Raw genomic sequence first — 288,358 nt, 5'->3', positions numbered from 1 at the left:
AATGAAATGAAACTGATGCATGAAGTTAAAACTGTGGTGCCATTAGGTTTGAATGTTGAATTTGAGGTAAAATGGTTTCTTTAATAAAGTTAAAGTATGCTTTAATAAGCACACAGATTTTATCTATTCATAGATATCATAGTTGTTTTATAATTTAATAATTGATATCTTTATGCCAGGGTTCTTTTATTAATTTTGAGTTCATGCCCTTTATGAACACACATTAAGATCTATATTTAATTTCATCCTTGCCATTAGTTAAAATGGAGATGATCAAGTCTCATGAGTCCTACCAAATAGGAGATTGACAGCCGGAGTTTAGAGTATGGCTATGTTTCCGATTTGCTGTGGAACGCAAGCCGGAGGTATAAATCAATCAACTTCCGGCTTGACGTTCTCACGCAGTGTTGGGATGAGTGGAACGCAAGCCGGATATGCAATTTAGCTGTTTTCCAGCTTGACGTTTCCCGTTTTGCTGTAATAGCCTGGACATGCGCATAGGACACTACGCGGCGGTCACTAGAGGCTGAAATACACCTAGCCCTAGTGCTGACTTGAATTTCATTGGTTAATGGAAAGGTTACCAAGGTAACCGCGGGTATACACTCGACCCGGAAATGTGCATGACCGCTATTTTATATATTCATTAGCCTGTATTTTGATAATATAAATGCTTTTTTGTGATTTTATTTATGTGGAATTTTATATATGAATTATCAGCAGTAGGAAAGTTTTTATAGTATTGTATGACGGAATAACCTCAATTACGGGGTGGAGTCTTAAATTGGTTTATATACTCATGTCAAAGGAGAACACACACACCTTGAGAAAGACTTTTATAAGGTCGAAATGCATTGGTGGGACAGTGTGTGTTCCTTAAGGATCATCCAGCCGGTCACTTACAGATTGTGAAACAAGGTGAGAACAGGGGCTGCCATTTTTTACCCACACCTGTGTTGTTTCTGAACTACTGTTTTGCTATATGGATAAGTGCCGGCTGGTATGTAATCAGTTCAATTTGTTGTAATTTTTTTTTTTTTTTCCATCTGAAGATTTGTTTTTGTTTTTTATATGTGTGTTTTAAATAAATACCTACTAAAATATATCATTTTTGAGTGTTTATCCACACATATCAATATTTAAAAACCTAGAAGAACAAAGATACCTTTATGTGTTTATACTGCACTGAATACAAGTAAGCACATGTATGAGTGTCACCCAATTTGAAGTTTGACAACACGAGGTGATCCCATACTTCTATACAGACACACGGGGTTAAAGATATTGCTACATACATGGAATATTTTGATTGATGTAAGCATTATCCCGTGGATTGACCTGAGACGCACTTGTGGGTGACCCTCCAATAACCAGAGTATGATTTGTTTCGATAAAATAAGAAGGAATTGGACCCTTTTCCCCTATTTTTGAGATCCAATATGTGCTTTTGAACTTACTACACCATGATTATATTATTTGTTTCATTTTGCATGTCCTTGGAGAAATTTTTTTGACTGAACGGTAGAATCAACATAGAGACGTCTATCAGAGCAAAGGAGGGTAATCTTTGGTGCATCACATTTCTATATATCCTCCATGTAATTTATAGCCCTGCAATAGAGCGCTGATTATTTTCTGAAATTTTTTTTTGGTACATTTATCATGACCAGTTCATGACAGCACTGGTATAGAAATTTCTAGCTGCTCAATTCCAGCGCTGAATCTGACTCAGTTTACATTTGAGTGTATGCTGTACTGTTGCAGGAGTGTTAGCCAATTAACGGTTTATAATGCTCCTGCAATGGTCGGGATCAGGAGGTCGAATCTTATGTGCTGTTTAATATTTGTCAACCTGACCTGCCGATCCCGTAGATTTCTGCACACACTGTGCTATGTCGAAGATTGTATAGGTGTGTGTACCCAGCTATCTTGAGCACTGGTAGACTCCCGACTGGAAATTTCAGCTCTCTCTCTGACAGTGGTTTAGTTCCTTCTTTAATTCTCTCAGCCTTAATAATCTGGCAGCTTTCCCTTTAGATTGGCAGCTCTTTGTGTTAAGCTGATGATTTTTCTAAGGGATTTGCACCCTCCGCATCACATCCTACCTTTGACTAATGGCATTGCCTTCTCTGACAAAGTTTCTCTCTGCAGCTCCCTTCTCCACAGTACTTGCTCTCACAACTGTATATGTACTATGCTGAATAGCAGTATAGTGTACACTATTTCTCTTTGTCCCATCACTCTCAGCAGTCTGGCTGATGTCCTGGCAATGGCAGCACCTCCATCATCTCTGGCAACACTCCTGCACTCATACCCTCTCTCGTGTGAGTCTCTCTCTTCCAATGGGAGGCTCTGGGTTCTCTTCTCCTCGGGCGTACTAGGATAGGGAATGGCTCCTCTTCTCTATATTACGGGGATGCGGCCTGCATGAACAGGTGAGTGCTTTGTTCAGTGGTTACTAGTGGAAAATTTTATTCTATGAATTTCAACTTTTAGAATAAACAGTGTATGACTATCAATAGGGGTGACCGTCTAGGATGGATACAAATCTAGATTTGTTTCCTATTGTTTGGTCTATTGCTTAAACAAACTCCAGAAAGAGAAATGTGAATGTTGTTTCCTTTAGGACTATAAGTACTGAATGACTGAAAGAAGTGACAGATGCTTGTACAGTGTGGTGTGGCATAACATGTTTTGTAACATACTTGCATATACAAAATGTACAACATAAAACTGCAGTGAGTTCAATACTACCAATTGTTATGAGAGTGTTTCTATAAATATAGTAGTGCTGGGGTCTGATTTAGCATTAGCCAGGTAGGCCTGTGAGTAGAGGTGGCAGAAGGTGACAAGTGTCTCATTCATTGCATTGTGTGTATATCAAACTTGATTATTTGTGAACAATAATGGTAACTGAAATGGAAATTAGAATTTGATGTGCCTTTCCCCAGTATGTGTGTATGTATGTGTATGTATGTGTGTGAGATCCACCTGACACTTACATTTGATAGGTGTAGCCTTTTTATCTGCATTCATTATGTCATTCCTGACTATTTTAGATTTTTACATGTGACATACCAGTGATGTTTTATTTTGCCTGACGATCTAAAGAAATTTAGCATTTATCAAACTGAGTGATGTGTGATTGTAGCTGGTAAGTTCAGATGACCAATGGGAGACTGAGGTGTTTTTTATTCCAGACTTGAAAAGGCAGATCCAGTGTAGTGGCTTCTTACATAAGGCAAACACAGTTCAGGAACAATAATTTAGCTTACATGAGACAGCAGTTCAAATGAGCAGAGTATTCACAGCACAGTCATAGTTCAGTTTGTCCAGCATAGAGAGAGCTGCTGAAGGTGCAACCCAGTGGCGTAACTAGGACAGGGCCGCCGGGGCGCGGGGAGGGGATTGGGCGCTGGCCACGGTACAGGCCCGTCCTAGTTAGCCAGTGTAGTGCAGACCGCAGTGAAAGCGGTCGCACTACACTTTACACACACATCGCCGCCGGCACTGGCACGCGATGTGTGTGTTTCAGCAGCCAATGAGAGTCAGACAGACTCTCATTGGCTGCTGCTGCGCCCACTGCCAGAGCTGCATTAACTTTGCGTGAGCTCCACCCGGCTCCTGCAGTGGGTGATGGGAGAGACATTGTGATGTCTCTCCCATAATGTAGAGTGGTACCGAGCGGGAGGACGGAGACGTAGGAGCAGAGGCAGGAGCGGGGATTCAGTTAAGCCTGTTTTTTTTTTTGTGTGTGTGTATGTCTGTGTGTTTTAACTACTGGGGATCTGCATAAGGGGGACCACTACTGGGGGCACTGGACACTAATGGGGGCCTGCATAAGGGGGACCACTACTGGGGGGCACTGTGTAAGGTACACTAATGGGGGCCTGACTGCATAAGGGAGATCACTACTGGGGGCACTGGGCACTAATGCGGGCCTGCATAAGGGAGACCACTACTGGGGGGGAACTGTGTAAGGATCACTAATGGGGGTCTGTCTGCATAAGGGGGATCACTACTGGGGGCACTGGACACTAATCAGGGGCTGCATAAGGGGGGCCACTACTGGGGGGGCACTGTATAAGGGGTATTAATGGGGGCCTGAATAAGGGGGACCGCTACTGGGGGCATTGCATAAGGGGGTACTGTATAAAGGGCTCTACTGGGGGCACTGGACACTAATCGGGGCTTGCATAAGGGGGACCACTACTGGGGGGGCACTGTGTAAGGGGCACTAATGGGGTCTGGCTGCATAAGGGGAACCACTACTGGGAGCACTGTGTAAGGGGCACTAATGGGGGCTTCGCTGCATAAGGGGGATCACTACTGGGGTCACTGGACACTAATGGGGGCCTGCATAAGAGGGACCACTACTGGGGGGGCACTGTGTAAGGGGCACTAATGGGGACCTGGCTGCATAAGGGGGACCACAACTGGGAGCACTGTATAAGGGGCACTTCTTGGGCCTGCATAAGGGGTACCACTACTGGGGTACTGTATAAAGGGCACTAATGGGGGTCTGCATAAGGATGACAACTACTGGGGGCACTGTATAAGGGGCACTTCTGGGGCCGGCATAAGGGGTACCACTACTGGGGTACTGTTTAAGGGGCACTAATGGGGGTCCGCATAAGGATGACAACTGCTGGGGGCACTGTATTAGAGGCACTTCTGGGGCCTGCATAAGGGGGACCATTACTGAGGGCATTGCATAGGGGAGACTGTATAAGGGGCACTTAATTAAGGTGCATATAGAATGGAAAGACATGTTCCCAGAGTGACGAGAAAGGGGTGTGTGTCATGTTGACATGCCCCATCTTTCAATGACCATGCCCATTTTTTGGCATGCGCACATAGGGGGGGGGCTCCTTTTTTAAATTTGCCCTGGGCTCCAAATACCCTAGTTATGCCACTGGTGCAACCTCTCCTTCACATTTCCACTGACTAACTCAATTTACCAGGTTTTTATACCTAATCTGGTCTTAATTGAGGTAAGGGTGTAGTTCCTCCCTGACTATAGAAGGTTAACCCTTTCCTCAGAATGTGGGAGAGACCCTCTCTGTCACAGTGATATATATATTTCACAGCTGTGTCCACACTCACAGTATTCCATCAATATACTGGGGTGTCACTCATCAGAAAACAGAGGTTCACTCAACAGATTTCAAAAGTAGAAACAAAAATCCTTTATTTAGGTATGTCAGTAGAAGAAAACATCAATGTTTCGGTCTCAACTGGACCTTTGTCAAGGCACAGAGTACCGTTATCCACATAATAACCTCCTTCATTTAAGCATTTATCATCACTGTCCATAAGCTTTAGAATTCCCTTGTTGTACTTGGCTGCCTCCAGCTCATCATCACTTCCACAACATTTTCTGCCCAGGCAGGGGCTTAAGATCATACCAGGAGCAGGAGGCGAGATAGTTGTTGGTGACCCCTCTGCTCGCATTCATTACCAACACCCTAGTACCAGCAGCACTCACACACACTAAACCACATTCACTGCCAACACCCCAGCAACACCCAGAAACACAAGCTCCTCATATCCACATTCACTTTCAACACACCAGGAGCACCCAGACACACACTTTCCTCACCCTGCATTCACTGCCAACACCCTAGCAGCACTCAGACACACAATTTCCCCCATACATTCACTGCTAACACCCCAGCAGCTCCCAGATACACACTCTCTTTCCTGCTTTCATTGCCAACACCCCAGCAGCACCCAGTCACACACTCTCTTTACTGCTTTCACTGCCTTCACCCCAGCAGAACCCACACACTCTCTTTGCATTTATTGCCATGCCAAAACCCCAGCAGCATTACCCAGACACACACTCCTCCTCAATTAATTACCAACACCCCAGCATACAAATACTACCTGTTGCTGATCATGGTCTTATGTACTTGCTATTTGCTGCTCCCAAAGCAACAACAGTGGCAGCAGGTCCTGCATGCCTTAGGAAGAAGATCTAAAAAAGGAGGGAAGGGCAATGCACTCCAGGCTCTGCCCTGCCCCTTCTAAGAACATTGGTGTGGTTTTCTTGCTGGAGATATGTCCCTAGAAAGTAGAAACCCAACTCCAGGGTGGGGTCCCTGGGAGAGGGAGGACCACAGCATATACTCTCTGCTTATTCCTGCTCTGTGGCACATGAAGCAAAACCTGGAACAATGCAGGAGGTCAGTGTGCCCGTTTCAGGGCTGGTGCCAAAAGGAGAATACTGTATTTACACAAAGAACTGTTATTTTTCAACAACAAGGAGTACGTGAAGATATAAAAATATAAAAAAAAAATTAATATATAAAATATATCCATAAACACATCCATATAAAATGGTTTAACAGCTTGCACAGTATGTATTAATGTACATTTGAAAACATAGTATTTGTGTTTTCAACGATAATCAGATAGAAAAAACATGTGCTGATTAGGAATAAACTCCGTCTAATTAACCCCAATGTAGGGAGCAGCCAGTTAGTGTCCTTATAGACAAAAACAACGTTCAATTGCCTTTGGGAAAATAATTTGATCTCTCTCTCCAGAGACAAAAATCAGTAATAGCACTAGTTGAATTAAAACTCCACTTCTCTAATGAATCGTGTCCTTAAATTAATCCAAGGTAGCAGCCCATATAAAGCAAGGGAATTATAGTCATAAGTCTCTTGGGAGAGTGATCACAATCTCCCAATTGAGTTTCTTACCACTGCCGTTGTTGGGAGCAGTGAGAGTTCTCCTGGATCGATTTAGACTATTCCATGGAATACGGACTGCCACTGTTAGAAACGATGATGGCTCTGCTTAGGCGGCTTGCGTTGTTCCAAAAAGCAGGCTGATGATGTAAAATGAAGGCACACTTCACAGGAGGCAATGGGCGAATGAGCACGATTGGTCTGCTTCTGCTCAAAAAGCCCTAATATTTTGGCAAAGAGTCGTCTGTATGCGGCTGCTCTCAGACAGAGTATCCCCGTTCCTTAGCGCATTTCTCCGCTGTTATGGGTAGTGGTTTCCTCAGAAGGTTGGTACCTACCTTCTGAGGAAAGTGTGCCTTCATTTTACATTATCAGCCTGCTTTTTGGAACAGCGCAAGCCGCCTAAACAGAGCCATGTTACCGAATCTCATTACTTCGCAACATTGTATCCGTGCAGTGATCTGAATAAGAGCTGATTTGTACAAACCATACCATGTATTGGAAATAGCCTTATGTATCTTGAGCAGGACTATGTGAAATACTTTAATATAGGAAAACAGAATCATATAGCGTTTTAGAATCCAACTATTGCAGCTACATTATTAATACTGGGGGAAGTCCTTAGTAATTTAAAGCTGATCCGGGTGGTGCTCCTAACACATTGCATTTAACTCTATAATTAATAAGGCTACTCTCATATAACCCCTCAGTTATTTAGATTGAGGAAGCTGCAATGAGTGATTATACAGGAGGAACAATATACAGTAAATGTACATAAAGTGAGAAGGATACATGTACGATAAAGATAAAGATCATAACTATATACAAGCAAAGACCCTACCTGATCATAATGATTTAATTATTTTAATATAAACAAAAATGTGATAAAGCATGGGCCATAACATGAGAATATATATTGATAATGAACATAAAATAAACTCATTATTAATAACGTGGTTACCTCAGTCGCATTTAATTAATGAGGCGATTAAGTCTCTTTTATATATGAATTACTATATACTTACCATAAATATTAATTATGGCTTATCATTATTGACTGATTAGGGGATCTCATGTAATGAGAAACTATTAAGTATAATCACTTGTTGTTACTCCAGATACAGCAAAAGAGTGACAACTTAACTAGGAGTTTCGAAAGATTAAACTAAGTAATAATAAGGATCACACAGCGAGGATATTCTATTATTTTATTCCACAATTTCAAATTTTTGTCACATTTATTCCCCTCCAGGATGGGACATTTTAGTGTATACCTAATAAAGATTGATTTTTAATTTTAATAATTATTATTGTGCACCGTACAAAAGACATGGGAGCTCATTCAGACCCGCTCGCAAGTTGCGGCCGCTCGCTGGCAAAAAGGGGCCAGATATTTAAATTAAGTGCTTGCTCTGCGTCGCGTAAGAATGCCCACTATGTTTTAGCGAGCTACGGCAAAGTGCGCTCACAAGTGTCTAAAGACGCCCCCTTGCCACTCACAACACACGTCATCTCCGGGAAATGTAGGATTAATCAGGACCATTGTGAGCCATCGGAGCTGCTCGCAGCCCTTGAGGTTGCCTTAACCCGCCACAAGAACAGCGATCAGTGCTGGCTGAAATACATGCAGGTGACGTGTACAATGACGCTACTTTGCTAATTATGCACGCCCTTTAAACAGCGTTTTGGCAGCCTGACACGCCTGCTTTCGCACATCCAGTCCCCCGTTCACAAGCACCTTCCCCTGTTTCCACCCACAAATGGCACTATCTGTCACTCATAGCAGCGACCTGATAGTGGCTTACGAACAACCAAAATCAGATCGGAACAACTGGCTTGCACACGTGCACTGCGAATTATGCGCAGATGGGCGAAAATCACTCAGAGCGAGCGCACCTTAGCGACTGGGTCTGAATCAGGTCCATACTCCTTTTCCTCTCTTCTTGGTACTCTTGCAAACAATTATTTTTTTTGTGTTATTCGGTAGCACCCCCTAACCAATAAATAATTTGGGGTTCTTTATCTAATATAGATGTGTGCAGATGTTCCTGTCCCTTTGTGTTCTTATGACCAACGGATGTTAGCAATATGCCCAAACACTATAGCGGTTGTGTCAGAGTATGCAACAACCGTGGGTGACCAACACAATGGAAATAGTGGAAAGTGGAAAAAACACAAATGTTAAGACGCTGCCTGACACCAATCCCTGTGTAGGATATATAGATTTTATAAAAAACAATTGTAATACAAATCAATAAACATATATACTAAAAATATATAAAATTGAAGGTGCTGCCATATGTGCTGGGTAGTCCCCCCAGGAGAATAATATCAACAACAAAAAGCTAAAAATTACTTTTAGATGATACAGCGCAAAAATAGAATATTACACTACTATATTGAATGAAATAGATGAATAAATACTGTGTGAGGAACCTTTAAGGCATAAAAAACAAATTTAATAAGCACAAAATGCAGACTAAAATATATCTAGCAGGCACATGTAATTCAATCACACAAATGACATTAGGCCTGCAGTAGAAGGCGTATATGTGGGGTAAATTTTAAAACACCAGAGGATAGGACCAGTCCATGTTGCAACAAACACTGTATATTTAATTTGTTTTTTTATGCCTTAAAGGTTGCTAACACAGTATTTATAATGTAAAATGACAAAAATATGTATTAATTTGCAGGTGTCCTGGGCGGTGATGCACCTCAAAAGAAAAGGTTTGAAGAGCCAGGTACCACCTTGCTAGTTTCACATTGACTGCAGACATTTTAATGGTTTCACACGACAGCTTCCACAACCCATTTTACCACAAGGCAATTTTTTTTTCCACCACTGAGTACCTAGGGGGAGATATATTATAGCAGCACTTTTCGCGCTGCTATAATGTTCCCTGCTTTGCCTCTTTAACGAAGCAAGGCAGGAAGCAATACCGATGAGATGTATTAACATCTCATCGGCCGGAGCAAGGGAGTGATAACTCCCCCCTCCGGCGATCCCCGCTAGAAACCACAACACATCTGCCTAGTGCTTATGCTCTGTGTCTTAGTCCCTGCCGCCTCCACTGAGCATGCGCGAGATCTCGCAAGCATCGTGAGATCCCACGTGCAGCCCTGGAGTCAGCAGCCCCCACAGCAGGGACAGCGCGGGGGGAATAGGGCATCACCAGGCAGCAGTTGTCGATAGCGATAGCTGCAGCTGACAGAGTGGTCAGGCAAACTGATCGTTCATACATAGCCCTGCCCATTGTAGATAGCAGTGCCGATAATGACAGGGGAGTATAGAGCCCATATTATTTACCGCCCAACCCCCCAATCATACATGGGGGGAGAAGCGGTATCAGCTTCAACGGTTAATACATCTCCCCCTAGTCTCTTGTGGGATCAACTTCCAGCTCAGATGCAAAATAGGGTGTTTAACCCAGTCAAATTCCTGGCACAATACCACTCCCGACCCCAGATCCAAATCTGTGACTTTAAGACTGTCCCTTCACACAAAAGTTGTTTAATTGTGGAGAATGCAGACTGACATTCCCTGGACCGCTCAAGTTTATTTAGGGCAGATTTTTTCAGACTTTCTGTCATCTGGGCTCAAAAAATGGAGTGAGTAAATTCTTGCGCAATGAACCAGACCATATGCAGCACCAACACACACCTGGGGAGAAACACAAATGCTCCCTATAACAGTAAATGAAAACAAAGTAGGTGAGTATGAAGGGAGTGCTAAGTCTGGATTATGGTTTCATAGAACAAAAAATAAATGTACTAGTGGCTGAAATGAGCAACAAATAATGTACATTTATTAGACAAGAATACATACAACATATAAAAACATTAGAAAATTCCTGGAAAGAAAAGTTCCATGGACTTCCCTTGCTGGCAATGGTAAATAAATGTCCTCACCCTTTCTGGTGGTTGTGGTGGGCTAGCTTCATTAGCTGTGGGTCCCGGGCTTAATAGCTCGACACCACCGCAACACGTATGTAGGGAGAGCCCAAACAGCAATCACTATGGATCCAAGTCAGTCCAGAAAATCGTAGTTGTCCGCACCATCTGGGCTGCTACAGTAGAAAATTGGGGTAAGAATCTCCTGTAATATCCCTCAAAACCCAAGAAGGATCTCAATTCTTTCTTGATGGCCAGAACCGGGGCATCGACTAAGGCCTACACCTTACTTACAGACACCCTCTGCCACCACACACCCATGGTACTTGGTTTCAATCTTCCCTAGAGCACATTTTTTAAATTTAGCAGGTAAACCTGCTTCTCGTAAGGACCAAAGAACCACCCTATGTATGTTGATGTGGCGTTCCAATGCTGACTATATAACAATGTCGTCAATGTATGCAACAGTGTAATTCTGGTAAGGATGAACCACCCGGTCTGTTAATGTCTAATAAGAGGCTGGAGCACCATGCAGGCCAAAATGAGAGGAAAATGCAGTTTTCCTTCTAGCTTCCTCTGTCAGCTGTATCTGTCTGTACCCCTTCATTAGATCAAGGGTAGAGATATACCTGGCTGAGCCTATACTGTCAAGCAGATTGTGAAGCCTTGGCATTGGGTAGATGGCAAATTTTGAGATGGCATTGCCTTTGTAGATAACCATGCAATATCACGTGGACCCCTGATTTCTGAACCATAATAGGGCTACACCAGTCAATGATTACCTCTCTCATTTCCCTCTTGGAAGCCTATAGGGTGTCAAATCACCACCCATGGTGGGGTTATGATGTCATGCAGGAGTAGATTGTCCCTCTCTGGCTTAACAAAAAGACATCTGGGAACTCCAACAACCTCACCCCAGGGAGCCTTCAAATTGCCTAACTCCAAAGGTCTAGAGGGGGGGGGTCACAATTCACCTGTGGAACAAAATCACTATGGCCACTACAAGGTTGCACACAGAAAACCTCCTGTTCTTCAATAGATTGACATGGTAGATATGTCTACCTCTACAGGAGTCAAGTTTGGTGATCTCATTGTTGATGTCTCCTTCCTTCCTAATTACTTCAAATAGCCATTGTCACTTTGCTAGTAAATTTTTTTCCTCGGTAGGCAATAGCGAAATAACTTTTTTTCCCTTTGCAAAAACTCAGGCATTGCGATCATAAAGATGTGTTTGGACTTCCTTGGCATTTACCAAATTGCAATTACGCATCTGGACTGCAAATTTAATTAAGACTCTCCCCCAATATTGGTTGATCTTCCCATGCTTCTCGAAGAAAGTTGAGAACACCTTGCGGCTTCCACCCATAGAGAAGCTCAAAGGGGCGAAGCTGGTAGAAGCCTGGGGTACCTCCCAGACTGCAACTTACAAGTAGTAGAGAAGCTCATCCCACCTTTACTATGTCTCAATGGACTTCTTCAATATGGATTTCAATATGCGTTTGACTCTTTTTTACTAAGCCATTCGTTTGTGGATGATACACTGAGATTCTGACATATTTAACAATCTTAACACTCCCTGCATTAATTTAGACATGAAGTATTTTCCTTTGTAGGTAAGGATTTCCTTAGGTAAACCTACTCTAGAAAATAGTTCCAGTATCTTTGTTGCAACCTTTTTGACTGTAGCAACCCTGCAGGGAATGCCTTCTTATTGCAGGTGGCATAATCAACCACAACTGAAATTAATTTATAGCCCTTAGATGGTGGTTCAGTGGGTCCCGCTAAATAAACACCTATTTTCTCAAAGATGACCCTTACCATTGGAAGTGGAGCAGGAGATGGCTGGTTTACCACTGTGTTTTGACACTCTGGGCAGGCAATACAAAATCGAGAAACTTATTAACACTTGTCCAAAAGAATTGGGTGGTTATCCTTTACACTGTTTTATCACAAACTAAATGGCCACCTCAAGAAATTACATGGGCTAAAAACAAAACCTGCTTTTTGAAGGGGCCTGTTGCCACTAACTGCGTAGCACCTCCTCCTTTTGTTTGTGTTGTCTAGGTAATAAAATTATATTGGAGCAACACAAAACAGGTATATCTTAATTATGTTATATGGGACAAGGAGACTCCATCCACTGAAAGCACATTTACTAAAGCCCTTTTTAGAGCAAGGTCTTCTCGTTGGGCCTTTCTTAAATCAGCCTGAGGTGCAAGGACAAGACTTAACACCTCTTCATTGATATCACTTTACTGCACCTCATCATCACTATTACCACGATCACTGGTAGTGCCTGTGGACACCCACATGGCTTCTAGACACATAAGATTTCCTAAGCATCTCAGCATTATTTGGCCCATTTTCATGGTTAGGCAGATCATCAGGCACATTAGCATTGCTAGGTAGATCAGCATTAATAGGTTCAGTATCATGGTTAGCTAAATCATCATTCCAAGGCACCTTATCATGGTTAGATAAATCAGCATTCATAGACACATTAGCTTGGGCAGGAACGTCAGCATTAGTATGCACATTACAAGCAGTAGTGTTACATGAACCCAACTTTTGGCCTACCAGAACTTCAAAGCCAGTCTGTGTATTCCTTTCTTTTTTGTATACGTGACTTAGAGGACTTTACCTGACACAACAGACACAAATCCAGAAGAAAGGAAATGCCTCTCTAAGGGTCACAGGTGGACTAACAAAGTCTGGACAGCTGACTTACAGAAAGTGGGTGTTCATCCTGTAGAGAGATTTCTGAGGCTAAAAGGCTCATGATACATAGGGAGATGCAAAACTGTGCATTTGGACTTTCCCAGGGACATCTTCTAATGAAGGAGTGCAAAGGGAGGTTTTGAGGCAGGTTGGGATATTCCAGCCTGGTTAAGCAAGAGGTCATCAATGCTTTCATTCACCAGCAAAGCATTCTCCACTGGCTAGACAGCAGGCTCCAATTTCTTGGCTTGATATCCTCAGACCCACCATGCAATATTGGCAGGAAGAAGTTCAGTGAAATCCTCCAGTATAACCAGCTCCACAAAATGGACAGTGGTATCCTGTTATAGTCTCACCCACATAACTGGTTGGCCAATTTCTGGGCCAGAACCCAAGGTGTAACAGCAGAATCAAATAGTACAGACCTGAACCTCCTACAATAAGCCTCCAGATAGAGGTCAAAGAGGAGACTCATCCGCCTGTGTCTCTGTGAGAAAAAAGAGAAAAGAGTCATGGAATGCAAATGCAACATCTAGTAAATAGAAGGGTGTCAAATGTGCACACCTTCCTATCTCTGCCCCCCCATGTGAAAGAGGGTGATATAATAATAATAAAGTGTTAAATAATAATGCTCTTTACAATATAATAAAAAAAGATAAGCAATGTATTTAAAGTTAATATGAAAAAGAGAGTTATAAAGTTAGAACATGGGCCCTCATTCAGAGCCGCTCGTTAACAGCAGTACGCTCGTTGCGTTCCAATGTTGAGAAACCGCGCATGCATCGGTGTAACACTGCGCATGTGCGTACGGCAGATTGCGAGCTTTTTTTCACTCGTTCAGCAAATTGCAAACAGGAAGTGACATGTCAAATGTGATTGACAGAACAGGCCGTTTTTGGGCATTGACGGGGGTGGAGATGGAAAAACGCAGGCGTGGCGAGGCGTTTTTGGGGCGTACATAAATTAGCTCATGCGAATGTCCAATGTGTTCGTACCAACTCATACGTCACTGGCTGATCCTCTTTCCGTTCAAACTGCTCACACAGCTTGGGGTCTGGATTACTCGACCACAATGGCGATGGCCTTGTCCTTTGGCCCGGGCCTCCTCTATGTTTCATCGATTTATCACGGCTTGTCAGATAAACAATCAACTTTGGATTGAAAACCAGCTTGTAATGTTTTTTTTTTTTTCCCTTTGGAATAGCACAAAACCGTACGCAGCTGAAAATCTCGGCTGCTAATTTCAAGATTACACAATCAATTAGCGTTTTTTTGTAGGAATGTATTTTACAATTTTGTTAGTATTTTTGGATTTTGTAACAATATTGTAATCATGTTTGTGTGTATTGTAACTTTTTGCATTGGGCTGGAGTTTTTTTTTTTGCCAAAGTGTTCCTTAAAGTAACATTTTGTTTTAACCCTTGATTTTTTTGAACTCCAAAACTCAGATTTAGTTTTTTTCTTGTGGGACAGGATTAACTAGAAACCAATTTTCAATTAATGTCACAATACAGTTGAGAACAATTTGTAGGTTTTATTTTCAAAACACATTTTAAAACAAATCATGTGCATTGTCACGTACATTTTTGGGGTCATTGTTACCCACTAATCTTTGGTACATTTTTTTTTTTCAAATTATATTTTTGGTTCAAAAAAGACCAAAAAAAAAAAAAAAAAACAATTCACAAGAAAGGAGAGGGAAGTTTTGGCCAGAAAGGAATATGGGGCAAGCACAGAAGGAGTGTGGTCAAAGTAGCCAGTGCTGTCATCGTTTCTTTCCCCATTTGGCTGGGGTAGGGTGAGCGCCAGACTGGATCCGGGATGTCCTCTGGCTGGCCTGTCCAGAGGCAGAAGTTGTGGCCTCTGGACTAGGCACAGGGCTAGGCACATTTGGAGGAATGGCTGTTGTTGTGCCAGAGGTGGAGGATCCTGATGTTCCGGCAGGAAGGGAGGTCGGCTCCACCATGTGCTGGCGAACGAGCTGCTCCAGGGCATTGGCGATTCTGATGTTGGCCCTGGTATTTTCAGCCAGGGCCTGACCAATGGTCACGTTGGCCGCAGCATTTTGCTCCAGGGCCTCAACCACCCGTAGCAGACTGGCGTCCATCCTCTGCAGAATCTCCGTATGGGAATCCGATTTAAAATTGAGTTCTGTGAGGAGTGCCACTGCCTGCGAGGGGGATTGCCCAGGACTGGCTTCTGCAGGGTCCTCAGCCGGATGTACTGGTTCCTCCCCTGCAGAGCCAGCAGAAATTCGGCGGCCAAGGCTCCCCTCTGGAGCAGACTCATCCGCCTGTGTCTCTGTGAGAAAAAAGAGAAAAGAGGAACATTACAATCTACATATTGTCACATTAACATTTCAGAGTTGGTTACATCACAACATTTACCTGGGACAACATGAGGAGCCGCAAAGTCTGGCATGTCCGTATCCATGTTGGACACACCAGACACCTCCACATCCTGCACACACCCCTGTGCCAGCTCTTCCAAATCATTAAACTCCAATGACACAGGGGTGGGACCCCCACCTGTCCCCCTTGCATGCCTAGCCCTGTCAGCCATTTTTTGCTTCAAGCGATATTTGAAGTCTTGCCATCTGTGGGTGAAAAAGTAGCCATTATTCCTGCATTATTTCACCCTGTTTTTTTTGGGTGGTCAAGTTTTTACTTACCACCGTTTGACATCCCGGGTTAGACGGACATAATCACCCACCCTATTGACAGCACTGGCTATCTCCTCCCACATTCTCCACTTCTGGCTTGTACCCATATTCCTGTCTGCCTGTGGCAGGATGTCCACACACTTCTGAACCAAAACCTCCATCTCCTTTCTTGTGAATTGTGGCTGCCTTTTCTTTTTCCCTGCTTTGCCCGGAATACTGGGCCCAGCAGCCTCTTCCATGTCATCCTCAACACCTATTTTCAATAAAATTGTGAAATTTTAGCTGGCCAACTTTCACTATATTCTGCCTCAAAATAATCCTTAATTGGAAATGCCAGAAAAACTTACCGGCCGCCTCTTGGCCATTGTTTGGCTGGTCTGTAGCCATTTCTCATAACAAAACAAGAAATACACCAGACCGTTTATTTTTGGTCGTGACGTATTTATACATGCGTCCTTATTATTCGTCCGCATCATTGATTGTGCGTTCCTATGATCCCTCCTTAATTTGAGCGGGAAAAGAAACACTATTTATGGCTTTGGCCGACTCGAGTCTAGGTGGCGGGTGTTGTTTGTTGGAGGTTACGTTGGTCGGAGTGGATTGTTGGCGGGAATTGTATTTGGCGGTGTTTGGCGATTTTTTCAGTGCGTTTTTTTTGTGTTTATCTTTCCGTTTTTTGGTGTGGTTCTTTTAGTTGTGGTGTATTTTTTTGGTAAGTTTTTTACCGTCTTCCTTTTGTTAAATTTGGCTATCCTTTTTTTTTTTTGGTTCCCAAAATTTCTAATTTTTCTCCTTTTGTAGGTTTCTTTTGGCTCTGCCCCAACGACCTTTTTGTTCGGTGACTTCTATATCCTGTATTGGTAAGTTTGGATTTTCCCTTGTTTGTTAAATGTTCAAGTCTTTTTTTACGCATCTTTTGAGGACATTACAGTTTTTTTCTTTGTTTTTGTGTTTCCTAAATGTCTGAACTAATTAGCGAATTTTTGTCTGCTTATTTTCTCTAGTTAAATTGCGAACTAATTAGCGCATTTTTGTCTGTTTATTTTCTCTAGTTAAATTGCGAACTAATTAGCGCATTTTTGTCTGCTTATTTTCTCTAGTTAAATTGCGAACTAATTAGCGCATTTTTGTCTGCTTATTTTCTCTAGTTAAATTGCGAACTAATTTGTGCATTTTTGTCTGCTTATTTTCTCTAGTTAAATTGGGTGATATTTACCGTCTTGGTTGTTGTTTGGGGCCCAAATTGTGGAAGTCTGTGCACTGTTGGTTTGCTCTTTGGAGAAATGTGTGTTTCTCCCCTTTTATGTTTTGTCTTTTACCAAATTAAGAATCCTAAATGGACACCAAACATTTTGTCCTTGTTCTGGTCTTTTGATTTTTAGGTTTGGTAAATCATGACAATACCCCGGTATGTAAGCATCATTGGATTTTATCATAAAGATAAGTATTTTTCATTCTTTTTTGGGGGAAACAAACATTAAATTCAATTCTTGCCATTTCAGGTTGATCTTGGTCGGATTGTTGTGGCCATGCTCCCGGAAGCCGACCAACCTCAATCTCGTCCTAGGCGTAGGCATCGTAGGCGTGATATATAGAACACGTGTCACCCTTTTTGGAATGCCCGATACTGAGGTGTTAAGACGCTACCGTGTTCTGCCCCAAATCATCATAGACACTCTCTCATTAATAGAGAGTGATCTTGAGCGGCAAATTGACAGTCCTACAGCAATACCACCACTTACGCAATTTATGGCGGTGTTACATTTCTGTGCCTCAGGATCTTTTCAAACCACGGTGGGAATAGTTGCTGGAATATCCCAATCCTCCTTTTCAAGGATCCTGAGGGCAGTGATGGAGGACCTTTTCAAGCACCTCCATCGTTTTATTAAAATGCCTTTGGATATGGGTGCCCTTAGTGTGGCCAAGGCCAATTTTTACCAAATAGCTGGCTTCCCACACATCATAGGGGTTGTGGATGGTACTCACATACCACTTTAGCCTCCAGCATGGCTGGAGGCCATTTTTAGGAACCACAAACACTATCACTCACTGAATGTAATGGTGGTATGTGATGCCTCCCTCCAGATCCTGTCCCTGAATGCAAAATTACCCGGGAGTGCACATGACTCATTCGTCATCCGGCAATCAGGGATATGGCAAAAATTAGACAACCTACAAGCTGGTGATGCGTGGCTTCTGGGTAAGTGGAGACCTTTAGTACATACCAATGCTAAGCTTGATACACAGTGTTCCTGATGTTGTCACTTCTTTTTCACAGGAGACAGTGGCTACCCTTGCACGCCCTGGCTGCTCACTCCTTATTTGGCTCCCACACCAGGGCCACAAAGTAATTTTAATACCGCACTTACAGCCACCAGGCAAGTGGTGGAGCGCTGTATCGGCCTTTTAAAGGCCGATTCAGATGCCTCCACCGCTCTGGTGGCGAACTCATGTATTTGCCGGATATGGTTTCGAAAATTGTGGTCCTGTGTGGGATATTTCACAACATCGCCATAAGGAGTGGTGTCCCAAAGCATCCAGAGGATGCCTTGCCTGAGGATGGCCCCCCCAAGGTTGGTCGGAGGTCAGTATGTGGGGGGGCCATACGCGATGATGTGGTGGCCAGATTCTTTAGGTAATTATTGGCACAAAAGAAGTTATTTGACACAATGTCGAAAGGAATTTTTTTGACCATCAAATTAATCGGTTTTTTATTTCCCATCTTGTGTTTTATTTCATAATCTTTTGGATTGAAACGATGACTACTTCCTGCTCCCAAAAAATGACTTCATGGGGACACATTGGATATATATTCTGGACCCAATTTGGAAACGCAACATTTGTGGAATCATGTTGGCATGCTCATTCGTCAACCAGTTCTTGATTTTTATTGTAATTTTTATTATGGTGTTTGGTGGTTTTTACATTTTGTTATCACTGTGTGTATTGTTTGTGAACCAACACTTTGTGTTTTTTGTATGTGGTGAATAAATTTTTTGATTTTGGAATCCCAAAAATGTATTTGTACATTACAAGCAAGTGTAAGCAGGTTCACCCACGTAAAATTTGCTTAATGGTTAATCCTGTAATGTGGCAATTTGCACATTATTTAACTATGCTTTGTGGGCAAAAACCAACACCAAAAGGTATTATGTAGAATCAGTATGCTTTGGACTCTCGGCCTAAGCAGGTTTCCCTAAAAATTTTTACATGTAAATTATAAAAAAAAAAAAAAAAACATCTGGAAACTGGCCAAACCTATTGTTAGTGTTAGCTGTTTCATGTGCCTGCTTTAAAAAAACAACATAACACAATCTTAGTGACATTAGTTGCAAATACTTGCTGCAAGAGTCTACTTATGTAAGTTTAAACAATCTAAGATTTTGAGACAAGGAATGAGACTGTATTCAAAATTTTACTTTTTATTTTCCAAAAATAATTTGAGGGTTAAAACAAAAAAATTAGGGACGCAGGATCCCTGCCATACGATCCAGGACCACCAGCAGGCCGATCACGTGCCCCCGCATAAGTTGGACGCACCCAGCTAGGTCCGCCAAACGCCTCTGGTCCTCTGTGGGTTAGAAAATTGTGGTGCTTACTACAATGAATCCATAATTTATGAATCTCAAAAAATTCTCAAGCAAAAGAGACTTAGCAAAAAGTGACAATAGTGTTGCAAAAACCCCATTAAAAAAAAACCCAGAACCCAAAAAAAAATGTACAAACAAAAAACCATAAAAAAATAGCAACCGTAAGCAACACATACAAGTTTGACTGTTTTGACATGTGGGATATGTGTATGGGGAAATCAGCTGTGAAATGTAAATACAAACAGATATATAACGAAACTTTTTGAAACAAAAAAAAGGAAAAGGCACAGACAAAGGATTAGATCAACACATTTTCATCAACAAAAAAGGATAAAAGGGAAACATACCATTATGAATGACGGCTGGCCCCGAAACCACTCCCTCGTCCTCCTCGGAGGTGGTCACATTTAGCAAGGAGGTGGGAGGGGTTATCACAGATTCTGGAGATGGGGTGGTCAAGAGAGGGGTGGGTTGAGGGGAGGGGGAATTGGGATGGAGGGGAAATTGCAAAGAGGGATGGGCGACAGGGTCTGGGCAGGCTGGGGAGGAGGGGGAATTTTGGGAATTGTGGGGAGACGAGGTTTGGCTGGGGGTTGGGGAGAGGGGACGAGAGCGCCGTCTTTGCCGGCGATGACGCCGTAGTCCTCGCTCAGCCCCTAAATGATGGAAAACAAATTGAGGTTAGTTTAGAACATCACCTTGTTAAACGCTAATTGTTTAACCTAAAAAAGGAAAACATGCACACGCAGATATGAGTGCAAAGAATAAACAGGCCAAACAAGAAAACATGCACACGCAGATATGAGTGCAAAGAATAAACAGGCCAAACAAGAAAACATGCACACGCAGATAGGGCCACAAAGATAAACATGAAAACCAAAGAAAAAAAAACTTACTTTCCGCTATACGCATGCGAAAGCATGCCAGCAAGCGGGGCATCCGCCGTTGAAGGTCGGACCACCTGCGCTCCAGCTGGCCGATCTGTCGGCGCGAGCCGAAGGAACGCAGGCGGCCGCGAACCTCCGCATAGGAGGCACGCTTTTCCCGATTGCTAATGGGGGGAGGCTGGCTGGTGATACGCCTGTCCATCACCTCTGTTAAAACCAGAAGCTCTCGCTTGGTGAATGCAGAGGCTCTCATGATGGCAATGGTGTATTTTTAATAAAATAGTTTTAATAAAGACCAGAAAATAATTTTGATTGGCTAATGTAGTTGGGAAATTAACAGGAACCATTCTATTGGTTAGTGTATGAGTCATGTGTTCGACAGGGCCAAAAATCTATTGTGAGTTATGATAGGCTTGATGCAGTGACATGCGTAAGCTAATTTAAATAAAGAAATGAACCCAGTAAAATATGCGTGGGTAAAAACACGGAAAACAAATGGATAATTGGCTCAAACATGTATTTTGGCAAAAGAAAGCTATTGTTTAAACCGTACGTATTCTGCGGGTAAACACAAACACGGACAAGAGTAAAGTTTATTGCAAATCCAAAAAAAAAAAAAAACGAACACATGTGAAGACCAATTAAGCTAATTGATATATTGATTGGCATGATACGATTGAAGGAGGTAGGCAGAATGAACGAGCAGGTAATCGGAATCTGACAGGCCCACTTCCGGTTTGTACTTGTGCGTGCGTTCCCTGCAAGCCACATTGGGGATGTACGCTCGCTATTTGGCTCGCTCGTTAGCTAGAGGAGGGGTCGGTAGACTTTGGGGTGGAATTTTAGGTGCGTTCGAAATTACGTGCGAGCGCTTAAATTTACATATTTCGGTACGTACGCCGAACGTACGATCGGCCACTTGCGTCCGGGTCTGAATCAGGCCCATGGTGTACTAAATTTTGTTCATCAATACATTCATGATTAATACTTTCTGGACATAAGGATTTCATCAAACTGAAGATCCAATATGCTTCTCTTTTACATTGCTTCTGATATCTTTCACCTCCACTTGGTCAAATATGTACATTGTGAGCCCAGTAAGATATAAGTCAAATATATCCATTATGGCATTAACAAATATGGCATTAAACAATGTGTGTTCTCACCTTTTAATCATGTTAATTATATGTTCTAAAAACTTCACACATAGTGGGTGTGTTGTTCATCCCACATTTTGGAGTTTACAGGAGAAAAGTAGAGAACACAATTTGTTGAAAAAATATCATACATTTAATATCATATTTGATATTAGCTATAGATAAATTCATGTAATATGGGAGATGAAATTGTAACATTTATGTATAAGGTTGGGTACACACTAGACGATGTATACCCAGCCCGACCTCGGTAGCGATGAGACCCGGCTGGGGAATCCAGTATCAGCAATTGCATACACACTTGTCGATGCGGGCAGTGATGGAGCGACAGCGGTGCACTCAGCAGCATGGCCCTTGCTAACGATATCCACTATCGGCCCTGCATGTAGGGCGGAAGGAAGATGTCACTGAGGAACTGTGGAAGCGAGCATCGTCAGAGACAAAGTGGGTACACACTAGATGATATCGTCTAGTGTGTTCCCAGCATAAGACTTTGTACTGCCTAATTTACTGGAGGTCAACCAACTTAATCTAAATTAAATGACCCATTTGATAAAAATTAATAGTTCTTAACAATAAAAATAACAAATATCTTTAACTACTTTGGGGTCTATTTACTAAGCAGTGTTAGGAGACAAAGTGAAAGGAGATAAGGTACCAGCCAATCAGCTCCCAACTGTCATTTTTCAAACACAGCCTGTGACATGGTAGTTAGGAGCTGATTGGCTGGTACCTTTTCTCATTTTACTTTGTCTCCTATCACTGCTTAGTAAATAGACCCCTTTTTGTTTTAAGGTTTCTGCCTTTTGGAAAATCGGAATACTGCAGCCAGTCACTGTTAAAAAAATTTAAAATGTAATTTTATTTAAAGATTTTCATTTATGCTTAAATTGTATACCGGGAATTGATTTTATTTAGTGATGAAATACATTCAATTATTAATTCAACAACTTTTTAATTTACATTTCAATATTAAAAAGAACTTCTTTCTATATTTCGGAATTCTAGAGCTGACAATTATTTTTTTTCTGAAGAGCCTTGCTCTCTTAATGAATTCATGAGAGTTGTACAGTAACTTGTCTTTGAAAAGCTTCATTGGTACTAAAATTCCTATGGAACCATAGATACTGGCCTTGGTGAATGTTATTTTTCTAGGACTGAAAGTGAAAACTCTGGACACTTAGAAAATGATTAGTATTAGTATTAGTACCTGATTTTTGTAGTATTCAGTGTTGACAGAATTATCTCTGACCAAGAAAGCAACATCCAGGAAATCATTTTGTGATGTTGCATCTGACTTGATATATATCAATTCCTATGTACTTTTGTGCGTAGAATCCAAATATACCATCAGAAATTTGATCTTGCGAAAGATTTTTGAGATATTTGAAAAAATGTAAATTCGAAAATTAGAGTATTTAATCACAGTAAGTGCTCAGCAAGACTTCCTTCTGCATACGCTAAGAGGTACACAGCCTGACCAGACTCCTCATCCTCAATGTCATTAGAATCCCCCACCCTCATCTTCCTCATTCTCCTCTATGTGCTTGTCCTGGGGCAGACGCGCCCTCTTAGCGCTGGATGCCATGTTACTTGCTGGCTCCTGTCTCAGCTTCCGGCCGGCGTGCAGAGGGGGAAGTAAGCAGGAAGCTCCCCGGACTGTACCATGACCATCAGTAACTGAGGAGTGTTCTCACAGTGGGCTGCTTTGTCTAACTAGTATTGCCGCATTCTAGTAGAACTAAGCACACTATCAAATATCCGAAAATGTCTTCAGCACTAAAACCTGTGCCCTATGGAGAAGGACTGCCTGTTCCTGTACTTAGTGTGTGCACCAGTTAATCGTGGACATCAGAGGAAAGTGAGTAACTAGATACAGAAATTACAGTGTCATATCACCCTAAAACTCAAAACAAGTCACCTCACATCGTAGAACAGGAAGAATTAAACAATTTGGTTCGTGACTTGAAGCTGTCAAAACAACAAGCTGAACTTTTGGGTTGTAGACTGCAACAGTGGAACCTTCTGGCTGAAGGTGCAACATTTTCAAGTTTTAAAACAAGAGACTTTTCTTTGGCTACATTTTTTGAACAGAAAAATTCAATGTGTGTGTGTGTACTAATATTTATGGTTTAATGTTTGAGTTTGGTTGTCAGCACAATACTACTGAGTGGTGATTGTTTATTGCTTCCTATAAGAGTAGTCTGCAATCAGTGTTAATATAAACAAACTCCCTTCAGCTCCTCTGGCCTATGGGACATGAAAGAAACTTATGAAAGTACGGCTGTGTTGTTGGAGGAAATGAAGTATAAGGATCTTGGATGGAATCTTTATTATGACGTAAAGGTATTTGCACTGCTGTTAGGTTTGCCAGGTGGATTCACAAAGTACTGCTGTTTTCTGTGTTTATGGGACAGAAGAGGGACTAAAAATCACTATATCAAAAAGACTACAGAGGAGAAACCTGTGTGTCCTGTGTTGCTGGAGAGAAAAACATCAAGTACACTCCATTGGCTGAGCCGCATATAATCATATTGCCTACGCTTCACATTAAGTTGGGCCTAATAAAAGAATGGATAAAGAAGGCCAGGTTTTCAGTTATCTGAAGGAAAAGTTTCCAAAGTTAAGTGAGGCAAAGCTAAAAGAAGGAATATTTGTTGGGCCCAAATAAGGAAACTGCTTACGAATTAAATATTTAATGCTAAATTGACAGAAATTGAGTCTGCTGCTTGGTCCTCCTTCATAGTGGGTAGCCTGTAAGTCTGTGCCATAGCTGCACTGAAATGACTGAAATGATGGCGCTTCTGTACTGTGCATGCGTGGTTCTGTCAGACGGAGCCTGTAGGAGAAGCGGATGCAGACTGCAGTGACTGAAGACAGAAGAAAGGACTCAAGAGCGAGTGCCATCATGCAGGAGCCATGCTCAGTACTATAGAAAGGTAAGTAAAGTACGCTAGAGGTTCAGGTGAGAGGGGGATATCACTATGCTACAGAAACTATGGGGGGGAATTATTATTATTATTATTATTATTATTATTATTATTATTATTATTATTATAGTAAAGGTGGCAATATAGAAAAATATAATATCAAATAAAGGTGGCACAGATTATATAGAAAAATATACTAAAGAAGACCTTACATGTATTGTTATACTATTATTTTTGTACACTGCCATATGTGGCTGCGAACAGAAATGTGCAAGCCCAGATGTGCCATACAGCAGGCTTGAGTAACTTGCACTTTATTAGATTGAGCCCTTTATATTTAAAAACTGCACATATTATTGCTATTTTATTACTATGTTAATAAAGAGGGCGCAAATTAATATTTTAATACTGTTTTAATAAAAAATTACCCATATTATTATTATTATTATTATTATTATTATTTTAATAAAAGGCAGTACCTATTATTGATATAATAAAATAATAATAATGTGAGATGACCACGCCCCTCCAATTGATGACCACACCTACCTAATGACTGGTCACAGCCTTTAAGCGGGCCCCTGTCATTGCATTCCCCTGTGGGCCCTCTGTGCCCCAGTCTGACACTGACCATCCATGTTCACACTTGTTAAGAAGAAGGTTTTGTCTATTATATTTTCCTCCATTGTGTACACTTATTACAGCTGATATACTGCACTTTATTTCCTAACCTGAATAAATGCATGTATAAATAACAAACCTGTCTTTATTAGTGTTACATATACATATATAGATAACTTTCTCCAAGATATATTCAGAACTCTCTAAATCATTTGTTTAAATTAAACATATATCAGAGTCACAAGTTTAATTGATATGTATCTGCCTTAAATAGATTGAAACAATGCTGTCCTTTGTGATATTGATATAGAAGAAGATCTGTGTTCGTATAGCTGCAGGTACATCAATCTTTTACAATTAAGCAGCCCTAACACACATCATTAGTTAAAGTGTATAACAGTGAGTGTTTACTGTGAGCATTCAGCCCCCTAATGAGCAGCAAAGCAGTAGCTTGAAACACTGTTAAAACATGGGCATAATATTAGCCTTTAATGTGGAAAAAATTATGAAATCCTCCTTCCCAGTGCTAGTAATACATTACACAAGTAGGCTACTTGCGGAGATTCTTCTCCATATATAGAGGTATCTTGATCATTAATCCCCGGGTTAATACCCAAAAATAAGAGGGGTGATATATAGTGAAGCACAGTTTTAATAAGAACAATATAAACAGACTAAAAAACACATGAAAATGATGGCATTAATTCACAGGGAGAGCTGACAGGACCGGAGGACAGTGTGAAGTGCCGCACGGGGTATTTGAGCTGAGATCAGTGTTAGACCCGGGATCTGCACGGAGTCATTTCATCTTGAGGGGTCTATTTACTAAGCAGTGTTAGGAGATAGAGGAGCAGATGTACTAAGCTCCGGGAAGTGATAAATTGGAGAGTGATAAACGACCAACCAATCAGCTCCCAACTGTCATTTTTCAAACACAGCCTGTAACATGACAGTTAAGAGCTGATTGGCTGGTGGTTTATCACTCTGTACGTTAGCACTTTCCAGAGCTTAGCACATCTACCCCAGAGTGAAAATTGATAAGAAAGTGATAAGGTGCCAGCCAATCAGCTCCCAACTGCCATTATCAAACACAGCCTGTGAGATGACAGTTGGGAGCTTATTGGCTGGCACCTTATCACTTTCTTATCACTTTTCACTCTGTCTCCTAACACCGCTTAGTAACTAGATCCCTAAGCGTTCAAAGGGCTGCCCATTGACAGTTCCTTTACATCCACCTGGTAATTGTTGCCCTTCCAGCTGTTTAAGGATAAACCTGTCTGATGAGGATAATTTGTCCTAGATGTAATTTTTTAACATGCACTTTTGCACTTTCATTCATAATCTTTCTGCTGTATGAAGATTTTTTTTGTGTATTCATGCCATCATTTTCATGTATTTATTAGTTTTATATTGTTCTTATTAAAACTGTGCTTCACTATATATCACTCCCCTTATTTTTTGGGTACTAATCCAGGGATTAATGATCAAGATACCTCTATTGAGGGGATATATGGAGAAAAATCTCCACAAGAAGCCTACTTGTGTAATGTATTACTAGTGCTAAGAAGGAGGTTTTCATAATTTTTTCCACATTAAGGGCCTCATTTACTAACAAGTTTTATCACGTTTTAACGTTATCAAATTTTAACAAGTGATACATTTCACTGTGTATGGTAAATAGTGCCCAGCTCCCAACTGTTAACTATTAGAAAAATGACAGTTGGGAGCTGATTGGCTGGAGCACCATTTATCATACACGGTGAAAGTTATCACTCGTTTTGGTGATAAAACTCATTAGTAAATGGGGGCCTAAGTTTTAATTTGGTGAAGGTGTGAGGATACTTCCATTTGTTACCACCTACCTGCTGCTGGTTTATTTGCGCACTTATCCACTCATCACTTTTTGGTTGTATAATATTAGCCCTGGTCAAGTTGCCTATGAATGAATAGGCTGTAAATTTTACTTGCTGAGGGCATGTGTTTAGCCCAGATTATGCAGTTATTTAATACATCTATTACAGTATATATAATTTGCTCCAACACATATGTTGTGCCTAAATTTACACAGAAAAAGTGGTAGGTTAAACGCTGTATCTAGACTGGGCGTATTCGTAGCCCTAGTCAGAGCCGTAAATAGATGAGTGACTTATAGATAACCCTGGCTGCAGGTGTGTCTTCAGCCAAGAATATGCAGCTATTTGGCTACGGGGCTAAAACAAATATAAGCAGCTCTAGCATAAGTATTGGATCTGAATGTACACAAGTTATTTTTTTCTATGAGCATTTCATATGTTCAGCCCTATGTATACAGCCATACTATTCAGTCCTATCTATAAACGTTAGTGCTGTCTAATTACTGCCTAGATGTTATGAAGCCTGAAGCCTGATTAGTGCTGTCTAATTACTGCCTAGATGTTATGAAGCCTGATTAGTGCTGTCTAATTACGTCTTCTCTGTTATGAAGCCTGATGTATATTGCTCAATGTCTGTGTTTAGAGGCTGTTCACTGTGCAGAGTGATATATGACCAAAAGAGACAGGTTTAAAGGTTAATTGCTACAGGTATACAATGCAGCAATTACAATTACATTCAGCCCTCTTATGCAGCATCGTGTTGAACTTGAGGAATTTATACTTGGATAGCCAGTCGCTGCAGGCATACATTCAGCCCTGTTAGGCAGCATATAGTTGGATGGTTATAAATTATAATAAAGGTATGTGCTGTGAGATCATCTGACAAATAGAGCAGGCAGTTCAGGGGCAGTGTGATCGCTTGTTATATAGATCCCTGTCACGTCCCAACGTACCTTGGCTTAATAATGGAGTGAACCAGATCATTGGGTCCATGGTGGTTTTGAAAGTTATGCTCCTCCCATAACTACATAAAGAGCAATTGGAACAAAGGGCCTGACTCAGATTGGATTGCAAGGCTGCGGACGCCCGCAACCGGTCGATGTTTGCGTTCTGCACATGCATATGCATTACAGTGCGAGTGCGAAGCCAGCCACTGCGATCGGATATGTGAATGCAGCAGACACGCAACAGCACAAAGAAATATATGACAAGAAACACTGTTTGGGGGTGAAGGGGGGATGGTCGTAGGAACGCACGCGTGCCTGTGCATTTGAATGCCATTAAAGGGGCGTGCATGATTAAGCCCCTGCAATGGCATATGCAGGCAGAGGTCTAGATGGCGACAGGAAGTTTTGCAGTTTGTGTGTCAGGGTCATCTCAACCACAACTGTTTGTATGAGTCCGATGTTACTCAATGTTACCGATGTTGCCACTGACTTGCGGATGTATGTAATGAGAAGTGGGTGGCTTTATACAGTGGTGGACATCTTGGCAGGGCCGGCTCTAGGGCTGTTCGACCAGTGCAGTCGCACAGGGGAGCCACCCGTAGAGGGCGCACCCCTCCCCAGCATCCCGATTTCAGCGGGCCAGTAATGTCCCGCTGTTCCACCCGCGGGCTGAAGTGGCCCGCGGGTGGTCAAATCGGGAGGTTGGGGACCCCCACCGCCGCAGCTGTGCGGCGGTGCTGGACCCCTGGAGTGTGAATGGATGCTGCGCGCATGTGCACGGCATCCATTCACTGACGGCAGAGGGCTGGGGGAAGCCCAGCCAGTGACTGAGTGCTGGGCTTTACCCCCAGCCTGAAGTTATTTGGAGGTGTGCCATGCGGGCACGCCTTCAAATAATGTCACATAGGGGGTGTGGCCTATAGTAATTAGGCCACTCCCCAAATTGCATCGATGTATGGGGCGCATTATCATGAGCCAGCACAGGGTGCCCCAACCCCTGGAGCCGGCCCTGCATCTTGGTATAGTGCTTCAGTTGCACGGCAATCGCATTCATTTGCATGTTTTCGCAGCGAGCAGGTGCGTGCGATTGCAGACTTGCGATCTGTGCTGAACCAGGCCCAAAGTTCAATTAAAGTCCTGGTTCTAAGTAATTGGATAGCTGATGAGATAAATTAATGGAGGGATAAAAATATTGATGGCTAAGCAGTATGAATGAATACCTGTGGTTTCAATATAATGTTAAACTACTTATTAAACAATTCACCAATTAAAGTGTGAGTAAAATAGATAAAATAACTGAGACGGGGAGTAGATTAAATAATTGGTAAAATTGTGACAAATAAAGAAAAAAATTGTGAATAAACACCAAGTGTAGGATAGTGAATCATAAATATATGAAATCTATAAAAAACATACAATGTGCAATTGATCTTGTGGCTATAGAATAATAGTGACTGTGGACCTGATTCAGCTTGAATCGCAGTTGCTAATATGCATGCAATTGGCTGATTGTTGCGTCCCGCATCGCAGTGCGCATGCGTGAGCCGATCACTGTGATTTCAGGGGCTACGCAGACCCATCGCAGAGTGATTGACTGGTAATGCCATATGTGGGTGGTGAAAGGGGGGTGGTCGGGGAAACATAGGAGTGCCAGTGTGTTCGCATGCCGTTTCAGGGATGTGCATAAATTATCCACTGCAACAGTCTAAGCAGCCTCAGGTCTCATAGCGTGCGTGGCTGTTAACAATTTCTGAGGAAGGTCAGGGCTTGTGCAACTGCGCGTGAGGCTGCGATGGTACTCTATTGTACCGATGGTTTTGCTATTCTGCTAAGTATTATGTATGTGTGTAAGGTAAAGTGAGTGTCCCTGAGCAGTGCTGCAAAGTCATTGCGATAACAATGTAGTAGCAAGAATTTGCATATCATGGCAGTGGAACCTCGTATGTATTAGCAGCTGCGATCACAATAGCGATCCGTGTGTATTATTGATGTGAAATTACTTTCTAGTGGTTTTATTAATGTAATAATGGAGACTATATATGCAGATGTGAAATCAATTTATAGTGCCAATGTGATATGTTAATCAGTCTACTTGTATAGTAGTCTATAAGAAGTACGTGGTAAATGGGGGAAATAAATGTGTCACATAGACATGTGAAATAGTGTTGATAATCATATTTATAGGTGTAAAACAGTATTGTTAATTAAAGTTGGTCCAAGTATGATAATGAAAATTTAGTCTACTCATGTAATATTTAAAAAAATGCAGAATAATTAGTTCTCTCATTCAAACCACATGAATGGGTACTGCCCATCAAAAAATAATTTATTCCTCTCTTCTCAAAAGCTGATTATTATAATCACCCCATATATCATTTTGAACTTTTTCCATAATAAATGCTTTTAGATGATGTGAATTGCTTTGGTGATGATGTAAAAAATGTTTGGCCACTGTTGAAAGAGTTTTGAATTTATTTTGGTATTATTCGACATTGTTCCAAGAGGCGTGGTTTAGAAGGCCTACTAGCCATCCCAATGTATTTCAAATTGCAATTACAAATGGGCATTTTAGACAATAAATGTCTCCTTTGGACTTACAATCTTGGATTGGCAATTTATGGTTGCATTTATCAGTGAATTCCTTAGTTTTGATGGTATACTGGCAAGTTTTACATTGACCACAACTGTGAAGCCTGTAATAGATGGTTTATTTTTGGATTTTGATTTGTAATGACTGCATACCAGGAGATCCCTTAAATTATTTGATTTCCTCCAGCACATTTGAACTCTGTCACCAATTATGGTGGTCAGGTCTGGATCTTACTGTAAGATGTGCCAGTGATTTTGAAGAATTTGTTTGATCCTATGGATTTTTTTTATTTTGTGAACTTTCTGCAACATGTAATATGATGTAAGACAAAATCTGTGTCACGGATAAGTGCGCTGTAGCAGCCCAATAGTATTGGATGGTGTAGTGGTGTCACCTATCTAACCCACAAATAATAACAATATGAAAAATATCACCAAATGATTCCACAGGGAGCTCTAATGGAAAACTTCTCTCCCAAATATCTCACTCTGGTTTTTTTCTTTTCAATAACACTCAAAGAAATATTCCATAGTGTGATACAGTAAACATAAAATAACACAGTCTTATGTACGTAGAGATGGATCCCCTACCAAATACGATGGTCTACAAACAAGGTAGACAAACAGTCATGAATCAGGATAATCTTTTCTGTATGGATGTAATCCCCTCTTAACACTCTTCCTTTCAATGTATTCGTTCCATATGCAGTCAATAAAATTTAAAGAGAAAAATCTCCATAGTGTGACACTGTTTTTAATAACAATTTAAAACATAAATCACAAATTACATAAAAAATAGAGAAAAGTTGGCCTCTCACCAAATGTCCATGTCTACCAATGTTGTAACAGTAGACAAAAAAGGCAAGTATAAGAAAGTCCACCGGGCGTCCCAGGTATGCTCTCAAATCCTGGTGCAGGTGCCACAGTCCTCTTAAGATAGGTCTCTCTCAGCCAACGCGTTTCGATACTTTAAATATGTATCTTTTTCAAGGCATACTGAGAGACTGTGCTGGAAGGGTTTAAATAAGCCTCCCAAAAACATGCATGCAAACCTAATGCCAGACATGGATCCGCTAACTTCTAAATCCTAACTTTAACCCCTGATTTCCTCCAGTCCATTTATGGTCAGAACACCGTTTCCGCTCACTCCAATTTCCCGCTGCCCAGATAATAATTGCGGGACTTCATATCCATCTGTTGCCGTCTGTCGACGAATACGTACTTCCGGCGGGACCGGATGTATGTCACGCTGCGCTTAGGGATGACTACTTCCTCCTGAGTATTTAACACATGGCTCCGCTTACAACTTCCGGATAAAACACAGATCGTTCCGTCAGATGGTTTAACATCCAGCTCTGCTGGATTTGCGGCAGCCATTTTATTGTAGAAACGTAAGGAAATTTTATGGTTTAAAAAAGATTATGCCGGGGTCTAGAATTAAAGATACTTCATGTAAATTGGCACAGGAAGAGATGCATTTTATTTATGATTTTAAAACGCTTATCCCTATGGGTCTTAATAAAGACTTTGAAGTAAAATGGTTTTTATAAATGTTTTTATAATGTTATGGTTTTACTGATGTGATGGTTTTATTGACGGGATCAGTATTATATTTACGGTGTTTCTCAGACATTTTTTGTTTATTTTTTCCACATATGTATATATGGAATATCAGGGATATCGTCAACAAAATGGCTACTGGAAGTACAAGTTCCGTGGGAGCTTATAAAATAATGGTCATCAAAGTGCTACATTAAGATGGCCACCGCAAGTGAAAACCGAGTTGAATCTACAATAAAATGGCCACCGCAAATCCAGCAGAGCTGGATGTTAAACCATCTGACGGAACGATCCGTGTTTTATCCGGAAGTTGTAAGCGGAGCCATGTGTTAAATACTCAGGAGGAAGTAGTCATCCCTAAGCGCCGCGTGACATACATCCGGTCCCCCCGGAAGTACGTATTCGTCGACAGACGGCAACAGATGGATATGAAGTCCCGCAATTATTATCTGGGCAGCGGGAAATTGGAGTGAGCGGAAACGGTGTTCTGACCCTAAATGGACTGGAGGAAATCAGGGGTTAAAGTTAGGATTTAGAAGTTAGCGGATCCATGTCTGGCATTAGGTTTTGCATGCATGTTTTTGGGAGGCTTATTTAAACCCTTCCAGCACAGTCTCTCAGTATGCCTTGAAAAAGATACATATTTAAAGTATTGAAACGCATTGGCTGAGAGAGACCTATCTTAAGAGGACTGTGGCACCTGCACCAGGATTTGAGAGCATACCTGGGACGCCCGGTGGACTTTCTTATACTTGCCTTTTTTGTCTACTGTTACAACATTGGTAGACATGGACATTTGGTGAGAGGCCAACTTTTCTCTATTTTTTATGTAATTTGTGATTTATGTTTTAAATTGTTATTAAAAACAGTGTTACACTATGGAGATTTTTCTCTTTAAATTTTATTGACTGCATATGGAACGAATACATTGAAAGGAAGAGTGTTAAGAGGGGATTACATCCATACAGAAAAGATTATCCTGATTCATGACTGTTTGTCTACCTTGTTTGTAGACCATCGTATTTGGTAGGGGATCCATCTCTACGTACATAAGACTGTGTTATTTTATGTTTACTGTATCACACTATGGAATATTTCTCTCTTTTCTTTGAGTGTTATTGAAAAGAAAAAAACCAGAGTGAGATATTTGGGAGAGAAGTTTTCCATTAGAGCGCCCTGCGGAATCATTTGGTGATATTTTTCATAATGTAATATGATGTCACTCGGATTTTCCACTTCTAGGTATGAAAAATGTTTTTTTCACTGATAGTACATTTTTCCAAGGCCTATCTAACCAGTGTGTTATATTTTTTTAATAATTCATTGACTGGGTTTGATGGTAATTTTTTATAGCAAGTTGAATCATAAAGTGGTTTATTTGCTTCCTGAATGTACAAATCCCTTGGCCATAAAACAATATTTTCCCCTTTATCGAAGGGTTTGACCAGATTATCCTGCCATTGTTGTATTTGAGTCAGAGCAAGTCTTTCTTCCTGGTCAATATTAGATTTCACAGTTTTTCTCATGAATGAGAAGGTCAAAGTTTCTGGGTACTAATTCAGTGAAAAGTTTGATGTGGGGATTGATATTCAGATCTGGAAAATAATTTTGCTTTCTTTACGAGAATTGGTCTAGTTTGTGATGATTGTAAGAATAGTGAAGTAATGGTATCCTATAATTCTTACAAAATTTTCAAAGATTCAATTTCTTCGATTGTCTCCAATAATGTTATTGAAAAATATTATACAATTCCAGTGTTAGGTTCTACTGTAGTGCCTGTTTGAATACTGGAATCATTAGAGATTTTGTTGAGGAAAAACCTTTTTAAGGTTAGTTTCCTTGCAAACAGTTGAATGTCTTTCTCTAATTCAAATCTGTTAAAAGATTGGATTGGTGTGTTGGAAAGGCCTTGACTGAGATCTCTTTGCTGAGGTTCTGTCAGTATATGGTATATACTGACAGGTTAATGATCTGTATATTAGTTTGATCTGTGTTTAATATTTCCTCCTGTACGTATTTGGTTTCTCCCACCGCCCTCCTGTATCCCTTTTTCTTAAACTTCTTCCCCCCTCTCCTGATCCTCTTATATGGCTGACAGTGTCGTCTCTGCCACTCCATAAAAAATCCCTCTGGAATTGGGTTGTTTTCTTGTAGTTTGAGGATATATTGGGATCATTTGAGTCAGATGCCTCCATTTTCAGAGGTAGTAAAATCACCATTTTATTTCCTTGTTTCTAGTTTTTTCCACCTAAAATCTCTATTTTCTGCATAGTCATTTTTATCACACTGGAATCTGTGTTTTGTCCTATCGATTATCTGTCCTTCTATGATCTCCACTTTAGTGTACATTTTTTGAAAGTTCTCCAAATTCTCAAATGTTTTTAACTTTTCACTATTGTATGTGATTTTTTTGTGCATTGTTCCATGATTACCTCATCATGTTTGATGAGTATATTGATCAATACAAAAGAGCATCTAACTAAAATCTCTTCCCATTCTCTTTTCAAGTTGCTCTATTTGTCAGATGAAATCACAGCACGTACCTATGTTACACCCATCTAACCATACGGTGCCTAAAAGGGCTGTATGTATGCTTGCAGCAACTGGCTTTTCAAGTATAAGTTCATCATGATAAACACCCCACTGCATTAGAGGGCTGAATGTATGCCTGCAGCAATTACCCTTTAAACTAATCTCCTTTGATTATATATCATGCTGCACAGTGAAAAGCAGTGATCAGCCTCTAAACAAAGGCATTGGGCGCTACACTGCATAACAGAGCAGATGTTATGCCCATAACATCTAGCCAAACAATGAGATATGTATCAATAACATCTACCTTAAACAACTGCTCCAACACTACTGAATTAGAGCTGAACATACGACTACAGTAATTTAGACAGCACTAACGTTTATAGATGGGACTGAATATTGTTGCTGAATATGTCTGCAGAAATTAGAAAAGAACATTTCTTAACTCATCTAAATTCTAGGTATTAATTGTGAGTGTAGTATATGCCAGTAATGATTACTATCTGAATACTTTATACTAGGGGTGAGCGGGTTCGGATTTCTGAAATCCGAACCCCCCCGAGCCCCCCCGATCCGAGGTCGATCCGAGTCAGGCTCGACTTTTCCCACCTGACTCGAATCTGAAATCGAGGCAAAACGTCATCATCCCGCCTTCCGGGTCTCGTGGGTTTTGGATCCTATATAAGGTACCCGCGTCGGCGCCATTTTCTCACTTGGCTGTGGACAGTGAAGAGGGAGGGTGGGAGTTAGGGCTGGCTGGGCTGTGTAGTGTAGTGTAGTGCAGAGTAGTGTTGTGCTGTGCTGTGCTGCTGTTGTCCATAGGGGCTGTGTCCACTCCAAAGTCCTGTGCAGTGTCCCAGTCCTAAAGAGGTGCTGTAGTGTTGTCCAGGGGATGCTCTGTCCGTCAGGGGTGCTCCCCCCAAGTGCTAAAAAAAAAAATATTTTTTCTGTGAATTGTGTGCACTGTGGCTGCACGTGCATCAACAAAGGAGCAGCGCCAAGCGTGCGCCTGTGTGCCATTAGTAAAGGGCTGGCTGGCTTGTCCGTTAAAGGGTGCTGTAACCCCCAAAGTACACTCCAAACAAAAAAAATATATATTTTCTGTGTTTGTGAATTGTGTGCACAGTAGCCGCACGTGCATCAACAAAGTAGTGCCAAGCGTGCGCCTGTGTCATAAGTAAAGGGCCAGCTGGCTTGACCGTTAAAGGGTGCTGTAACCCCCAAAGTACACTCCAAACCAAATAAAAAAATATTTTCTGTGTTTGTGAATTGTGTGCGCAGTAGCCGCATGTGCATCAACAAAGTAGTGCCAAGCGTGCGTCTGTGTCCCATAAATAAAGGGCCGGCTGGATTGACTGCTAAAGGGTGCTGTAACCCCCAAAGGGCACTCCAAACAAAATAAAAAATATATTTTTTTGTGTTTGTGAATTGTGTGCGCAGTAGCCGCAGGTGCATCAACAAAGTAGTGCCAAGCGTGCGCCTGTGTCCCATAAATAAAGGGCCGGCTGGATTGACCGCTAAAGAGTGCTGTAACCCCCAAAGGGCACTCCAAACAAAATAAAAAATGTTTTTCTCTGTTTGTGAATTGTGTGCAGTGTGGTTGCACGTGCATCAACAAAGGAGCAGCGCCAAGCGTGCGCCTGTGTCCCATAAGTAAAGGGCCGGCTGGCTCATTTCTTAAAGGGTGGTGTAACCCACAAAGTGCACTAGTCTCCAACAAAAATAAAAAATTATTTTCTGTGTTTGTGTGCGCCTTAGTCACACGTATATATCAATATAACATAAATGGAGGACCAAACTTTCTCCGATAAAAATAAAATAGGGAAAGATCAAGAACCACTTCCTCCTAGTGCTGAAGCTGCTGCCATTAGTCATGACATAGACGATAACATGCCATCAACGTCATCTGCCAAGGCCGATGCCCAATGTCATAGTAGAGGGCACATATAATCCCAAATGACAAAGTTCAGGAAAATGACCTTGAAAAAAACATTTAAATCATCTGAAGGGAAATGTAAACTTGCCAATATGCCATTTATGACACGGAGTGGCAAGGAACGGCTAAGGTCTTTCCCTATGTTCATGACTAGTGGTTCAGCTTCACATGACGATGGAAGCCCTCCTCCCGCTAAAAAAATCAAACGAGTTAAGCTGGCAAAAGCACAGCGAAGAACTATGCGTTCTAAGAAGATATCACAAATCCCCAAGGAGAGTCCAAGTGTGGTGGCGGTTGCGATGCCTGACCTTCCCAGCACTGGACGGGAAGAGGTGGCTCTTTCAACCATTTGCACGCCCCCTGCAAGTGCTGAAAGGAGCACCCACAGTCCACTTGCTGATATGCAAATTGAAGATGTCACTGTTGAAGTATGAGGATACTGGTGTAGCTGGCACTGAGGAGGAAGTTGGCAAGGAGGATTCTGATGGTGATGTGGTTTGTTTAAATCAGGCTCCAGGGGAGACAGTTGTTGTCCGTGGAATGAAAAAGCCCATCACGGTCATGCCTGGGCAGAAGACCAAACATTCCACCTCTTTGGTCTGGCAATATTTCTATCCAAATCTGGACAACAACTGTCTTGCCATATGTACCATATGTAAAGGTGAAATAAGTAGGGGTAGGGACGTTAACCACCTAGGAACATCCTCCCTTATACGGCACCTGCAGCGCATTCATAAAAAGTTACTGTCAAGTTCAGAAACTTTGGCTAAGACCGTAAGCAGTCCAGGGACACCTAAATCCCTTTTTCCTGTTTTATCCAAGGAATCGGTGGATGAGGAGGATGAAGTTGACATCTTGCCTCCATAGAGCCAGTTTGTGCAGGGACACATTATTTGCCAGCTTGTTTTGTGGGGGCCCAAACGAACCAATCAATTCAGCCACAGTCATGTGGCAGACCCTGGCGCTGAAATGATTGGTTTGTTAAAGTGTGCATGTCCTATTTATACAACATAAGGGTGGGTGGGAGGGCCCAAGGACAATTTCATCTTGCACCTCTTTTTTTTCTTTGCAGTATATACTGTTTGGGGGCTAGTTTTTCAAACTGCCATCCTGTCTGCCACTGCAGTGTCACTCCTAGATGGGCCATGTGTTTGTGCCGCCCACTCGTGTCACTTAGCATAGTCATCCATCTACCTCGGTGCAATCTTTTGGCCATAAAAACAATATTGTGAGGTGTGAGGTGTTCAGAATAGACTGGAAATGAGTGGAAATGAAGGTTATTGAGGTTAATAATTGCATAGGAGCAGAAAAATCGACAAATTCTGTGATTTAAGCTGTTTTTATGCTTTTTTTTAAAAAAATACAGATCCAAAACACAAAACCCAGAACCCAAAACACGGAAGGGTGGTTTTGGCAAAACCAATCCAGATCCAAAACACGAAGAAAGATCCAGATCCAAAACCAAAACACAAAACACGAAAAGTGGCCGGTGCACACCCCTACTTTATACCCATATACTTCTTAGTCTAGGCTAGTAACTCGCCCGCAGTAGGTCTAAGTTCACCTCTACTCTGTGTAAATAAGGAATGAATTTATGCTCTTAGAAAATATTAACTTGTGTACATGCAGATCCAACACTTGTGCTAGAAGACACACCCGCAGCCAGGGTTACCTATAACTCCCTCATCTATATGTGGCTCTGACTAGTGCTATGAATATGCCCATGTCTGGGTACAGTGTGTAAGCTACCACTTTTTCTGTGTAAATTTAGACACAACATATGTGTTGGAGCAATCTATATACACTGTAATAGATTTATTAAATAGCTCTTTATTCTGTGAAAAATACAATAACACAGCAAGTAAAATTTACAGCCTATTCATTCATAGACAACTCTAACAGGGCTAATATTATGCCTGTGTTTAAATGGATTGGGTATGAGATCCCGGCGGTCGGGATGCTGCTGATCAGAATACCGACAACGGCATCCCGACAGCCAGAATCACGACACCCATAGGAAAATGGTAAGTCTGACCCTTACCCCTACCCCTCCCTCCCTGGGTGCATAACCCTATCCTCCCCCCTAGTGCCTAAATCTAACCTCCCCCTCCCTGCACCCTAAACATAACACCCCCTTCACAGTGCCTAAACCTAACCTCTCCCCCGTGTGTCTTAACCTAACCTACCCCACCCTCCCCCTAATGCCTAACCCTAACCCTCCCCTAGCGCCCGATACCTTCTGGATGCCGGTGGTCAGGATTCTGGTGCCAGGATCCCAACGCTGTCAGGATTTCGGTGCCCGGCCACACCCTGGGATGCTGACTACATCCTGTTTAAACAGTGTTTGAAGCTACTGCTCATTAGGGGGCTGAATGCTCCCAGTAAATACTCACTGTTATACACTTTAACTAATGATGTGTGTTAGGGCTGCTTAATTGTAAAGGTTGATGTACCTGCAGCTATACTAACACAGATCTTCTATATCACTATGGACAGCATTCTTTGGATCCTATTTAAGGGAGATACCTATCAATTAAACTTGTGACTCTAATATATGCTTAATTTAAACAAATGATTTATAGAGTTCTGTATATATCTCAAAGGAACCTATCTATATATGTGTCAAAATAACACTAATATATGTTTTTTATACATGCATTTATTCAGGTTAGGAAATAAAGTGCAGTATATGAGCTGTATTAAAACGGGGGCAAAATAATATTAAAAGCCTTCTTCTTAACAATTGTAAACAGGGATGGTATCACCCGGGTTTTGAGTTCGAGCCCTATACAAAGAGATAAAGTGTAATCAGCACCACATAGACTACAACTTGCAACTTTGTATAATCTTGGCAACAAACTCTGCAACTGATGCAATCACACGATGTGAGACACCAAATAAAAATCTACATATTATAGCAGAACTCACACATCATACTTTATTTATCTAAATCTTCTATATTTCTTGCACATTAAGGGCAATAGATAATCTTCTGTTGTACAAATTCCTGACACTTATTTTTATCTATATTTTCTCACTTTGTCTCCATTTTAATTTTTTTTGTCATTAGAGGGCAATTGGTGTTGTGTTTAAATAAATGTTTTAATAAAAGTAAAATTGTATAAATATGACCAGCGCACCGTATCACTATTTTTTGTTTTTCCTTGCTGAATAGAGCATCACTACCAGGCATGCTGGGACCCTGCAATGATAGGAGACTACTGCTAGTTCCTTTAAAGAGAGATTGAGACACTGTACAAACAGAAAGCATCAACATCCTATTTCCCTAATGCAAAGTGACTTTACATTTCATCCTTTATTAACAATTACATTATGGCTAATTTTGATTATTAAGAGTTTCTGAAGCTTAGTTTCTGTCAACTTTGAAGCATTTCTGTAGTTTATTCATATTTTTATAAATGAATACGATGAGAATATTTAAATTCTATAGAAATTAATTAAAATTTTCACTTATCTTACTTTTTTCAGATATCGCTGTTACCGTTTTGTTATTTCTGTCAATCTCAGGTGTCATGATAGAGAAAATCTGATTTTTCCACTGAATTCAGCATCCCTAAATTTGTCAAAAAGCACATTTTCACATGCCAGGTGCAGAGAATTTTTTTAAAAATTCTGTTGAGCATTGAAATGTAAAAACTGGTAATACCATGACTAGGAAAATGATCAACCACCCTAAAGTGAAAGGAATGTGTTGATGTATCTGCCATAGAGAATATGGATCACACAAAAGGGACCATCCCATAAATAATTATATACAGTATAAATTGTCTAAACTTGGAGTAAATCCGATACCCATGGCAGTACCCAGGATCTGTAAATAAAAAGTGGAATGAAACATAAATAAATGTGCTTTAGCATAAACTCAACTGATCTGAGAATAAACTCAAGCTGTGTATCTGAGTGTTAAAAATTTTGAAACTAATTGCAGCATAACTGTCCATTTAGTATGGAATATGGGTAGGAATGAATCCACCTCACAAATGGGAATTCAACAATTCTGGCTGTATCTTTATCTGGAAGTTGGCAATTATTTGGCTAATTTTTGGATTCCAGAAGAACGAGTAAGATGTGCTGATCCTTGCAGTACTTCAATAGCATTCAGATTCTTCAGTCAGTCCAGTGAAAGCTGTATATGTTTACCAGTCCTGACATTCAGGTAAGAAACCCTACCTCCTTTAAGGCAGCAATTCAACATCAGAATTTCCAGTTAGATGCTTAAATTTCCTGATGCAATATTAAGATTGAGGTTCAGCCGTTGAAACAGTATTTTCCTGATTGTCACTGTAATGGTTTCTAGCATTACCCATTTCTATTTTGTGGACTTCTACAGGTGGCAGCTCTAAGCCCGTGGTAGCTAATCCACACAATAGATCTTACACAGAAACCATAATCACTGATATTGAGATTTAGCCAGGCATTGTTCCAAAAGTTTAAAACCTAATTTTTTCCTATATCAATTATTTTGTATTCATAAATAGTTTTTTGGTTTTAATTTGTACAGTCTATATTTACCATATGGGTTCTCACAGTTAGAACTCATTATCTACTTTGCCATTGATATGTAGGAACAATTGAGTGGGGAAGCAAACATTAGTGTGGTACTTCCTTGGATATTGTCTATTGGCCATACAAAAGAAATTATGAATAAAGACCAAACTCCTTGAAAGCTCATGTAATTTCTGCATACCTCAAATTCTCAAATTCAAACCGTTGTCTTAATATATGTTTTAGTTACACATATTTAAGTTATACTGATTGTTTATTGCTCATTGCTGTTTTTGTTATGCCCATAAATGTAATATATATAGCTTCTTGGTTGTAATATAGTAGTGTTTTTTGCATTTGGATACATTAATAGTTAATGAATTTGATATGATATAGTTAACAGTTTTAGATTTGTATTAGTTTACGTTAATCTTTCATCAACATTTCAGTGAATGCTTACCCTAGTATGCTATCTATAATTATATGCATGTTTAATTGGGTTCCAGATTATAAATAGACAGTAAAAAGATCGACAATGTGTAGACAATGTATAGATAGACAACAGATGTTAGACAGGCAATAGGTCGACAGAGACAAAAGGTCGATACATAAAAGGTTGACATGGAAGAAGGTCAACAGGCTCAAAAAGTCAACATTTTTTTTTACAGTTAGGGTTAGGCACTAGGAAGAATGGTTAGGGTTAGGCACTTACCCCGACAGATCCAGGTTAGGTACCAGGAGTATGGCTAGGTTGAAGATTAGGGTTAGAAGAAAAAATGCATATACCATTTTTGTACCGACCATTTTAGTGTCATCCTTTGACCCTGTTGACCTTTCATACCTGTCGACCTTCTTCCATGTTGACCTTTAATGTGTTGACCTTTGGTCCCTGTCAACCTTTTATCCCTGTTGTCCTATTGCCTGTCTAACATCTGTTGTCTGTCTAGACATTGTCAAATTCCTGTCTATCTTTTATACCAAATTATTTTAGGGGAAGAGGGCCTGGACTGCACACCCTAGCTCTTTGTAATGTGATGTGCTACCTAGCTGAGATTTAGTACTACCACATAGAAAAAGAGAGAGACCAGCTGTACCATACAACCATTAATAATTGTATATTGTATACGAGGTTTTTGGCATACATTTGGCCAAAGTTATGAGCTTACCCACCAACATCAAGGTAACCTCATCAGGTAAATCCCTAACAATATGGGGGTTCATGTCTGGGGTGTGGGGCACCCCAAACCATCCCAGCCAAGCCCCCACAAAATAAAAAATAGCAGTGAAATATTGAAGTGTTAGGTAAGTGAAAGTGGCTTGTTAGCCAATCAGTGGCCGTGCTGACTGTAGAGCGGCCGCTGATTGGCTCCGGCTACTGACAGTTCCCACGTGGGAACTGTCAGCAGCCGGAGCCAATCAGCATCCGCTCTACAGTCAGCGTGGCCACTGATTGGCTGGCGGGACTTGCAAAGCCCGTGCAGTCCCGTCAGCTGGCATTCGGGAGGTATCAGTATGTGTGGCAACACACATACTGATACCCGGTGCGTGGTGCGGTAAGTTCATTTTTTTGTTTTACAAAGGCCATGGACTACTGCGGAGAGCAGCGCCAGGATATAGGTGAGTATGAAATCTTTTTTGTAGGTCCAGTCAACACGGATTCTACTGGACAAGGGGACAGAAACATCTGGTATAGGTAAGTATGTGTGAATGGGTAGGTGTGTGTAATAAAGTTATACTTTGCATGGTGTGTGTTTTGTGCGTATTTAACTATTTATTTTACAGTGGGGGTACAGGTGCCGCCCATCTACTGGCACTTGTAGTTCCACAAGTGCCAAAGAGCAGGCATGCTGGCACCTGTAATCCCACTGTAAAATACAATAGTTTACTTGAATATCCACACTTTATTACCCCCGTACCCAACGCTCCAGGGGTGTGGGAAAGAGCCCCAGGCTTCAGACCAAGCCTGGGGTTAAGGGAGAGGGGGATCCCCACCTCCCCTAAGATCCTCAGCTTGGCCTGACCGGCTTGGGCTGCTAATGCTTTGGACCCGGAGCCCTGGTGAAAGGGTCTCCGGGCTGTGGCATTACAGCCCGACCGTTTTGGGTCTGGTGCTGGTTTTAAATATAGGGGGGACCTTAATCAATTTCCCCCACTATATTTAAAATCAGGACTGTCCCTGCAGCCTGGTGTTAGTTTCTAAATTACGGGGGAATCCTACATATTTTGTTCCCCGTAATCTTAGAAACCAGGACAGGCTGGCAAGCCTGGGGCTGGTTAAGCTTTAGGGGGGGGGACCCTATGTAATTTTTTTGAGGATATTTAAATTGATTTTCTATATTTACAAGCAGAAACATACATGGATCACAGCGATCTGTGTATGTTTCTGCCAAACTCTCAGATCACAGGCAGGTGTATTTTTTTCACAAGTTTTTACAGGAGAGTCTGCCCATCTCATGAGAGTTTCGAAACTCTCTGCTTGGTAAATTCCAGAATCCTATCTTCACCAGTGAAAAGGTTCTCAAATTTTGCCGATGGTGAATTGAAGAGAGTTTGCTAACTCTCCAGTATTTTCCCGTAGCAAAGGAGATCTCTCTCCCGAGTTTGAGTTAGCAAATTTGAGAGTGGGAAAAAATGCCCAAACTCTCCCAAACTCTCAGCTTAGTAAATTTACCCCTTAGTGTTGAAAGTGTTAGAAAAATGAAAAATAAATGTGTGAAAATGTAACATGAATAAAAAACAAACATAGAGTTAAATGAAGTGTTAAAAACAAGTGTTAAGTGGTGATGCCCCACAAAAGTCCATCCAGAGCAGCTCAAGAGGCTCCACGCCCCAAAATTCATCCCACAACTGACTTGCAATATTGTTCTAAATACATATAGGTCTTACCTGTGACTTTGCTATACAGACTGTGCAGTCAGTAAATGCTGGGTCTTGGCCTTCATGTGTGTATACATACATATAATATATTAAAGGGAAAGGGTGCATGGACTGCACACCCTAGCTCTTTCTAATGGGATGTGCTACCTAGCTGAGACTTAGTACTACAACATAGAAAAAAAGATAAAGACCAGATGCACCATACAACCATTAATAATTATACATCATATACTGCACAAGGTTTTTGGCATACATTTGGCCAAAGTTATGAGCTTACCCACCAACGTCAAGGTAACCTCGACGGGTAAGTCCCTAACACTATGGGGGTTCATGTCTATCTTTTATACTATACCTGTTTTAATTTATTTAACCTGACAGTTCAAACTCATGATACAGACATGCTTTTTAATGTATTTATTTGGTTCTTTCTAATAGTATGAATGTAAATAGTGTATTTAACATACACTGTTTTTTTGTGTTTGTCTTTTAGATATGCTAAATAATTAAGCAGTGTTGTTATTGATGCAACAATAGAAGTATAAAACACATCCATACTTGGCAACAGAATAAAACAGTCCAAAAAAAATTCCAAGTGGAGGAAAGAAAAAAGCCCAGGTACTCTCACCACTAGGTATTGCAATGAGCCATACAGTACTGAATATAGTCCTATCTCACCACACCAACACGTTCCGATGTATACACAGTCTTTCTCAAGGTAGTGGTGTACCTGTGCTAGATAAATATTTATAGTACACTAGAGCCCACCTCTTCCTGGTGGGCGGAGATAGTGGTACATTCGTCTAAAAACATATTGTAAACTGAGTATTGGATATAAAATACTTTACATAGTGTGCATCTCACTTTAAAATATATATTGCATCGTAAAACAAATATACAATGTTAAATGCAGTAAGGAGAAATGCTAATTTGTTAAAACCTATATTTTGAGTGACAGAAATTGTAGCCAATAATCATTAAGATAGATTCTGGGCACTAGTGGCATCACAATTTGTCCTCTAGTGGAGGAGAAAGGAAAAAAAAAACTTTGAGGATGGGAAAAGGTCTAGCATACAGAAATGGTCCAGGACAGAGTATGCTTAGCTAATATGGTGGGACACAGTAAGTGATGTATTGGATATTAGAGGAACCATTTAATTTCAAAGTCCACATTGAGACCATGTGGGAATAAATTACACTCTCTAGTTTTATCTCCATATTCTTTTTCCTCCAATTACTTTCCAATAGAGCCCACCTCTTCCTAGTTGGCAGTGATAGTGGTACATTTGACTAAAAACATATTGTAACTAAATACTGGATATAAAAACTTTGTACAGTGTGTATCTCATTTAAAAATAAATATTGCATAATAAAATAAGGAAAAAGGTTAATTTGTTAAAACCTAGATTTTGAGTGACAGGAATTGTAGCCAATAATCATTAAGATAGATTCTGGGCACTAGTGGTATCACAATTCATCCTCTAGTGAAGGGGAAAAAAATGTAAGGAAGGGAGAAGATTTCCCATACAGAATTGGGCCAGGATAGAGTATGCTTAGCTGACATGGTGGGACACAGAAAGTGGTGTATTGGATGTTAGAGGAACCATTTAATTTCAAAGTCCAAGTTGAGACCATGTGGGACTAAAGTTTTTATATCATGGATAAATTTAATTTCACTCTGTGCTAGTTTTATCACCATTTTCTTTTTCCTCCAATTACTTTCCACTTTTTTATCCATATAAATTGTATTGAATCGACTGAGCGGGTATGGATTTCTTTGAAATGATTTGAGACATTGTTTGTCGAAACCTTTTTTTATATTTCGGACATGTTCAGCCCATCTCTCTCGTAGGGGTAAATTTACTAAAGTGAGAGTTTTTAGAAGTGAGTTTTAGAAGAGATGTTGCCCATAGCAACCAATCAGATTCTACTTAACATTTAACTAGCACCTTTGCAACATCTCTTCTAAAACTCACTTCTAAAACTCTCACTTTAGTAAATTTACCCCTTAGGGTCCGTGTGGTTTTTCCTATATACTGTAAGTTGCACTCACATTCTAATAAGTAGATGCAATTTTTACTGTTGCATGTAATAAATGAATTAACCTTGAATGTGAGGCCATTAGTGATAGATGTAAACATTTCAACTTTTTTTAGTTTTTTATGAGATTTGCAGATATTACATGCTCCACAACAATCGATGGAAGCCTTCAGTTTTGATGCGTCCTTTCCTCTTTTCAGGTATTGCACTTTTGACTAGGTGATTCTTCAAGTTGTTAGCCTGTCTATAGATGATTTGGGGTCTTTCAGGGACAATATCTTTCAGAGTTTCATCCCCCAGTATCCACTAGGCGATTTTAACAAGAGATTGCGCAATAACGACGTCGTTATCGCGCAATCGCTTGCAAATCGCGCATGCATCGTGCATGCATCGGGCATGTTTTGGTCTTAAGCAACTAGTGATGCGCGTGTACGCTGGTCACTTCCGACATCTATCATCGCCTGTACATGCTGGTCAACCTGACGATCCCGTCAGGTTCAGCATGTGCGGGGATGATGGATGTGCCTGGACTGAACGAGTGAACGTTCAGTCTAGGCACATCACTAGACATACAAACGACAGCAGGAGTGCAATGTCGTAATCGTGCTCTCGTTTGTATATCTAGTAGTGGATACCCGCCTTTAGAAGGTGCCAGTGTTTCTGAACAATTTTTTCAAACTCTTTATACTGGCTGTTGAATTTAGTAATGAAAGGTAATTTTAGGTTGTTTGCTTCTCTCTTTGTTTATCCTTATATAGTAGCAATTTCTTTCTCTCTTTTTTCTTTACTTCTTCCACATTTTTTCTATGATGCTAGACCTACAGTATATCCCTTATCTAGAAATGTTTGTTTCAAATCTTTAACTTGTCCATCGAAGATGTCTATTTCAGAACAATTTCTTCTAACTCTTTGGATTTTACTTTTTGGTACACTCCTTAGCCACAGCGGCTGATGATTGCTAGAAGTTTGAATGTAACTATTGTTGTCTGTTGGTTTAATGTAGTTTTTGGTATAGATTTGATTATCCATTGTGCGGGGCTGGTGCTACCATTAGGTAACTTTAGGCGACTATCTAGGGGCGCCAGCCACTGGAGGGTGCCGCTGAGGCCACACAAATAAAAGGATGTCTCTTTCAGTTTTGGGTTGGTCTACTTGGGACAAGGCAGATGCAGGTGTGTGTGTGTTAATTAGTGCTGACAGTCTTAATGTGTGAGGGTAGTGATGGTTTTATTGAGTGCTGACAGGGTCAGTGTATGTGTGCACGTGTAGGTTTCATGAGTGCTGACAGGGTGAGGTGTGTGTGTTTGGGGGGAGTTAATGGGTGATGACATATATTGAGGCACAGATGTGTGACATAAATATATATTGGGGCATGGACGTGTGACAATGTATTGGGGCACAGCTGTATGGCATATACAGAAGTTAGGGCACATGTGTGGCATATGTATTAAGGGTATTGTATAGCATAATTCATGACTATCTGGCATACAATACATTTGGTGCACAGCTGCGTGGCACATGTATTGGGTGCACAAATACATGGCATATTATATATTGAAGGCATTGATGTGTAGAATAATTATGAATTGGGGATACAGCTGTGTGGCAAATAATGAATATGTGGCACAGATGTATGGCATATTATTAATTTGGGCAGTGTTATGGAGCGCATTATGATTTTGGGGCTCTGCTGTGTAGTATATTAGTTGGGCATTTCTATAAATTATTTTATGAATTTGGAACACTGTTGTGTGGCAAATGATGTATTAGGGCACTAATGTGTAGCATAATTATGAATTGTATAGGAGGGAGCAGGGGCGTTGGATGAAATGTTGCCTATGGCGCCCAGTCACCTTGCACCGGCCCTGCCTTTATGTAGATACTGAGGTCTAAAAAGTGGACTTCTTTTGACTGATATCATAGGATAAAACTAGGTGTTATGGCCTGTTGTATCCTGCACAATTACCTAAATCACATACAGCACATGCCACAATTTCTACCATGAATGAATGTGAGACTGTTGAGGAGCCAATAGGGTTAATTCAGTTGGAGAACAATCTCAGCAAAAATGCCAGTATACAGGATAAAATGACCAGGGAAGAGTACTTGCGACACTTAGTGTAGGCGCAGTTGTATGGCAGGACAACATGATATAATCTAATTGCTTTATCACATGCTGCCTTTATATTTATATTGTAATATTTCAGTATGTTTTGTATAAAAATAAACTTTTCAAACATGTGTGCTCTTTGTTAATTACTGTGTACTTACAATGCCTCTTAAGGTAAACTCCTCCAGTTCGGGGGTGGTAGACTCCGCAGCTGAGGCACCATAGTCCATAGGTAGATTGGCAATGGACGACATAGGCAGATTCTGGTCGATGGTGAACACCAGGAGATTGAAGTATGACAACTTGGACACGTAGACTTCGTCTGTTCTTGCCCCCAATTTTTTAGATGATTTCCTCCTGTTTAGCTCATTCTTGAACACTGTCCTCATGTTGCCAATTTTTGCTCGCACCCAGGCAGCGTTTGCCATAGGGTAGAATGGCTGGCTGACCATCACCAGCTCCAGCCCTCTTTTGCCTATTAGAATAATCTCTGGATTTTGAATTCCAGAGGCACTCCTGGGACCTGTAGGCCTCAATAAACTCCTTCATAAATTCCACTTTTTTCTCTGCCTCTTTACTGCAGGAAAATCTGTGTAAAAAGAAAAGTAAAATGTATTCTTTAAAAATAAGCTGTAGGTACTCATGAAGGTACACAGGACTGGACAATTTATATAAATGAATTTATTTATTTCTTAGCAGTTTCTTATAGTGCAACAAATTCTGTTTTACAATTAAAAACAACAGTGACAAACTGGGTAATAACAGACAGTCGGGATGTAGTCGGCATCCCGGTGTGCGGGATGCTGATGATCTGTATACCGGCGTCGAAATCCCAACAGGTCAGGATCCCAACACCAGTGTCCCGACCAATGGCATCCTGAAGGTAAGTATCGGAGTGTTAGTGGGAGGTTAGGGTTAGGTAGCGGGGTTAGGGTTAGGCATTACGGGGAGGGTTAGGGTTAGGCACCGGGGAGGGAGTGTTAGGTTTAAGGTACGAGGAGAGGGAGGTTAGGCTTAGGCACTGGGGGGAGGGTTAGGGTTAGGCACCTGGGAGGGGAGGTTAAGGTTAGGACTGCAAACTGATCCAAATTTTAATAGCAAAACATAGATGAAAAAGTGCGCTAGATCTATATCTTTTAGAATACACAATACACAGTTATATATGCAACACACTGTTTACTGCATTTACTGCTTACAAATTAACATTCATATATTTTAACATATATAGATATTTAGATGGACACTATCTGCCATGGTAAAAAGAAAATTATGTTGTCAAGCACACTACTGTATATAAATCTGTCAGCACATTGGAGGAATCATTATAAAAGTTGAATCCAGTATGTCCCTACTCACCAAGAGAAAAAGAATGTGTATTACTGTATGAATCTATTCTTTGCTGGACAGAATGAAAGTCCTGGTAATGCCGAATGAAGATTCTTTATTGACGACGTCCTAAAAAGTGATTGGTCCATACCAATTAAAACCACGCCCCATGCGCGTCATAGATGCTGCACAACAACAAGGTGGACGCCGAAGAGCCATTCTGGACGGAGCGGCTCAAGAAAAGATGGACAGAGGGGAGGATACCAGCAGTAATAAATCGTAAGAGAAGGTTGCAGATAGCAGTATGGGGGATGGAGAAAAACAAGAAAAAAGAATTAAAAGAGCCACAGCCATGTCATCCACTGAGGTAGAGCTCATGGTCAAAATTCTGGATCATCAGGACAATGATTGTTCCTGCAGAAGTTATCCAACAACAAACTACAGAAAAGAACTGATCACGCATCTATCAGTTAAAGAAATTCAGATGGTCCATCTTGAAACATAAAGAACAGCACAAGTTAATGAAAATTTGTGGAATAATAAATAAAAGTGAGTAAAACAAGTTTTGATATTGCTGGAAATAAACTGTCAGCTGATGGATGAGATGTGTGCTTGACTCTAATGTTGTGTTTTTTGCAGAAATGAAAATTCGTAGAAGACATGTAGAAGAATCCAGTGTCAGTGCCTGTGGGAAGATAAAAGAAGAAGTCACCGAAGGTAAATACAAAAATGCACACATCTTTACCACACAATCATATTCTCCTGTATCTATTGGTGAATATATCTTGCCATCTCTAGATGAAATTCATCACAAGAAGGATACATCAGAGGAACATCAAATGATATCCATATAGTGCAGTGTCCATAGTGAGCACATATGGCTAGACAGGTGCAGGGGCGCCGAGGGGGTGGCAGGTACTGATTACCCAGGCCCGGGCTGCTGGAGGGGCCAGCGGGGGGCCCATGTCCAGCACCGTCACCCCTCCCTCTTAAATCACAGCAGCCCAGCACATACTGCTTTGTGCTGGGCTGCAGTAGGAGACAGCTCGCGACTGCTGCAGTCTCCTATGCCTGTGGGGGGAGCAGTCACACTGATCGCACCCACCCGCAGCTTTGCGCCGGGCTGAGGGGCTCACTTTGCTCCCTCCCCAGTGCTGCAAAACTATGAAAAAAAGTATCCTAAGGGGCATGGCCACACCTCCCGCAACATGGCCACGACCCATTCACCCGGGCCCGGCCTGCCTCTCTACGTCCCTGATCAGGTGCTGGTGGAAGGGTGAAAAATGTTTTATGTAGCTCAACATATTTTTGTATTCTTCCCACATAGACACAATAAAACTTTCTGATGGCAAGTGTGGAAAGGGAAAAGAACCTAAAGTCCCCAGAAAGTTCGAGAGTACAGTAGAGGAGAAACTCAGGCACGCACGCAGGGGGGTTTCTGAGTACCCAGTGGCGGGCTTGGCCGGGGGGCAGGGTGCCTTGTGCCCCCCGGGCTGCTCAATTGCTGAGCTGCCGCTTCCTCAGACAGGTAAGGGGCCCTGGGCTGCAGATTCCAATGCGGACGGCTATAATCTGCTGAAAATGTCCCTCCAAAAATGGCCGCCGCCTAGGAGGAGACAGACGCTAGAGGTGCTACTTGACCTATAGGGCGGTATTCAATTAGGCTGCGAAAAGTCATAATTTTCGCCTATTTCAATTATCCCCGTATTCAGTTTCAAAGACTTTTCGCAGGTTCGAAAAGTCTTTGAAAAAAAAACGGGGGTAACTTTTCACCATGTTTTAAAAAGAAAGTGCAGAATTGGGGTTTAGGGGTGCACCTAGGAATAGTCCCTAAAAACGAACTGTATCAAAAAAGTTAAAAAAAAAAATAGGGACACCCCAAAAAAATTATTTAAATTTTGGGGCAAAAAACAAATAAATTGGGGGAACAGTGTTTAAAAATAGCCCAATAGGTTCAGTGGTATTCTGTAAGTATGCGGCAGGTGTTTTCTAGAATAGGCTATTAGCGGCAGGTGCATTTTTGAAGAATTTTTAAGGGACTTAAAAATATACTAGTGCCCATTTTCATGTACCCCAAATTTGATGTGACCACTTAAAAAAAAAAAAAAAAACCCAAGTGCTCTTCTGCATCACTTGTTCTAATGTCGGGAAAAAACTACTGCCGCGGCTATTTAAAAATGCAGAACACATTCTGCAGGGCTAAACGGGGGTACCCATATTGAACCCCCCATGTCTGAACAGCTTTAGGGGGGTCCTAGGAACAAAACCCGAAAATTCCCAAATTCTTAGCGATACCTTTCCGAAGGCTCCCGTTTTCGCTGCTTCCTAATTGAATATGGGTATAAAGCGGGCACGCGCCCGATACTTTATCCCAGGAAAAGCTCCAATGAATACGGGCTTTAGTGTCTGTCATGGAACACAGGGGGTGATTCAGACCCGCTCGCGAGCGCAGGACGCTCGCACGCGGGTCGATGTTCCCCCACTGCGCATGCGCACGACGGAGGGAGCTCCATCGTGCGCATGCGCGAGACCCGGCGAGCGGCGGGCTCTCCATCGCTCCGGGTCTTGCACCAAAGGGGGCGTGCTGTTGATGTTGATTGACAGCACGCCCCCCTTGGTGGGCGTGCCGGGGGCGTGCCTGCCAGATGGAGGCGTTCCCATGGGAACGCCTACCGTCTGAAGCCGGCCCCACTGACATCACTAGTGATGTCAGTGGGAGTGATTTTGGCTCTGATAGAGCCAAAATCACTCCATGGCTCGCGGCAGCTAGACCCTACCGCAGGGTCTCCGTCGCAAGCCCGATGGTCGAGATGGTCAAGACCATCGCAACCATCATCATGGACGCTAGCATATGCTGTGGGTGGTCACCAACAGCTATGCGAGCGGCTAGGAGGCCGCTCCATTTTCATGGAGAAGGGCCCTGATTCAGAGCGAGCGCTCTGGTCAGAGCGTTCGGCTCTGAATCAGGCCCACAGAGTGCATAGCCGGGAAAAGATGTAGAAGGCTGCATCTTCTCCCATATAACTCCTGACAACGAGCATGAAACCCCTGGTAAGGAGCGTGAGACCCCTGGCAATGAGCAAGAAACCCTGGCAAAGAGCAAGAAACCCCTGGCAATGAGCAAGAAACCCCTGGCAATGAGCAAGAAACCCCTGACACGAGCATGTAAACCCATAGCATAAAACCCCTGGCAACGAGCATGAAACCTCTGGCAACAAGCATGTAAACCCATAGCATACCTCCCAACTTTTGAGAACGGGAAGGAGGGACAGGGCGCGCGCCTAAGGCGCGCGCGTCCGGAAAAGGGCGTGGCTTCCTAAAAGGGGGCGGGGCCAGCTGAAAATGGGGCGGAGCCTCGCGGCTTCCACCCGTTTTCGTCACTATAGGGGGCGTGCCCAGCACTCTCTGAGATGCTGGGCAGCCCCCCAGGCTCTCCCTACGCTAGTGAACAAATGCCGTGCGATGTGCACGGCATCTGTTCACCTTCTGCACACCTGCTGCTCTGTTAGGCAGAGCAGCGGGTGTGCTCTCCCCAACTTTCCCCCAACCGCGGGACACTGCGGCCCGCGGCAGGACAGTCCCAGAAAAACGGGACTGTCCCGCGCGGGACAGTTGGGAGGTATGCCATAGCATAAAACCCCTGACAAAGAGCATGAAACCCCTGGCAACGAGCATGAGACCTCTGGGGCAACGAGCATGTAAACCCATAGCATAAAACCCCTGGCAATGAGCATTAGTCCCCTAACATTGAGCATGTAAACCTATAGCGCAAAATCCCTGGCAACAATCATGAGACAGCTGGAAACGAGCATGAAACCCCTGACAACGAGCATGTAATTGTAAAGTAATTTGAAGCCTTACTATGCGGCATAAAATGGTGTTAGCGGCATAACTGTATGTGGCATAATGTGTAATGGGCATTACAGTGTGTAGCATAATGTGTACTAGGCATTACTATAAGGAAGAAAAATTATAATGTGAACTGTCTATGGGGGATGGAGGCGCATTTTTAACTGTTCGCACTGGAAGCCACATTTCCTAGAAACGGCCCTGCATTAGTATTAGCAAAATGTCATAGGGGGGAGGGCGACAAAAACTTTTTTTGGCAGGTGGCGAGCAAAATGTATAGTTATGCCACTGCGCGGCTGCGTTCCGATTTTGACTAGTTAGACACAGTTTTTCAAGCCTAATCGAGTTTCACTGATGACCCCACAACACTCCCATAACATGCCCATGAGACACTCTTTTTGCGTTCACTTCATGTCACCACCCAGGACCGGCCATCACTCTGCCGCTCCATTCTCAATACCATCTGATCTGATCGCAACAACATCATTGTGTGTACACTCAGGGTAACACATTTGCCGTACTGGCTTTCTGAAGTTCTCGCACATGCGCAGTTGCTAAAAATCACATTGTGCAAGTTTTATGCCCAGATGCCTTGTTATTTATGTTATTTATATTAAACACTTGAAGTACACAATACAGTGTACTGTATGTTGCAGGCTTATTCTGGATAGACTTTTTTGTCATCGGCTCTGTAACCAATTATTTGGAAACCCCCTTTCAAAATCCTGCGTTTGCCACTGAAACTCTCCTATTTAAAGCACTGCCTCAAAGATTTGGGTGAAAAATTCACTGCGACATCGAAAAAAATAACCAAAATTCAAAAAAGTTTTGCACATACCTACTATTTATTTGAGCACATATTAGAAGGGTGCCATGGCAAAGAAGCCTATTTTATTTTTTGGGCTGTATCCCACATTTTACTGTGCACTTTCTTTTTGCAGTAAACATATAGGGCTCTATTTATTAACATTATTTTTACTAAAATAAAGTGAAAAAGGGTGTTTTCACACCCTTTTCACATTAGTTTAGTATTACCTATAGTTATTACAGGGCAATTGGAGTAGAATTCGTAAAATTCTACTCCAACCCCCTAAGTATCACTTATTTTTAGTAAGCAGATCGCATTTCCCATAATTTTAATGGGAAATGTGATCTGGCCAAAGTTACTAAAAATAAATTGTAAAAAATACCAGGGAAAGCCCTGAAATAATAACGCCACCTGGAGGTGGCGTTATCCAGGATCTCCCCCGGTTACCGGACTCCTACTCTGCTCTAAAAGGCAGAGCAGAGCCCGGAGCCTGTCCCAGTGATCAGCTGTGTGGTCTAAACAGACCGCAAGCTGATACAAAAAAAATTCACTTACCTGACTCCAGGGACAGGTGGTCGGGGCTCTGGTGACGACTCCCCTCTGGTCAGCTGGTCTCCCATGCTGCACTGCGGCCCGGTCATCAGGTGATCGGGTCCCAGTGCATAATGGGATATTAGCTGACCGGAGGCATAGAAACATCAACGGAGCACCGATGACTGCTGGTAAGTGCTATTAAGGGAAGAAGGGTTGCGGGGATCGTCCGCGATCATGGGGGCGGGGCTTAGTGTCAGGGGCTGGGCTTAGCACCAGGGGAGTAGCAGCGGTGGCCGGTCGGCGCATGTGCGGGGCACTAGTCACGGTGTTTTTTTGCGAAAAAATCTTGACTAGAGTGCGGAGGGGATTCGCAGGGTCAGAGCTTTCTCGCAAGCTCCGTCCCTGCAAGGGATTTGTAGTAAGTCCCTGTGAAATTGCCTCAATTCGCAATGCGAATTCAGTCGATAATATCACACTACAATCTGCATTACAAATGTGGATTGTAGTAAATAGAACCCATAGTGGTATATGTCTCACATATAAGACCTGATTCAGACCCGCTTGCTAAGGCGCGATGGATAGCTCTGAGCGATTTTCGCCCATCTGCGTGTATAATTCGCAGTGCGCGTGCGCAAGCCATTCGTTGCGATCTGATTTTGGCAGGTCGTAAGCCACTATCAGGTCGCTACTTTGAGTGACAGAATGCAGGTGTGTCTGCCCGCCATAACGCCGGTTAAAGGGCGTGCATAATTTGCAAAGTAGCGTCATTGTACACGTCACATGCATGTATTTCAGCCCGCACTGATCGTAGTGCTTGCAGCGGGGAAAGGCAACCCCAAGTGCTGCGAGCAGCTCTGATGGCACACAATGGTCCCGATTAATACTACATTTCCTGGAGATGACGTGTATTGCGAGTGGCAAAGGGGCGTCTTCAGACACTTGCGAGTGCACTTTGCCGTAGCTCGCTAACACACAGTGGGCGTCCTTACGCGACGCAGTGCGAGCACTTAATTTACATATCCGCCCCTTTATGCCAGCGAGCGATCGCATCTTGCGAGCGGGTCTGAATCAGGTCCATAGTTCTATGCCAGCAGCACATTACATGGAAACAAGCCGGTATGTTTACATGTGATGTGTTGTTGGCATGGGAGTATTTATTGATGGGATGGGACGGCGCTCGGGATCCCAGCGGTCAGAATTCCCAACGCCGGCATCCTGACAGGGTAGGGATACCGACACCTGTTGGTCAGTATCCTTACCCTCCCCATCTCCCTACCCTAACTCTCTTTCCCCGGTGCCTGAATCTAACTTCCCCCCCCCTAGTGCCTAAACCTAACCCTCCCTCCTAACCCCTATACTTACCTTCGGGATTCCGGCGGTTGGGATGGTGACAGACAGTAAATGTAAAAGAAACTTCAGAACATCAGAAACTTCAATGATTGGCTACAGAAGTGGTGTTATTAGGAGGGATTTGGACTGACAGTCCATAGCCACGCCATCTGGCAAGATAGAAGCTTATACAAATATGATGGCCTGCACCCATCTTCAAAAGGAACTAGAATACTGAGTGAACCGTTTGAAGGCTTCACCAAGAACTATTTAAACTAGAAGAGGGGGACAGTGAACCAAACATGAAAAAAGAAATCTGCTCCCCCAATAAAGAGGTATTATTTCTGCTGGCAAATGGAACAGGAAGCAAATCCACAGCAACAGAAGATGATTCAGAACAAAACCAAATAAACATAGGCAGAGAGATGAACGTGAACATACCTAGGAACAGGAGAAAAAAGCAAACAAATAAAAGTCTAAGAGCAATGTGTGCAAATGCTAGGAGCTTAGGAAATAAAATCCCTGAACTAATTGCAATAATTAGAAGGGATGATCTGGATATTGTGGCTATTACGGAGTCATGGTGCAATGAAAATCATGACTGGGACATAGCTATACCAGGATATACTTTATTAAGGAAGGACAGAATGGGAAGAATAGACGGAGGAGTAGCAATGTATATCAAGGAAGCATAAATTCTACGTTAATACATAGTATTGAAGAAAAAAACGAGTCCCTTTGGGTGACTATAGAAACAGGGGAGAAAGTGATTCTTCGTAGTGGGGTGTTCTACAGACCACCAGGCCAGGAAGAGGAACTGGACAATAAACTACTGCAGGACATCACTAAAATGGCATTAAAAGGAGAGGTTATAATCATGGGAGATTTTAATCTACCCGATATAAACTGGGAGGTGTCTGTGGCAATTTCCACTAGAAGTAGGGACATCCTGAATTCATTGCAGGGAGCCTCCCACCAGCAATTGGTGAGGGAGCCCACTCGGAAAGACGCAATATTAGACTTAATACTTACAAATGGAGACAGAATATCTGATGTGAAAATGGGTGAAAACCTGGGATCCAGTGATCATCAAGCAGTATAAAGACAGATACTGACTCACCCCATACAAAAACAAAGGTGTTAGATTTAAGGAAAGCTGATTTTGCAGGGATGGGAAGATGTTTAAGCAAATCTTTGGCAGAGTGGAGGAACTTGAAAGGCGTGCAGGAGAGGTGGGAAAATGTAAAAAGTGCAATATTAAAGGCAACAGACCTTTGTATCAAAATGGTTAGGAAAACCACAAGGAAAAGGAAGCCAGTGTGGTTTGGGAAAGGGGTAGCAAGTATTGTGAATGCAAAAAAGATGGCCTTTAGGAAATACAAGCAGACACAAAATAATGAAGACGAAGAGGAGTATCGTGTAAAGCAGAAGGAGGCTAAGAAAGTAATCAGATGTGCAAAGGCAAAAGCTGAGGAGAAAATGGTAAAGGTGGAATAAAAAGACTAAAGACAGAAAGAGGGAGTCTTGTTGAGGGAGACAATGTAATAGCTGATAATCTTAATAATTATTTTTGTTCAGTATTCACTACTGAGAGAGAGGGAAAGGGGCCACAGTTATGTTGGAGGTGTAATCAGAAAAATGAGGTAGGAACAAACACATTTACAGAGGAGAAGATCCTATCAGAACTCTCAAAACTGAAAGTGGATAAATCAATGGGGCTGGATGGGATACATCCAAGGATACTAAAAGAGCTTAAAGGGGTGCTGGTAACACCATTAACAGAATTATTCAACCAGTCACTAGCTACTGGAGTAATTCCAGAGGACTGGAAAATAGCAAATGTTCAAAAGTGGAAGCAAGGAAGAGGCAAGCAACTACCGACCAGTGAGCCCTACATCAGTAGTAGGGAAATTAATGGAAACGCTTTTAAAAGAAAGAGTTGTAGATTATCTCAAATCCAACAATTTGCAGGATCCCAAACAGCATGGATTTACTGGGGGGAGATCATGTCAAACAAATCTTATTGACTTTTTTGACTGGGTGACTGAGGAAATAGATAAAGGGGGGGCATAGATATAGCTCGTCTAGACTTTAGTAAGGCTTTTGACACTGTTCCACATCGCAGACTGTTAAATAAACTGGAAAGCATGGGGTTGGATACAAGATAGTTGAATGGATAAGATCATGGCTGCAGGATAGGAAATAGAGAGTTGTAGTAAATGGAGTGCAGGCTCAAGAGGGAAATGTTACCAGTGGAGTACCTCAGGGATCTGTACTTGGACCAGTGCTTTTTAATATCTTTATTTGTGACATTGCAAATGGTATTGAAGGGAAACTATGCCTTTTTGCAGATGACACAAAGGTATGCAACAGGGTAGACACACCAGAAGGAGTAAAACAAATGATTGATGATCTAGGTAGACTAGAGGAATGGTCAAGAACATGGCAACTACAGTTTAATGCCAAAAAATGCAAAATCGTGCACTTGGGTCTCAAAAATCCAAAGGCTAAATATAGTATTAATGGCACTATACTGGAAAGTACTGAATAGGAAAGGGATCTAGGAGTCACTATTTCAGGTGACTTAAAGGCAAGCAAACGTTGTAACAAAGCAATGAGGAAGGCAAGTCAGATGCTTGGTTGCATAGGGAGAGGAATCCGTAGCAGAAAGAAAGAGGTGATAATACCACTGTATAGGTCATTGGTACGTCCTCATCTCGATTACTGTGTTCAATTCTGGAGGCCATATCTCCAGAAGGATATTAATACATTAGAGACTGTACAAAGAAGGGCAACTAAAATGGTGCAAGGTCTACACCACAAAACGTACCAGGAAAGACTAAAAGATCTTAGTATGTATAGTTTGGAGCAGAGAAGGGATAGAGGGGACATGACAGAAATGTTCAAATATATAAAGGGTTTTAACAAGATAAAGGAAGGAGACATTCTTCAAAGAAAGAGAAGTATTAGAACAAGAGGACATGTTCTAAAACTGGAGGGTGGTAGGTTTAGGGGAAATTTGAGGAAAAAATTACTTCACAGAAAGGGTAGTGGACAAGTGGAATAGCCTCCCATCTGAGGTGGTAGAGGCTAAGACAGTAGAGCGATTTAAACATGCATTGGATAGACCAGTGGTTCTCAAACTCGGTCCTCAGGACCCCACACAGGTCACATTTTCCAGGTCACTCAGCAGGCACACAGGTGTTTTCATTACTCACTGACACATTTTAAAAGATCCACAGGTGGAGCAAATTATTTAGTTTTTGATTCTGAGAGGAGACCTGGAAAACATGCACTGTTTGAGGTCCTGAGGACCAAGTTTGAGAACATTTGGGATAGACATAAGGATATCCTTCAGAAGAAGTAAGGATCAATAAGGGTTGAGGTAATAATATGTTTAAAAATGGGGCAGACTAGATGGGCCAAGTGGTTCTTATCTGCCGTCAAATTCTATGTTTCTATGTAAAAAATTTAATGCGCAAACTGTTTTAGTGAAATTAATAGAAATATAGTTTCACGGTATCTGACAGTATTAAAACGATTTGCAGAATGTGATAATTTCAATGGAGTTGTTAATTAAAAATAGGGTCCGTAAAAATTGCTGCTAAAAAACAATAAAGTTCAAATTCGTCCTGGTGCACGCACCTTTAAAATAAAGCTAGTAGTGAAACAACCCTTTTATTTGTGTGGATTGTATTCCAAGTATATGGGAAACAGGTGCGGTAGATGTACGGACCTGTTAAGGCCCCCATACTTCAGCAATTGATTGCAGCAATAGTGCAATTTGCAATCGACTGTGTATAAAAAGCTTTCCTTTTTTCAATCGATTGTGGCATCTCTGCAATCTGCAATCGATTGAAAACAAGTTTGCCTAAATGGTGGATCCTCCTTCTGTAAGTATCGGGTGCCCACTACGTGTAGCAGGGCCGGCTCCAGGGTTCGGAGCACCCTGTGCCGGCCTTTGAGAAGGTGCCCTTACATAGGGGGTGTGGCCTAATTACCATAGGCCGCACCCCCTACGTGACGTTATTTGGAGGCGTGCCCACATGACATGCATCCAAATAACATCAGGCTGGGGGTAAAGCCCAGCACTCCGTCACTGGCTGGGCTTCCCCCAGCCCTCTCGCATCAGTGAATGGTGCGCGCGGCATCCATTCACACTTCGGGGGTCGGGCATAGCCGCACAGCTGCGACGGTGGGGGTCCCCAGCCTCCCGATTTGATCACCAGCGGGCCACTTTGGCCCGCGGGTGGAACAGCGGGGACAGTATTGTCCCGCTGAAATCGGGATGCTGGTGAAGGGTGCGCCCTCTACGGGTGGCGCCCCTGTGCAACCGCACTGGTCGAACACCCCTAGAGCCGGCCCTGACGTGTAGTATGTTTGTCTTCTTACCTCTATCCTCTGTTGCTTCTGTAAGGCTGGGATGGTTTGGTGAAGGTGGCAGGGGCTGATGGAGATGGTCCGGCAGTGAGCGTACATGTTCTTTCTCACCTTCCGGCTTCTCCCAATACACTAACCATAGAGGACGTGTTTCACCCGTCCAACGGGTGACGGGCTTCGTCAGGGCTGTGTAGTGATGTGTTCTATCGCAGTCCTACTTTAAATATGTTGCCTTGTTGAATACAGCATTCAGAGTTTAGCATATTCATTATTTTTAGTGTACAATAGAACCTAACAGGTCCGTACATCTACCGCACCTGTCACCCATATATTCATATTAAAGTTTGTTTATGTTTTTAATATGCCAATATAATGAAATAACTGTATGCTGCGCCCACTAAGCACAATTTGGTTTAATAAATAGTAGTATATGCTTACATATAGTTCCGTGCCAGCAACACATTACATGGGAACATGGGATATTAACATGTGATGTGTTGTTGGCAAGGGAGCATATAGGGACATAGGGCCTGATTCAGCAGCGTTCGCAGATGCAACTGCATATGCAGATCGGCCGATTGTTCACTAGTGCGGATGTCTAAAACCCGCACTACGCATGCGCTGCGATCGCACTGCAATTACGGATGCACTGAGGAAGCCATCGCAGAGTGAGTGACAGTGTGATTGGGTACTGGTCATAAAAATGCAGGCGTGTCTATCCGTTTGAATGCCGTTTTATGGGCGTGCATAAATTAGCCACTGCGATTGTATGCGCCTCTTGAGAATTCACTGCGTGTGACAAGACTTGCAGTTTCTGCAGCTGGTCAGACCTGGTGTAAATTGCCCTTGAGGGGCCGATGTGCGTCGATGGTACCTATGTATACGCCGTAGTGTGACGTAGTGCGGATGTGTGTGTATGTAATATATATATTACATACACACACATAGATAGATACACACACACATACATATGTCACACATACCTTACACACGCCTATTGTATGTCACACGTAGATTACACACACACCTTGCAGCAACTGTGGGTTGTAGACCTGATGAGAATGGGACTTGGCAGTCTGGCACCATGTCAATAGGCCCCTCCCCCTAGCGATAAAATGACGTGATTAACTGATCAATCGAGAGGGGATGGAGCCAAATTATGCAATTCGAATGGAATCAAGTCATATTGGCTACGCCTCCTCCCAATTGGACCACGAATTGCTGCACTTTGCCCTGAGGGGACGGAGCTTAAGAAGATAGTGTCTACTCTCCAGGCTGTCAGGGGGAGGGGGGTTCTGGATCCTCAGAAACCCCCCCTGCATGCGCTTGTGCAATGTACAAAGCCTTGGAGAGAGATTAAGTGGATGTAGATAAAGTACCAAATAGTGAAGTGGGCAGGATGGAGAGATAATACCGGGATTCGCAGGTATGTAGAGAGGGGCTAAAATAACGCAAATCAAGTCAGTTTAACTCTGCCCCCTCCACACAGACCCACTGTTAAAGACATTTTGCGTGACGGAGGAGGTGCTTAATAGCGTGAGAGTACAGCCCAGCCCCCTAATGTGGTAAGCTGTATCTCCTCTTCAGGCTTCTCCTGGAGAGGAGACTTAAAAACTAGCCAAGTAAGCCCTTGGTATTCCACTGTAGTGGCCCAACAGTTGAAGCTGGTGCTAGACATGAAGCTGCACTGTCCAGGGTGAGTGTGAGTGCTGCTGAGATCTCACAGTTGCTATATTTTACATGGTTTTCCCCACTATATGAGGTCCTTATGATCTTCTACATGAGGACCAATGTGCTACACCCTGTGAACATTGGGACTGGTGCTTGCAGGGCTTCCGGCAGCACATTGTTAAACAATTCTGGCATGACCTCAAATAATAGCACCTCATCATCCTGATAGTTCCCCTTGCAAACCACCCTAACGTTTTGAATAACAGCATGTCACCTATCATAGTACTGTGTGGCCTGCATTATGAAGCTCTGGGCCTGATTCAGAGACGCTCATAAGCAGCCGCTCGTTAGCTCCGAGTGATGTTCGCACATCTGCGCATGCGTATGGGTCGTAATGCGCATGCGTCAACCAGTCATTGCGGTCGGAAATCGAGCGCTCGCAAAATAGTGAGTGCCTGCTAATTTGAGTGACAGGATGAGGCGTTTGTGGGTGGTAACAGGGGAAGGTGCTTGAAAACGGGGAGTGGAGATCCGAACGCAGGCGTGCCAAACGGTAAAAACGGGATTTTAAAGGGTGTGCATAATTAACTAAGCAGCGTCAATGACCACGTCACTTGGTTGTTTCTTAGCCTGAACTGTTCACATGATTGCGGTAGGAAAATCCTACCACAAGCACTGCGAGCAGTTCAGACGCCTTTCGATGTACTAGATTAATCAAATAAATAGCGGAGATGACTTAGGATGCGAGCGGCCAGGGGGCGTCTTTACAAAATAGCGAGCGCATCTTTCGCTCGCTCAGACATAGAGGCGTCAACAGACCGCAAAGAGCGAGCGCTCAATTTAAATAGCCGGCCCCTTTTTCTGAATGAGCGAGCGCAAATAGCGTCCGGCTCTGAATCAGGCCCTCTGTGTTATGTATTTTAAATCCATTCAACTCTGGTTTATTTATAGATTTTTGCTAGATTGATTAACAGCGAAACTGGTAATCATGTCTCCATTCTAATAAATTTATTATATTATCTACTACTATGAGTATTTTATAGTAATTCTTTTCAAAGTTCTTTACATAGAAATTAAATAACACTGTACTGTAGTAACAAGGCATTTCTGATTTAAATGTTATTTTCTTGTACAGTATGTACGGTATTTCTCAGTGTCTGTTATTTCTGAATATATGAACAACTGAACTGTTCCCGTTCTATTTTTGTATATGTTGCACGTAATACACAGTTGGGAGCAAAGGAAAAAAAACAAGTACGTTTTCTGGACAAGTCATGTTGCAACTTGCAATACAAGGGGTGCAAATACATTTATTATTATTGCATGTATAATAAATAGTGGCTGCTTCTGCATATTGCCCAGAAATGCAGGACAGCTTTATTTTTACACTGCAAATTAAGTTTGAGTTTGGACACGCCCACATTTTTTGGAACGCTCCCTGTTGCTGCCCCCTAAGCCACCAGCATGTCAATCATGCTGAGGCTTTGGAAGCACTGCGATCGACGTCACAGGACCAGATCTGCACATGCTCAGTGCGGCTCCTGCACATTTGCAGATTATTAAATATCAAAGATTTACATTAAATATCGCATTTGTGTAACTCTCTGAATCAGGCCCTATGGGGTCTATTCATGTACAACATGAAGTGGCTTCTAAAAGATATCACTATATATCGCATCACATCGATGCGATATATAGTGATGTTTAGTAGCCATTCATTTATTTTAGACTTACCTGTCCGGCGTCTTCGGGCGCTGTAGGTCCTCTCCGCGATCCCTGTACGCAGTGAGAAGACGGACATATCGGGAGCCCGATATGCCTGCTTCTCACTGCGCATGTGCTGGCATCCAAGAGCAGAAGGTCAGGTCAGACCTGCTGCAATGGACGCTGGGAAAAGAGGGCGGTGCCATCGCCAGGTTCCGGGCAGACAGCAGGAAAGTATGCAACTTCCCTGCTTTGTTCGGCTTGCAGTACAGATTATGCCATCTTCAGACGGCGAATCTGTACCGCAGAAGAGGAACGGAAAGCTGAATCATGAATCGCACTCACCATACTTTTTGCAGGTACGGAGCAGGGGTGTCGCTGGAGAAGTAATACACTTCTCCACAGTAAACTTGTTCCATGAATAGCATGAAGCAGAGAAGAGTTCTGATTTCAGCTAAATAGGGCTCTTCTCTGCTTTATGAATAGAGGGCCTGATTCAGAGCTGAACCCTCTGACCAGAGCGCTCGCTCTGAATCAGGGCCCTCCTAACTTTTTTTTGGAGCGTCCTCATGGACGCTCGCATAGCTGTGGGTTACCACCCACAGCTATAGCTAGCGTCCATGATGATGGTCGCGATGGTCTTGACCATCACGACCATCGGGCTTGTGACGGAGACCCTGCGGTAGGGTCTCGCTGCCGCAAGCCCTGGAGTGATTTTGGCTCTGTCAGAGCCAAAATCACTCCCACTGACATCACTAGTGATGTCAGTGGGGCCGGCTTGAGACGGTAGGCGTTCCCATGGGAACGCCTCTGTCTGGCAGGCACGCCCACCAAAGGGGGCGTGCTGTCAATCAACATCGACAGCACGCCCCCTTTGGTGCGAGACCCGGAGCGTTGGAGAGCCCGTCGCTCACCGGGTCTCGCGCATGCGCACGACAGAGCTCCCTCTGTCGTGCACATGCGCAGTGGGGGAACATCGACCCGCTTGCGAGCGTACTGACGCTCACGAGGGGGTCTGAATGACCCCCAGAGCCCCTATGTTCTTTGTACTGACATTTTCAATAGTTTAGTTGAAGGAGCAAATGTATTATTATTATTATTATTATTATTAATAATAAAAATAGTAATAATAATAATAATAATAAAAATAATAATAATAATAATAATGATAATAATAATAATAATAAAAGTTAGGCTGTATGCTACCCCAAAATTTATCTTAGCAACCCTGTCTGTAAATACTCCCTGTAGACCCCTCTAAATCTGAGATGCTTGCCCCTATTCTCCAAAATAACATTGTATTTACAAGCCTAAGTACACTTCCATTTTCCCAATCCATTTTAGTAGTAGTATTTTCTCCCATCTTTATGAAGTAGTTTATCGCTATACAGTGGCGTCCCTCCCCGTGCCGACATCCGGTACGGGGAGGGTTCCAACAAAAAGGGGGCATGGCCTCACGGCTGAACCCCTGTTCTTATCACTCGGGGGGTAGGGTGCCGGAGGTGCGGACTGCCCTGTGTGCAGTTCCGATTCCCTCACTGTGTCAGGAGCCGAGTGCTGCAATGTTTTTTTTTGCTGTGCATGCCTCTGAGTGGCACTGCACTTGTATTGCATATCTCAGCCAGTTACTGTATCTGTGTTCGCTGTTGCACTGGCCCCAGTGGTTTCGTTACAACAGGCATTCTGAGCAGCCATAGGGGTTGCACAGAGGATCAATGGTATGACCTATGTGTGACCAGTGTCTTATCGTTGTACACAAGCGGCACATTAGAGACGCAGCTAGTGGACGTTTCTGTACAGAGTTCATCGATTGCGTCATTAACATATATTCACAGTACTACTGCGTACAAAGTTGTAGCCGTGAATGAAATAGCGTCCACCTCTGATTTGGGCCCAGTGTTCCCTTTTTTTCTATTTTCAAATCATTATATAGTATTTACAATATGCTTCACTGTGCTTTGTTTTGTGAAGTTTTGAGAACTTTATAAATCAGGTATAATTAAAATGAAGCATCTGAATACTTAAACAAAGTTTAAGGATAAGGACCCGTTTTTTCTGGGAATTTTGTGTAATCTATTTAGGGTTAATGGTTCAGGTCCTGGAACAGTTGTCAATCATGTGGATTAGCCTATCAGAGTAGTCTAGGGAGGGGTTACTGTTGCCATTTAAATATCCTGATTTGGGAGCCATTTTCCCTCTTTCCAGTTTTTGCTTCTCGCCCACCCACCTTACTAAGGACCTGATTCAGCTTGGATCGCTGTTACGATTGTAGCTGCGATTACGCATGCAGTTTAGCTGCGATAGTATGCTAATTAATTGCGATTGCTATGCCGCCGCCGCAGCATTACATAAGGACGCCCACTTTAACTTACACACATAGAAACATATCATTTGACAGCAGATAAGAACCACTTGGCCCATCTAGTCTGCCCTTTTCTGTAATGTTTAGCAAGACTGTGGAAACATTGTACAATGGAGTACCATCGCAGTCTCACGCACACTTGCTCAAGCTCTGACCTTACTCAGAATTGCTAACTTCAGCGCACGCTATCAGGCCGCATAGGGCATCGCAGTGGCTAATTTATGCGCAATGGGGCCAGATGGGATACATCCAAGGATACTAAAAGAGGTTAAACGGGTGCTGGTAACACCATTAACATAATTATTCAACCAGTCACTAGCTACTGGAGTAATTCCAGAGGACTGGAAAAGAGTAAGGCCCTGATTCAGACCCACTCGCAAGCGGCTGTCCGCTCGCAAGTGGGTCGATGGTCTGCACTGAGCATGCGCACGACAGAGGGAGCTCCGTCGTGCGCATGCGCCAGACGCGACGAGCGATGGAAAGTCCTTCGCTCGTTGTGTCTGATCAAAGGGGGCGTGCTGTCGATGTTGATTGACAGCACGCCCCCTTTGGTGGGCGTGCCGGGGGCGTGCCTCCCTGACGGGGGCGTTCCCAAGGGAACGCCTCCCGTCAGAAGCCGGCCCACTGACATCACTAGTGATGTCAGTGGGAGTGATTTTGGCTCTGATAGAGCCAAAATCACTCCGGGCCTTGCGGTTGAAAACCTCAACCGCAGGCTCCGGCTCGCAGTTTCGATGGTCGCGATGGTCACGACCATCGCAGCCATCAAACTGCACGCTCGTATAGGCTGTGGGTGGTGACCCACAGCTATACGAGCGTCCAGGAGGACGCTCCATTTTTATGGAGGGCGGCCCTCATTCAGAGCGTGCGCTCTGCTCAGAGCGTACGGCTCTGAATGAGGGCCTAAATTTTCAAAAGTGGAAGCAAGGAAGAGGCAAGCAACTACCGACCAGTGAGCCCTACATCAGTAGTAGGGAAATTGATGGAAACACTCTTAAAAGAAAGAGTCGTAGATTATCTCAAATCCAAAAATTTGCAGGATCCCAAACAGCATGGATTTACTGGGGGGATATCATGTCAAATAAATCTTATTGACTTTTTTGACTGGGTGACTGAGGAAATAGATAAAGGGGAGCATAGATATAGCTCATCTAGACTTTAGTAAGGTTTTTGACACTGTTCCACATCGCAGACTGTTAAATAAACTGGAAAGCATGGGATTGGATACAAGATAGTTGAATGGATAAGATCATGGCTGCAGGATAGGAAATAGAGAGTTGTAGTAAACGGAGTGCAGGCTCAAGAGGGAAATGTTACCAGTGGAGTACCTCAGGGATCTGTACTTGGACCAGTGCTTTTTAATATCTTTATTTGTGACATTGCAAATGGTATTGAAGGGAAACTATGGGCCTGATTCAGAGCCGGACGCAATTAGCGCTCACTCGTCCAGAAAATAGGGGTGGCACGCAGGGGGGGTTTCCGAGTACCTAGAAACCTCCCCTGTCCGCCGATCCATCGCCGCGCACTGGCAGCTTAATAAGGGACCCGGCGGCAAATTTGTCCACTAACGCCAGTCGCGCAAGCCAATCATGGCTCGCGGACCGGCATCCAATCAGGAGCGGCCACGTGGCCGCTTCTAATTGGCTGTTGTTCCTCACGGCCGGCAACCAATCAATAGCGGGCACGTGGCCGCTCCTAATTGGCTGTCGGTCAGCGCGGCCGGCGCACTATTCTAATGTGCCTCCGGGGATCCTGAAGGAAAGGGTGCACACCACTGCGGCGAAGCGAGTCCTGAGAGAGCGGGGCTATGTGCAGAAATGCCGGTGAGGTGGCTGTGTGTATGCCGATTATGCCGATGATGAAGGGGCTGTGTGTACTGTGTAAGCAGATGGTGTAGGGGCTGTATTACACAGCCCCTTCACCATCTGCATACACAGTATACACAGCCACTCACTATCTGATCTGCATGCACACAGAGCAGATGTAAGGTGCTGTGTGTATGCAGATCATTTAGTGAGGGGCTGTGTGCACTGTGTAGGCAGATGTGAGGGTCTGTGTGTACAAATGGTGAGGGGCTGTGTACAAATGTTGAGGGGCTGTGTGTATAGGTAAGGGAAACAGAGTGCTGTGGCGATTGCTGAGGGGAGGGGTGGCGTGAGGTGAGTGGTGAGGGGAGAAGTGAGTGCTGCAGTGAGGTGAGTGGTCATGTGAGGTGGGGTGTGCTGCTGTGAGGAGAAGGTAGGTGTGAGGAGAGCTGAGTGCTGTGGGGAGGGGAGGTGTGAAGAGAAGTGAGTGCTGTGGGGAGGTGTGAGGAGAGCTGAGTGCTGTGGGGAGGGGAGGTGTGAGGAGAAGTGAGTGCTGTGTGGAGGGGAGGTGTGAGGAGAGGTGCGTGCTGTGGGGAGGGGAGGTGTGAGGAGAGGTGAGTGCTGTGGTGAGGGGAGGTGTGAGGAGAGGCGAGTGCTATGGGGAGGGGAGGTGTGAGGAGAAGTGAGTGTTGTGGGGAGGGTAGGTGTGAGCATGAGGAGAGGTGAGTGCTATGGGGAGGGGAGGTGTGAGGAGAGGTGAGTGCTGTGTGGAGGGGAGGTGTGAGGAGAGGTGAGTGCTGTGGGGAGGGGAGGTGTGAGGAGAAGTGAGTGCTGTGGGGAGGGGAGGTGTGAGGAGAGGTGAGTGCTATGGGGAGGGGAGGTGTAAGGAGAGGTGAGTGCTATGGGGAGGGGAGGTGTGAGGAGAGGTGAGTGCTATGGGGAGGGGAGGTGTGAGGAGAAGTGAGTGCTGTGTGGAGGGGAGGTGTGAGGAGAGGTGAGTGCTATGGGGAGGGGAGGTGTGAGGAGAAGTGAGTGCTGTGGGGAGGGGAGGTTTGAGCATGAGGAGAGGTGTGGGCTGCAGTGAGGAAAGGTGTGCAGTGCTGCAAAGGGAGAGGAGCAGAGAGGGAGGAAAGAAGACTTCCAGAAGAAAAGAAGAAGGAAGAGCTGGCCAAGAATAGGAGGCACCAGGATGGACCTACAGCAAGAAGCTGAGGATCAAGAAGCTGAGGACCGGAGAGTGCTGCAGTGGTGGAAAGGAAAAGACCTAAATGAATCTCCCCACTGCAGCCTCTCCCAGCGCCATGGTAAGCGGCTTTGCCCACTTTCACTTATTTAATCCTCCCTAGACCACCGGGGTTGTTGGACACTAGGCCCGTTGTGGGCATATCCTGAGTGCATATAATAAGCTCTAATCATAGCTCAGTCTCATACAATCAGATACAGGCAGTGCTCTCCTTCGGTACTCAGTAATCCAAGCTTATTAATCCATTTCTGTGCCACTTTTTAGATGCATTTATTACATATTTTGTCAAGGCATCTGAAAGGTTGCACAGTAATGAATTAACAAACTTGGATTATTGAGGAGGAGGAGGAGTGCTGCCTGTATGTGTTTAGATTTTTGCCATTGGTTTTGTAACCAAGTATTGGAAACCCCCCTTTCAAAATCCTGCGTTTGCCACTGGTGGCTATTCAAATGAACCGTTCGCTCTTTGCGGTCTGTTCACGCCTCTAGGTCTGAACGAGCGAACAAAACTTGCGGTCGTTTTTTGGGAAACTATGCCCCCTGGCCGCTCGCATCCTACGTCATGTCCGCTATTTATTAGATTAGTCGAGTACATCGACCAGCGTATGAACTGCTCGCTATTCTTGTGGTTGGTTTTTGCTACCACAATTTTGCGAGCAGTTCGGGCTATAAAATAACCCAGTGGCGTGGTCAATGACGCTGCTGTTTTAATTATGCACACCCATAAAACCTCCGTTTTGACCTTTAAGCACGCCTGTGTTCAGATCTCCACTCCCCGTTTTCAAGCACCTTCCCCTGTTACCACCCACATATGCCTCTTTCTGTCACTCAAATTATCAGGCATTCGCTATTTTGCGCGCACATGAATTTCGACTGCACTGACTGGTTCGCGCATGCGTATAACAATCCGTACGCATGCGCAGTTGGGCAAACATCGCTCTGAATCAGGCCCTATGCCTTTTTGCAGATGACACAAAGGTATACAACAGGGTAGACACTCCAGGAGGAGTAAAACAAATGATTGATGATCTAGGTAGACTAGAGGAATGGTCAAGAACATGGCAACTACAGTTTAATGCCAAAAAATGCAAGATCGTGCACTTGGGTCTCAAAAATCCAAAGGCTAAATATAGTATTAATGGCACTATACTGGAAAGTACTGAAGAGGAAAGGGATCTAGGAGTCACTATTTCAGGTGACTTAAAGGCAAGCAAACATTGTAACAAATCAATGAGGAAGGCAAGTCAGATGCTTGGTTGCATAGGGAGAGGAATCAGTAGCAGAAAGAAAGAGGTGATAATACCACTGTATAGGTCATTGGTACGTCCTCATCTCGAATACTGTGTTCAATTCTGGAGGCCATATCTCCAGAAGGATATTAAGACATTAGAGACTGTACAAAGAAGGGCAACTAAAATGGTGCAAGGTCTACACCACAAAACGTACCAGGAAATACTAAAAGATCTTAGTATGTATAGTTTGGAGCAGAGAAGGGATAGAGGGGACATGATAGAAACATTCAAATATATAAAGGGTTTTAACAAGATAAAGGAAGGAGACATTGGCCCTGATTCAGAGCCGGACGCTCTGACCAGAGCCCTCGCTCTGAATCAGGGCCCACCTCCATAATTATGGAGCGTCCTCCTGGACGCTCGTATAGCTGTGGGTCACCACCCACAGCCTATACGAGCGTGCAGGTTGATGGTCGTGATGGTCTTGACCATCGCGACCTTCGCCACTGCGAGCCGGAGCCTGCGGTTGAGTTTCTCAACCGCAAGGCCCGGAGTGATTTTGGCTCTATCAGAGCCAAAATCACTCGCACTGACATCCGTGATGTCAGTGGGGCCGGCTTCTGACGGTAGGCATTCCCTTGGGAACGCCTCCGTCAGGCAGGCACGCCCCCGGCACGCCCACCAAAGGGGGCGTGCTGTCAATCAACATCGACAGCACGCCCCCTTTGATCAGACACAACGAGCGAAGGAAAGTCCTTCGCTCGTCGCGTCTCGCGCATGCGCACCATAGACCCACTTGCGAGCGGACAGCCGCTCGCGAGTGGGTCTGAATCAGGCCCATTCTTCAAAGAAAGAGAAGTATTAGAACAAGAGGACATGTTCTAAAACTGGAGGGTGGTAGGTTTAGGGGAAATTTGAGGAAAAATTACTTCACAGAAAGGGTAGTGGACAAGTGGAATAGCCTCCCATCTGAGGTGGTAGAGGCTAAGACAGTAGAGCGATTTAAACATGCATTGGATAGACCAGTGGTTCTCAAACTCGGTCCTCAGGACCCCACACAGATCACATTTTCCAGGTCACCCAGCAGGCACACAGGTGTTTTCATTACTCACTGACACATTTTAAAAGATCCACAGGTGGAGCAAATTATTTAGTTTGTGATTCTGAGAGGAGACCTGGAAAACATGCACTGTTTGAGGTCCTGAGGACCGAGTTTGAGAACATTTGGGATAGACATAAGGATATCCTTCAGAAGAAGTAAGGATCAATAAGGGTTGAGGTAATAATATGTTTAAAAATGGGGCAGACTAGATGGGCCAAGTGGTTCTTATCTGCCATCAAATTCTATGTTTCTATGTTAAAAATTTAATGCGCAAACTGTTTTAGTGAAATTAATAGAAATATAGTTTCACGGTATCTGACAGTATTAAAACGATTTGCAGAATGTGATAACTTCAATGGAGTTGTTAATTAAAAATAGGGTCCGTAAAAATTGCTGATAAAAAAGAATAAAGTTCAAATTCGTCCTGGTGCGCGCACCTTTAAATAAAGCTAGTAGTGAAGCAATCCTTTTATTTGTGTGGATTGTATTCCAAGTATATGGGAAACAGGTGCGGTAGATGTACGGACCTGTTAAGGCCCCCATACTTCAGCAATTGATTGCAGCAATAGTGCAATTTGCAATCGATTGTGTATAAAAAGCTTTCCTTTTTTCAATCGATTGTGGCATCTCTGCAATCTGCAATTGATTGAAAACGAGTTTGCCTAAATGGTGGATCCTCCTTCTGTAAGTATCGGGTGCGTACGTGTAGCAGGGCCGGCTCCAGGGTTCGGAGCACCCTATGCCGGCCTTTGAGAAGGCGCCCTTACATTGGGGGTGTGGCCTAATTACCATAGGCCGCACCCCCTACATGACGTTATTTGGAGGCGTGCCCGCATGGCATGCATCCAAATAACATCAGGCTGGGGGTAAAGCCCAGCACTCTGTCACTGGCTGGGCTTCCCCCAGCCCTCTCGCATCAGTGAATGGTGCGCGCGGCATCCATTCACGCTTCGGGGGTCGGGCACCGCCACACAGCTGCGGCGGTGGGGGTCCCCAGCCTCCCGATTTGATCACCAGCGGGCCACTTTGGCCCGTGGGTGGAACAGCGGGACAGTATTGTCCCGCTGAAATCGGGATGCTGGCGAAGGGTGCGCCCTCTACGGGTGGCGCCCCTGTGCAACCGCACTGGTCGAACACCCCTAGAGCTGGCCCTGACGTGTAGTATTTGTCTTCTTACCTCTATCCTCTGTTGCTTCTGTAAAGCTGGGATGGTTTGGTGAAGGTGGCGGGGGCTGATGGAGATGGTCCGGCAGTGAGCGTACATGTTCTTTCTCACCTTCCGGCTTCTCCCAATAGACTAACCATAGAGGACGTGTTTCACCCGTCCAACGGGTGACGGGCTTCGTCAGGGCTGTGTAGTGATGTGTTCTATCGCAGTCCTACTTTAAATATGTTGCCTTGTTCAATACAGCATTCAGAGTTTAGCATATTCATTATTTTTTAGTCCGTACATCTACCGCACCTGTCACCCATATATTCATATTAAAGTTTGTTTATGTTTTTAATATGCCAATATAATTAAATAACTGTATGCTGCGCCCACTAAGCACAATTCGGTTTAATAAATAGTGGTATATGCTTACATATAGTTCCGTGCCAGCAACACATTACATGGGAACATGGGATATTAACATGTGATGTGTTGTTGGCAAGGGAGCATATAGGGACATAGGGCCTGATTCAGCAGCTTTCGCAGATGCAACTGCATACGCAGATTGGCCGATTGTTCACTAGTGCGGATGTCTAAAAGCCGCACTACGCATGCGCTGCGATCGCACTGCAATTACGGATGCACAGAGAAAGCCATCGCAGAGTGAGTGACAGTGTGATTGGGTACTGGTCATAAAAACGCAGGCGTGTCTATCCGTTTGAATGCCGTTTTATGGGCGTGCATAAATTAGCCTCTGCGATTGTTTGCGCCTCTTGAGTATTCTCTGCGTGTGACAATACTTGCAGTTTCTGCAGCTGGTCAGACCTGGTGTAAATTGTCCTTGAGGGGCCGATATGCATCGATGGTACCTATGTATACGCCGGAGTGTGACGTAGTGCGGATGTGTGTGTATGTAATATATATATTACATACACACACATAGATACACACACACATACATATGTCACACATACCTTACACACGCCTATTGTATGTCACATGTAGATTACACACACACCTTGCAGCAACTGTGGGTTGTAGACCTGATGAGAATGGGACTTGGCAGGCTGGCACCATGTCAATAGGCCCCTCCCCCTAGCGATAAAATGACGTGATTAACTGATCAATCGAGAGGGGATGGAGCCAAATTATGCAATTCGAATGGAATCAAGTCATATTGGCTACGTCTCCTCCCAATTGGACCACGAATTGCTGCACTTTGCCCTGAGGGGACGGAGCTTAAGAAGATAGTGTCTACTCTCCAGGCTGTCAGGGGGAGGGGGGTTCTGGATCCTCAGAAACCCCCCCTGCATGCGCTTGTGCAATGTACAAAGCCTTGGAGAGAGATTAAGTGGATGTAGATAAAGTACCAAATAGTGAAGTGGGCAGGATGGAGAGATAATACCGGGATTCGCAGGTATGTAGAGAGGGGCTAAAATAACGCAAATCAAGTCAGTTTAACTCTGCCCCCTCCACACAGACCCACTGTTAAAGACATTTTGCGTGACGGAGGAGGTGCTTAATAGAGTGAGAGTACAGCCCAGCCCCCTAATGTGGTAAGCTGTATCTCCTCTTCAGGCTTCTCCTGGAGAGGAGACTTAAAAACTAGCCAAGTAAGCCCTTGGTATTCCACTGTAGTGGCCCAACAGTTGAAGCTGGTGCTAGACATGAAGCTGCACTGTCCAGGGTGAGTGTGAGTGCTGCTGAGATCTCACAGTTGCTATATTTTACATGGTTTTCCCCACTATATGAGGTCCTTATGATCTTCTACATGAGGACCAATGTGCTACACCCTGTGAACATTGGGACTGGTGCTTGCAGGGCTTCCGGCAGCACATTGTTAAACAATTCTGGCATGACCTCAAATAATAGCACCTCATCATCCTGATAGTTCCCCTTGCAAACCACCCTAACGTTTTGAATAACAGCATGTCACCTATCATAGTACTGTGTGGCCTGCATTATGAAGCTCTGGGCCTGATTCAGAGACGCTCATAAGCAGCCGCTCGTTAGCTCCGAGTGATGTTCGCACATCTGCGCATGCGTATGGGTCGTAATGCGCATGCGTCAACCAGTCATTGCGGTCGGAAATCGAGCGCTCGCAAAATAGCGAGTGCCTGCTAATTTGAGTGACAGGATGAGGCGTTTGTGGGTGGTAACAGGGCAAGGTGTTTGAAAACGGGGAGTGGAGATCCGAACGCAGGCGTGCCAAACGGTCAAAACGGGCGTTTTAAGGGTGTGCATAATTAACTAAGCAGCGTCAATGACCACGTCACTTGGTTGTTTCTTAGCCTGAACTGTTCGCATGATTGCGGTAGGAAAATCCTACCACAAGCACTGCGAACAGTTCAGATGCCTTTCGATGTACTAGATTAATCAAATAAATAGCGGAGATGACTTAGGATGCGAGCGGCCAGGGGGCGTCTTTACAAAATAGCGAGCGCATCTTTCGTTCGCTCGCTCAGACATAGAGGTGTCAACAGACTGCAAAGAGCGAGCGCTCAATTTAAATAGCCAGCCCTTTTTTCTGAACGAGCGAGCAAATAGCGTCCGGCTCTGAATCAGGCCCTCTGTGTTATGTATTTTAAATCCATTCAACTCTGGTTTATTTATAGATTTTTGCTAGATTGATTAACAGCGAAACTGGTAATCATGTCTCCATTCTAATAAATTTATTATATTATCTACTACTATGAGTATTTTATAGTAATTCTTTTCAAAGTTCTTTACATAGAAATTAAATAACACTGTACTGTAGTAACAAGGCATTTCTGATTTAAATGTTATTTTCTTGTACAGTATGTACGGTATTTCTCAGTGTCTGTTATTTCTGAATATATGAACAACTGAACTGTTCCCGTTCTATTTTTGTATATGTTGCACGTAATACACAGTTGGGTGCAAAGAAAAAAAAACAAGTACGTTTTCTGGACAAGTCATGTTGCAATACAAGGGGTGCAAATACATTTATTATTTTTGCATGTATAATAAATAGTGGCTGCTTCTGTATATTGCCCAGAAATGCAGGACAGCTTTATTTTTACACCGCAAATTAAGTTTGAGTTTGGACACGCCCACATTTTTTGGAACGCTCCCTGTTGCTGCCCCCTAAGCCACCAGCATGTCAATCATGCTGAGGCTTTGGAAGCACTGCGATCGACGTCACAGGACCAGATCTGCACATGCTCAGTGCGGCTCCTGCACATTTGCAGATTATTAAATATCAAAGATTTACATTAAATATCGCAATAGACCCCTATGGGGTCTATTCATGTACAACATGAAGTGGCTTCTAAAAGATATCACTATATATCGCATCACATCGATGCGATATATAGTGATGTTTAGTAGCCATTCATTTAGACTTACCTGTCCGGCGTCTTCGGGCGCTGTAAGGCCTCTCCGCGATCCCTGTACGCAGTGAGAAGACGGACATATCGGGAGCCCGATATGCCTGCTCCTCACTGCGCATGTGCTGGCATCCAAGAGCAGAAGGTCAGGTCAGACCTGCTGCAATGGACGCTGGGAAAAGAGGGCGGTGCCATCGCCAGGTTCCGGGCAGACAGCAGGAAAGTATGCAACTTCCCTGCTTTGTTCGGCTTGCAGTACAGATTATGCCATCTTCAGACGGCGAATCTGTACCGCAGAAGAGGAACGGAAAGCTGAATTATGAATCGCACTCACCATACAAAAGTATGGTGATGCGATGCAGGTACGGAGCAGGGGTGTCGCTGGAGAAGTTATACACTTCTCCACAGTAAACTTGTTCCATGAATAGCATGAAGCAGAGAAGAGCTCTGATTTCAGCTAAACAGGGCTCTTCTCTGCTTTATGAATAGAGCCCCTATGTTCTTTGTACTGACATTTTCAATAGTTTAGTTGAAGGAGCAAATGTATTATTATTATTATTATTATTATTATTATTATTAATAATAATAATAATAAAAATAATAATAAAAATAATAAAAGAAAGGCTGTATGCTACCCCAAAATTTATCATAGCAACCCTGTCTGTAAATACTCCCTGTAGACCCCTCTAAATCTGAGATGCTTGCCCCTATTCTCCAAAATAACATTGTATTTACAAGCCTAAGTACACTTCCATTTTCCCAATCCATTTTAGTAGTAGTATTTTCTCCCATCTTTATGAAGTAGTTTATCGCTATACAGTGGCGTCCCTCCCCGTGCCGACATCCGGTACGGGGAGGATTCCAACAAAAAGGGGGCATGGCCTCACGGCTGAACCCCTGTTCTTATCACTCGGGGGGTAGGGTGCCGGAGGTGCGGACTGCCCTGTGTGCAGTGCCGATTCCCTCACTGTGTCAGGAGCCGAGTGCTGCAATGTTTTTTTTGCTGTGCATGCCTCTGAGTGGCACTACACATGCATTGGGAATGGTTACCAATGGTGGTCGTAGTATTTGGATGAGTGATTGACAGTCAGTGTGTGTTGTTTATGGGAGATAATATTGGGGTGGCCAGTCAAACAAAGACGTGTTCGTGAGCTTTTCATGAGCATATCTCAGCCAGTTACTGTATCTGTGTTCGCTGTTGCACTGGCCCCAGTGGTTTCATTACAACAGGTCTGAGCAGCCATAGGGGTTGCACAGAGGATCAGTGGTGTGACCTAAGTGTGACCAGTGGCTTATCGTTGTACACAAGCGGCACATTAGAGACGCAGCGAGTGGACGTTTCTGTACAGAGTTCATCGATTGCGTCATTAACATATATTCACAGTACTACTGCGTACAAAGTTGTATCCGTGAATGAAATAGCGTCCACCTCTGATTTGGGCCCAGTGTTCCCTTTTTTTTCCATTTTCAAATCATTATATAGTATTTACAATATGCTTCACTGTGCTTTGTGAAGTTTTGAGAACTTTATAAATCAGGTATAATTAAAATGAAGCATCTGAATACTTAAACAAAGTTTAAGGATAAGCACCCGTTTTTAATGGGAATTTTGTGTAATCTATTTAGGGTTAATGGTTCAGGTCCTGGAACAGTTGTCAATCATGTGGATTAGCCTATCAGAGTAGTCTAGGGAGGGGTTACTGTTGCCATATAAATATTCTGATTTGGGAGCCATTTTCCCTCTTTCCAGTTTTTGCTTCTCGCCCACCCACCTTACTAAGGACCTGATTCAGCTTAGATCGCTGTTGCGATTGCAGCTGTGATTACGCATGCAGTTTAGCTGCGATAGTATGCTAATTAATTGCGATTGCTATGCCGCCGCAGCATTACATAAGGACGCCCACTTTAACTTACACACATAGAAACATATAATTTGACAGCAGATAAGAACCACTTGGCCCATCTAGTCTGCCCTTTTCTGTAATGTTTAGCAAGACTGTGGAAACATTGTACAATGGAGTACCATCGCAGTCTCACACACACTTGCACAAGCTCTGACCTTACTCAGAATTGCTAACTTCAGCGCACGCTATCAGGCCCCTGCCTCGGCATTCAAACGCACTGGCACACCTGCATTTCCCCGACCACCACCGCCCCTCACCCTCAACTTTCTGTCAATCACTCTGCGATGGGTCTGCATAGTCACTGTAATCGCAGTCCCGATCGCAGTTTGCGCACACGCACTGCGATGTATACACACTACGCAACCAGGGCCGGTTCTTACGCATGGTACACAGCTGCGAAGGGTGCCACATAGTGTTGGGCGCCTCAGCTGCGTACCATGCGGGCCACGGGCAGTCTGTGTCTCTGTGACACAGCTGCACTGCGTGTGTAGCGCTGACCGGACGGAGTTCGGTCAGCACTACACAGTGCCAAACACACAGCCGCCGGCACTGGCAGCTGTGTGTTTACTTTAGCAGCTGATGAGAGTCAGACAGGCTCTCATCAGCTGCTGCTCCCACTGCCGGAGCCAGGCATCTTCCAGCTCCCGCAGTGGGTAATGGGAGAGACGTCATGACCAGGAACAGGAGCGGGGTTTCAGGTAAGTGTTTTTTTTTCTTTATTACATCTCTACTGCGGGGGGGGGAGGGGGGGATTACTACTGGGAGCACTACAAGGGGGGATTACTACTGGGGGCTACTACTGGGAGCATTACAAGGGGGGGCTACTATTGGGAGGACTGCAAGGAGGGGCTACTACTGGGGGCTCTACAATGGGGACTACTACTGGGGGCACTACAAGGGGGGGCTTCTACTGGGGGCACTACAGGGGGGTATTACTACTGGGAGCACTACAAGGGGGAACTACTACTGGGGGACTACTACTGGGGCACTACAAGGGGAACTACTACTGGGGGGACTACTACTGGGGCACTACAAGGGGGGACTAATACTGGGGGCACTACAAGGGGGGACTAATACTGGGGGCACTACAAGGGGGATTACTACTGGTGGCACTACAAGGGGAGGATTTCTACTGGGAGCACTACAAGGGCGGACTACTACTAGGGGCGCTACAAGGGGGGGGGACCACTACTGGGGCACTATATAAAGGGCAATACTTGGGGTACTGCGTAGGGGGGGGGACTACAACTGGGGCCACTGTTTAAAGGGCACTGTATAAAGGGTACCACTATTGAGGGCACTGCATGGGGGGACTACTACTGGGGGCACTATATAAGGGGCTTACTACTAGGGGCACAAGGGGCACTGCACAGGGGGGACCACTACCGGGGGCACTGTAAAAGGGGCACTGCATAGGGGGGGCACCAAAAAATATACTTGCTTACCAAAAAATTTGGGCTTGGGCCGGCCCTGTACGCAACAATTGTCCGATTGCATGCGTATTAGCAACTGTGATCCTTGCTGAATTGTGCTCTAAGTTATGGTTTAATTTGAATGTTATTTCATTCTGTGTGTTCTTCTCACAAAAGGAGGTGCAGCTGTGCGGAAAGCAGTGCTCCTCGGTGACCTGTTAGGGTGCAACAGTAATTGGGGGGTAATTCCACTCTGAAAGCGGCTAGTTGGTAATTGCCTCAGGGGTGGACCTGGTCTCTATCTTAGGGAAATACTAGGCCAATTGGGGGGAGGTGGCATCTACCAATCCGGTTTAAACTGGGGCGGGGATCTGCCCCCATGATTTATTATTGGGCTGTGGGCACGGTAGTACTGGCTCTTTCTTTAATCTTTAATCAAAGATTCTGACTCTGTGTCTTTATGTTAGTTATGGTTAAGTTAGCAAAATAAAATAATAATACCCATGTGACTGAATAGCGGTTGCTTACTCTGGTCAATAGGATAATGCCCTAATACTGGTATAATTTATCTGGGTTGGGTACAGGATGCCGGCGGTCAGAATCTTGACGTCAGCATCCCGACAGGGTTAGGATACCGATATCTGCCAGTAAGTACCCCAAGTCAAACCCTTCCCCTAGTGCCTAACCTTAATACTAACCTTCCCCCTAACTCTAATACCTATCATCAGGAGGCCAGGATGCTAGAGCCAGAATTCCAATTGGTATCGGGATACCAGCACATTCTAAGTACCGGCATCCAGACAGTCAGGATGTCAACTACAGTACATCCCATTTATCTGAGTCATAATATTGTTGTTTTATTTTTACCATTTAGAAATATTAATAAAATCAATCTTTATGGCAGCTACAGAACTAGTCAGCAAAAGCATAATTCTGACCTTTTGTTTAGTGAATGTGATATATATTTGTGTGAAATTTACAACGTTTTCATCAAAAACAGACAATTTGTACTGAAGCTATAACTTCCTTTAACAGGGCAATAAATAACTCTGAAGCTGTTCAACTGCTCCTGACCAGCAGTCATCCCGTAAACTAACCAATAAACTGAGACTTACAATGAAAGGTGCCACACTAACATAGCCCCTCCCTTATCTCAGGACATATGATTGGTAGTGAAGAGAAAATCATATCACTCCCCTAAATTATACTATATAGAATGCAGAAACTTGTTCAGATTTCACTTGCACTTTATTGGGATTAGTATTTGTTAAATGTGGATGTGCACACAGGTGTCACGAAAAGACATTGATTTTGCATTGTATTAATATAATCCACCAACCACTCAGAATGGTCAAGAATACCTTAATGCGGTGGAAACTGCCATTGATTTGTTTGGTCTATGAGATCTGTATGATAATCCTGTTTGGAGTCTTCGTTCGTTACAGTTCTGACTCTGGCCCCGAATGGGAAGAATATAAGAAGACCAAAAATTTCAGCAGTGACATTGAAAATGATTTCTACTTCAGGTACCCAAGTAAGTATACCTTGGAAATTATAACTTGACGTATTTCTCATATATAAGAAAAATGGACAGTAAATTATACTTTCAGTTGTTGAAAAAAACTGGAAGCAAAATTATTTCAGGGGTAATAATGTGTACTCAAAAACAGAGCAGGAGAATACAAAGTATAATCAGAGAACAACCACACAAAGTCATATATTGCAAAGGAAAATGTGGGCATATTGTGTAAGGATAAATAATAAACACGTTATTGCACCATTATCATATTTCCAAATGCTGGTACGTCAGATACTAGTTGTCAGGATACACTATTTTCTTCTAATATATACTTGTTTAAAATGTTCTACTTCATTATTTACGATCATTTCAGTACATCTTCAGTAGACTTATTACTGTCATATATTTTGAATATTATATTATTCATAACTAAGAGTAAACAAAGTATATTTATATATAAAGTATTTTATTATTTTTCTAATAGAAGCTTTTTTCCCCTCCACCCTGATATAATATGTTCAACTCCAAAAATTAGATTGTAAACCGTTATTAAATCACATAGGCCACTGAGGGCTGTTGCAGAGTACAGTATGAGCTATTACCCCCCAATATTCCCTCCCACCAACAATAACATGTATTATATTACACCTTCTTCATATATAGACATTCCACTTTCAATGTTTACCTTTTTGTAGACTCTGTGAAACATAGTATTTGTGCATTGTCCATCTAGGAGTCACCGATGGCCCCTAAGGGAGACTGCTGCTGCTCATATTGTTACACTGCTGAAAATCTCGAGGTACAGTTGTCTATCTCACAAAAATCCAATTGCAATATTTGGGGAGATAAAAGTTTGAAAGGTCTATTTACTAAGCAGTGTTAGGAGACAGAGTGAAAAGTGATAAGGGGCCAGCCACTCAGCTCCCAACTGTAATTTCACAGGCTGTGTTTGACAAATGGCAGTTAGGAGCTGATTGGCTGGCACCTTATCACTTTTCACTCTGTCTCCTAACACTGCTTAGTAACGAGACCCCTAAGACAGATGAATAGATTCAGTAGAATCCAGCACTACTGTAAAACACCTTGCAGAAAAAGTTACATCTTTGTGTAAAGTAATTCTACTGCAAAGTCCACAGACACTTTAGTGCTCATCACTTTTCTGGCAGAAGAAGAACGAAAATTGTATACTTGCTAGGTAGTCAAATGTCAAAAATAATGTTGTCATTTAAGGGATTTTCTTCCATGACAAACAGTGCACTTTCACACCCGAGGCTGATGTTGATGTATGACCCTTTGTACCTTGTGAAATAGCAGCAGTTTTCAGAGTTCTCCAAAGCCTGAAGCCGGAGCTACCTCATTCATTAGTGAGCGTGCATGCATAAGGAAGAACACAGATTGCCATCTGTAGACTGTACATTCCAAGCCACCAATAGCATTGCAAATGTTTGTGATTTAATGTTTGCTTTCTTTCAAGAAAGGGTAAAGCCATCATTCCTGAACTAGGGGAGGAGGGAGTCAGCTGAAGCTGTAGATTTGTGCAGCGGAGACTGAAAAAATGTCTGTACTTTGTGTAAACGTGCGGCACAAATGGGTATGCTTTTAACAAATATAACTGTATAACCAAGTTACTTAATAAATTATAACAACATGTACAAAACTTGTGTTTTTACTTTACCACGTTTGTGCATGTATGAAGTAAGAGGTGGTTATTTAAACCAGGTGCTGAACAGTCAGGTGACTCCTTGTCAGAGAACAGGTAGAGACGAGGCTGAAGTTAGCTTTTTATTCGGCCAGCTTCTTATTCTCTTCTTATTCGAGCTCCAGCTTCTTACTCATTTTCCATCTTCTTATTCAGAAGTTCAGAACATGTTATATTAAAAAAAAATTAGCTGGAGTTGTGCAAGGGTTAACTAGCCTTGGGCAACAAATTTGACACTTGGAATCCACAGAGGGGGGTCACATACATAAGACCCACTTGCAATTGGCCTTGCCCAACAAGGTTTTGGGCATGAGAAATAGGGCATTAAAGTGGGCATAGAGACCAGATTTTATACATTTGAATAAGTAGCTGTAGTTGTGCAAAGGCTAAAGAGCCTTGGGCAAAAAATTTGACAGTTGGAATCCACAAAGGGGGTCACTTACATATGACTCATTTGCAATTTGCCTTGCCCAAAAAGGTTTTGGGCATGAAATAGTACATTAAAGTGGGCACAAACACCAATTAATACATTTGAATAAGTATCTGTAGTTGTGCAAGGGTTAACTAGCCTTGGACAACAAATGTGACACTTGGAACTCACACAGGGGGGTCACTTACATATAACCCACTTACAATTGGCCTTGCCCAACAAGGTTTTGGGCTTGAAATAGAGTATTAAAGTGGGCACAAACATCAGATTTTATAAATTTGAATACGTAACTGTAGGTGTGCAAGGGTAAAAGAGCCTTGAGCAAAAAATTTGACACTTGGAATTCACACAGGGGGTCACTTACATATGACCCACTTGTTGAGCAAGGCCAATTGCAAGTGGGTCATATGTATGTGACCCCCCCTCTGTGGATTCCAAGTGTCAAATTTGTTGCCCAAGGCTAGTTTACCCTTGCACAACTCCAGCTACTAATTCAAATATAGAAAATCTGGTCCCTGTGCCCACTTTATCACACAATGTCATGCCCAAAAGCTTGTTGGGCAAGGCCAATTGCAAATATGTTATATGTAAGTTAACCCCCTCTGTGGACTCAAAGTGTAACATTTGTTGCCCAAGGATATTTAACCCTTGTACAACTACAGCTACTTATTCAAATATAGAAAATCTGGGCCCTGTGCCCACTTTACCACCCAATTTCATACCCAAAAGCTTTGTGGGCCAAGCAAAATACAATTGAAATTTGTATAATAGATACCATATTTTGTTTATTCAATGTAAGCTTACTGATTCTATTTGATAAAAATATTTTAATATAACATGTTCTGAATAAGAAGCTGGAAAATGAATAAGAAGCTGGAAAATGAATAAGAACCTAACTTCAGCCTCGTCATGTAGAGATGGTAATTAGAGTTATACAGTTAGCTCATTTCATAACTTATGCTGACATATGTCAAAGCAAGAATGACAATCCCCATTATACGACGTTACGTTAGTTGTTGATATTGGCTCACAGTTATGAAATTAGCATATTTGAGTTTGATTTAATATTGCATAGCCTTATTAATGCTAGTAGGTAGAATATTTGTGATACTACTTGCAGCTGTAGTATACTGTACATATCACATGGACGGGTCTATCTGCTCTCTGTAGCGCCAGCTGACGTGGTGCTCCAACCCCCATATAAATTATTTTTAAGCAGTGCCAAAAAGGTACTTTTTTTATAGTCATTTATGAGTTTTGTGTAATGAATATACCAATAAAGTCAATCTTAATGTGTTTTGGGAATCAAATTTTAATTATTATTTTTTTATTTTCATCAATGCTTTTATTATACAATTGATATTACATATTGCGAAAAAAATTATAAAAACAATAGTAATAATTACCTATCTCATATTTAAAGTAATCAATCAAAGCTATGCATATTTAATATATTAACGTGCAGCCAAAGAGAAAGCTCCATTCAAATATAAAAGACACTTGCTTACCAGGTTTTATGTACAGTAGGTAAGCCATACATACAGAAAATACATAAGATGAAAAGGGAAGGGCAAGACAGACTAGCTGAACCAGTCTCATGTTCTGAATGCATTGATGAAAACATATTCCAAACACATGACTTTCTCAGGCCCGCTCCCTCAAATACAAACATTTCAAATAAAAATCAATGACAGCTGCTGCAGAGATGGTGCATCTAAAAAGGTCACGAGTAGTACAGCCTAGGGGCCTGATGCAGAGCTATACGCTAATGTTCCCGCAGCTGCAATTTTCATAGCTGTGGTTGTGCGAATATATGCTAATGCAACAGCGTCTGAGACTTGTACTGAGACACCCACCGTATGTGTCCGCAACTGCGTATACATACGGAATCAGTATGAATGACCGCTGGCACTATGGCCATTCAAATCCCGACGCCAGAAGACCAATAGCAGTGAAGATCCCCACATGGGATTAAGGTAAGTAAAACTAACCCTAACCCTCCCTTAGAGGTGCCTAACTAAAGATCCCGCCATAGTGGCTAACCCTAACCCCCCCTAAGTGCCTAAACCTAACCCCCCCCGTCCCCGTAGCCTAAATCTAAGTCTCCAGGGGGGATGTCTAACCCTAACATCCCCCCGGGGTTGCCTAGCCCTGTCCCCCCCCGGAAGCCCTTAACCTAACCCTCCCCCCCCCACGGCTGTCAGCGCCAGCCACCCGGCTTACCTTCGTTCGGTATGCTGGGCGTCAGGCTGTGTTTTTAACTGAAACTCCCATTCCCTACCCCAGACGCTTCCTACCTGTCGATCACACTGCAAATAAAGACTTGCAGCGTGCAACTACGGTAATGTACCCTGATGCATGAGAAGTGCGACTGAGATGCATGTGCAGTGGCAAAACAAATCGCTCCATTTCAGAAAACTTTGGCATTGCGTACAACTGGGATTCAGGCCCTAGGTTCATCATTATGCTCATCATGCAATTTGTAATTGTACAGATATATGTTTTAGTTGATGTACATGTAGTTTTAAAAACAATTGTATATTTTCTGGGAACTCATTTTCATACCATTAGCAGGTATTTCTTATTTATTGAATTATTTATACCCTTTTTTTTTTTTTACCCATATAGGGCGGTTCATGCAGCATGGCCCCCTGCTATAGTCATAGTTGCCTACCTTTAATTTCCCCTCCCCGGGAGATGTCCGAGGAGGAGAAGCAAATTAGTTGTGATGGGGGTGGGGCCTGATGGGTCGTGTAATTAAGCCCCACCCCCTTTGCTGTAAATAGCTGCAATCGGCGCACATATACATAGGAGGCAGGGCTAAATGACGCGATTAATGAAGAATCACGTAATTAAGCCCCGCCTCCTACATGGGGACCCGCGATCGCCGAGGAAATTCTCCCCATTCTGCCCACTTCAGTAGGAAGTGGGCAGAATGCGGGACAAGTGCCTACCCTTCCAGGGGTGCGGGGGGTTACTCAAAAAATCGGGAGCCTCCCGCAAAAACCGGGAGGGTAGGCATGTATGGCTATAGTGTCACTAGCCCAGGCTGGTTCAGCCTAGTCCAGCAGCAGCACCCAGACGCACACTCCTCCCGCAATTAACTATCAACACCCCGTTGCTCAAACACTATTGGTGCATACACACGGTCAGATTTTTCTTCAGATCTGAACGATAACGATTTCAAAAATCGATCAACCGTTCATATCTGAAGGAAAATCTGACATATCTGACATGTTTGAACGATGAACGATGAACGATGCGCGTTCCCGATGGTCACATAATGATATCTGACATCTGATGTGTTTGCAGTCAGTTTTGGACGATTTCAGTCATTTTAATGCATTCAAAAATCGTTCGTAGTTCAAATCGTTCAAATCGTTGGTCAAATCGTTCAAATCGTTCATCTGACACATCTGACCGTGTGTATGCTCCATATCTGTTGCTGAACAGGCGGCCTGATTCAGACCCAGTCGCAAGCGCTGAGGACTATGGGTGCAGTATGACCCCCTGCCCCGCACACCCTGCACCCATTATAGATATGCTGACAGTTCAGGCGCTGTCCCCATTGTCCGTTGTACAGGGGCATACGCCAGCTCCCTCACTACCGGAGTCCTATTCACATACACTGTGCATTTTGATTTAATAATACATATGTGCATGTCCTTTTGCTCCATTAAGGAGCTGAGGGATTATCCCTAAAAGGTCTTTATAGTGATACCTTGCACAATCCAGGTATCACAGATATGTTCACTATGTCAACAGTCAAAATGTTGACAGTACATTTTAGTGCTACATTTAGGTTTATGGTTAAATTATATGTCGACATTCTGGCTGTTGTCAGGCACAATGTCAACATTATGATCATGTTGACATTTTCTGTATGTCGTCATGTAAAAATGATGCCATAATGTCCATGTTGACAATTTGAGTGTCAACATTCAGTACATGTTGACATTCTGGTGTCGACATTCCAATTGTCTACCGTAGGTAGAGTGCCAGGCCAGCCATGATTTCATCCTCCAGCAGTGTGCTGCGAGGGGCAGGCACATCTGCCCACCTGGTCGGCTCTGCCTCCGGCTCTCCTCATTGACTGTTACTGGGAGGAGGCATGGCCGCATAATGCACAGAAAAGAGGTGCAAGATGGAATTGTCCTTAGGCAATGCATCCCACCCTGATGTTGTATATTAAAAAGGACATGCACAGTTTAAGAAACCAATCACTTCAGCAATAGGGACTGCCACTTCTATGGCTGAAGTGGTTGGCTTGTTTGGTTCCCCACAAAACAAACTACCAAAGGGCTTTCAGAAGCAAACAGTGTTGTTAATGATCGGCTTAAGCCAGCTAACAGTGCTGTTAATTATCTCTACAGTGGCAAAATTATGTCATTATCATCCTCTCCCTCATCAGTGTTAATATCATCACCACACGATATTAACACAACCTCACTGGAATCCTCCATTATAGAACTCTCTGTACTTTGACGACATTGGTGGGAATGATCTTCCTCATAGAATTTGTAGTTTATTTTGTTGAACATTATCTTTTCCATGTTTTGAGGAAGTAGTCTCCTATGCTGATCACTCACAAAGTTTCCGGTTGTGCTGTAAACTCTTTCTGAGTAAACAATGGAGGGTGGGCCTGCTTAAGTAAAGCAAATTGAGTTTGTACAAGGGCCTCCAAATTTCCTTTATTTCTCCCAATAGTCAAATAGGTTGTCTGACATACTTATTTGTACACTGTCATTAAAACCATTTTATGAATGTTACCATATCAGACTGAGGGCCTGATTCACTACTGTCCTCAACTACGTATGCAATTGTGATTATGCACGCAGCTCAACTGCGATAGTATGCTAATTCATTGTGATCGCTATCCCATCGCAGCACTGCACAAGGACGCCCACTTTACTCCGCACACATACATACTGAACTGTTTAGCAAGACTGCAAAACTATCGGTACAATCGAGTACCATCGCACTACTTGCACAAGCCCCGACCTTACTCAGATATTGCTAACAACCATGCATGCTATGAGACATCAGACTTCATATGGCATCGCAGTGGTTAATTTTTGAATGCCCCTGCAAAGGCGTGCGAACGCACTGGCACGCCTGCGTTCGGCGGACCACCCCCGTTCACCACCCACAAATTGCACTTCCTGTCAATCACCCGGACAAACGATCTAGTGCATACACACTGTGCTCTGTAACAAACGAGCAAACGATATATCTTGCATCATTTGGTGGTTAGATAGTTAACTATATAATGTAACCATATCAACCATATCACATTTGGTAACGCGTACACATTGCACAATCTGAGGGGAATCGTTAATGAGATTGACAGATCTATCTGCATGTAGAGAAGATCTGAAGATATGATGGACGACGCCACGGGAGCACGCATAGGCCCTGATTCAGAGCCGGACGCTCTGACCAGAGCGTCCGGTCACCACCCACAGCATATACGAGCGTGCAAAAAGATGGTCGCGATGGTCTTGACCATCGCGACCATCGGACTTGCGAGGGAAACCCTGCGGTCGGGTTTCCCAGCCGCAAGGCCAGGAGTGATTTTGGCTCTATCACTAGTGATGTCAGTGGGGCCGGCTTCAGATGGTAGGCGTTCTCATGGGAACGCCTCCGTCTGGCAGGCACGCCCCCGGCACGCCCACCAAAGGGGGCGTGCTCTCAATCAACATCGACAGCACGCCCCCTTTGGTGCGAGACCCCGAGCGATGGAAAGCCCGTTGCTCGCCGGGTCTCGCGCATGCGCACGACGGAGCTCCCTCCGTCGAGCGCATGCGCAGTGGGGAACATCGACCCACTTGCGAGCGTACTGTCGCTCGCGAGTGGGTCTGAATGACCCCCATAGTGCGTACACACTTGACGATTTGAACGATTTGTCATTCCGATGCATCGAAATCAACCATATCGTTCAAAATATTGTCTAGCTGTTTCTGCTTCTGAAGGTGATACACCCATCCAGTGGGCTGTCACAGTCATGTAATCTTTTGTTTGACCAGTAGCACTTGTCCACATATCTGTGGTTAAGTGGATAGTGGGTACAATGGCATTTTGTAGGCCAATAATTAGGTTTATGCTAATGTCCTGGTATAGGCAGGGCCATCTCTTTCATTGGGCTTGTTGTGCAGTTGCCCAAGGGCCCGAAGCTTGTAGGGGCCCGCCAACCCACCCCACTGCAGCCGCGGCCAGTTGGTAAATTTGTGATATTTTTATATGCCGGCCGCCGGTGCACTGTAGTCTGGTCTAACTTCCCCCAAGTGTGAGTACTCACCTCAGTCCCAGTTTCACTTCAGCCGCCGGCTTCAGACCAGTCAAACAAAGGCCCTGATTCAGAGCCGGAAGCTCTGACAGAGCGCTCGCTCTGAATCAGGGCCGGTCTTTTTTTTTTTTTAGAACGGCCACCTGGCCGCTCGCATAGCTGTGGGTGACCACCCACAGCTATAGCGAGCGGCCAGGAAGATGGTTGCGATGGTCAAGACCATCGCCACCATCGGGCTTGCGACGAGACCCTTGTGGTAGGGTCTCTTTGCCGCAAGCCCCAGAGAGATTTCGGCTCTAACAGAGCCGAAATCTCTCCCATGCATGCACAGTGGGGGCACTGGTGATGTCAGTGGGGCCGCCCCCAAACGGAGGCGTTCACATGGGAATGCCTCCATTTGGGCAGCCACTCCCCCGGCCTACCCACCAAAGGGGGCGAGCTGTCACTCAACATCGACAGCTCGCCCCCTTTGTTGCGAGACCCAGAGTGACGGAGTGCCCGTCGCTATCCGGGTCTCGCGCACGCGCATGACGGAGCCGACTCCGGCGTGCGCATGCACACTGGCCCACCATAGACCTGGTTGCGAGCGCTCAGTACTTGCGACCGGGTCTGAATCAGGCCCAGAGTCTCTCTGCATGTGTGGGAGGTCTGATGGGCATGCAGGAGGATTTAATTTTATTGACCATTTACATTTTTTTCCCGTGAATGGGTGGGTAGGGCCCCCAGAGCATTGCTTTGCCCACACTGCTGTTAAGACAACCATGGGTATAGGCAAGGAATTGCTTTTATTGGTAAAATGGAATTGAGATGGAATTTGGTAGCGGGGACACAGGAACTCAATTAACTGTCTAAAACCAGATGCATTAATGGTGGATATTTGATGCATATCTAATAGTAGCAAAGCTGTCATGGCTTCAGTGATCCACTGTGCAAATGGGAGGCAGTTGCAGTGGCGTAACTAAGGCAGGGCGAGCGGGGAACGTGCCTTGGGTGCCGCCCGACAGGCGGCACGGGGGGGCGCCGCAGGCCACGGTCTGGCCTGTCCTAGTTAGGTCGTGTAGTGCCGACTGCAGTGTGTGCGCTCAGAGTTACACCTTTACACAGGACCGGAGTTAGGCTTTCCTGTGCTGCACAGCCGAGCCCCTTCCCTCCCCGAGCGCTTGCCCAACACACACATCGCCGCCAGCGCAGTAGCGATGTGTGTGTTACCAGCAGCCAATAAGAGTCAGACGACTCTCATTGGCTGCTGCAGCTGCTGCACACACATCACCGCCGGGCGGCAGCGATGTGTGTGTGAATCAGCAGCCAATGAGAGTCAGACAGACTCTCATTGACTGCTACAGCGCCCACTGCAAGAGCCAGGCCGGAACTCACTCATGAGCTCTGCCTTCCGGCTCATGCAGTGGGTAATGGGAGATACGTCATGACATCTCTCCCATAATGCTGAGCGTGCCAGCCCGGGGGGAGTAATGTGCGGCGGCGGCAGGAGCGGTGTCCGGAGCTGGAGCATGGATCAGGTAAGTGTATGTTTTTTTTTTAATGTGTCTACACTACTGGGGGCACAATGGGGGAGGGGGTGGCTACTACTGGCGGCACCATTACTGGGGGGGACCTCTACTGGGGGGCGCTACTACTGGTGTCTACTACTGTGGGGGCTACTACTGGGGGCACTTCATCGGGAGGGGGAACCTCTACTGGGGACTACTACTGGGGGGGAAACTACTACTGGGGGCACTATATAAGGAGCTTACTACTAGGGGCACTGCACTGGGGGGATCACTACTGGGGGCAATAATAGGAAGGACCACTACAGGGGGCACTGTATAAGGGGCACTGGATAGGCGGGATCACTACTGGTGGGCCTGCATAAGGGGGACCACTACTGGGGGCACTGCATAGGGGGGACTACTAGTTGGGGCACTATATAAAGGGCACTGCATAAGGGGGTACCACTGCTGGGGGCACTGCATTGTGGGGACTGCTACTGGGGGCACTATATAAAGGGCACTGCATCTGGTGGGACCACTACTGGGGACACTGCATTGTGGGGACTGCTACTTGGGGCACTGCATAAGGGGGAACACTACTGGGGCACTTCATAGGGGGGATCACTACATGGGGCACTGCATTGGGGGGGACCACTACTGGGGACACTGAATAAGGGGAACTAATGGAGGTCGTATAAGGGGGACCACTACTGGGGGTACTGTATAAGGGATACTACTATGGGCCTGCATAAGAGGGACCACAACTGGGGACATTGCACACTGGGGGTACTGTATAAGGGGCACTACTGGGGTTAAGGTGCATATGGATAGGAATGTTCTGAGTGACGATAATGGGGGTGTGTCATGTTGACACGCCCCATTTTTAAGAAACCACGCCAACTTTTCGCCGCACAAGGGGGTGGCTCCATTTTCAAATTTGCCCTGGGCTCCAAATACCCCAGTTACACCACTGGGCAACTGTCATACTTGCTTCCTATTGCAAAGATTTGTTTCATAGGCAGTTTGAATCCCGGCCGTGGAAGACCGACAGAAGCAGAGATCCCAGCAGCGGAAGTCCGACAGTGCTGGAAATCCTGATCGTCCGCAGGTAAGTAAAAACTAACCTAACCTAGCCCCCTAACCCTAACCCTCCTTAGGGGTGCCTAACCCTAACCTCCTCCCAAGTGCCTAAACCTAATCCCCCCTGTAAGTGCCTAACCCTAACCACCCCCACCCCGCTGCCTAAACCTAAGTCCCCCGTGGGGGTGCCTAACCCTAAGTCCCCCCCGGGTGCCCTAAACCCAACCCTCCCCCCTGCGGCTGTCCGCGCACGGCGCCCGGCATCTCTTCGAACAGGATGCCGGGCACCTGTCTCCCGGCGTCAGGAAAATGACAGGCGTCTAGATATAGATGCCTGTCATTTAACCCACAAAGGGATAAAGCAGTTCGGAAGCCCGACAGCCGGTTTCCCAATTGCATCTCGTAGTCTTGATCCACTTCTGGGAAGATCCAACTGCAGCAGCAGGCTAGCACTCAAGGATTCTTCTAAGGAATCCTGGATAGGGGAGGAGTCAGTTCCCTTAGCAAATTGGACGCAGGAGGACTAACTCTAATCATTAATGAGGAAAGTAATGATGAAGGTGTTGGCGGTGGAGATTGCAGGTGCTGTGATCTAGGTGAGCAAAGGAAGCTAGCTGATGCTGGACTGCTTGTTGTTATAATTTACTCATGATTTTCAGATTTTGCCAAAAACTTGCATGATCTCGCAGCAAATGACATAACATGGAGAAGGTTTCTGTCACGGCCAGGGTATTTCAGCATGGCGCTAGGCGGGTGTTACCTGTGAGGTCATTGTGGCGCGGGCTGTCTGGTGGCGGAGCTGGTGTCTGGCGGGGGGCTTTGGCTGCGCGCGTTGTTGTGCGGCCCTGTTGTCACTCTGCGCTGGTGAGGCCTGGCGGCGTCTCCATTCCGTTTGGCATGGGCGCCGCCATCTTGCCTTCTGGCCATGTGATGCGGCTGGCCAATCCTGGTGAGTCACATGTTCCCTCCGGCCAGTAACAGCACGGCATGGGGTATTTAGGAAGGGTCAGTGCCTTCCTTCTTTGCCAGTGCAACGTGTATCTCAGCCTAGCTGAGAGGGAGTTCTCTGTGCTTATCCTGTTCCTGTGAATTCGCTGTCTGCCAGTCTGCCTGTCAGCTCCTAGCTCCCACTGGACTACCCTGCTTCCTCCATCACCCTTGCCCATATCTGAGTGCCTGAGCCTGCTGACATCCTGCGCTTCAGTTCACTACCTGCATACCTGGCTTGTTTATTTTCAGTTCACTCCCTGCATACCTGGTTTGATTATTTTCAGTTTCACTACCTGCACACCTGAAGAGCTCTAATTGTTTCTACTTGGACATTAACCCTTTTACTCCCACCACAGAACTCTTGTGCACCTTTATATATTCCTGGACTTTTATTTTCTGCCACATTATATGTCTGCTCAAGCACTTATTAAAAATCCTAGTTTTATTTTCAAATCTGCTTCTGTGATCGCTCCTGCTACCCCCCCCCCCCCCCGGGTCCACAAACAACCCAGAACATAACAGTTTGCACTGGCCCCATGGAGCCGGCCATGGATCAGGAGTCAGGAGTGGATTTGTTCCGATGCATTTCTGGTCGTTTAGAAAATCTGGAAAACATGCAGCATCAGATGGCTCAATTTCCTGCAAGAGATGTCCAAGCGACAGGATAGTTTGCAAACTTCCTTTTCTACCCCTGAAGTACCAGCATCTACATCCGCATCAGCGTCTGGGAATACAGGAGGCAGATCATCTCCCTGCTTACATCTTCCTTTACCAAGTAAATTTGACGGCAATCCTAAACTCTGCCGAGGATTCCTAAATCAGTGTGACATACATTTACCCTGCAGCCTGACAACTTTCTAACTGCAAGAACTAAAGTGGCTTATATAGTCTCTCTGTTATCCAACCAGGCCTTGGAATGGGCTTCCCCACTCTGGGAGCGCTCAGATCCGCTGCTGGATAATTACGCAGGCTTTGTGTCATCCTTCAGGAGGATTTTCGATGAACCTGGGCGTACTGTATCAGCATCATCAAACATCATGACACTGAGAAAAGGGGTCCGTCCTGTCAGTCAATATGCCGTGCAATTTCAAATTTTAGCATCTGAGCTCAAAGGGAATGAGGAAGCCCTCACCTCGGCCTTCTGGCATGGGTTGTCAGACCGACTAAAGGATGATCTAGTCACTCGAGAGCTTCCTACTAATCTGAACGACATGATTTCGTTGTGTATCAAAGTTGACCTACGCTTCAGGGAACGTCAGGCTGAAAAAAACAGAACTGACCGGCAAAGGTCATTTACCCCCTCCATTTCTACCCGACCCATTCCTTCTCCTACTGAAGAGGAGCCTATGCAGGTGAATCATACACACCTCTCCAAAGAAGAGCGTCAGAGAAGAATGCAAAAGAACCTCTGTCTGTACTGCGGAGAGTCCGGTCACCTGCTGATCTCCTGCCCCTGTAAACCGGGAAATGCCAAATCCTAACTGACCCTGGAGACATCAAGTTAGGAGTTATGAACCCGTCTCCAAAAATTAAAGATTTCACGATTACCCTAGCCTTGGATCTTAAACCCAAACCTGTCTTTGTTACTGCTCTACTTGACTCGGGAGCAGCCGGAAATTTCATAACGTCTAGTTTCATAGATAAATTTCAGATTCCTTGTTTGTCTCTCAACCATGCCATCTCTCTGACCTCTATAGACGGACGCCCACTAACTACCGGGATAGTCACCAAAGAGACTCAACCAGTATTGGTCCAAATTGGGGCACTTCATTCTGAGTCCTTAAAATTCCTGGTGATATCAGAGGCCTCTCAAGAATTTGTTCTTGGTCTACCCTGGTTACGTCAACATAATCCCAGGATTGATTGGAGTTCTATGCAGATTCTGTCATGGGGTATGGACTGTCAGAAATCCTGTCTTCTAAAAATTCGACCTGTGAGAAAGACAGTTCCATTAGTTTCTTCTGCCATTCCCAAGGAATATCAGATGTTCGCCGACGTGTTCTCTGAGCAACAAGCAAATATCTTACCCCCTCATAGGGAATGGGACTGTCCAATTGAATTGATACCTGATAAGATACCACCTCGTGGTCGTACCTATCCGCTGTCCTTGCCCGAGACTCAAGTCATGACCGAGTACATCCGGGACAACCTGGCAAAGGGGTTCATTCGCCCCTCTACTTCACCTGCCAGAGCTGGGTTTTTCTTCGTTGGCAAGAAGGACGGTGGTCTAAGACCATGTATCGATTATCGAGGCCTTAATGACATTACTGTAAAGAATCGATACCCTCTTCCCCTGATTACTGAGTTGTTTGATAGGGTCAAGGGCTCTGTCATTTTTTCTAAATTAGATCTGAGAGGGGCTTACAACCTCATTCGTATCCGAGCTGGTGATGAATGGAAGACCGCTTTTAATACCAGAGATGGACATTTCGAGTATTTAGTAATGCCTTTTGGATTGTGTAATGCCCCTGCTGTCTTTCAAAGTTTCGTTAATGAGATTTTCCGGGATCTGTTATATGTTTCGGTTGTTGTCTATCTGGATGACATACTGATTTTTTTCACCCTCTGTGGCTAAACATCAAGAACATGTTAAAGAAGTTCTGAACCGTTTGAGAGAAAACCACCTTTACTGCAAACTGGAGAAGTGCGTCTTTGGAGTGCCCAGTGTACCTTTTCTCGGCTATGTAATATCTGGCTCCAGTTTAGAAATGGACCCCAAGAAGGTACAAGCAATTCTGGATTGGACCCGACCTCAGACACTGAAAGCCATCCAGAGATTGTTGGGCTTCGCCAATTATTATAGACGCTTCATTAAGGGATTTTCTACACTGCTGGCTCCCATTACAGCCTTGACCCGCAAAGGTGCTAATCCCGCGCAATGGTCACCTGAGGCAGAGTCTGCCTTTCATCTTCTAAAACAGGCCTTTATCTCAGCACCAGTTCTTCGACAACCAGATCTGGACAGGCCGTTTTTGTTGGAAGTGGACGCATCATCTGAAGCTGTGGAAGCAGTTTCTCTCAACGTTATGAGGACAACCGAGTCCATCCGTGTGGGTTCTTTTCTAAAAAATTCTCACCTGCCGAAAGGAACTACGCCATAGGTGAGCAAGAACTACTAGCTGTAAAGTTGGCGTTGAAGGAATGGAGATATTTGCTAGAAGGTGCCAAGTTTCCATTTACTGTATTTACGGACCATAGAAATCTCCTATTTCTCAAAAACCTCCAATGTGTGAGTCCTCGTTTGGCCCGCTGGGCAATATTCTTTGCCAGATTTCAGTTCACCCTGACCTTCCGGTCTGGAGCACTTAATCAGAAGGCTGATGCCCTATCGAGATCTCTCCTCTGTGATGATCAATCTGAAAATCAAAGCAATACCCCTGTCTTGGAATCAAGAGTTTTCGCCGCATTACAAGTTCAGCCTCTTATGGGAAAATCATTTGTGGCCCCGGAATTAAGGAAGCAGCTTCTCACTTGGGCACATTCCTCTCGCTTTGCATGGCACTCAGGCACTCGGAAGACCTTGGAGTTCCTGAAAAGACACTATTGGTGGCCTTCTATGAAGGCAGATATAATGGAGTTCATCTCTTCCTGCTCCTCCTGTGCCCAGCATAAATCATCACGACAAGCTCCAGCTGGGGAATTGCTTCCATTACCTACTCCATCACATCCATGGATGCATCTCTCCATGGATTTCGTCACAGACCTGCCAGTCTCTCAAGGTTTCAACACTATCTCGGTTGTAATAGACCGATTTTCTAAGATGGTCCACTATATACCGTTGAAGAAGTTACCTTCTGCCCCTGACGTGGCACAGTTGTCCAACACATTTTTCGTCTCTACGGCCTTCCTGCTGAAATTGTCTCTGACCGTGGTGTGCAGTTTACTGCAAAATTCTGGAGGGCTTTGTGTTCTGTTCTTCAAGTGAAGTTAAACTTTTCCACGGCCTACCATCCGCAAAGCAACGGCTCCACCGAGAGAGTTAAACAAGGCCTAGAGACTTTCTTAAGAATTTTTATGTCATCTTCCCAGGACAATTGGGCCGCCTTGCTGCCGTGGGCTGAGTTTGCACATAATGCTTCCTACCACTCGTCAACTAACCAAACGCCATTTCAGGTTGTATATTGCCTTCATCCTCGTGTTCCCGAATTTCGAAGCCTGCCTGTTTTCAATGTTCCGGCCGTGGAGGACACGGTGCGGAATTTTGCTGCCATCTGGACTCAAGTACGGTCTGATTTGTTGAAGGCATCCTCTCGCTATAAGACCCAGGCCGATAGAAAGCGTAGAATAGTTCCACGCATGCAAGTAGGAAACCTGGTCTGGTTGTCTACTCGGAACCTTCATCGAAGAGTTCCGTCTATGAAATTCGCACCCCGCTTCATCGGTCCCTTCACCATAACAGAGGTCATTAATCCAGTGGCCTACCGTTTACAGTTACCCCCATACCTAAAAATTCCCAAGTCCTTCCATGTTTCCTTATTAAAGCCCCTAGTCCTGAATAAGTTCCATAATGCTCTACCTGCTTCTCCTCGAGTCCAGACGGAGAGAGGAGTTGAGTTTGAAGTCGCCCAGATCTTGGACTCTCGTCTGCGCAGAGGTCATCTTCAGTATTTGTTGGACTGGAAAGGTTACGGTCCAGATGAACGTTGCTGGACCGATGCTTGTGATGTCCACGCCCCCACGCTCATCTGGAGATTCCATTCTGCCCATCCGGAGAAGCCTGGTGAGTGTCCTGAGGCCACCCCAAAAGGGGGGGTACTGTCACGGCCAGGGTATTTCAGCATGGCGCTAGGTGGGTGTTACCTGTGAGGTCGTTGTGGCGCGGGCTGTCTGGTGGCGGAGCTGGTGTCTGGCGGGGGGCTTTGGCTGCGCGCGTTGTTGTGCGGCCCTGTTGTCACTCTGCGCTGGTGAGGCCTGGCGGCGTCTCCGTTCCGTTTGGCATGGGCGCCGCCATCTTGCCTTCTGCCCATGGGGATGCGGCTGGCCAATCCTGGTGAGTCACATGTTCCCTCCGACCAGTAACAGCACGGCATGGGGTATTTAGGAAGGGTCAGTGCCTTCCTTCTTTGCCAGTGCAACGTGTATCTCAGCCTAGCTGAGAGGGAGTTCTCTGTGCTTATCCTGTTCCTGTGAATTCCCTGTCTGCCAGTCTGCCTGTCAGCTCCTAGCTCCCACTGAACTACCCCGCTTCCTCCATCACCCTTGCCCATACCTGAGTGCTTGAGCCTGCTGCCATCCTGCGCTTCAGTTCACTACCTGCATACCTGGCTTGTTTATTTTCAGTTCACTCCCTGCACACCTGGACAGCTCTAATTGTTTCTACTTGGACATTAACCCTTTTACTCCCACCACAGAACTCTTGTGCACATTTATATATTCCTGGACTTTTATCTACTGCCACATTATATGTCTGCTCAAGCACTTATTAAAAATCCTAGTTTTATTTACAAATCTGCTTCTGTGATTGCTCCTGCTACCCCCCCGGGTCCACAAACAACCCAGAACATAACAGTTTCTAGATGGTTAACATCCCTACCTCTACTTACTGTGGCTTTAGAAGCACTACAGATGGCTTGGCAATTGTCAGGATTTGGGTAGAAAGATGACAGGGACCCGGCAGTGCCTGGCAATGGCACTGCCAATGACAAAAAAGTCTAATCAGAATAAGGCTGCAACATAAACTTTATTGTGTACTTTAAGTGTTTCTATGGTCACAAATAGCTGTTTCTGGTGTGTAAGTGTAATGGGAATGCTTGTAAGCTTCATGACATCAACAGATTAGCACTAGTAAATGTAATATTAATTTCATATAGTTTTCTATAAATAGATGTGAATGTATTTATTTATTATGAGGAAATGAGCTGTGACAACATGATATAACCCTTCAGTGAGCATGTGAGCCTGTTGGTAAACTTTACTTCTGTAATTCCTCGCTGTGTCTGCACTGTAAGAAAACACTATAAGATGTGTCCTCTGATATAATAATCTGTGTGTGAGATGATAGTGAGAATAGAAGTCAGGGGCTGTGCACCAAGGCTTATCCTGGCTGTATAAGGTCCCTCACTGGGAGTCAGGTTTCAGTACTGAGGCCCTGGACCACATGCTGAGCATCTGCAATACATCGGAAGTGCCCTTCTTTTTACTGTTCCCATTGTGCAGCCGAAGCAGCGATGGAGATACCCCGGCCAGCAGCAGGACTGAAGGAGTCAGTCATCCACGTAGCCGAGGCTCTCAGTAACCTGATCCTCCTGATGGATGAGAGGGGTGTACGGTGCAATGTCTTACACCAGCACACTGCAGGCAGCAGCAGCAGCAGCCTGCATTAACATCCGGACAGGCTGGGATCAGCAGAGTCAGGGCGGCCGGATGCAGCCCTCTACAGACACATACACACTAGGGATGTGCGCCAGACCATTTTTGCCGGATTTGGATTTGGTTCTAATTCGTCGTCCGGCTTTGGATTTGGATTTGCCAAACTGCGGTGACTGGCTTTGGATTTGGATTTGGATTTTTTTACAAAAATTGACAAAAAAAGCTAAAATCACATAAATTGGTCTTTTTTTTCTTCCTAGAGTATTATTAACCTCAATAACATTAATTTCCAGTCAATTTAGACTACCTCACAGCTTATAATATTGTTTTCAACATTATTGGCCAAAGGTTGCAGTGAGCTGACTGGTTACTAAGCGACAAAGCAGCGGCACAACAACACAGACACCACAGTATAAAGCACATCTATGACACATTGCCACACAGCAGTGGCAGAAATGAAAAGTAGTGCACCTACCCAGTGGGGTACGGCCAGCAGAGTCACAGTACTTGTTTACATAGTGGGCTACGGCCCTAGGAGTCACAGTGCACAATCTTATTCACATTACACCGCACATAGGGCCTGATTCACATTACACCATAAAGTAGTGTCTCTTATTTATGTTATGACACACAGTAGTGCCCCTTTTACACAATGCCCACAGTAGTGACCCTTTTACACAATGCCCACAGTAGTGCCCCTTTTACACAATGCCCACAGTAGTGGTGTCCCTTACACAATGCCCCCAGCAGTGGTGCCCCCTATGCAGTCCCCTTAGTAGTAGGGTCCCCTATGCAGTGCCCCCAGTAGAATGACCCCCAGTAGTATGCCCCCCCAGTAGTATGCCCCCCATTAGCAGGCCCCCCAGTAGTATGCCCTCCCAGTAGTATGCCCCCCATTAGCAGCCGCCCCATTAGTAGGCCCCCCCAGTAGTATGGCTCCCCCAGTAGTAGGCTGCCCCAGTAGCAGGCCCCCCCAGTAGTATGGCCCCCCCAGTAGTATGGCCCCCCCAGTAGTATGGCCCCCCCAGTAGTATGGCCTCCCCAGTAGCAGGCCCCCCCAGTAGCAGGCCCCCCACAGTAGTAGCCCCCCCCCGTAGTATGGCCCCCCCAGAAGTATGCCACCCCCAGTAGTATGGCCGCCCAGTAGCAGCTCCCCCCCAGTAGTAGGCCCCCCCAGTAGCAGGCCCCTCAGTAGTATGCCCCCCAGTAGCAGACCCCCCCAGTAGCTGGACCCCCCAGTGGTGTGGCCCCCCCAGTAGCAGGCCCCCCCAGTAGTATGGCCCCCCCGCACCCCCAGTAGACCCCCCCAGTAGCAGACCCCCCCAGTAGCGCCCCCGGCCCTTACACAAGTAAAAAAAAACTTACCTGTATCCCCCGCTCCCGCACCATCTGCTCTGCATCCACGCGCTGAGGAGGGAGCCGGAAGACGAAGCTCCTGAGTGAGCTCCAGCCGGCTCCCTCCGTGCAGCAGCCAATGAGAGTCTGTGTGACTCTCATTGGCTGCTGTAACAAACACACAGCTGCCGCTGGCGGCTGTGTGTTTGTTCCGTGTAGGGCAGACCGCTATCACAGCGGTCTGCCCTACACAATAGGAGACCTAATGTCGGATTCTCTAGCGAGAATCCGACATCAGGCGGCCGCCGTTCGGCCCCGAACAGGGATTCGAGTCAGGCGGTGAACACCCGAACAGGGTTCGGGTGGACTCGGATCCCCAATGTTCGGAGCGGTTCGGATTCCACAGAATCCGAACTGCTCATCTCTAATACACACACTGACACACACACAAATACACACACAAACACCACTCTGAGCCTCACCTAAAGACAGGAACACAGCCCCTCACCGCCGGGCCCCTCCGGCATGCAAGACACCGCCGCCGCAGAGTCAGTGAAGACAGTCACTGGCTCCCCCAGCCAGCTCTGTCTCAAAACCCGGGAGAAAACACTAAGAGGAGCTGCACGTTACCGCTGCAGCTCCCCCTACATGAGGCAGCGACTGAGCCTGAGCGCTCCTCGTTTAGAAAAAAAAAAAAGGTCAGCGGGCCGTGGATGGATCAGTGGACAGGTGGGGTTTCTGGGTACTCGGAACCCCGCCTGTATGCGCGCCTGCCCGTATCGCTCTCGCCATCTAAAGATGGAAACGAGCGACACAGTGAGAAACAGCGGTAATCTTAGATTACAACTGTTTGTTAAATATTGAAAGGATGACATAATCCCTTTTGCAAGTGCTAAAGGGGTTATGTATCGTTGATAAATGGGGCCCTTTATTTCTTTCCAAACTTTGATAAATCTCCCTCCAAATATTTCCTATTCTTTATCAATAAACTCTATGGACTCCAAGGGATACATTTACTAAACACTAATCTGGTCAGGGGTTTGAAACTTCCAAACTTTACTATTCAGCGATTTAGACAGTCATTTGTAATCCCCTGGACACTGCCACTGGAAACAACCACCACAAAATCACCGTAAACTGCTGCATCTATCTGGCCAATCGGTATGTGAGGAATCATAATACACTTAAAATAAGGGAAATCATTATGTACTAAATATGGAGACAAATAACACTAATAATTCTCCTACGGGGCCAATATTCTTTTATTTATATATTAAAGCAGAGGTTCCCAACCTCCACCATTACAGTCCAGGTTTTAAGGATATTCATGCTTGAATCCAGACGGTTAATTCAAATTGAGGTACTTTACTAATTAAGTCACATGTGCTCAAGCATGGATATCCTTAAAACGTGGACTGTAATAGCACAGTATGGGAACCTCTGTATTATGGGGCAAAATGAATGTTTCTTTTTATTAAGAGAGCAATATTATTTATTCATTATATTAAAGTGGCAATATTAATTAATTGTTATTAATAAAAGGTTTTTATGACAGGTGCATCATTTAGTATTTTATGGCTATATAAATGTTTTTCAAAACCGCCAGGAAAACCAGCAAAATACTTCTTAGTAAATTTAGCCCCAAACATATATCATCTACATTTCTTGAAGCTCATAGAAATATCTTGTTTTGCAAAATAAAGTTTTGTATTTTGCATTTGTTTAGAACTGCTAAGATACATGCACTCTTCAGTCACGTTAGCTCTGAAAAAATGTTTCCTTTTTATTATTACACAGAGGTAAGGGATTTTATAATCCTTTCATTTACATCACTCACAGCATAACCTTTGTTCATACCTACCAACAATCCTAATTTTTGTCCTTGTGCAAAATGGTTGTGGCCTAAGGGCCTGAATCACTATGGATCGCTATTGCGTTCACATCTGAAACTACGGACGCGGGACTGCTGTGAAAATATGCTAATTAACGCAATTGCAATGCCGTCGCACAGCCAGCTTAGAGCCGCCCACTACCACTATCTTACTTCCGTAATACTTTGCAGTGCTGCGTATACATCGGGGATATCGAGTAACATCGGCCCCTCACTCACATTTACAGCAGGTCTGACCTTTCTCAGAAATTGCTAATCTCGTTGTACACTGTGAGAACGCAAGCTGAGTATGCCGTCGCAGTGGCTAATTTATGCACGCCCAAGTAACGGCATGCAAACGGACAGGCACGCCTGTGTTTCTCTGACCACTCCCCCGTCACCACCCCCAAACGCTGACCTTCCGTCACTCACTATGCGATGGCTTTGTGTCTGCGTAAGTGATCGCAGTGCAATCGCAATGCTAACTCACGTACACGCACTGCGGTGCATATGAATGCTCAGTACGCACCAACGGCTGATCTGCATATGCATATCTCCATTTGGTCTGGCCCTCTGAGCTTTTTTCTGCTAGCCCATACATGCCTACCCTCCCGGTTTTCGCGGGAGGCTCCCGATTTTTTGGGTAACCCCCCGCACCCCCGGAAGGGTAGGCATTTCTCCCACATTCTGCCCACTTCCTAGTGAAGTGGGCAGAATTAGGAGAATACCCGCGGCGATCGCGGGTCTCCGTGAAGGGGGCGGGGCTTAAGCTGTGATTCTGCATGAATCACAGCATTTGGCCCTGCCCCCAATGTAAATTGTGCCCAATCGCGGCAATTTTACCGCGAGGGGGCGGGGCTTAATTACGCGAATCGTCAAGCCCCGCCCCCGTCGGCCCCCTGCTGCATCTCTTACCCGGGCATCTCCCGGGAAGAGAATGTTAAAGGTAGGCAACCCTGTGCTAGCCTCATCTGGCTAGCAGGGTGCCTAGAATGGCACCCTGCAGCCAGAATCTATGCAGCAGTGCCGCCTGGAGCATCCTTAGGACGCTTCAGAAGGTCACACCGCTGCCCTTACAGCTTCCCAGAGAATCCTCAGGATGCTTCAGGCATTGCTGTAAGCACCGGCGATTGTGACCCCGCCCCTGTGTGACGTCACATGGAGGGGGTATGGCCTGCACCGGGCCCCCGAATAGTGTTATATATATCCAAATGGCCCTCGGCAGAAAAAAGGTTCCCAACCCCTGCCCTAAGCAGATGGGAGTAAGGCCCTGATTCAGAGCCGCTCGTAAGCGGCCGCTCGTTCGTTCTGACCAATGTTCGCACATCTGCGCATGCGTACGGTTTTTAGTACGCATGCGCAAACCAGTCAGTGCGGCCGAAAATCGTTTGTACGCTATATAGCGAGTGCCTGCTATTTTGAGTGACAGAATGAGGCGTATGTGGGTGGTAACAGGGGAAGGTGCTTGAAAACGGGGGAGTGGAATTCGAACGCAGGAGTGCTTAAAGGTCAAAACGGGCGTTTTAAGGGTGTGCATAATTAATCCAGCAGCGTCATTGACCACGTCACTTGGTTTTTTTAAACTCAGAACTGCTCGCAAAATAGCGGTTGAAAAAACCAACCACAAGAATAGCGAGCAGTTCATACGCTGTACGATGTACTCGATTAATCAAATAAATAGCGGACATGACGTATGGTGCGAGCGGCCAGGGGGCGTTTTTATCAAATAAACGAGCGTATGTTTTGCTCGCTCGTTCAGACTTAGAGGTGTGAACAGACTGCAATTTGCGAACGGATCATTTGAATAGCCACCCCTTGTTTTTGAACGAACGACCGCAAATAGCGAACGGCTCTGAATGAGGGCCTATGTCCTGAAAGGTTATGCTTTTCTTAACCTTAACAACAACAAACACTGCCATCTAGAGACAGAATATATGTATTTAGAAATTGTATATGTGTGTAAATTTGAGAAACTAATAATGTAATATTTTTTATAAACCACTGTGACTTTGGTGCAGACTATTCAATACAGTGCAATAGTGGCATATATATATATATATATATATATATATATATATATTATTAGTTTATTTAAAATTCACAGTAGGGCATCCACAATCTTACCAGCAATAAGAGATAGCTCAAATGTGCAAAACATCCATAGGTTTTCATTAGAGATGTGTGTTTCGGTTCTCCAAAAATCCGAATTCACCCGATTGGTTGCTATGGACAACAACTCCACTTCTAAAAACCCGCTTTTTAGTAAATATACCCCTAATACTTTTATTGGGGTTAATTAAGGTGATAGGATATTTTTTATAAGGCTGAGTAATGTAATGCAAGTGTTTATGAAAATATTTGATGATGTGGGGAGTAATTAATGATTAGAGTGGGGGAGTTAATGATTTAAGGGGCTAATTATGTTGAATGGTGTAGTAACTATGATGCTAAAAAGTTAATGATTTTTGAGGAGTGGTTAATTAGTGATGAGGATTTGTGTGGCAGTCAAAAAAATTCTCTGTTTTTACGGCGCTATAAAAATTCTCTCCGTATGGCGGTCTAAGAACTGTATGTGCCTAATGTATGTAGTGTGTGGCAGTGGGTGCAGTTGCTATGGGACCCGCAGTGTCTATGGGGCCCGCCTCCCCACTGCACCCGCTTTTGGTGGAGTGGGTACTGGATGAGAGGAGGGATGGGCTGATAAGTCTGACAGGAGCCCCTGTCAGGATCCCTCCTGCAAACTGCTTTTTAGTCACAAGCACTCATCTGCGCTGCAGACACCAGTCAGACTTATTAGTCCTGTCCTTCCTCTGATAGGACTCTCCTCACCACCTCACCAGCATTAGCAAGGAGAGACACTGCTGGGGGACCCATAAATCCCTCATTCCCCTGTGCCGCCCTCCCTATGGAAACCCATAGGTCTAGCTATGCTCCTGTGCCTGTGATGCCTATTTTTCTAGCTTCGCTCCCCCCGTCTGTATAGGTAGGCTTATCATACTATCCCTTTAAGCCGAGAGACTCACAAATTACGCAGGTTCTTTGGGTGATTAAACCAGGTGAAATGCAGACTTGAGGTCAGCCAGTCACAGAACCTGTGTAATTCATGAGTGACCCGGTTTACAGGGATAGTATGGTAAGCGTATAGGGATAGGGAGCAGTCACAAGAATATAATATGAGCACCACCAAGCAATTACAAGCCACACACTTAAGTTGTATGACCCCAGATTCAGCAAAAACAGTACCATTATTTATCTGTACCCACCCCACACTAGAAAATACTGCCCCTTTCACACTCAGGGGCACTTTCTGCACCATTGAAGCTAATAGTAGTTCTGCCCCTTGAGTTTTCAAATCCAGTCCTCAAACCACACTAAGGACCTCATTCAGAGTCGGTCGAAGCGGCCACACGGTCGTACGCCACCGATGTTCGCTATACTGCGCATGCGTAAAGTTTGCAATGCGCAAACTAGCCGCTACGATCAGAAATTTCTCTCTCCTTGAACACAGCCAGGTCGGTAGTTTGAGTGACAGATTGAGGCGTTTGTGGGTGGTAACAGGGGAAGGTGCTTGAAAACGGAGGAGTGGAGATCCGAACGCAGGCGTGCCTAATTATGCGAACGGAGTTTTATGGGAGTGCATACGGTTTATGGGAGTGCATAATTAACAAAGTAGCGTCATGGCACATGTGACATGGGAGGTTTTTACACTGACATGATCGTAGAGTTTAAGATCAACCTTAAGCTCTACGACCAGTTCCGATGGTTCCCGATGGTCTCGATTAATCCTTATATGCCCGGAGATGACGTGCAATGCGTACGAGAAGGGGGCGTATATTTTTGAATTCCGGCCGCTTCCTCCCCTTGGTCGGCCAGCTACCGATCCGAACTTAGAGACGCAACTTGCGAGGGAATCATTTGCATATCCGGCCCCTTTTCCCGTACGACCGTGCGGCCGCTTCGACCGACTCTGAATGAGGTCCTAAGGCCCGTAGTCAATTAGCTGCGATAATTTTGCCACTGTCGGTGGAATCTACTTTCCACCTACATGATTTGGACGTGGAAACTTATCGGGCACCCCCCGCTATTCGCCCTATTCAATTCCAAAGGACGCGGAAACGGTAAGCCGCGATGTCGGAACAGGTGGAAAGTACTGTCAGAAATGGGGAAATCGGCCTGAACTCCCCCAAAAGATGTACTAACATTGGGGATCACTGTAGATGACCACGATTAGCCCTAGTGAAGGTATTTGGGGTACTTAAGTTGTGCCAATTGGTACCAATTAGCGCATTCACACAAGTGGTGAAGAATAGCATTAAGCTATATTTTTACAAGACAATAACTACAAATTTGGGATATATGAAAATGGATGCTAGCATATTTATAAGTTGCTAAAGTGAAGTTTTAAATGATGTAAAAAAACACCTACGGCAAGCACCTGCAATCAAAAAACACCTGCCCCATACTTGGGGACCCCCCAGAAGTCTATTTCGCTAGTTTTTAAGTTTATCCCCCAACTTTGCACTTTTTCACGACCAAAATTAAAGTACTTTTTGGGGGTGTTCTAAAGTATTTTTTTAACTTTTTTTGACACAGCATATCTTTGGGGGACTGTCCCAAGGGTGCAGGGGGGTTTCCCGAAGTTTGAACCCTAAAACCGCAAATTTGCACTTTTTTCCGACTACTATTCATAGGCGAATCTTTTTCACCTATTACATTGCATTGACTTTCCGCGTACGCGAAAAGTCTTTGCAATTGAATACGGCGATACTTTTCCGCCTGGCGAAATTACTTTTCCGCGGATTCTGACTTTTCGCCGCTAATTGAACCCTAATCCCATGTGGATCTTTAAAAATGTGTCAATCAGTAATGAATATGCCTGTGCTGCATCAAAAAGATAAGGAAAACATGCATTGTTAGTGTGTCCTGAGGACTGGAATTGAGAAACACTGACCTAAAGTATTGTGATTTTCTGATTTGTAATACTCTGAGGTACAATATGTTTGTGTTCTTGTTTTGCAGACTAGCCCTCTCAATATAGGACAGGTTGTTCTTGTCAGCATGTAAACAACTAAAACAATAAGAACAGTTATGTATATCATGCTACACTAAGGGTCGGTTCTAGACATTGTGGAGCCTCCCCCCCACCCCCCAAAAAAAATAAATAACTTTTTTTAGATGGCGTTCCTCTGCGTGTGCTGAAAGCGCAAGCGCTTCAGGAAAGGGGGCGTGTTCTTGGAGAGCACCCCCAATTCCTCACACTGTGGGGCGTGCCCAGCACTTACGAAGGTGCTGGGCTTCCCCCAAGCTCTCCCCTCATGGCGAATAATTGCCATGTGCAGTAATGCACCTTACACAGTATGTCTTACACAGTAATGCCCTTTATGACACATTATGCCACACGCAGTAATGCCGTTTATAACACATTATGCCACACGCAGTAATGCCCTTTATAACACATTATGCCACAGGCAGTAATGTTCTTTATAACACATTATGCCACATGCAATAATGCCGTTTATAACACATTATGCCACACGCAGTAATGCCCTTTATAACACATTATGCCACAGGCAGTAATGCCCTTTATAACACATTATGCCACACGCAGTAATGCCGTTAATAACACATTATGCCACATGCAGTAATGCCCTTTATAACACATTATGCCAAACACAGTAATGTACTGTATAACACATTATGCCACACGCAGTAATGCCCTGTATAACACATTATGCCACACGCAGTAATGGCCTTTATAACACATTATGCCACATGCAGTAATGCCCTGTATAACACATTATGCCACACGCAGTAATGCCCTGTATAACACATTATGCCACATGCAGTAATGGCCTTTATAACACATTATGTCACATGCAGTAATGCCCTGTATAACACATTATGCCACACGCAGTAATGCCCTGTATAACACATTATGCCACACGCAGTAATAACCTGTATAACACATTATGCCACACGCAGTAATGCCCTGTATAATACATTATGCCACATGCAGTAATGTCCTGTATAATACATTGTGCCACACACAGTAATTCCCTTTATAATACATTGTCCCCAATTCTAATTACACCACACAGAAGTCCCTTATTCATGTTATTACACACAGTGGTGCCCCTTTTACACAATGCCCAAATTAGTGCCCCTTATACACAAGGCCCACAGTAGTAGTGCCCCTAATACAATGCCCACAGTAGTAGTGCCCCTTACACAATGACCCCAGCAGTGGTGCCCCCCATGCAGTGCCCTCATTAGTAGTGCCCACAGTGGTAATGCCCCCATTGGTAATGTCACCTATAGTAGTGCCCCCCTACAGATGTGCCCCCAGTAGTAATGTCCCCCTATAGCCATACCCCCAGTAGTAATGCCCCCCTATAGCCATACCCCCAGTAGTAATGCCCCCCTATAGCCATGCCCCCAGTAGTAATGCCCCCGTATAGCCATGCCCCCAGTAGTAATGCCCCCGTATAGCCATGCCCCCAGTAGTAATGCCCCCTATAGCCATTTCCCTCAGTAGCCATGCCCCAAGTAGTAATGCCCCTTATAGCCATGCCCCCAGTAGTAATGCCCCCATATAACATTGCCCCAGTAGTAATTCCCCTTATAGCCATGCCCCCCTATAGCCATGGCCCCAGCAGTAATGCCCCTTATAGCCATGACCCCCTATAGCCATGACAACAGTAGTAATTCCCCCTATAACCATACCCCCTATAGCCATGCCCCCAGTGCTGGTGCTTCTGAAAAAAAAATTAAAATACAAACACAATACTTACCTTAAGCCCCGCTCCTGCGTCCACTGCTGTCCGGTCCAACCGCGGCTTAAACATGTATCTATGGGAGAGATGTCATTACGTCATGACGTCCCTCCCATAGTGCTCTCTGCGGGAGCAGGAGCTCAGGAGTGAGCTCCGGCTCCTCGCATCTATGGGAGAGACGTCATGACGTCATGATGTCCCTCCCATAGTGGTCTCTGCCGGAAGCCGGAGCTCAGGAGTGAGCTCTGGCTTTCGGTTGCCGCTGCAGGAGAGCCTCAGTGCTTGAGGCTAGTCAGACTTAATTTACACGCTGCATAGCTGCCCGATCTGTGCCGATGTTACCGATCAGAGCCGTAACTAGACTTTTTGGTGCCCTGTGCCAGAAGAGCATTGGCGCCCCCCTCATTTTTCAAAAGGACATGATGAACCCAAAAAATGGGAATGGCCTCATGGGGAAGGGCCAGGGAAGAGATAGGAGAGGCCAGGAGATGCTGGGGATGAAATAAGAGGAGGCTATAATAAGTGAGAATGATAATAAACAGAAATTTGACAGGCCCAAACAGCGCCCCCTGACCTGTGGTGCCCTGTGCAATGGCACCGGCCGCACTACCCTAGCTACAGCCCTGTTACCAATGTTTCTGCTGTTCTACGTTTTGCCCAGTCTCGGGGCGTGTGGGGTAATGATATCCTGGGTGGGCACAATCACTCTCCCCACACATAACGCAGGGAGAGAGAGCACTGGCTGCTGCTGTGTGTGCTGGGCTGAGGAGAGAGGCTGCCGTAGCAGGACTCAGTCCTCTCTCTCTCCCTGCCCGAAGTACCGCATTAGAGGTGGAGGTGGGGCTGCAGGACCCGGGCCCCTCCAACAGGCCCGGGTAAAGAGTACCTGCCCTTCCTTGATGCCCCTGGTTGTACGTGGTTGGTTGGATATGAGTAGGCAGTGGTGGGCATCCCTATGCTCAGCTAAGCTTTAGAAGGCCATAGGCGTGTCTATAATGGGTCCAGGGGGCCCCGCACTGCACACTCTGCACCCATATTATTTAAAACGCACCTGTCCGTGGTCCCGCGTCGGGTGTCAGCACTACAGAGAGCACTGGAAAATGGCCGCCGCAGCCATTTTTCTGGCGTTCTGCACATGCGCAGTAGACTCTGGGCACACTCTAGTGCCCAGAGTCTACTGCGTCTGCGGTGGCCGGCCAGCCGCATCAGCCGGCCGCACAGGGAATGCACATGGGCCCCCTCCTCTCTTAAGACGCTGCTGTAGAAGGCAGTAGCATATTTTAGCAATTGCGATCTGTAAGAGATTGCAGTTGTGATTACATTAGTGTAAATCCTGGAATCAGACCCATAGTTCTCAGTGGATCACACAGTCTTTAGGACTTCCACCAACAGGAAGACTGCTACATCTTGACTACAGAGCAGGATAGTTCTTTATTTTCTTTAAATATGCATTATTTGCAAATGCAAACTTTTAGAATGCATATAAGAACTGGAGAGATTTAAAAAATTGAGTTTGTTACAATACAGTATATAATCCTATGACTCTAGTCTTAAATGGCAGTAGTCCTATTAAAGAGTACTGCAATTTGGTTTTTCTTTATAAAACTATTTATAACACCGGACAATGGAATGGTATGGGAATTATTACATATATGTTTGTGAAAAGCAACCGTATTCCTCTTCATAGTAAGCTAATTAGTGCTAGAGCTGATGTAAGAGCTGGGTGGATTGGGGACTCCCTTGCTGAGTTCAGGCCAGGTGCATGAATGATTCTGGTATTACGAGAAAAAAAATTTACTTTGCAGGATGAAATTATTTTACTATGATTCAAGGGGAGGAGAAGCCACTTTTCCTGTTTTTAGCATTTCAGCTTTTCTCTGAGTACAAGTCAATCCATACTCTAAATATGGACTCCTTTGCACTTTCCTGTCACATTTTTAGATTGGATATTCTCTCAATTGATGTAACAACATTTGTTTTTGAAAAGCACAAAAGTGAGATGTAATAAACATAGTCCTTATTTCCGTGATTAATATAAAGCTGCAATATATTGGGTAGTGTTGAAAATAATTACACCGACTCCTGCTATCCTCAAAGAGTCCTAGGAAAACTGGCTGCACGGAGCCGTTCCTGACACGTGCTACAGCAGAGGGGTAGTGGCAGCACGGACCAATAGCACAGAGCTCGCAGCTTCTTCATTTTCCTCTCGTTCAAGGGTCAGCAGAGCACGACTAATGATGCGTACACACTGGGCGATATTACTGAGCGATTGCACGATTATGACATCGTAATCATGCAATCGCTCAGTAGTCGTGCACAAATCGTGCACTTTTATGTCGGAAATGACCAGTGATGCGCGCTCCCACTGGTTGTTCCCGACATTGTCCATCACCTGAACATGCAGGCCAATCTGCCGATAACAACAGATTGGCATGTTCAGGAATGATGGACTGTGCCTGCACTGAACGACTGATCGTTCAGTGCAGACACTACAGGTGATCAGGAACGACGGTATGATTACGATGTCGTAATCGTATAGTCTTTCCTGATCGCCCACTGTCTACGCACCTTAAGACCCCATGGATTAATATATTGTGATCCTGTCCTTCTGATTAGTCAGATAGCACAGAAGGTGTGCCGTTTGCACTATCTTATCTGTAACAAACACCATGTGTGTTTTTTGGTAAAGTTCATAGTCCGATTAAAGGTGGTTTCTAAATCTGACGCTAAAACATAGCTGGTCGTTTCATGTTAAGTATGGTTTCTCAGCGGCTTTGCGGCGGGTTTAATTTTAGTAAATCTGCGGGATGCAATCCTGTCAGTGAAAAGGAAAAAAGCATCCGAGATCTTAAATCAGCCACTTAGTCAATTTCCTCCATAATCCATCAAAAATAGGCGCAGTTTGGTTTTCTTGGGACTGTACCCCACACTAGAAGTGGGTGTCCACAATGTACTATGCAGATAAACAGGTGCATATATACAAAATAAATGCACCTACTGTACATGCCAGGATATTCTGCAGTAAAATAATTTATCTTTATTTAATAGATAGATAGTAACAAAAATAGTCATACAACCACCTCATTAATTTCTCTTCATGCATCTATGCGTTTTGTATAATCTCTAACAGAATTCTAAATGCATATACAATTTGTGCATTTTTGGCATCCATAATAAATTATTTTATATATTACAATTATCTGAGCGCATCTTTGCACAGTCAACTCCCTTATTATATTTAATTAACCTGTCAAATGTCTATATATCCTACCAAAGCCATCATGCATGTTTGTTTCACCTCCCTTTACCTTTAGAAAGGTGTGTAACCTGAATGATGAAGATCCTGAGCAGTCACACCCTCGGAGCGAATCTGTATATATGTAGAAATCAGACAGATATATGCTTTATTCACATAAAAATATCACAACCTGTTGACACTTTAATACACAGTCCCAGATATGGCGAAAAACACCTGCATGCGATGGAAACTGCCAGTAATCTGCTTTGTCTTCCAAGTTATCTTAATAGTCCTGTTTGGCGTCTTTGTACGTTATGGTTTTGAATCTGACCCCCACTGGCAGGAATACAAGCAGCTTAACAACATCGCGAGTGACAGTGAAAATGATTACTACTATAGGTACCCGAGTAAGTATATTTATTGGCATATTAATATTTTACTTTAAAATTATCTGAATTGTTTAAGAATCTTCTAAAGATCTACTGGGGGCAAAGTAGCTATTTGTAAGATCAGATCTGCTTCTCTTCTGAAACAAGAAAAAGATGCCATTAAATGACAATTATGAAACAACTGCAAATATTATAAATGTTCTATCCAGGTATTATCCTTTCACACCTTGTTCAGATGAACATCATTTAAGAATTTTAGTAGCACTTGCAGTGTTTGCTGTCCAAAATACTACCAACTAGGCATGTCCAGTATTTTAGCTCTTTGGTCAGTAAGGTGCCTATAAAAGACTACATGTATGATAAGGCATTGCAATGAATGATTCCTTATCAGTTGTTGAACAACAGCATTTTCTGCAAAGTGCAAGGGTTATTAAAACATTTAAGTATCGCTTATTGTCATTTTTTTTTCTTTTACCTTGTTAAGATTGACCTGATTTTTGTTTTGCATTGGGGGCTGATGTTTTGTGAAACAGTCGCCTTAAGCAGGGTATACACTGGAGCGATGTCGGGTCGATATGCCATTTCGTAACGACATTTCGCCTACATCGCTCAGTGTGCATCGGCGATTGCATGCTCCCACGGTTGGTAGCGATGGTCGGCAGGTTTCATGTGCTGCACATCAACCCTTTCGATAACGCTAGCGCCCAGTGCAGTGTTAATGAGTGATGTAACGGTGATCGTTCCGTCGTTCATTAAAGTCATCCAGTATGGATGCACAATCACTCTCAATAATGCACAATCACTTGCTGTGTACCCAGGCTTAGTCACCAGGATACTGGTAAATAAATGGTAAATCCAACTACCGGCGCAGCAATGGTGAGGTAGAGAACAATAAATCAGGAGGTATAATTATTATACTTTCCTCTAGATGTGGTTGACTCGGTCTGGCTTTGGTTGTTTAGTGCATATGGAAAAATTAGAAATGGGGATACATAGTGTATTACCGTAAAAAATAACAATTTAATAGAATTCACACAAATCAAAAATGGTTACATAAGAACCACATACAAATAGAACACCATAAAAAATAAACATAAATAACTCAGTAAGTGTTAATATCATCTTTATGCAATATTAGCTCACCTCCACTGGAATCCACCATTACATAAGTGTCTATACTTTGTTGTACTTGGCGGTAAATGTCTTCCTCATAGAATTTGTCATTTAATTTTATGAACATCAGTTTTCTAAATTTTTTGGAAGTAACCTCCTATGCCGATTGCTCACAAGGCTCCCAGCTGTGCTAATCACTCTTTCCATGCTAGTTTGTACAAGGGACTCCAAATTGCCTTTTTTCTGCCCAGTATTCAAGAGGGACTGTGTAAAATGCTAATTTGAACATTGTCATTAAAATAATCCTCCAGCATTCTGTTGATACTTACTGTATCAGATTGAGTCATGGTAGAGGTGTCAATAATTATTCTTAGCAAAATGCTGCATTTCCTCTCCTCCTTCAGATTCTCTAGCTGATTTTCCAGTGCTTTAATTAAGGGTATAACCTGACTTGGGTTGGCAGTATCACAGTAGAATACTACATTTATATGTCATCATTACTTTTACCTCTACTAATCCTCACATTTGCAGAGCGTGCGGAAATAGTGGAAGGAAGCTGCTCTAGGATTACATAGCACTTGTGGACACCTTAGACTCTCCTCAGGAATCTGTGAAATTGGTGAACAACTTCAGTCTTAGGGGTATATTTACTAAAGGTTGATCAATTTAAAATCATTCACAATCAATCAAATTCGATGTTGTGTTTCTGGGGCTGAATCACACATTTGCTAATACTTAAAAAAAAGCAAATAAAAAATTGCCTGTTTGTAATTGTGTGATTTAGCCCTGATTTTTTTACACACCAGGAACAGAAAATGTCTCATTTTCAAGAATTGTTTTGGGATGCAGATGATGGGGATACCACAGCATACAGTAGCTGCTACTAAAAAACTCACTATGCAAATTTTTTAGTTCCTTTACAAAAAACTGTCAATTTTAAATGTATTTTTTTTCTGCAGGTCTTTTTGGGGTTCAGCTCAGACACAGCAGAGTATATTTTTCATATGCTATAGTGTTCTTCCATTTCCCTTTGACCTTGTATATCTTTTCCTACTGAGACTTCCTGTACCTTTCAGCCTAACCATGTCTATATTAAGGCACTTGAACCTTACTTAAAATGAAGCCAAGCCTTACCATAGTGTTTTATCTGCACTAACTAAGGAGCTGATTCAGACCCACTCGCTAGGATGCGTTCGCTCGTAGCTGGCCGTTATTTGCAATCTGCACATGCGTATGCATCACAATGCGCGTGCGCAAACCACTGTGAAAGATCGGGAAGTGTTCGCTCACCTTGCATAGACAGCCCAGCTGAATGACTGACAGGAGAGGCTGTTTGTGGGTGGTAACAGGGGCAGGCCACTAGAAACGGGGGAGTGGAGGTGCTAATGCAGGTGTGCCTGAGCGTCTCAACGCCATTTCAGAGGCGTCCACAATTAACAGGCAGCGTCATAGTACACGTCAGCTGGTTGTATTTCACACGGAAGTGCTCGCAGTGTTTGCGGCAAGATATAGTCAACCTCAAGCGCTGCGATCACATCCGATGGTGCTCGATGTATCAATGGTTTCATGCACTTCCAGGAGATGATGTGCGCAATTGGGTGTCTTATGAATGACTGGTGGGCATCTGCATACACAAAGTGATCACACGCCAAGACAAAGTGGGTGTGCTAATGTCTTGCCGTGCAATCGTCTGCCTTGCTGGGCGTGCGCTGGATTTGCATATGCTGGGTGCCAGCATACGCATCTAGCGAGTGGGTCTGAATGAGCTCCTAAATCCTTGCTTCAAGCATTCTCAAAACCATGTGAAAAATTTTGTACAACACTGTAAATGTTGCATGAAAGCAAAATGTTTGAATGTTAAACACAATTTAAGTACCCCCAAACTATCATAAAATGACTCTCTCCTTCTAACTGTCCACTTATACCTGTCAATGTAAGTAGTGGCAGCAATAGCGCTGCGATAGCAATGGGAGCCAGGATGTTAGGGGGGCTGACAGCGTCAAGACTCCTATTTGAGGCCCCACATTGTTATTACCAGAGCAGAGAGGGCCACATCTAGGCATGCATGGCATGCATGTGCAGTGAAGTCCCAGCCAGGGCTTTCGTGCGCAAGTGATGGGGCAAGGCATGCTTGGAAGAAACCCCCAAGCTGCTCATTTATGTACCCAAATATAAGTATCTGATGCATATTATTAGACAACAAACTTAGGGGAGATGTATCAAACCTTGGAGAGAGATAAAGGAACAACCAATCAGCATCTAACTGTCATTTTTCAAACACAGCCTGTAAAGACAGGCAGAGAGACAGCTAATAGCTGATTGGTTGTTACTTTATCTCTCTCCAAGGTTTAATACATTCTTCCCCATACTTTGTTCTTGGACCCTGTAACTACATCATTCCCTGGGTAAAATGTACTTATTCATATTACTAATATTGGTATATTTGCCTGGTATAATGGACCTCATTCAGAGTCGGTCATTGCAGCCGCTCAGTCGTAAGGGAAAAGGGGCCGGATATGCAAATGAAGCACTTGCAAGTTGTGCCATTAAGATGGGATCGTTAGCTGGACGAGCGAGGGGAGGATGCGGCCTTAACACTAAAAACACGCCCCCTTCTCGTTCCCATTACACGTCATCTCCGGGCATATAAGGATTAATCGAGACCATCGGGAACCATCGGAGCTGCTCGTAGAGCTTAAGGTTGACCATACCCTCTTTTAAGCACTACGATCAAGTCAGTGTAAACACCTTCCATGTCTTATGTGCCATGACACTAGTTAATTATGCACTCCCATAAAACGCCATTTGCATAGTCAGGCACGCCTGCGTTCGCATCTATACTCCCCCGTTCACAAGCACTTTCCCCTGTTACCATCCACAAATGGCTCAATCTGTCACTCAAACTAACGACCTGGCTGTGTTCAAGGAGAAAGCAATTTCTGATCGTGACAGCTAGTTTGCGCACATGCATTGTGAATTTTACGCATGCGCAGTTTAGCGAACATTGGTTGCGTACGACCGAGCGGCCGCAACGACCGACTCTGAATGAGGTCCAATGTGCTTTCTTGTTCTGAAATGTTGAATGAAATGGGAATATTACTGATTACTAGAGATGTGCGCCGACTAGGGATGCCCATGTTTTGGTTTGGATCTGGATTCATCTTCGTGTTTTTGTTTTGCAAAACCATACTCAAGTGTTTTGGTTTTGGATTTGGATAAAAATCAAGAAAAATCGATTAAAAATAGATGAAAATCAATAAAAATAAAATGCCCGAATCCTAAAAGCAAGTTTGTTTTTTAAATTCCAGTTCCAAATCGACAACAGAACCGGGACTTGGGACTCGATTCAGACCCGCTCGCTAGATGCGTTCACACGCACCCAGCATATGCAAATCCGGCAGAGGCAGGCGATCACACGGCAATGCATTAGCACAACCACTATGTCTTGACGTGCGATCGCAGGGTGTATTTAGACACCCACTAGTCTGTATTAAGATGCTCACTTATGCACGTTATGTCCAGGAAGTGTAATCATAGGTAACATCGCGTACCATCGAATGCGATCGCAGCACTTGTGGTTGACCCTACCCTACCACAAGCACTGCGAGTGCTTCAGTGTGAAATTCAACCAAGTGACATGTACTATGATGCTTCATGATAATTATGCATGCCTCTGAAACAGGGTTAAGACACTCAGACATGCCTGCGTTCACACCACCACTCCCCCATTTCCATCGACCAACCCCTGTTACCACCCACAAATGGCTTGTCCTGTCACTCAGTTTAGCAAGCTATCTATGCGCAGTGAGCAAATGCTTCCCAAGTGCATGGACGCGATGCATACGCATGCGCACATTGCAAACCATTGGCAGATACGAGCGAACGCAGCCTAGCAAGTGGGTCTAAATCGGGCCCTAGGTCACAAAAGTGAATCCTAACCTTGACCCAGTTCTACTCGGAACCACTAAATTCGGGTGTGTTCAGATTTCAGAAGTCCAGACCCGCACATCTCTAGACATAACACAATACTTTAAAGCTTTATGTGAGAGACATATACAGTATTCAGTTCAGTTTTAAGTCCTAGTTAGTGAGTAGGGATTCTCCAACATTTTGAACTAGTTAGATCAAACATGTTTGCAGATAGGGGCATATCTACCCCTTGGCTAGGATGGCACTTGCCAGGGGTGCCGACTGAGGAAGGGGCACGGTCCATGGTGCCACCCACTGCAAGGGGGTAGAATAAGGACAGGACTTCAAGGACTGGAGTCCTGGGAACGCCCCTGCCTCCTACCCAGGGTAGATGTTCAGAGCCGTGCAGCCTGTCATTTACAATGAGTAAATATAGTTTGAGGGGTTTTTTTAGACAAGGTGCACATTATGTCATGACATCACGCACCTCACATAGCTGCATGTGAGACTGAGGAGCCGACTGCAGCCACAGCCAGAAGGGGATCTATCCACTACCCAGCCAGAAGAGATGTTAAGTAAGTATTGGGGCTGGTGGGTGTGTGAACATGGGTTGGAGAGATGGCTGGGGACACAGAAGGAGAATGGATGCGGACACAGAAAGGGGAGGGCTGGGGGCACAGAAAGGGTATTGGCTGGGGACACAGAAAGGGGATTAGCTGGGGAGACAGAAGGAGGATGGCTGGGGAGACATAGGGGTCTATTTACTAAACTGTGTTAGGAGATCAAGTGAACGATGATAAGGTACCAGCCAATCACCTCCTAACTGCCATCTCACAGGCTGTGTTTGAAAAATGGCAGTTAGGAGCTGATTGGCTGGTACCTTTTCACCGTTCACTTTATCTCCTAACACAGCTTGGTAAATAGATCCCATAAGGAGATGGCTGGGGAGACAGAAGGGGATGGCTGGGGAGACAGAAGGAGGATGGCTGGGGAGACAGAAGGGGGATGGCTGGGGAGACAGAAGGAAGTTGGCTGGAGAGACAGAAGGAGGATGGCTGGGGAGACAGAAGGAGGATGGCTGGGGAGACAGAAGGAGGATGGCTGTGGAGACAGAAGGAGGATGGCTGGGGAGACAGAAGGAGGATGGCTGGGGAGACAGAAAGGGGATGGCTGGGGAGACAGAAGGAAGATGGCTGGGGACAGAAGGAAGATGGCTGGGGAGACAGAAGGAGGATGGCTGGGGAGACAGAAGGAGGATAGCTGAGGAGACAGAAGGAGGATGGCTGGGGACACAGAAGGGGATAGGCTGGGGAGACAGAAGGAGGATGGCTGGGGAGACAGAAGGAGGATGGCTGGGGAGACAGAAGGAGGATAGCTGGGGAGACAGAAGGAGGATGGCTGTGGAGACAGAAGGAGGATGGCTGGGGACACAGAAGGGGATAGGCTGGGGAGACAAGGAGGATGGCTGGGGAGACAGAAGGAGGATGGCTGGGGAGACAGAAGGGGGATGGCTGAGGAGACAGAAGGAGGATGGCTGGAGACACTGAAGGGGATAGGCTGGGGAGACAGGGGGGATTGCTGGGGTGATGTTAAAAGTACAGAATGTAATTCAGAAAATATGGGGGGAGGGGGGCACCTGTCCATTACTTTGCCAGGGGCAGTCGGCCCCTTGATACACCCCTGGTTGCAGTACAATCTTCAATATATACACTATATGATTTTATGGTTAAAAACTTGTTTGCTGTTTACATTCTTGCATTTCGCATTCGAAGTTCACTGTGAAGATTTGCCATTCACGTTGGTGGTTCACTGATAATATCCGCTGTTCGCATTCGAGGTTCGCTGCTTGAGAACGCCATTAGTGGGTCACAGTGTGCGCTCACATCAATACAATCATGTTTGAAGAACTATATCAAACCTGTTTTCTGTTATCAAGAAGCGCCATAAAATATTTGCTCTAATTTTGATGAACCACATTGAGAAACAGTTTCCAGCTGGTTCAGGAAGTAATGATATGCAGTTAACTTTTACCAGGTGCATCTATCAATCGATCTGTGTTTTGAACTCTGTAAATCAGTGTTCATAAGAATAACTTTGTTTCATGCAATGAATATTTATATAATTTATAAGTTTTCAGCATTAGTAGCTCTTGATACACCCCAGACATGATTATTTTTGAAATATACAGGATTTTGTTCTTGCATACACTCAACATCTGTATCCCTTGTGTTATGTTACTGACCTGTTACCCTGTAACCAGAGTAACAATGTAATTGAATTGGGTTTAACGATTCGGTTTAACGATTTAATATCTAACTACTGATTGTTATACTTAACCCAAATATGCTTGATTATTATCAGAACTGCATTAAGGTCCATGTCCACCTTCAACTCACCTTGCAGGTAATGCCTAGCTTGAGTAAATCTGAAGGTTTGCATGCACATTCATTTAAAGTGGTAATAAGATAAAATAAAATAAATAATTATGAACGCTCTATAGAAAGGGCAACTAATTAAGCATAAAGTTATTATAAACAATATAATTTCTATAATAAAGGTAATGCATATAATAAAACATTCTTATTTGCACAGATGTCATTATTTGTCCATTTGGCACATACAGTATGTACTGTAGCAGAACATGCACATTTGAGTTTTGTTTCTGCGCTTTAGAAAAATCAAGATTTGAATGAGGGTCTGACTGGAAATGCTGATGAAAAAGACCTTCAGCCCTACTACCACTCTATGGGGTTGATTCAGCCCCGGACACAGTCCCGATTTAGGGCCGTATTCAATTAGAGGCAGAAAAGTCAGAATCCACGGAGAAGTATCATGGACGACTTCATTTTGTCAGGCCAAGCCAATGCAATGTAATCGGCGGAAAAGTTTCGCCTATGAATAGCAGGCAGAAAAAAGTGCAGAATTGCGGTTTTGAGGTGCAAACTTCGGGAAACCTCCCTGCACCCTTGGGGCAGTCCCCCAAAGATAAACTGTGTCAATTTAAAAAAAAAAAAGACTTTAGAACACCCCAAAAAAGTACTTTTATTTTGGGGGTGAAAAAGTTAAAAGTTGGAGGACAAACTTAAAAACGAGCAGAATAGACTACTGGGGGGTCCCTAAGTAGGGGGCAGGTGATTTTTTGATTGCAGGTGCTTGTGGCAGATGGATTTTTATGTGATTTTAAACTTCACTTTAACAACTTAAAAATATGCTAGCACCCATTTTCAAGTACCGCAAATTTGCTGGGAGTACTTATTTTCACAAAAAAAATTGCTTAATGCTTTTCTTCATCACTTGTGTTAATGCGCTAATTGCAAGCAATTGTCACATCTTAAGCACCCCAAATACCTTCATTAGGGCTAGTCGGGGGCATCTATAGTGATCATCAATGTTAGTGCTTCTTTTGGGGGGTGTCAGGCTGAGTTCCCCATTTTTGACAGAACTTTTCGCATGTTTCAGTTTTGCCGGGTGCCGTTTTCGTGTCCTTTCTAATTGAATATGGCGAATAGCGGGAGCACGCCCGATACTTTTCTGCATGCAAAAGTCCGGCATGAGAAAAGGTATCGTGGGTGCGAAACTAACTGAATACGGCCCTTAGTTGTAGTTGATTGATGTTTTCGGGACTGCGCATGCACGTTAACCGCAGCCTGATTGACAGACCGTAGGTGATTCGGGGAGGTGATGGGAAACGTAGTTTTGCCAGGCACCCTGAGTAACCTTAGGATTACTCAGAGGTCTGATGCTGCGACCGATGGTCGCAATGTTAATCCAACGATGCATCTTCGGATGCAGGCAGCGGATCAGAGAATGGACAATTAACGTCTTTTTAAGCAAAATGCCCCTTGCGGCTTTTGCATATTTTGGCACAGCTGCTGCATACAAAGAGGCCATATGTGGCGACATTTGTGCTCACCTCTGAATCAAGTCCCGTTATCCTTCTTTTCCTCTCTGGCCTCTATGAGATAATGGGAAGTGTAGGAGAGAGACAAGGAGGTGTGGTGCCATAAATTGAGGTATCATGGGCCCATCCCAGCAATGTAATGATTACATTTACAGCATTACATGGCAGGAGCCATAATGACCCGATTCATAGAGAATTGCATACAGAAGTACTAGCAACAAATGCGATTTTATGCCCTATTCCAGAGAGCCATGCTGATCACAGGACTCGTAGGAGGCAACGCACACTTATTTAAAATGCTCTCTTAAAGATCTAAGCAAAAATCATCGTTCTGATCAAGTTTTATATTAGTGACATGTATAATTATAATCAAGGGACCAGGGACCTGATTCAGAGCCGGACGCTATTTGCGCTCGCTCGTTCAGAAAAAGGGGCCGGATATTTAAATTGAGCGCTCGCTCTTTGCGGTCTGAGCGAGCAAACGAAACATGCGCTCGCTATTTTGTAAAGATGCCCCCTGGCCGCTCGCATCCTACGTCATCTCCGCTATTTATTTGATTAATCGAGTACATCGAAAGGTGTCTGAACTGCTCGCAGTGCTTGTGGTTGGATTTTCCTACTACAATCATGCGAACAGTTCAGGCTAAGAAACAACCAAGTGACACGGTCGATGACGCTGCTTTGTTAATTATGCACACCCATAAAACGCCCGTTTTGACCATTTGTCACGCCTGCGTTCGGATCTCCACTCCCCGTTTTCAAGCACCTTCCCCTGTTACCACCCACAAATGCCTCATCCTGTCACTCAAATTAGCAGGCACTCGCTATTTTGCGAGCGCTCGATTTCCGACCGCACTGACTGGTTGGCGCATGTGCATTATGACCCATACGCATGCGCAGATGTGCGAACATCGCTCGGAGCAAACGAGCGGCCGCTTACAAGCGGCTCTGAATCAGGCCCTGAGGCCAACATCATATTTCGAATAGATGTATTTGTCATTTACAGAAACCACATAATTACATAATTCTCATATTGAATGTCAGGATAGGGTGATGTATGATGTTTATGTAGCGGTAACTTGATGGACAATTCATCAAGAGCATTATTATGTTTCTGTATATTCAGCAGAATCAATATGTAATAGTTAAGAATATACTTTTATTATTTTATTATTATCTTTATATGGCACAACAAAGACAAAGCAGCGCAGTTCATAGGGGTACAATATATTACAAAGTGATAAGTACAAATGGTACAGACAAGTAATTAACGTTACATACACCCATCAGCCATAACAGTTAAACCACTGACAAGTGAAGTGGATAAGATTGATTATCTCATTACAATGGCACCTGTGAAGGGGTGTGATATATTAGGCAGCAAGTGAGTACTCAGTTCCTGATATTGATGTGTTGGAAGCAGGAAACATGGGCAAGTGGAAGGATCTCTGCGACTTTTACAAGGGCCAGATTGTGATGGCTGGAGGACTGAGTCAGATAAGCTCCAAAACAGCATGTCTTGTGGGGTGGCCCTGGTATGCAGTGGTTGGTACTTACCAAAAGTGGTCCAAGGAAGGACAACTGGTGAACCAACGACAGCATCATGGGCACCCAAGGCTCATTGATACCACAGGACACCTTCAGAGGTCTTGTGGAGTCTATGCCTTGATGAGTCACTAGTGAGACACAATATTAGGTGGTTTTAATGCTATGGCTGATCGGTATATATATAAAATTACATATTTTCAGTACTCAGATTACTTAGTGCAAGTCAGGGAATTGTTAACCCGTTACTACCAGATGTAATAGAGTGTACTAAGTGTGTGCATTTATATTTATGTTTGATTCTCGCTGACCTGGACAGAAAGGGAGTGATGACCACAATTGTGTGGGGATGTTGTTTTGGGAGTAAATCAGCTAATCTGTTATCAATAGGTTGACGAGTGCATGACTCACATGGGGGGGGTCACTCATACACACACTCACTCACATACTCACCCGGCTCCCAACACTAGATGCAGAAGACACCGCTTCGGAAGGTGAGTAATTAAGGACAAGAATCTAATTGGAACTTCCAATTGCTTTATTAGTTCTCTTGAGGGGTGCCTCTGGGATCCCAGAGCAAGTCCCGCTGAGTTTTCCTAAAATTAACGGTTTTAGGAAAAATCAGACTTGCTATGGAGGCGCAAGAAAAAAGACGCAGTGATTTCTATAGAAATGACCGTGTCCCATTTTCAATAATCTAATTGAATAGCAAAACCCTGCGACTGCAGGAAAAACCCAGCACAGCAGGGTTTTTTAAATATCCCACCCATAATTGGATTCCCCCCCCCTAAATGGGACAGTGATGGCAGAGGCTAGTATCTGTTACACTTCAGTAGCAACTATAGACAGGAGTGGGCATTATACTAATAAGAGGGTTAAAGTTATATATTACCAAGCCCCATTCTTTACTTATAAAATTAAATTGGAAACATTTGGGGCAGAAAAGAGGAGAGAGTGGGGGGAGTGACAGTGGTGATATAAAAAGCTGTGCTATAGTACAGTATATGTCACCACCTATAGACATTTCATCATTATAACTACAAGACGCTCTCTACAGGGATATTACTGTACTTCTAGAAGGTAGAATAAAACAAATCAGAGACAGGAGTACTTCTTAGTTGCCAGAAAAGATTTAGGGGTCTATTTACTAAGCTGTGTTAGGAGCTGATTGGCTGGTACCTTATCACCGTTCACTTTGTCTCCTAACACAGCTTAGTAAATAGACCCCTTAAACGGCATCTACTATTGACCACACAGGAGATGGACTTAAATGCACTTCGTTATCTCTATACACTAAAGAGATACCGCGTTCTTTTGCCTATAGGAAGTTATTTATAATCCCAATATTCATTCCTTGCAAAGGCCAATGCTTCCACAAAACGAGGATAAAGACACGTTTTAGGAGCACTAAGGATATATTCTAAGTTTACAGGACTTTATTATGCCCTCAGACTCTCTTACAACAGTTAAGGAGCTTAAGTGAACTTTGTAACACAAAGTATCCATCTCCTCTAGAGGATTACAACACTAAAGGACGTTCTGATAGGAGTCATCTTTACATCTTTGGACTTAAAAACACTTATTATTGTTATTGTCATCAACTTGTGGTAAAGTCTAAGGGGTAAATTTACTAAAATGAGAGATTTTAGGAGTGGAGATGTTGCCCATAGCAACCAATCAGATTCTAGCTATTATCTTCTAGAAGGTGCTAGTTAAATGTTAAATAGAATCTGATTGGTTGCTATGGGCAACATCTCCACTTCTAAAAACTCTCATCTTAATAAATTTACCCCTAAGTGTATAACACTGCATAAACCCAAAACTTACCTGAAGTGTATTAAATATTTATCAACATTTAAAGGTGATTTTGTCATTAATGCTGTATGCTAAGTGAGTCATGCTATGTAATGCACATTTTATGTTAAGAAAATACACATAAATGTTGAAGTATATATAATGTTTGGTGTAATTACTCACCCATTTAAGAGAGGTCAATGTGACAACAAGGCAGGCGATCGCACAGCAAGGCATAAGCATGCCCACTATGGCTTGGCGTGCGATCGCTCTGTGTATGCAGATGCCCACCAGCCTGTTATAAGATGCCCACTTGCGCACGTCATCTCCAGGAAGTGTATGCAACCATCGGTATATCGGGTACCATCAGATGCGATCGCATCGCTTGGGGCTGACCATACCCTACCGCAAGCACTGCGAGCACTTCAGTGTAAAAACCAGCCAGGTTATGTGTACTAAGACACTGCCTCTAAATTATGCATGCCTCTGAAACGGCGTTGAGGCGCTCAGGCACCCCTGCGTTCTCACCTCCACTCCCACGTTTTTAATGGCCAGCCCATGTCACCACCCACAAATGGCTTCTCCTGTCACTCTGCTGGACTGTCTATGCGTAGCGAGCGCTTTCCGATCTCTCACACTGGTTCGCGCACCCGCACTGTGATGCGTACACATGCTCACAAAGCGAAAAACGGCCGGCTACGAGTGAACGCATTCCTAGTGAGTGGGTCTGAATCAGGTCCATAGTTTACAAATGTATGCACGGGGTATGTTTCCTGGGGGAGCTAAAATGTGAAGAAAATGTAAAACTATATTTTTCCCTCTATAGGTTTTCAAGATGTCCACGTCATGATCTTTGTTGGCTTTGGCTTCCTGATGACTTTCCTAAAGCTATATGGGTTTGGCAGCGTCGCGTTCAACTTCTTGCTTGCTGCATTTGGAGTACAATGGGCTATTTTAATGCAGGGATGGCTCGGCAGTTTTGAAGGTGGCAAAATTCATGTCGACGTTAAAAGGTGAACAGATATAATAATATTAAGACAAGAAATAAGCTAATATTAAGCATTGTTCATCATAACTATCAGATATCACATATATATTATATTTATGTACCATGGGACTGATTCAGAGATGGACGCTAATGTGATCAGAGCTGCGTTTTCGTATGCAACGCAGCTGCAAAAATATGCTGTTAGCAAAGACCACCCAAGGCTCAAGAATAAAGATGCCCATTGCTTCCTTCTTACCTGAGTGCGACGACGCATACCTGAGTAAATATCGGTAACATCGACGCACATCGAGCAGCCATCTAGTCCTTGCAGCAGGTCTGACCAGCCGCAGACTCGGCAGCTCTCCTCGCACACAGAGGGCTCTCATGCTATGTAGACGATCACAGTGGCTATTTTATGCACGCCCATGAAACAGCATTTTCCTGACCACCCCCCTGTTACCACCTCCTAAAGCTGACGATGTATTTCTATGGCAGTCCATAATGGCAATGCGATCTCAGCGCACGTGCAGTGTGACTTATATGTATGCACGATGGCAAACAATCGCTCGATCTGCGTACGGAATTGCCATTGCGTTCATCTCTGAACCAGGCCCCATGATCATACCTAACTGTGTCAGAGGTAATACACATTTTGTTGGCAGTAAAGATTAAAAGAAAATGTAATATAATAAAGCAGATAGGTTCAACAGTGTTCAAACTAATTCAAACTTAATGGCTACATTGTATAGTATGGGGATGGCCAACCAATCAGAGACAGGGGGCTATATTTCCTAACTGTCGGTTTTGTTTCTAAATTAAAACTGACCAAAATCACCGTCATGTTTATGTCTAATAAAAACAGAATTTACTATCTATTGTTTTTTCAAGTTATGTTGAAACCGACGGCGATGCCTATTGTTTTTGTGGACCTCTAAATGCTGTCTGTTTTGATCTTTTAGTTCAAAACTGATGGCATATACAAGTTAAAACACGACGGCAAACCCATTCAAACAGAAGCACTGCACAGATCACTAGGATCTGTGCTGGCTTCCTAGGGTTAAAAGCAATTAAAGAGTTAAAAATTATAATAAAAGAAGCATGGGGTCCCCCCCAAATTCATAACTATAGCTATGATTGGCTAAGAGTCAGACCTCTCTTGGCCAATCAGTGGGCAGTTTTCGATAATCAATCAGAATAGCAGGGAATAGCAGGGAATAGCAATGTGTCTCCCTGATATAGTGTATTCCCCACGGCTGGTTCAGCCTGGTGCTGGTTAATGGAAAATAAGGGGAACTCCACGCTGGTTTTCCCTCTGATTTTCCTGTACCAAACCAGGCTGAAAAGTCCAGGACCAGTTATGTATTTGGTGGGGACCCCATGCTTTTTTAAACATTTTTTAACTAAAGTACCAATGTTCAAGCACAACCTGCAAAATAACAATTAGGAGCTGATTGGTTGGTACAGTACTTCCATCCACTTTATTTCTCTCCAAGGCTTAGTACATAGACCCCATATTGATCTGTGGAGTGCTTCTCCCAAACTCAGCTGCCACAGGCATGTCTATTATTTGGGTGTGTTTTTTGGTCGGTTTTTGGTCGTTTTTCAAACCAACTGTTAGTAAATCTGGGTGCTTCTATATTCTTCTATATAAAATTATCGATTGTGCATCCAATGTTCTAATCCTGTCGGGTTTGGCTTTAGTAAATTTGCTGTTTTGGTCGGTTTGCCATTTTTTTCAAAACCGATGCTTAGTAAATATAACCCTAAGGCCCGTATTCAATTGCCGGCGAAAAGTTCTGGACTTTTCGCATGCCGGAGTTTTCGCCTTCATCACCAGTTTTTCCTCCTGAAAAGTATTGCGCTCGTCACCGCGATTCATCCTATTCAATTGCAAAGGACGCAAGAACGTGTCCCGGCGAAACTGAGATCTGCGAAAAGTACTGTCAGATTTGGGGAAATCAGCCTGACACCCCCCAGAAGATGCACTGACATGGGGGATCACTATAGATACCTGCTGAAGGTATTTGGGGTGCTTTAATGCTCTCAATCGGTGCTATTTAGCGTTTTTGCACAAGTGGTGAAGAATAGTATTTAGCTGGGGGGTTTTTGGCAAAATAAGTAGTCCCAGCAAGTTTGGGGTACATGAAAATGGGTTTAAGCATTGTTAAAAATCGCTAAAGTGCAGTTTTAAAAAATGTAAAAAACGCACCTTCAGCAAGCACCTGCAAACAAAAAAAACAGCTTGGGCATACTTGTGGGATCCCCTGTGGCCTATTTTGCTAGTGTTTAAGTTTGTCCCCCAGCTTTGTTTTTTTTCGCCCCAAAACGTAAGTACTTTTTTGGGGTGATCTAAAGTATTTTTTTAACTTTTTTGGCGCAGTTTACCTTTGGGGGAATGTCCCAAGAGTGCAGGTGTGTTCCTGCAACTTTGCAACCCAAACCCCCAACTCTGCACTTTTTTCTGCCTCCTTTCACAGGTGAATCTTGTCCGCTGGTTACAAGGCGCAGACTTTTTGTACTGGCGGAAACTCTGTGGAATTGAATACGGGGAAAAGTTCTTGCCTGGCGAAATGACGTCAGCGGTGAGAACTTTTCGCCGATCTCAGCTTTTCGCCGGCAATTGAATACGGCCCTTAGAGTCAAATATCTATAGCTATATGCTTCTCATATGTCCCCATATATTTTCTTCCATCTCAGCCACTAGTATTTACAACTGGAGCTGCAGACTGTAGCACACCCTAACCTCCCTCCTCCTCCTTTGGCAAGTTGCGCATCCTCCGTGTGTTGTGTTGAGGACATAAAACAGAGAAGTCAGATTCTTCTCTGCTTTATAACAAAAAAATAAGTCAGATTGGTAACACCCCTGCCGATTCCCAGACCACCTGTAGTTGGGAACCACATTAACAAGTTCAAAGTGAACATCAGGTTGGCCACCACTTACAATAAAATGGAGTCTATGTACTAACCCTTGGAGAGAGTAAAAGTGGATGGAGATAAAGTACAAACCAATCAGCTCCTAACTTTCACTTTACAGACTGTGTTTGAAAAATGACAGTTTGGAGCTGCTTGGTTGGTAATTATTTACGTTTAATTTATCTCTACGTCAAGGCTTAGTACATGGACCCCATAGTATTTAAACAGATTTTACATGCATGCAACTTACTTCATACTAGAAATTCTAACTCATACAAGACTGCTCACTGTTCAGATAAAAAAAACTGGTAACAATATTGCAAAAAAGAATCACTAACAAGAGATTATGCTTACAACTATATGATTTATGATATCTACCCTTGGAGCAACATGAGTCTACATTACAATGATTTAACCCTAAAATTAGTTTCTGCCAAGGTACATCTAACTCAATGTTTGGAACATGTCCCTGTCATGTCAAGGGGGAGATGTATCAAGCCTTGGAAGAAGAAGTCGAATTTAGCAACCAATCAGCTTCTAACTCATTTATCTAGTACAGCGGTTGTCAACTGGTGTGCCGCGAGCGGCTGTGAAGTGTGCCGCATGACTGCCGGGCACATTTTACAATAGCGTGGCCCGGGCTGCCGCTGAGATCCACTGGGGCCATGAACTGCCTATATGCGGCGGCGTGACATCACAGGTCACGCACGCCACATTGCCCGCTCGCTCCACCAGTGACCCAGCCAGCCCAGCTCTGCCCACCCAGCTAGTGGTCAAGCCAGCTCTGCCCGCTCCACCAGTCACCCAGCAGTTACCCAGCCAGCTCTTCCCGAGGGCCAGTGACGCAGCCAGCTCTTCCCACCCGCCCCGCGCCAGTGACCCAGACAGCCCATCCTGCTCACAGCCAGCCAGAGAGAGCAATGTTTTTTTTTTTCTCTGTGGAGGCCACTGTGTTTTTTCTTTGTGGAGAGCAGTGTGGGTGTTTTATGTGGGTGCCAATGTGATGTTTTGTTTTTTTTCTATGCCAGTAAATGTGATTTGTTTTATACCTATGGGGCCAATGTAGTGTGTTTGTTCCTGCAGGGGCCAATGTAGTGTGTTTGTTCCTGCGGATGATTGTTCTTTCATAGGTAGCGCACACCGTATCGCTGGATGGTGTGCCTTGGCAATCTTAAAATTTTGCGTAGTGTGCCTCGACTTGAAAAAGGTTGAAAATCACTGATCTAGTACAGTGTATGAAATGACAGTCAGAAGCTGATTGGTTTATTTGGGCAACTTCTCCATTTAACCTCTCCAAATCTTGATACACCTCCCCTCACATATTTTTGATTTAGGTTACTGTCCCCATGTCAACATGGAGAATTAAAGACTCTCTGTTGTATGACACTGGGCGGGGTGTATCAAAGGTTGGAGAGTGATAAAGTGGAGAGAGCTAAAGTACCAACCAATCAGCTTCTGTCATTTTACAGTTTGTGCTTGAAAAATTACAGAAGCTGATTGTTTGGTTCTATTCTCTCTCCACTTTATCTCACTCCAAGGTTTGGTCCATTGCCCTCACTGTGATTAGAAAGCAGCTACATAACCTCCTACTGTAAATTAATAGTCCCCCTCAGCAGCACCGCAAAGTCCCACGAAACAGCTGACACAGGTCATCGCTAGTCCCCTCCACCAAGGCCAGGTAATTATAAGAGACAGACTTAGATGACACAGGCAGTGTCAGTGTCCTAATGCTGCCAGCGAAAGGTTGCCGCAATATGCTCATACATATTAAGATTTAACCCTGAGAGTATCCACTTTAGCTGGTGCCTCACTGCCGAATATGGCTACAGCCATCCTGAGATGGCGTTAGGCACGGCCGGATTGGCAAACTGGCATTTCTGACAAATGCTAGAAATAGTCAATGGGCCAATCTGGCCGTCTGGAGGCCTGGCCAAGCAGCTCTGCCTCCCGGTGCTTTGCTCTGCCAGCATGCTTTGAGGCCACGCCCTTTACTTGCAGCAGACCCCCATTACACGTCACCATGCCCCCGCTTTCCATGCGTGCGCACTGAAAGAATACTGAGGACGAATCTTAGCCCTGGTGTTATGCTTTTTGCTGCTTGCTGAATTGAAAGGTATAGGGGTATATGGGGACAGCACTAAGCAGTGCAAAATAGGTTAGCACCAGAGAAATCATTCTTAACATTTGGGCCATTGTCTCAATTATTGTAAATTATTTCCTTCTATAATGAATATCATGCACTATTAATAATTGAAAATAAAAGGAATATACTGTTATCCAAAATATAAGCAAATAATGTGGAGGAATATAGGGGTCTATCTACTAAGCAGTGTTAGGAGACAGAGTGAAAAGTGATAAGAAAGTGATAAGGTGCCAGCCAATCAGCTCCCAACTGGCATCTCACAGGCTGTGTTTGAAAAATGACAGTTGGGAGCTAATTGGCTGGCACCTTATCTCTTTCTTATCACTTTTCACTCTGTCTCCTAACACTACTTAGTAAATAGACCCCATAGACTTTAAGCTTCATAGAATAGACGATATATGATGGTAAGAAAGAGGGGTGGTTTAGGGCAACTCCTCTGCCTCGTATTCTGTATGACCCCCTGCTGACAACAGCTTTTCACTGTTTTCATACAAAGAACATGTCAACCGTGTCCCACAAAAGGAATTGATCCTAGATGATAATGATGAGTGGTGTCCTCCTTCCTAGAGTCATTTTGGGGCTATTGGCACTTAAAAATTTCAGGTCCAGTGTAGCCTACTGCTAAACCACAAAGTATGAGTGCTGTTCTGTAGCGAACTGTAAAATAACTTGGGTTAAACAGATAAAACACATAAAAGGTCATCAACATATCACATGACTTCAAATTGGCCTTCTTGGAAAATACTTTTGCAAAAGATCCTTCATTGATAGCATGGGCCTTGCCCTTAACAACAGTCTCTCAACTCACAAACTTGGTACTGCTGCAACTATCACAATTCTTGATGCTTTTCAAACTTGTGGTTTTCAAATCTTGCAACAGGAAGACTGGAGTCTGCACAGGCTGTGGGCCCAGACTGGCTTAACCTTCATTGAATGTGCTCTGTATCAATCTCTTGCCACACTACTAGAGGGAGATACTGTATGCTTTGACTACATTTGAAAAAGCCCTGCCTAAGTAGAAGAGAGTTACACATACGCTGGTCTTTTACAGGCAGAATAATTACGCCCAAATTGCAAAAGTGCAGACAAGTGAGAATTTGTATTATTTTATCTTACTTATATATATATCCATAAACAATTTTGGATGGAAATTATTTCCTTTTTGGTGCAATTAGCACCTCAAATATTTTTATTGCATTAATGAAGCAGTCTGTACCAGTGCTATGTTATTATTATTAACATTAACATATATTTAAGCAGCACCATCATACCCTGCATCATCACACTTTTCAATTCAATAGTTCAATAAATTCATAAAGAATCTTGAAGATGGTCCTGCCCAACTCTCTTTCCTCATTTGTCTGCTTCTCCCTGGATACTGTTCACATTTAGCTCTGCTATCCTTTATCATTTAGTACTTTGTTGCTGATTTATCATTATTTGCCTTTGAAAAATAAATAAATATATATATATATATATATATATATATATTTTAGAGATGAGCGGGTTCGGATTTACCCGGTTCTTTTCGCCTCTTTACTGCAAGTTCAGATTAGTTCGGATTTATTTTATTGGCTATCCAAAACACGTGATAGCCGATAGCCAATAAAATGCCGTTTTGAGATCCGAGTAAATCCGAACCCGCTCATCTCTTATATATATATATATATATATATATATATATATATATATATAGCAAGAACAAAGAGGGGCACTCACCAGGCTTGTAAGAAGAATTTAGTCCAGTTTTAATTCAAGTTATGTATCATGCTCAACGTTTCGGTCACAATTTGTGACCTTCTTCAGGAGAACCAGCATCAAATAACAAAGTTCAGCAACAGTAGCACAAGATACAGGAGTACAGGCAGTGTAAGGCGAGCTCAGGGCGGACAGAAACCTCCCGTTGAGCAGAAGAAACTCCTGTATCTTGTGCTACTGTTGCTGAACTTTGTTATTTGATGCTGGTTCTCCTGAAGAAGGTCACAAATTGTGACCGAAACGTTGAGCATGATACATCACTTGAATTAAAACTGGACTAAATTATCTTTACAAGCCTGGTGAGTGCCCCTCTTTGTTCTTGCTTTCTATTACCAGTGGAGTTCCGGTTAGGTCTCCATTGGTGTGGTTGACACCCCAGCATTACTCTTGCAGATTGAATCTGATGTGAGTGCAGCCTTTTTCTGGATATATATATATATATATATATATATATACACACAGTATATATATATATATATATATGTATATATATATATATATAGAGATTTTTTTTTTGTTGTTGTTTGTTTTTTTGGGGGGGTTTTTTGTTATTTTTTTTTGTTTGTTTTGGGGTTTTTTTTCCATAAAATATTTTTTTTTAAATCTACATTGCAGTATCATGGTGGTGTTATTGCTGGTGGTTACCCTATTAATATATAGAGCTGAAACAAGCCTTTTAACCAGCTGAAATGAGCCTTTTAAGTTTTAACCAACAAAAAAATTTCTGTTTCCTAAATAGATCTAATCTCTCCAGAAGAGGTAAATTCATTACAATAACTCTTTAGTTACACATTTGTTCCTAATTACTGTAAACAAAGCACAGCTGTTAAACTTTACTAGAATTGCACAATGAGTAATACAAAAACATGGTGATCTGTTTGTAGGGGTCGCTTAGTTTAATCAATAACTTTAACAAGGATTCTTAGCGTAACCTTGCTTGTTTCGCAGAAACATAAACATTTCAGACAATATTACATGCTTTCCAGCTACTGTAGATTTTCATTCTGATCCATAAATGATATTCAGCAAGCTGAAATCCTGACAGCAGCAGATGCAGCCCCTAGCCAGTGCCATTTTCTGCGCATGTGCCGTTTTGTTTTTGCTGATTTGTTTTCTTCTCTTTATGCGCATGGGATTTGAATGAGGACTGCACACTGGCACCGTACAGGGGCTTTGCACTGCAGCCTGCTTAGCCCAACCCATCCCTGCCGTTGCTGGTCATATGTTTTGCACAGAACATCTCCATAGTGTCACCTTTTTGCCCACCTAATGCATACCTTCCAACTTGCAAGCCCCAAAGGGACTGGGTTTACATGGAAGTGTGTGGTGTTTATATTCACCTAAAAGTGGGATGATTTTCTAATGGAAATTGGGGTGGCGTTTGGGCAGACTGGGGTCCTAGCTTATTATCAGCCAACAGCTTTCATTATAACCTGGACACCCCTTTTGCCAACACCCTGCTTCAGCATTGCAAGCAACTACCAGTTAGTTTGCTGCACTTTAATTTTTATATGTATGTTTTTCGACTCTACACTGTTTAAATCATTCCTGTACCACTGTCAATTTATCTCTATACCACTGTAGTATCTACCATTGTTTAACACCTACAGTATATATTTTTAAGAATTCTTTATCCTAAATTTAAAGTCCTGCAACTTTAACATCTCCAAACTCATTTTGCTTATTATATACTATTGTAGTTGTGCCTTTACATCTACCAACACTGTTCTTCCTTTTATGTGATTTTTAGACATTTTAAGTGTACTGTTCCTGTATCTCACTCTCATCACTACTATGGACGTTTCTCTCACAATTCCCTCACCTACACTATGTCTCTCTTTTCTTCTGCTCCCCCCTCACTCATCTGCTACGTCATTCTCTCCTCTACCACCAGTTTCTTCTCTTTCCTCCCTCCTTCCTCCACCTTCTCCTCCCCCTCCTTCCTATCCTCTGTCTCCCTTCATCCGATCTAGTACTCTCCATCGCATCTCCCATAACTCCATTATTACTCCTATTCCACCATGGTCCCGCTACACCACCACTAAGCCCTGCACCCTCCCTTTTCTCCAAGTTACCTCTCCTCTTCTCCACCCACACCACACTAAACTTCCACCTTGCCCACCACCTGCTGTCACCCTTCCTCATTCAGAAGCCCTGCAGAAATAATAAAAACTAGCACACCCAAAGAGTTTAGCTGCTTTTACATTATCTACCGTACTTTACAATAGAAAAGATTATGTTTTGGTAGAAGAAGCGCTTGTGAATTGGTATATTCAAATGTGTCCCGGAACCACTTGCAAATTAAGCAAAATAAATAAACATATACCGTACCATTCATATATTTTATTAAACATTATATTTTCATTTTATTATCACCTTTATTTTTATTTTCATTATTACTTTCAATTTTATTTTTATTTGTGTTCCATTTTATTTATTTATTTATTTATAATTTTTTTATTTATACACACTTCGTTTTTTTTTTATTATTATTATTTTTATTAATTTGCAAGTGGTTCCGAGACACATTTGAATATACCAATTCACAAGTGCTTCTTCTACCAAAATATACTCATTCAGAAGCCCACCACATACCCACACTCTCCTTATATCACTGCTCTAAATCAATCTCAACCCCACACTACAGCAACCCTAACAATCTTCTTCTTCTCTCTCCTCCTAACTCTGGGCCTGATTCAGACCCGCTTGCGAGCGCATAGCGTAAACCTGCCGCCCTGTTTCAGAGCCCGCACTCACATATAGCAAGCACCTCTGAATCAGGGCCTCTGTCCCTCTCTCAACGCTAAAGAAATCCCCGCCCTCCACCCGTCGGCCGGGTGAAAAGGTATGTGCTTACTGGGAGGAGGGGGCGGGGGGAGCAAGAGGGGGGGCAGTGCAGCACAGAGCGCACTGCCGTCCTCCTACAGTGCTGCTCCTAGCCATCACCGAATCCTAGATTTACCCATCTGACACCACTTCTCTGCAGCTATCTCCTTTGGGGGCTTCATATTCTTTCACACTCCCTGGCCTGAAGGTTGCCACGGTGTTGGCGTTGGGGTACTTCTATAGTCTGCTCACTCCCACCAACTTTTAACTTCTAAACTCTCCATTTCATTCTTTCCATTCAATGTTAATGATTTTCGCCTCTTCCAACTTCTTCGAGTAGCTGCCTTTTTTCATCCTCCTGACTTTAGCTCAAAATTCCTTAATAATTTTGCTTCCTGGCTCCTAATCTTCAAATGGGCTCTCAAGACCCCTTTGTTCCTCAAAGATTTCCAGCGCTTATCCTAACCCACTACTCAATGTTCCTTCCTCACAATCCAGCCTATCTGTGTCACCCCTGTTTGTCTGCCCCTCCCTTTTAGAATGTGAGCTTTCTCGAGCAGGGTCCTCTTCCCTCACGTGCTTCTCCTTCCCTTACTTATACTTTAATTTACAACAGCACCTAACACTTAGCTGACACCATGCTGCTTATTTAAGTGTTATGCCGCAATGTATAAATCATGTATTTGTCCGGCATTGTTTGTACTGTTAATAGCTGTTTTTCTTGTATGCTCATTTGTTTATGTACTGTGTAAAGCGCTGCGGAACCCTTGTGGTGCCTTATAAATAAAGGATAATAATAAAAATTATGTTCTGATTTCATATAGTTAATTGTTGGGAGGTGTGATACTGCATTTCCCAGTAACTGGCTTAGTACCTTTTTCCTCATTAGTGTAATGTATACGCCCTATCTGTATCATCACACCTGTCAGATCACCTGTCAGCTTTTAACATATTATAAGAGGAATCCACTTTTCAATCCTTTATAAGTACATTCACTCTTTGGGGTCTACTTTGTAAAAGCAAAATTGAAAGGACCTAAAATTTGCAGCTTTTCAAAAAATAAAATACCCCATATCTAAATGGAATTACCTACCGATGCGAAAAAGGGCTGTCCCGGCAAGTAGAAAGTGGACTGGTTTCTTTACGTCTTTTGCAAATGCAGAAGATGGCAGCATATGTCTGTAGCCGATGCATGTTCAAAGCGGGTCCTGAGGGGCTCGCAGAGCCGGTGCATTGTCGTTGGTCGGAGAAAACATACATAACGCCATCCAGAGATGGCGCTTTATTTAAAAAGCGTTCCTGCAAAGCCTCCCTTGCTATCTATGGGGACTGCAGGAATTTGACAGTGAGGAGAAGAGGGTGATTTCTCTGCACTTCTCTCTTTACTAAATATGGAAATTCAGCCTTTCAGGATTTCTCCTGCTAAAATGGAGAAAAGCCTTTTTTATTTTTAGTTACTAAATAGAGGCGTACGTGCCTTTTCCCAGAACTAATAATGCTCAGTATGAAATTTGCTAGACTATCACCAGCCTCATAAACAGGTTCAATCTATTATCTACAGCCGAAATGCTCAAGTTTGAAATCTGCTGATCTCCTTCACAACAATGTACTTTAGTTTACATGCTACTACAGCCAGGTGTTTGCAATGTACCTACATTGGATTCTGCTTTTTGTACATTGGAATATTCATATTAGGCACAAGGACAGCAGGTTCAGATAGCAGTAATAAAGAATTTACTAATATGACTCTGAGTTCATGCAAAGTCTTTATCTATGGCAGAAGCAATATCCAGTCAGTCCCAGTCATATTAAAATATTTGATCTCTTAATGATGTTGATTGATATCTTATGTGGACAGTGCAATGTAACACGTACTCACAAGGTCTTTTTTCAGTTTGAGTTTAATGTCTGTATACAAATATACAAAACTATGTGTTTTAGAACAGATAGATAACGTCTGCTTCGTTCTGTACTGATGATCTGGAGGTGAAAACTGAGTCATGATAATCCTTTCCCTGCCCTCCTGCCCTACGGGTGATTTTTGCACTCTTTGAACTTACCTTGCTAATTGCTATATACCTGAAAAACCCTTTCACAGGCGTTTTGCTAAGAACAAGTTGTTTCATGATAGTTTTCATTTGACATTGAGTATTAACTCAATAAATATGACAGTACTGTAGAACCCCATAATTCTCCATTGTGGAATTTTACTTTCGGAATGGACAGTAATATGTGTTGTTATGTTTCGACTTCAGAATATTCCAGGTTCAGGGTTCAGAAGTCCTGTCTACTGTAAGAAAGTTTTAGCAATGGATGTGATTACTCTCACTTTTATTTAAAATGAGTTATCACCAGCATTTACAAAACAAAAATATCTTATACCCCTTTTACACCAGAGCAAAAACCTGGGTTTTTGCTGGGTCTACCCGGGTCGCAGCTCAGTGTAAAAGGGTCCCTGAAAAATAACCTGGGTCAAGTGACCCTGCAATCCAACCCAGGTAGCTACCAGGGCTGGACCCAGGATGGACCCAGGTAATGGTGCAGTGTAAACGGTGCAACCCAGGTTATCTGATCTGGATCATGCCTAAAATGAGCGGATTGGTGGTTGTGGAGCATTCACCTCCCACTTTTTATGACCTCACAGGTTTAGCAGGGCAGACCTGAGTTCAGTGTGAACAGGGCTGACCTGGGAGTAACCCAGATCAAAGGTGCAGTGTAAATGGGTCTGACCTGGGTCTGACCAGGGTTGGAACCATGTCCAAAAACCTAGGTCGGACCTGGGTTTTTGGTGGAAAACAGGTATAAGAGGCAGCTGATGTATGCCCAAGTCAGACCTGATACACTTTCTGCCAGTGGGCCATCTTGCCATAAAACAGAATGGAGTGCATGCTAGCGTTTAGGGGTAATACCTAATAACAAAGGAATGGGGAAATGTACCCTGATGCGGCATCTGCATCTGCAAACCCCTGTGTGCACAATCACACCCTTACTTTATTGCACAGGTTCTCAAACTCAGTCCTCAGGACCCCACACAGGTCATATTTTGCAATTCACCTAGCAGGTGCACAGGTGTATTCATTACTCACTGACATGTTTTAAAAGATCCACACACGGAGCTAATTATTTCACTTGTGTTTCTATGAGGAGACCTGCAAATTATGCACTGTGTGGGGTCCTGAGAACCGAGTTTGAGAACCACTGCTTTATTGAAATCAATAATATGTAAACAAATATTTGAGTCCCTCCACTGACAAAAATGAGGGGAAACAGAAATAAAATGGCCCTGTGCCCATTGCCTAATTTACTAAACGAACAGCAACAATGAATCACATCATAAATTGTTCTCATTACTACTAAATTGAAGGAATATACAAAATAAAACTCACTCTTGGTGCTGCACCCCAAAGCAGCCAGGAAAAAACGTACAATAAGTCACCCACTTATATAACAAGAATATACAACAAAAAAACAGTCTTACAGTTCAGCGCTATGGGCTGCTCCAACAGTGTGTGGGAAGGAAGCTTGGCTGCAGCAGTGTTGGTGCCGGGCCCCTCTAGTATCCTGCTCTCCTTCAGCCAGCTGAGTTCTCTGCATGCAGGAGGTGGGAGGTGGACACTGCACAGGAGAGAGCTGCAACAGTGACCCGGCCGGGGGGCTCCCAGCAAAAGCAAGGAGAACCACCACAGGACATCAATCAGATGAGGACCCAAAGAAACCTTTATATGTCCATATTACATTTACGAAAGTAAGCATACATGTAAGTACATTGTATCATGTGCCGTACCTACCACTTTTGGGGTGCATCTGATGGGAATTGGATACTTTAAAGACTTTCCTGGATATGGGCTCATTTCACCCTTTTCTGTGATTAATTGCACAAAGGGTGTGAACTTTTTTGTATGTACAATATTACACTAATGTTCCTCTTTTGGATGTTTTTTTTTTATGTATTGACTACATCACTGAAAACATCGAGAAATCTTACACACTGTTGGAGCAACCCATAGCGCTGAACTGTAAGACCGTTTTTTTGTTGTGTATACTAATAAATTTATACCTATTGCTTCCATGATTATTCCTTTTGATCAGCCCAAAAAATATCTGCCTCCATATTTTTGTATGTCAGCGAGTTCAACCCTTGTAGCCGTGTACCCCATTTGTATTAATACGGTCTTTGGGAACAAAATGTTAATTATTAGCATTAACCTACCATAGAAGCCAGTTACTTTCAGCCAAGTGTTGGGCAGGATGTGCATCACCTGAATGTGCAATACATATTGTGCCCCAAATACCACCACATCCACTGGTCATTCATTTTGCACAGACATCTCTATACCATCACATTCTTGCCCACCCAATTCATGCATTCCAACTTGTGAATCATGAAAATGGCGGATTTACAATGAAGTGGGCAGAGTTTATATTCACCTAAAAGTGGGATTTTCTATGGAAATTAGGATGGGGTTTGGGCTGACCGGGTTATTGTGTCCTGATTTCACATGTCTAAATGCTGGAAGGAATGAAACTGCAGCTCCCAGTCACTGGCCTAGGGCCAGAGCTCCCAGCCGCAGCCTGATTGACAGGCTGCAGCGTTTGGGAGGCGGAGCAGGGGCGTGCCTGGGCAGCGTTCCCGGAAACAGGGGCGTGTTGTCCCCGTTTTCGGGAAGGGACGAGGCCAGGGTCTGTGTCAGTGGACGTAGACTTTCTGCCCTCGCAAGCAGCCAGGACCCAGTTAGGTTGTTGTAAGCTTAAGCTACTGCAGCCTAGCCAAAGCAACAACAATCACGACCAGTGGTCACAATTGTTCCGATGGTGATCCCAGAGTGCCACCTTGGTCACAGCACTGGCATCACGCAGTGTCTGACACCTCCTTCTGCATTTGCATTTTAAATAGACGGAATTGCACAGCTACTTGTGTGCGGCTCTGCAATTCCGTCCATCTCTGAATCAGGCCCTGAGTCCCATTTCCTCATTAATGCAATTTATACTCCCTATCTGCATCATCTTTTTAACCCATTATAAGAGAAAACTACATTTTCAACCCAGTTTACGTTCATTCACTATAAGTGCCTTCTCACAGGTATCCGGCCAGAATGGTCAACAGTAACCATGTCAACATTCACAATGTCGACATGGTTCAAACTGTCGGCAGCGCAATGTCAACGTCCTCAGAATGTCAACATGTTCAAAATGTGGACATCTGAACTGTCGCCATGTGAAATGTTGACAGTTTAAAGATGCCGATGGTCAGAGTTAGGCACCACCGGGAGGGTTAGAGTTAGCCTGCAGGGGGTGATTAGAGTTAGGCACCGCCGGGAGGGTTTGGGTTAGCCTGCGGGGGGTTGAGATTAGGTTTAGTCACTAGAGGGAGGGATAGGGACTCAGATTAGGGATAGAGGGGAAAGTACTCACCGCTGAGACATCACCACCGGAACTGATCCTCACGTGAACCACCGGGATCCGGCAGAATACGCTGAAGCCGCTGCAAGGTAAGAGACTGCTAGACCACCAGGGACCATCTGTTGACAGCTCATCAAGTCAACATATTATCCATATAGACATGGTTGAACTGTCAATATGCTGAGCATGTCAACAGTTCGACAATGTCGACATACTCATGTCAACACGACAAATGTCAACATGATAACTGTCGACCAATCATACCCAACCCTTTTCAAACCAGTTCGAAAATTGATAGAATATCACCGGCTTCATGTTCATAAACAGGTCCACTCTACAATCTTCAGCCAAACTGTTGAAGTTCGAAATCTGCTGCTCTTCTCACAACAATGTACTTTTTGTTCATATGTTACTACAGCCAGGTTTTGCTATGTACCTACATTGGAGCTACATTCTGCTTTTTGTATAATACAATATTCATATCAGGCACAAGGACAGCAGGTTCAGATAGCAGTAATAAAGAATGTACTAATATGACTCTGAGTTCATGTGAATTCTTTATCCATGGAAGAAGCAATATCCAGTCAACCCCATTCATAGTAAAATATTTTATCTCTTAATGATGTTGATTGATATCTTATGTGGACAGTGCAATGTAACACGTACTCACAAGGTCTTTTTTCAGTTTGAGTTTAATGTCTGTATACAAATATACAAAACTATGTGTTTTAGAACAGATAGATAACGTCTGCTTCGTTCTGTACTGATGATCTGGAAGTGAAAACTGAGTCATGATAATCCTTTCTCTGCCCTCCTGCCCCACGGGTGATTTTTGCACTCTTTGAACTTACCTTGCTAATTGCTATCTTGCTAAGGTCTTTTTTCAGTTTGAGTTTAATGTCTGAGTATAAATATAAGCATGAAGGCCCAAAAAACATCTGCTTTAATGATTTTGACTTTACCCACTTATAAATAATAAGCAGATTTGTTTAATCAGATCATACTAAATGGCTCTCAATTACATAATTTGATCATTTTAAGAAAATCAACAATTTTGTAGCCGCCTCCCCGCTGTGCCTACTTGTGGCTGGGGGAGAGAAGGGAAGCTGCAGCTTTGCTGAGCCCAGGCTGCAGGGAGACTGTCTTCCTGCAGCCGCAGGTGGGCGATCCTTTTAGGATCACACCCCTTCTATAGCCCGACCGGCAGAAGACGTTTGCTGTGTCAATTGAGGGGCCAGCAGGGTGGGCTGAGCCTGACAGCTGCTGGAAGATTTGTCATTGACAGCCGCCAGCAGGCTCCTCTGACACGGTCGCATCTGATGTCAGGGGAAGGCCAGTCTGGAGTGCATGCATCTCATGAGGAAATGGTTAACCCATATAGAGCCGTATTCAATTTGAGCCGAGCCACAATACTTTTTCACGGCCCGGACTTTTCACCTACTTCATCTGTTTTGTAGGCGGAAAAGTATCGCGCGCGTGCCCGCTTTACCCCGTATTCAATTTGAAAGTACACGAAAACGGGACCCGGTGAATCTTGAACAGGCGGAAAGTACTGTCAGATTTGGGGAAATCAGCCTGACACCCCCCCAAAGATGCTCTGACATGGGGGTTCCCTATGGTACCCCCCAATTTGGCTTGCTGAAGGTATTTGGTGTTTTTAAACGGGCTCAATAGCTGCTAAATAGCGTTTTTGTATAAGTGGTGCAGAATAGTATTCTGGAGTATTTTTTGCAGAAAATAACTTATCCCAGCAAATTTGGGGTACTTGAAAATGGGGGCCAGCATATTTAAAAGTTGCTAAAGTTAAGTTGAAAAAACCATTAAAAATCCACCTGCCGCAAGCACCTGCAATCAAAAAAACACTTGGGGCATACTTGGGGACCCCCCCCCCAGAGTCAAGTTCGCTAGTTTTAACTTTGTCCCCCAACATTTTTTTTTTTTGCCCCCAAAATGAAAGTGATTTTTTTAGGGTGTTCTTAAGTGTTTTCTTTTTTATACAGTTTACCTTTGGGGACTGTCTGAAGGCTGCAGGGGGGTTCCCGCAAGGTTGCACCCCAATACCCCAATTCTGCACTTTTTTCCGCCTGCTATTCATAGGCGATACTTTTTCGCCTATTACATTGCTTTGACTTTCCGCCTAGGCAGAAAGTCTTTCAAATTGAATACAGAATAAAAGCAAAACAGGCGAAAATGATGTCATCGGCGAAAAAGTATCGCGTATCCGGACTTTTCGCCTCAAATTGAATACGGGCCTTAGTGGCTGATTCTGAGATGGACGCTGCAGTGTCAGTCTTTTGCCGGTATTGTTTTCGTGACTATATGCAATTGTCCCTAATCTGGCTTCAGTAAGACACCCACACAAGTCTATTCATCATTACTTAATTTCTGTATAAGCAGGTGAAAATTTATATTTTCACCTGCTATTGTAGAAATTAAGTGATAGGGCCATTCATCAAGAGGGTAAAGCAGGAGATATCACAGATATTTCCTACTTACCTTTCACTTTCGAAATGGCCCGCTGTCCCCATACACTAGTATGGGGAAAGAATTCATCAAGCTCCGAAAATACAATATTTTCTGATCTTGACTGCGGGAGCATTCGCCATCTTCTAATGGCGTTTGCTCCAGCAACCTTCTCCATCCATATAGGACAGAGTCTCGTGTTGCGAAGAGACATCCTTTCACCCCTGTCCGGCCCCTACCAAAAGGAGCAGTGAAAAGATTATTTGCTTCGAAAAAGGAGCAGTGAAGCGCTTCGGGGAGACAGATTTTCGGATCCGTTGTCCCCGCATCGGAGCATTGATGAATTCGCATCAAGTTAGAAAGTTAATTATCATAATGAATTTAGCCCTTAGTGTGTGAAGATGCTTCAACATAGCTTAGCTTGCTTTACCAGGTAAACATTAAGAAAAATCATGGGGAAATCTATTTTACAAGGACTGCAAAAGTACAAGTAATGCTACACAGTGCTTCTATCACTATCACATCAGGATGGCGAAAATAGGGAATATTAATAAATAAAATGCTTTATGCATTTAAATATACTTTTTTTATTTTAATGGCAGAATATATATATACATTTTGAATATTTAAGAATATTAGTTTAGCAAATTTGCTGCATCCACTGCGTTTAACAGGATAAATACAATTATTTATTAATTTTGAACAAGTAACAATCATTCATTACTTGCACATTTAGAACAGGAACTCTCTACTTTCCCTAAAACCTTAATGATCTGTATGATACTTCTTTAACACCAAGTTAAGCCTCCAGGCTTTAAGGCCCGAAACTATTCAATTATTAGCCCATATGCTAGCCCGGAAAGCAAGAAGCTAATGCGGTTTAACCCATAAATTCCCAGTTAAGTGCAGAAAGCCTTACATACCACAGATTTCTGTTTGCACCACAGGATTGTGAGAACAGACATCTGTGGTAAGTGCAGCCTGCAGGCTTACCGCAGACTGCAATTAACACGGGAGCCTCAAGTCCACAGTAACCACCCTGGGTAATTGAATCTGGACCTTGGCAACAACCTGATAAACACAGCATGTAAATCATTTCTATGAACACTGTGCTGCTGATGTACAGTAAGTGCACCAAACAACCTTGATGCACTACAGATACCATCATGACATTTATTTTTATTTATTCAATTTTATTTTAATGTGAAATTTTAGTTCCTCTTCACTATTGACATATAGGGCTCAATTCAATTAACTCGCCCAAGTACACAAGGAGGGCAAGTTGCCGTCGCAGTGTTGTGTAAATGCCAACAACTGAATCAGAGCTCGTCCCCTCATGGCCCTTTCTCGCCTCAGATACGTGGAAATTTGTACACAGCCTTGAGGTGCTGCAAACAAAATCCAGGAATTGAGTGGTAAGTGTGGCATATAACTGCACTTGCTCACAGGGGTGAGAACATTGCACCTAACTGGATTGAGCCCATAAATTCTGCCCAATAGAAATTGATAGTGAAAATTGCACCAAATATATAGTATAAGAATAATATTCAGGGCAGTTTCTAGGGTTTGAGGCTCCCAGTGCGAGCAGTCAAAATGCGCCCCCCCCCCCCTCGAAGCAGTAATATTGTGGAGTGGGCATGGCCTCATCGTGAGGGGGTGTGGTATCACAGTAAGGGAGTGTGATCTTGAAAGACCACAGAATGACAGCCACTGTGACTACTGAGTACTGGGTTAGCTAATGTGTCAGAGGCAAAGTGCTGGAAAATATATGTAGCTAAACAAAAGACAGACAGCATGCGTGCGCCGTAGGCGCGCGCTCAAAAAATGGGGTGTGGCCTAGCTGTCACAAGCCCACGCCGCATGTCTGTGTGCATGCCTTTGGTGTGACATTTGCAGAAGTATGATCTTGTATCACACTCGTTTTTAGTGCGTTGGGAGCAAATCCAGCACATTGAAAGCCAGATCCACATATAATACACTGCAACAAACCACTTCCACATAATAGATTGGAAAAGCCAGAGGCACATAAACTACGTTTTAAAACCACATCCACCTCAAATACATTATTAAATCCAGAACCACATAAAACACATTGAAAAAACAATGCCAAAGCCTTGCCATTCCATCCCGACAGGTCTTAGGCTCCCCCCCCCACTGGCTCTCAGGCAAAAGTGCCCATTATGCAGTGCCCCCTGTATTTATGCCCCTTATGCAGTGCCCACAGTGGTAGTGCAACTTATGCAGAGCCCACAGTAGAGGTGCCCGTTATGCAGTGCACCCAGTAGTAGTGCCCCCAGGAGTGGTGCCCCCTATGCCATGCCACCATTAGTAGTGCCCCCTGTAGTTATGCCCCCATCAGTAATGCCCCCAATAGTAATGGTCCCTGTTGTAGTGCCCCAGTAGTAGTGTCCCCAGTTGTATTGCCTGAAATAGTAATGCCCCCTGTAATAGTGTCCCCAGTATTAATGCCCCCGTATTAGTCCCCCCAATAGTAATGCTTTCTTTGTACTAGTGCCCAAAGTAGTAAAGCCCCAAGTAGTAGTGCCCCCAGTAGTAGTGCCCCTGGGCCCTGAGTAATACCCCCAGTAGTGGTACCTCCTAAGCAATGCCCCCAGTAGAAGTGCCCCCCGAGTAATGTCCCCAGTAGTCGTGCCCTGGCACCCCCAGTAGTGGTGTCTCCCCCAGCAGAAGTGCCCCCAGAGTAATGTCCCCAGGCTGCCTGCACATAAAAAAAAAACAGTAATACTTACCTTCAGCCCCGCTCCGGTGTCCGCTCCGCTCAGCTGCTCCTCTGCACTATGGGAAAGACGTCATGACGTCCTTCCATAGTGCACACTGGGGGAGCTGGGAGCCGGAAGCCGGAGCCTCCGTCTCTCCGGCTGCTCTGCTCTGCTCTGCCGGGCACCCGCTGGTAACTGAATCTCAGTGGGCGCCCGGCAGTTTACTAGGCTGTTTCTGCTGCAGAGGTCGGAGGCGGCGCGCCGCTTGCGATTGCACGGGTCGCCTGCCCCTAGAAACGGCCCTGATAATATTGCTCTAGACCAGTGATTCCCAACCTCGGTCCTCAAGGCACACTGACAGTCCTGGTTTTAGTGATATCCATGCTTAAGCACAGATGGTTAAATCAAAATAACTAAGATACTAATTAAGTCACCTGTGGCTATCCTTAAAACCTGGACTGTTAGTGTGCCTTGAAGACCGTGGTTGGGAACCCCTGCTCTAGACTGTTCATGAAAATCAGCAACTATGAATTAAAAATTTTCAAATGTGTACTTAACTAGAATTGTGTCTAATATATATGGCATAAAACTAGAGATTGCAGTCATTTCCAAGCAGCCAACCTCAATGTTAGTATGACCGGCTTTATGCTGTTCAGCTGCTCCTGGATGACACATTCAGAAGGGAGGACTGGCACACAGCCTATAAGTGCTTTCAATACTCTGTGTTCAGGTTTGACAAGCATGTCACAACTCCAATATGTCAAATGACATATATATCAATATATCCTGATAAGAAAATGACCTAATTTTCATTTGCAGCAATTAGGCTGATTTATTTTATCACTGCTTGTTGTGGAAAAATCAGTTGTTACCGTGACTTACCAAAATAATATCAGCAGGTCAGCTGCCCTGGTAATATTCAGCTGTTCTGCAAATCTGTCCTGGAGAGCTAAGGGTTATCTTGTCACTTTGACAGGTCAGTCTTTGCAGATGTAGACACCTATGCTAGTGTGGGGTAAGATGTAAAATAAATATGTCAAAGTTTAAAAATAGATGAAGCTTTTAAAATAATTTTGACATTTTTGCTTTATTAAATCAAAAATGATTTATTCAAATAATAAAGTATTTTCTTGTAAAGATATGATGGATCTGTTATCAAATATGTAAAAACTTTTAGTTTTTTGATTAATATACAGTGATTTTGATTATTTATCAAAAATTGTTATTTTGATTATTTATTTTCTATTGCTACCATTTTTTTAAATGGTTTATTCTTTACAAATCTGTACCTGCAAGGCGGAGACTGGGTGCAGTGCCTGGTCACGCATGAGCAGAAGGCATCCAAACTGTGCTGCAATGTAGTAAGTCTATACTTACTACTCATAGTCAGTACTGTATTTTATTTTTTCAGTAAGCAGCCCCAAAAAAACATTTCTATCACTGCGATGAGTGGTGATAGAAGACAGGAGTTTTCAGGGACATTTGAAGAAATTAGTATTGTGCTCCAGCACTGCCTACTCTCTGTTATACACCGGGCACAAGGATCCAGAGCCTGCAGACGGTCCGACCTCCGACCTGGCACATACTGTATGCAGTCTGGCTCATTCTACTGTGAAGAGTGTGACATTACTGTGCAAACGCACAATACTTAGCTCCTCTCTGGTGTTAGCCTGTATATACTGCTGTTACCCTGTGTGATCACTGTGTTACCGATGTTACCTCCTGCATTACTGCTGTATACTGCTGTTACCAATAGACCTGCAAAACTGCTTGAGGACATCTGTGTGGCCTAACATCCACTTTCACATTCTGCTTGACACCTATTGTCAGAGCCAACCCTAACCAATTTGATGCCCGAGGAAAGATTTTGGCTGGTGCCCCCTAGCACCACTGCTAGTTCCGCCTCTGACCCAGCACAGCACCCATCACCCAGCAGCACAGATCACAGCAGCAGCCAGCAACACTCATCACCCCTTACTCATAGCAATCCTCATCCATAGTACTGTAACTAGACAATTTGATTCCTTGTGCCAGCAAGAGCATTGGTGCCAATATCCCTCATATTTTAGTAGTGACAGCGCACACCACACAGTAGTACCACTTTACATTATACAGCATACTTGCCGACTTCTGAGTTTCCCTTCCCGGGAGAAGCCCGGGGAGGAGAAGCAGGTAGGCGGTGTTGGGGACGGGCCGGATAGGTTGTGTCATTAAGCCCCGCCCCTCATGGGAATTCGCTGTGAATGCTGCATATTTAATTAGGGTGCAGGGCTAAATGACGAGATTCTCTTAGAATCGTGACATCAGTCCCCGACCCCTGCTCATGGATCCGCCAATCCCCTGGATTATTCTCCCCATTCTGCCCACTTCATAAGGAAGTGAACAGAATGCAGGAGAAGTGCCTACACTTCTGGGGGTGTGAGGGGTTACCTGAAAAATCGGTAGCCTCCTGCAGGTCCCAGGAGGGTAGGGAAGTATGTTATATAGTTGCGCCTCACAGCAGTGACCCTTATTCATGTAACGTCACACAGTAGTGTCAATTATTCACATTACACCACACAGTATTGCTCCTTATTCACATTACACCACACAGTAGTGCCCTTTATACACGTTACACCACACAGTAGTGAACCTTGTTCACATAATGCCACACAGTAGTAGTGCCCCTTAAACACATTATGTCACATAGTAATGCCCCTTACACATTATTCCACACATTAGTAATGCTGTCATACACATAATGCCACACAGTAATGCCCCTTACACATTATGCCTCGCATTACTACGCCCCAACCTTCCCTTTACACCTGCACAGCACTCAGCCAATAAAACTGTGACCTCATTACTTCAGCCTGCCTGGACTGAAGCCACCATGCTTGTGCTCCTCACTCTATGCTCATGACAGCACTGTGTGTCCTCCTGCAGACAGGCTCAGCCTGCTTGACTCTGCAAAGGCCCATGGGAGGAGGAGGAGCTGCTGCGGCTGGGCATGCACAGCAGTCCTCCTCCAGCGGCCATTTCTGTTACTACCCACTGCCCCAACTGTCTCTGCTCCCTGCTCTTGCTGCTGCCAGCTGTATGAGCTGCCGCCCGATTGGAGCTGAGAACTTCGATCGCGGAAGGGCAGCCATAGCAGAGCCACTGGCACTGTCCGCCCATCCCGGTTCCGCCTTTGCCCATTGCCAAGCTGAGCCAGCCCTAGGCCTGGAATACATGCCCCTAGGCATTCCAAATGCCATAGGCATTTGCCTAGTTTGCTTATGTCTTGGGCCTGTTTTGCTTATTGTGACCACCCAGGTCCCACTGTGAAAAATCAAATATTTGCTGACAAAGGGACTCTTCTCCGTTTGTTGAATCTGCCCTTAGGGGTCTATTCATTATGTTGTTTATTGGGGTCCAGACAGCAGCTTTATTGCACTTCTGAGGGAAAAGAGACGCCCTCATTCTGCACTAGCACCCTTCCTTATTGGTTTCAAACCATGGAGTATGGTAATGTATATGCACACTGTTTATAGGCACAATTCTAGATAAGTCCTACAAGTTATATTCTGTAGTGCAACTTTGGTTCATTTTTGGGGTGTGGGTCCCCCTGGATTGCGTTGGTTATTCTGTCTCAGGGCACCGCATTATAACACATTTTCCTTTATAACACATTTTAACTCTTCACTGTGTGTGTTTATATATATGTACTTCACTGTTTTATTTTCATTCTTTATATGCAGCTGCAGCTGCTCCTAACTATCTCTTTACACTGCACTTTTCTTACTATGGTGGTGCCCTGGGGCGGCTTGGCTGGGCCAGTTTTGGGGGGTCCTGCACTCTGGATTTGAACCCTAGTATGTTAGGGACACACCCGAAAGAGGTTACCTGGATATGGTGGGTGGGCCCATAACCATGGCCATGATTATGCTAAAAACCTCTATTGATTGCAAAATGTTATTGCATTTATATATATTATTAATAATTTGGAGTTGTGCACCTGAGATTTGTCTGTTTCTGTGCCTGCAGTTAGTCTCATCAGGTAGCACCTCCCATCATATATATATTCAGGTTGTGCAGTCCAGAAATCTTTCCCATAGACCCCAATAATTAACATTTTAACTCGAGGCGAGCGCCTGAGCAATTCATCATTGCTGCGGTATGGAGACAGCTAGTCCAAAAATCAGCTGTCTCCCCGAATGTACTGCTCCTTTAAGAGCAGTGAAACCTAGCACTGCCGAGTCTGACTAGAGTTCACGCAGGTGCACAAAGCCCTGGCATCTGGCGGCAGGAGCCAGACAGGTGTAGAGTGATCCGAAAGGATCCCTCTTCGCAACCCGGGACTCCTTTTCATAATGAAGGAGCGGGTGTGCGAGAGAAAATGTCATCTGAAGCTGACGAATGCTCCCACAGTCAAGCTCTGAAAAATATTGAACTTTCTGAGCTTGATGAATTTAGGTCCCCATATTAGTGTTTGGGGACTGTGGGCCACATAGGAAGTGAAAGGTAAGCAGGAGATATCTGTGATATCTCCTGCATAACCTTTATGATGAATGGCCCCAAAACTTACATTTTCCAAAAGTAGGTGAAAATGCTAAATTTCACCTGCTTTTATATAAATTAAGTGACAACCTTTGTTAACAGGCATATATTTGTAAGAAGATGAAAAATATATTGCATAAACTTTGTACTGTCTTTTGGCATTACAACTGCTTTACTAAGTTCCCTTATGCTTTATTCTGTTATTTTAAGCTTTACTTGATATTACTTCATTCCAAGGTTATCTGGTGTTTCCCCATAGTCAATGGAAGAGTGTCTGCAGTGCTGTGCTAAGTACTGGTCTGGCAACATTCTGCATGGGCGGCAAGCACAACCAAGTGGCCCAATCAGGGCCGGCCCGACCTATACGCTGGGTACGCGGCCGTGTAGAGCGCCAGTCTGAGGATGGTGCCAGAGCAGTGACGGACAGTGAGTTATTCACTAGTCCCGATGGGTGCCCTGAGGGCAAGCATGCAGCGCATTGAGCTGCGCTGTCTAGCGAGTGAAAGCGCTAGGCAGCGGGCCGTGGCTGGGACTGACCCCTCCTTCTCCAGGTCCTCCCACAGTGCGCAGATATGCTGCGCCAGTCAGACACTACCCAGGCAGCAGCACTGTCAAGTGATGACAATGATGCTTCTGCGGCTCTGCAGTCTGTGCCAGTACTTTGAAAAGCGGCGATTGAGACAGAGCAGCAATGGCACAAGAGGACTGGAGGCAGTGGTAAATTATCTGGAGAGAAGGAAAGACATTAGGAGGGAAGGGCAATACAAGGTATGGAGGGAGCTCCGTCGTGCGCATGCGCGAGACCCGCATAGCGTCAGCCAAGCTGCCGCTATGGGTCTCGCACCAAAGGGGGCGTGCTGTCGATGGTGAGTGACAGCACGCCCCCTTTGGTGGGCGTGCCGGGGGCGTTGCTGCCCAGACGGAGGCGTTCCCATGGGAACCCCTACCGCCTGGGGCCGGCCCCACTGACATCACTAGTGATGTCAGTGGAGTGCTTTTGGCTCTGATAGAGCCAAAAGCACTCCTGGGCTTGCGGCAGCGAGACCCTACCGCAGGGTCTCGTCGCAAGCCCGATGGTCATGATGGTCTTGACCATCGTGACCATCTTTTTGGCCGCTCGCATAAGCTGTGGGTGGTCACCCACAGCTATGCGAGCGGCCAGAAGGCCGCTCCATTTTTAGGTAGGAGGGCCCTGATTCAGAGCGAGCGCTCTGGTCAGAGCATCTGGCTCTGAATCAGGCCCAGAGGGCAATATGAGACATGGGGAAGGACAATATAAGACAGAAGTGGGGGGACAAGAGCAATGCATGGTATGGGGGGACTCACAATACAAGGCATGGGGGGGTAAAGGACAATATAAAACAGGGGAAGAGAACAATAAAATGCATGGGAGGTACAATACAAGGTAGAAGACAATTTGAGACTTGCGGGAGGACAATATAAGACAGTGTGGGGGGAGAACAATACAAGGCATTTGTGTAGCTATGAAGTTGCATATTTATGTACATATATGAACATGCTTTAGGTATGTGTATGGCTTTTCCCACAAGACCACACCCCCTTATCTATTTCGGTCACGTGCTTTCGGCGCGCACAAAGTTACCCCTGGGGGCGCCAAAAAAAAATGGTTTACCTAAAAAATTGGCCTCGGGCCGACCCTGGGCCCAATCAGCAGTGTGCATGGGCCATTCATTACCTGAAATTCATACCCGTGCTCTATTTATCCCAGTACCATGAAGGCTGGATGAAAATGCTTTAAACTAAAATTTACTGGCGTTATGTTCCCCTTTGCACTGACAGTTTATTGTCTTACCCTATATATAATGTTCATAAAAGCATAACAAAAAGCACACATTGTTTTGTATGTATTTTTTAGTGCTTTCATCAAAACATATGATAAATGCAAGTTGTTGTTATGAAAGCTCCAGCTGCCTGTAGCAAGTACAGCTCATATGGTTACAGCATACTTTGCCACTCCCATGCCACAGTACGGCGCAATATACTGTTGCCAATCCCTACCCTCCTAGTGAACTCCTTCCCTCACAGCAATAGTGCCAAAGCCAAGGGCCAAGCTTTGCATAATCATAAATGCACACAAAACTGTCACATATAACACCTACATTGCCCCAGGCCATTCTACTACAATGCATTCTTTTTTCAGAGCTCTATGTACTCTGCCGTCTGTCTTTACTAATGTTATAAGAACACTGTGTCTGTTTGTTCCAAGTTGCAACTGAACCAATTCATGAAAATTGCATCATTTTGTAGTGGAAACTCCTAGAAATACCCTGCACTTTGTTTCATTTCGATCCATCAAGTTAAAGCTGATCAATAATAAAAACAACATTAATTGACATCATCAATGCAAGAGATAGGTGTGGCACCATGCATGTGGCCGGTAAGTAGTGGGGGGAGGGGTGCTTTGGGCTTACGTTCACTAACTATCACTAGGATAAACTACATAGCAGTCTGTGCACAGGGCACACAGTGACATTGGTGTGAGTGGTGGGTGAAGTCTGTATATCACTGCTGGTCACATGGCCACTCCCACCTGAAATAAAAAAAACATTGGCAGAAGAAATTTAATTGTGGGCGAAGTCGCGGGAAACAGCTAGTTCCATAATAAAAGCATTCATTGTCTGTACCGCGGTGTCTTACTATACTGTACATTATTCTTCCTTTGTCTCATATCTACTTCTTATAAACTCTTCTGCACCTTTTCCACATATCAATTCTTGTTTCATTATATTTCTCATGCATCTTTTTTTTAATGCCTCATTTTCTTTTGGCTCATTTTTGGCCTCAATGTCTCTTCAGCCAAATGTTCTCTTGAACAACCAAAAACTTTAAAAAGAAAAAAGGTAATATACTTCTTGTCTGTCTCACTATCTCTCCCACTTGTCTAAAGCTGGCCACACACTAGACTAACTTTCATCCAACCATCCAACTAGTTGTCTGGTTGGATTGGAAATCTGGTAATTTATGGGAGTAAATGATGATCAGCAATTTGCTACTAAATGCCAGAAAACAGATGAAAATGGTCATTCCGAAAAGTTTGTTAAATGTTTGATCTAAACTATTTGTTCAAACAACAGTTTTTGTACATTTTCTGGCGTTTGGGAGCAAATTGCTGATTGTCACTTGCTTTCATACCTTACCAGATTTTCATTCCAACCAATCAACTAGTTGGATGGTTGGATGTAAGTTGGTCCAGTGTGTGGCCAGCTTAAAACCCTTCCCCCACATATATTTAGCCTCCTGGAATGCAGATCTTTCACATGGTGCTGTTAAGCTAATTGGCTAATTACATAGCAATCACTGAAATTGTAAACTGATGTCAGCTGACCCCAAGCCTCCAGTGACATATTGGATGGTTACATTTCTCAGGATAATTTTCAGTCATTATCTCAGCGATCAAGGAAGATGCATATTGTACAAACACATCCTTGTGCTCATTATAGGATTAATAGAAATTAACTTATACAATGTACAAATTCACATACCAATAGATAATATTATATTTTTACTCAGTACAAACATACACAATATGCCTGGAGGCCAATTCCAGAAATAATTAGTATAATTATTCATAAGGTGAGTATGGGCCTAGCCCTTGTTTTATGCAAGTTACTCTGAGGTGCATCAAGTACATAATATACTAAGTTTAAGGTTAACCATCTGTAATCATAGGAGAGGAGATGTTAACACCCTAAAGTCTATAAAATGGGAAACCACCTACTTTGCAAGGATTAATTAATTTTGCAATGTTAGTAGGTGTAATGAACATATTAGAGATGTGTGCAGAACCCCTTGTTTTGGGCTTGGTTCTAAATCACTGTCTTGTTTTGCTTTTGGCAAAATCATTCTAAAGTATTCTGGTTTGGTTTGGTTTTAGTTTTGAATTTCTTTAATAAGATATATATAAAAACAGCTAAAATGCTATAACTTGGATCTGTTTTTGTTCCTATAGTATTGTTAACATCAATAACATTAATTTCCAGTAATTTCCATGTCAATTTTGACCAATTTTGGCACCTGAAATCACGTGAGAGGGACTTATATGCAATCAAAAACACGCGTTATCTGGTTTTTAGGTCCTAGCCTGGACTTGGTTCTAATCTAAACCCCCAGAGTGACCCGAGCTGGGACTCGGGGCCTGATTCAGAGCTGAACGCTCTGACCAGAGCGCTCGCTCTGAATCAGGGCCCTCCTACCTGTTTTAGGAGCGTCCTCATGGACGCTCGCATAGCTGTGGGTTACCACCCACAGCTTATGCGAGCGTCCATGATGATGGTCGCGATGGTCAAGACCATCGCGAACATCTGGCTTGCGACGGAGACCCTGCGGTAGGGTCTCGCTGCCGCAAGCCCTGGAGTGATTTTGGCTCTATCAGAGCCAAAATCACTCCCACTGACATTAGTGATGTCAGTGGGACCGGCTTCAGACGGTAGGCGTTTCCATGGGTATGCCTCCGTCTGGGAGCCACGCCCCCGGCATGCCCACCAAAGGGGGCGTGCTGTCAATCAACATCGACAGCACGCCCCCTTTGGTGCGAGACCCGGAGCGACAGCTTGGCTGTCGCAGTCCGAGTCTCGCACATGTACACGACAGAGCTCCCTCCATCGTGCGCATGCGCAGTGGGGAAACATCGACCCGTTTGCGAGCGTCCTTTGCTCGCGAACGGGTGTGAATGACTCGCCTCGGTTCGGATTGAAACCCCAAAGTTCGGGTGTGTTCGGTTTTCAGCAGAACTGAACCGCTCATCTCTAGTACATACCTACAAGTAAGATAAACATTTGCTTACACCAGTGTTGGCTAACCTTGACACTCCAGCTGTTATGGAACTACATAACCCAGCATGCACTGCTACAGTTTTGCTATTAGGGCATGCTAAAACTGTGGCAGGGCATGCTGGGATATATAGTTCCACAACAGCTGGAGTGTCAAGGTTAGCCAACACTGGCTTACACCATTCCTTCCCTTCCCTTCCATTTCCATATATTGATTTCTCATTTCTTCCAATATCTTCCCTTCACTTACCCTACTTTCCATTCTCTTGCATTTCCTTCCCCTACCTTTCCTTTTCTTTACCTTCTCTTTCCCTAAATTATTGCTGTAGTACCACTATGGTTGGTGGGAGTCTCACTATGTGACAATTATCCCCTTTGATATGACGATGCGATAACATACTGTACCTTATTCCTGGAAAAAGAAAAAGAAAAAAATGTTTTCACTAGCAATAGGGCTTTTCAGCCTTTCATATAAAGAGACCTGATTGTTCAAGTACAGGGGAAATAAAGAGTTGGTATACACTGAGGTATAAACAGAATTGTGTAAAACATATAATTAACAATAGGATTCTAATATAGTGGATGATTTATATTCCTGTAAGTAACTCATACCTTTGTAGACCAATACATGCCTGAGCTTTGCACTGTTGGGGAGGGGAATAGAAAACTCTTTTTTTCTGGGGCACTCTTTACTGTACATATGGAAAATAATTATTAATAATAAAATATAACTTTTATTATATCACTTAAGATAAATCCAAGTCAGTACACCACAGCAAACAAAACAAACACATATAAACACAGATTTAGGCAAAACTATCTAATTGGGACAACATCTGTGCATAATTTTTGCCATTACAGGACCAATTACAGTATTTCCCCCAAATAAGTAAGGATTTAAATGAGAGTTGAAAAGCATATAGTGGCTTTCTCAACCGGATACCAGGAGCCAGTGGTGAGTGACCCTGTTGTTTTCAGCAGCGGCAGCACCCCTCATCAAAGAGAGTAGGAGCCGCCACTGCTCTGGGGTATATTTACTAAAGTACATTTCATACATACCTACTCTCCCAATTTGGCCGGGAGCCTCCCGGTCGCCAGAACATACAGTATGCTGCCCAGAACTAATTTCTGTGAATGTTGATATCCTACCGGAAAAGTAGGCAAGTCTCCCGGCCCCTCCAGTCCCCCCCACAATGCTTCCTCAAACACCCACATGGGGGGGCTGATGACGCAATTCTCGCTGAATCGTGTCATCATGACCCCGCCCCATGCCCCTAAACGACGTGTAATGTCCCCGGCCACGCCTCTCTATGCCACCCCGTTCCCCGCTAAGCCTACCCGGCTGCTCCCTCCCGGAAGGGGCAGCCAGGACATCAGCAGTATGGTGCAGGTTTTTAGAAGTTGAGATGTTGCCCATTATCCCATAACAACCAATCAGATTATACTTAACATTTATCTAGCACCTTCTAGAGATAATAGGTAGAATCTGATTGGTTGCTATGGACAGCTTCTCCATTTCTAAAAACCCACACTTTAGGAAATATAGCCCTCTGTATCTCAGGGAAATTTCGCTAGTAGTAGGAAAATATACAATACTCCCAAAAATGTATGCAGTATTTAGACTCTACTCCAAATTATAACACATATAGGGGGTCAAACCTATTCCATGCGATGTTCTTCTGGGTTTAAGTCATCGCAACAATGGGCGCACTTAACGGCAGACCGGGTTCGCTTAAAAGTGCTCGCAGCCCCATAGGGATCCGAGCAAAATTAAGCGAATTTGGGCTTGGAGCGAGCTGTAAAGGGTGCGAGGTGCCGGTCCGTTATCTGCGTTTTAATATCGTTGCAACAGCAACTCGCACCATTCTCATGGAATAGGATTGACCCCATAGAATAAAATCTTGCAGACAAAAGTACATTTATATGAAAAAGAGAAATCAAGGGTTCCAACAGAAAACAACATTTATATATAAAAAAAATCTGAAACATATTTCCGTGAACTTGGCGAAGTCTCTTTTGTAGTTAGTTTTATATGAAAAGACCAAGAAAAAGAGAGCAGAATGGAGTGCGTAGGACTGTCATTTCTATTGCCTCCCTGTGTGCTCGATTGCAGTGAACAAGGAGGTGAGAGCACGACTGCGACTCTCTCCAGTCTGAAAGAAACAGAGGTGAATCTGCTTTAGGATTGTACGGGAAACAAAAAACCCTGTTATGAGAACCCAGTGCAGGGTTCAGTTGTGTCCTATCTTCATTGAGAGTTAACTTCAGGCTTGCCTACCCTCCCGATTTGGTTGGGAGCCTCCCAAATATGGGGTACAGCTCCCGACCCCCTGGAAAGGCAGGCAAGCCTCCTGGCTGCTGCCTGCCCCCCGGACTAGTACTAGAAGCCCCCGCAGTGGGGGGCCCAATGAAGCGATTTGCGCTGAACGCGTCATCGTGGCTCCGCCTCCTGCTTCAAATGCCTTTATTTTCTGCATTGTGAAGAGGGGACGGAGCCACGATGACACACTCGTGTGGTCCCGCCCCTGGTCCTGTCCCCAAAATGGTGTCATAGCCCAGCCACGCCCCCCACTGTATGCAGGCATTCAGCACCTTCCCGGAAGGAGGGAGCTGAATGTCGGCAAGTATTGTTAACTTACTATAGATAAGTGTCAGAAATAAATATCAGATAATATATGCTATAATACATATTTGAACTTGTTGTCATATCACACAGGGGGCCTGATTCAGACCCGCTCGTGAGCGCTGAGCGCTCGCAAGCGGGTCAATGTTGGCCCAGTGCGCATGCGCACGACAGGCCCGGTTCCATCGTGTACATGCGCGAGACCTGGATAGCGACGGGCAAGCCATCGCTATGGGTCTCGCTACAAAGGGGGCATGCTGTCGATAGTGACCACCCACAGCTATACGAGCGGCCAGGAGGCCGCTCTAAAATTAAGAAGGACGGCCCTGATTCAAAGCGAGCGCTCTGTCAGAGCATCCAGCTCTGAATAAGGGCCAGAGGCTCTACACATTTGCTTTGAGAATAAAACGGCAAAGTAGGTGGAATGATATCAAGTTTCAGTGTCCTGATGATGGTCTCATGCTCAGACCGGCACCTTGTGGTAAAGTTGACGCCCATTTTGCCTGGTGGCTTGGTCATGAGTGCCCAGTCTGCATTGTTATTAGACTAATTCAGCCCCCAATCTGAATGCAGCTGCATCTCGACAGTTTTAGCAAAGTTCACAGGGGAAATTCACATCTGAGAGCAGCTTCGAGCAATTCTGAGTCGTACACATCTCAGTCATCTCTCACCAACAGCATAATGGACAACAGGACATTCACATGTAACAGAATAGTCTCAAGGAGCATGTCGTGGGCATGTAGCCAGAATTGCTACCTATTCTGAGTTGTGCTGCATTTTTAGCCCGTCCTCTGCACCTAACATGTAAGTGCCATTACTAGTGATGACAGCTGCTCTCATGGCCAGGGGGCTGGGGGCAGTGTGACTGCATTAATGAGTAGGACTCGTGTAGAATATGGATATATAGTCGCGTAGGAATTATGTGTACTTATTATGAATGTAGACTACTAAAACACAGGATTTTATATATTATATAATTGTTATATATGCATGATATTTTTTCAGGGTAGCAGATTTTTTTGTAAGAAAATCATGATTTAAGAGAATTGTGGGTGTGGAGGTAAAAAAATTACTTGGAATAATTTCCATGAGCAGAAAGTCCTGACAGGGTCAAAGGTGAAGAATAAACCATGTTTTTATTGCACTATAATTGTGACAAGAACACCAGCATATATGAGGTATGTCTATAAAATAACGAGACTGTGATTCCGCCTAGTAAACAAAGCAGTCAGAACCGGTTCTAACTGCATACGTAGTAACCTTGAACTTGTCTGAACCTGCATGACAAGCAGCAACACTCTATGCCGTTCAGTTGATTGTGAATCGCCATTTAATTTGGTTGTGGTTTCTGTAGAGTGCCGAAAAAATGTGAAGTTTAAAAGTTGAACAACGTGTCAATTTTAAATTTTTAGTAAAATGTTTTCGATATCAAGGGTGTCATTTTGCAAGAATGGGTTCCAGAAGGCACCACAGTTAACCAGCATTATTATAAGGAAGTTTTGAAAAAGCTGAGAGAAAGAGTCAGAAAGAAATGGCCGCAACTGTGGAAAAATGGTTTCATTCTTCACCAGGACAATGCGCCTGATCACACAGCACTTTCTGTGAAGCAGTTTTTGACCGACAATCACATTACTACACTTGAACATCCTCCATATTGGCCCGATTTAGCACCTTGCGACTTTTATCTTTTCCCAAAAGTTAAATCAGTGCTTAAAGGGACACATTTTGAATCAGTTGATGCTGTAAAGAAGAAAACGGCAGATATGTTGATACAACTAACAGAAATTGATTTGCTCCATGCCATCCACCAGTGGAAAACAAGACTACAGCGATGCATTAGTGCAAATGGGGAGTATATTGAAGGGGACAAACATTACATTTGTAATACCAATAAATAAAGATGAGTTATTTCATCAGTCTCGTTATTTAATAGACATACCTTGTATTTATGGCATTCTATTGTTTTGCATTAGAAAATAGACTTGTACCTGTAATATGCCTGTATCTTGCACAGTATTGAGTCTAGCGCCAAGTATCCTATGGATTATTTTAAAATTAATGTATTTAATTTTTTTTCAGCCTCATCAACGCTGATTTCTGTGTGGGATCCGTGTGTATTGCCTTTGGTGCAATTCTGGGCAAAGTTAGTCCTTTGCAAGTGATGCTGATGACCTTGTTTCAAGTCACCCTCTATTCAGTGAATGAATTTATCCTCTTACAAAAGCTTCATGTAAGATATGTATCTGTTTTTTTAAGTATGTATATAAACCTGCAACTATCCTGTCCTGACATTGTGTGAGTTAAAGCAACATTCACAACAGTGCAGCCTATTCATTCACTAGAAACATCAGTGGCATTACTGGGGCAGGAGGCCTTCTAGTGAGTTGCATCAATATTTACTCCTCCCACATAATGCCTATTTTTACTGTGTGTAGGTGATAGATTCACTTTTGAAAATAATTTTTTATTATGCTGATTGGGGTGAAACATAAACTACTTTTACTTAGGTACTACTGTATATATGGAAAACTGAGTAGGATTATGCTGAATTATCTAATTTTTTAAGGATATTCAGTCCACACATTTATACAAGGAATGGGTTTGGGTACGGGATGCCAGCTCTCAGGATCCCAGCGGTCAATCCTGATGCCGGCATCCTGACAGGGTTACGATACCGACACTTGTCGGTCAGTATCCTAACCCTCCCCCCTCTACCTACCCTAACCCTCCCTCTTTCCCTACCCCCAACCCTCTCTCCCCATTGCCTGACCCTAACCTCCCCCCTAGTGCCTAAACCTAACCTTCCCTTCCCCGCACCCTAAACCTAAGCCTCCCCCCTTAGTGCCTAACCCTCCCCCTAGTGTCTAACCCTAATCCCTAAACCTCCCCCCAACCACAGTACTTACAGTTGGGATGCTGGCGGTCAGCATTCTAAGCACTTGCATCCCGACTGTTGGGATATTGACCGAAAACACAACCTTTCTAATGTTATACTAGGACAGCACAGCTATATGCCAGTACACGGAGTCGTATAGTTATTAGACCGCTAAGGGTGAATGTCCCTCTGTAATATGTAACCAACCATAACACACTTAAATCATGAAATAAAGACATAGATATGGTGAAAAACAGGGCTGAAATGTATTTAAAAGTAAACACACTGGTGCTAGAGAAAGCATGATCAACCAACTCAGGCCCAACCACACATTACCCAAACTACAGAGGGGGAGTTATTATCAGTCCCCCTGTACAAACATGGTCACCACTCCCTTGCAGCTTTAACTTTATATGGGACCCCTTAAAGAGTAGTGTTTCAAAAAGTCCAAATGGGTAATATTCACAGCTATCTTTAGCAAGGCAGGTGTTTCAAACCATGTTTACAGCCGCTGACTGCCATGCTTTACAATTAAAAGTGAGGTTCCACACTGAAACTGCAGTCCACCATCAGACACTTAAACTAACAGACTCATGTATCACCACTAGATACTACCCCTTTTATACGACCCCCAGAACAACTGATCTACATAGAAAACAAGACACTCCTCTGTTATGTATACACAACCCAGCCCGTAAAGTTGAGATGTATATCTCAGCATGTGATTGGAGGCCACAAGACCTCTACTCTGCCACACAAAATTGCCAACAGCTGCTCTCACTTTTTCTGTCCTTGTCAATGACCACTGCACCTTTCATACACCTCCAAAAATGTCTGGGTATAATTTCAGAACATGGACTGCATACCAGTCCAACACATATGCAGCCAAGAGATATGCAGTCACATATGCAGTCACCCTTAATGACCAGGATTAAAACTGCAGACTTCTGCCTTCCCAGATAGTTACTAACTAGATGCAGGATGGCATTGCGGGCTATGCCAAAATTACCTGCAGACTCACACCGCAAACCACACCATTTGGACAAGCAGTGGCCCTGCTCACCCAACCAATGGAGAAAAAAAGTACTGGGAAACAGACATGTATGCAGGCCGCAGCATGAATGGCCACGCAGAATAGCCTAAAATCTACACAATAAACCATCTAAAATCACACCTATGGGGAGAGAGATACACGGACAGAATAGTGGGACAAAGTTAGAATTTAATCAGAACAGAAAGAACATTACCCAACTCAGCCCACCCTGCACAAAGAACCACCCAGCTAAACAACAATGTGCAGCCATGAGTTGACCAAGGGTAGAGATGGATAAAGAAAAAGGGGTAATTTAACCAAAACATGTAAAAAAAACTCCCAGAGGCCACAACACAATCAGACTCCAGGTAAGGAAAAAACAAGTAAAAAAATCCCTTCATACCTCAAAAACAGCGGCAAGAAAAGAGACCAGGGTTAATTTGCAAAACCAGAAGGTCTGTCCTGATTTGCTCTAATGCCCCTCCCTAGCACCAAAGCTGCAACTGCAGAAGTGATTGTGCTGACATTGAAGGCATGTGTGCCAAACTCATGTGCTTCAAGCCCAACAGCAGTCAAGCAGTACTTAAACACTTTGCCAAACTGGTATTTATTTGATCAAGGGAGAAGAAACACTATCCAAAAGCAGAGGGCCACCAACCCTAGGGAGAGCCTTTACGAAATAGGCAGGGAGCCAAAAAGGACAAACCCGGTAATCACCAAGTGCCTGCAAACTGACTCAATGCCCATTGCCCAACTGACCTGCCATGGACCACTTTATTTTGCATAAAAGAGAATCAGGACCAATTGTGATGTTTCAGAAAAATTAACAACCTCCAACACTGATCATGAAGGAAAAACCAATTCACTAACAATGAAGGCCCCAAAAAAGGGCAACTAAAAGACTAAGGCAAGCAATGCCACATCGTAAATATCTGCAACCACAGACCCCAAGGACAGGGTTAAACATACTTGAAAACTGATGTCGTTCCCCTTTCACACAGGATTTTGTTAAAATCCCGGCTTTTACTCGCCATTTGAGTGCCGGTTCATTTTCTAGTTTTTAGCCTCAACCCCCTTTCACAAAGAAAAGTAAATTACAGGGTAAAGGACTTTTATCCGGTAATTTGCAGATCAACACAGGTATTTTTTCTGTGTGAAATGGTCAACCTGGGTCTAATTTTATCAGGGTCGGAGACCCGGCAATTTCAAACCGGCTTGACCCATTCACACTGAACAAATACCTGTGTTCATCTGAAAATTACCAGGTAATAAGTGCTTTACCTGGTAATTTACTTTTCTGTGTGAAAGAGGCATTAATGAGTCAATGCCTCTTTGCTGGGATGGGGGAAACCTTCCCCTAACCTCTTGCATAAGTCAGCCCAGCTATACAGTTGGGTGAAAAAAGACAGCACTTGAAGGACCTGATAACAGATACCCTGAGCCTACCAGTCCCATACAAATCTCAGATAAAGACAAGCATGTCAACACACTTGCTCTTACCTTAACACTGGCCAGACTCATGGAAAGCCAAACCACTCTTGCTATGCCACCGCATAGGCCTGCAAGGCTGTGGTGGCCATGTCATCTAATCTGGGTAGACAAGCTGCCAAACAGAAGAAGGGCACAAAAACAGAAGGAGCAAGGGCATGAAACCTCACCCAGTCAAATTTAGGTAAAGAATTAGCAAATCAAATTTTGGAAACTGCTGCATTCAGCTCCAGGCCTTGCATTGAAAAATGGGACAGAAACAAATTACAGACAAGGAAGAAGATTTCTGCTGATTGATTGCCTGCACCACCCACAAATTTTAATTGAAGAAAAAAAGAGAAAGAAAGTATTCCCATAACAGGGCACTCACTGTTCATAAATCATACTTAATTATGATATTACTATAGTGTTCATAATAAGAAGGTGATTATACTGTTATACAACATTAAAAATTAACTTTTATTAAATATATTAAAATTAAATCAGCGAAGTATTATTTAATAAATGTTAAATATTCCTTAATCCCATATATGGCGATAATTGAAAATAATTATGCCTTAAACCACTCTCTCAAAATTATCAATCTTGTCTTAGGCAATAATAATATATGCCGTATTGACAGATGTCTGTAGAACAACGGGCTAATCGATTACACAATAGTGGTCACTTTTACCTTTAATAGTATAACCACTATTGTAACTCCACGGGTTCTATTTGTAACTGAATTAATGTATCCCTATCTGATACAATTGTATCTAATGTGTTGAATAAGGTAGCAGTTTACCAACAAATCTCTTACAGTGTCCACTTGTCACATTAACTTAAGGGTGCCCTCATATCTAAAACAGGTAAGTCTTGTGGATCTCTATATATGATGATATTTGTCTCTCATTAACACTGGGAACAGTATGTTTAATGGTACATATAAATATCACATGATCCAACAATTTTATGTTGCTATAGTGTTCACGTAAATATACATTCTGTGCTCTGCGCCATATAGTTAATGACTCCTTCGTGGCTTTCACCGGTCTGTTAGTAGTGTTAGCTTTGACGGGGGATCACTGAGAGTAACAAATGCCCATTATACATAATGTATATTTACGTGAACACTATAAAATTGTTGGATCATGTGATATTTATATGTACCATTAAACATACTGTTCCCAGTGTTAATGAGAGACAATTATCATCATATATAGAGATCCACAAAACTTACCTGCTTTAGATATGAGGGCACCCTTAAGTTAATGTGACAAGTGGACACTGTAAGAGTTTTGTTGGTAAACTGCTACCTTATTCAACACATTAGATACAATTGTATCAGATAGGGATACATTAATTCAGTTACAAATAGAACCCGTGGAGTTACAATAGTGGTTATACTCTTAAAGGTAAAAGTGACCACTATTGTGTAATCGATTAGCCCGTTGTTCTACAGACATCTGTCAATACGGCATATATTATTATTGTCTAAGACAAGATTGATAATTTTGAGATAGTGGTTTAAGGCATAATTATTTTAATTTATCTCCATATATGGGATTAAGGAATATTTAACATTTATTAAATAATACTTCGCTGATTTAATTTTAATATATTTAATAAAAGTTAATTTTTAATGTTGTATAACAGTATAATCACCTTCTTATTATGAACACTATAGTAATATCATAATTAAGTATGATTTATGAACAGTGAGTGCCCTGTTATGGGGATAGTTTCTTTCTCTTTTTTTCTTCAATTGCAATTTATTTATTCCCGGGTGCACCTCCCCATAGTAAGATATTAATTTGTCCTGATCTGATAATACAGGGGATTATTTGTTCATTATTGAGATTAGTCTGTGCGGATTATTGTTTTCTTTTTTTCCACCCACAAATTTTAACATAAAAAACAGCCCTGTTGATCACAATTCCACAGCCACCGCAAAGGAAAAAAAACTCCAGGTTCAGAAGATTTTTGGTCAAGTCTGCTCGATTCCAACTTGCATGTCAAGGGGCGGCACATCACAAGTGCCCAAATAAGCACCAAACCTAGTTGAACCTGTCATATCCAACAAGAGTCCAGGGTGTATATCTCAATCCTTAGGTAGTTAAACCTATGTGTAATCCCTTCAGTTTTATCCTGAGAAATTGGAACATACAAATTCCAGAAAAGAGAACAGACTAAAAACATTAGGTCCAAGTAGTGAGAGGAATACAAGGGGAGGGAGGGGAGGGGATAGCAATGGAAAATTATCCAGATAATGGGCCACTCTCCTTTAACAGCAATTATATACCAATGCCGGAAAGAACTGAAGCGTTCCAAATAGTCATGGAGCACCCCATAGGTTGAGACATATTAATGAAATAGCCACCTGGCAATGTAAATCCCTTAAACCAGAAGAAGTCGGTGTATAAAGGTAAAAGGCGGAAGGTTGACTCCAACTCAAACTTGCAGAGCAGAGTGCTCATACCAAATGCTTTAACCAAAAGAACAGCCTCATCATAAGTTTGATATGAGAACCTACACAGTTTCATTGGGATATCAACATTCACAGAAATTAGTTCTGGGCAGCATACTGTATGTTCTGGCGACCTGAGATGACCCATTACCAAATGTCTAGGTTCATCTATGCCCATAATGTAAGTCATGTCAGATTAATCAGCTACCTAAAAACATTTACCATAGAGAACAGTGTCTTAGTGGAGGATGAGGGTATATTAGTGGTAGGACTATTACAAGATGTGCTTCTCAGCATGACAAATACAGTATATAATACCATGCTATTTAAATTCAAACAATGGGAGTTATGGTGTATAAATGATATATGTCTGATATCTGGTCAAATATTTACTATCAAATGTTTCTTACTGTCACAAATCTGGGTCTTAGCTTTTCTGACAAGCTCAGACACTCCTTCATTGCTGTATCCAGGCCTATGCAGAAATATTCCATTTCAATTATCAGATGCACCTGTGCAGGGGCATAGGGAGGGCGGTTCCAGTGGAGCGCAAGCTCCAGGCGCTGAATTTGTCTGCAGGCGCCGCGCGCTGTGTACCCGGCAGCTGTCTCAGCTGACAGCCAGCCGGGTGCCAGAATTGCCCTGTGAACACTGGTCTCTGAAGTGATTGGAGGCTAAGGAAGCCTCCGATCGCTTCAGAGGCCAGCGTTCCCAGTGATGCAGTGCGCAAGTGACGTCATGACGTCACCCACGCGCTGAGGAGCCTGCGCAGTCACGCCTGCTGGATATAGTTAGATCCAGTCATTGTGGCAGCGGCAATGACACCCCGGACGACGACCGCGATGGATGAGGTAAGTGCTGGGAGGGGGGGGGGGGCAGAACTACAGGGGCAGAACTACAGGGGGGAAACAGAACTACAGGGGCAGAACTACAGGGGGACACAGAACTACAAGGGCGTGGACAGAACTACAGGTGGGAGACAGAACTACAGGGGCACTTCTTTAAGGGGCACTGCATATGGGCACCTTTACAGGGGGCACTGCATATGGGCACCACTACAGGGGACAATGCACATGGGCACCACTACAGGGGGCACTGCATATGGGCACCACAACAGGGGGCATTGCTTATGGGCATTAATAGTGGGGGCACAGCATGGGGGAGCACTACTTTAAGGGGCAGTACTACAGGGGCACTACTTTAAGGGGCACAACTACAGGGGGCACTGCATATGGGCACCACTACAGGGGGCACTGCATATGGGCACCACAACAGGGGGCATTGCATGTGGGCACCACAACAGGGGGCTGCCCCTATTCTTTATTTTTACTTCTCTTTAATCCCATATTGACCTGCCTGCTCCCTGTAAAACACTTGAGGGGGGGTCGCCATAGCACGCACGTGCTCCAGGCGCCCTGGCTACACGCTACTCCCCTGCACCTAAGCAGCTCAGCTGTGCTCACCTGATCCTGTGCTCCAATGGGGATGGACTGTCTCCTATTTAAACCAGGTCCTGTGAGCAACCCATAGCCTGATCAAAGTGTTCCCACCCAGGATAGTTCTAGGCTCTAGGCTTACTCCTGTATCCTGTGATTGTGTCCTCTGTGACTCTATCTGCTACTTTATGTATTTACCATCTGCCGCTGAGCATCGTCACCTGCAGTCACCGCAGCTTCCCTCCTGCAGACAGGCCTGCTTCTTCCACTCCGGTCAGCCAGCGAGTTTACATCTCCCAGCTTTCCACCTGCCACTGTGTAGCATTACCAGTCAGCGCTGCAGCTTCCACGCTGCATACAAGAGAATGTATAGAAATTACCCTTGGCGCTGGGAAAAGTGGAATATAATAAAACCAATACAAATAAATAATTATTGAAACCAGCAGCTGCTACCAGATGGTTGCCACCATCTATAACAATAGAAAACACACAGAACAGCGCTTAGTTTTCAATTACACACTAATAGAGGTTAATACATAGATGAATGATAAAGGTAGTTAATAACCACAATATCTGGTAGAAAATTAAAAAACACAATTTAATAATTACACATAAAGAACACATAACACCATATACATAAAAAATTTAATTAAACACAATTTAATAACACATGCAGAACACAAAATATATACATAAATAATATACAAAATGTAAGATTGCATAAATAGCTAAATGATTTCAACCAGTGGTGTCGGTGGTTAGACTTGGTATATAATAAGCTGTATATACATACTAATTTTCTTCATAACCATCCACTGCCTGTGGTACTTAATCAAAATTTAGTGATTTGCGAATTTTCTTCCCACAAAGTCCTGCAATGTGCAACAATGTTTGCTAAAAAATGATACAAGTAACTATAGTTGGTTGCAACTTGTTTGTATTTTTAAAGAGCTCTATTTGGAACAGCACCTATTATCTCATGTATAGAAGCCACCTATACAGAGAAAAAAACCTTTTAAACCAGCGTGGCTATGGTCTACACTGTCAGGGCCGGAGTAACGGGGGGGCGACAGGGACTATCGTCCCTGGGCCCCCACACATTAAGGGCCACCATACCCATCGGTGTTAAAGTGGACCAGAGGAGACAAAACCACTTCCGCCTCCTCCGACCAGCCTAACCCCGGCGCCGCATGGAGGCTCCATTTGCCAGGCGCACGCTGTAACCAGCGGGCGCCCAGCTCCCTCCCCGCAGCGACACCCGGAGTCGGAGGCTTGAGCTCACGTGAGCTCCAGCGTCCGGCTCACGCAGAGCACTATGGGAGATACGTCATGATGTCTCTCCCATAGTGCAGAGGAGCAGCCGAGCGGACTGCAGTGGATGCGGGGCTTAGCTTAAGGTAACTTTGAACTTTATTTTTATTTTTTTAGTGCAAGCGGCCTACTGGGGGCAGTACTGGTGGTGGGGCAGTACTCGGGGTGGTAGCATTACTACTGGGGCATTACTCGGGGAGGGGAGAGGCATTACTACTGGGGGCATTACTGGGGGGGATTACTACTGGGGGCATTACTCGGGGGGGGAGGCATTATTACTGGGGACATTAATCAGGGGGCATTACTATTGGGGGCTCTACTAGAGATGGAGCATTAGTATTGGGGGCACTAGTAGAGGGGCATTACTACTGGGGGCATTTCTACAGAGGGCTTTACTACAGGGGGAATGACTACTGGGGGCATTACTATTGGGGACACAACTACATGGGTATTACTACTGGGGGATTTATACAGGGGGCATTACTACTAGGGCATTACTATTGGGCACACGCCCAATTACTACTGGGGGCATTACTATTTGGGGCACAACTACAGGGGTATTACTACTGGGGGCATTTATACAGAGGGCACTACTACAGGGGGCACTACTAATGAGAGTATTGCATTTGGGCACTGCATAAGGGGCACTACTACTGGGTGCACTGCATACAGGGCACTACCACTGTGGGCACTGACACTACTGGGGGCTCTGCATAAGGTTCCCATTGCGCATACCCCCAGTTTGTCACATTTAATAGGGGCCCCCACATGTTTGTTGCCCAGGGGCCCCCACAGACCTGTCCACTGTTGTATTTATATAATTGAAATTCCGCTGTAATATACAGCATAAAAATCAGGAGAGAGTCACATAAAATAAATATGGCTGGTTAGGCACTCACCCGCTATTCCATCCTGTTAGAGGCTCCAGAAATTAACTGTCCTTATGGAGCTGTAACAATACAGGGAATTTATCAGCAGCTCGTGTGGAGCAGGTATCCAAATAGCAGCCGTACTGCATGCCACTGGATTGATGGGGACACTCATCAATGTAGGTTCTCATATCAAACTTTTGATGAGAGTGTCCCCCATCAATTCAGTGGCATCCTGTGATATATCCGCTGTGGCTGTGACAGTGGAGTTCAGGTCCTGCAACCGATGTGCGGTGGAACATCAAAACCGCTCCATGGAGAAAGGCAATCCCCGCTGATATAGGTGACCTCACAATTGAGCTCTCCGTCTTCTCCCATTCAAAGGAACTGATCCTCCACAGTCAAGCACATTTGCTGTGATCACAGCCGACCGGTGTGTTTCACGTACGGCTGCTATTTGGATACCTGCTCCACACGAGCTGCTGATAAATTCCCCGTACAGCTCCATAAGGACATTTAATATCTGGAGCCTCTAACACAGTGATTCCCAACCTCGGTCCTCAAGGCACACTAACAGTCCTGGTTTTAGTGATATCCATGCTAAAGCACAGATGGTTTAATCAAAATAACTGAGGTACTAATTAAGTCACCTGTGCTCAAGTATGGCTATCCTTAAAACCAGGACTGTTAGTGTGCCTTGAGGACCGTGGTTGGGAAACCCTGCTCTAACAGGATGGAATAGCGGGTGAGGGCCTAACCAGCCATATTTATTTTATGTGACTCTCTCCTGATTTTTATGCTGTATATTACAGTGGAATTTAAATTATACAAATACAATAGTGGAGACCATAGCCACGCTGGTTTAAAAGGTTTTTTTCTCTGTATAGGTGGCCTCTATACATGAGACAATAGGTGCTGTTCCAAATAGAGCTCTTTAAAAATACAAACAAGTTGCAACCAACTAAAGTTACTTGTATCATTTTTTTAGCAAACATTGTTGCACATTGCAGGACTTTGTGGGAAGAAAATTCGTATATCACTAAATTTTGATTTAGTACCACAGGCAGTGGATGGTTATGAAGAAAATTTGTATGTATATACAGCTTATTATATACCAAGTCTAACCATCGACACCACTGGTTGAAATCATTTAGCTATTTATGCAATCTTACATTTTATATATTATTTATGTATATGTTTTATGTGTTCTTCATGTATTATTAAATTGTGTTTAATTAATTTTTTTATGTATATGGTTTTATGTGTTCTTTATGTGTAATTATTAAATTGTATTATGCTGCATACAACCCTGCTTCCATCCACCGCTGTGTTCCGTTACCTGTCAGCGCCGCAGCTTCCACACTCATGCGGCATACAGACTTGCTCCAAACACTTAGGACCTCATTCAGAGTCGGTTGTTGCGGCCGCACGGTCGGAGGGGAAAGGGGCCAGATATGCAAATGAAGCGAACACAAGTTGCGGTCCTAAGATGAGATCGTTAGCTGAATGACCGAGGGTAAGAAGCGGTCGTAAGACTAAATCACGCCCCCTTCTCGATCACAATACACGTCATCTCCAGGGATATAAGGATTAATCGTGACCATCGGGAACCATCGGAGCTGGTCGTAGAGCTTAAGGTTGACCATACCCTCTCTTAAGCACTATGATCATGTCAGTGTACAAACCTCCCATGTTACATGTGCCATGACACTACTTTGTTAATTATGCACTCCCATTAAATGCCGTTCGCATAATTAGGCACGCCTGCATTCGGATCTCCACTGCCCCATTTTCAAGCACCTTCCCCTGGTACCACCCACAAACGGTTCATTCTGTCACTCAAACTAACGACCTGGCTGTGTTCAAGGAGAGAGAAATTTCTGATCGTAACAGCAAGTTTGCGCACGCGCATTGCGAACTCTACGCATGCGCAGTTCAGCGAACATCGACTGCGTACGACCGTGCGGCCGCAACGACCGACTCTGAATGAGGTCCTTAGTCTCAGCAAGCAAGTATACTGCCTTGCATCTGCCGCAGTGTATGTTCATCTATCAGTGCAGCAGCTTCCACACTGCATACCAAGTTACTACTCCTCAGTGCAGAGCCGGTGAGTGTAGCAGCGGTCTTCATTCCATCATACCGCTGGGACAGTGCATGCAAGTTACCTATTCTGTTTTACTCTGTGCTTAGTGGTTGTACTGGTTATCAGGTTATACTATTGTGCTGACCTCCCGCATGCATTACTTATCCGAGCTGCATTGTACAACGCAGCATCAGGTAATCTGCGAGAACATTGGCCAGCTAAGTAACCCATGGGGTCACTCAAGCCGCAAGCTGGCCACTGCAGATGAGAGAAAGAGGCTAGAAGATCTATGTCAGCCAATAGAGATCCTGGCCTCTCCCCTCCCCCCCAAAGGCGGGTGACACACCTCCATTTTTGGAAACGGATGCCATTGCCGCCCCCTCCCTGCCCACAAACTGCAACAGATTATCAAACATGCAGGACCTGTACAGAACACGCACAGTACGGGTAAGGTGCCTGCGTAGACCACTGCTGAATCAGGCCCATTATGTACACTGTGTAATGTTGATGTCCTATTCTGAGTCACTATTTCTGCTCACAGGTTATCGATGCTGGTGGCTCTATGATTATCCACACATTTGGGGCATATTTTGGATTAACAGTGACATGGATCTTACAGCGTCCACATTTGAAAGAAAATAACAACAAGGAAGGGTCATCGTATGTCTCTGATCTGTTCTCCATGATTGGTGAGTTACTCTGTCTCATATTTCCAAGTACTGTTTGTTCCACATTTCAGGTAGATGGGTATCAGCTAAGTATTTGTGTCATTTACTGATTACCTGCAGGGTGAATGCAGCCACTATACAGTATTAGCTCATTAGTATGTAGTGACATCACAGATGCATGTGGCACTTAGTATGTAGTGACATCACAGATGCATGTGGCACGTAGACGGATTGCTCCTGTTCAAAAAATGGGGTTAATAATCATACAGATACTTAGCATTTTATTGAGCATGAATTTAATTTGATTTGGAAGTTGACCTTTAGTCTTATTCTGAACACAAAGGACAAAACATATTGTAGAATTTGGTTCCTTCCACAAGTTCAGAGCACAGCCAGATACAGTACAATTTGCCATTTGCCGCATATCTCATTGTGCAACTTGCTTCAAATGACTAAATAGAATAAAATGCCAAAAATGTTTTCCATATTTATGATACGTGATTAGAAGTATCTATTTAGGTTAGATGCATAGGGCCTGAGTCACACACTTCTGCGTCCACTTTTACCTACCCCTACGGCATTGTACTTAGTTTCGCAAATCTGTGCATGTGAGTGTAAGCCTATCCCGCCCACTGTTCTAGGGTCCGTAGATGGAACTGTGGGCCTGGTTCAGCTTTGGAAATAGAGAGAGATATCTCACTCAGCAGATCATCTTGGTGATACCATGCTGCACTGCAGGTGGAGCAAATTTAAAATGTGCAGAGAGATTTAGATTTGGGAGGGAGGTGCCCAAACTGACATCTACATTGTAGAGTAATAATAAAGCTGTGCAGTATTTATGGGTTACAATCAAAAGTAGCCAGTATTTACCCCACATGCAAAAAAAAATGTATGTATTTACACCCCTTGCATTGGAACATGGTTTGTTCAGGTTCACAGTTAAGTGCTATTTCTCACTGTATTCCCACAGCTGAATCAGGCTCTGTGATCATTAGTATCAGACACAACTGTTCATGTACATACACTCCCACAACACTCCCATCAGAAATATCCACTCTGTGTCTTGATACTCATCACCCAGCTGTCATCTAGAAACACCTATTTCATGCTGTACTCCGTTCGCACAAGATGCAGCATGCACACACCTACTTGCCACTTTAGACACAACATGCGGTGTATGGGCACACCATGTTTTGTGAATCAGAAGTTAAAGATGTCCCTGTAAAAATGAGCTTACAATCTAAGAGGTGTGGCCAACACATGAAACATAAAGTAGCGAAATAACAACTGTATTGAGGAAAGTGCAGGTGGCTGTTGTTAGGTAGCAGCATTATCAGCCTTCAATTATAAAACAGTTATGGTGAGAGACATCAGAAGACAGCTATGCGAAAATATACTAGTCACTGTAACAACGTCAGCTGGCAACTGTAACTGTCCTACACTACCTATGTAATATTTGAAAATGGCATGTCCTGAGAGCAGGGGTGGATCTAGACTGGTGTATTAGGGGGGCGGGTTAATGATTAATTCCACCCCCCCGCCTCCTCGCGGCAGTCCCCCCACCCCCCCTCGCGGCAACCCTCCCTCGACCTCCCCCCCCTTGTGGCAACCCCCCGCTACCCCCCCTCGCGGCAAACCCCCCCGTGATCCCCCATTTCCCCCTCTACTTTCACTTACCTCCACTGCTCCGGTGTTTTAGACCACACAACTGATCACAGGGTGTGAGGAGCCGGCGGTGATCGCATCCTCCGAGGCACTTGGGTCAGGTGACAGCCTGTCACTGACACATCCCCCTAACTGGGAGACGGGAGCTCCGATCACAGCACAGCCCTTATCATCTCTCTCCTCTGAACTTAATGATGCAGAGGAGAGAGATGATAAAGGTCGGACAAACTGTGCTAGGGGGGGGCAATCGTTCCAATCGCCCCCCCCCCCCCTGGATCCGCCACTGCCTGAGAGGGATATGCTCCCCCTGAGAGGGGGCTTGTGGCAAACACCCCCCCACCCACCCACAGTAATGGCTGACAATGCTGGAGAAAGAGAGAAGGGAGTCGTGATCGGGGTAAGGGTTGTCAGAGTGAGGGGCCTGAGTGTCTATTTTACTCGTTTATCAAGACTGAGGAGATTTTTGCTCTTGGGAGATTGGGTACTCTTTGGGCCTTGTAGAAATGGGAGAGTAACTGCTGGGGTCTGGAAGCTGGCCTACACATGGGCACACCTGCAAACTCTGCCCTGCAAAGTGGCATGTTAGCCCTTAGTGTTCTTGGCCAGTAATGCCAAAGCAGCATTGTATCGCTCAGCTGCCCCAACAATATATGTTTTAGTAAATTGTGGCAATAACTTTTTTTTTTTTTAAATAAACCCTACTGAAGGAATGTCAGGAGCCTATTTATACATACAGTAGACCCCATTATTATTGGGTAATATATAAAAACTAGTGTGAAGTAACAGGATTCTCCTGATCATCCAGATTCTGTCTTTCAAGTACAGTTTACAAAATGTTGGCAAAAATATTTCATTTTGCACCAGCTTCATAAATGCCTCCACCGCCCACTTGATTAAAGACTATCATTAAAATAAGTCAATTACATATCTATAATGGATGCAGGGAGTGTGGTGAGGGGATGGGGGGGGGTAGACTCCAGTGTGTCTGCAGCAGGACCCCTCCGCATTTCATCTGCCTGGGGCGCAATCTTATGGATGATATGTTCAGAAAGATGGAGCCGGCACAAGTATTAGCTCTGTGCCAGAGCCACGGCATGTGCCATAAATATCACACAGAAGATGGTGACATCGGAAAATGGTGATGGTGAAGTCCTGCACACGGGATCCATAGATGTTAGTACGCCTCTGGAATAGATTAGGTTTTCAAATAAACTTCTTAATATGTCTTTTGCAATGTATATTATACCTGTTTATATTTATTATATAAATATCTGTTTTATGATCCTATCTGAGCACTTACGTACTGCATATGGAGTGTCTGTCTAGCGCTGTGCCAGGCAGCTCTTATGGCTCCTACACACTACATGATATCTTTTAACGATCTGGCAGATTCCAACACATCGGAACGACAAATCGTTCAAAATGTGTAGTGTGTATGCACTACATCGTGTAGTGCGCGCTCCCGTGGGGTCGTCAGCCTCATCGCCTGATCTTATATGCAGCATGTAAGATCAGGTGATGCGGCTGACGATCTCATGCATCGCTATGTGGGGGGGGCGGCATATCGAGCGGTCAGGCACCAGATTGCCCACTGTGTAAGGACCATCCGATATGTCGACCCCTCGGCGCTGGGATCATTGGCAACATCGCTGGGTACACAAATCGTTTAGTGTGTACCTAGCTTAAGGTCTCATTGAAAGACAAGACAACTCGGATCACAGTGACTTATGCTGACCTCTGCCCTTTCTGTGAATGCAGGAACACTGTTTCTTTGGATGTATTGGCCCAGCTTTAATTCTGCACTTTCTCACCATGGAGATGCTCAGCATAGAGCTGCCATTAACACATACTGTTCTTTGGCTTCCTGCGTTCTGACAACAGTCGCCATATCCAGCGCAGTAAATAAAAAGGGTAAATTAGAAATGGTAAGTGTCCTGTCCTAGTCCCATCATTTGTCATGGATCCTTAATGTGAGTTTATTATAATTAATGATGTGTACATGATATTACCAATTTATCAAATAAAGGCCCATATTCAATTAGCCGCAAAAGCCGAGATAGAAAAGTATCGCCGATCACGGCTTTTCGCGTGTCAGAAACTTATCTCTGTATTCAATTCCAAATACTTTTTGCGTCCGCTGAAAGTCAATGCAATGTAATAGGCAAAAAAGATTAGCCTCTGAATAGGTGGAGAAAAAAGTGCAAAAACATTATTTTGGGGTGCAAAGGTGGGCAAACCACTCAGAACCCTTGGAACAGCCCCCCAAAGGATAACTGCGTCAAAAAGTCCCTAAAAAAACTTAAGAACAAATAAAAAAAGTACTTTCATTTTGAGGGCGAACAAGTGCAAAGTTGGGGTACACGCATAAAAACTAGCGAAATAGACTTTTGTGGGGTCTTCAAGGATGGGTCAGGTGTTTTTTTGATTGCAGGTGCTTGCAGCAGGGGGGTTTTCACAATTTTTTGAACTTCACTTTTAAGACTTTAAAATTAACTAGCACCCATTTTCAAGTACCCCAAATTTGACAGGAAAATACTGCTTTATGCCATTCTTCACCACTTGTGCAAGACGCTAATAAGAAGCTATTGGCACAACTTAAGTACCCCAAATAGCTTTATTAGGGCTATTCGGCCACATCTACATTGATCCCCAATGTTAGTGCATCTTTAGGGGGTGTTCTGGCAGGTTTCCCCAATTCTGACAGCACTTTCCACCTGTTCCGAATTCGCCGCTTGCCGTTTTCACGTGGTTTGGAATTGATTAGGACGAATAGCGGGGGCCTGTACAAAAAGTTTCTCTGTCCAAAACACACAATGTCAGCGGAAATTTCGGCATGCAAAAATTTATCGCGGACGTGAAACCAGTTTAATAATCCATCGAATTAACATGCATACCATGCACCGTCCATTGGCGTGTTACACCCAGCATTACAAATACATGTGGTGTGTGGGTTGCCAAATTATGTATGGACAGACTGCATCTATTGGCACTATCACCTAGATTATCCAAACCCACCACTTAGTAAATATAGCCCTGAGACTGAAATGTCAGAATCAAGAGCTTTTTTTCCAACCACATTTAGAGACCTAATTATTATTAAATATTTGCAGCATATTCCATGAAAACACGGGGGATACTCGCAAATATATACTATTACCCCAATGTGTGAAGGATGGATCACTGTGGTCCCCCCATTTCCGACAGTAGCCACAGCCCCCATAGCTTTTTATAGGGGATGCAATGCTGTCAGATTTACCAAGCCCCGGGAATGCTAAGCAGTCCAGAGTTTGGCCCCAGCAGTGTACGCCATCTGAAGATGGCATTGTGCTGCTGTAGCCTACGGGCTACACTTTTAAATATTTACAGAGAGAGGCTTCCTCCGGAATCCTCCCCAGCAATGGTTGCAACGCTTACATGGTCAATAGACCCCGCATGCGAAGGAGTCCCGGCACAGGTGTGAAGAGACCGATGACGGGTTCTCTTCACTCCAAGTACATCGCAGGGACGTGTGGGCAGTATAATCGCATCCTACAATGTGAGTTTGGGGCTAATATTGCGCCCAGATTATTGATAAGTGGGCCCCATAGTGCATGTCTGTCGCTTTAACTTCCTTTGAATGCCCCACCAAATAGGGATATGTATAGACTATGAATATTTGGAGAAAATAGAATGCTTGCTATTTACTGGGCAGCTGATGAAACTGGCTATGCTATTATAGGAATGCTATATAATAGGTTTCACCTATCTCCAAGGATCGCCACTTTATGTTCCACTAAAATTGTTACCAGGTCCAGAAGATACTATCTATTAGTTATTATTTCTTTACGTTTCCGTCCCTCCTATTGCTGTGCTGTGCTGGATTCCAAAGTCCCCACAGTAAGTTATTTTGTCCCACTGCAGTAAGTCCTGGAGTTCTCACAGGGGGTGTCTCTTGCAGGTCTACATTCAGAACGCGACCTTGGCTGGAGGGGTCGCTGTTGGGACAGCTGCAGAAATGATGCTCACCACATATGGGTCTCTGATTGTTGGATTTATATGTGGAATTGTTTCTTCTCTTGGATATGCCTACCTTTCGGTAAGGAACATTGTTTATTTTGTTTCTTTATGAACTTTAGGACAGTGGCACAGACAAAAAGGTGCTCACAATGTTAATGAAAGTATACAAATATTGTGGCCCTACCTACAAACTTTCATTTAATGTTTCATATTTGCAAAATAACCCATAATGCTTTTCAGAGCTGTAACTAGACTTTTTGGTGCCCTGTGCCAGAAAGAGCATTGGCGCCCCCCTCATTTTTCAAAGGGACATAATACACCCAAAAAAGGGGAATGGCCTCATGGGGAAGGGCCAGGGAAGAGATTTGGAGGCCAGGAGATGCTGGGGATGAAATAAGAGGAAGTGAGAATGATAATAAACAGAAATTTGACAGGCCCAAACAGCGCCCTCTGACCTGTGGTGCCCTGTGCGATGGCACCGGCCACACTACCCTAGCTACGGCCCTGATGCTTTTAATAGTAGAAATAACAATACCTGTGCAAACTGTACCCCCATTGTTTCCAACACATGTCAGAATGTGCTGTTGTATAGCAAGTGGGAGGGAGGTTAGGAAGGGGATGGAAATACTGCATGCCCTATTAAAGACTGGTCATTTCACTACCTTAAATATAGCACCACACAATAGTGAAGGAAAATCAATATAAAACAATTGTTCAGCTGACTGACCATTTAAAGAGCTGTACTCAAGTTACATAAAAATATGTATGTTTTTGTAATCCTTTTATTGTTATTTGTTTACTATTTCCTAATATAAAATAGTCTTTATAATCATGTGTTGCAGCCTCTTTTGTCCAAGACAATAAACCTCCAAGATACCTGCGGAGTCCACAATCTCCATGGAATGCCAGGAATAATTGGAGGTATTGTGGGAGCAGTAACAGCGGCATCGGCCACCTCTGCTGTTTATACACAGCCAGGGTGAGATACATGAAGTGGGGGAAAAAAAAAAGCAATGCTAATAAGTGCAGTTTTCATGTAAGGGGGAAACATATCATTATAAGCTTTATTTATTTTCACTTTGTGATTCATTAAAAATATTCAATGGACCAGGCAGGTATTGTTATTTGTGTAATTATTTAATTGAGTACATACAGTATTATTATTTGTTCTGATTACTTACTTGAGCAAGTGCAGTCGTATTAGTTCATTTCTTCTGACAAGTAAATTGTAATATATCAGCGCCACCTATTGGCTAATTCGAAGAATGCAAGTGTTTCTACATACTGTACAGTACGCATCTCTTGCAATTATGCATTCAAAATACAAAAAAAAATTTAGTTGCATAGAATTAGAAAATGAAGCACTCAGCAAATTATCACATACATAAATTTATTGTTATACACATAAGTAGACTAAGGGGTCAGTTAAATTGCATGTGATGTATGACTTCATGTTCTGTCAATGCACATAGCTCCTGTACATATGGTAGCCTAACATCATGCATATTCCTACATACACCTATGGGAAGCAATGTAAAATGCATGACATTGGGGTGATGTAGCATGCTGTTGCTGATGTTCAAGGGGGAGATGTAACAAACCTTGGAGACAGATAAAGTGGAGTAAGATAAAGTACCAACCAATCTGCTCCTAACTGTCATTTTTGAAACACAGCCTGTAAAATTACAGTTAGGAGCTGATTGGTTGGTAATTTATCTTTCTCTACTTTATCGCTCTCCAAAGTTTGATACATGTCCACCGAAATTACTTATTTCTCTTATGAAGTCACAGTATAAAATGATTACAAATGTTCATAACTTAATATATAGGTCATATATCAAAATTGTATTATGACAAATATCTTTTGTACCTAACTACTGGTATGGTTTAGATTAAATTAGGATTTTAAAGCATCTTTTAACCAAAAGGAATATATATAGGAAAAAAGCAGGGAACTGTGAGATATTGACCAGGAAAAACAGGTTGCACCATAGAATTCCGAGATTTGAAATTGGATTTTTCATGCATAAAAATAATTAAATAGCAAGACACATTGACCAGCTGACGTTCTCATGTCCTAATGGTTTAATTGTGAAAGTTTTATATATCGTTGATCTGTAACGATCAGTGTATCTCTCCCCTTCAGATTAGTCGAATTATTTGGTTTTACTGATGAATTTGAAAACAGAACTCCAAGCATTCAAGGAGGATATCAAGCTGCTGGTATATTCGTGTCTCTGGCCTTTGCCTTAGTAGGAGGTACTGTTGTAGGTAAGGAAAATATCAGCCTCTGAAAATTCCATTGGGCTCCCATGTTATTTATACAGAAATTGCGGATGCTTGCCTCATGTTCCATCCAGTTGGACCAGTAAATAATTTCTAATATTTAAATCGAGAGATGAGCTAGATTCCACAGAGGTCTTATGATAGAATGTTGGAATTATGATTTTATTTTACTGCGCCATGAAACACCATTCAGCATCATAGTTCATCAATTCATCCTGACTTGTTCTTGGCGGACTGGAAATCCGCCCTGGTACATTGCCAAAATAATGATCATATTGATTAATTTGCAAGTTATTCCATGAATATGGCCTAGAACAGAGGTTCCCAAACTCAGTCATTATAGTCCAGGTTTTAAGGACAACCATGCTTGAGCACAGGTGACTTAATTAGTATCTTAGTCAATTTGACTTAACTATCTGGGCTAAGTTAATTTAGCTATAAGTCTTGCTGAAAACTGTAATTAAATGACTGAAAAGTTGGAATTATTACCTGCTGGTTAACTCATTTCGATCCCCAAGTGCTGCACCTGTCTATATATTAATAGACAGTTGAAAGAACTGATGAATGACCATGTGCAGAAAGTTTAATTCAATTAATAGAGCTGAGAGCGGCCTCCCGTGGCTACACATGTTTGTTTTCAGCTGCTGCTGTATTTTGGAAGGGCATCGGACCAAGCAGATTAGCAGCAAGGAGTGTCGGGCAAAAAGGAATTTTATATGCACACACACATATATATATATATATATATATATATATATATATATTATATACACAGAGCCGGCCCTAGCCAATTTGGTGCCCTAGGCAAAATTTTGACTGGTGCCCCTAGCAGATAATCCCTTATTGATTCCCTATGGCAACTCATCTTTTCAAGGTGTACAGAATGAATCCCCAAATTCCCCCTGCACTTTCCGCCTATACCGTATTCGCCAATTCCCATTTTTCGCCTATTTCTGGATTGAATTAGGCGGAAAGAGGGGACGCACACGGAGAGATTCCGCCTCTGAAACAAGCGAAGGAGGCGGAAAGTCACACAGGCAAAACCTCTCCGTCTTTCCGCCGCTAATTGAATATGGGCCTAAAACTGAAAGATAGCAGGAAAACCCGTATATATTGGCGAGTAAAGGGGTGATTTAAACTTTCATCTATATGTAATAACAATACTGTTCTCTAATGCTGGTTACACACTGGCAGATATTGGCCGATCAATTGATCGACCAATATATCTGGTGCCTGTCGGCCATCAGCGATATGTTTACAGACATATCGTGTTGGCTCTGAAAAATTGTCATTAGCCATGGTATAGCAGTGTGCGTTATTGAAAGTATCTGGAGCACTATATATATATATATATATATATATATATATATATATATATATATATATATATATATATATAGTACCAGTCAAAAGTTTGGACACACCTTCTCATTCAATGGTTTTTGTTTATTTCAATTATAATAGTAGATTAATACTGAAGACATCAAAACTATGAAAGAACACACATGGAATTATGTTGTAAACAAAAAAGTGTTAAACAAATCAAAATATGTTTTATATTTTAGATTCCCCAAAGTAGCCCACTTTTGCTTGGATGATAGCTTTGCACACTCTTGGCATTCTCACAATCAGCTTCATGAGGTAGTCTCCCGGAATGGTTTTCCAACAGTCTTGAAGGAGTTCCCAGAGGTGCTGAGCACTTGTTGGCTGCTTTTCCTTCACTCTGCGGTCCAACTCATCCTAAACCAGCTCAATTGGGTTTAGGTCGGGTGATTGTGGATGCCAGGTCATCTGACGCAGCACTCCATCACTTTCCTTCTTGGTCAAGTAGCCCTTACATAGCCTGGAGGTGTGTTTGGGGTCATTGGCTTGTTGAAAAACAAACGATGGTCCCAGTAAGTGCAAACCAGATGGGATGGCATGGCGCTGCAGAATGCTGTGGTAGCCATGCTGGTTATGTGTGCCTTGAATTTTGAATAAATCACCAACAGTGTCACCAGCAAAGTACCCCCACACCATGACACCTCCTCCCCCATGCTTCACAGTGGGAACCACACATGCAGAAACCATCCGCTCACCTTCTCTGCGTCTCACAAAGACACGGCGGTTGGAACCAAAAATCTCTAATTTGGACTCATCAGACCAAAGTACAGATTTCCACTGGTCTAATGGGCCTGATTCAGACCCAGCAACCGGGTCGATGGTGGCCCAGAGCCCATGCGCACAACAGAGTCGGCTCTGTCGTGCGCATGCGTGAGACCCGGATAGCGACGGGCAATCCGTCGCTCCAGGTCTCGCACCAAAGGGGGCGTGCTGTCGATGTTGAGTGACAGCACGCTCCCTTTGGTGGGCGGGCCGGGGGGTGGCTGTCCAAACGGAGGCGTTCCCATGAGATCGCCTACCGTTTGGGGCCAGTCCCACTGACATCACAAGTGATGTAAGTGGAGAGATTCCGGCTCTGTTAGAGCCGAAATCTCTCTGGGGCTTGCGGCAATGACACCCTACCACAAGGGTCTCATCGCAAGCCCGATGGTCGCAATGGTCTTGACCATCGCGACCATCATCATGGCCGCTCGCTATAGTTGTGGGTGGTCACCCACAGCTATGCGAGCGGCCAGGAGGCCGTTCTAAAAAAAAAAAAAGGCCGGCCCTGAGTCAGAGCAAGCGCTCTGTCAAAGCGACCGGCTCTGAATCAGGGCCTAATGTCCATTCCTTGTGTTTCTTGGCCCAAACAATTCTCTTCTTCTTGTTGTTCATCCTCAGTAGTGGCTTCTTCGCAGCAATATGACCATGAAGGCCTGATTCACACAATCTCCTCCGAACAGTTGATGTTGAGATTTGTCTGCTACTTGAACTCTGTGAAGAGTTTATGTGGTCTCTAATCTGAGGTGCTGTTAAGTAGCGGTGTCTGAGGCTGGTAACTCTAATGAACTTATCCTCTGCAGCAGAGGTAACTCTTGGTCTTCCTTTCCTGGGGCAGTCCTCATGAGAGCCAGTTTCATCATAGCGATTGATGGTTTTTGCAACTGCACTTGAGGATGCATTCAAAGTTCTTGAAATTTTCTGTATCGACTGACCTTCATCTCTTAAAGTAATGATGGACTGTTGTTTCTCTTTACTGAGTTGAGTGGTTGGTGCCATAATATGGATACAACAGTGGTCAAATAGTAATGTCCACTGTGTACTCTACTAACCCTACCTCTGCACAACACAACTGATGCTCTCAAACACATTAAGAAGATTGACTCTTGACAAGGCACACCTGTTAATTCAAAACCATTCCAGGAGACTACCTCATGAAGCTGATTGAGAGAATGCCAAGAGTGTGCAAAGCTGTCATCCAAGCAAAAGGGGGCTACTTTGAGGAATCTAAAATATAAAACATATTTTGATTTGTTTAACACTTTTTTGTTTACAACATAATTCCATATGTTCTTTCATAGTTTTGATGTCTTCAGTATTAATCTACTATGTTGAAAATAATTGAAATAAACAAAAACCATTGAATGAGAAGGTGTGTCCAAACTTTTGACTGGTACTGTATATATATATATATATATATATATATACATTGATGATGCCGTGATGATGCCGCTGTCTGAGTGTAACGTATTGTCCAGGAGTGCCACACCAACGGGTAGTATATAGCGTATGTTTATACATTCGTGTGGGCACCCGGCCTATTACTATGTACATTGAGGAAGGGAGAGCCGGGACTGTCTGTGTTGTTATATATATATATATATATATATATATATATATAATTATATATAGATATTTATATATATATATAAGGTGCCATCCACAGATATCGAAATCTCAATGCAAAACTGAAATAAATGGCAGCACTCCCAGCGACTTACCAGGTATTGATGATGATGGGTATGTGCCCGAAACGTCGAATTAAAATTTAGCATCTTTACAATAAGGAAAAAGTTGCTGGGAGTGCCGCCATTTCTTTCACTTTCATTTATATATACATTAGGGGTGAGCGGGTTCGGATTTCTGAAATCCGAACCCCCCCGAGCCCCCCCGATCCGAGTCCGATCCGAGTCAGGCTCGACTTTTCCCGCCTGACTCGGATCTGAAATCGAGGCAAAACGTCATCATCCCGCCTTCCGAGTCTCGCGGGTTTTGGATCCTATATAAGGTACCCGCGTCGGCGCCATTTTCTCACTCGGCTGTGGACAGTGAAGAGGGAGGGTGGGAGTTAGGGCTGTGTAGTGTAGTGTAGTGCTGCTGTTGTCCACTACTTCAAAGTCCATAGGGGCTGGCTGTGTTGTGCTGTGCTGCTGTTGTTAATAGGGGCTGTGTCCACTACTTCAAAGTCCATAGGGGCTGGCTGGACTGTGTTGTGCAGTCAGTTCTCCATAGGGGCTGTGTCCACTCCAAAGTCCTGTGCAGTGTCCCAGTCCTAAAGGGGTGCTGTAGTGTTGTCCAGGGGGTGCTCTGTCCATCAGGGGTGCTCCCCCCAAGTGCTAAAAAAATTATATATTTTCTGTGTTTGTGAATTGTGTGCGCAGTAGCCGCACGTGCATCAACAAAGTAGTGCCAAGCGTGCGCCTGTGTCATAAGTAAAGGGCCGGCTGGCTTGACCGTTAAGGGTGCTGTAACCCCCGAAAGTACACTCCAGTCCAAACCAAAAAAAAAATTATTTTCTGTGTTTGTGAATTGTGTGCGCAGTAGCCGCACGTGCATCAACAAAGTAGTGCCAAGCGTGCGCCTGTGTCATAAGTAAAGGGCCGGCTGGCTTGACCGTTAAGGGTGCTTTAACCCCCGAAAGTACACTCCAGTCCAAACCAAAAAAAAAAATATTTTCTGTGTTTGTGAATTGTGTGCGCAGTAGCCGCACGTGCATCAACAAAGTAGTGCCAAGCGTGCGTCTGTGTCATAAGTAAAGGGCCGGCTGGCTTGACCATTAAAGGGTGCTGTAACCCCCGAAAGTACACTCCAGTCCAAACCAAAAAAAAAATTATTTTCTGTGTTTGTGAATTGTGTGCGCAGTAGCCGCACGTGCATCAACAAAGTAGTGCCAAGCGTGCGCCTGTGTCATAAGTAAAGGGCCGGCTGGCTTGATCGTTAAGGGTGCTGTAACCCCCGAAAGTACACTCCAGTCCAAACCAAAAAAAAAATTATTTTCTGTGTTTGTGAATTGTGTGCGCAGTAGCCGCACGTGCATCAACAAAGTAGTGCCAAGCGTGCGCCTGTGTCATAAGTAAAGGGCCGGCTGGCTTGACCGTTAAGGGTGCTGTAACCCCCAAAGTACACTCCAGTCCAAACCAAAAAAAAAATAATTTTCTGTGTTTGTGAATTGTGTGCGCAGTAGCCGCACGTGCATCAACAAAGTAGTGCCAAGCGTGCGCCTGTGTCATAAGTAAAGGGCCGGCTGGCTTGACCGTTAAAGGGTTCTGTAACCCCCAAAGTACACTCCAAAACAAAAAAATATATATTTTCTGTGTTTGTGACTTGTGTGCACTGTGGCTGCACGTGCATCAACAAAGGAGCTGCGCCAAGCGTGTGCCTGTGTCCCATAAGTAAAGAGCCGGCTGGCTCATTTCTTAAAGGGTGGTGTAACCCACAAAGTGCACTACTCTCCAGCAAAAATAAAAAAATATTTTCTGTGTTTGTGTGCGCTTTAGCCGCACGTATATATCAATATAACATAAATGGAGGACCAAACTTTCTCCGATAAAAATAAAATAGGGAAAGATCAAGAACCACTTCCTCCTAGTGCTGTTGGTGCTGCTGGGAGTTGTTCATCATCCCAGAGAGGAAGTAGGAACATCACTACTTTTACTAAACAATTGACCCTCCAACAGTCCCTAGCGATGAGGATGAAGTACGACAGCAGTCATCCTGAAGCAAAATGTATAACTGAGGCCTTGACTGCTATGTTGGTGTTAGACGTGCGTCCGGTATCCGCCATTAGTGCAGTGGGATTTAGACAATTGATGGAGGTAGTGTGTCCTCGGTTCCAAATCCCGTCTAGATTCCACCAGCATCCTCAAAGCAGCAGCGACAAGCGTGCGTCTGTCTGTTAAAGGGTGGTGACACCCTCAAAGTGTGCTACACAAACAATTAAAATATTGTTCTTTTTTTTTCTGTCTTTGTGAAATGTGTGGGCTGTAGCCGCACCTGCATCCTTAAAGCAGCAGCGACAAGCGTGCGTCTGTCTGTTAAAGGGTGGTGACACCCTCAAAGTGTGCTACACAAACAATTAAAATATTGTTCATTATTTTTCTGTCTTTGTGAATTGTGTGGGCTGTAGCCGCACTTGCATCCTCAAAGCAGTAACGACAAGCGTACGTCTGTCTGTTAAAGGGTGTTGTAACTCTCAAAGTGCTCCAAAAAATAAAAAAAATTTTTTAATGTGTTTGTGACTTGTGTGCGATGTAGCCGCACTTGCATCCTCAAAGCAGCAGCGACAAGCGTGCGTCTGTCTGTTAAAGGGTGGTGACACCCTCAAAGTGTGCTACACAAACAATAAAAATATTCTTCTTCTTTTTTCTGTCTTTGTGAATTGTGTGGGCTGTAGCCGCACCTGCATCCTTAAAGCAGCAGCGACAAGCGTGCGTCTGTCTGTTAAAGGGTGGTGACACCCTCAAAGTGTGCTACACAAACAATTAAAATATTGTTCTTTTTTTTTCGGCCTTTGTGAAATGTGTGGGCTGTAGCCGCACCTGCATCCTTAAAGCAGCAGCGACAAGCGTGCGTCTGTCTGTTAAAGGGTGGTGTAACTCTGAAAGTGCTCCAAAAAATAAAAAACTATTTTTTTAATGTGTTTGTGACTTGTGTGCGATGTAGCCGCACTTGCATCCTCAAAGCAGCAGCGACAAGCGTGCGTCTGTCTATTAAAGGGTGTTGTAACTCTCAAAGTGCTCCAAAAAATAAAAATTTTTTTTTAATGTGTTTGTGACTTGTGTGCGATGTAGCCGCACTTGCATCCTCAAAGCAGCAGCGACAAGCGTGCGTCTGTCTGTTAAAGGGTGGTGACACCCTCAAAGTGTGCTACACAAACAATAAAAATATTCTTCTTCTTTTTTCTGTCTTTGTGAATTGTGTGGGCTGTAGCCGCACCTGCATCCTTAAAGCAGCAGCGACAAGCGTGCGTCTGTCTGTTAAAGGGTGGTGACACCCTCAAAGTGTGCTACACAAACAATTAAAATATTGTTCTTTTTTTTTCGGCCTTTGTGAAATGTGTGGGCTGTAGCCGCACCTGCATCCTTAAAGCAGCAGCGACAAGCGTGCGTCTGTCTGTTAAAGGGTGGTGTAACTCTGAAAGTGCTCCAAAAAATAAAAAACTATTTTTTTAATGTGTTTGTGACTTGTGTGCGATGTAGCCGCACTTGCATCCTCAAAGCAGCAGCGACAAGCGTGCGTCTGTCTGTTAAAGGGTGGTGACACCCTCAAAGTGTGCTACACAAACAATAAAAATATTCTTCTTTTTTCTGTCTTTGTGAATTGTGTGGGCTATAGCCGCACCTGCATCCTTAAAGCAGCAGCGACAAGCGTGCGTCTGTCTGTTAAAGGGTGGTGACACCCTCAAAGTGTGCTACACAAACAATAAAAATATTCTTCTTTTTTCTGTCTTTGTGAATTGTGTGGGCTGTAGCCGCACCTGCATCCTTAAAGCAGCAGCGACAAGCGTGCGTCTATCTGTTAAAGGATTACATCGGTGACAGCATCCAAGTAGGCATGTCAGACAGTCCGTACCTGTACTGGCAGGAAAAAGAAGCAATTTGGAGGTCCCTGTACAAACTGGCTCTATTTTACCTGAGTTGCCCCCCCTCCAGTGTGTACTCCGAAAGAGTGTTTAGTGCAGCCGGGAACCTTGTCAGCGAAAGGCGTAGGAGGTTGCTTCCACAAAATGTGGAGAAGATGATGTTCATAAAATGAATTATCAACTCTTCCAGGGAGACCAGCCTCCAGAACGTACAGAGGGACCTGTGGTTCCAGCAGGGACGAACTCTGTGAGGATGAGGATGTACACACTGAAGAGGGTGAGGAATCGGTGGATGAGGAGGATAAGGATGACATCTTGCCTCCGTAGAGCCAGTTTGTGCAGAGACAGATTAATTGCCAGCTTGTTTTGTGGGGGCCCAAACGAACCAATCATTTCAGCCACAGTTGTGTGGCAGACCCTGGCGCTGAAATGATTGGTTTGTTAAAGTGTGCATGTCCTGTTTATACAACATAAGGGTGGGTGGGAGGGCCCAAGGACAATTCCATCTTGCACCTCTTTTTTTTCTTTGCATTATGTACAGTTTGGGGCCTAGTTTTTCAAACTGCCATCCTGTCTGCCACTGCAGTATCACGCCTAGATGGGTCACGTGTTTGTGCCGCCCACTCGTGTCGCTTAGCATAGTCATCCAGCTACCTCGGTGCAACCTTTTGGACATAAAAACACTATCGTGAGGTGTGAGGTGTTCAGAATAGACTGGAAATGAGTGGAAATTAAGGTTATTGAGGTTAATAATAGCATAGGAGCAGAAAAACCTACAAATTCTGTGATTTTAGCTGTTTTTATGCTTTTTTTCAAAAAAATACAGATCCAAAACACAAAACCCAGAACCCAAAACACGGAAGGGTGGTTTTGGCAAAACCAATCCAGATCCAAAACACGAAGAAAGATCCAGATCCAAAACCAAAACACAAAACACGAAAAGTGGCCGGTGCACACCCCTAATATACATATGTATATCATATATAGTGTGTGTATATATATATATATATATATATATATATATATATATACACACACAGATGACACCACCCCCCTCTCCTCTCATAGTCAGTCAGACCCAGCACTGGTCTACTCTGGACAAAACCACTCTTTGCCCCCAACCCCAGGGCACCAGTCATGGGTGCCCACCTTTCTCCCAGCTAGCCAGCTAAACATTAATTTTTTTAACATACCTAATATACCCAGAGTCGGAGTGAGAAAGCACTCACTCGCCTGGCTGCCTCCTTTGTTTTAAATGATGCTGTGCTGTGTTGTTACTTTCTTACCTTGCCTTCTAAGTTATTCACGATGGCTGGCTGGGCCTGGGCGTCTAAGATGGAGGCGGAGGTGGAGCCGTGAGTTGTTACTCATGGCTCTGCTCCGCAAAGGCCCATGGGAGGTGTGGCAGCTGCAGGGAATGCGCAGCATGCCCTCCCGTGGCCATCTTTTCTCCTCCTGTAGACAGAATGAGCTTCTGTGCAGAAGCTCATTCTGACTAAGGGCCGAGCGGATGCGGATCATGGTCAAAAGTCACATGACCGGCTTTGCCATCCGCTGTACTGCCCGATCGGAAAGCTCCAATCCTGGCAGCGTGCTGGGAGGGAGGGTATCAGTGGCGGCGGGGATGCAGGGTTGACTTACAGCGTGGTAGGTGGGGGCAGCGGCTGGCGCGGGGGGGAGGCAAAGCCTTGGAATGCCCCTAGGGCATTCCAGTCGCCCATAGGCATTTGCTTATAATACCAATGCTTAGGGCCAGCTCTGTGTGTGTGTGTGTATATATATATACTCACACACACGGGCGCCGAGAGGTGGGATGGGCGGTTAATAATTACCTAGGCCTGGGCTTGGTGGAGGGGCCCGGCGGGGGCCAGGGTGTGTCGCCACCCCTCATACCTGTTAGCAGCCCAACACATGCTGCTGTGTGCTGGGCTGTAGTGGGAGACTGTTGCTCGCTGCTGCTGCAGTCTCCTTTGCCTGTGGGGGGAACAGTAACACTGATCACGCCTCCCCCTGTATTTACTCTGGGTTGAGGGGCTCGCAAGCCTCTGAGACTGTGGATCTGTGACTGGGAATGCAGCCATGACTCCCATAACACACCCATGGCCAGGTTCTCCTTGTGCGAACACTTTTGGCCAGCTCCCTGACTCCACCCAGGAACGCCCATGGATCGCAGTGATCTGGTCAGTACCATGCAATCACAGAGACATGGCGAATGGCATGCATGATTACAGCTTGATCATGCGCAGTGAGACTTTCTTTGGGGTTTTGCACATGCGCAGTAGCAAAAAATCGATCAACTGCGTTAATATTGGCATAACGTAAAGCTCTGAATCAGGCCCTGTATTTGATAACCGTACAGTAGGACCACACACTAACAGAGCTGGTTCTTTTTTCTGCTTTCTTAGGCTTCTTTCTGAAGTTACCATTTTGGGGCGATCCATCGGATGAGAACTGCTTTGAGGATAAAGTGTATTGGGAGGTGAGAGTAATGTACTTCATAGTATCATTTGCATTATTTATTAAAAAATAGCAACAGTAATTGTAAACTGTAGCATTACACATATTTTCAATAGAGATTCAGGTACAAATCTTGGTACATCTATTTGTCTCATAAAATTACCCTTCTGACTTCCTCACCTGACTACATTTCAATAAACTAAATGATGCACCTTTATTATGAGCTTTATGAATGCTTAATACAATCTTTATTTTTGTATGCAGAATTTAATGTTTCACATTAAACAAAATATGTTAGAAAATTCCTTACCTGAAATTGGTATACTGTTGCTCAGCAACCAGCATTGATTGGCAAAATGACAGATTTGCAAGTATTTTCTTGCTCCACTAGGGCAGGTGTAAGCTTGTCTTAACAAAAGGAAATTCATAATGTGTTTGCAGTTTGTATGTGTACATAATGCGCCACTAGGGGTATATTTACTAAAGTGCTGGTTTATAGAAGTGGTGGTGTTGCCCATAGCAACCTACAGCATCAGATTCTACTTATTATTAGCTAGAACTTGATTGGTTGCTATGAGCAACATCTCCAATTCTATAAACCCACTCTTTAGTAAATATACCCCCTAGTGTTCAATAACCCAATATTTTACTGTCTTCATAATGGCTATAAGAAACAAAGGTTGCTTTGATTTTGGCTAACTATTTAAGTTACAGAACAGTGTGGTCTGAATTTTTCCTGGCTTTTTGTTGTTGTTGTTTGTACTGTAGATGTGTGTTAAATTAAAATAAAACAATATTGCCCTTTGAGAACAAAAATGCTAATTTAGTTTTTGCCACTAGATGGCAATAGAACATAACACGTATACAGAATCCTATGACATGAAATGAATGCAATTCGCTTTTATTAGCTGCAGATAAATAAAAGGCTACTACAAGCAATCATATATATGTATTTATACTAACCTATAAATACAAATATGCCAATGACTATAATGAGTAAAACAAAAATGTGAACTAATCACCACCTCGTTACTCTAATGCACTGAATTCCTATTTTAGTGAGAGTGTTCTACATAACTTTACATATTATCGGTTGCGGCTCCATATAGGAGCCACACCAACTGCCAGTGAGTCCGTGCCGGTGATATTTGGCAGCATTTGGGGTGGCAGCTGGTGTGGTTCCCCTATTTGAATTTTGGACTGCGCTGCAGCCTCACCTCTGGAGCCACCAGTGCATATTATCATCATGTGTCTGTGTTGCATATTACTACTCTAGGTGACTTATCTAAATGAAGGACAGGTTGAATACAAAATACCAAGGCCATTTTCCAAGCACAGTGCACAAAGCTTTCACTTGTACCTTAGAGCTTAGACTGACGTCATTAGGATCATTTACATTTAATGCATGCAGTTTGCACTATTGTGGCTGTGGCCAGGGCCGTAGCTAGGGTAGTGCGGCCGGTGCTATCGCACAGGGCACCACAGGGCAGGGGGCGCTGTTTGGACCTGTCAAATATCTGTTTATTATCATTCTTGCTTGTAGCTTCCTCTTATTTCATCCCCAGCATCTCCTGGCCTCCCCTATCTCTTCCCTAGCCCTTCCCCATGAAGCAATGGCCCTTTTTTGGGTGCATTATGGGCCTGATTCAGAGCTAGACGCAATTAGCGCTCACTCGTTCAGAAAAATGGGCTGGCTATTCAAATGAACCGTTCGCTCTTTGCGGTCTGTTCACGCCTCTATGTCTGAACGAGCGAACAAAACTTGCGGACGTTTATTTGAAAAATACGCCCCCTGGCCGCTCGCATCATACGTCATGTCCGCTATTTATTAGATTAATCGAGTACATCGATCAGCGTATGAACTGCTCGCTATTCTTGTGGTTGGTTTTTCCTACCACTATATTGCGAGCAGTTTTGACTATAAAACAACCAGGTGACGTGGTCAATGACGCTGCTTTGTTAATTATGCACACCCATAAAACGCCCGTTTTGACCTTTAAGCACGCCTGCGTTCTTAATTCCACTCCCCGTTTTCAAGCACCTTCCCATGTTACCACCCACATACACCTCATCCTGTCACTCAAAGAAGCAGGCATTCGCTATATAGCGAACAAACATTTTTCGGCCGCACTAACTGGTCCGCGCATGCGTATTATAAACCGTACGCATGCGCAGAAGTGCGAACATCACTCGGAACGAGCGTACTGCCGCTTACGAGTGGCTCTGAATCAGGCCCTATGCCCCTTTGAAAAATGAGGGGGGCGCCAATGCTCTTTCTCGCACAGGGCACCAAAAAGTCTAGTTACGGCTCTGGCTGTGGCCATCTAAAGCTGGGTACACACCATTGTGATCAATCTGGTATCATTTAGTAACGGTCGCAATGCCGATGTGTATGCACTTTGAGCGATTGTTTGCTATTGCGCATGTGCAAATGCCACACTGCGCATGCACAATAATTGCATTGTGACTACGTTCGTAAAGAGGAACCATACGCAAAGTGAGTGACAGGTTGCTGCTGGTGTAAAATCGCAAGAACGATCGAAGGTGCGTACACTGGGCCTGATTCAGAGCTGCTCGTAAGCGGCCGCTCGTTCGCTCTGAGCGATGTTCGCACATCTGCGCATGCGTATGGGTTTTAGTACGCATGCGCGAACCAGTCAGTGCGAAAATCGTGTGCTCGCAAAATAGCGAATGCCTGCTAATTTGAATGACAGGATGAGGCGTTTGTGGGTGGTAACAGGGGAAGGTGCTGAAAACGGGGAGTGAAGATCCGAACACAGGCGTGCCAAACGGTCAAAACGGGCGTTATAAGGGTGTGCATAATTAACAAAGCAGCGTCATTGACCACGTTACTTAGTTGTCTATTAGCCTGAACTGCTCGCATGATTGCGGTAGGAAAATCCAACCACAAGCACTGCGAGCAGTTCATACGCCTTTCGATGTACTCGATTAATCAAATAAATAGCGGAGATGACGTATGATGCGAGCGTCCAGGGGGCGTTTTTTCCAAAATAGTGAGCGCATGTTTTGTTCGCTCGTTCAGACATAGAGGTGTCAACAGACCGCAAAGAGCGAGCGCTTAATTTAAATAGCCGGCCCCTTTTTCTGAACGAGCGTCCGCAAATAGCGTCCGGCTCTGAATCAGGCCCACTCTGCACTTTTGGTCCGATCTGGCCTGATCAAATTGGAAGAATATTAAACTGCACATAAAGGGCCTGATTCAGAGCCGGACGCTCTGACCAGAGCGCTCGCTCTGAATCAGGGCCCTCCTCCATTAAAATGGAGCGTCCTCCTGGACGCTCGTATAGCTGTGGGTCACCACCCACAGCATATACGAGCGTCCTAAAAGATGGTCGCGATGGTCTTGACCATCGCGACCATCGGACTTGCGACGGAGACCCTGCGGTAGGGTCTCCCTGCCACAAGCCCTGGAGTGATTTTGGCACTAGTGATGCCAGTGGGGCCGGCTTCAGACGGTAGGCGTTCCCATGGGAACGCCTCCGTTTGGCAGGCACGCCCCCGGCACGCCCACCAAAGGGGGCGTGCTGTAAATCAACATCGACAGCACGCCCCCTTTGGTGCGAGACCCGGAGCGACAGCTTGGCTGTCGCAGTCCGGGTCTCGCGCATGCGCACGACGGAGCTCCCTCCGTCGTGCGCATGCGCAGTGGGGAACATCGACCCACTTGCGAGCATACTGCCGCTTGCGAGTGGGTCTGAATGACCCCCAATATGCGATCCTTCAACATCCGACAAACACACACTCTTTCGATATTCAAAGAATGGGTTGAAATCGAAAGAACGACCTGAGGATTGTATAGGTGTGTATATAACTCAAGGTACAGAAGTGAGCTTTGTCCTTGCATCCCAGCAAATTCATCACTAATTCAGATTGGGTAAAGAGTTGTTGTTGCTATCCAGATAAATTGTACTGCTTAATGTAAGCACAAGTTCTCTATTGGTGGGCTTATGTCCCCAAAATATACATAAATAAGCTTGCTGCACTCAAGTGGAAACAAAAGTAATGGAACAAGAGAAGAAAGACTGAGGGGCATATATATTAACATTATTTTACTGAAATAATGTGAAAACAGGTGTTTTCACACCCTTTTCACATTATTTTAGTATCACATAAATTTATTAAAGGGTTGGGTATGGGATGCCGGCTTTCGGGGTCCCGGTCAGAATTGCGATGCCAGCGTCCCAACAGGGTTAGGATACCGACACCTGTTAAGTATCCTACCCTAAACCTAACCCTCCTCCCCGAAGCCTAAACTTCAGCCTCCAGTCTGCAGCCTAAACATGACCTCACCCCCCCCTCGCAGCCTAAACCTAACCCTCCTACTCTAGTGCCTAACCCTAACCTTCCCCATAGTGTCTAACTGTAAACCCTAATCCTAACCCTCCACCTAAAACTAGGTTGCGTTGGTGAGCCAGCGGTTCATTCACGGACACCTTCTCACTATTTTTTGCAAAAAATACATAGAAATGTGTGTGAAGTGGATTCGCAGGGACATTTATTGCAAGCTCTGTCCCTGCATGCAATTTTTAATACATCCTTGTGATGTATTCAAATATCACATTGCGATACTGGGCGAATTTATCACAGCCATTCTGCACCTGAGATACGGATTGTGATAAATATGCCCCAAAACATTTTTTAAACTTTACAGATGTAGGAACCTTTATCCCACCTCTCTTGCCTTGTTTATGAGGTAAATTCAACTAGAAGCAAAGGGGTGAGTTGCCGTAGTAAAAGCATGAAAACGCCGCCAATGCCTCTACTTCCCACGCAGTCCGATCTCACCCTGGACTTGTGGATTTTTGTACTCAGCCCCATGGCGTCTAATTAAATTGAGCCCTATGTTCATCCTGAGTAAGTGGAGAGTTGTAGTGTAGGTAAACTTGCTCCACAACATAAATGCAGAGAATTTTCCATCACAGACACATTATAGGCCAGAGCATTCCTCATCATCTTGACATAGATATATTAGAAATAATTTTCCATGTGGTTATGGCAATGTACTAAGGAGGCATGGATGTACTTGGCAAATAATCATTTATATTTTGAATTGCTGCATGAGAAATCGATATTTACTTAGTTGGCCAACTACAGCAACAACATATGAAATAATTGTAGTCAGAGAGAGAGAGATTTATGTATATACACACACAAACAAGAAGATAAGCTTGCACTCACAGTTATTGATATCCCAACTGCAGGGGTGCTCCTGTAGAGACATAGCAAGGCAGCATCCATCCATGAGACCGTACAAACATAATCCAAAGAGCACGGCACTCACCGGGCTTGACGACAATAATGAAAGGTGATGTATTAATCCATATTATAGCATCATAAGAGTCGACATTTCAATCCATTTAGGGATCAAAGGGGTCTATTTACTAAGCTGTGTTAGGAGATAAAGTGAACGGTGATAAGGTACCAGCCAATCAGCTCCTGACATTTATCAAACACAGGGCAGTATTCAATTAGTTTCGTACCCACGATACTTTTTTGTATGCCGTACTTTTAGCTGGCATCGCGTGTTTTGGGCGCAAAAATTTTGTACGCGCCCCCGTCCAAAACACGCGAAATGCAACCCAGCGAATGTGAACCAGGCGAAAAGTGCTGTCAGAATTGGGGAAATCAGCCTGACACTCCCCACAACATGCACTAACATTGGGGATCAATGTACATGCCCCCGAATAGCCCTAATAAAGCTATTTGGGGTACTTAAGTAGTGTCAATTGCCTTTAATTAGTTCCTTTACACAAGTGGTGAAGAATAGCATTAAGCAGGTTTTTTTGGTGAAAAAAAGTAGTTCTGCCAAATTTGGAGTGCTTGAAAATGGCTGCAAGCATGGTTTAAAGTTGCTAAAGTGAAGTTTTAAAAAACTTAAAAAACACACCTCAAGCAAACACCTGCAACAAAAAAACTCACCTCCCCCATACTTGCAGACCCCCCAAAAGTCTATCTTGCTAATTTTTTAAGTTTGTACCCCCAGTTTGCACTTTTTCACCCCCAATTTCAAAGTGCTTTTTTGGGGTATTCATCACTTTTTTTAGGGCTTTTTTGATGCAGTTATCCTTTGCGGGGCTGTCCCAAGGTTGCTGAGTGGTTTCCCCAGCTTTGCACCCCAAAATAGCGATTTTGCCCTTTTTTTCTCCACTTATTCAGAGGCGAATCTTTTTTGCGTATTACAGTGATTGACTTTCCGCTTACGGGAAAAGTGTATGCAATTGAATACAGCAAAAAGTTTCTGACTGGTGAAAAGTCGCAATCCGCGATCCTTTTTTATACAGATTCGGGCTTTTTGCAGCTAATTGAACACACGCCACAGCCTGTGACATGGCAGTTAGGAGCTGATTGCATATTCACACGCAGAGGGGGTTTCCGTCTGCCTGGAAACCCCCCTCCCCAGCACATACCATGACCACAGTAGAAATAGTAATATAAATAGAATTTTACTAGTGCTGCATGTTCTTCTCAGTATTACAAATGAAATAATGAGCACCACCTGTGGATCTTTTAACATGTATCAGCCAGTAATAAATAACCTGTGCACCAACTAGAAGATCTGGAAAACATGCACTGTTAGAGATGTACTGCTACAGAGCCCAATATGTACATATACTGTATGTCCAGGGCAGTGCTAGGTCCTTCTGCTGCAGCTCCAGGCTCTCAAACTTGCTCCAATACTCTGGAATGTTGCCCACATCTAAAATAAATACATTCAGCTCAGGCAGGATGGCTTACTGACGCATCTAATGGCTTACTGTGATCCTGTATATGCTGGAATTATGACACAATACACATTGTATAACGCATATTAAAGCTGGATAAGTACTAATTATGCCCTCTTCACGGACTGGCCACACTCACTCTAAAATCAAGTATTTGGAAACCCCCCTCTAGAAATCCTGCGTTTGCCACTGGATTGGCTGGTACCTTATCACCATTCAAGTTATCTCCTAACACAGCTTAGTAAATTTTCTTCATGTATGCAGGCAGAGATGGGGTGAACATATAACATATAACTTCCCATGTTTCTACTCACTCCAAATCTTTATAGATGTAGACTTAGACTAAAGCCACCATTCAGACTGTGCATAAGTTATGTGCTCAAAAATGAATGCATATCTCCGCTATGATGGTCTCCTTGAAAAACATTGTGTATGTAAGGTGCTCCAATCTTCAGCAACATGGAAGAGATAGGATTCCATATCTGGGGATTGATCCCTCCCTCTGTCTCCTTAGGTTCCTGAAGAAAACCCAGAGGACGTGGAATTTGGCAAACAATACATCACACATCTACCTGAACAAATGAAGGAAACGGATAAGAATTCATAATGTCATTGAATATGAGAAGTGTGGCTCATCTGCACTGTACACCGTCATTTTACTGTAATTGGCAATGTGTTTATTTTATCATTTTGTAGTATTACATTTGTATTGTTTTTCCTAAACAATGAATCAGTTGTATTAGTTAATTGAATTAGAATACATGAAATGTAATAAATGTGCGTCTTTGAAAATTATCTGAAAAATTAGTGCGATATCTGACTTGTGAGGGCTCCAGTTAAACATCTATTATAGGAACTAGAGATGTGCGCCGACTCCCATGTTTTGGATCTGGATTAAATTCGTGTTTTGGTTTTGGCAAAACCGTCTTCACGGGTTTTGGTTTTAGATCTTTATAAATCACATCATTTTGGCCTGTTTTTGTTCCTACAGTATTAACCTCAATAACATTAATTTCCAGTCATTTCCAGTCAATTTTAACCACCCCACAATATAGTTTTCATAGAGTTTAGGCCAAAAGGTTGCACCGAGCTAGCTGGCTGACTAAGCTAAGTGACAGCAGTGGGCAGCATAAACATGTGGCAGTTCAATTTCCAATATGGCACATCTAGGAAACAGAGTGACACTCCAGTGGCAGACAGGTTGGCAGTATAATATAAACTATACAATGCTACAGAATGTTTTCATTAATCAAGAACTAGATCCAGTGGCGGTCCTCCCTGCTGTGACACCCGGTTAGTGGAGGGCTGTAGTGTGCACGGGGGGCCAAGACCTCGTGGGTAGGGAGCGCTGCCTAACAGGTAGGGGACATGGCCTTGTGGCCCAAACCCCCATTGTAATCCTTCCAGGGGTCTCTGAGGTGCGGACTGCATCCGGGGACCAATCTGTGTGCAGTGCTGGCTCCCTCACTGTTTCGGAAGCTGAGTGCTGCATGTAATGCAACAATGCAGCAATCAGCTCCTGTCACTAAGGAGGAGCCGGCACTTTGGTGTCACCCCTCAGCGGGTGACACTTGGGTGTGGCCCGCACTCCCCTTGTGACGCCACTGACTAGATCAGAGGCCCAAGAGAAGTAGAGGGAAATGAGGTAGAGTATGTAGTGGAAAATGCTATAAAAAAAACAAGCACCCAATATGGATAAAAGTGGTGCATTAATTAATTGATTCATTGATTGATTAATTAGTTGATTAAGAAAACTAAATTTAAGACCATAAACGATTATATTGTCAGTAGCCAACAATTCCTCACAAGGGTTGAAAGAGAAGCCAAGAATCTTATAGTTGCACTGCAGAGCAGCTAACTCCAAATCAGCCTAAAAAAGTGGAGACTGACCTGCTGGCCATACTACCCTCCCCCCTCCAATTTGGTAACACAACCCTGTAGTACTACATTTAAAAAAAAAACTTAAGAAGGAAGAACATGAAAGATTAGGCTGTCAGTAGCCAAGGATCACTGAAAAGGGTAGAAGGAGAAGCCAAGAATCAAGAATCTTAATAGTTGCACTGCAGAGCAGCTAACACCAAATCAACCTATTGTATACTAAATAAGAGGACACTGACCGGCTGGCCATACTACTCCCTTTCCCCCTGCCCTAATTGGGTAACACAGCCCTGTAGAACATGTAGTACATTTCTGAACATCAGAGAGTCTGAGTATAAGGGATAATACAATGCAATTTTTGTTAAAAGGCAAAAAAAATGTCCACCAACTGCAACAAACTCAGGGCCTGATTCTGCAAGGATCACAGATGTGATCGCGTATGCAGTCGGACGATTGTTACTCACTACGCATGCGTCAAATCCGCAGTGCGCGTGGGTGACCGCTGAACTACGATTGCACTGCGTACAAACAGAGCAGGATTAAACATCGAACAGTGAGTGACAGACAGAGAGCATTTGGGGGTGGTGACAGGGGTGTGGTCAGTGAAACGCAGGCGTGTCTGTGCATTTGGACGCCGTTGCTTGGGTGTGCCTAAATTAATCATTGCGATAGGATATGCAGCTTGAGCTCCCACTGCGTGCAATGAAGTTAGGAGTTTCCAAGTAAGGTAAGGGCTGCTGTAATTCTGCGCGACGGACCAATGGTATCACTATTTAGCTAAGTATTACGGATGTGTGTAAGGGGATGTGGGAGTCTTTATGTTAGGCTGCTACGGCATTGCAATTGCATTCATTAGCATATTTTCGCAGTGGATCAGCATGCAATTACGGAGCTGCGATTGCAATAGTGATCCTTGCTGAATCAGCTCACACTGCATGGAGTGTGGAGACACAGGGTTACATTTATGAGCACCAGAGAGTGAGAGTATGAGGGATAATACACACAGATAATATTTTGATTAAAAAAAATGGCCACCAACTGCTACACACTCTGCTCACACTGCATGGAGACACAGCACTTATATGTGTTCGAAATCACCCAGCTGTAATGCTCTCACAATATTTGTGGCATTGTCAGAAATCACAAATCCCAAGTAAAGTCCAAGTGGGTTAATCCATTTTGCAATGACTTCCCTGAGTTTTTTTTAAAGGTTGACACTAGGATGTCTCTTGGTGAAGCTGGTGATACACAGAGTAGCCTGCCTCTGAATGAGCTGGCATTTGTTAGATGTTGCTGCTGCTGTTGGTGCTGCTGAATGAGGCAATACTCCCACCCAGTGGGCTTTTACAGTCATGTAATCTTTAGTTTGCCCTGTTCCGCATGTCCAATTATCTGTTGACAGTGGGTTCAATGGCATATTGGAGGGCACTAATTTAGTTTGTCCCTGTACAGGCTGGGAATTGCTTTTCTAGTGAAGTGGAACCTAGATAGGATTTTGTAGCTGGGGCATAGGACCTCAATTAACTGTCTAAAACCCACTGCATTAATGGCGGATATTGGACACATATCTAATACTAACATAGCTGTTATGGCATCAGTGATCTGCTATGCAACTGGGTGACAGCTGTCATTCTTGCTTCCTCTAAAAAAGGATTGTTTTACAGTCACTTGTTTTTTTAAACTACTACTATTAGTAGTAGTCTTCTTGGTTCCCTTCTGGAATTGAAATCCACCCCTAGCAGCAGCAGGCCTAGTGCTCAAGGATTCTTCTGAGGAATCCTGGATTGGGGAGGACTCACTTAGTTTTATCAAATTGGATGCAGGACTAGTTCCGATCATAACTGAATGATGGTGAAAGTGTTGTAGGTGGAGATTTCAGGTGCTTGGATCTAGCAGAGAGAAGTGAGCTAGCTGACGCTGGACTGCTTGTTGTTACTTTTTTAGCATAAATTACTGATTTTGCCAAAAACTTTTCATGAATGCGCTGCAAATGATGTAGCAGGGAGGAGGTTCCTAGACTACTGTTGTCCAGCTTTGGGTATAAATGATTCCACACATAAACGGTGGATTTTTTTCATCTTTTGCTCAGACATGACAATGGTCTTCTTCTTATTATGCTTCCACTGGTGTTTCACTTACACAAAGAACATCCTCATCATCAACATCCTCATTAGTGCCTGCGTCAGATACACAAATATCCCCCTCATTCTTTTGCATTTCTACCGTAGCATCCTCAATGTCTACGTAAGCAACTTCTTGACTTGTGCTGCTAATCTCCACATTGGCAGAGGGTGCATGAGTTTAGAAAGGTCAGACTTACACATAGCACTTGCGAACCACTTAGACTCTCCTCAGGGATTTGTGATGTTTCTGAACATACAGTTTGCTCTATTGATTTTTCTTTTGCACTGATTTTCTGGGTTTCAGTTTTTTGACACCTCTTCTACACGCTGAGGGGTAAATGTATTAAAATTTGTTTTGCCCGTGTTTGTCTGAGATTAAACATGGTAGGAACGATCAGACTCTGGTTTTTTTTTCATAAAGAATCTCGGAAATTACTAAGCTACCGTGTTTGTCAGGATCGTGTTTTCCGATGGTGTATGTGATTGCTCCTACCCTTGTTTAATCCTTGTTTCCCTCACCTAACACACCCGAACAAGAAGTCTGCACATATCAGTGAGATACATACAGGCTGTTTGTGTGTACTAAAGAATAAATTAAAGGGTCCCCCCAGAAAACATAGCCAACATCGGGCCATTCCTGGTTCTAAAAATATGGGGGACAACATGTGTAGGGGTACCCCGTATTTTATGAACCAGCACTGGGCTCTGTGAGCCAGTCCTGGTTTTAAAAATATGGGGACAAAATTGCGTGGGGATCCCCATATTTTTAAAACCAGCACTGGACTCAAACTAGCCAGGGTGTAATTTCGCAGCCAGGGGACCCTTTCACTGGGTCACCCTGGCCAAAGCATTAACACCTCAAGTGTTAGTGTGTTTAGTGTGTAATAAAATGTTGCTATCTATGATGTGTGTGTACTGTGCTTTGTTTACTATATTTTTTACAGTGGGGGTACGGGTGTCGACCACCTTTTGGCACTTGTAGTTCCACAAGTGCCAAAGGGCAGACACACTGGCACTTGTAGTCCCACTGTAAAAAACAATAGTATACATCTATTATTCACACTATTACCCCCACAACCTCTGGCCAGGGGTGCAGGGAAGAGCCCCGGGCTTCAGCCTAGGCCTGGGGTGCTTAGCAGAAGGGGACCCTGAGATCCCCGTCTGGGCTGACTAGTTTGGGTTTTAATGTGTGGTACCCCAGATTTTAAGGGTATAATTATGTAGCTATATGAGTTACGTTTTGTGAAACTCTATATATTAGTTATATAATAAAAGCTTGTTATATTATATGTATAACCGGCCCCCTTGGGAGTTAAGGTGTCTCCCACCTGGCAGGCACTACTGTTGTTGAGGGGTCTCTACCAGCTTGACTTTGGGGGGGGGGGGAGTCCTGCCTGTAATAGAGACACTGGACAACTACCATTAGAATAACCAACGCGTACCAGGGACCCGGACATAGGCTATAAAAGGGACTGCCAGACTGACAGTTAAACTGTCCTGTGACACAGAGAGCAGAGAGCGGATCGACACTGGATACCTTACATAAAAAACTGCGGCCATTTGAATAAGAGGAGCGACTGCCGGTCACCAGGTACACCAGAGTAGTGGGACTTCCAATGCGCATCAGAGGAAGAGACGGAGCTGCCTAACTGAGAGGTGGGTCGGGGCTGTGGACAAATACGGAGGTAATCATTCAATTTCTAAATCTATAGTCTGCTAATCTCCATTTATTGCATAATACACACAATCATCAATAAAACAATCTTGATAACTTGAAAAATATGTATTTGCTATTAGCAGAGTAGCAGTAGTTGAATTGTGCAGCAGGATAAGCATATCACTGTGGGGTAGATGTATGAAGCAGTGAAAAGCATGGAGAAGTTTGCCACTAGAGAAGTTACCTATGGCAACCAATCAGCTTAAATAAACTATATCCCTTATGTATGGAATGAACACGACGTTCTGAAAAACACTTGAAAAATACCTGAGGTTATGTGGAGGACTGTGATACATGCCAAATAGGGAGGATATGAACATACCTGATTGTCTACTTTATATGGTAGACCATTTCTTCTGGTAATTAAGCTTGATTGAAGGTTCTTGATTTTCATTCAGTCTGACTGTCTTACACTATGATATTGTTTGTATGCATTATTTGAGGTACAATATGAGGGATTGAATGGAAAAGAGGATCCGGTGGATACTGCATCAGTACCAAAGAACTGAACTGATATCACTGTTTGTACAATTAGGAGCACCTCCTGGATATACTTGGTGATATTTGGATTTTTAGACATTTTATAACTGCTTTTGCTGCAGCGCCGCGGTAGCCGGAGGCTGGGGTTCTCTCCTGAACTCCAGCTTCCGGGTCTCCCCATGGGCACTATGGGAGAGACATCATGACATATTTCCCATAGTTCCGAGGAGCAGCCAGGTGGACCAGACGGTGGCAGATGCAGAAGTGGAGTTTAATGTAAGTATTGTGGGGGGTTTTTGTGTAGGCGGCACTACAGGGGCATTACCATTTGGGCACTACTACATGGGCATTACTATGGGGGTATTACTATATGGGCACTACTACAGGGTCATTACTATGAGGCATTACCATATGGGCACTACTACAGGGGCATTACTATATGGGCACTACTACAGGGGCATTATCTCAGGGAGCATTAGTATAGGTGCACTGCTGAAGGGGAAATTACTATAGGGGCACTGCTGCAAGGGCCATTAATATGGGGGAATTACCAGGGGGGGCACCAAATTACTGTCTTGCCCCGGGTGAGTCAGAGTGCATAAACTGTCAAATGTTTTGCGCAGTAGTTTGGTGCTGTTGGCAATTAGCCTACATGTGATATACAGTAGCTTAACCAGGTCTTATGTGTTTTGAACCAGGTAGAACAATAAGTAGCATATAATTCAGTGATATAACAGGAGTGTAAACAATAGTACTGATGCTGCCCGTAGCGTTAGTGTATGGTTGGGCACTGTATTGTGCTGGGTGACTGGGTGGTATGTGCCCTGGTGGTAAGGTATCACTATGCCCATCTAATATAGCGGTGCTGATACAGTGTCCTTGCGGGCTCCTAGTAGGCACTGCAGGGTTGCTGTCATAGGAGAGTCTCAGAGGTGCATCCATTAACGGATAATGATACTGAAATTGAACCTTTATATACCCCTGTCTATACCTTCTAATATCCTACCTATAAACCTTTAAGGATGATGCTAATTTGCGTACGCAGTCATACAATAAATAGAGACTCCAGACTTAGAACATGTGGTTCCAAAGCACAAAGTATTATTCAAGTAAAAGTACAGTCAGTTACATGCTATTGATCCAGACACAATTCAGCGCAAAGGAATTATACAGACCCAAGTACAGTATACATACGCAGCGCTTCTGGTCCAGATGTAGGCATCAGCAAGAAACCCCTCGTCAATCAGCATTCAGCAAGAAGACTAATACCCAGTGTTGGAGCACACATATTTATACCCCCCAGAAATAGACAAAACAATAGAGAAGTTTGTTGCTGATGCCATTGGTCCTCAAGGGGGATGCATCTGTTACAGAGCATTTAACAGGCTGATTCAAATAGACACAACCCAGCCTCCAACAACTGAGGGTCTCTGGTTTCCCGCCCCATGCAACATCCTAACAGTTGTTCATATAATATACATTTTGTTGCTTGAAGTCTCTGCGGTCCATAAGTTGAGAATGCATGATGCGATCTCCACACCGATAATACCAGAATTCTGTTGAAAGAGTACGCATCAGTACAATACCAAACACTGCTTACTTATCATGTATAAAACCTTAATTACCAAATAATTTTTATTTCACAGCATTTATACTAACTGAACAAACTTAAATCTTATACCTTAAAGCTTATTAAACCTTTTATGTGAATATGTAATGTGTAAGTATGCGGGGTGTGATGTAAAGATGCTAGTTAACTTGGGGCAGATGCATGCGTTTTCATACAGGATCTTATGCATTCGCTAATATGCGATTAGTTACCAGCGCAATTGTGCGTATTAATGTGTGTATGAGAAATGGTGCACTTAAATCTCACTTAAACTAAGTGAACACCTAGCAGTGTGGAATGCTGAGCCTTATAGTTCCACACGCCCCCCTCTCTCAGCAGCCTCCACCCTTCCCAGGCTCAAAAGTAAAGTCCTTTGTTCTCCCAGGCTCTTGTGTAAATGCAAATTAGCACAGCTACAAGACCCAAACCTAAGATAACACTCTTGGCTTTGAAGGTATTTTATTGCAGGAAGCCTGCTAATGTAAGGTGTGTATTTGAGCAGGGCCACCTGGAGTGAGAACAGACATTATATCCAGGAAGCTTGTCTACACAGGCTTGTTGTCACGTGGCCATTTGCTCTGTTTAGCTAATGCAATCCAATTTTGAAAATATATCCTTTAGGGGAATTATAATAATATACACTTTATCCAGAGCACCCAAACTACGCAAAGTCATGAAATGGGCTTTTGGTGAATCGCCATAATGTATGGCGATGGTCACAGATGCAATTGCATGATGCTAATAGTAATATCGCCACATGTACTAAAGTGTGAGTTTATCTAAAATGGCGCTTTGGTGGCCATTCGCAAAATGGCGTCTTGCGGCCAGTCGCAAGATGGTGTCGCTGCGATTCAATTTTAAACTGATCTTGTCTCAGCCAATAATCCAGCTTCGACGCGGAGAACACCAGGGAGGAAAGACGTGTGAACAAGTTGCGCATATGCAGTAGCGCATATCAGAGCTCAGGCCTCCTACCAAGGGGCGTAGGGAGGGCGGTTCCACCGGAGCGCGAGGTCCAGGCACCTTAGTTGCCAGAAGGCTCCCTGAAGTCGGATTCTGGAAGCAACTGTCAAGTAGCTGCAGCCTGCCGGGTCCGTGTCCAGCGCCTGCCAGGTGCTGTAATACAGAGCAGCAGCAGTGTCCTGTCCTACAAAAAAGAGGATTGCGCTTCTGACAGAAGGGTCTGCAGTGCTCACTTACCATCTAGACATTCCTGGTACACCTTCCCTGCCGCTCTACAGGATTCTCCAAAAAATGGAAAATACCAATAAAATGGAAATTCAACAGTGTGCTTCCATTAACCTTTTACCAGCCAAAGCAACAGCACAAGTGCTTCACTAGGAGAAGACCCGGTGCGACTGATGTTGGCACTCTTCGCTATTTAACAGTGAGTACACACCGAGGTCCCCATACACAGGAGGACATTACATCCCTCAGCCACCAACGTCCTTAAACTGGCATAGAGAGGTCCATTTGAATGAAACGCTTAATGCGGTATTGCATTTGGATCGTATATGTATAGCACCTTAAGGAATCCGCTTGTGCTAAATTCTTTACATAGGAGACTTACTGTCATTTAACAAAGGAGTGAGAATCCAGCTTCTTGTTACCATTTGGACAATTTTTATATATGAATTAGTCTACAGGCACATTGCAGCTACAAAAGACACTATTCTATATTCGCATATTTCAAGCTATATTTTTATTACAGATAAAAATGTGTCATGTTTTTAATTTATATTTATATTTTTAATATATTTTGTATATTTCACTTTAAATTTTTTGATTTTTCATTCTGTATAATAAATGTGTATTTTATTTATAAGAAGCCTTGCTGAAATATTTTTATTTTCAGCTGAGTGATAATCTTATATAGATAATCTACTGAATTCCCCCCTCAAGCACTATCCTCTTTTTTGTAGTTTCTGTGTATTTCTGTATTGCAGCCAGCTGGTAACTGGCTTATTAGGATAAGCAGCAGAGAGTCCTGCCTTCCTGCTGCTCTAGTGAGAGACTCCATGGTCAGAGGAGCTTGTGCTGAGCCCTGATTGGTAGAGCTCAGCACATATTCATCTAACCCCAGCAGAGGGTGGGGCTACAGTAGCATGTCAACGAGGAAGAAGCTTCCGGGTCCGCATTAAGGTGAGAGAGGTATCCCAGTGATGTCTATCACCCTCCCTGCCTGTATATGTGTATGTGTAACTCTTCATGCCTCTATGTATGTATATATGTATGTACGTACGTACGTACGTACGGACGGACGTGCGTCCGTACGTACGTACGTACGTGACCCTGCCTGTATGTGTGTGTATGTATGTTATTATGTGTAACCCTGCCTGTATGTGTATGTATGTGTGTATGTATGTGTGGTATGTATTTGTGACCCTGTCTGCCTGTATGTGTGACCCTGCCTGTATGTGTGACCCTGCCTGTATGTGTACATGTATGTACTGTATGTATCTTTGACCCTGCCTGTATGTATGTGTGACCCAGCCTGTATGTGTATATGTATGTATGCATGTGTGACCCTGCCATGTATATATGTACTGTGTATATATATATATATATATATATATACACAAGGGTTGTTCAAAAAGTAATGCCTAAATGCTCACATTAAAATTTTATTATAGATACAGATTTGAAAATTTGCAGTAAAATACTTTGAAGTCTTAGTAACAGAATGACTCTACTCAAAATATTCACCATCTGCCTTCAAACATTTTCTCCACCTCTCAACCCAAGCTGTGAATCCACTTTGGAAAAATTCCAGTGGTTGGTGTTTGACCCAGGAACGTATGACGGTTTTAACAACCTCTATGTCTTCAAAATGTTGACCCCGGAGACAGTATTTGAGAGGGCCAAACAGATGAAAGTCAGAAGGGGCCAAATCAGGACTCTGTGGTGGATGTGGCATTATTGCCCACCCCATTTTGGCAATGGCATCAGATGTTGCCATCGAAGTGTGAGGTCTGGCATTGTCGTGGTGTAAGATGACATTTGACAGTGGAATTGTTGACCTTTTTTTGCTTCTTTCAGCTTCTTAAGTGTAATAATGTATCGATCACTGTTGATTGATTGGTTTGTTTCCAAGTAATCGATGAGAATAACACCTCGGCAATCCCAGAAGATTGTGGCCATAACTTTGTTTATGGATCGCTGTGATTTCAACTTTTTTGGCCTAGGTGAACTTGGGTGTTTCCAGTGTTTTGATTGGGCCTTTGTTTCTGGGTCATAAAGGAATACCCAGGTCTCATCTCCTGTAATGACATGTTCCAATAACGTCTCAGGGTTGGCTACAAAGTTGGTCAAAAGGTCATTGCACACTTCCACCCTGTGGGCCTTATGATCCCTGGTTAATTGCTTTGGAACCCATTTAGCACCCACTTATCACAAATCATTGATTAGTGTTTCTACAGTGCCATGGCTATATTCAAGTTCATCACTGATATCTCTGATGGTCTGATGGTCACACGACGGTCTTTCTGAATCATGGCATCGACTTTGTGTTGGTTCTCTGCTGTCACTGCAGTTGATGATCTGCCACCACGAGGTTTGTCGCACATGCACGATTCTCCCGATTCTCCCGATTGCAAAACCTTCATCCACCTTCTGACATTGCTATAGTCAATTGTATGCTCACCATACACTTTTGTCAGTCTTCTGTGGATTTATGTAACACTGCAGCCTTTTTTCCAGAAATTCAATGACGGCTCTTTATTTCATTTTGGATTCCATGGTATTTCTTGGACTACCTAAACAAAAATAAATATATAGCTAGCAGACATATTAAACTACAAACTGAAAAAGTTTCAAATAAATGTTGCATATTATTTTAGAGTTATGAGCATTTACTCATTACTTTTTGGACAACCCTCGTATATATATATATGTATATATATATATATATATATATATATATATAGCGGTTATATTATATAGCACACACTTTGGGGGGGGGAGCGCCGTAGTGCTCTCGAGCTCCAGGCGCCCTGGCCATATTCTACACCTCTGCTCCCACCGAGCTCCTGCAGATCCTAGGGACTACCTGCTCAGTGACCTGTTTGGCACTATGGATGGAGGCAGCTCACGAGTGCTCCTTTTTCAACAACCTCCTCACTCAAGACTGCCTCTCATCATCATATGACCCAACATGAGCATCACACACACATTGACATAGCACCCTTAATGAGAAACAAGGAGGATTATGTAAACATAACATTGCTCAGCAGGAAAATACAGTATATCAACATCCAATTATGTTCCAGGCTACAGCCTTGTAAGAAAACATTGTAGACATGGGAAATAAAAACTGTTGTCAACATGTCGGCAATAATGCTCTCTCCTGCAACATGAAACATACTAACTAACACATTCTTTATCAGCTCCCCCAAAAAATGGCCTGATTCAGAGATGGACTCAATGCTAATGATTACACAGTTGAGTGCTTATAGTAATCTTCGCATGCGTCTGAGTTGCACTGCACATGTGTCAAATTTTGTTTTCGCTGTCACTCACAGTGAGGATTTATTTACAAAGTGATTGACAGGCAGGGACCATTTGTGGGTGGTAATGGGCGTATGGTGACCCAAATACAGACATGTCTCAGTCTACAACTACAATACCGTACGCAGTAAAAATGGCTCCGACATCTCAGCTCCCGCGGCCATTCTGCGCAGCCATATGATTACTCAGAAGGCCAATAAGTAACCGATCTGCAATCAATATAAGAACAAAAATATATAGGTGCTCATCAAAAATGTACATAAATTTAATATAACATAATACACAGAGATAAAATAGAAAAAAAAGAAAAAAGATGGTATGTATAAAAATATATAAAATTAAAAAACATAAATTACAATGACAATGACATAAATTAAAAAATGTAGACCGTGAATGTATCAATAAGTTGTTAGAGTACAGTAATGACAAATGTTCAAATAAAAAACAATATTACTAAAGAAGTTAAAACCATTGATATTGTCATCGGTGTGAAAAAATGCCTTTGGAATGTTAAACCCACATCAGGGATTGCTTACGTTGTTATAAAACACAGTCAAGACAAAGTATCCAGAAAGTTGTGCTGAGAACCACAGATATTAACGTTTCATAAAATTTAGTTAAAACGTTTTTCTTAGTCCAGAAAAAATTGTGTAAAAACAAATATACACATATGGTCCAGTGTGTATAGTTCCAGCATTCGTCACAATTAATATTGTGATTCCATATTACACAGAAAAAAGATTATGGTGAATGGTGATTATATTCCAATAGTGGAGAAAAGGAGCAACATGCATGCATGCAATAAGAAGGTTATAACCTGTGTCCTTCTCTTGATTTAGTTTGAAGGGTTACGTGATCCAAAGTGCATCCACCTTGTCAGCGTGCAACTCATATGTTGGCTCGCGGCTCTGCTCCTTGCCGTATCTAGAGGCTTCTTGACCTCAGTGCTTGGGGTGTTTATCAATAGTGGTAAATCCACCTCACCTCACTCAGCAGGCAGCAGATGTCCGTCTATTACTGCGTGTCACCTCCTATGCCGCGATCATAAGTTATAATGTTGCAGTGATATTATTGGATATATATATACAAAGTAACTCCTCTTCCCGGCTTGTATTGCTCACCACACCAATAAAGATAGTTTGTTAACGCGTTTCTCCGCCTCTTTCAATCCTTCAGCGGCTTCCTCAACACAGGTTATAACCTTCTTATTGCATGCATGTATGTTGCTCCTTTTCTCCACTATTGGAATATAATCACCATTCACCATACCGATATCCCCAAAAAACATATGGGGTATAATCTTTTTTCTGTGTAATATGGAATCACAATATTAATTGTGACAAATGCTGGAACTATACACGCTGGACCATATGTGTATATTTGTTTGTACACAATTTTTTCTGGACTAAGAAAAACATTCTAACTACATTTTATGAAACGTTAATATCTGTGGTTCTCAGCACAATTTGCTGGATATTTTGTCTTGACTGTGTTTTATAACAACGTAAGCAATCCCTGATGTGAGTTTAACATCCCAAAGGCATTTTTTCACACCGATGACAATATCAATGGTTTTAACTTCTTTAGTAATATTGTTTTTTATTTGAACATTTGTCATTAATGTACTCTAACTACTTATTGATACATTCACGGTCTACATTTTTTAATTTATGTCATTGTCATTGTAATTTATGTTTTTAATTTTATATATTTTTACACATACCATCTTTTTTCTTTTTTTTCTATTTTATCTCTGTGTATTATGTTATATTAAATTTATTTACATTTTTGATGAGCGCCTATATATTTTTGTTCTTATATTGTTTTGTATTTTATGGGAATCCAGCAAATTTCCCATCAATATAAAGGCTGCTGTCATATATGTGTCTATAACACAATTTGATTTTGTGTAAGGTCTTCACACCCTCTTTAGAAGTTAGCGCCCTTACTTGTTGGTTTTTCTTTGGCTAATCTGCAATCAGTGCTGCATCTTTGTATGCAGTCATTTGGATTTGCCAAGCTGGCAGTCGGCGCCTTAATATAGATTGATGCAGCCGTGACAATTGCATATTTTTGCACAGTGGCATTAGCGTACATCTCTGAATCAGGCCCAAAGTGACATTTGACAGCAATGTTGATGTGTTTGCTTGCTCTTCACATAGCTTTCACATGCTGGTCTTACAGTACTGTCCATTAACATCCCAGTCGCCATACCGCTTTGAAGCTTCTGTATATTGTCATAGCCTAGGTGTTCTAGCCAGCTGTGCCTCAGCTCCATTGATTGGTTGAATTCCAAACCACGATCCTCAAGGCAAACTAACAGTCCAGGTTTTAAGGATAGCCATACTTGAGCACAGGTGTCTTAATTAGTACCTCAGTTATTTTGATTAAACCATGTGTGCTCAAGCATGGATATCACTAAAACATGGACTGTTAGTGTGCCTTGAGGAGCGAGGTTGGGAAACACTGGTCTAGAGTATATAGTTTTTGGCAGCAGGTTGCTACTGCAATTACAGGGCCTCTTTGGTTGTGCACAATGCACTTACCATTTGCAAATTCTACAATGTTTCCTCTCCTCTTAAGAACACTTATGGCACTTAGATTAGTTCTTAGATTAGGTACAAATAATACATCTATGACAATTTCCTTGCCTTTCACCTTCAAGGATATAGCATTTTTTATCTGATTTTTGTGGTACTTAGGACCTTGTCTTTAATTCCTTCAACTTTTATTGACTCACATGACTTTTATTATTTAAACCAATTTTCATTACAGCTAAAATGCCTTGGGCTCCTGAGTCCATGTACCAGCATTCCTTACGGTGACTATCTGCCTCATTTAAGGCTGACTCATTCCCGCTATCACATCTAAGTGATGAGGTGCCACATGATTTTCATTCTGGAGCCTTTTGACCCATATTGTGACACTGAAATCATCTATACTTAGACTTTCTGTGCTTTGAACTTTTAGAAAGTAGAACAGAATTTTCAGCTTTTAATTCTGTAAGTATGCATTCTTGAAACTTTCATAATTTAGCACATAGAGGATCTCATTCAGACCCGGTCACAAGCGCTGAGCGCTCACAACCGGGTAGATGTTAACAGCGGCCACACTGCGCGTGCGCAAGCCCGGGAGCGAGAGAGAAACTCTCTCGCTCCGGAGCTCACTACAAAAGGGGTTTGCTACACAAACGGAGGCGTTCCTGATGGAACGCCTGCCATTTTGAGGGTGGCCGCACTGGTATCAGCAGTGATATCAGTAGGGAGCTTCCTGCTAGATCAGAGCAGGAAGATCCCTGGGGCTTGCGGTTGCTGAGACCCAATTTTAGGGTCTCGTCGCAAGCCCCGATAATTGCAATGGTCTTGACCATCGCGACCATCACCCTGGCCGGCGCTGAAGCAGTGGGTGGTAACCCACAGTTTAGCTAGCAACCAGGAGGCTGCACTTAAAATTCCAAGTGGCCGCCCTCATTCAGAACAAGCGCTTGCTTCTTGCGAGAACATCTGAATGAGGGACAGAGTCTCTATGTTTAGCTTAGTACTTGACTCAGGAAGTCATACACTTGTGTTACATTTTGCAGCATCGCTATTGCAACCTTCTTGTCACCTATTATGATTAGAGATGAGCAGGTTCGGATCTAAGAGATCCGAACCCACCCAAATTTGAGTGATCTGGGGTGATCCGAAAGCAGCTCAGATCTCCCTGCCTGCCCCGGATCCCTGACCCAAGGAAAAACCATGCGAACCCTCTGTCCAGTTGCGAGGTTTTGTTTTCAGTGGGCTTAACGCTGATTGGCTGAGAGAGCCGTCTGTCATGGCTCTCAGCCAATCAGCGTTAAGCCCATTGAAAACAGCACAAAAGAAGAAAAGAAGATGGTGCCCATCATCCCCAGTTGCCTGACACCGCCGGCACCCCCACTGGCAGCATCCCCCACTGCAGACACCACCACTGCCAACACCCCTGCACTGCTGCCCAACGTACTGAGGACACCGTCAGCGACCCTCACACTGCCGACACTCCCACACTGAGGACACCACCAGCACCACTGCACTTCCAACACAGTCAGCAAACCTGCACTGAGGACACCGCTGGCATCCCCGCTCTGCCGGCACCGCCGGCACCCTGCATTGAGAACACCCCTGTACTGCCGACACAGTCAGCAAACCTGTAATGAGGACACCGCTGGCACCCCCGCACTGCTGACACAGCCAGCAAACCTGCACTAAAGACACTGCTGGCACCCCTGCACTACTGACACAGCCAGCAAACCTGCACTAAGACACTGCTGACATCCCCGCACTGCCGACACAGCCAGCAAACAGCTCTATTGGAGCCAGAAGCTCACTGGGGCTTGCAGCAGACAAGACCCTACCACAAGGATCTCGTCGCAAGCACGATGGTCGCGACCATCGCAATCATGACCTGGCCGCTCGCTAAAGCTGTGGGTGGTCACCCACAGCTTAGCGAGAGGGCAGGAGGCCGGGTTTTTTAAAACAAAGTGGTTGCCCTGATTCAGAGCGAGCGCTCGCTTTTTGCGAGTGGCTCTGAATCAGGCCCTAAGACACCGCTGGCACCCTCGCACTGCCGACACAGCCAGCAAACCTGCACTAAGACAACGCTGGCACCCCCGCACTGCCGACACAGCCAGCAAACCTGCACTAAAGACACCACTGGCACCCCCGCACTGCCGACATCACCGGTACCCTTCACTGATGACACTGCCAGCACCGCAGCACTGCCATTCCATGTACTGAGGACACCGTCAGCAACCCCGCTCTGCCAACACTGCTACCACAGTAAATGCACTATTGGTGTATCCAACCCACACTGTATAACACACTGTATCCATGTTGGAAATTAGAAACTGAACTGCCACATGTTAGTGCCATCCACTGTGTCACTTAGCTTAGTCAGCCAGCTAGCTGGATGCAACCTTTTGGCCTTAACTAGATGAAGCAAATAATATTGTGAGGTGGTCAAAATTGATTGGAAATTACTGGAAATAAATGTAATTCAGGTTAATTATACTGTAGGAACAAAAACAGGCCCATTTTATGTGATTTTAGCTGTTTTTATGATTTTTTAAGAAAAAAATCCAGATCCAAAACCAAAACACGAAAACAAAATACAGAGGTGAGGTTTTGGCAAAACCAATCCAGATCCAAAAGCAGGGTAGATCCAGATCCAAAACCAGAACCAAAGCACGGGGGTCGGCGCACATCTCTAATTATGATGCCTACTGACGTCAATTGTTGGGAGATGAATAACATTCTGTCTATGTATTCGTTCATGCTCTTACATGGGCTAGCTTTGTTAAGTACAATGTGTGCCTCAAATTAATTCTACTAATTAGCCTTTTATCTACATGAGCCATCTGTAGAGTCCCCGACATATCATGTGCGGTCGCTTTACAGTGAATGATTTAATATAGATGTGTTTCTACAGGTAGACCAATCATATCCATAGCTTTATCTACTTCTTCTGAGCTTGGTTTATCACCAGGATTGCAAGGAACTTTTCATAACTTTTCAAGTTTTAACTACATCTTCATTGCAAATATTCACTCATTCTGATCCCTGCACTGTACATTTCTCTCATACAGGTGAATATAGGTCTGTCTGTACTCACTCAGATTTTCTTACTCCACATTATTTTCAGTTTGTTGAACTTGGTATCAGCTTATACCACACCAAGGGTATCAGGACTTTTGGCAGATGGATGTGTGCATAGTGTCGGCCTGGGTTCAGATTCCACTTTTGTTGTCTGGGCGGAGGGCCCATAACCTATTAGCAGAGTAGCAGTTGCTGAATTCTGCTGTGGGATAACCCTGGATGAAATTGGTGTTGTGCAATTTCTCCCCCTAAGCAGTAGACAATAAACTTGGCCATAGTGCTTAAGGTTCTAAATGTATTGCTCAGTTGTATGGTGCTGGTGGCAATTAGTCCACACGTGATATATAGTAGCTTATACAGGTCTTAGGTTTATTGAACCAGGAAGAACAATAAGTAGCATATGAGACAGGGATATAACAGGTATGTAAAAAATAGTACTGATGCAGCCTGGAGCCTTAGGGTGTTACTGTATATTATAGTGTGTGGGGCATCTGGGTGTCATTCTCCCCAGTGTGAGGTAGCACAATGCCCCTCAAATGTAGTGGTGGTGATACAGTGTACTTGTGGGCTTCAAATCTGCACTGAAGAGCTGCTGTCATAGGAGAATCTCAGAAGTGTACCCATTAACGGAGAATGCCAGGGAGGAAAGATGCAATCAAGGTGCACATGTGCAATAGCACATGTCAAGGGTCAGGCCACCTGTTGGGCTCCGCAGGTTCCAGAAAACACTGGCTCAGGTAAACTGTTTGGCACTATGTATGGAGGCAGTGCAGGAGCGTTCCTCATCCAACATTTGCAGAACTCTTTGATAAGGCCTCCAATGAGGCAAAACGCGTCAGTGGACACTGTCTGCCTGTGCCATTCATTGGTCTAAATCCACTCATCAGGGATTGGATATCTACTGGGTTTCTTGTAACAGTGCAAACATTAAGCCACCCATGGCTGCACACTTCTACACAGCGGTGTCTATTCCCAGGGCCAGCTCCAGGGGTAGCTGCACCCTGTGCCACATGAAAATGGGGATGTGACCTAATTACCATAGGTCACACCCCCAAAATTATGTTATTTGGGGGCGTGCTCGCATGACACGCCTTTTGCGTATCGTCATGCTGGGAGCGAGTCCAGAACTCTGTCACTAGCTGGGCTTCCCCCAGCCCTCTCCCAGCACTGAATGGATGCGCATGCGAGCAGCATCCATTCAGCTATTCCGGGGTCCGGCACTGCCACATAGCTGCGGTGGGATACTTTGGCTCACGGGTGGAACAGCGGGACAGTCGGGATGTTGGGAGTTGGGTATGTTGGACCGCACTGGTCGAACATGCCTCGAGCCGACCCTGTCTATTCCAAATAACACCATCTTCAGGTCTGTACATACAGCGGGCACCTCCAGTCACTGTCCCAGGTAGGCTTCCTCACTGTGAGAGCCATTGAGGGACTAATGGGACCTGTGAATTTCAAGCTGCTTGAACACCTACAAACTTGTATTGCAGAAAGCCACCTCTGTCATGCTGAAATAATTTGGATAGGCTCCTAGCACCACTACTAGACTCTTACGAGATCCAGATCCATCTCACCTGTAGACAAAACAGGTGGAACTATACACATACCAGGATCTTATTCTTGCATGCAAGGGATTACCCTGTATAAATTGCACTTATACTGATAATAGGGATTCCAAAATGTACATTTTACAAATGAATGCTCAATGTGCAGTCTCAGAATTTTAAGTATCCAAATATACACTAAACCTTGTGGTTTCATTTGTTTTTTATGAACACTAACAGAGTATAGTGGAAACTTTTGATTTTTATTGTTTTAGTGATATTAACACAATTGTGTGTACTATAAAATTGACATGTGCATTTTCATTGTGAGTCATGAAATGTTTACATTTTAAATGTGTCCTGATTGTCTTTCTGCCACAGCCAAAGTATTACTTTTATATTAGCGCAGCACCTACATTGTGAAAACTGTAGTCAGTGTCCATCAGCTCACTTTGGGCTGCTGCTGTTATGACTTAAAATTTAAAGGGCCATGAGCCTATATTTGGTGTGATCTGTTACCCAACTATATAGATTAGTGGTAATTATTTTCTAATGAGCGTCTGATCAATTACTATTTTATACATAAATAAATATCTGCCTATGCTACATGACTAAAGACCATCTGATGGATGGGATATCACAGTTCATGGTGGATAATAGGACAGAGACTGGCATTAGTAGCATTACAGGACCCAATTACAGGACCCATTATGATATAATCTCCTACAGCAGTACCTACACTCATACTCAGCCAGGTATGTAATGTGTCATGATACCGGTATACCCTACTGCTAATTTGCACTGGCCAACTGGTGGAGAGTATACCCTAGTGTAACTGACAGAGACTCTAAAGCCAAGTCAGCAATTACAGGCTACATTCTGTCCCTTGCCTGACCTCAGTAAATCGCGTATTTTCGCATGCAGGCAAAAATCTGTATAAAATGCAGGTTAGGTTTATTAAAGCAAGGCACACCAATAGTGATTACAGGCCTTTGCAGAAGCACAATCATCAAGTGCTTCAAGATTGCTAAAAGGGAGCCCAACTAGTTCCTGCACTGGTTCTTGTTGTCCAGTCTGCAAGTATCAAAGGCAGGATGGTCCCTCTCTGTTTCCTGATTGGCAACTGTTTATCTTCAGGACAGGATCCTGATTACCCCTGGATACTTAGTTTGTGGCTTTTGTTCCCTGGGACTGAATCGATGGTAAGGTTCTCCTCATTTCCTTCTGGACCCCCTGTGAATAACAATATCTCAGTGTGCCAAGCTCACACAATGGACTGATGCGAAGTGTAGCTTTCTGGCTAATCAGTACTTCCTTTACAGTCTTAAGCTGGGTACACACCTAAAGATTTTCTGTCCAACCATCCAACTAGTTGATTGGTTGGAATGAAAATCTCGTAAAGTATGGGAGTAAATGAAGATCAGCAATTTGCTCCTAAATGCCAGAAAACAGATGAAAATGGTCATCATACAAGTTTGTTAAATGTTTGATCTAAGCAATTTGTTCAAACAGTTTTTGTCCATTTTCCGGCGTTTGGGAGCAAATTGCTGATTGTCATTTGCTTTCATACCTTACCAGATTTTCATTCCAACCAATCAACTAGTTGGATGATTGGACAGAGACTCTTTAGGTGTGTACCCAGCCTTACAGTCATTGTTTAACTTGGCTATCAGCAACATGATTAGCACCTGGCTGTCCCGGGCTTCTTCTTGATGGAAGCGAATCTTCCCTGGAACAACATACCTCTCTTGTAGACATGAGATTAAACTTTATTGACCATTCCAGTACCTTCTTCTTCTGCTGCCTGATGACCTGGGAAAGCTAAAAAGTACACATAGTCTATATACTCTGTGAGTGTCACAATCCTGGCTAACTTTTACCTTTTGTGACTTACCTCTGCCAGCTGCTCCATGGATCTGTGTGTGTAATTCTCCTGGGACATCTGCTCTGGCTGAATCATGCTGGCTGTGACATCTCTGTGTGTGCAGACTGCTCTCCTCCCCACACTGATTAATCACCTGGACCCTGCTCTGTCTGTGAGCATTGCTAGTCTTAATTGGAATCACAAGTGTGGTCCTGATTCTCAAGGGCTGCAGAGATGATTACTCCCTCTGCATGTTGTGCCTTGCTCCACTCAGAATGCCACTGCCAGACCACCTGTCTGTATCCACCAATCGCTGCCAGACTCTAGGTATATAGATCCTCCTCTAATAGCACTCAGTGCTTGAACATCTCATTACATGCCGTGGTGTACAACTTGTGCTATAGCTGTACCTCTGAGTACCAGTATTTCCCAGGCTCCTGCTGGTTCCTAGACCAGTGCTATCTGTAAGCCTGCTGCGTTCAGCAATCCACGCTACCAGCCTCTCACCTACGGCTCCCAGGCCACTCCAAGTAGCTTCCATGCTACCAGCTTCTCCACACGGCTCCCAAGCCGCACCAAGTAGCTTCCACGCTACCATCTCTCACCTATGGCTCCAGGGCAGCTCCAAGTAGCTTCCACGCTACCAGCTTCTCCACACGGCTCCCAGGCTGCACCAAGTAGCTTCCATTCTACCATCTCTCACCCACGGCTCCCAGGCCGCACCAAGTAGCTTCCATGCTACCATCTCTCACCTACGGCTCCCAGGCCGCTCCAAGTAGCTTCCACGCTATCAGTTTCTCCACACGGCTCCCAGGCCACACCAAGTAGCTTCCACGCTACCATCTCTCACCCATGGCTTCCAGGCCGCACCAAGTAGCTTCCACGCTACCATCTCTCACCAACGGCTCCCAAGCCACTCCACGTAGCCACCCAGCTACCAGCGTCTACCCACGGCTATCCAGCCACTCCATGTAGCTACCCAGCTACCAGCATCTACCCACGGCTATCCAGCCGCTCCACGTAGCCACCCAGCTACCAGCATCTACCCACGGCTATCCGGCCACTCCACGTAGCCACCCAGCTACCAGCGCCTACCCACGGCTATCCAGCCACTCCATGTAGCCACCCAGCTACCAGCATCTACCCACGGCTATCCAGCCGCTCCACGTAGCCACCCAGCTACCAGTGTCCACCCATGGCTATCCAGCCGCTTCACGTAGCTACCCAGCTACCAGCGTCTACCCACGGCTATCCAGCCGCTCCTCGTAGCTACCCAGCTACCAACGTCTACCCACGGCTTCCCAAGCCACAACAAGTAGCTTCCATGCTACCATCCGTTTGCAAGCCCGTATACTAGTAACCCAACCAGCTCAGTCAGCCTTCCTGCTGGTCCCAGTCCGGTTCCTCCAAGTCCACTCACCTCACGGCTGATTAGCTGCATCAAGTAGCTTCTGTGCTACCATCCATCTGCAAGCTCATCTACTGGTACCCCGACCAGCTCAGTCAGCCTACCTGCCGGTCCCAGTCCGGTCCCTCCAAGTTCCTTCTGGTCTCATTCCAACGTCTCAAGTTTCCAGTTCCAGTCACTCATCACCAAAGGCAGTTCTCACTGCTACCCACTTCTTATATTAAAAGAGCTATTCATGTTACCCATGGTTCCAGTCCAGCCGGCCTCCAGTGATTCCAGTTCATCACCTGATACAGGTAACTCACTAGCACCAACTGTGACAGTATGTTCAAGCCTAACGATGGTGGCGGATCAAGCATCTCATCCTGGATCAAGTGCTTTCCGTAACCTAATCACTCGTTTGGATTCACAGGAGGCGGTACAGCATCAAGTACTACAGCTTCTGCAAATTCTGACTAACCGTCTAGATGATACCCAAATCTTACCTGAACCCCTAACAACTTTCCATCAACTGCTGGAACAGCTACAGGCTCTACTCAACAAAATCTTTCAGATCATTCCTGAATTTCTTAGAGCTACCTCTGTCTCAACTAAAAACTCTGTCTTGGAATCTCTAAGAACCAAAGATTCTTCCATGCCAAGTAAAGTGAGACATCGAAGTTACCCGCGCTCTAAGCTCTCTGTGGTTGAACGCCAGCGGCGTAAAGATTTACATCTCTGTCGTTATTGTGGAGCTTCTGACCACTTTATCAAAGGCTGTCCCCTTTGCAATTCCAGCAGTATAACAATGTGTCAACGTCTCAATGCCTGTTCCGGTCCCGTCCCGGATTCTGCCTGTTCCGGTCCCGTCCCGGATTCTGTCTGTTCCGGTCCCGTCCCGGATTCTGCCTGTTCCGGTCCCGTCCCGGATTCTGCCTGTTCCGGTCCCATCCTGGATTCTGCCTGTTCCGGTCCCAGCCCGGATTCTGCCTGTTCCGGTCCCAGCCCGGATTCTGCCTGTTCCGGTCTCAGCCCGGATTCTGCCTGCTCTAGAGGGGACTCCAGTTGGCAACCCCAGGAGGGGTCTCCAGAGTCTCAACCCCAGGAGGGTCCTCAAGTCTCGTAACCCAAGAAGGGGTTTTGAGTCACTCACCCCAGGAGGAAGTCTCTGTCCTCGCATCCCAAAAGAGGGGTTCATGTTCCATACCCCAAAAGGAAAAGTCGAGTCAGCTTCCCCAGAAGGGGTTTTTGGTTCCCATTCTCCAACAGGGAGTGTCAAGTTCTGTACTCCAGGAGGGGACCTTAAGTCTCTCACCCCAGGAGAGGGTTACAAGAATTATGCCCCAGGAGGGGTCTCAAGTCTCGCACCCCAGGAAGGGGCCTCCAGTCTCGCACCCCAGGAAGGGGCCTCCAGTCTCGCACCACAGGAAGGGGCCTCAAGTCTCGCACCCCAGGAGGGGGTTTCAAGTCTCGCACCTCAGGAGGGGGTCTCAAGTCTCACACCCCAGGAGGGGGTCTCAGGTCTCGCGCCCCAGGAGGGGGTCTCAGTTCTCGCACCCCAGGAGGGGGTCTCAGGTCTCGTGCCCCAGGAGGGGGTCTCAAGTCTCGCGCCCCAGGAGGGGGTTTCAAGTCTCGCACCCCAGCAAGGGGTTTCAAGTCTCGTACTCCAAGAGGGGGTTTCAAGTCTCACACCCCAGCAAGGAGCCTCAAGTATCGCACCCCAGGAGGTGGTCTCAAGTCTCATGCCCCAGGAGTGGGTTCCAGGTTCCAGTTCCCAGGGAGAAGTGTCATGTACTACTAATCCTGATCATGGCTCCTGTTCAGCATCTCCTGAAAATATCGTTCCAGAGGATGATAGTTTCTGTAGCCTGTTCTCAGCCTCGAATGTTGAAGCTGCTGTCTCTGGCTCCTCAGGACTCCTTCCAGTTCCTTTAGTTGGTCCAAGTACCGAACAGCTGTCAACTTCAGTTGTTTTGATTCCTCGACAATCAGAGCATCCTCAAGTCTCTTCCAGCCCTGCACCTGAATGTGCTCCACGATCCTCGAACACACAAACTTCATCGGATACTCCAGGATGCATATATTTTGATGGGGACTTATCGCAATACTTTGCATTACTGGAGCAATATGCTGCAATCATGGAAGCAGATCCAGCTTGTGTTATCACTCCTACCAACTTTACTAAGTACCTTCTCTCTTCCTTTAGAGGTAAGGCATTGGACTGGGCCAATCCTCTCATTGAGTCTAAAGATCCTTTGCTTCTAAAAATAAAGATTTTCAGTGAAGCTGTTATTAAAGAATTTGGTCTTAAACCTGTCAAACGAAATTCTAGTGAAAATTCTCAGTTCTGAAAATCGGTCCAAGCAGTCTGTCGGTTCTACTAAAGAATCATCTTCTGCTGTGTCCTCCACTTCCCTGAACATGAGATGTGCGCCCACCTCCTTGTCCTCTTCATACTGCAGTACCTCCCAAAACACCATCAAAATTGGTTATATTTCGCTTAGTTCCTCCCAGGAGTCCTATCAATTTTCAAGTCCTACTAAACCTTCGATTTTACCTTTAGATACTGACTCAGAGTCTGAACTCGATCCTGCATATGATAATTCTCCGTTCCCTGAAAACCATCTGCCATTTGACCCTGTCCTTTCCAGTCATGTATTTCCACAGGAGTTACCAGAGATCCCATGTCCGTTGGTTGGCACAAAACGTTCTCGCAGCAGAAAGAAGAATCGACGAAGGTCTTGAACCATCCCCTTTGAAGAATTTCCACTCCTGGTATCCCAAATAATGTAAGAATTAAGAAGATGTCTAAAGAGATGTTTCTAGAGTGATGGTGTCCCTATGTTTGAAGCTCCAGCAATGTCATGTTTGGAAGAAAGTTTTTCAGTTTCCTGGGTGTCTCATTTTTTCATGTTATCCTATGTATTTATTTGGGTGTTCAGAGTCCACCCATGAAGAGGGGGGTACTGTCACAAACCTGGCTAATTTTTACCTTTTGTGACTTACCTCTGCCAGCTGCTCCATGGATCTGTGTTTGTAATTCTCCTGGGACATCTGCTCTGGCTGAATCATGCTGGCTGTGACATCTCTGTGTGTGCAGACTGCTCTCCTCCCCACACTGATTAATCACCTGGACCCTGCTCTGTCTGTGAGCATTGCTAGTCTTAATTGGAATCACAGGTGTGGTCCTGATTCTCAAGGGCTGCAGAGATGATTACTCCCTCTGCATGTTGTGCCTTGCTCCACTCAGAATGCCACTGCCAGACCACCTATCTGTATCCACCAATCGCTGCCAGACTCTAGATATATAGATCCTCCTCTAATAGCACTCAGTGCTTGAACATCTCATTACGTCCCGTGGTGTACAACTTGTGCTATAGCTGTACCTCTGAGTACCAGTATGTCCCAGGCTCCTGCTGGTTCCTAGACCAGTGCTATCCATAAGCCTACTGCGTTCAGCTATCCACGCTACCAGCCTCTCACCTACGGCTCCCAGGCCGCTCCAAGTAGCTTCCATGCTACCAGCTTCTCCACACAGCTCCCAGGCCGCACCAAGTAGCTTCAACGCTACCATCTCTCACCCACGGCTCCCAGGCCGCACCAAGTAGCTTCCACGCTACCATCTCTCACCAAAGGCTCCCAGGCCACTCCAAGTAGTTTCCACGCTACCAGTTTCTCCACACGGCTCCCAGGCCACACTAAGTAGCTTCCACGCTACCATCTCTCACCCACGGCTCCCAGGCCACACCAAGTAGCTTCCACGCTTCCATCTCTCACCAACGGCTCCCAAGCCACTCCACGTAGCCACCCAGCTACCAGCATCTACCCACGGCTATCCGGCCACTCCACGTAGCCACCCAGCTACCAGCGTCTACCCACGGCTATCCAGCCACTACACGTAGCCACCCAGCTACCAGTGTCTACCCACGGCTATCCAGCCACTCCATGTAGCCACCCAGCTACCAGTGTCTACCCACGGCTATCCGGCCACTCCACGTAGCCACCCAGCTACCAGCGTCTACCCATGGCTATCCAGCCACTACACGTAGCCACCCAGCTACCAGTGTCTACCCACGGCTATCCAGCCACTCCATGTAGCCACCCAGCTACCAGCGTACACCCACGGCTATCCAGCCACTCCACGTAGCCACCCAGCTACCAGCGTCTACCCACGGCTATTCATCCGCTCCACGTAGCCACCCAGCTACCAGCGTCTGCCCACGGCTATCCAGCCACTCCACGTAGCTACCCAGCTACAAGCATCTACCCATGGCTATCCAGCCGCTCCATGTAGCCACCCAGCTACCAGCGTCTACCCACGGCTATCTGGCCACTCCACGTATCCACCCAGCTACCAGAGTCCACCCATGGCTATCCAGCCACTCCACGTAGCTACCCAGCTACCAGCATCTACCCACGGCTATCCAGCCACTCCCTGTAGCCACCCAGCTACCAGCGTCTACCCACGGCTATCCAGCTGCTCCATGTAGCCACCCAGCTACCAACGTCTACCCACGGCTTCCCAAGCCACAACAAGTAGCTTCCACACTACCATCCATTTGCAAGCCCATATACTAGTAACCCGACCAGCTCAGTCAGGCTTCCTGCCTGTCCCAGTCCGGTTCCTCCAAGTCCACTCACCTCACGGCTCATTAGCTGCATCAAGTAGTTTCCGTGCTACCATCCATCTGCAAGCTCATCTACTGGTACCCCGACCAGCTCAGTCAGCCTACCTGCCGGTCCCAGTTCGGTCCCTCCAAGTTCCTTCTGGTCTCATTCCAATGTCTCAAGTTTCCAGTTCCAGTCACTCATCACCAAAGGCAGTTCTCACTGCTACCCACTTCTTATATTAAAAGAGCTATTCATGTTACCCATGGTTCCAGTCCAGACGGCCTCCAGCGATTCCAGTTCATCACCTGATACAGGTAACTCACTAGCACCAAGAAAAAAAGGGGATACCCAAATGGGTATGCACAGGCGCTGGAATGAGCTGTTAATCTAGCAGCTGCTGAAATATGGGATCATCAATCCCTACACAATAGAAAATACCAACATTGATATATACACATACAAATAAATATTGAAATTCAATTGGTACCAGTAAAATGAACAATATATATTTATTAAAAATTATACGGTATTTACCATATCAATTGAAATGTGAAGTGAACATGTACATTAAAAACATACAATCTCACCCACAATTTTGGATTAGAATGTCCCGATGGTGGCAGACTGATGGGTAAGTGGATAGGCCTTTATAAGGTTTGCAAAAATGAGGAATGCAGATCTTTATAGCAGCCTATTTCTCCTGGTATCCGCTAGAGGGATGTCCCTTGATCCAATCACTGGGTCCTCAATGGTGCAGTATCCATAGGCAACACGCTGTATTCCAATGTATTATGCCTCCTTTTTGGGCTGATCTCTTCAACTGCAGGGAGCTCAATTGGGACAGAGTACTGCACTTGTGTAGGTGTCCGCTAAAGGAAATATCCTTGAGGTAGTGGATCAATATACCATGTCCTCAAATGGTGCATCCATCAGCAAGCAGCTGACTGTAGATGATAGGCAGTTACTCCATAATTCAGTTATTTAGTCCCAAGAACTCCTTGAGGACTCATTCCAATACCTATCTCACCACCGACTTTGATGTGGACTCAACCCACTGCCTTATTGAGTTCTTGGGACTAAATAACTGAATTATGGAGTAGCGGACACCTACACAAGTGCAGTACTCTGTCCCAATTGAGCTCCCTGCAGTTGAAGAGATCAGCCCAAAAAGGAGGCATAATACATCGGAATACAGCGTGTTGCCTATGGATACCGCACCATTGAGGACCCAGGTGATTGGATCAAGGGACATCCCTCTAGCGGATACCAGGAGAAATAGGCTGCTATAAAGATCTGCATTCCTCATTTTTGCAAACCTTATAAAGGCCTATCCACTTACCCATCAGTCTGCCACCATCGGGACATTCTAATCCAAAGTTGTGGGTGAGATTGTATGTTTTTAATATACATGTTCACTTCACATTTCAATTGATATGGTAAATACCGTATAATTTTTAATAAAAATATATTGTTCATTTTACTGGTACCAATTGAATTTCAATATTTATTTGTATGTGTATATATTAGGGGTGTGCACCGGCAACTTTTCGTGTTTTGTGTTTTGGTTTTGGATCTGGATCTTTCTTCGTGTTTTGGATCTGGATTGGTTTTGCCAAAACCACCCTTCCGTGTTTTGGGTTCTGGGTTTTGTGTTTTGGATCTGTATTTTTTTGAAAAAAAGCATAAAAACAGCTAAAATCACAGAATTTGTAGGTTTTTCTGCTCCTATGCTATTATTAACCTCAATAACCTTAATTTCCACTCATTTCCAGTCTATTCTGAATACCTCACACCTCACAATAGTGTTTTTATGTCCAAAAGGTTGCACCGAGGTAGCTGGATGACTATGCTAAGCGACACGAGTGGGCGGCACAAACACGTGACCCATCTAGGCGTGAAACTGCAGTGGCAGACAGGATGGCATTGAAAAACTAGGCCCCAAACTGTACATAATGCAAAGAAAAAAAAGAGGTGCAAGATGGAATTGTCCTTGGGCCCTCCCACCCACCCTTATGTTGTATAAACAGGACATGCACACTTTAACAAACCAATCATTTCAGCGCCAGGGTCTGCCACACAACTGTGGCTGAAATTATTGGTTCGTTTTGGCCCCCACAAAACAAGCTGGCAATTAATCTGTCCCTGCACAAACTGGCTCTACGGAGGCAAGATGTCATCCTCATCCTCCTCATCCACCGATTCCTCACCCTCTTCAGTGTGTACATCCTCATCCTCACAGAGTATTAATTCGTCCCTGCTGGAACCAGAGGTCCCTCTGTACGTTCTGGAGGCTGGTCTCCCTGGAAGAGTTGATAATTCATTTTATGAACATCATCTTCTCCACATTTTGTGGAAGCAACCTCCTACGCCTTTCGATGACAAGGTTCCCGGCTGCACTAAACACTCTTTCGGAGTACACACTGGAGGGGGGGCAACTCAGGTAAAATAGAGCCAGTTTGTACAGGGACCTCCAAATTGCTTCTTTTTCCTGCCAGTACAGGTACGGACTGTCTGACATGCCTACTTGGATGCTGTCACCGATGTAATCCTTTAACAGACAGACGCACGCTTGTCGCTGCTGCTTTGAGGATTCAAGTGCGGCTACAGCCCACACAATTCACAAAGACAGAAAAAAAAAAAGAATATTTTTATTGTTTGTGGAGCACACTTTGAGGGTTACACCACCCTTTAACAGACAGACGCACGCTTGTCGCTGCTGCTTTGAGGATGCAAGTGCGGCTACAGCCCACACAATTCACAAAGACAGAAAAAAGAAGAAGAATATTTTTATTGTTTGTGTAGCACACTTTGAGGGTGTCACCACCCTTTAACAGACAGACGCACGCTTGTCGCTGCTGCTTTAAGGATGCAGGTGCGGCTACAGCCCACACATTTCACAAAGACCGAAAAAAAAAGAACAATATTTTAATTGTTTGTGTAGCACACTTTGAGGGTGTCACCACCCTTTAACAGACAGACGCACGCTTGTCGCTGCTGCTTTAAGGATGCAGGTGCGGCTACAGCCCACACAATTCACAAAGACAGAAAAAAGAAGAATATTTTTATTGTTTGTGTAGCACACTTTGAGGGTGTCACCACCCTTTAACAGACAGACGCACGCTTGTCGCTGCTGCTTTGAGGATGCAAGTGCGGCTACATCGCACACAAGTCACAAACACATTAAAAAAATAGTTTTTTATTTTTTGGAGCACTTCGAGAGTTACACCACCCTTTAACAGACAGACGCACGCTTGTCGCTGCTGCTTTAAGGATGCAGGTGCGGCTACAGCCCACACATTTCACAAAGACTGAAAAAAAAAGAAGAATATTTTAATTGTTTGTGTAGCACACTTTGAGGGTGTCACCACCCTTTAACAGACAGACGCACGCTTGTCGCTGCTGCTTTAAGGATGCAGGTGCGGCTACAGCCCACACAATTCACAAAGACAGAAAAAAGAAGAAGAATATTTTTATTGTTTGTGTAGCACACTTTGAGGGTGTCACCACCCTTTAACAGACAGACGCACGCTTGTCGCTGCTGCTTTGAGGATGCAAGTGCGGCTACATCGCACACAAGTCACAAACACATTAAAAAAATAGTTTTTTATTTTTTGGAGCACTTTGAGAGTTACACCACCCTTTAACAGACAGACGCACGCTTGTCACTGCTGCTTTAAGGATGCAGGTGCGGCTACAGCCCACACATTTCACAAAGACCGAAAAAAAAGAACAATATTTTAATTGTTTGTGTAGCACACTGTGAGGGTGTCACCACCCTTTAACAGACAGACGCACGCTTGTCGCTGCTGCTTTAAGGATGCAGGTGCGGCTACAGCCACACAATTCACAAAGACAGAAAAAAGAAGAAGAATATTTTTATTGTTTGTGTAGCACACTTTGAGGGTGTCACCACCCTTTAACAGACAGACGCACGCTTGTCGCTGCTGCTTTGAGGATGCAAGTGTGGCTACATCGCACACAAGTCACAAACACATTAAAAAATATATATATTTTTTTTTGGAGCACTTTGAGAGTTACAACACCCTTTAACAGAGAGACGCACGCTTGTCGCTGCTGCTTTGAGGATGCAAGTGCGGCTACAGCCCACACAATTCACAAAGACAGAAAAAAAAAGAACAATATTTTAATTGTTTGTGTAGCACACATTGAGGGTGTCACCACCCTTTAACAGACAGACGCACGCTTGTCGCTGCTGCTTTAAGGATGCAGGTGCGGCTACAGCCCACACATTTCACAAAGACAGAAAAAAAAAGAACAATATTTTAATTGTTTGTGTAGCACACTTTGAGGGTGTCACCACCCTTTAACAGACAGACGCACGCTTGTCGCTGCTGCTTTGAGGATGCAGGTGGAATCTAGACGGGATTTGGAACCGAGGACAACATACCTCCATCAATTGTCTAAATCCCACTGCACTAATGTCGGATACCGGATGCACGTCTAACACCAACATAGCAGTCAAGGCCTCAGTTATACGTTTTGCTTCAGGATGACTGCTGTCGTACTTCATCCTCATCGCTAGGGACTGTTGGAGGGTCAATTGTTTAGTAAAAGTAGTGATGTTCCTACTTCCTCTCTGGGATGATGAACAACTCCCAGCAGCAGCAACAGCACTAGGAGGAAGTGGTTCTTGATCTTTCCCTATTTTATTTTTATCGGAGAAAGTTTGGTCCTCCATTTATGTTATATTGATATATATATACGTGCGGCTAAAGCGCACACAAACACAGAAAATATTTTTTTATTTTTGCTGGAGAGTAGTGCACTTTGTGGGTTACACCACCCTTTAAGAAATGAGCCAGCCGGCTCTTTACTTATGGGACACAGGCGCACGCTTGGCGCTGCTCCTTTGTTGATGCACGTGCAGCCACAGTGCACACAAGTCACAAACACAGAAAATATATATTTTTTTGGTTTGGAGTGTACTTTGGGGGTTACAGAACCCTTTAACGGTCAAGCCAGCCGGCCCTTTACTTATGACACAGGCGCACGCTTGGCACTACTTTGTTGATGCACGTGCGGCTACTGCGCACACAATTCACAAACACAGAAAATAATTTTTTTTTTGGTTTGGACTGGAGTGTACTTTCGGGGGTTACAGCACCCTTTAACAGTCTAGCCAGCTGGCCCTTTACTTATGACACAGGCGCACGCTTGGCACTACTTTGTTGATGCACGTGCGGCTACTGCGCACACAATTCACAAACACAGAAAATAATTTTTTTTTTGGTTTGGACTGGAGTGTACTTTGGGGGTTACAGCACCCTTTAACGGTCAAGCCAGCCGGCCCTTTACTTATGACACAGGCGCACGCTTGGCACTACTTTGTTGATGCACGTGCGGCTACTGCGCACACAATTCACAAACTCAGAAAATAATTTTTTTTTTGGTTTGGACTGGAGTGTACTTTGGGGGTTACAGCACCCTTTAACGGTCAAGCCAGCCGGCCCTTTACTTATGACACAGGCGCACGCTTGGCACTACTTTGTTGATGCACGTGCGGCTACTGCGCACACAATTCACAAACACAGAAAATAATTTTTTTTTTGGTTTGGACTGGAGTGTACTTTCGGGGGTTACAGCACCCTTAACGGTCAAGCCAGCCGGCCCTTTACTTATGACACAGGCGCACGCTTGGCACTACTTTGTTGATGCACGTGCGGCTACTGCGCACACAATTCACAAACACAGAAAATAATTTTTTTTTTGGTTTGGCCTGGAGTGTACTTTGGGGGTTACAGCACCCTTTAATGGTCAAGCCAGCTGGCCCTTTACTTATGACACAGGCGCACGCTTGGCACTACTTTGTTGATGCACGTGCGGCTACTGCGCACACAATTCACAAACACAGAAAATAATTACTTTTTTGGTTTGGACTGGACTGTACTTTCGGGGGTTACAGCACCCTTTAACGGTCAAGCCAGCCGGCCCTTTACTTATGACACAGGCGCACGCTTGGCACTACTTTGTTGATGCACGTGCGGCTACTGCGCACACAATTCACAAACACAGAAAATAATTTTTTTTTTGGTTTGGACTGGAGTGTACTTTCGGAGGTTACAGCACCCTTAACGGTCAAGCCAGCCGGCCCTTTACCTATGACACAGGCGCACGCTTGGCACTACTTTGTTGATGCACGTGCGGCTACTGCGCACACAATTCACAAACACAGAAAATAATTTTTTTTTTGGTTTGGACTGGAGTGTACTTTCGGGGGTTACAGCACCCTTAACGGTCAAGCCAGCCGGCCCTTTACTTATGACACAGGCGCACGCTTGGCACTACTTTGTTGATGCACGTGCGGCTACTGCGCACACAATTCACAAACACAGAAAATAATTTTTTTTTGGTTTGGACTGGAGTGTACTTTCGGGGGTTACAGCACCCTTAACGGTCAAGCCAGCCGGCCCTTTACTTATGACACAGGCGCACGCTTGGCACTACTTTGTTGATGCACGTGCGGCTACTGCGCACACAATTCACAAACACAGAAAATATATTATTTTTTTAGCACTTGGGGGGAGCACCCCTGATGGACAGAGCACCCCCTGGACAACACTACAGCACCCCTTTAGGACTGGGACACTGCACAGGACTTTGGAGTGGACACAGCCCCTATGGAGAACTGACTGCACAACACAGTCCAGCCAGCCCCTATGGACTTTGAAGTAGTGGACACAGCCCCTATTAACAACAGCAGCACAGCACAACACAGCCAGCCCCTATGGACTTTGAAGTTGTGGACAACAGCAGCACTACACTACACTACACTACACAGCCCTAACTCCCACCCTCCCTCTTCACTGTCCACAGCCGAGTGAGAAAATGGCGCCGACGCGGGTACCTTATATAGGATCCAAAACCCGCGAGACTCGGAAGGCGGGATGATGACGTTTTGCCTCGATTTCAGATCCGAGTCAGGCGGGAAAAGTCGAGCCTGATTCGGATCGGACTCGGATTGGGGGGGCTCGAGGGGGTTCGGATTTCAGAAATCCGAACCCGCTCACCCCTAGTATATATCAATAGCGCTGCTATTTTGTTGGTAACTCACTAGCACCAACTGTGACAGTGAGAAAGTAATTGCATCAAAGGCAGTGATATGTTAACACCTGCATTTAATGGAGATGCTGTTAGGTGACACACCTAAAATAGTCAGGGAAAACATCTAATTGTGCATGATTATAGGGACGGGCTACTAATTCAGGAAGTCAAGAGTCCACTGCCCGCCCCAATTCACAAACCAACAAGATTAATTCATGTCCTTCCATCCAGATCAATGCATTCCTCCCCATGTCAATTGTGGGACCACCTCCCATGACTTAATGCTCCCCAAGTAATGAATTTCTCCTCCAGCACCCTCCTAGCCAATTATGTTTATCCCGCCAAATTTGTTTCAACTGCCAAACAGACTGAGGCACAAAAAATGACATTTACCCTGTAGTCATCCCTCTCACTCACATTGCAAGCTGATTTGTTTATACTGTGGGGATTACAGTCAGGGGTGTATCGAGGGTGGTTCCGGTGGAGAATGAACTACGGGTGCCAGAATGGATAGGGGGCACCATCCAGGGTACTGGAATTAATGGGGCGCTGCACAGTTTTATCTCACTTTGTTTGCTCTACAGTATATCCTACATAAGTTACGGATCTGAGATCCGTTTCTACATTTAATGCTCTCTCAAATTGCCCAGATTACCTCCCCTCTGTAAACATCTTCTGTCACTTCCTCTTTACTGTCAGATTGATTACATTCACTTCTTTGATTCCTCCCCTCTTTACCCAGTGATCGGCTTTTTGCCCCTCTCTTCTCCTTTCTTATTGGCTTTTGTCAACACCCCTCTCTGATCAGCTCTTTGCCCCTTCCCTCTTCTATCTTATTGGCTTCTGTCACCATCCCTCTCCACTCCTTTTCTTATTGGCATCTGTCACTGCCTTTCACTGATCTGCTCTTTGCCCTTCCCCTCTCCTTTTCTTATTGGCTTCTGTCACTGCCCCGCTCTGATCGTCTCTTTGCCCCTCCGCTCTCCTTTCTTATTGGCTTCTGTCACTGCCCCGCTCTGATCGGCTCTTTGCCCCTCCTCTCTCCTTTCTTATTGGCTTCTGTCACCACCCCTCTCTGATCGGCTCTTTGCCCCTCCCCTCTCCTTTCTTATTGGCTTCTACTGCCCCGCTCTGATTGGCTCCTTGCCCTCTTCTCTCCTTTCTTATTGGCTTCTGTCACCACCCCTCACTGATAGCACTTTCCTCTCCCCTCTCATCTTTGATTCCCTCCCTCCTTCTCTCCTCATTCATTCATTGTGCTTCAATGGACTTAGAAGTGACACATCTGAGGTAATGTCCTAAACTATATGAAAACTTCAATTATAAGGTATGAGATTAAAAAAAGTCACTGCTTTGCTATTTAAAGTTATGAGGTGTTCCCAGGCATAACCACAAAGTGTTATTTGAAAGGCCTTTTAAAAAATATCAGGATAATAATAATGGTGGTAGACAGAACATGACATGGTTAGTTGTACCCACATTAATAGAGGTGCAATGTAAATTTGCTAAGTAGGAGCATAGCTGAGAAGGGAGCTTCCCATAGGTGTTCCCACTCCAGTGAAAGCTGCTTGGGGCAGTAATTGCAGTTATAAGCTGTGTACCATTTGGAATTTCACTCTGTCAATTTCAATTAAATGATCAGTGTATATAATACAATCTCCTCTATTGACTAATAACAATGATTTAAAGTAGGGATGTGCAGGCTCGGTTCTACTCGGTTCCGTTCGTTTTTTTTTCCCGAATCTTATTGGGTTTCAGCTGTCACGAGTTTTGGATAGCCAATAAGATTCGGTAAAAAAAAACGAATGGAACCGAGTAGAACCAAGCCTGCACATCCCTAATTTAAAGGAGATAAAAGTCAGATCCTATGTGCTATACATGAAATAAAGCAGTGCCAAAGGAGCTACCCCTTAATGTCAGATAGCATTCCTCTTCCCCCAATGGGACCCCCATGCCCCAGCGTGATACTACCACTGTTTGCTGTTTTCTCTTCCCTTCAATATTCCCCAGCAGGCTGGACATACCCAACTGGCACAGTTCAGTACAGGGAGTGTGTGTGTGTGTGTTTGGGTGCTATGACATGCACCTCTCCGGGCGCCACGGTTCCACGCTACTCCTCTAATTACAGTTGTCCCTCCCCTTCCCATGATGCAGATAGACTCAACTAGTCCTTTACATCTCCAGTGCATCTATGGTGAGTAGTCCAGCTCCACAGCTGAAAATAAATAGTGCTCAGTCACGGTCCAAACAGCATGTTATAGAAGAGGAGCAGTGGGGGTGGGGTTTCAATTGCCCTGATGCCCCCTGGGCCAGTTCATTCCTGGCAACTGTGAACTCAATTAGCCATAAACCATTTCAGCTCCAGATTAATTAATTGCTTTCACTGTGATAAAAATTACTTCAGCCCATAAAACATTTACAAAGCGCAAAATGTCCGAAACACCTTAAAATATCAGAATTGGTCCTGCAGTGTGACTGTGCCAAAGTGCTTACAGTAGGTTTACAGAACAGAATCCACAAAGTTTGAGTAGAATTACTTGTGTGCATACTTTCCCATAATTTCCTTTTACACATGGGGTGAATACAAGATTTTTAATAGAACCCTTGGCAATTTAAACTCTTTGGTGTAGACTTGCATTTCTAGACTTACTAGAAACAATGTAATAAAGATTTTCATGATAATATTTACATTCTTGCATATTTTTTCACCCCTTTGTGCACGTAGTCACCCTTCTAGTTTGCGCAGATGTCTCCCAGGACTGGATCACTTTCTTATGCACTTTGGGAACATCATAAATTACCTTCACTGTGAGTTATCAAGAAAAAGAACTTAGCATTTAGTTAGCTGTTAATGACAATAATTATGTAACAGTATTCTGTGAGAATAATCCTGTAAAACTGTAAGTAATATGCGTAAAATAAAAAAATATTCCAATATGATACCAATATCAAAATCCTACATGTCCTGTGGAAAAAAAATATTTTAAATCAATTTAGTAGCCCTATAAATGAAATATATAAATAAATAAAACATTTCAAGTGAACCTAGCAGATCACCAAAACAAAAATAGGATCATTAAAGGACTTAAACATTCCCAATGCAAAGGGGTTAAATTTGTTGACTTTGCAAATAAATAATTGATTGGGTTGCCACCATAAAAAATCAAAAAAAAAGAGTGTAACTAAAGACACTGTACACTAAATCATGCATATTTTATTGGGTTTAGTTGCCCATTAATAGTAGTTGTAAAAAGCGTAATAATTTAATACATTCAACTGTAATATATGGTACTTTGGAAACATGGGTGCACTGAATATATAAAGTGCTTAATGTGTATAAAAAATCTTCTTCTGCCTCAGGGCCATTAAGGCTCTCTAACTCTCTGACTGTCTGCATCTCTTGAACACCGGGATTATAGCGTCTGAATTTACAGTAGCAGTTCTTTTTACAGAGAGCAATGATTGTTAGATAGGGCAGTTATGTATAATGGGTTGGTCACTAGAAGGTTAGGAAGGAAGTGTGGGAAAAATACAAGCTCAGGCCGTAGGCTAAAGACACTAAAGGATTAGAGATACAAATTGGGTGAGAGGGGACATAGCACTTGAACTCAGCTACTAGAAGGTAGTTTCCCATGTGCGCAAAGGCTCAAGCGGTCCTTCTTTAAGTAGTCATTGGGCTTGGGCTTATTTAAAATTCCTTATGGTCTAGGGCATGGAGCAGAAAAAAGGTTGACACATTCACACGTAGGAGATGGCTGTAAGAGGATGAGAGGGGGAGGCCGAGGCTTAATAAGGGGGAGGCCTGTGATTAATAAGCAGGCAGGTGGGATTAGATCATACTCCATCTATTGAAAGGCCTACCGCAGAGCTACTTAAACTGCGAAGACCAACTCAGATCACTTGCTCTTTGGTTAAAACAAGAACTTCACTGTCTGAGTGCAAGAGAGCAAGCAAAGTTGACATGTGCGTGTGTGCATGTGTATGCACGAAAGCTCCTTCTGAACCAGCCTCTGTACATTTTAATCAGATTAAGGAAGCCAATCACTCACAGACCTTGAAAAGGGCATAAGGTCTCCAATCAGTACCTGGCATTGAAGTTCTCAAAAGGGATAAATAACTCGGCAGGGGTTGGATCAAATCTTAGTGACAAATTGGACTTCTAAGGGAAGGGGAGAAGGGAGGGCAGTTCTCTGTTCCTTGTGATTATGTCAAATAGTTTGCATTAGTGGACAGTTTGACTAGTTCAGTAGAACAGCCCTGTCCCTATTCATGTGATAATGTGGGAAGGAAATGGTTCTCTAACTTAAACCATCAGATGATCAATAGAATACAATACAAAACAGGGGTTTAATTACCTCTTTTATCACTTCATATTGGGAATGTACTGAAGGGGTTAGGTTACCATCAAAGAATAACTCCTTTCTTTTCTCTCCTACATTTAACCACTTTAGTCCTGCACATGAAAATGCACAACCAACTGCTTTGGTAAAGTGTGCTTGTTCCTTTAAGAAATGGTCTTGTTTAAAAGTCTGTGTAAAAGTAGAACCCATTTTGTTGCTGATGCGGATCCACTTTAACAATTTACTTTACTTGAAATTATAATTACATTTGAAAGACAGATCTCATTATTAAGCTCTTGAGTTTTGCTATTAGGATATTGTTCTGGATTACCTTAAAATATAATTAATTGTGAAAGTGAACACTTTCTAGTTTTGTCATTTGATTGAATTTGAGGTTGTGCACCTTCACAGACCATCAACATACTGCAACTGCCAACTATCCCCAATTTGCTGGAACAGCACCAGATCTTGAAGAACGTCCCATAGAGATGTTTGTCTGCGACGATGTGGGTTCATTTATTTACCAGTTATATCACGAACTTGTGCTCACCTCTTTCTGTACTGGGCCTGTGCAGATGCTTTGTGCAACAGGTGAGTGAGCAGGTGAGTGAACTGGTGATCCATGACAGGAACGTCACCTCAAAGTCATGTCTGCTTTTATTTTAGAACCACTTTCAGGTTATCTTTTATGTTAAGTAAAAATATTTTAATTTCTGTCTTGCGTCATAAGAGTATTTTGACTTCCTTTAGTTCATGTATCACAAATGTACATTCTATTGTTTTAATTAGATTAGTTTATTTGTACAAAAAAGATGTTTCTCCTTATACAATGAATCTAGAAAAGTAATATCTGGCCTCCAAATACTGTTACCTCAACAAACCGGTCATAGATTTGCTTTATGCTTGTCATGTTATTATTTTTTGGTTAGTTATATTATTCTGTGCCTGTATAACCAGTAATAGGATGATATTCTATAGCAGATCACTTTCAGTAGCTGTAGGGGCATATGCTGGTATCTTGACAAATTTTGAATTACCACAGTTAGGCGCGCTCTCGATAGCCACAGTTCTACACTTATAAATGTTGCTATGGGGGGATTTGCTGGCAGTGACCTGGTTGACGCCTCCCCAGCCTGGAACACCTCTCCAGCAGCCATTAGTCACTGCCTCTCCCAGCCTGAAACACCCGGCAGCTCCTCGGAAGCTCTCCAGCAGACATAAGTCACTGCGTCCTCCAGCCTGAAACACCCGGCGGCCTATCGGAACATCTCTAGCTGCCATCTACTTACCTGGTGCACAGTAGCCTGGAAGTCCTTCGATGATGCAGTTGGCCTGCTACCTGCAATGCCGAGGAGAAGAGACAACTTCAGTATATCAGGGCGGGTGGAGAAAGACGACAGCGCTGCCAGAAGGTAAGTACTTATTGGACTAATTAAGTTAAAAGGAGACTTGCTTAATTTGTCAATAGGGGGGGGTGTCCAAGGGGTTCAGAAACAAGACCCGACAATTCCTTAAAATAACGATTTTAGGAAAAATTGGACTTGCTGTGAAGCTGCGATGAAAAACTTCTTATATAGAAATTTATTTATATAGAATTTCTCTGCTTCAATTGAATAGGAAAAACCTTGTGGCTGCAGGAAAACCCAGCAGGGTTTTTCTAAAATTCGCCCGCATTTGAATACGACCCGTAGTGTTGTATGTCTGTATAGTGCATAGTAGGGATTTATTTATTATTATTTATTATTATTTATTTATTATGGTAATTCAGTAGGTAAGTGTAGGGCCAATATCTGTATAGTGTATAATAGATTTGTATTATGGTCATGTTTAGTAGTTAGGTCATGTTAGGTAAGTGTAGGGTTAATGTATGTATAGTGTATAATAGACTTGTATTATGGTCATGTTCAGTAGTTAGGTCATGTTAGGTAATTGTAGTGCCCAATGTTTGTATTGTGTTTAATAGATGTGTATTATGGTCATGTTCAGTGGTTAGGTTAGGTCATGTTAGGTAAGTGTAGGGCCAATGTCTGTATAGTGTATTTATAGCTTTGTATTATGGTCATGATCAGTGGTTAGTTTAAGTCATGTTAGATAAATGTAGGGGCCAATGTCTGTCTAATGTATAATAGCTTTTAACGAGTACTATGGTCATGATCAGTGGTTAGGTCATGTTGAGTGTCCTCTTTCTATATAGAGTACTAGATGTTGTCCCCTGCACTGCCTGGGTTTTCCTTTTTCTCATTCTCTTTCTTTTTCCTCCTCTCTCTTCAGTGCACCCCACTCTATTTCTCTCATCTCTCCCCCTTATATTCCATTTCTCGCTTCCTCCTCAAATTTTTCTCTTTCTCTCCCTGGAACCAGAGCTGGATTAAGACTTTGGGGACCCTGGGCATTTAAGATAGGGGTTCTCCTGTGGTCGAAAATTAGGAGTATAGTGTCTTCATGAAGGACATTTTTAAGATAGGTGGAAAATATTATAGTGCCATTCAGATGAATTCCTTCATACTGTAAAAAGGAATATTTATATAACATATTCATGAATACAACCAAATACAGAGAGCATCCCAGTGATCGCTGCACAATACACAGAGCATTGGAAGGAAGTAGGTATCAACACCTATGTTGTATGTATGTGTGCTTTGGTCTGTGTTATATTGTACTAGTGATATGGATGTGTAAGGGGTTAATCTATGCTGAAGAAAAAGAGTCTAATAATATGTTAGTAAAAACTTTACTAGGGTGTCAATAGTAATATTCACAATGCAAATAAACAGCACTTAGAGGTCTGATATATATATATTAACTTAGATATTTCCAAAAGTAGGCAACACAATTACAAGTAAATCAGTGATATAAAACTGAGCTGTGTATATTCAAATTGGTATCTAAATTCTGATGCTGCAGGATTCATATAACACATACTGTACTGAATGGATCAAATATGAAACACAATTGCAGATAAAAAGTAACATGACACTAGTCTGTTATTATATCAATATACCATGCAACAGTGTGTATTCCAATAGGCCTATAAATCCTTATGCTGCAGGAAAGGTCTGTCTGTATAAAATATAAGTATTTGGACAGTCTCATATGACCGGGAGAAAATATTGATTAGGTGACATTGAACTTACGGGGGACTAGAGAAGAAAGTTTACCTTATCCGGATTCCTCCAAACTCAATGTGTGCCTGAAGATGTACTGTAATAAGCGCTGGCTCCACAGTTAATATCACCGATGTCCAGTAAAACAATCGTTATCGTGTTGCCAGTGCAGGTGTTACTAAGAGAGGTACATACGCTCAATGCTCATGCTGGAAATACTATGACTCAATGATTTTGTGTGCTATGTTTTTATTGTAAGACTCTACATAATACATGGTTATTGTGTTACTGATTAATATGTTATACTGTATTTACCTGTACTAATGGACATTATGTCAAATCGGGAGATACCGTACCGTATTGAGTACAATACAGGATTCATGAATATATAAATTGACAACTATATATTCACGAATACAAGCTGCAATTACTACTAATATTTCGCCAACACATTTTAAGTTATCCATAGTTAGGTAACTTTTCTTTACTTTTTATTTTGGGACTGTTTACAAAGTCTCTAGTTAGAGTGCCCCTAAACCTGAGAGTCCTTCTCCTCTTTGTTTTTCTGTATTAGGGTATCAATAGACAATTAGTCAGTAGTCGTATTAGACATTAGTCATATTAGTCGTTTCATATAGTCGAGTATCAGTTTATACCCTAGTAAAGTACTTCATAACGTATTCCTGGATTGTGGTTACAGGAATACAGTACACAAAGCATTCTGGTGAACACATACAGTATAAAGAGCATAATAGGGACCGCCATACACTACAGAGAGCATCCCTATGTTTGCCATACAGTACTCAGAGTATACCAGTGACCCCAACACACTAAACAAAGACTGCCATACAGTACACAGAGCTCTCAGTGACCACCATACAGACAGCATTCCGATTAGAGCCAGAGACCAGCAAACAGAACAATGAGTATCCAAATGACCACCATACAGTACATTGAGTAACCCGATGACTGTCATACAATGCTTGAGCATCCCAGTGACTACTATGCTGATAATCATACTGTCATGTCTGAAAATTGACCCCTCCTTATTATTCTGGTCATTTATTTCATCTAAGGGCTGCCACTTGAGCATCTTAAAAACAAGTCTCAGCTCTTGTTGGAAGTCATCATGGCTCACATATAATATTCATGACACAAATATCCTCCTTGTCCATAGCAGTTCCCGAAAGGGGACCACTCATGACTACGGTCTGCCCATAGAAGAGTTTTTTCTCTCCTGTGTCCTAATTGTTTGAATCCTTTCTTGCACAGCACTCAGAACACAAAGACCTCAATTCATACCAATTCTTCATTCTTTTCCAATATAACTAATACATTATCATTGTTAATGATCAACTTTAATAATTTCACCAATTCAAAATTGTTCTATTATTTAATACCCTTCATTAATTGAATATCTTTCATAGCTTATATTTAGGGCGTCTCTTGCTTATGTATCATAGCTTAGTCTGAGTTTCTATGACTTTTATTTTGTCTTGTTGAGGTACACATATGATATTTTTCTACACTGGGAGAATCTCCAAGAGCAATTAGTTTTTGCTTTCAATTGCAAAGAGAAGGTGAATATGGAATTTAGGGAATTTGTACAGTCAATCCTGGGCAGGCAGCACAGGATACTAGAGCACTGGACGCTGGTGTAGTGATGGAGTGCAATATACGGAGGCACTGCAGGAATAGTGGAGCAGACACAGGACCCAGGAGCCCAGCACAGAGGAGTGAGATGTAGACTGTAGTACATTACAGAAGTATAGAGTACTGAAGCAGGACACAAAAGGTGTGTAAGAAGAACTCATTAGTACAGTACACTGAGAGATGCAGAACATACTGGATTGTGAACAGGGGCTGGCTGGCAACTTTTAGCCTGGGGGCAAATGCAATGAAGTGGCCCCAGGTTTTCTACCAGCCACCCCTGATTGCCCCCTCCATAGCGGTTTTTCACTGCCAGGTTCTTCCATATATTACTGATCTACTTGCAGCACACAATGACCTCACAGCAGTCACTGACCCGTCTCACTATGGCCTCTCTCGGTGTACATGCAGAGTACAGCTGCGGGGCAGCCCTAAAACATCAAAATCACACCAGCCCGGGGGGCAGATGGCACCCTGCCCCCCGGCACAGCACGCCCCTGTACATGACATAGCTGCGGGAGGCTGAGGTATAATGCTCGACGGCCATGCGATTGTATCCACCTGTGCTGGAGTAATCAGTGACATCTAAGGCCCCGCCCACTTAAACTCCGGCGCCGTAAAGTCCCTCTCCCACCCGACCGCAGTTAAAAGTAAAACACAAGGCACAGTGGAGTGGAGGGCTTCACTAGCCCTCACTGTGCCACATAGTGTCTGGGCACCCGCACCTCCATGTGATGTCAGGCCTGGTCACTGGGACACCAGCGCGGAAGGACACAGGAGGAGCCACCGCCGCCGCTGTAATGATGTGCTCAGCAGAGCCAGCAGCCCAGCATTGACCAGGCCAGGTTAGTAGAGGAAAGTGTGGCTGCTGAGAGACACGGGCAGGAAAGGGTGCTGAGGGAGGCCACGGTAGAGGGACACATGGTGGGAGATGAGGGTCATAGCGCTACAAAAGGGGGTGGGGGAGCTGAGGTCATGGAGAGGCACTGGGAATGGGGAGAGCTGAGGCCATAAAGAGACATTGGGAGTGGGGGGGAGCTGAGGCCATTGAGAGACACAGGAGATGGGGGGAGCTTAGGGAGGCCATGGACAGACACAGGGTAGGAATTCAAGGAGGACATGGAGAGACAGGGGGGAGCCGAAAGAGGCCATAGTGAGACGGGTCAGTGACTACTGTGAGGTCATTGTGTACTGCAAGTAGATCAGTAATATATGGAAGAACCTGGCAGTGAAAAACCGCTATGGGGGGGGCAATCAGGGGTGGCTGGTAGAAAACCTGGGGCCACTTCATTGCATTTGCCCCCCAGGCTAAAAGTTGCCAGCCCCTGGTCATGTACATGCAGAGTACAGCTGCGGGGTGGCCCTGAAACATCAAAATCGCACCGGCCCGGGGGGCAGATGGCACCCTTCCCCCCGGCCCAGCCTGCCCCTGAGTGTGAAGTATCCAATTATGTCAGCAGCCCAGGAAGGTGAGACACAGATCTGGCACAGGACTGCCAGCTAGGCCAGTTAGACTAATATGATGTCATTGGCTGAGCTGATCAGCTGACTGGAGTTTACCAAGGTCTTACTTAGAAGAAAACCAGTATCCCAGATCTGATAAGTGCATCTTCTGGACCGATTCATGACAGATGAATATTAAACTGACAGTGACACCAATGTTGATTACCGCAAACTTATTATTAAATTCCAAGACATTTTAGGCTTAAATATGATTGTAATCCAAATTCTTAGTATAAGTTGCATGAGAATTAAATAAAGAAGAGGTGATGTAATATAAATGTTTTTTGACATTAGACACAGTCTATCGGAGATATCTGCTGTGGTTCCATTTCCAATCACAATAGCAGCCATCATAGGTTTCTATGGGGCTGCAATATTGGGAGATTTACTAAGCCTGGCCCCGATGGGGCGTGAAACTCAAAATGAAGGCCCCCTCCTGGAGCGTGAAACTCAAAATGAAAACCCCATCCTGGGGCTTGAAACTTGTAACCCCCTCCTGGGGTATGAAATTAGAAACGGAGAATCCCTCTTGGGGTATGAGACTTGAAACACCCTCTTGGGGAGAAAAACTTGAGACCCCTTCCTTGAAATTCCCTTTTGGGGTACGACACTTGAAATCCCTTTCTGGGGTATGAAACTTGAAATGTAGATCCCCTCTTGGAGTGTGAAACTCGAAATTAAAACCCCCTCCTGGGGTATGAAACTTGACACTGAGACCCCTTCTGGGGTTGTGAAACTCGAAATGAAAACCGAGTACCCCTCTTGGGGTGAGAGACTTGAGACCCCATCCTAGGGTGAGAAACTAGAAACTCCCTCTTTGTGTGAGAGCTGAGACCCCCTCTTGGGGTATGAAACTTGAAATGGAGACCCCCGCCTGAGGTACGAGACTTGAAACCCCCTGTGGGTGTAAGAAATTTGAGACCCCCTTCTGGGGTAAGACACTTGAAAACTCCTCCTGGGGTATAACACCAGAAGACCCCTCCTGGAGTAAGACACTTGGAAACCCCTTCTGGGGTACAACTTCAGATAACTTCTCTTGGAGTGAGGACACAGGAATGCTTCCAAAAGTTAGCTGAACGGATTTGCCCACGGAAGATGTCTGCTCAGATGTCTCCTCCACAGCCTTTAAATGAGATTCTTTTCCCATGGTTAAAGAAACGGATGTTTTACAGAAACTGAGAGAAACACAATCGTCACTGGAGTTGGAACTAGAAGAATCTTTACCCGGACTGAGACCGGAACAGACTGGAGGAGAAATACTAACTTCAGGCAGTTGGAATATTCTGTCTAACCTCCCAAGACAAGAGTGGAAGCGTCTTGTAACAGGACCCCAATCGTAAACTCGAACCTTATCCTGTGGAGACGACATCGCCTCCTTGCCCTGAGTAGAAGATAGAGAAGCTGCAGAAGGCATAGTGTTGACATAGGAAGTTTTACAGTAATTATCCTTACTGGGTTGATGAAGGAGACAGTTCTTAATATAGTGATCTGCCATTCCACAATATAGACAAAGAAAAAGTTCCAAGCATCGCTGTCATTCTGCCTTAGCAAGCTTCGGGCGTGGCAAGCTATGATGTCTTACTTTATCTTGCATGGAAGGAGGCACAGTTGGCACAATTGAAACAGCACTAGACAACTTGGGAAATATTTGAAAAAAGTAGGGAGGAGATCGTAAAGTTGCTCTAGATGCTGGTAGAAACTAGTAAACTGCACCTGAAGGATTCAGAGGCCAGGGGAAGATTCGGTTGTACAATCAGGAGGGAATTTTGCAGTCAGAGTAAAAATTTATTGGAAGCTAGGCTCAGGAGGAAGGGGCCTGGAAGAATTTACAGACAGAACTTGAGATGAGGTTGGGGATGAAGTGGCAGCAACAGAATGAATGGAACTTAAATGAGAAACAATTTCTTGTAATTGTAGACCGATGAGTTGCTGGGCTGTCTCTTGTGCAGTGAAACGAAAGAGTAAATCTTGAAAACCTGCTTCACCCTGGAACCCGGTGTCTTGCATGTACAAACTGTCATGAATTGTAGAGAAGAATCCAGGGGGTAGGTTGACTAGGGAACAAGAATGTGAGTGACAGCTAGGTCTCCTATTGCGGCCAAACCCAGGTTTGGCTAGACCTGCCCAAAGGTGCGGAGTCTAACCCACTTGGTGGTCTTCACTAGTGACCCCTCCAGTCGGGATTTGTTTTTTTTCTGCACCAAATGGGCAAGTCGTGGCCCTCTGGACAGGTACCTGGGAATGGCAGAATGACCAGAACTAGATTAAATGAATAGTATAAGCTAATACTGGTATACTGAAGATGAGATGGATACTTGAATATTGAAGATGAACTGAATACTTGAACATTGGAGATGCACAGAATACTTGATGATTGGAGATGCACTGAATACTTGAACACTGGAGATTAACTAAATACTTGAACACTGGTGATGAACAGAATACTTGAACACTGGTGATGAACAGAATACTTGAACACTGGTGATGAACTAAATACTTGAACATTGGTGATGAATGGAATACTTGAACACTGGAAATGAACTTGAGAATGAAGAGATCCTAGTCGCAGGCTTGCTTGAGAACACAGGGAAATGTACTGGGAACTGCTACAGATTCAGGTCCTGATTTGCACAGAGAGACACAGAGAGAAGTGGACACAGACATGTACTGGGGATTGCAATAGATCCAGCTGAGAACTAACTAGTAGTAGAGCTAGCAGCACACTACAAGACACACAGGAAAAATAACATAAAACACTGGACTGAGAGAGAACTAAGGACCTCATTCAGAGTCGGTCGTTGCGGCCGCTCGGTTGTACGCCACCAATGTTCGCTAAACTGTGCATGCATAAAATTCGCAATGCGCGTGCGCAAACTAGCTATTACGATCAGAAATTGCTCTCTCCTTGAACACAGCCAGGTCGTTAGTTTGAGTGACAGAATGAGGCGTTTGTGGGTGGTAACAGTGGAAGGTGCTTGTGAACAGGGGAGTGGAGATCCGAACGCAGGCATGCCTGACTATGCAAACGGCATTTTATGGGAGTGCATAATTAACTAAGTAGTGTCATGGCACATGTGAGATGAGAGGTTTTGACACTGACTTGATCGTAGTGCTTAAGAGAGGGTATGGTCAACCTTAAGCTCTACGAGCAGCTCCGATGGTTCCCGATGGTCTCGATTAATCCTTATATGCCCGGAGATGACGTGTAATGCGAACGAGAATGGGGCGCATTTTTAGTCTTACTGCCGCATCCTCCCCTCGCTCGTCCAGCTAACGATCCCATCTTAACGACGCAACTTGCGAGCGCTTCATTTGCATATTCGGCCCCTTTTACCTTATGACCGTGCGGCCTCAACGACCAACTCTGAATGAGGTCCTAAGTCTCAGACTGAGAATTAGCATGGAAACTAATACAGATAACCCTGGAAACCTGTGAATAGGCTGAAGCAACACTCTGCAGAAAATAACACAGAGCAACACTGGTGAGTCTCACAGTCACTGGAAGAGTGAAGTTGAACAGCACTTACCTGTTCCTGGAGTCAGACTTAAATACCCCTGAGTAGCTGGTTATTGGATCAGAGGATCAGCTGAGTGACCACAGGACTACCATTAGGAGAGACTAGTCAGGTCATATGGACCAACATGGCTGCGCCCATGCCCAGCACCCCAGAAACCAGGACGCACACATGAAAGCCCTAACAGACCCTGGGGAGAATATTCAGACACCACTCTCTTCCACTCCCAGCGATTGAACACTTAAGCCCAAGGACGTCAGCGCAGAGGTGAGTAATGGCCAATCCCAGGCCGCATCATGACACTCTGGCCCTGATTCTGACCCGCTTGCGAGCGCAGGATGCTTGCAAGCAGATCAATGGTGCCCTAATGCGCATGCGCATGACAGAGGGAGCTCCGTCGTGCGCATGCGTGAGACCCGCATAGCGACAGCCACGCTGTCGCTATGGGTCTCGCACCAAAGGGGGCGTGCTGTCGATGGTGACTAACAGCACGCCCCCTTTGGTGGGCGTGCCAGGGGCGTTGCTGCCCAGACGGAGACGTTCCCATGGGAACGCCTTCCGTCTGGGTCCAGCCCCACTGACATCACTAGTGATGTCAGTGGGAGTGATTTTGGCTCTGATAGAGCCAAAATCACTCCAGGACTTGTGGTCACCGAGACCCTACCACAGGGTCTCGTCGCAAGCCCAATGGTTGCGATGGTCTTGACCATCGCGACCATCATCATGGACGCTTGCATAAGCTGTGGGTGGTAACCCACAGCTATGCGAGCGTCCAAGAGGCTGCTCCATTTTAAGGTAGGAGGGCCCTGATTCAGAGCGAGTGCTCTGGTCAGAGCGTCTGGCTCTGAATCAGGCCCTCTGTCCGGGGCCCCCTCCTCTCTCTCTGGCTGGCTGGCTGTGCACTGAGCACAGCGCCTGCACCGGTAGACTCTGGGCACTAGAGTGTTCCCAGGGTCTACAATGCATGCACAGGTCCCCTGGAAAATGGCACCACGGCCATTTTCCCAGTGTTCTCCCTACTGCGCATGCACAAAACAATGGGAAAATGGCCAGGGTGGCCATTTTCTAGGCGATTTTGAAAGCGCTGATACCAGTGCCGACATGGGACTCTGGCAGTGGAGTGGTAAGTATTAAAAATATGGGTACAGGGTGTGTGGTGTGGGCCCCCCTTGGACCCAGGGGAACATGTGCCCCGCACACCATGCACCCATTATAGATATGCCCCTGACCCCATGCTAATACCAGAGATAACCCTAAATCAAGCCTCTACAAACTATGAAAGGCCATCCTCAGTTAAATGGACCCCATCAGCAGGGCCGCCATCAGGTGGGGACTGCCGGGACTGGAGTCCTGGGCCTGGCCTCTGGCTGAATGGGAGGGGGCCCGCCGGGGCCTGCCCGGTGCCCGCTACTATCACCTAACCTTTGCAGAGCCTGCAGCCTGAACTACCCCCTTGAAGAGAGGAAAGGGGGCCTGGTCGCTGCTGCTGCCGCCCACCGACCCGGTCCCCGTTACTAAATGATGGAGCTGGAGGAGGCTGCCCGGCCACTCCGGATGCTCCTCCAGCTTACAGTGCGACAGACTCCAGAACAAGCCTTCAATAAACCTTGTTTTGGAGTCAGTGTGCGTGACGTCATGAAATCACGGCGCGCCATTGAAGGGCGAGGTCGACGTCAGAGGAGCCACGGATCAAGAGGAGCTGCAGTGAGTGGACCATGGAGGAAGTAGCCGGATCCTTCTCTTAAATAAGGTAAGTGGCGCACAACGACCGGGGGGGAGAGGGAGCTAATAAAAAAAAGGCATGCAGCGGGGGAGGTGGGGGGGTAGGTTTTTGGGAGTGAGGTGGGTATTTAAAAAAAAAAGGAAGGGCACAGACTGCATTCAGTAACGGGGGGGGGGAGGGCGGCCCTGCCTATTCTGTCAGTCCCGGGCCCCACAATTTCTGATGGCAGCCCTGCCCATCAGGCCTCTACTGGTAACTTTACTGTTAGAAGACACCTTTGGGTTGCCGTCTCCACTTAAATGGCAGTAACTTGCACACAGCAGCCAATTAGTAGCACACCAGTTCAGGGCCTTGGTACAAGTACATGCTGCTAGTTTTATTTGAGAGTACAAAATAAACAAAACAGAAAAATAAATCTTAGCCTGTCCAGCTCTAAATAACATAAAATTACATCTCTGAAGGTGGAAGGACCTAGTGTCCAACTCACAAATCATAATTTAGCACAGCACTTAAAGTCACAAGCAATTGTCTCTCTCTCTCTCTCACGAAACCATCATGAGCCAACAAAAACTTTGCCATACAAGCGTTACCTGTTTACAGGGCTCATCAAAAGCTACAGAATTATGACAGACTTTACAAACCAACATGGGAACTATATCAGTCCAAACCACCTTGCAGTCAGGCTAGGCAGTCTTATGGGGATAATGATCAAATCTTGGATAGAGATAATGTGGAGAAAGATAACTTTCCAACCAAACAGCTTCTGTCATTTTGCAGACTGTGCTAGAAAAATGACAGAAGCTGATTGGTTGCTATTTTATTTCTCTCCACCTTATCTCTATCCAAGATTTTATAAATCTTCCCCATAATCTGTATAGTCCATGATGGAATGCTTCAAACTAACTGCAGTAATCTTTCCGAGGTCATTACCACCAAGATGTAACAAACTCTACTTAAGGGAAGCCCAAAGCATGCCCCTAAAGTTAATCCAATGCACAAATCGGGACTCTAGAAAAACTGATGTACCAGCTGCAATGACACATTTAGTGGCCCACCACTCTGACATGCAAATCATCCAAAACAATGCCTATAAGAGGAGGGGAAAAACTGAGAAAATTGATTAATGAAATGGTAAGTAAATAGGGAAAACTGGCAAATCTAGTAGAGGATCTGCTAGAAAGAAATACAATTATGGAAAATGACAATTGAAATTGTTTTCTTTCAAAATTTAACAATGAAAAACACAAAAGAAAAGAAAGGTGTGGAAGCAGAAAATTAAGGAAAATAAATGCAAACACAAGTAAACTCTGCAAGAAAAAACAAAAACCTGATTAGAGAAAAATCAGAAATCAAATGAGGCCAAATTGGTCCAAATAAAAAATTCCTCCAGTTTTCCATTGGGCACAGTGACAAAGTGCATAAAGAACCAGCTTAGCTGATATTTCGTTAAAGGCGAACTATCACAATGCATCGGCCAAGAACCAGTTGTTTTTGGTCAAGCATTGATTTGCAGACAATGGCCACTGGATAAAGATGCATGTCATCACACCTAGCCAAAGCTGCTCAGTGGCACCTGCCAAGCTGATCGGTTTTGGAGCACTGCAGTTGACAAAGAACACCCCCTCTTTCACGAGTGTGTTAGCACGGAACAGATTAGACTCCACCATTTTAATTGAAGCAACCAACTCAGAAAGCTATAGAAAAAGCCAAATGATATAAACAAACTTCAAAATCAGAGCATGCCATGTCAGTGAACACCGCGAGTAGATCAAGAAATAAATGGATTTCAATCATTACATATACGGTATTGTATATAGATATGAAAGCATATGTGGTTATACATATGAATTTTATTGTCTCTATAGGGAGCTATACCTCACTCTACACATGTTTTTTAACACTCCACTCCAAAAATACCTTTAACATCTAATAATTATCAGTAATACCATTTTCAAGATGATGTATATATATTTTTTATCGAATATACTTCTTCAGAATCACAGCACAATAGTAATTGTTTAATTACATTAATTATACATAATTTTAGTTAATATGCTCAAGAGTGACTTCACTAGATTGCATAGAAGGAGAACCAGGACATTCATTTCATTGAAAAACAATAAACACATAAGGAGGAGCCAATACACACATTTAAGGAGGACTCAAATGCACCAACACACAGCCCTGAAATAACCCGATGTGATTGGATGGGTGAAATGCGTTGGCCACTCCCTCTCTGACCGGAACATTGGGAAGCTGCCGGCGGTGAAGAAAATGCACTTTCACCTCTGGAGCACTGTTACCTACTTATGCCGCCTTCATCTGACCCTCCCAGTGCCGACAAGACAGCAGGCTGGGATATTTTACCTATTGCAGTGACTTCAAAATGCACCTGTAATGCAATTCTCACACTTGAAGGACTTTACATTATAAGCCCTCACTACAACAGTTGCGCGCAACAGGACTAATCTTGTTTAGCTACCTATACAAATAATTGCTGAATTAGCATGCTGTAACAACAGCTAATAGTGGCAACATTAAGATACGTTAATCGCGTCACTAAGGGATATGGTCATAATGCCAAGAGTTGGGATGCCACCTGTCAGAATCTAGGCTCTGGCATCCTGATGGTACTGGGGTTAGCGGGAGGGTTAGGTTTAGGCATTTGGGGGAGGGTTAGGGTTAGGCACTAAGGGGGGTGGGATAGGTTTAGAGTGCAGGATGAGGTTAGGTTTAGGCACTAAGGGAGGGAGAGTTAGGGGTTGGAAGTGGGGGAGGGATAGTACTGACCTACAGGTGTCAGTTTCCTAACCCTACCAGGATGCCGGTGTCAGGAATCTGACTGCTGGGATCCCGAGCGCTAGCATCCCGAGCGCCGGTATCCAAAGCGCCGGCAAGTATATGTTTTAGAACCATTTCATCTTTGCATTTAGTAAATATTGTTACTGTGTTTTTTACCATTCTATATCATGTTTTTTTATCTGTGCTTATTACAATTTTATATAATTTTTATTTTAAATGTCATGTAAATAAATGTGTAAAGTTTTACCTCTCAACAATATGGTTATTATACATTATAACTGTATTTTGAGCCTAAAAGGTACACATCCCTCACGCTTTACCTTATAAATCTTCACCTGGCTTGATCCCAAAATTCCTAGTTTATTTGAAAACATGCCCATGTGGTGTTACAGTAGTTATGTTGTTAAGACCGACAAACATATGAAAGTACGGATGGCCCTTTACAGATCGCAATCTATTCTGCTCTCATTAATGGCAACAGCAACCAACCTGTTGTGCGTCATTTTTTGCAGGCAGGGCATAATTTATTAGAGATGTGCAGGTCCCAATCTCAGAGTACCAACAACAACTGAACTTAGGGGTTCCCAGTCGAATCAAGTCCGAATTCGGAATTACTTTGGGGTACCGAGTCAAACCGAGTCTCGGTTGCGGATATTCCCGTGGTTCGGAACCCTGATCTAAAAAACAAACTCGGGTTTTGGATTGCATGCTAACAGGTCAAAATGGCCTATTTTTTATTTTTTTATTCTTTATAAAACTACAGACCCAAAACCAAAACATGTGAGGGTGGTTTTGCAAAACCAAAACACAAAGATACATCCAGATCCAAAACCAAAACACGGGGGTCGGTGCATATCTCTATAATTTATTAACATTGCAATTAGGGATGTGCGTCGGACCATTTTTGCCGGATTTGGATTTGGTTCTAATTCGTCGGCCGGCTTTGGATTTGGATTTGCCAAACTGCGGTGACTGGCTTTGGATTTGGATTTGGATTTGGATTTTTTGCCAAAATTTTCAAAAAAATCTAAAATGACATAAATTGGGCTTTTTTTTCTTCCTAGAGTGTTATTTACCTCAATAACATTAATTTCCAGTCATTTACAGTCAATTTAGACCACCTCACAGCTTAAATTATTGTTTTCACCATTATTGGCTAAGGGTTGCAGTGAGCTGACTGGTTACCAAGCGTCAGAGCAGCGGCACAGTGGCACAGACACCACAGTTTAAAGCACATCTATGAAACTATGCCACACAGCAGTGGCAGAAATGAAAGGTAGTGCTAGATGGAATTGTCCTTGGGCCCTCCCACCCACCCTTTATGTTGGATCAAATGAAGCATTTCAGCGACAGGTACTGCCACTTTGTGGCTGAAGTGCTTGGTTTGTTTGGACCCCCACAAAAAAATCTTCCAATCTACTAAAGGCAACAGGTCTACAGTGGCATGATGTCACCATCATTGCCATCCTCACCCTCATCAGTGTGTACTTCATCCGATTCCTCACACAATATCAGTTCATCCTTGCTGGAATCCACCATTACAGAAGTATCTGTACTGTGACATGATTGGCGGGAAAGGTTTTCCTCGTGAAATTTCCAGTTCATTTTAATGAACATCATTTTTTCTACATTTTGTGGAAGTAGCCTCCTTCGTTCTTCGCTCACAAGGTTCCCGGCTGTACTGAAAACTCTCTCCGAGTACACACTGGATGGTGGGCAGCTTAAGTAATGCAAAGCCAGTTTATACAAGGGTTTCCAAATTGCCTTTTTTTTCTTCCAATATTCGAAGGGACTCTGTGACATGTCTACGTGTACGGTGTCCTGAAAATAATTCTCCACCATTCTTTGGATGGTAATCGTATTAGATGGAGTTACAGTAGAGGTGTCACTGGTGTTGGGCAAATCTTTTACACCCGACCAGATGTCAAAATGTTGACTTGACTTATCTGCATCACCACTGGGTCTTTTGGAAAAGGTGCATTTTTTTCTGGCTGCTGCTGGAGAAACCAAAGGAGGAGACGTCATCGTAGTGCCATGTGTCACTTCAGCTGCCAACTTGCTCACCAGGAGCGCTTTGGATCTTTTAAAATCTGGGTCAGTTGTAAAGAAAGACACAGCATATGACTTGAACCTAGGATCAAGAATGGTTGCTAAAATATAATGATCAGATTTCAAGATCTTGGCCACCCGTGGATCCTGGCGAAGCGAACAAAGGACTTGATCTATCAGTCCAGCATACTTTGCGGAATCACTTTGTTTAATCTCATCCTTCAATTTCTCCAGCTGCTTTTCCAAAAGCGAAATCAGGGGAATCACCTTACTCAAGCTAGCAGTGTCAGCACTCACTTCACAAGTGGCAACTTCAAATGGTTTGAGCACCTTGCACAAGACAGAAAGTACTCTCCACTGTGCTGGGGTAAGGTACATTCCCCCTCCTCTCCCAATGTCATGGCTTGTCGTATAGCTATGGATGGCTTTTTGCTGCTCCTCCATCCGCTGAAGCATATACAGGGTTGAGTTCCACCTCGTTACCACTTCTTGCTTCAGTTGATGGCAGGACAAATTAAACTGCTCTTGCAGGTGCTGCAATCTCCTGCACGCTGTTGCTGAATGCCGAAAATGTCCCGAAATTTTTCGGGCCACAGACAGCATCTCCTGCACGCCCCTGTCGTTTTTTAAAAAACCCTGCATCACTAAGTTTATTGTGTGAGCAAAACAGGGGATGTGTTGGAATTCACCCAGCTGTAATGTTTTCACTATATTTGTAGCATTGTCAGAAATCACAAATCCTGAGGAGAGTCCAAGTGGGGTAAGCCATGTTTCTATGACATCTCTTAGTTTTTCTAAGAGGTTGTCAGCGGTATGCCTCTTATTGAATCCGGTGATGCACAGAGTTGCCTGCCTCTGAATGAGCTGGTGTTGTTTGTTAGATACTGCTGCTGCTGAAGGCGATTCACCCACCCAGTGGGCCGTCACAGTCATGTAATCTTTAGATTGTCCACTACCGCTTGTCCACATATCTGTGGTTAAGTGGACAGTGGGTAAAATAGCATTTTGCAGGCCAATAATTAGGTTCTGTTTAACGTCCTGGTACAGCCGAGGAATGGCTTTTCGGGTAAAATGAAACCGAGATGGAATTTGGTACTGGGGACACATGACCTCAATTAGCTGTGTAAATCCCACTGCATTAATTGCGGATATTGGATGCAGATCTAATATTAGCATAGCTGTCATGGCGTCAGTGATCCGCTGTGCGACAGGGTGAGAGCTGTCATACTTGCTTCCCCTTGCAAGAGATTCTTTAACAGTCAATTGTTTTTTTGGTATACTACTAGTAGTCTTCTTGGTCCACTTCTGGGATGAAGATCCACCAGCAGCAGCAGCAGCAGGCCTAGCGCTCAAAGATTCAGTTTCTTCTGAGGTGTCCTGGAAATTGGAGGAGTCACCGTGACTTAGAATTAACAAATTGGATGTTGTACTACCACTGATCATTCCTGAGGATATTGAGGTGGAAGATGTTGTCGGCGGAGATTGCAGGTGCTGGGATTTAGTAGAGAGAAGGCATCTAGCTAATGCTGGACTGCTTGTTGTTATTTTTTTTGCAGTAGTGTCTGTTATCAAACACCTGTCATGAGCTCGCTGCAGATGACGTAATAGCGTAGAGGTTCCTAGATGCTTAACGTCCCTACCTCTACTAACTGTGGTCTCACAGAGGCTACAAATGGCTTGACAAACGTTGTCAGGGTTTGGGTAAATGTAATTCCACACAAAAGATGTGGATTTGTTGGTTCTATGCCCAGGTATGGCAATTGCCTTCTTATCTTGGCCAAGAGCTGCTTCCACTGGTGCCTGACTTATACAAATAATATCCTCATCCTCAACATCCTCATTAGTGCCAGCGTCAGCTGCACATATATTCCTCTCATCCTCTTGCAATTCCACGGTGGAATCCTCAATTTCTATGTCCTCGGCAATACTGCTCATCCCCACAACTACAGATGGAAAAGAAACTGTGGAGGGCGGCTTCTCTGAAAGGTCAGGCTTACACATAACAATGCCACTCATGGACCCACTTAGACTCTCCTCAGGGATTTCTGACATTTGTGTTTCAAAAAACACAGTTTGTTCTACTGCCTTTTAAATTTTTTCACACTTCTATAGTCTGATTGAAAAGGTCTTTTATCATCATGAGAGGCACAAGATGCCTCATTGACAGTTGCAGAACCACCACTCAGAAATAAAGGGCAAAGCCTGAGTCTTTCCTTGCCGCTACGTGTGGTGAATGGTATGTTGCCAATTTTCTGTTTCTCTGCAATAGTAGTAGTCTTTAGAGGTTTTTTTTTGTCTTTACCCCTGTGAAATCTAAATTTTTTGATTTCAGGTTCCCTAAGTTTTTAAAGCCTCTATGCCCTTGAGCATCAGCTTTAGATGAAAGTGATGGACTTCTAGCCGTTGCAAAGCTAGCATTTACATGTTGTTTCTGCTCTCCTCTCAGTTCATTCTCGGGATCCATATTACTTTATCACTATGAACTGGAGTCACGGAGCTTGTATACACACGGTGGGCTATGCCCTTTCACGGAGCTTGTATAATACTCACTGGGTTTATGCCCTGTCACGGAGCTTGTATACACTCAGTGGGCTAAGCCCAGTCACGGAGCTTGTATAATACACTCAGTGGGCTATGTCCTGTCACAGAGCTTGTATAATACACACAGTGGGCTTATGCCCTTTCACGGAGCTTGTATAATACACTCAGTGGGCTTTGCCCTGTCACGGAGCTTGTATGCACTCACTGGGTTTATGCCCTGTCACGGAGCTTGTATAATACACTCAGTGGGCTATGCCCTGTCACGGAGCTTGTATAATACACACAGTGGGCTATGCCCTGTCACGGAGCTTGTATAATACAATCAGTGGGCTATGCCCTGTCACGGAGCTAGTATACACTCAGCGGGCTTATGCCCAGTCACGGAGCTTGTATAACACACTCAGTGGGCTATGCCCTGTCACGGAGCTTGTATCATACACTCAGTGGGCTTATGCCCTGTCACGGAGCTTGTATAATACACTCAGTGGGCTATGCCCTTTCACGGAGCTTGTATAATACACTCAGTGGGCTTATGCCCTGTCACGGAGCTTGTATAATAGACACAGTGGGCTATGCCCTGTCACAGAGCTTGTATACACTCAGTGGGCTAAGCCCAGTCACGGAACTTGTATAATACTCAGTGGGCTTATGCCCTGTCACGGAGCTTGTATAATACACTCAGAGGGCTATGCCCTTTCACGGAGCTTGTATAATACACTCAGTGGGCTATGCCCAGTCACGGAGCTTGTATGCACTCACTAGGTTTATGCCCTGTCACGGAGCTTGTATAATACACTCAGTGGGCTATGCTCTGTCATGGAGCTTGTATAATACACACAGTGGGCTATGCCCTTTCCCGGAGCTTGTATAATACACTCAGTGGGCTATGCCCTGTCACGGAGCTTGTATAAAACACTCAGTGGGCTATGCCCTGTCACGGAGCTTGTATGCACTCACTGGGTTTATGCCCTGTCACGGAGCTTTTATAATACACTCATTGGACTATACCCTTTCATGGAGCTTGTATAATACACTCAGTGGGCTATGCCCTTTCACGGAGCTTGTATAATACACTCAGTGGGCTTATGCCTTGTCACGGAGCTTGTATGCACTCACTGGGTTTAAGCCCTGACACGGAGCTTTTATAATACAATCAGTGGGCTATGCCCTTTCACGGAACTTGTATAATACACTCAGTGGGCTATGCCCTTTCACGGAGCTTGTATACACTCAGTGGGCTTATGCCCATTCACGGAGCTTGTATAATACACTCAGTGGGCTATGCCCTGTCACGGAGCTTGGATACTCAGTGGGCTTATGCCCTCTCACGGAGCTTGTATAATACACTCAGTGGGCTTATGCCCTGTCACGGAGCTTGTATAATACACTCAGTGGGCTGTGCCCTGTCACGGAGCTTGTATACTCAGTGGGCTTATGCCCTGTCACGGAGCTTGTATAATACACTCAGTGGGCTATACCATGTCACGGAGCTTGTATAATACACTCAGTGGGCTTATGCCCTGTCACAGAGCTTGTATACACTCAGTGGGCTATGCCCTGTCACGGAGCTTGTATGCACTCACTGGGTTTATGCCCTGTCACGGAGCTTGTATAATTCACTCAGTGGGCTGTGCCTTATCACGGAGCTTGTATACTCAGTGGGCTTATGCCCTGTCACGGAGCTTGTATAATACACTCAGTGGACTATACCGTGTCACAGAGCTTGTATAATACACTCAGTGGGCTTATGCCCTGTCACGGAGCTTGTATACACTCAGTGGGCTATGCCCTGTCACGGAGCTTGTATGCACTCACTGGGTTTATGCCCTGTCACGGAGCTTTTATAATACACTCAGTGGGCTATGCCCTGTCACGGAGCTTGTATAATACACACAGTGGGCTATGCCCTTTCATGGAGCTTGTATAATACACTCAGTGGGCTATGCCCTGTCACGGAGCTTGTATACACTCAGTGGGCTTATGCCCAGTCACGGAGCTTGTATAATACACTCAGTGGGCTATGCCCTGTCACGGAGCTTGTATACTCAGTGGGCTTATGCCCTGTCACGGAGCTTGTATAATACACTCAGTGGGCTATACCGTGTCACGGAGCTTGTATAATACACTCAGTGGGCTTATGCCCTGTCACGGAGCTTGTACACACTCAGTGGGCTTATGCCCAGTCACGGAGCTTGTATAATACACTCAGTGGGCTATACCGTGTCATGGAGCTTGTATAATACACTCAGTGGGCTTATGCCCTGTCACGGAGCTTGTACACACTCAGTGGGCTAAGCCCAGTCATGGAGCTTGTATAATACTCAGTGGGCTTATGCCCTGTCATGGAGCTTGTATAATACACACAGTGGGCTTATGCCCTTTCACGGAGCTTGTATAATACACTCAGTGGGCTATGCCCTGTCACGGAGCTTGTATGCACTCACTGGGTTTATGCCCTGTCACGGAGCTTTTATAATACACTCAGTGGGCTATGCCCTGTCACGGAGCTTGTATAATACACACAGTGGGCTATGCCCTTTCATGGAGCTTGCATAATACACTCAGTGGGCTATGCCCTGTCACGGATATTGTATACACTCAGTGGGCTTATGCCCAGTCACGGAGCTTGTATAATACACTCAGTGGGCTATGCCCTGTCACGGAGCTTGTATACTCAGTGGGCTTATGCCCTGTCACGGAGCTTGTATAATACACTCAGTGGGCTATACCGTGTCACGGAGCTTGTATAATACACTCAGTGGGCTTATGCCCTGTCACGGAGCTTGTACACACTCAGTGGGCTTATGCCCTGTCACGGAGTTTGTACACACTCAGTGGGCTAAGCCCAGTCATGGAGCATGTATAATACTCAGTGGGCTTATGCCCTGTCATGGAGCTTGTATAATACACACAGTGGGCTCATGCCCTTTCACGGAGCTTGTATAATACACTCAGTGGGCTATGCCCTGTCACGGAGCTTGTATGCACTCACTGGGTTTATGCCCTGTCATGGAGCTTGTATAATACACTCAGTGGGCTATGCCCTGTCACGGAGCTTGTATAATACACTCAGTGGGCTATGCCCTGTCGCGGAGCTTGTATACACTCAGTGAGCTTATGCCCAGTCACGGAGCTTGTATAATACACTCAGTGGGCTATGCCCTGTCACTGAGCTTGTATACTCAGTGGGCTTATGCCCTGTCACGGAGCTTGTATAATACACTCAGTGGGCTTATGCCCTGTCACTGAGCTTGTATAATACACTCAGTGGGCTGTGCCCTGTCACGGAGCTTGTATACTCAGTGGGCTTATGCCCTGTCACGGAGCTAGTATAATACACTCTGTGGGCTATACCGTGGCACGGAGCTTGTACAATACACTCAGTGGGCTTATGCCCTGTCACGGAGCTTGTATACACTCAGTGGGCTATGCCCTGTCACGGAGCTTGTATGCACTCACTGGGTTTATGCCCTGTCACGGAGCTTTTATAATACACTCAGTGGGCTATGCCCTGTCACGGAGCTTGTATAATACACACAGTGGGCTATGCCCTTTCATGGAGCTTGTATAATACACTCAGTGGGCTATGCCCTGTCACGGAGCTTGTATACACTCAGTGGGCTTATGCCCAGTCACGGAGCTTGTATAATACACTCAGTGGGCTATGCCCTGTCACGGAGCTTGTATACTCAGTGGGCTTATGCCCTGTCACGGAGCTTGTATAATACACTCAGTGGGCTATACCGTGTCACGGAGCTTGTATAATACACTCAGAGGGCTTATGCCCTGTCACGGAGCTTGTACACACTCAGTGGGCTTATGCCCAGTCACGGAGCTTGTATAATACACTCAGTGGGCTATACCGTGTCATGGAGCTTGTATAATACACTCAGTGGGCTTATGCCCTGTCACGGAGCTTGTACACACTCAGTGGGCTAAGCCCAGTCATGGAGCTTGTATAATACTCAGTGGGCTTATGCCCTGTCATGGAGCTTGTATAATACACACAGTGGGCTTATGCCCTTTCACGGAGCTTGTATAATACACTCAGTGGGCTATGCCCTGTCACGGAGCTTGTATGCACTCACTGGGTTTATGCCCTGTCACGGAGCTTTTATAATACACTCAGTGGGCTATGCCCTGTCACGGAGCTTGTATAATACACACAGTGGGCTATGCCCTTTCATGGAGCTTGCATAATACACTCAGTGGGCTATGCCCTGTCACGGATATTGTATACACTCAGTGTTCTTATGCCCAGTCACGGAGCTTGTATAATACACTCAGTGGGCTATGCCCTGTCACGGAGCTTGTATACTCAGTGGGCTTATGCCCTGTCACGGAGCTTGTATAATACACTCAGTGGGCTATACCGTGTCACGGAGCTTGTATAATACACTCAGTGGGCTTATGCCCTGTCACGGAGCTTGTACACACTCAGTGGGCTTATGCCCTGTCACGGAGCTTGTACACACTCAGTGGGCTAAGCCCAGTCATGGAGCTTGTATAATACTCAGTGGGCTTATGCCCTGTCATGGAGCTTGTATAATACACACAGTGGGCTCATGCCCTTTCACGGAGCTTGTATAATACACTCAGTGGGCTATGCCCTGTCACGGAGCTTGTATGCACTCACTGGGTTTATGCCCTGTCATGGAGCTTGTATAATACACTCAGTGGGCTATGCCCTGTCACGGAGCTTGTATAATACACTCAGTGGGCTATGCCCTGTCGCGGAGCTTGTATACACTCAGTGAGCTTATGCCCAGTCACGGAGCTTGTATAATACACTCAGTGGGCTATGCCCTGTCACTGAGCTTGTATACTCAGTGGGCTTATGCCCTGTCACGGAGCTTGTATAATACACTCAGTGGGCTTATGCCCTGTCACTGAGCTTGTATAATACACTCAGTGGGCTGTGCCCTGTCACGGAGCTTGTATACTCAGTGGGCTTATGCCCTGTCACGGAGCTAGTATAATACACTCTGTGGGCTATACCGTGGCACGGAGCTTGTACAATACACTCAGTGGGCTATGCCCAGTCACGGAGCTTGTATGCACTCACTAGGTTTATGCCCTGTCACGGAGCTTGTATAATACACTCAGTGGGCTATGCTCTGTCATGGAGCTTGTATAATACACACAGTGGGCTATGCCCTTTCCCGGAGCTTGTATAATACACTCAGTGGGCTATGCCCTGTCACGGAGCTTGTATAAAACACTCAGTGGGCTATGCCCTGTCACGGAGCTTGTATGCACTCACTGGGTTTATGCCCTGTCACGGAGCTTTTATAATACACTCATTGGACTATACCCTTTCATGGAGCTTGTATAATACACTCAGTGGGCTATGCCCTTTCACGGAGCTTGTATAATACACTCAGTGGGCTTATGCCTTGTCACGGAGCTTGTATACACTCAGTGGGCTATGCCCTGTCACGGAGCTTGTATGCACTCACTGGGTTTAAGCCCTGACACGGAGCTTTTATAATACAATCAGTGGGCTATGCCCTTTCACGGAACTTGTATAATACACTCAGTGGGCTATGCCCTTTCACGGAGCTTGTATACACTCAGTGGGCTTATGCCCATTCACGGAGCTTGTATAATACACTCAGGGGGCTATGCCCTGTCACGGAGCTTGGATACTCAGTGGGCTTATGCCCTCTCACGGAGCTTGTATAATACACTCAGTGGGCTTATGCCCTGTCACGGAGCTTGTATAATACACTCAGTGGGCTGTGCCCTGTCACGGAGCTTGTATACTCAGTGGGCTTATGCCCTGTCACGGAGCTTGTATAATACACTCAGTGGGCTATACCATGTCACGGAGCTTGTATAATACACTCAGTGGGCTTATGCCCTGTCACAGAGCTTGTATACACTCAGTGGGCTATGCCCTGTCACGGAGCTTGTATGCACTCACTGGGTTTATGCCCTGTCACGGAGCTTGTATAATTCACTCAGTGGGCTGTGCCCTGTCACGGAGCTTGTATACTCAGTGGGCTTATGCCCTGTCACGGAGCTTGTATAATACACTCAGTGGACTATACCGTGTCACGGAGCTTGTATAATACACTCAGTGGGCTTATGCCCTGTCACGGAGCTTGTATACACTCAGTGGGCTATGCCCTGTCACGGAGCTTGTATGCACTCACTGGGTTTATGCCCTGTCACGGAGCTTTTATAATACACTCAGTGGGCTATGCCCTGTCACGGAGCTTGTATAATACACACAGTGGGCTATGCCCTTTCATGGAGCTTGTATAATACACTCAGTGGGCTATGCCCTGTCACGGAGCTTGTATACACTCAGTGGGCTTATGCCCAGTCACGGAGCTTGTATAATACACTCAGTGGGCTATGCCCTGTCACAGAGCTTGTATACTCAGTGGGCTTATGCCCTGTCACGGAGCTTGTATAATACACTCAGTGGGCTATACCGTGTCACGGAGCTTGTATAATACACTCAGTGGGCTTATGCCCTGTCACGGAGCTTGTACACACTCAGTGGGCTTATGCCCAGTCACGGAGCTTGTATAATACACTCAGTGGGCTATACCGTGTCATGGAGCTTGTATAATACACTCAGTGGGCTTATGCCCTGTCACGGAGCTTGTACACACTCAGTGGGCTAAGCCCAGTCATGGAGCTTGTATAATACTCAGTGGGCTTATGCCCTGTCATGGAGCTTGTATAATACACACAGTGGGCTTATGCCCTTTCACGGAGCTTGTATAATACACTCAGTGGGCTATGCCCTGTCACGGAGCTTGTATGCACTCACTGGGTTTATGCCCTGTCACGGAGCTTTTATAATACACTCAGTGGGCTATGCCCTGTCACGGAGCTTGTATAATACACACAGTGGGCTATGCCCTTTCATGGAGCTTGTATAATACACTCAGTGGGCTATGCCCTGTCACGGAGCTTGTATACACTCAGTGGGCTTATGCCCAGTCACGGAGCTTGTATAATACACTCAGTGGGCTATGCCCTGTCACGGAGCTTGTATACTCAGTGGGCTTATGCCCTGTCACGGAGCTTGTATAATACACTCAGTGGGCTATACCGTGTCACGGAGCTTGTATAATACACTCAGTGGGCTTATGCCCTGTCACGGAGCTTGTACACACTCAGTGGGCTTATGCCCAGTCACGGAGCTTGTATAATACACTCAGTGGGCTATACCGTGTCATGGAGCTTGTATAATACACTCAGTGGGCTTATGCCCTGTCACGGAGCTTGTACACACTCAGTGGGCTAAGCCCAGTCATGGAGCTTGTATAATACTCAGTGGGCTTATGCCCTGTCATGGAGCTTGTATAATACACACAGTGGGCTTATGCCCTTTCACGGAGCTTGTATAATACACTCAGTGGGCTATGCCCTGTCACGGAGCTTGTATGCACTCACTGGGTTTATGCCCTGTCACGGAGCTTTTATAATACACTCAGTGGGCTATGCCCTGTCACGGAGCTTGTATAATACACACAGTGGGCTATGCCCTTTCATGGAGCTTGCATAATACACTCAGTGGGCTATGCCCTGTCACGGATATTGTATACACTCAGTGTTCTTATGCCCAGTCACGGAGCTTGTATAATACACTCAGTGGGCTATGCCCTGTCACGGAGCTTGTATACTCAGTGGGCTTATGCCCTGTCACGGAGCTTGTATAATACACTCAGTGGGCTATACCGTGTCACGGAGCTTGTATAATACACTCAGTGGGCTTATGCCCTGTCACGGAGCTTGTACACACTCAGTGGGCTTATGCCCTGTCACGGAGCTTGTACACACTCAGTGGGCTAAGCCCAGTCATGGAGCTTGTATAATACTCAGTGGGCTTATGCCCTGTCATGGAGCTTGTATAATACACACAGTGGGCTCATGCCCTTTCACGGAGCTTGTATAATACACTCAGTGGGCTATGCCCTGTCACGGAGCTTGTATGCACTCACTGGGTTTATGCCCTGTCATGGAGCTTGTATAATACACTCAGTGGGCTATGCCCTGTCACGGAGCTTGTATAATACACTCAGTGGGCTATGCCCTGTCGCGGAGCTTGTATACACTCAGTTAGCTTATGCCCAGTCACGGAGCTTGTATAATACACTCAGTGGGCTATGCCCTGTCACTGAGCTTGTATACTCAGTGGGCTTATGCCCTGTCACGGAGCTTGTATAATACACTCAGTGGGCTTATGCCCTGTCACTGAGCTTGTATAATACACTCAGTGGGCTGTGCCCTGTCACGGAGCTTGTATACTCAGTGGGCTTATGCCCTGTCACGGAGCTAATATAATACACTCTGTGGGCTATACCGTGGCACGGAGCTTGTACAATACACTCAGTGGGCTTATGCCCTGTCACGGAGCTTGTATACACTCAGTGGGCTATGCCCTGTCACAGAGCTTGTATGCACTCACTGCGTTTATGCCCTGTCACGGAGCTTGTATAATACACTCAGTGGGCTATACCGTGTCACAGAGCTTGTATAATACACTCAGTGGGCTTATGCCCTGTCACGGAGCTTGTATAATACACTCAGTGGGCTATACCGTGTCACGGAGCTTGTATAATACACTCAGTGGGCTTATGCCCTGTCACGGAGCTTGTATACACTCAGTGGGCTATGCCCTTTCACGGAGCTTGTATGCACTCACTGGGTTTATGCCCTGTCACGGAGCTTTTATAATACACTCAGTGGGCTATGCCCTGTCACGGAGCTTGTATAATACACACAGTGGGCTATGCCCTTTCACGGAGCTTGTATAATACACTCAGTGGGCTTATGCCCTTTCACGGAGCTTGTATAATACACTCAGTGGGCTATGCCCTGTCACGGAGCTTGTATGCACTCACTGGGTTTATGCTCTGTCACGGAGCTTGTATATTACACTCAGTGGGCTTTGCCATGTCACGGAGCTTGTATAATACACTCAGTGGGCTATGCCCTGTCACGGAGCTTGCATACACTCAGTGGGCTTATGCCCAGTCACTGAGCTTGTATAATACACTCAGTGGGCTATGCCCTGTCACGGAGCTTGTATCATACACTCAGTGGGCTTATGCCCTGTCACGGAGCTTGTATAATAGACACAGTGGGCTATGCCCTGTCACGGAGCTTGTATACACTCAGTGGGCTAAGCCCTGTCACGGAGGTTGTATAATACTCAGTGGGCTTATGCCCTGTCACGGAGCTTGTATAATACACTCAGTGGGCTATGCCCTTTCACGGAGCTTGTATAATACACTCAGTGGGCTTATGCCCTGTCACGGAGCTTGTATACACTCAGTGGGCTAAGCCCAGTCACGGAGCTTGTATAATTCTCAGTGGGCTGTCACGGAGCTTGTATAATACACTCAGTGGGCTATGCCCTGCCACGGAGCTTGTATAATACACACAGTGGGCTTATGCCCTTTCACGGAGCTTGTATAATACACTCAGTGGGCTATGCCCTGTCTCGGAGCTTGTATGCACTCACTGGGTTTATGCCCTGTCACGGAGCTTTTATAATACACTCAGTGGGCTATGCCCTGTCATGGAGCTTGTATAATACACACAGTGGGCTATGCCCTTTCACGGAGCTTGTATAATACACTCAGTGGGCTTATCCCTGTCACGGAGCTTGTATACACTCAGTGGGCTTATGCCCAGTCACGGAGCTTGTATAATACACTCAGTGGGCTATGCCCTGTCATGGAGCTTGTATACTCAGTGGGCTATGCCCTGTCACGGAGCTTGTATACTCAGTGGGCTTATGCCCTATCACGGAGCTTGTATAAAACACTCAGTGGGCTTATGCCCTGTCACGGAGCTTGTATAATACACTCAGTGGGCTATGCCCTGTCACGGAGGTTGTATACTCAGTGGGCTTATGCCCTGTCACGGAGCTTGTATAATAAAGTACACAAAGTGGGCTTATTATGCCCAGTCACGTAGCACACACACTGGGGACAGATGTTATTTTTTTGATAATATATATAATTAATAATTCCAGCGGCAATAACACTGCCTACTCTATCTAACTCTAGTCTGCAGTCTAATCTAACTCTAGAACTGTAGCACAGTGCACGCACTATGTCTACCTCTAACCGCGTGACACGCGAAATGGCTCCGACTGCCGGGCGCCGCGCCTTTTATAGAGGCCGAACGTCACCCGCTTCTCTCGCGAGGTCTCACAAGAATCCGACGCCGGACGGGTGACGTTCGGCCTCGAGGTGGAATCCGAGTCAGGCGGGAACACCCGAACTTGCGTTCGGGTGGACTCGGATTCCACCTGTTCGGAGCGGTTCGGATTCCTCAGAATCCGAACCGCTCATCACTAATTGCAATACAGTATATGAACATTGATTAGGTTCCATTTTCAGTGAGGGGGTGGGGCCTGGGGGTTTAATCAAAGAAACTGTTATGCTGTGAATCTAGGTGGATCCATAGATTGGAAACGTTATCCCCTAGGGGACTTAATGAAACATTGGGTACCTCTGCTAATATTGGCATGCAGATATTTGCATTGATTTAAATATATGTGCATATTATTTAATCTGTATCATTATGTAACATTTGTACAGTCTAATGCCAGCTTGTTTGTGTTAGTTTTTATAGTAATGGGTCACTGGGTGATGATGTCATCTGGAGGCACGGACTCAGAGGCCGGCATCATTTACATGGTGGTCAGCTTCACTTGTCATATTTTTTGTATCCCTGAGGACAATGTGATCAATTTATTGAAACATTGGATCATATTTACCTGCCTCTGTGTTTATTCTTTGAATCCCAAGTGCCGCCTGGCTTCATGTTCATGTAAGGTGTATCTATGGCAATGCTGTCTTCACCACTCAGGGGCACTTAGTGCAGAAGTAAAGAGCATTAACGTGTCAACTCCACGCTATTATATATATAAATATATTAGGGATGTGCAGGCTAGGATAGGTTCGAGTCTCCACGTTGAGTTCGGATTTTTCCCTCCAAAAAAGCGGAACTCAGAAAGAGGCAAAACATCATCTTACATGGACGAATATCATCATTCCTGGACAAAAGTCCAGGAATGATGATGTTCGTCCATGTAAGATGACGTTTTGCCTCTTTCTGAGTTCCGTTTTTTTGGAGGGAAAAATCCGAACTCAACGTGCAAACTCAAACCTATCCGAGCCTGCACATCCCTAAAATATATATATATATATATATATATATATACACATATACACACACACATTAGGGATGAGCGGGTGCGGATTTCTGAAATCCGAGCCCCCCAGATCCGAGCCAGGAACCGAGTCAGACTCGGTTATCCCGCCTAGCTCGGAACTGAAATTGAGGCAAAACGTCATCATCCCGCTGTCGGATTCTCGCGGGTCTATAAAAGGTCCCGCGATCGCCGACATTTTTCATTCCGGCTGTGAAGTGTGCACAGGGAGGGAGCTGGGATTTGTGTCTTGGTTGCTGCTGACTGATGCTGACCATAGGGGCACCCTGACCATAGGGGCTGGCTGGCTACTATTGTCCAGTGCTGTGCTGCTGTCTTTCAAGGGCTGCTGTGGAGATTGCACAGGGAGGGAGCTGGGATTTGTTGGTTGCTGCTGACGCTGACCAAATGGGCTGGCTGGCTACTGTTGTCCAGTGCTGTGCTGCTGTCTGTCAAGGGTTGCTGCCCCGGAAAAAATACAAAAACACACCTGTCACTGTCATTAGTGTAGCTGTCACTGTCATCAGCATAACTGTCGCTGTCACTGTCATCGGCGTAGCTGTCACTGTCACTGTCATAAATAAAAAAAACACCTGTCACTGTCATTGGTGTAGCTGTCGCTGTCACTGTCATAAAAAAAACACCTGTCACTCATCAGTGTAGCTGTCACTGTCATCAGCATAGCTGTTGCCGTCACTGTCATCGGTGTAGCTGTCACTGTCATAAAAACACACCTGTCACTGTCATTAGTGTAGCTGTCACTGTCATCAGCATAACTGTCGCTGTCACTGTCATCGGCGTAGCTGTCACTGTCACTGTCATAAAAAAAAAAAACACCTGTCACTGTCATTGGTGTAGCTGTCGCTGTCACTGTCATAAAAAAAACACCTGTCACTCATCAGTGTAGCTGTCACTGTCATCAGCATAGCTGTTGCCGTCACTGTCATCGGTGTAGCTGTCACTGTCATAAAAACACACCTGTCACTGTCATTAGTGTAGCTGTCACTGTCATCAGCATAACTGTCGCTGTCACTGTCATCGGTGTAGCTGTCACTGTCACTGTCATAAAAAAAAAAAACACCTGTCACTGTCATTGGTGTAGCTGTCGCTGTCACTGTCATAAAAAAAACACCTGTCACTCATCAGTGTAGCTGTCACTGTCATCAGCATAGCTGTTGCCATCACTGTCATCGGTGTAGCTGTCACTCTCATAAAAAAACACCTGTCACTGTCATCGGTGTAGCTGTCACTGTCACTGTCATCAGTGTTGCTATCGCTGTCACTGTCATCAGCGTAGCTGTCGCTGTCACTGTCATTGGTGTAGCTGTCACTGTCACTGTCATCAGTGTTGCTATCGCTGTCACTGTCATCAGCATAGCTGTCGCTGTCACTGTCATCGGTGTAGCCTTCGCTGTCACTGTCATAAAAAACACCTGTCACTGTCATCGGCATAGCTGTCGCTGTCACTGTCATCAGCATAGCTGTCACTGTCATAAAAAAAACACCTGTCATGTCATCGGCATAGCTGTCGCTGTCATTGTCATCAGCATAGCTGTCACTGTCATAAAAATACACCTGTCACTGTCATCGTAGTTGCTGTCACTGTCATAAAAATACACCTGTCACTGTCATCGGTGTAGCTGTCACTGTGTGGGCATTACATCTGGGCAAATTCCAGCATGTCCCATGTTTTGCTCACACAATAAATTTGGTGGTGCAGAATTTTCTGAAAAACGACAGGGGCGTGCAGGAGATGCTTTGGGTGGCCCGAAAAATTTCTGGCTACTTTCTCCTTTATGCTACTGCGTGCCGAAGACTGGAGCGCCAGCAAACACTCTTGAACCTGCCCTGCCATCACCTGAAGCAAGAGGTTGTGACACGGTGGAACTCAACCCTCTATATACTTCAGAGGATGGAGGAGCAGCAAAAGGCCATTCAAGCCTATACATCCACCTATGACATAGGCAAAGGAGGGGGTATGCACCTGACTCAAGCGCAGTGGAGAATGATTTCCGTGTTGTGCAAGCTTCTCCAGCCCTTCGACATTGCCACACGTGAAGTCATTCAGACACTGCCAGCTTGATTCAGGTCATTCCCCTCATCAGGCTTTTGCAGAAGCAGCTGGAGAAAGTGAAGGAGGAGCTAAGATGGAGCAATTCCGCTCAGTATGTGTGGATGAAGCCCTTCATTCGCTTTGCCAGGATTCGAGGGTGGTCAATCTGTTGAAATCAGACCACTACATTTTGGCCACCATGCTCGATCCTCGGTTTAAAGCCTATGTGGTGTCTCTCTTTCCGGCAGACACAAGCCTGCAGAGGTGCAAAGACCTGCTGGTAAAACCACTGTCAGCTGAAGCGGAACGTGACACGTCAACAGCTCCTTCTTCATTTTCTCCAGCAACTGGGGCTGCCAGGAAACAACTTAGGTATCCTAAGCAACCCGCTGGCGGTGATGCAGGGCAGGCAGGACCAAGTTTGGACATCTAGTCTGGACTGAAGGACCTGGCAACAATTTCTGACATGTCTACTGTCACTGCATATGATACAGTCATCATTGACAGAATGGTGGAGGATTACATTGGTGACAGCATCCAAGTAGGCATGTCAGACAGTCCGTACCTGTACTGGCAGGAAAAAGAGGCAATTTGGAGGCCCCTGTACAAACTGGCTCTATTTTACCTAAATTGCCCCCCTCCAGTGTGTACTCCGAAAGAGTTTTTAGTGCAGCCGGGAACCTTGCCAGCGAAAGGCGTAGGAGGTTGCTTCCACAAAATGTGGAGATGATGATGTTCATAAAAATGAATTATCAACTTTTCCAGGGAGACCAGCCTCCGGAAAGTACAGAAGGACCTGTGGTGGTGGATTCCAGTGGGGACTAATTAATATTCTGTGAGGATGAGGACAACACTGAAGAGGGTGAGGAATCGGTGGATGAGGAGGATGAGGACGACATCTTGCCTCTGTAGAGCCAGTTTGTGCAGGGACAGATTAATTGCCAGCTTGTTTTGTGGGGGCCCAAATAAACCAATCATTTCAGCCAAGTCGTGTGGCAGACCCTGGCGCTGAAATGATTGGTTTGTTAAAGTGTGCATGTCCTGTTTATACAACATAAGGGTGGATGGGAGGGCCCAAGGACAATTCCATCTTGCACCTCTTTTTTTTCTTTGCATTATGTACTCTTTGGGGCCAAGTTCTTCAAAATGTCATCCTGTCTGCCACTGCAGTGTCACTCCTAGATGGGCCACGTTTTTGTGCCACCCACTTGTGTCGCTTAGCATAGTCATCCAGCTACCTCGGTGCAACCTTTTGGCCTAAAAACAATATTGTGAGGTGTTCAGAATAGACTGGAAATGAATGGTATTGAGGTTAATAATAGCGTAGGAACAAAAAGAAAAATTAAGTTTTTTTCAAAAAAAATACAGATCCAAAACACAAAACACAAAACACGGAAGGGTGGTTTTGGCAAAACCAGTCCAGATCCAAAACACGAAGAAAGATCCAGATCCAAAACCAAAACACGAAAAGTGGCCGGTGCACACCCCTAATATATATATATATATATATATATATATATACATACACACACACACACACATTATATACATACAATGTCAGATACAAGGGAGATCCCACAACAAGCCAAATGGACCTGTACTTTTTCGGGTTGGGTATGGGAGATCGGCAGTCGGGATGCTGGCCATCAAAAGACTGACAGCAGCATCCCGATTCTCAGAATCCCAACAGGGGCAACGTAAATAGTCTAACCCTCACCCTTTCACACCCTAACCCTCCGTTCCTGCATCCTAACCCTTCCCTTTAGTCCCTAAATCTAACCCTCCCTCCCCCCTTAGTGCCTAAACCTAACCATCCCCCTTAATGCCTAACCCTAACTCCCCCTGAGGGTCCCTAAACTTAACCCCCCCTGTCCACAGCATAACCCTAACCTCCCCCCTCCTCCAGCCTAACCCTAACCCCCCCGTGATGCCTAAACCTAACCCTCCTACCCCACCAGCTAAAAGCTAACCCGGCCCGCTATACTTACGTTCGGGGTGCCGTCTGTCAGGATTCCAGCATCGGCATCTCAACTGATGTCAGGATTCCTGCAACGATATTCTGACCTCGGGTCAGGATTCTGGCACCAATATTACGACCGCCGGCATCCCACGCAGCAGTAAATTTACTACATCCCCTGTTTGCTTATCTCAATCTTTATGAATTCTCCAAGAGACTTGCTAAAGATATTGAAGATATCAAGAAATTGTGGCTCAAACATAGACAGGCTTCTATAGTGTAAAGATGCAAAATATAATTAATTTCTCCTAAAGCATAAAATGTGCTCACATTTAATACAATTCAAACAAGCTTTTTATCAATTCCAATTATTGCTGAATCCGGACTGCCACAGACAGTTCAAAGAGGCAATTCTGTCCAGAGCTTTGGACATCAACAGACAAATAATCGATGGACAACCAATCACATGGGAGGACACCCAACACATTCGTCCAATAGGCTTTGTCAGGGTCTTGGTCACATACCTGATGAATCATCACTAACTTGCACCACTGAAACCTGTTTTGAAATATAACAAATAGACTTCCTTTGTTTTCTTCAATTGGTAATATACAGAATTATTTTATTAATTTTAATAATTTTAATTCTATAGCTCTTTTCTAAAATAGGACTCAACTTTTGCAGGACATTTACCTAAGTATGGACTTTTCTGATGTTTTGTATTACTTTGTTTTACTTGTACCACTTTCTACAACTTTTTCCTTTACGTTTTCTTGCAACTGAGTTTAGAGGGAAAATAAATCCCTAGTCTACAACATAACGTGTGGACACTGAATACATCTTACATGTTCTGTACATCTCAGTCTGCTTTGAAATTCTTTAGATTGCAAACCCACCAGTTGGGTCATCAGAGATCAGAGAGGGTTGGGGAAGAGGAGTAGTGACAGGAGGGAAGAGAAAATGTGGTAAAGCCCTTTATTTCAGCAGGACAAAGGGACTGCAGGATTAGAAATGGTATGCTCTGCTGCTATTGATTGAGACAAGAGCTTATGTTTTCTAGAGTGAGTGACAGGCAAAGAAATGCTATTCCCAGCATCATAAATCCCAATTAAAACCAGTCCTACTCATCCCAACACGTCATTAATGACAAAGTTTCAGAAATCATGAGTCAGGAACTTTAGTTGAAATGAAGATTGTTGTCAGATTAATGACATTTAAAGTATTTTACCATTCTAACCAGTGATCTGAATTCACCTAATTTACTTCTGTTGCATCTAACACCATGAGGGTTTACAGAAGGATAAAATGTTTAGTGCAGAGTTTCCAAAATGTATTGGAGGAAATATTGTAGGAACCTTTATTTGCTCTCCTATTTATAATACTTATAATTTATTACAGTTCACATTTACCTACAGTTTAAAAAGCAGAAACCTTACAGAAAGTACAGTATTTTCTTTCTAATGTTTAAATACTTTATTAAAATAACTAACATTTATTATCTCTTTCACTTATAACTTTATACAGTTGAGTACCTAATAACGGTGTGAACTGATTAAACCAGTAGAGGGCAATAAAGATCCTTAAATCACAGAACCTTGTAAAATGTGTCATTTATAGGGATATAAAGGACTTAGTTTGAGCTTGTCCATGCCAAATGTAGTACAGGAATATTCTCAACTGCAGTGTAAAACAAGAGGTCATGGCTTAAAGATTGAAAGTATTCATGAAAATGTAATTCAAACACACGTTGCTTACTCGCACAATGGAGGCTGACATCTTGTGGGCTTAAACAGCCATCAATCTATTGTTGGCAACATTTAAAAATGTTTCCCAGTCATACTATTTACTGAGCAGGTACCTGAAGCACATTACACGTATCTTTGTCCAAGAAGAACTTGTATGCCAAGCTTTATCATAATATGTTGTTGGCCAAATATACTTCTCTCCCCCAGGTACTTCCCCCCCACCTTACAACCTATTATTTGCATTTATAAGCCTTGGTATTATTATTATTATTATTATTATTATTATTATTATTATTATATCATTTCACTTTTCACATTTTAATTACTCATTACACATATTAATTACTCATACCTATGCACAGATAACATGAATAGAGAGAATTGTATCTTATATACAAAATAATTAGAGATTGTACTGTATCTTTGGCCAGTTTGGATACAGGGACAGTTCCAGGAATAAAAAATTGAAAGATAAGTCTTTAGAACCTAGAACTGTGCCTGTAAATAAAGTACTGTGCATATTAAAATGAAATCAATGTTAATTAGGCATCAATAAGTTGTTGGCATTAGAAATAGGTTAAATTTAAATGTCAACATTATTAACATAAATGATGCATCTAAACAAAACTAAATTAAATAATATTACTTTACTTTATTTGCAAGAGTGTTCTGCTGCGCTCAGATTAGTTGCCAGTTTTGCTTCACATTGGCAAGTGTCACAATGGGGATGTTGGAAAATTGTACTTCGAGACCTACAAATTGACCAAATCGGAATTGGAAATATGAAAAATTCCTTGTTCCCCCGTAGTGTCTCTATTACTTAATTATAGATACCGATACTATTTCTTATAAGAAAGGGATCCATTCCATTTTTAGGTTTTGTGAATTTGTCATCAACACCTCATGTGGTAAGGAAAAAATGTAAAATAGATAAGGCTTTGTATTGGCCTTACCTCCCAACTGTTCCGCATTCAACGGGACAATCCAGTTTTTTAGGATTGTCCCGCTGCCCCACTCATTGGTCGCAGTGTCCCGCAATGTGGAGGAGAGTTAGGGGAGTACACACCGCTGCTCTGCACAGCATTTATTAACTATGAAGGGGGACCTAGAGGCAACCCACCATCTCAGAGAGAGCGTGGCAAGCCCCCGACAGTTACATGATGGTGGTGTCGCGAGCCTCCATTCCAATTTCCCAGAGACTGCACCCCTTTTATGTGAGACACCGCAACATTTCAGACTTATGCATCTGATGTCCCAAATCCTCAAACATAAAAGTTGGGAGTTATGCTCTAAAAAGGTCCCCACATACATACCGACTTGCTCCCAATCAGCCGATGTACACGATTTCCTCTGAACTCTCCCTGAACTCTCCCCAGGCAGTCGTGGTCACGATTTGGAGTTAAAAATGTCCAATCTGACTTAAGATCTATCTTGGCAGCCAGTGCATTGTATCCCAGATTGGCTAATCTACCATACAGCACGGCATATCTGAAGATGAGAGGTATGACGAGCGGGGACGCGCATCGGCATCGTGATCAAGAGTAGAAACTAGGGGTGTGCACCGGCCACTTTTCGTGTTTTGTGTTTTGGATTTGGATCTGGATCTTTCTTCGTGTTTTGGATCTGGATTGGTTTTGCCAAAACCACCCTTCCAAGTTTTGGGTTCTGGGTTTTGTGTTTTGGATCTGTATTTTTTTTTTAAAAAGCATAAAAACAGCTAAAATCACAGAATTTGTGGGTTTTTCAGTTCGTATGCTATTATTAACCTCAATAACCTTAATTTCCACTTATGTCCAGTCTATTCTGAACACCTCACACCTCACAATAGTGTTTTTATGTCCAAAAGGTTGCACCGAGGTAGCTGGATGACTATGCTAAGCAACACGAGTGGGCGGCACAAACACATCTAGGAGTGACACTTCAGTGGCAGACAGGATGGCAATTTGAAAAACTAGGCCCCAAACAGTACATAATGCAAAGAAAAAAAAAGAGGTGCAAGATGGAATTGTCTTTGGGCCCTCCCACCCACCCTTATGTTGTATAAACAGGACATGCACACTTTAACAAACCAATAATTTCAGCGCCAGGGTCTGCCACATGACTGTGGCTGAAATGATTGGTTCGTTTGGGTCCCCACAAAGCAAGCTGGCAATTAATCTGTCCCTGCACAAACTGGCTTTACGGAGGCAAGATGTCGTCCTCATCCTCCTCATCCACTGATTCTTCACCCTCTTCAGTGTTGTGTACATCCTCATCCTCACAGAGTATTAATTCGTCCCCGCTGGAATCCACCAACACAGGTCCCTCTGTACGTTCTGGAGGCTGGTCTCCCTGGATGAGTTGATAATTCATTTTTATGTACATCATCTTCTCCACATTTTATGGAAGCAACCTCCTACACCTTTCGCTGACAAGGTTCCCGGCTGCACTAAACAATCTTTCGGAGTACACACTGGAGGGGGGGGCAACTCAGGTAAAATAGAGCCAGTTTGAACAGGGGCCTCCAAAGTGCCTCTTTATCCTGCCAGTACAGGTATGGACTGTCTGACATCCCTACTTGGATGCTGTCACCGATGTAATCCTCCACCATTCTGTCAATGGTGACAGGATCATATGCAGTGACAGTAGACATGTCAGAAATTGTTGGCACATCCTTCAGTCCAGGCCAGATGTCCAAACCGGCCCTTGACTTATGACACAGGCGCACGCTTGGCACTGCTGCTGTGTTGATGCACATGCGGCTACTGCGCATACATTTTGCACACAAACAGAAAAAAAAGAATTGTTTATTTTTTGCGGAGTGCACTTTGGGGGTTGCATCACCCTTTAACAGACTTATGGGACACAGGTGCACGCTTGGCGCTGCTCCTTTGTTGATGCACGTACAGTGCACACAATTCACAAACACAGAAGAAAATGTTTTATTTTTGTTGGAGTGCACTTTGGGGGTTACACCACCCTTTAACAGACAGATGCACGCTTGTCGCTGCTGCTTTGAGGATGCAGGTGCGGCTATAGCCCACACAATTCACAAAGACAGAAAAAAAAAAAAAATTTTTGTTTTTTGTGCAGCGCACTTTGAAGGTTACACCACCCTTTAACAGACAGACGCACGCTTGTCGCTGCTGCTTTGAGGATGCAGGTGCGGCTACAGCCCACACAATTCACAAAGACAGAAAAAATAAGAAGAATTTTTTACTTTTTGTGGAGCGCACTTTGAGGGTTACACCACCCTTTAACAGACAGATGCACGCTTGTCGCTGCTGCTTTGAGGATGCAGGTGCGGCTACTGCGCATACATTTCACACACAAACACAGAAAAAAAGAAGATTATTTGGTTGGAGCGCACTTTGGGGGTTACACCACCCTTTAACAGACAGATGCACGCTTGTCGCTGCTGCTTTGAGGGTGCAGGTGCGGCTACAGCCCACACAATTCACAAAGACAGAAAAAAAAGAAGAATTTTTTTTTTTTTTGGAGTGCACTTTGGGGTTTACAGCACCCTTTAACAGATGAGCCAGCCGGCCCTTTACTTATGACACAGGCGCACGCTTGGCGCTACTTTGTTGATGCACGTGCGGCCATAGTGCACACAATTCACAAACACAGAAAATATTTTTTTATTTTGTTTGGAGTGCACTTTGGGGGTTACAGCACCCTTTAACGGACAGGCCAGCCGGCCCTTTACTTATGGGACACAGGCACACGCTTGGCGCTGCCCCTTTGGTGATGCACGTGCAGCCACAGTGCATACAATTCACAAACACAGAAAATATTTTTATTTTGTTTGGAGTGCACTTTGGGGGTTACACCACCCTTTAACAGCCGGTCCTTTACTTATGACACAGGCGCACGCTTGGCGTTACTTTGTTGATGCATGTGCGGCTACTGCACACACAATTCACAAAAACAGAAATTTTTTTTATTTTTTTTGGAATGCACTTTGGGGGAGCACCTCTGATGCACAGATCACCCCCTAGACAACACTACAGCACCCCTCTAGGACTAAAGCCTTTATGGGACACTGCACAACACAGTACAGCCAGCCCCTATAGACTTTGGAGTGGATACAGCCCTATGGACAACTGACTGCACAACACAGCCCAGCCAGCCCCTATGACAGCAGCACAACACAGCCCAGCAAGCCCCTATGGACAACAGCAGCGCACAACACAGCCCAGTCAGCCCCTATGGACTTAGTGGTCACAGCCCCTATGGACAACAGCAGCACAACACAGCCCAGCCAGCCCTAGCTCCCACCCTCCCTCTTCACTGTCCACAGCCGAGTGAAAAATGGCGACGACGCGGGGACCCTTTATAGAATCCAAAACCCGCGAGATCCGGAAGGCGGGATGATGACGTTTTGCCTCGATTTCAGTTCCGAGTCAGGCAGGAAAAGTCGAGCCTGACTCGGAAACGACTCGGATCGGGGGGCTCGGATTTCAGAAATCCGAACCCGCTCATCCATAGTAGAAACTCACAATTTGGCCATTTTTTACATGATCTGTCATCACGATTTGTCGAAATCGGCCAAATTGGATGAAAAGTCGGTATGTGTGTGGGCAACTTAAGGTGCCTTCTTTCCCAATGTGAACAAAGCAAGTTTTCCTAACCTGTCTTTAAAATATAACCATTCTCCACCTCTAAACCCTGTTGAATTCTCCTATGTACTTTTTACAATATGATGCCTTAAACAGTACTGCCTATTTACATACCTCCCAAATGTCCCGCATTCAGCACCCAGTGTTGGATTAAGGGGCGGCACCAGGGCACGCGCCCCAAGGCCCATACTCTCAGAGGCCACTGCTTCCCACCACTGATAGGATTACTGATCCACAGCAGCAGCCACTGACAGCCGTCACACTCTCCTTGCCCCTGGTTTGAAGGGCCCCCACAGCACTTTAGACTAATGGTCCCACACAGAATCTAATCTGGCCCTGGGCCAAGTGAGGCATTTGTCTTGGGCACAATCACATTCCAGAGAGAGTTACAAATTGACAGCGCTCAATAAGTAATAAATACCACATGAAGTACCCTAGCTGCTCAGACAATGAGAGGAGTCCAGCCCCAGAGAATATTTAACCACAGAATATCGGAGCACTCCAGGTACTGGGGAAAATATACTATGAATGAGAAATTGCTGGTGCCACAATTACCTGAAGGTAATTAATATACCCAAATCTTAAACAATAGGTGACAGAACAGATGTGAGAAAAAGTAACAATAGTCAATAAGCAATGAGTAAGAGTCAACTAGCAATCAGTAAATATTCCACTGCGACCATGAATATAAGTCACCAATCCTGTTTATATGAATACTTGCAGTATGATGCAAGTCATTGTCCAAATATCCTGTTACAACAAGCAATTGGATGGGTTGTTCTTGTAAAAAGGCTTATGAAGGGTTTAATTGCTCTTTTATGATGTTCAGCCTCCTTGGTGCACTATAGATACTATTATAGATACTAGGGGTGTGCACCGGCCACTTTTCGTGTTTTGTGTTTTGGTTTTGGATCTGGATCTTTCTTCGTGTTTTGGATCTGGATTGGTTTTGCCAAAACCACCCTTCCGTGTTTTGGGTTCTGGGTTTTGTGTTTTGGATCTGTATTTTTTTGAAAAAAAGCATAAAAACAGCTAAAATCACAGAATTTGTAGGTTTTTCTGCTCCTATGCTATTATTAACCTCAATAACCTTAATTTCCACTCATTTCCAGTCTATTCTGAATACCTCACACCTCACAATAGTGTTTTTATGTCCAAAAGGTTGCACCGAGGTAGCTGGATGACTATGCTAAGCGACACGAGTGGGCGGCACAAACACGTGACCCATCTAGGCGTGAAACTGCAGTGGCAGACAGGATGGCATTGAAAAACTAGGCCCCAAACTGTACATAATGCAAAGAAAAAAAAGAGGTGCAAGATGGAATTGTCCTTGGGCCCTCCCACCCACCCTTATGTTGTATAAACAGGACATGCACACTTTAACAAACCAATCATTTCAGCGCCAGGGTCTGCCACACAACTGTGGCTGAAATGATTGGTTCGTTTGGGCCCCCACAAAACAAGCTGGCAATTAATCTGTCCCTGCACAAACTGGCTCTACGGAGGCAAGAAGTCGTCCTCATCCTCCTCATCCACAGATTCCTCACCCTCTTCAGTGTTATGTACATCCTCATCCTCACAGAGTATTAATTCGTCCCTGCTGGAACCACAGGTCCCTCTGTACGTTCTGGAGGCTGGTCTCCCTGGAAGAGTTGATCATTCATTTTATGAACATCATCTTCTCCACATTTTGTGGAAGCAACCTCCTACGCCTTTCGCTAACAAGGTTCCCGGCTGCACTAAACACTCTTTCGGAGTACACACTGGAGGGGGGGCAACTCAGGTAAAATAGAGCCAGTTTGTACAGGGACCTCCAAATTGCTTCTTTTTCCTGCCAGTACAGGTACGGACTGTCTGACATGCCTACTTGGATGCTGTCACCGATGTAATCCTTTAACAGACAGACGCACGCTTGTCGCTGCTGCTTTGAGGATTCAAGTGCGGCTACAGCCCACACAATTCACAAAGACAGAAAAAAAAAAAGAATATTTTTATTGTTTGTGGAGCACACTTTGAGGGTTACACCACCCTCTAACAGGCAGACGCACGCTTGTCGCTGCTGCTTTGAGGATGCAAGTGCGGCTACAGCCCACACAATTCACAAAGACAGAAAAAAGAAGAAGAATATTTTTATTCTTTGTGTAGCACACTTTGAGGGTGTCACCACCCTTTAACAGACAGACGCACGCTTGTCGCTGCTGCTTTAAGGATGCAGGTGCGGCTACAGCCCACACATTTCACAAAGACCGAAAAAAAAAGAACAATATTTTAATTGTTTGTGTAGCACACTTTGAGGGTGTCACCACCCTTTAACAGACAGACGCACGCTTGTCGCTGCTGCTTTAAGGATGCAGGTCCGGCTACAGCCCACACAATTCACAAAGACAGAAAAAAGAAGAATATTTTTATTGTTTGTGTAGCACACTTTGAGGGTGTCACCACCCTTTAACAGACAGACGCACGCTTGTCGCTGCTGCTTTGAGGATGCAAGTGCGGCTACATCGCACACAAGTCACAAACACATAAAAAAAATAGTTTTTTATTTTTTGGAGCACTTTGAGAGTTACACCACCCTTTAACAGACAGATGCACGCTTGTCGCTGCTGCTTTAAGGATGCAGGTGCGGCTACAGCCCACACATTTCACAAAGACCGAAAAAAAAGAACAATATTTTAATTGTTTGTGTAGAACACTTTGAGGGTGTCACCACCCTTTAACAGACAGACGCACGCTTGTCGCTGCTGCTTTAAGGATGCAGGTGCGGCTACAGCCCACACAATTCACATAGACAGATAAAAGAAGAAGAATATTTTTATTGTTTGTGTAGCACACTTTGAGGGTGTCACCACCCTTTAACAGACAGACGCACGCTTGTCGCTGCTGCTTTGAGGATGCAGGTGGAATCTAGACGGGATTTGGAACCGAGGACACACTACCTCCATCAATTGTCTAAATCCCACTGCACTAATGTCGGATACCGGACGCACGTCTAACACCAACATAGCAGTCAAGGCCTCAGTTATACGTTTTGCTTCAGGATGACTGCTGTCGTACTTCATCCTCATCGCTAGGGACTGTTGGAGGGTCAATTGTTTAGTAAAAGTAGTGATGTTCCTACTTCCATTCTGGGATGATGAACAACTCCCAGCAGCAGCAACAGCACTAGTAGGAAGTGGTTCTTGATCTTTCCCTATTTTATTTTTATCAGAGAAAGTTTGGTCCTCCATTTATGTTATATTGATATATATATGTGCGGCTAAAGCGCACACAAACACAGAAAATATTTTTTTATTTTTGCTGGAGAGTAGTGCACTTTGTGGGTTACACCACCCTTTAAGAAATGAGCCAGCCGGCTCTTTACTTATGGGACACAGGCGCACGCTTGGCGCTGCTCCTTTGTTGATGCACGTGCAGCCACAGTGCACACAAGTCACAAACACAGAAAATATATATTTTTTTGGTTTGGAGTGTACTTTGGGGGTTACAGAACCCTTTAACGGTCAAGCCAGCCGGCCCTTTACTTATGACACAGGCGCACGCTTGGCACTACTTTGTTGATGCACGTGCGGCTACTGCGCACACAATTCACAAACACAGAAAATAATTTTTTTTTTGGTTTGGACTGGAGTGTACTTTCGGGGGTTACAGCACCCTTTAACGGTCAAGCCAGCCGGCCCTTTACTTATGACACAGGCGCACACTTGGCACTACTTTGTTGATGCACGTGCGGCTACTGCGCACACAATTCACAAACACAGAAAATAATTTTTTTTCGGTTTGGACTGGAGTGTACTTTGGGGGTTACAGCACCCTTTAACGGTCAAGCCAGCCGGCCCTTTACTTATGACACAGGCGCACGCTTGGCACTACTTTGTTGATGCACGTGCGGCTACTGCGCACACAATTCACAAACACAGAAAATAATTTTTTTTTTGGTTTGGACTGGAGTGTACTTTCGGGGGTTACAGCACCCTTTAACGGTCAAGCCAGCCGGCCCTTTACTTATGACACAGGCGCACGCTTGGCACTACTTTGTTGATGCACGTGCGGCTACTGCGCACACAATTCACAAACACAGAAAATAAATTTTTTTGGGGTTTGGACTGGAGTGTACTTTGGGGGTTACAGCACCCTTTAACGGTCAAGCCAGCCGGCCCTTTACTTATGACACAGGCGCACGCTTGGCACTACTTTGTTGATGCACGTGCGGCTACTGCGCACACAATTCACAAACACAGAAAATAATTTTTTTTTGGTTTGGACTGGAGTGTACTTTCGGGGGTTACAGCACCCTTTAACGGTCAAGCCAGCCGGCCCTTTACTTATGACACAGGCGCACGCTTGGCACTACTTTGTTGATGCACGTGCGGCTACTGCACACACAATTCACAAACACAGAAAATATATTATTTTTTTAGCACTTGGGGGGAGCACCCCTGATGGACAGAGCACCCCCTGGACAACACTACAGCACCTCTTTAGGACTGGGACACTGCACAGGACTTTGGAGTGGACACAGCCCCTATGGAGAACTGACTGCACAACACAGTCCAGCCAGCCCCTATGGACTTTGAAGTAGTGGACACTACACTACAGCACTACACTACACTACACTACACAGCCCTAACTCCCACCCTCCCTCTTCACTGTCCACAGCCGAGTGAGAAAATGGCGCCGACGTGGGTACCTTATATAGGATCCAAAACCCGCGAGACTCGGAAGGCGGGATGATGACGTTTTGCCTCGATTTCAGATCCGAGTCAGGCGGGAAAAGTCGAGCCTGATTCGGATCGGACTCGGATCGGGGGGGCTCGGGGGGGTTCGGATTTCAGAAATCCGAACCCGCTCACCCCTAATAGATACGCACCTGAGCCTACACCCCCCCCCATGCCACATAGAACATATCTACCCTCACACCACCCTACCCCTGATTACTCACCTCCTGTGATTCTGGCTGTTACAGCTCTGTGTTTAGCACAGTCAGTGCAGCTGCATGCAGCACCGAGTGGTTCCCGTGGCCTCACATCAGTGATCAGTGTCACGGGCGACAGGTGTCACGTGATGCTGATGAGGGAGTTGCTCTGGCTGTATTCAGCAGCACTGACTGTGCTGCTGCATCCAGAACACAGAGCTGTGACAGCTGAGCACCCATCCTGGAACAGGTGCCGCGGGAAACTTGTTCTTGGCAAGGTCACACCCACCCTGTGTGGAGGCCCCTCTGTATGTGGGGGCCCTGGGGCGACTGGCCCTGTGGCCCCTTCCTTAATCCGGCCCTGTGTAGGGGAATATTGGTGTGATAAAAATTCCACTGTGTATGGTACCTTGTGTGTCTCGTCTGCTCCTATCCCTTATAACTCAGTCAATGTTTTCACACAACCTCAAAATAATTATAGTGCAGGTATCATGATTTATAAGGACATGATTGTACGCAAAATATGGTAAAAATAGATTACCTACGAATTGCTCCATATTTGCCCGTTGGTCCCACGGTGTCCGATACTGTGCTTTTTACCTGCAGGTGCATGCGAGTGAGTGGGATTCGAGGAAGAATTAATGGTAGAGACTATGTATATAAAACTAGATTTTTTCCATGCAAAAATGTGCTAGCAATCCTATAAGCAGTGTAAAATGCTGCTGTGGATGCCCCTACATTACAATACTATACATTAGAATGGTTAAATCAAACTATACATATGTATAGTAAGAAACTGCATAACAAGTATGATAATGACAGTTCAATGAATATTAGTATACAGTAAGGGTCAATGGGCATGTTCCATTGCGTTTCATCCCATATAGATACTTCTTCAAGGGTCCCGATCATTTTGGCTGCAAAAGGTAATAAAATATGTGAGATTTGGGGCAGGCAGGAAAGAGTAGACGCTTACGTACCTGCCATTAGGCAAGAAAGTGCGATGAAAGAAAATGTGGTGGTGGCCGGGAGAAGAATAATTGGCATGAGATAAAGAGATAATTGAGAGGGATCTGGGTAGGAAAACATGGAGTTTAGGAGGAGTAAAAGCTGGGAAAGAGTGTGGAGGAGGGAGCTGAAAGAAGAAAAGGATATTGGGGGAGTCAAAAGACAGCAAGAGTGGAGAAAAGAGTTGTGGAGAGAAAAGAGAGTTAAGGTCCTGCATGACGAGCTGAGTGTGCTGGTGGAGTGGAGAGAGTATAATCGTTGCAGCAAACACATAAAATATTATTTAAAAAGTGTCTATATACGAAAAGCAAATTAAAATAAACATACAGGGCCACGGTGCGGCAAGTGCCGAGATTTCTTTAAAGTAAAAATATGCTGCTTTAAATCTTGCAGCTAAATCGTCATTAATTGCTTCGCTTTCCACATCTCACAGGTTGTTAAATTTGGCATACAGTCATATGTAGTAATCTGTGTTTCAAATACCAAAGACATCTACTTAAAGTTCTCCTATGTAAAAAATTGAGGGCCAAATCTTCCTACAATTTGGTTTGTTTTCATTTACTACAGTTATTGTATTTGGACATTTACTTGAAAATGTTTTTTTTAAACATTGGCCCTCATTCAGAGCCGTACGCTCTGAGCAGAGCGCACGCTCTGAATGAGGGCAGGGCTCCATTTTCATGGAGCGTCCTCCTGGACGCTCGTATAGCTGTGGGTCACCACCCACAGGCTATACGAGCGTGCTTTTTGATGGCCGCGATGGTCGAGACCATCGCGACCATCGAAATTGCGAGCCGGAGCCTGCGGTTGAGGTTTTCAACCGCAAGCTCCGGAGTGATTTTGGCTCTATCAGAGCCAAAATCACTCCCACTGACATCACTAGTGATGTCAGTGGGCCGGCTTCTGACGGGAGGCGTTCCCGTGGGAACGCCCCCGTCAGGGAGGCACGCCCCCGGCACGCCCACCAAAGGGGGCGTGCTGTCAATCAACATTGACAGAACGCCCCCTTTGATCGGACACAACGAGCGAAGGACTTTCCTTCGCTCGTCGCGTCTGGCGCATGCGCACGACGGAGCTCCCTCCGTCGTGCGCATGCTCAGTGCATAACATCGACCCACTTGCGAGCGGACAGCCGCTCGCGAGTGGGTCTGAATCAGGCCCATTGTTCTAACATCATATTTTATGTTTATACCTTGAGGTAGTTTGTTCTAATCTGTATATATTGTGAACATTTAACGCAGGAATGTACATATAACTGGTACAAACAGATCTAACCAGGAGCTTATGGGGTTAATGCAGATAGTGTACATCTTAGCGTAGCACAAACCTGTACTATACATTCAGTGGTGAAATTAGCCCTTTTATAGTATGCGGTGGTATACAGTATATCTCCTTGACTTTGCCACCCACTTCACATCTAAACATTTACTCCATACATCAGGACATCTCATCCAACCAGGCTCTCAGCAACCCACCCTCTCCTTTCCTCCCCATCCATCTTACCAACTCTGATATTTATCCCCGGTATCTGGAGATGAAGTTATTGCCCTCATTCGGTCCTTCCACCTCCTCCATTGACCCTAACCCCTCCTGTCTCCTCTGCTACCTCTCTCCTGTTGCCTGTTTCCATCTTGCTCACCTCTTCAATCTCTTCCTCACATCAGGCACTGTTCCATATGCATTCAAGCATGCCATTCTTTCCAACTACCAACCCTGTTTGTCTCCAGACTCCTTGAACAGATTGTCTGCTGATGTTCTTTACTCCCACTCCCTGCTTCATCCATTTCAGTCTGGCTTCTTTCTTCTCCACTCCAATGAAACTGCCCTCATGAAAGTCAGCAATGATCTCCTTGCTGCTAAATCCAAGGGCTACTACTATCTACTTATTCTTTTAGATCTCTCTGCTGCCTTTGACAGTGTGGACCACCCTTTTCTCCTGCAAATCCTTCACTCCCTTGGTCTGCGATACACTGCCCTTTCATGTCTGTCCTCCTACCTCACTGACTGGTGTTTTTATACTCCTCTCATGACTCCACTTTGCCCCCACTTCCACTAACAATAGGTGTCCCTCAAGGTTCTATTCTGGGACCTCTCCTATTCTCCCTCTATATGTCCTCTCTAGGTGAGCTCATCAGCTCTTTTGCCTCTAGTATCATCTCCATACTGATGACACTCAAATCTACCTCTCTTCCCCTGACCTCTCCCACTCTCTCCTCACTCATATCTTCTACTGTTTCTCTGCTTTATCTTTATGGATGTCCCAGCAGTTTCTTAAACTCAACATGTCTAGGACTGAGCTGAACATCTTCCCTCCCTCCCACATAACCTCACCTCCTACAATTTCAATTATCTATTGGCAGCACAACATCTCCTCTAGCCCCCAAGGGCACTGTCTTGTAGTGATCTTTGACTCCTCCCTTTCCTTCATATCAAACATTCAGTACCTTTTGCAGTCCTGCCGTTTCAACCTATTTCTAGGATATGACCCTTTCTCACCCTGGAGGCAACTAAGACCCTGATCCATTCACTAGTAATCTTGAGATTGGACTACTGCATCCTCCTCCTATTTGGCCTCCCTCACTCCCACATTTCTCCACTCCAATCATTCCTCAATGCTGCTATCTGGCTCATCTTCCTCTGCAAACATACTACATCTGGCTCCCCTCTCCAGCAAGCTGTTCACTTTCACTGGCTCCCCTTCCCTTTCAGAAACCAATTCAAGCTTCTCACACTCACTTACAAAGCCCTCAACCAATCCTGTCCTATTTACATCTCTGACCTTATCTCCCTTCACACTCATGCCCACCCACTTCACTCCTCAAATGCATGCTGCCTCTCTTGCCAGCTGATAACTTCCCCCCACTCCTGCTTCCAAGATTTTGCCTGAGCTGCTCCCTACCATTGGAATTCTCTCCTTCTCACTATTAGACTGTCCACCTCTCTACTAAACTTCAAAAGGGCTTTCAAAACTCACTTCTTCATCAAAGCCATCCAGCTCTCATCCTAACCCACTGGTCCTTGCTTCTTCTTCACTATCTACCCCATCTGTGCCACCTCTTTCTGTCTGCCTTTCCTTCCCCTTTAGACTGTACGATTTCACAAGCAGGGCCCTCTTTCCTTATGTGCTTTTTCTTTCACTATCTTATACTCCAGTCCCCACAACGACACCTAACCTTTGATTGCCGCCGCCCTGCTGTTTATTTGTGCATTACGATCAAGGATGCAGCTATGTTTATAAGCCATGTACTTGTCCTGCTTTGTTATGTACTGTAAGTCACTATTTTCTTCATTTGTAAGGCACTGTGGAACCCTTGTGGCACCATAAAAATAAAGGATATTCATATATGAGATGGGTACGGGATGACAGCACTCAGGATTCCAGCAATCAGAATCCTAACACTGACATCCCTCCCTCCCCGGTGCCTGAATCTAACCTCCTCCCTAGTGCCTAAGTCTAAACTCCCCCTTAGTGCCTTACCCTAACCCTCCCCCTCTCCCCAGTACTTACCTTCGGGATTTTGGCACTCGGGATGCCGGTGCGGGAATTTTCACAGGTGTTGGGATTCCGACGCCGGCATTCTGAGTGCCAGAATCCCTGCGGTTGGGATATTGACTGCAGCCTATATTATATATATATATATATATATATATATATAGTGTGGCCAGAGGTAGGCCACACGGGGTTAATGGCTGCCATAGCACTGAAGGGATTAACCCCCGTGCTGTGCTGCCATTTTTTAAATGGGCAAAGGGCGCTAGGTGTCATATTTAACTGTATTATGGGCGCTAGGCGCCATGTTTGAAATATAATAGCGGCGCTAGGCGCCGAGTGTTTTTATTAAATGTTTTTAAAAATGTAATTCTATGCCGCAGTCCGGCCCCGCTCTGGTAACCGCCGCTGTGCCACACCGGGGGAGTACGGAGTGCAGGGAGCCGCTCTGCGCTCCACGCTGGGACCTGGGAGAGGGACTCCCGGTGTCCCAGCTCCACAGGGACGCCGCTGGTCCCTCCGTGCTGGCTGCTCATCATGGCCAGGCAGCGGAGGGCAGGGCTGGACGCCGACTGCTGAGGGCTGGGAGTGCAGCTCCTGCCGCCCCAGCTACCCGGCAAGGTGGTAGGCGCCGGGGGACTGTGTGTTGTGCTACAGCCCCTGGGCCACCTCCGGAGACTGCCGGGCTATGTGCCGACTACTGGGGACCAGGAGCAGAGCTCCCGGTGCCCCAGTGCATCGGACAGCAGGGAGCTACTGCAGCCGGGACTCGTGTCCTGGACTGCAGAGCTCAGTGCCCACCCGTTGGGAGACTGGGACAGCCGGCTCCCAGAGTAGCGTGGCAGATGGGGACAAAACACCGCTGCAGCGGGACAAGCTCGTCCCGGACTGCAGGGCTAAGTGACGCACAGGTGGTGCTGTACGCTGACCGCTGGGAACCCGGAGCATCGTTCCCGGCGCATCAGCTCCATGGCCAAGTGGTTGCATGCTGGAGGACAAGGAGAGCCAGCTCCCCAGACCCCCAGCGCTGTGAGCAGGCAACAGGGGAGTGCCCCAGCAGTCCCTGACTGCAGGGCTAGTGGAGCCCAGCGTTGAGCGCTGGGCACAGCATAAAATTACACCAGCACACATTTAAAATAAATCTAAAGGTATCTACAGTGGTCTGTGCAGCACTGAGCCAGGAAAGCGGGTCCTGGGCTGCAGTGCTGCCTTGTGTAACAGCCTGATGCTGGGCACCGGCTGATTGTATATTTTCACATGTAATGATTGTATTTAAAGTAGGGGTGTGCACCGGCCCCTTTTTGTGCTTTGTGTTTTTGTTTTGGATCTGGATCTTTCTTTGTGTTTTGGATCTGGATTGGTTTTGCCAAAACCACCCTTCCGTGTTTTGGGTTCTGGGTTTTGTGTTTTGGATCTGTATTTTTTTTTAAAAAAAGCATAAAAACAGCTAAAATCACATAATTTGTGGGTTTTTCTGCTCTTATGCTATTATTAACCTCAATGACCTTCATTTCCACTCATTTCCAGTCTATTGTGAACACCTCACACCTCACAATAGTGTTTTTATGTCCAAAAGGTTGCACCGAGGTAGCTGGATGACTATGCTAAGCGACACGAGTGGGCGGCACAAACACGTGACCCATCTAGGCGTGATACTGCAGTGGCAGACAGGATGGCAGTTTGAAAAACTAGGCCCCAAACAGTACATAATGCAAAGAAAAAAAAGAGGTGCAAGATGGAATTGTCCTTGGGCCCTCCCACCCATTCTTATGTTGTATAAACAGGACATGCACACTTTAACAAACCAATCATTTCAGTACCAGGTTCTGCCACACGACTGTGGCTGAAATGATTGGTTCGTTTGGGTCCCCACAAAGCAAGCTGGCAATTAATCTGTCCCTGCACAAACTGGCTTTACGGAGGCAAGATGTCGTCCTCATCCTCCTCATCCACCGATTCTTCACCCTCTTCAGTGTTGTGTACATCCTCACAGAGTATTAATTCGCCCCCGCTGGAATCCACCAACACAGGTCCCTCTGTACGTTCTGGAGACTGGACTCCCTGAAACAGTTGATACTTCATTTTTATGAACATCATCTTCTCCACATTTTGTGGATGCAACCTCTTACAACTTTCGCTGACAAGGTTCCCGGCTGCACTAAACACTCTTTCGGAGTACACACTGGAGGGGGGGCAACTCAGGTAAAATAGAGCCAGTTTGAACAGGGGCCTCCAAATTGCCTCTTTTTCCTGCCAGTACAGGTACGGACTGTCTGACATCCCTACTTGGATGCTGTCACCAATGTAATCCTCCACCATTCTGTCAGTGGTGACAGTATCATATGCAGTGACAGTAGACATGTCAGAAATTATTGGCATGTCCTTCAGTCCGGACCAGATGTCCAAACCGGCCCTTGACTTATGACACAGGCACACACTTGGCGCTGCTACTGTGTTGATGCACGTGCGGCTACAGAGCACACAAGTCACAAACAGAAAAAAAAAGTTTTTTATTTTTTTTAGCACTTTGGGGGTTACACCACCCTTTAACAGACATATGGGACACAGGCGCATGCTTGGCACTGCTCCTTTGTTGATGCACGTGCAGCTACAGTGCACACAATT

The 288,358-nt window shown here is 44.4% G+C and overlaps 1 protein-coding gene across 1 annotated transcript; it reads left to right on the top strand.

Annotated features, from left to right (window-relative positions):
- The first annotated feature begins 80,464 nt into the window (after positions 1-80,464).
- On the top strand, positions 80,465-198,465 carry RHCG (Rh family C glycoprotein). The gene is made up of 10 exons (XM_088473033.1): positions 80,465-80,799; positions 125,759-125,945; positions 160,157-160,307; positions 172,160-172,307; positions 175,710-175,876; positions 177,889-178,026; positions 178,790-178,926; positions 180,094-180,218; positions 190,362-190,435; positions 197,671-198,465. Exons 1-10 carry the CDS (start codon positions 80,613-80,615, stop codon positions 197,761-197,763), a joined length of 1,407 nt encoding a protein of 468 aa, XP_088329159.1. The 5' UTR covers positions 80,465-80,612; the 3' UTR covers positions 197,764-198,465.
- The last annotated feature ends 89,893 nt before the right edge of the window (positions 198,466-288,358 follow it).

The sequence above is a fragment of the Taudactylus pleione genome, unplaced genomic scaffold (genome assembly GCF_031769625.1).
Source record: "Taudactylus pleione unplaced genomic scaffold, aTauple2 ptg000129l, whole genome shotgun sequence".
Classification (NCBI taxonomy): domain Eukaryota; kingdom Metazoa; phylum Chordata; class Amphibia; order Anura; family Myobatrachidae; genus Taudactylus; species Taudactylus pleione.
Note: the sequence above shows the minus strand (reverse complement) of the source record. Positions and strands in the feature narration are given on the sequence as shown.

What these genes read in the sequence shown, in the direction of transcription:
- RHCG (XM_088473033.1), top strand. Translation starts at nt 80,613, where the DNA reads ATGGTCAAGAATACCTTAATGCGGTGGAAACTGCCATTGATTTGTTTG. An exon ending in TCCTCTTACAAAAGCTTCAT is followed by an intron (nt 160,308 to 172,159) that starts GTAAGATATGTA and finishes TTCTGCTCACAG; the next exon opens with GTTATCGATGCTGGTGGCTC. An exon ending in GCTGTTTATACACAGCCAGG is followed by an intron (nt 178,927 to 180,093) that starts GTGAGATACATG and finishes TCTCCCCTTCAG; the next exon opens with ATTAGTCGAATTATTTGGTT.